The sequence below is a fragment of the Furipterus horrens genome, unplaced genomic scaffold (assembly GCF_987537825.1).
Source record: "Furipterus horrens unplaced genomic scaffold, mFurHor1.1.pri manual_scaffold_3, whole genome shotgun sequence".
Taxonomy (NCBI): domain Eukaryota; kingdom Metazoa; phylum Chordata; class Mammalia; order Chiroptera; family Furipteridae; genus Furipterus; species Furipterus horrens.
The window spans coordinates 76986093-77274450 of NW_028327173.1; the positions used below are offsets into that span (position 1 = coordinate 76986093).

At 40.4% G+C, this 288358-nt stretch overlaps 1 protein-coding gene and 1 pseudogene across 2 annotated transcripts; both read left to right on the plus strand.

Moving 5' to 3' along the window:
- The first annotated feature begins 1832 nt into the window (after positions 1-1832).
- MBOAT1 (membrane bound glycerophospholipid O-acyltransferase 1) lies at positions 1833-125923 on the plus strand. 2 transcript variants are annotated; one of them, XM_090269769.1, is made up of 14 exons: positions 1833-2130; positions 60577-60722; positions 61725-61802; positions 67631-67726; positions 80105-80160; positions 82174-82228; positions 83681-83864; positions 85745-85937; positions 90333-90436; positions 94842-94906; positions 96805-96937; positions 99331-99482; positions 124680-124730; positions 125487-125923. In XM_090269769.1, exons 1-14 carry the CDS (start codon positions 2035-2037, stop codon positions 125680-125682), a joined length of 1605 nt encoding a protein of 534 aa, XP_090125895.1. In that variant the 5' UTR covers positions 1833-2034; the 3' UTR covers positions 125683-125923. The 2 variants fall into 2 exon arrangements, with proteins under 2 accessions (XP_090125895.1, XP_090125897.1); XM_090269771.1 differs by lacking the exons at positions 124680-124730; positions 125487-125923 and adding an exon at positions 114445-115803.
- Positions 125924-142758: 16835 nt separating this feature from the next.
- LOC150015350 (thyroid transcription factor 1-associated protein 26 pseudogene) lies at positions 142759-143488 on the plus strand (annotated as a pseudogene).
- Positions 143489-288358: the final 144870 nt, after the last annotated feature.

Here is a 288358-nt window from a genome sequence, read left to right on the forward strand (position 1 = left end):
GGTCATATCATTGTTGATGGTTTTAATTTGGTTCTGTAGTGATTACTTTTGGTTGAATCTAGAGTGATTGTGTCATTAGACTTTATCTTCTTGAGGGGTTCTACCTTTGAAAACTTTGAGGACTGTTTTAATTTAGTTTTGTAGTTTGAGTAATCTATTAGGGCCTGAACTGGCATGTGACTGGTGTTGAGTGTTTATCAGTCCATAGTATCATGTTGCCTTCCTGAAACATGCCAGAAGCTCTTTCAGGTCCTTTTGTTTGGCCTTTAATTTTAGGCTAGTCATCAGAATGAGCACTGGATCTCCTGGATGACTTCACATTCTGAGCATGGTTTTAATCTTTGGAGATTAAAACCCTGACTTTGATATCAAGTCTCATTCTACTGCAGACAGAAAAGAGGTGAGACAGAGTGCCTCTAGCATCATGCTGCCACCTCATTTTGAACAGTGAATATAATGCCTCTTCACAGCAATGACAGGCCTGTGTCAGCTATGTGGGTGGGCCTCTTGATAAAGAGAGCAATACTTTATTTTAGAGGAGGCAAAGCATCATAATGACTCAGAGTCCAGGCTCTGGAATCACACAGACGTGTTTTACTGAACCTCCCTAGGTAAAACCAAGTTCTTAAGCTCTAAAAGTTCCAGTTGTCTTATCTGTAGAGATTATAACTACCACATGGATGATTGATTGTCACTGATAAATAAAACAACTTTTATAGTTATATCTAGCATATAATAATTAATATGATGAATCTGCAATTGACAGAGGATGGAAACAGGGATAAAGAGGAAGGAAAAGGGGGCCATATGTTCATGGTGCAGCTCTTATAAATGTCAGAATCTTATCCAGTTCTCCAGAAGCCTATTTAAATCATCTACAGCGTAACTGATCTATTCTCTTGACACTGTGTCATCTAATAGTTCTTTTAATATTAATTGTACTACAGTATCAGTAGAACTTTCCTTATGTGGCAATTTATATCTGTGTTGATTTTTTTTAAACAATGCTTTCAAGCCCCTTCTTCCTCAAACACTTCACTTGCTCAAGATAAGAGGAACATTGCTTCAATTATGGTCAATTTTTAGACCTGTGTGATATCTAACAAGCCTATGTAGTACAGTTAATTTTCAAGCACATGCCTGTGTGTGTGTGTGTGTGTGTGTGTGGTGAGATTGTCATCTGGTAGTGGTGGCCCCCTATAAAATGCCTACGGAGACAAGGAGTGGCTGTAGGGATTGCTTTTGCTCCTCGACAGGGGACATAGGTTGAGAAACTCTGGTCTGGCACTTAAAGTTCAGTGAGGTTTGTTGGTGATGAAACTCAAGAAAGAGGGCGAGTCTGGGTGCTGAGGCGCTGTCTAGCAGCACGGGGTCTCCTTGGACTCCAGCCACTGGCATATTAACCCGTTGCAATAAGGGAGAAAGCTCGATAGGAAAGCGCAGAAAATCTTAGCCGGCGATGGAACGGGGAGCAGGGTATGTGCGTAAATAGGGTGAGGCAGGGGGCTAGCCGCAGTGGAAGGTGTCCATCTGGGTGCTGTGGTTGGAGGTCTTGACGTTTTGCGGGGAGATGGGACAGCGAGCACGGAAGAAGGGGAGAGGCGCCTCCCGCTCCTGGGGCCCAGCGCCAGCAGCGCGCCCGCGGGCATCGCTTTTCCACTCCCGGCGGCCTGGGTCCAAGCTAGGCTGGGCGGGCCGGGCGGCGCTCGGGGCCGGGCTCCGCGTCCTCACTTTTCCTGCCTCCCTCCCTCCTCCCGGGCCGTCCCCGCTGCCAGACCAATGAGCGCCGAGAGGCGGGAGCGGGAAGCTGCGCGCTCGGCGCGGCCCTCTTACGGCGCCCTGGCCGCAGCGCCAACGCTAAGTTTGCACCCGGGGAGTTGGCGTCGGGTCGCGTCCCTCGGCCTCACCGCTAGGTCCCCGCGAGCGAGGCGGTCACTTGCCCCTTGGGTGGCCCCCCACGAGCACTGGGGCGGGAGGACGTGCAGTAGGCTGGCGTGTGCCGGGGCTGGGGCAGCCGCCTCCCGAAGATGCGGGATGGCAGCCGAGCCGCCGTCCAGCCTCTCGTACCGCACCACGGGCTCCACCTGCCTGCACCCGCTCAGCCAGCTGCTGGGCATCCCGCTGGACCAGGTGAGTGCGGCGCGGGGCGCACGACCCCTCCCCGAGCCAGTGCGGGCTTGGAGTCCATGGGGGAAATGTTAGCTCCCTGGGTCCCCGCCCCATAGCAGATTTTACTGCTACAAACTAGACAGGTGGGCATTTTTCTGAGTTTGTTTTTCTCCTGTAAGTGTGAGAAACATCGACGTACCCTGCACGACAGATTTGGAAGAACGGTATTTTTTAATAAAAAGTTTTAGGTTGCCTTGTTTCCTGTTACCAAGTTCTAAGTTTTATGATAGATGAATTAGTTGTTTCTTCCACCCGTGGAGTCAAGTCATTATTTTTATGTAGATGGCCCTACATAAAAATGACACTTGGTTAATTTAGAGGTTATAGCCTGTAGCTTTGGAATGAGAGACCTGGGTTTTAAACTTCAGCAGTGAGACTTGTCAAATCAGGATGACAGTTATTTTTTACCACGGGTGATGAACATCCAAGAGAGAGGAGGGACACAGGACACTGGTTTCCCCAGGGCTCCCAAGTAGGACAGGTTAGTGGGAGAAGAGGGAGCACTGTTGAAGTTATTTGGACTGTCTCAGATTGTCTGCTACCATTAAAATGGAAAATGGCAATAAAGAACAGTAATTCCTGAGAGGAAATCTTCCTGAGGGTTGAGGTTGTTTTACTCATTTTCATGTCTGCTTTAGGTGCTACAGGCTACATCCACCGTGGGTTTAGTATTGAGTCAACCAATGTTTGTTGATTTACATAAATGGAATTGGTTGCCGCTGCTGGAGGAGGGCCCACTGCACTCCTGCCTGTTTTGTTCCCTGCTGAGAATTTGCCCAGGTTTCTTCCTCTGCCTTTTCTAGTGATCTTTTTTTCCTTAAACAAGAGCACACCTGCTGCCCTTTCCACTCACATTCTTTCAGCAATGAGGAAGTGAGAGCTGGCTGGTTGCCTTACCCAGATACTATTTTTGAGCCATCTTCTACCTGGTTTCCTCCGAGGATCTGATTCAGAACCCTACCTGATCTCACCATTGCTTTCTTATCAGTTGCAAAATCCAGTGACTTAAGAACTTGCAGAAGGTATCAAATCCTAACTCGTGCTTTTGTAAATTACTCTTCTGTGTGTACTGAGGGTGGGAGAGACCTAGATACCTAGGCAAAGGCAGAAATAACAGCAGTCCTTAGCCCTGAAATGAATATAACTGATAGCTGAATTTCCTTAAGAGGAGTTTGTTTTGTACTTCCCTGCTCCCGCCATCAGAATTTATTTTAATTGCATTTTCTGTTTTAAGCTATTCTCACAGCTAGAGAGAGGAATCCAGTGAGGCCTTGAATGTGGAAAGAGATTGTTGTTAATGGAACCTGGCGAGTTATGACTGGGTGGTGCCAGTGTGACGTTATTAAGTGCTTTTTAACTGCATCCATCCCCATCTCCAAATTTCCTAGATTTCTGTCAAAGGAACCCTGTTTTTAACTTACAAGAAAAGAATAGACAGGCCTTACAATGTTAAGGGATGTTTAAGGATTTCTGGAATGAGTGAAGGAAGAATGTGGGCAGTGGTGGGCAAGGAAGGAGCACCTGTGATCTCTTGGATCTCAGGACAGCCCCTCCTCCTTCCAGCAGGGTCAAATTGGAATGACTTTTGGTGGGAGAAGCAATGCCCCAGCCAGCTTATTTTTGACCGAGGGACAAATCCCAAATCATAAACAATGTGATTTGAGGATATATAGTGGCTTGAGAGTTTCTTGATGTCTTCCTCCCTCACACTTTCTAGGGCTTTTTAAAGATCTTAAATGTCAGACTGACCTGTGTGTAATTCCTGCTCTGTCAGCACTCTTCCTGTGTGACCACATCTCAGGGCCTCAGCATCCTCATGTGTAAAATGGGACAGGTCAATAAGACCTATATTTTGAAGCTGAGAAATTTTCTATAGATATAAAATGTCCTACACTGGAAAGGCCTTGTATCAGACAGGGTCCTGGCAGGAAGCAAAATTCAACTCAATGGGTTGCAATGGAGAAACTTAAATGAATTACTTAGAGCGTGTAGGCAGCATTAGGGAAACTGAATAAGGATGTCCAGGTACCAAGACCTAGGAGCTGAAGGGGAAAGGGAAGGAAGTCCTGCTGTCACTGCCCAGGGAAAGCCGCACCCGACCCCTGCCAGGATGGGGTGGGGAAGCAGATCGAAAACCTTAGCCCTTCTCCCCCTTCCATCTCTGTACCCCAAGGTGGCTGCATCTGCAGGGGTCCCTCCCCGGGCGCAGAATGGGGCAGAGACAGGGAGAGCCTGATCTGGAGGGCAATTCAAGAGCACAGTCTTTGATAAATGTTTGCTCCTGTCCCATTAAAGAGTGACTTTTATTGGTTTGCGATATGCTAAGAAAATAATAAAATATATACCTAAAGTTACCCAAATTGTTCTTCATATGCCACATGAAAACACTGAATTTTTTTTTCCCAATGAATGCCTTCCCATTACACATGTGGCTTCATAATTTCTGAATTGACTGCACTTCTGAGAACTTCTTTGGCTTTGGATGTTCCTGTGTCAAGTAGTTGATTATTTGCAAAAACTGAAATATCTGTTGAGCATTCTACTATGTGAGTGAAAAACTTATTATTTTTCTGATGCTTCCGTTTACCTGCTCTGTTAACTCCCAGGGGAAGCCTGTGTGCACTTGTGACCATACCGAGGGAAAAAAATCTATGGTTTAGGTTTCCAGGGACGTTTACTAATAGTCTGATATCCTCTTGAAGATGTTAAATGTAAAATCATCTTATCTAATTTGAAACAAGTAGAGGGCAGTGCTTTAGACAGAGCACAGGAAATGAGTGATGACTTAGGGCTTCCAGAGATACCTCGCAGATGAGTTTATTGAGAGTTGCGTTTCTAAATAGTGAGGACTTGTCTGTCCAGCAGATACGGAGCTCTGGCGATTAGTAGGATTGTTCAGATATAAAGCTTCACTGACTCAAGATAGGTTAGATAAGAACTTTTCTTTCCCATTTAGGGGGAATCAAAGAGTGGAGGACGAGTGTTCTGTTTTATTTCTTGTTTAAATTATCTGCTCATGTCACCCTGGCCAGGTAGCTTAGTTGGTTAGAGTGTCGTCCTCATAGGCCAAGGTTGTATATGCCAAGGTTATGGATTCGGTCCCCAGTCAGCGCATATACAAAAATTAACCAATGAATGCATAAATAAGTGGAACAACAAATCAATGTTTCTCTTTCTCTTTCTCTCTCTCTCTCTCTCCCCCCCCCTCTCTTTCTCAAATCAATATATAAAAATTTTTTAAAAATTAAAAAATAAATCATCTGCTCATGTCCTGTCCACTTTGTTTTGGTTGTGGAGTGTGACATGATCTGACTTTAACCAAAGCCTTCTAAGTTTGCAAGATTGACTCAGCTACCAGGATGGACGAGATACTGACCTTACAAATTTGTGTAGTGCTTGGTTTTATTAGGAGCTGTGAAAGCTGAAACTGTTTCCTAGATTTGAAGAAGTGTCACTTTGGTGGGGGAGAACTCAGGGTGCCAAGGCTATTTTTATTGACTGGCACCCCCAAGTGTTGTGTTTGCATGAAGTATCAATTCAGCATTAAATTTCCCTTGCTAATTTAATCAGCGGGAAAATGGGAATGGGGAAAATAGACCAGGACAAAGAATCCAGGAAATGATACTGAGATTAATACAGCAAAGTTTTAGGGCCAGCTCTGAAAACCTAATACTCTTAACTGATGGCGATACCAGCAGGTCCTTGATTATTTCCTCCGTGGGCTGGAGGGGGTGGTGGTGGCTGTGACCACAGGTTTCTTTACCTGCCTGGAACCTTTAGTCACCCCATTGGTTCCCTTGCCCATTCTTGGAAAGCCCAACCTTCAATTCTTTTCTTATCTAAGTTTTGCCCTTCCTTAAAAGCTCAGCTCACATTCCATAGTCATTATTAAATCAATTAAATATTTATTTAATGTTATTAGTGCCAGGTACCTGGCTAGGTTGTAGAATCCAAGGGAAAAAAAAAAGTCAAGATCTTTCCTGTCTGGAAGAGCTTATACGTCAATAGAGGAGACAAAGGACCCATGGAAGTACACAAGCATGGTGTACTCACAGAGCCGTGCAGGTGCTGACAGAGGTTGTAGTGGAACTCTGGTGGAACAGAGAAGGGAAAGCCATAGGACACATCGGATGCCTATAGACTTACTGTTTACTTTTGGCATGGTTTACATTGGACATTTAATAAATGTTGCCTTATGTCGTTAGTTATCTTGCTGGGTTTATATGCTGAATTTCAAACTAATTTAAAGTCTCTCTGAGGTGGAGGTTTTATCCCTTCTTGTATTCCAAGGAAATAGGAGGCTTATTTCTCAATATTTATCATTAGGAACAATATATGCCAATGTTACTGATATCCATTATCAAACTTCATTATATAGAGCCTTGTTTTTAAAGTGGACAGTAGATTGGCTTTTGTGGGAGGAAGGATTCTGCACTTAATTTCTCCCCCTCCCCAAATGACACTGCCTCTAGGCTGTACCCTTGGGTTTCTGACTTCAACAGTCCAGCAGCATCAGCCTGAAAACTTGTTAGAAATGTATTGGGTTGGCCAAAAAGTTTAGTTTTTCCCATGCGATGGCTCCAGTAGTGCTTAGCTGTCTTTAGTTTCATTTGAAAGAATTTTGTTAAATTGTATCGTGACAGCTGTCATATGTGCATTGTAAAAAAACTTATAAAAATTGGTGAATTTTTGTGCAGCCATTTTAATATTAAAGATGGAAGGAAATACACATTTTCAGCATATTATGCTTCATTATTTCAAGAAAGGTAAAAACATAACTGAAATGCAAAAAAAAAAAACAAAAAGGTTTGTGCAGTGTATGGAAAAGGCTCTGTGACTGATTGAATGTGTCAGAAGTGGTTTGCGAAGTTTCTTGGTACGACTGGTGTTTTGACTAAATAATTCTTTGCAGTGGGGCTGTCTTATGCATTGGAAGAGGTTTAGCAGCACCCCTGGCCTCTACCTATTAGAAGCCAATAGTGGGAGATAGCCGACATACTCAAAATATCTAAATCAATAAAGTTATAGGTGAAAATGAAAAAGGTGTCTTTTATTTTACGGAAGAACCGTACAGACGTTTCAGCCAACCCAATACATTCTGTGCCTGGTGCCCCATCTGCTGCTCTGGAGATGGGACCAGCTGCAGGTGATTTAACAATGTCCTGGAAGTTTGAGAACCATTGTTATAGATGGGTAACTGGGATACAAATTAATCAAGCACAGGTGAAAGAGATGCAGCACGCTCATCGGAGAGCACCTCTCAGGTGAGGAGGAGCAGCACTTGGGTCTTGAAGGGTGAAGAAGAATTTGTCAGGCAAACTGGTGAGAGAGGACAGCACATGCAGAGGTATGGAGTGTGAAACTGTGTGCTTCATTCAAGGAACTGAGAGTCCACTGAAGTGGAGGGTAGGCTGCAGTTGTGTGGGTTACAGAAGGGGCCCCCAACCCCCCGGCCACAGATGGGTACCACAAGCAAAGCTCACTTGAACTCCGCATCCTGATCACCCCCTCCACCTTGGAGCTCAACTTCCTGTCCCTATGCAATCCTCCCCCGATCTGTCCCTGGAAAAACCAGTACCGATCCCTAGTGCCAAAAAGGTTGGGGACTGCTGGGCTACAGGACTCTAGGTTGGAGAAGTAAGCAGGAGTCACATTACCAGGAAGCTGAATGCTCTAGTGACGTGTTTACACTTTATCCTGCAGACCAGGGGTTGGCAAACTTTTTTAAAATTATATTTTATTGATTATGCTATTACCATTCCCTGATTTTTTCCCCTTTGCCCCCTCCACACAGCACTCCCCACTCCCTCAGGCAATCCCCCACCATTGTTCATGTCCATGGGTTATGCATATAAGTTCTTTGACTACTCTATTTCCTGTAGTGTACTTTACATCCCCATGGCTATTCTGTAACTACCTATTTGTACTTCTTAATCCCTTCACCTCTTCACACATTCTCCCCTATCCTGCTTCCATCTGGCAACCATCAAAACGCTCTCTGTATCCATGATTCTGTCTCTGTTCTTCTTGTTTGCTTAGTATGTTTTTTAGATTCAATAACAAATGTATTTTTGCTATTTTATTGTTCATAGTTTTGATGTTCTTCTATTTCTTAAATAAATCGCTTTAACATTTCATATAGTAATGGTTTGGTGATGATTAACTCCTTTACTTTATTCCTGTCTGGAAAGCTCTTTATCTGTCCTTCGATTCTAAATGATAACTTTGCTGGGTAGAGCAGTCTTGGCTGTAGGTCCCTGCTCTTCATGACCTTGAGTATTTCTTGCCAGTTCCTTATAGCCTGCAAATTTTCTTTTGAGAAATCAGTTCACAGTCTTATGGGAACTTCCCTGTAGGTAACTCTCTGCTTTTCTCTTGCTGCTGTTAAGATTCTCTCTTTATCTTTAACCTTTGGCATTTTAATTATGATATGTCTTGGTGTGGTCCTCTTTGGGTCCAACTTATTTGGGACTCTCTGTGCTTCCTGGACTTGCATGTATATTTCCTTCACAAAATTAGGGAACTTTTCTTTCACTATTTTTTCAAATAGATTTACAATTTCTTGCTCTTTCTCTTCTCCTTCTGGCACCCCTATAATGCGAATGTTGGACCTCTTAAAGTTGTCCCAGATATTGCTTATATGGTCCTCATTTTTTTTGGATTCTTTTTTCTTTTTGTTGTTCTTATTGTTTTTTGTTTGTTTGTTTGTTTCCTTATGTTCCAAATCATTGATTTGATTCTCGTCTTCATCCATTCTGCTGTTGTTCCCCTGTAAATTGTTCTTCATTTCAATTATTGTATCCTTTATTTCTGACTGGATCTTTTTTATGAGATCCTTACTGAGTTCCTTTAGCATCCTTATAACCAGTGATTTGAACCCTGCATCTGATATATTGCTTATCTCCATTTCATTTATCTCTTTTTCTGGAGTTTGGACTGTTTTTCATTTGGGCCATGTTTCTTTGTCTCCTTGTTTTGGCAGCCTCCCTGTGTTTATTCCTATGTATTATGTAAAGCTGTTTTGACTCCATGTCTTGGTAGTGTGGCCTAATGTAGTAGGTGTCCAGTAGGGTCCAGTGGCACAGCCTCTCCTATCACCCAAGCTGGGTGCTCAAGGTGCACCCCTCGTGTGGCTCAGTACACCCTCTTCTTGTAGTTGAGCCTTGTTTGCTGTTGGCAGATCAATGGGAGGGATTTACCCAGGCCAGTCACAAGGATTGGCTGTCACCACTGTCCACCAACCTCTGCTCTCTGGGGAGGATCAGCTGTGCAGGAGCAGGATGATGGTGCTCCAGTGTAGTCTATAGCTGTCCACTGGGTGTGCTGGCCCTGGGGCTTCTCAGGTGATGTACGCCAAGGTCAGCCCCCACCTGTGTTTTGCCTGGGGCCACCCTGCCTGAGCTATAAAGCAATCGGAGATGGCTGCTATTTGTGCTGGGCTTGGAGATTCCCAGGTGGAGCCAAGCTGCGAATCTAGCCTAGCTGCTGGTAGTGCCAGGCCAGGGGCTCATTGAGGCCAGCTGTTGCTTATTTGATAGGATTTAGGAAGTTGTGAAGCGTGAGCCGAGAACAGCCATTCATATGGAAAAGCACCTTGGGTGGGCGGGCCTGTAAGCTGGGTGGGGCAGAGTCTCTGGGGATCTCCAAGGCGGGTCAAACAGTGTTAGGGAGGTTGATGGAGACTCAGATATGGCACCATCCTGCTGGCTCTGTGGCTTTGCAGGGGTATGGCTTAGAAAAGGGACAATGGCCTCTGCTCATCCTGATGCCAGACACTTCAGCCTCTCCCAGTATGCCATGTGTATCCTTCAAGCTGCCACCTGGTGCTGGAGCTCAGAGGGAGTGAGACTGAGTCCATGAGTCCATGTGCAGGTTCTTTAAGAGGAACTGCTTGGGGCTCCAGCAGTTTCTTTCACTGACTCCATCCCCACCGTTTTTTGCAGCCAGAAGTTGTGGGGATTTATCTTCCTGGCACTGGAACACTGGGCTGGGGGACTTGGTGTGGGGCTGGGACTCCTCGCTCCTGAGATATCCCTCCCGAATTTTTATCCATCACATCTAGATGAGGGATCAGCCTGTTCTGCATCTCCGCCCCTCCTATCAGTCTGGTTGGATTTGGTTTCTTTAATTCCTTACTTGTCAGATTTCCATTCAACTTGATTTCTGATAGTTCTGAGTGATGGTTGTTCTATATTTTAGCTGTAATTTTGATGTGCTTGTAGGAAGAGGTGAGCCATGTCTGCCTATGCTGTCATGTTGACTGGAAGTCCTGGCAAACGTTTTAATAAAGGGCTAGACAGTAAACATTTTTGACTTTGCAGGCCGTGCAGTTTTAGTCACAACTACTCAGCTCTGCCATTGTATAATGAAAGCAACCATACATAAGATGTAAATAATTGGGCATGGCGGTGTTCTCAAAGAACTACGTATGGACACTGAAATTTGGATTTCATACCATTTTCAGGTGTCATGGAATTTGTTTCATTTGTTTTATTTAAACTTTAAAAATATAAAACATTTTTAGCATGCAGGCCACACAAAAACAGGCAGCTGGTTGGATTTGGCCCCAGGACCAGAGTTTGCCGACCACTGCGATAGACTAATTTTTTTTCAAAATTTGGTGCATGGACTATTATTCATCAGAATCTGTTGCCATGTGTGTTTTGGGGATCTTTTCCAGACCTAATGAATCCGAAATCTGGGTGGAGGGGCGTCCCGGGTAAGTCTCATGCCAGCTGAAGTTTAGAGCCACTCTTCTAAAGGGAAGGTGTTGCAGGGTTTAGGTTGTGCAAGGATTTTTATTTTGTGACTTGGTGGCTCAAGGATGCAGGGATGAGGAGGAGCAGGGGTTTTGAGGGTGAGTGAAGATTTAGAGTAGTCTTTATGGGAGAGGAGATACAAGTGACCAGAGGCAATTTAATGGGTGGCTGAGTGTAATTAGCCCACTGAAAATCATAGATTTTTAGAGGCACGAATTTGTGTCAATATGTGACCTTTCTTGTTCAGCAGCTTCTTTCAGGAGCAAAAGTAATACAGACATTTGGATATTTCCAGAAGAAGCTGTTGGAAAGTTAACAAGTAAGGGAATTGAAAGGTACTGACAAAGAGTTGGAAGTGATGAAAGTGTAAAGAGAACTATCCAGAGGAGCAGGTGCGGGGATGTGAGAGAGCTGGAGGCTGGGATGTTGCCGGTGAAGCTTCCCAGTAAAGCTTTCTGGGCCATGGTTAAAGTCAGGGTGTGTACCTGTGGGTTGGGGTACAAGTCAGTTTGGTTTAGCCCAGGAAATGGGGATGTGACGGGTTGTCTCAGTTGAATTCGGGAAGGTGAGGTGGAGAAAAAGAAAACGGAGGAGCCCAGCTCTCCAGGATGGTGGAGGTTGGTTAGAGTCTGACAGAGTGAAAAAGGACCAGAGAGGGCAGGACCTGCTCTGCTATCAGACAGACACTCAGCCAGCTGCTCTGCAGGCAGCAGCTCATTTACTGTAAGGAGTCTGGGTAGAGTTTGAAGGGAGGAAAGGTTCTGTATATGGATGGTAGAAGAAAAATGGTCCAAAGCAGTGATTTTCTTTCCCTTCTTGCACCACTCCCCGCCCCACCCCCACCCCCATTGTAGTAATAGAATGAGAACGAAAATGCCTGGAGGCTGATGATTCTCTTGTTAGGCTGAGAGTGAAAGGAGAGAGCTTTGGATGGAGCAGAGGGAACCCTAAGGGAAGGAGGTCAGCAGTGGGAAGGAAGGAGGGAGGTCCAGTGGAAAGATGAGTCACTGGGGAGGAGGAGGAGGAAGAGTAGGAAGTCGGGAGCAGCCCATGGCTTCAAGTTGAGAAGTGAAACTTGCTGGCTGGGCAGAGGGTCTGGGATGAGTGGGAGGGTTCTAGGCAGGTAGGGGTGCTGCCTCTGGGGTCCCAGAGATCTGATAAGGCTGTTGACTGACCCTGAGCATTTCGATCTCTTCTGGAGCCACCTGCAGCTGTGGTGGAAAGGTCCTGTGGTTCTGAAGAGACTGCCATTGGGTGGTGGAGGGCAGCTTGCAGAACCAGCCCAGGGACATCAAAGGGTAATACTGTGAGGTACACACCCCCAACTCCACAGAATTAAAAGGTAGGGTTGGTGGAGTTGGGAATTGTCCTTTAGTCCAGCCCTGCACACAGGAGGATGAGCTGTCTCCCTGGTAGGGGGTCAAGGGGGAGTCCAGCCTGGCTGGTGTCACAATCTGGTGCCTTGCTTTGACAGTAATTGAAAGGAAGGCAGATAGCGAGGAGGTGTGGCCATGTACCTTCTGGCATTTCAAGGAGAAGCCTGGTGGGCCCTGGAGCTGGAGCTTCCCTGTTTGTTCTTCACAACTTGACCTCAGTTGACCTCTCTGGCTAAGGACACCCGAACTTCTATGCATTGAATGTTTATACTGTCAGGCACCCAGCTGGCTGCTCTGCATATGTTATCTCATCCACAACCATGTGTCACATGACTTTTCAGTCAATCACCATGGTCTCATAAGATAATAATAAAACTGAAAAATTCTTATCATCTAGTGACTTTGTAGCAATTGCAGCGTCATAGTGGGAAGCATTCCTCACGCATTTGTGGTGATGCACTATCAGTTGTATAAAAGTACAGTACTTGCAATCATGTCTAGTACAAACTACTTGATAATGATAATAAACTACTGTGTTACTGGTTTATGTATTTCCTACACCGTACTTTTTGTCATTATTTAGAGTGCACTCTTTCTGCTTGTAAAAAAAGTTTGCTGCCCTGGCTAGGTGACTCAGTTGTTCGGAGCATCATCCTGTGGACCAAAGGGTTGCAGGTGTGATTCCCAGTCTGAGTACATACCTAGGTGGTGGGTTCGATCCCTGGTTGGGGTACATACAGGAGACAACCAATCAATGTTTCTTTCTCTCTCACGCTCTCTCCGTTCCTCTCTCTCTAAAATCAATTTGAAGAAAGCAACTCATCCTCGGGTGAGGATTAAAAATTTTTGAAAATGTTTGCTGTGGAACAGTGTGCCTCATACATCTTGTGTTGATTGCATCTCTTGATTGCATCATTTTTCTTGTGCTTGATTTAATCTCGTGTTGTTTTGTACCATAACATTCTATTCTTGTGCTTGATTTAATCTCATTTTGTTTTGTACAATAACGTGCTATATAGTCTTATAGCCTAGGAGTAACAGGCTATATTATATAGTCTTAGTGAGTAGTAGGCTGTACCATCTAGGTTTGTGTAAGTGTAGTCTCTGATGTTCACACAACAACAAAATCACCTAACAATGCGTTTCTCGGAATGGATGCCTGTTGGTAAGTGGCACAGGACTGTATTTGCTTATTGAGCACTGTATGCCAAATACTGGGCTAGAATGGGGATATAGAGATTAATGAGGACCTGCGCCTTCTGGGAGACAAACCTGTAAGTACTTGTTACTACTGTCTTACCTGTATACCTGGCAATACATGTACTTGATGCTCCAGGGGATGTGTGCAGACGCCATTGCCCAAGCACACAGGGCCTCAGAACCTGTGGGCCTGTCCTTAGAGGGTGCTGGGAGGACTTCCTGGGAGATTCTGCTTTTGAAGGACAAGGAGAAGGTGAAGATGCTGGAGTAGGGCCAGGTAGGAGATGCAAAATATTCTAGGAAGAAGAAACTGTTTGAACAAAAGCGCTGAGACTGGAATAAAGATGAACATTCTTTGTAGGTGATGAATTTTAGTCCTCTCGGTATGTTTGGTACAAAGCAGGAACTAAATTAATGTTTGTTGGATTGAAATAGAATTTTATTTACATTCTTGCATTGGAATGAATGGCTAAGTTAAGATAAAACTGGGAGCCAGTTATTTTTACCAACTGGTTACGCCTGTTTGGAATCCACATTTAAGATTGAATAGTCCTAATTTTTGATTTGAAAGTTAAATCATGGCCCAATTTCTGATAGGTAAAAGTTAATCCTGGGTTCTTTAAATATTAAATACTCCATTCCCATATCACATGCAATTACATATGCAAATATTAATATCATTTTTGTACCAATTATCAGGTTTGTGTGAACAACATGTAGAAGTTATCTTTAGCAGTTGAACGTCAAGTCCCATGTATAAAAGGTGCCAAAAGTTCACTTATAAAGAAAAGTTTCACAAAAAGATTATGTCTAAGGAACTACAATCTAGAAATAGCTTTTGTAGGAGCAACTTGTGAAAAGAAATCAGATATGTAATTTACTAACAGAGTCTTGTTGTGTGCTTTTGAGACGCTTTCTATTTTAAGTAAGTCAAGCCTTTCAGTAAACAAGATAAAGGGGAAAACTCGATGCAGTCTTATTAGTGACAGTTGCCAGTGGTTTTTCAGGACAGCATGAGTATGGAGAGGCATCAGTGAGAAAAGTAACTTCAAGTAGTTAATTCTGGTCAAACACGCCCTTTACCACCATCCCTTCGGCCTGGAGAAATGTGACCACCTGCCACAAGGTGAACTCATTAACCCATTTGTAATGTGTTTTTTATCCAAAAACTATGCACTCAGTCAATCATTTACTGACTTCTTTGTAATGGTGGCATTCTGCTGTAACTTTTTAAGGTTATCAGTGGTTAGTCTTTTATGCATTACGAGTACTGATATGATTTGCAGTAATGGTTTTGAAAGTTCACAATAGCATTAAAGTGCTTATAAATGTTAATTTAAGATATTGGGCTGACAGTGCTGGGGATTTCCCAACCATCACACTACTACCGATATTCCATTCTCAGGTTTATTTACCAAAATAACAACAGGAGTTCAGGTTCTAGTCTAAGTTGAGAAAGAGCAAGGGGACATTTGTAAAGGTTTTTATTCAGGTGATTATAAATTCTTATTTCAAACAAGTCGTTGGAAAAGGCTGGTTTGTTTCCTCACCCCATATGGCTCCCTTTTGTCTGATTCATAATTCTATATCTCCAATTTGAAACAGAATCAACAAAGGTATACAGCAAAAGGTTGCTAAGGCCTACAGGAAGTTGCTAAATTCAGAAGTCACTTTGTGAAATTTCACGAAGTGGTTTAACTGTGAGTGTCACTGGATTGAGACATCTTTTTTTCAAAGACTTCCCCCCCATCCCCGGCACTATTTTTGCTCTGTTTTTGTTTGTATTTTATTTATTTAAAATATTTATTTTAATTTAAAAATTATTATTTTTTTTTATTTTGTATAGATAACAGTTTAAAAATTAGTTTTCTGACTAGGTGGCTATGTACTTAGTATTGAAATCACAAGGCAGAAAAGGGGATGCAAGGAAAAGCAGTTTTCTCCCCACACCCCTCTTTCCCAGCTGCTCAGAATCCCACCCCGCTGGCAGCTGGGGGCACCGTTTCAGAGAGAGGCTGTGCACGCTTGCACACAGAATCTTTTTGTCTCTTTTCTTACACAAGTGGTGTATGTATGTGTACAGTTCTTCCACTCCTTGCCTTTTTTTAATTAAAAAAAATTTTTTTTAAATGTAACAGTGTCTCAGAGGTTGATCCATATCTGCATATGCAAAACTCTTGTGACATTTGACTTCCTTTCTACCTTTTCTGAGAGTTCTTTTTCTGTGCTTCCAGGAACTGACTTGTCCTTGGGCTAAGGCTGAATGTGCTGCTGGTGATGGGGGTGGTGGGTGAGGGGGCCCGGGAGGGGTCTTCCCACCTTGGTACCACCTCCTCTGGTCACATTCTCCAGGAATATGGAGAGCAGTGAGGGCCACTTACCATGGCACATGGGGGTGAGGAGCACCGAGCTTGGAGGAGGCAGAGACTGTTTGTTCCAGTTTCCTGGTAGATGGAGAGAGAGGGACGTATGCTTTGGATTTAGGCAGGAGGGCATTAAAGATTCCCATGTCCCCAGTGTCTCAGTAAAAATAGCTCTGCTCTAACCACCCTGGTCTCCAGGAGTCTTGGTATTTATTCCCTTGTTGGAAACGATGCTCTTTCAAACCTAGTTAGCTCTTCAATTCTGATTCCAAGATCTTCTACAGTAGGAAGGCTTAGTTTAGATAGTAAAGAAACACTATTTGAGGGTAAAGCCCGCAAACCAAGACTCTTTTTATTTTCCACTTTTCAGTGGAAGTGGCTAGCATAGCTAAAAGGATTGTAGCTGTATATTTTACTTTCTTATTTCTTCCAGTGAAGCAGTGTGCACTTTGGTGCATCTTGGCTGAAGTGACTTGACCTTGAAAGCTTTGGAATCTTCCCTTTCCTTTTACCTCCTTATTGGAGTAAGGTCAGAATGCCTTAAGGTTTGTGTACTTTACTCTGGCAAAAAGACCATGTGGGGAAGATCCGTTCTTGTGTGCTATGAATGGTGAACTGTTTTTACTTCCTTCTCTAGAAGATAATTGCTCATTATTTTCCAAACAATGTGTTCATTTACCTGTGGGCTATTTTACAAAAGGGAAGCAAATTTTATGTGAATGTGGAGGGAAAGGCAAAAAGATTTTTAATTTTTTAATGTGTGAGGCCTGGAGATGGAGTGTACAAAAAAAGATATAGGACAAGACTATCTTAACATTGATTTTTTGTAATCTTGGCTATATTGAGTTAACATTTACCTCAGTTTTATATTAGCTTTACTAAGTTGCAAATGTTGAGTTATGTGTAAATTATCTTCATATGGAGGTGTTTGGAATGTCTTTTTATATATCTTTATCTAATTGCTAATTCTGTTATCTTAGTTTAAAAGAAGGGCAAAATGTAAAATTAAAATATAATTTCATCAAGATTTAGGGTGGGGTGCTATTAGTCATAATAACAGATAATGAATTATGACTGCATTTTAGCTAGTTGAAATTTCAGAGAGAATTTGAAGGTAGGTAGTGGGGCTATAAAACGATTTGTCAGAGCTGGCAAGTCATCGCTTGTATACTTGGCAACACTCAAACATTTGTTAGAGTAGTATGTATCTAGATTTGGTTCTCTGTTGCCAGTTTCTAGAATTGGAGAAGTTAAAAAAGAATAAGAAAACTAGTTATAAGAACAGCTAGAGAATGAAGATTGCTAAACAATCTTCAGAAAATACAATTCTCTTAATTTCCCATTACTTCAGCTATGCATGAAAATAATCAAGCACATCAGCCCTGGCTGGTGTGGCTTAGTGGATTGAGTGCTAGCCTGCGAACTGAAAGGTTGCCGGTTCGATTTCCGGTCAGGGCACATGCCTGGGTTGTGGGCCAGGTCTCCAGTTGGGGTGTGTGAGAGACAACTGATTAATGTATCTCTTGCAAATTGCTGTTTCTCTCCCTCTTTCTCCCTCCCTTTCCCTCTCTCTAAAAGTAAATAAAATCTTTAAAAAAATAATCAAGCACATCAGTATGAACTCATGTTTAGTTTAATATAGATATGGAAGGTTACATGTAGGAGTATTTATAGATGTGTGTATATTCAGGAGTTAGTGTATACACATATATTTCCATGATCTGTCAGCTAAGAGGGTCTACAAGGAATAACACTTCATTAGCAATGAGTATACAATATTCCCTCACTTATCATGTGTATTACATTCTAGACACCCCCCTCACCACTGCCATAGGTGAAAATCCATGAAGTAGGAACCTTACATTTATTTTAGTATTTATATATTTTAAAGCATTATAAATACTTCCCACACACTTATAAACCGTTCCCAGTCCCTTATTAACCTTTTCCACACTTTTATAAACACTACTTATATTCTTAAACATATTCTACACTCTTAAACCTATGTAACTTTAACAACATATGTATACAGTACTGACTGTAAACTTTTATATGGGTACTCACCAGTGAAGTATACTACAACTTGAATGATGAAGATGATGAATTAGCTGTGCAGTACTGATGACAATCAGAGAAGGAAAACTCTGATTCCAAAAAACCTCCGCTGCCTTGCGGCATACCTCTTCAGGGGAAAGGCTAAGGGAGTAAACCCCGACAGAAAATCCGGAGCCGGAGTCCCTAAGGCGGTTTGACGTTGTAGTCAACACCGGAAACTCCTGCGGCGCACTTGAAGCCAAGCTGTATTGACTCCGTCTTTCCCTTGGACCCTTCAGCTGCGAAGAGAGGGGGGGTCTGCTACATGGGCAACAGCAGACCCTCCATATCACCCTGCCCAGGCTCTGTAGCTTCAGCTTCACTGGAGAGGACACTCCAGCGTCATCGCAAGATGTCGATTCAACACGGGAGGAGACAGATACCGTGTCACTCCCGAGTCGGACTGCACATTCATTCTCGGTGGTGCAGATAGACTCTTAAGAAGCTACACCATCGTCTCTCGAGACGGACGGCTGCCGCCGCCGCCGACGACTGATGACAATGAAGGTGATGAAGATGAGATGAATGTACTGCACAGCAAAGAAGAGCATTACAGCTCTTCTAATGGCACCACTTCATCAGGCACTTCAGGTGGTGCAGTAGTATCTTCGGCCTCATCCATAACTTCTACTTCTGCTAAAGGCGCAAGTGATGAACATAGTTATGGGGAGATGCTGGCGCTGCTTCTTCTTCTGATTGAGAATGTTTTTATAAATTGACATGGCACCATTGATTGAATTTGCAAACTGCAACGAATGAACCATATGGGGGTCCCATTCTTCAGCCACTCGTTGAAGTTCTTTGGCCATCCTGACCATGGTTGCAAGACCATCAAGTGTTAGGCCAACCTCCTCCTCTTCTTCAACCTGTTGTTCGTCTTGTTCCTCATCCTCTTCTTCACTTGCTGACTTAGTCACCTCCTCCAGGTCTTCGTCCATCAACGGTTGAGAGTGCACATCGATCAGGGTATTTGTGTCTTCAGTAGTCATGTCACTGAAGCCCACTCCTCCCAGTATTTTTGCCAGCTTCACAGCCTTATCCACCTCAGAGTGACGGATTTCATCAGGAGAGAATCCCTTGTCATCATGGACCACTTCTGGCTACAGTTTTTTCCAGCTGGCATTCAAAGTCTCACTCTTCATCTCCTTTACAGCCTTTTGAATATTTTGGAGACACGATGCAATTGTGTACTCATGCCAGTATGCCTTTAGTGAGAAGTCTACATCCAAGTCCATAGCTTCAACGAGGTTTTGCACAGTGTTTCGGGTGTAGAGCACCTTAAAAGCGAGAATAACGCCTTGATCCATTGGCTGAATGAGCAATGTGGTGTTTGGCAGCAAGAAGTCTATCTGGACGCCATCATACGTCAGGTCCACAGCATGACCCCCAGCATTGCCCATTATCAGAAGCACTTTGAAATCAAGGCCTTTCTGTGCCCGATAAACCTTAACCTCTGGGATAAAACATTGATGAAACCAGTCATTCGTGAGGCGTTTCATGACCCAAGGCTTAGGGTTGTGCATCCAGTACACAGGCAACACATTCTTCTTTTTGTTTTTTAGGACCCTTGGGTTCTTGGACTTGTAAATAAGCCCTCGCTTTATCATAAAGCCCACAGCATTCCCACACATGATTAAAGTTACCCTATCTTTTTGGGCCTTGAAACCAGGGGCTTTTGCTTCTTTCTAATGAAAGTGCAAGACTGCATACATTTCCAGAATAAGCCTGTTTCATCCATGTTGAAAACTTGTTCAGGCTTATAGCCTCCTTCCTCGATGATGTCTTTGAACATGTTGTTCACGTACTCCTCGGCTTCGGCTTTATCCGCAGAGGCAGCCTCTCCATGCAGAGAAACACTCTTGAGTCCAAAGCATTTCTGAAATTTGTCAAACCAGCCCTTGCTGGCACTGAATGGGGTTGGTCTGGTTGGAGAAGCACTCGAAGGTCCTGCTTCAGCGTCGTCATCATCGTCCTCTTCTTCATTCTCATCACCATCATGATCATCCCTTTTTGCTGCTAAACGATCATACAGTTGCTTGGCCTTCATCTGGATGGTGTTGTATCCAGTGAGATGTTCTTTTTTCTGCAATCCTTTATCCACACAGCTGATGCACTCCATCTTCACAGTGATCTTATTGCGGGAACTAACCACTCTTTGCTGTTTTGTTTTAAGTCACTGATGCTGTAGACCTGATGTTCTTCTCATCCTTCTTTATATAGTGGACCACAGACTCGTTGATCCCGTAATGGTGGCCAAGACGCATAGCTTCTCCCTTCCTTCAACTTGTCGAGAAGTTCCACCTTCTCTTTTATAGTAAGCATCTTCCTCTGGCGCTTGGGTTCGCTGCCAGAATCCTTAGAAGATGCAGAATGTTTGGGTGGCATCGTAGGGCTCACAATAAACTCAGTCTTTAAGGAAAATTTCACAAAATATAACACCGCAGAGCAAACCTACGCACAGTGATTGGAGGTAGGAGTGAAGTGGGCAAGGTGAGATGCTGAACCTATGTGCACAGTGCAGGATAGAAGACAGACTGATGCTGTGGTTACTGAGCCAGTCAGCGCCCAGGACACACAAGACAAAGCTCTGGTTGGCCGCCTTCCATCAATCAGCCAATTGTGTGCCGTGTACAACTCACGTAGACAAACGAGCTCGAGTGTACATCTCGTTTTCAGCACAATGTATGTGTTTGTCTGCAAAAAAAAAAATACATACTCTATACAGTGTGCAGTATTTTATTTTGATTTAATATTCTTTTAATGTTAGAATCATTTATTATATTTTTTAATATATTTTTTGAAAATTTTTAGGCAAAAATCATTAAAATCATAAATGCTATGCATATAAATACGTATACAGTACCACAAAATCCCACAATATAGTGAAAAATACATGATAAATAATTAAATATAATATTTTTAAAAATCCCACGATACAGTGAGGCCACGATAAGTGAACCACGATATAGAGAGGGACTACTGTACCTACATTTAGGTCTTGGTTTCTAATACCTTTGCCCAATAAAGGAACCAGGGATCATTCGAGAAATGGCTGATTCTGGGACTTGGGCAAGAAATATATAATATGAGGGCACACTATCTCATAGTGCCAGAAAGTAAAGAACTACAAAAACAAAAACCAGCTCATAATGTTGAAAGTGTGTCAAATGGACATAGAAACCAAGTGAAAGAGCTTCTAATGGCCAAAGCTGGAACAATTGGAGCAAAAATATAAAGAAGTATTAGTTTATGAAAGTATAAATAGTGAAATATAAATTATTGATGTATAATCTAGGGGTTATAAAAGTATTGTAAGCCAGAGTATAAAATAAACATCCATGAGTTCATACTAATAAAAATAAATGATTGAATCAGTAAACAAATGGGAGGAAATAGACGAATCTACCTGCAGGGTAATTCTAAATAATTCATGTAGGTTCTTTTCCCTCAAGGAGCAGAAGCATGATTCTTCACTCCTTATGTGTGGGCTGTACATTGTGACATCCTTCCAAAGAGATCAACCTAACAAACATGACCTTGGCCAAATGATCAAGGTGAACATCAACAGTGATAATTATATCAATGTTATGTTACTCTTAACATGATGTGGTGAAAAGGAGACTTTACTTCTGTGATCTTCCTCCGCAAAACCCATAGTCCCTATATAATTTTGAGAAAAACAGACAAATCTCAATGGAGTCTACGAAATACCTGAGCAGTTCTCCTAAGAGCACCCCTGGCTGGTTTGGCTCAGTGGATTGAGCGTCGGCCTGCGAGCTAAGTGTCGCTGGTTCGATCTTCCAGTCAGGGCACATCAGAGAAGGAAAACTCCGACTCCAAAAAACCTCCGCTGCCTTGCGGCATACCTCTTCAGGGGAAAGGCTAAGGGAGTAAACCCCGACAGAAAATCCGGAGCCGGAGTCCCTAAGGCGGTTTGACGTTGTAGTCAACACCGGCAACTCCTGCGGCGCACCTGAAGCCAAGCTGTATTGACTTTGTCTTTCCCTTGGACCCTTCAGCTGCGAAGAGAGGGGGGGTCTGCTGCATGGGCAACAGCAGACCCTCCATATCACCCTGCCCAGGCTCTGTAGCTTCAGCTTCACTGGAGAGGACACTCCAGCGTCATCGCAAGATGTTGATTCAACACGGGAGGAGACAGATACCGTGTCACTCCCGAGTCGGACTGCACAGCCATTCTCGGCAGTGCAGATAGACTCTTAAGAAGCTACACCGTCGTCTCTCGAGACGGACGGCTGCCGACGACGACGATATTGTCTCCTAAGAGCGGTCAAAGTCATCCATCAAAAACAAGAAAAGTCTAAGAAACTGTCATAACCAAGAGGAGTCTAAGGAGACATGACAGCTAAATGCAAGGTGGTATTCTGGATGGGTTCCTGGAAGAGAAAAGGGGCATTAGGTTAAAAATAAGGAAATAGGAATAAAGTCTGGACTTCAGTTAATACTGGTGTGTCAACATTGGTTCATAAACTGTGACAAATGTGCCATAAGATGTAAAATACTAATAGGGAAAACTGGTTGTGGGGTATATCTGGGAACTCTCTGTACTATCTTTGCAATTTTTCTGTAAATCTAAAATTGTCTAAAACGTAAAGTTTATTTAAAAAACTTGTTTTTTATTTTTAATCTAGGATAATTAGTTGTACTGAAGCTGTGAACACTGAACTCACCATATTGTCAGAGATGGATGTTGGGACCAATATGTTGTGTTTTTAAAGATTTTATTTATTCATTTTTTTGAGAGGGGTGAAGGGAGGGAGAAAGAGAGGGAAACATCAATGTGTGGCTGCCTCTTGCATGCCCCCATCTGGGGACCTGCCCGCAACCCAGGCATGTGCCCTGACTGGGAATCGAACTGGCTCTCATTCCACTGAGCCACTCCAGCCAGGGCCCAATATGTTCTTTGAGAATTTTCTAGTCAGAAGAATGGAAAAAAAAACATGCTGTTACATGGGTATGTATTTGCGCTTTAGATTTACTTTTTGCTTGAAAGTTAGATTTATTAAGATCTTTGCATGTATTTAAGATACTTTCAGTGAAGAGCTGCATTCTCAGACTCCACATCAGTTCCTTTTCATGAAAGAATAGTTGGTTAATAAGATAAATATTTTTCTCCTAATATCAAAGAACAGAACCACTACCAATTAAACGTTCCATTCATTTACCATTGTACACTGAGATGTTCCCTCATTAAGTTTTGACCTTGGAAATGGTCATTTGCTTCTCAGGTTTCCATTCAACAAAAGCATTCTAAGTACATATTGTTTAATCCACAAGAATTTCATTAAAAAATCTTAATAAAAACCACAATGAGATACCATTTTACACCAGTCAGAATGGCCATCATCAACAAATCAACAAGCAACAAGTGCTGGTGAGGATGTGGAGAAACGGGAACCCTACTGCACTGTTGGTGGGAATGCAGACTGGTGCAGCCACTATGGAGAACAGTATGGAATTACCTCAAAAGATTAAAAATGGAACTGCCTTTTGAACCAGCGACTCCACTACTAGGATTATACCCGAAGAATCTTGAAACACCAATTCAAAAGAACTTATGCACCCCTATGTTCATTGCAGCACTGTTTACAATAGCTAAGTGCTGGAAACAACCTAAGTGCCCATCTGTAGATGAGTGGATCAAAAAAGTGTGGTACATTTACACAATGGAATACTATGTAGCAGAAAGAAAGAAGGAACTCCTGCCATTTGCAACAACATGGATGGAACTAGAGAGAATTATGCTTAGTGAAATAAGCCAGGCAAAGAAAGAAAAATACCATATGATATCACCTAATACAGGAAACTAAAGAACAACACAAACAAAGGAACTAAATAGAACAAAGAGCAGAATAGCAGTCAATAGGGGGGAGGGGAGAGGGAGAGAAGGGGGATAAGTAAGGGAAGGGTTTAATTAAAGAGCCTGTATAAAAGACTCATGGACATGGACAACGGGGAGGGATATGATTGCGGGAGAGGGGGTGGGTTGGGTGGGGGAGAGAAATTAGGGGAAAAGGGGACAACTGTAATTGAAAAACCAAAATAAAAAAAATAAATAAATAAAATAATATGCCTGTGGAATGGTAAAAAAAAAAAGAAAGAATTTCATTAAAAAATCTCATCATAAGGAAAAATAGACCAGATTATAGACCCAGGCTGAATAATTACCTTTGGGTTTCCTTCTGAGATTTGTCCCGTGATTTCACCTTACTCTAAGATAGTGGGAAGGATGCTGGAGTAGGACTGTGAAAAGTTGGGTTCTAGGCTTACAGCCAATATTTGGTAGATATGTGACCTTGGACAAGCTATATACATTTTCTGAGCCTCATTCCTTAATTGTGTATAAAATGAGCTAATAATATCTACATTAATGGGTTGTTGTGAATATCAAATGGGGTAGGTGATCCATGGGGATGGTTTTAATAGATTATTTAGTAAGTGTGTAGATGTTCTTTGCTATTATTTCCCCATTGTCCGTCCCACCACGTTTTTGAGCCAATAGAGATAAAGGCCTTTTTGTTACAGCACTGTACGTAAGAAATAATGTACACATTTCCTGTCTTGAAGGACTACCCTTTCTAGTGGGCTAAGCTGGACGACTGTCTTATTTCATTGAAAAGTCTTAGATTTCAGTATGTGTTTGGGACTACCTTAATGAATGCATAGGATGCCTGGGCAGTGAGGTGGGTGTGGGTTGTTTTTTGGAGGGGAAGGTGGGTTTTCAGTTTATATCTGGTGAAGAGAAAGAAAAGACTTGACTTAGAGCCTGCTAGGAGATGAAGGGATTTAGGTTACTTCAGGGCAGAAAAGATAGGGCAGAGGCGACAGTGAGTAAAGATATGGACATGAAAGAAAACTTGTTTTGGCTATAGTGAAATGTGAGGGTAGCGATCTAAGCTATCCTCATTTACTAAGCAAGTAAATGTAGTGCATGCAGGAAATGACTCTTTTACTCAGGTAAACAAATATTGTTTCTTATCACCTGAAATGTAGGGGTTGTTAGTTTGGGTGTGTTTATAGCCACCAGAGTGATTTTGCCTGTGGGACTATTAAAAAAAAATCAGCTGTTTTCAATAAGTCAGTTTTTTAGTTAATTGGAGATATGGATATATATATGACATAACTTCTTTCTATCTCTTCCACTGAAGAGGAAAATACAGCTTAATTCTTGAGGAGGTATGGGTCACAGGTGTTCTTATTTATTCTATCATATGGCAATATTTCTACCTTCAACTTCTGGTCATAGTGCTAGTCAAGTTATAAATACAAATTTCTGCAATAAGTGCTTCCTATATACTGTGCTAAACACGCCACATGAATGATCTAAGCAACACAACAACCCTGTGTTGTAAGAAATAATATACCCCATAAAAAAACTGAAAGGCTCAGTTGCCTATGTAAGATCCCATGGCTGGTCAGCAGTAGAGCCAGGATCTAGACCCAGGAGGTTTGGGTTCCCTCCCTAGACTCTTATCCATTCGTGTGTTATGCCTAAAGGTATGAGGTTCAGCCTTAAAGCAGGATGATTCTGAGACTATGTGGGTAAATCTGGTAATGACCCAGAATATAAGGCAGTTTTCCCCTGCCCTGTGTGGATTGTCCAAAGTGGAGCAGTGACCCAGGGCACACATTTTGCTTACTGTGGAAGGGCGGGTGGCCATAGCAGTCCACTTTCTGCTGGTCAGTTCATAGCTCCCCAGGGGTTCAGTGGGAAGTGTCAGCTTTTGAGAGGGACATTGGCGAACTGAGGTATAGCAGGAGGAAGGTGAGCAGCAGAGTGTGCAGCCTTGAACCCAGTGCACGTACGGAGAAATTGTGGAAGGAAGAGGAGGTGTGTAACTTACAGAAGAAAAATCTTAGGGATGATATGATAGCAGTGTTCAGTTATTTGAAGAGTATAATTATGCTGTGTCCTCAGTAGACTTAACCTCAAGGGATGGAAACTTTAAGGAGTTAGGCTTCAATCCACCATAAACTTCCTTATTAATGAGAATCATGGAGATAAAAGAACTGATCGCCATTGCTGTTCACAAGCCCCCCATCCCTGGTGGTTTTCAAGCAGAAGCTGTGTGGTGATGATTCCCATTGTTAGGAACACCCTTTCTTCCCTGATGCCCCTCCCTGCTTGCCCTGAGTTCGGTTTCCTATCCGGCAGCCAGTCCACACTGATTTTTATTTTAGTATTAATTGACAAGTAAGTCAATGGCTTAAGGAGCATCCTTTGTTAATGGCCATTTAAATATTGAAAGATCCCTAAATGGTAAGCAGTGGAGGAATAGTTAGACTAAATTATGGTATATTCAAGCTATGGAATCATATATAAGTATTAGCAAGCATGAGGTCAGTCGAAAGATGTATGTCATATTGAGTAAAAAGAGAAAATTGCAGAACAATGTATATTATGATCCTATTTAAATAAAAAAGTGCTCTGTTTACCTATCCAGTTATGGAATGAAAGCCACTGAAGTGTAGCCAGAGGTCCCAATGGCTTTATCCTTTCTAACAATCACTCAGATTATTGGGGAGCATGGAGGAAATTTTAACTTTAATTTTTATATCTGCATTAAAAAAACACACACATAGGATTTTAGTATTTAAAACATAAAAAGGAAATAACTCTTAAGACCAAAAATAAAAAAAAAGTAATTGTGCAAAATAGGTAGTGTGGGACTCTCCCAGCCACAAAGCCAGCAGGGGTGCGGAGGGAGGTACGTGGAGAGAGAAAGGAGACAGAGTTATAACAAACCTGGAATCCTGAGTACCTTGGCAAATGGGACTTTTGACAGGAATGGAGAAACTGGAAATAGAGGTTGGCTAAGGAGGTAAACTAATAGCATCTGCTTGAGCTGTGTTCAGGTAACAACAGGATTTGAAAAAACAAATGCCCTGCAGGCAGTCTGCGACTTGAGAGATCAGAGCTGGGGAGATGGAGCTTTGGAAATCACTGGCTTCCCGGGGTGGCTGAAACCAGGGAAAGGAATGAACTCACTGAGGGAGGCAGTGAGCCGAGGCCACAGCAGAGGCTCGCCCTGGTGAACGCGCCTCCATGAGTGTGTGTGGAGAGGCCCGAGGAGAGGGCAGCATTAGAAAGGGCATTTAGATGAGTGGCACGGAGATGGGTGAGAGTGGCAGGGGTATGGCAAGGCCCTTGAGGGAGGAAGAGGATTGAATTTTCTGAGAAAAGAGTTGTTGGAGATGGTGGAGAAGGCAGTTTCAGAGCAGTGGTAAAGAGCGTGGAAGGGAATGAGGTGGGAGGAAATGAACCTATGTGTAGACAGCTCATGAGAGAAATCTAAAGTCTTCAAAGAAGAGAGACGACAAGGGACAATGGCAGGAAGGGTTATGGGGAGTTTTTTTTTTTTTTTTTTAAATACAGAGGAGAGTCATCTGTATTTGAAGACAGAAGTAAAGGAATCAAAATCTGCGGAGAAGAAGCTGACAGAGACTTACTTGTTGGTGCGGAATGGATGAAATGTGAAGGGACGGGATCCAGCACTTGGTCAACTGAGGCTATCAGGAGAAGGTCCCCTTTCTACCTGGTAGGATGGGGGTGGGCCCAAGTCACTTCAAGGTGGAGACACGAAGAAGTGTGGGGTGCTCCTGCTACATAGCCTCGGCTTTGGTTTTTCATTCAGCTGAAGAATGCCTGGGTGAAAATGAGGAAATGAATTTATTCCTGTGTATTCTTCAGAAAGAGCCAGGTAGACAAGAACAGTCAAAAGGGTGGGATGGACTCAACATGTCCTAAGGTCCCAGGGCGTCCCTAAGGTGGCTGAAAGTGTCTTGGTTTACAGCACTCATTCCCAAATAGCAGTCACAATCACCATCACCTGGGCAGCTTTTCAACACAGGGATTCCTGGGCCCCAGCCCTGAGGTTTCTGAGTCAGAATTTCCCAAACAGCTCTATTCTAAGACTCTCCAGGAATCTAATGAATCAATCTACCCTTCAGGAGCTGCCTGGGATAGGCTGCAGGGTCTTTAACAGGAGGTGTGATTTCTCAGAGCATAAATCCTCTGAGTACTGTGTGAAGGTTTGTCTAAACTTTTGTTTCTTTAGGGACTTGTTCTAAATTTTTGCTCACTTGGGAATTTCAAGTTTCACATGGTGATCAGGCGACTTGTTATTTCCAAGACTGAGCCAGCCTTTGTTTGTGTGGGGTATGTGTCTTGTTTACCATTTTTAGCCTCCCATGCCTGTTCCTATGAAGACTGAGAGGCATGTCTGAGTACCCTGGAATCTTTTTCTGTAGGTGCTATTCCAGTTCACAGGGTTGCTGCTTCCTTGTGCACCATATGGTATTTCTATTGTATTTTTAAACTTCAGTAGAAAGTCAGTGTTTTGTTAAGTTACTTCCTTTTTTGACCTGATCAATGGAGTTATTATTTTTCTACTTATTCTTCCATATTAATAAATCCAGGGGTCTCTTAGTGAGATGCCCTCCATCCCCTGTTGAAGATGGAGATTACTGGATCTCTTCTAGCTCCGCAAATTGTTTTAAATTTATGAATTAAGACTTTGGAACTGTTTTCACAGGGGAAGTAGGAAGAAGAAAGTGAGCTTTGTGGGACCACAGCAGAGACTTGCCCTGGAGAACACTCCTCATTAAGTGCATGTGGAAGAGCCATTTAGATGCTTGTGCTGGATGTGTTACATGTATTTTCGTATAGTCTCTTCAGAATTATCCCAACAATAATCTTACTCCCTTCACATGGTATAGGTAAGGTCTAGGCTCGTGAAGATCAGACCACTTGTTCAATGGTGGAATTGGTGGAATTGGTTGTCTGACACCAAAATCCATGCTTTTTCCAATATGGCATGCTGGCTACTTTGTTCCGCTCTTCAGGATTAATAAAACGTGACTGTGGTAAGAAGGCTAGCCCTTAGAAATAAATGGTTAGTGCAGATGGAGTTGCCATTGGCCAGTGTTTAAACATTCCAGGCAGCTTAGGAATCTTCTCTCATGTCCTCGGGAGGGCTTCATATTAATATCTGAATGAGCAGGTTGTGTTCAAAGATGGTTTAGAGCAGCGGTTCTCAACCTGTGGGTCGTGACCCCTTTGGGGGTCGAACAACCCTTTCACAGGGGTCGCCTAAGACCATCGGAAAACACATATATAATTACACATTGTTTTTGTGATTAATCACTATGCTTTAGTTATGGTTGGGGGTCACCACAACATGAGGAACTGTATTAAAGGGTTGCGGCATTAGAAAGGTTGAGAACCACTGGTTTAGAGGAATAAACATAGATTATTTTTATCCCAAAGATGTTTAAGTTTGAAATAAATGTTTCCAACCAACTTGGTAAACAGTTTTATGGTTGTATTTACAGGCTACAAGTTTTGTTTAAAGCTGAATGGCTTATGCTTTGCTTTCTGCATGTCAGTGTGGAACTTGTTAAATGAGCTACAAATTGATTGGTGGGACTAATCCAAGGCATTGTGGTTTTCCTTCCAAATTTCTGGTTAGTTTACTTACTTTCAGAAGCAGAGGTTTTCTTTCTCATGTGATTTCTTAAGTCCCAGACACAGATACAATTGTTACCCTTTATGTTGTTCAAGGTGTGCCTTTGAGAATGTTCCTATTTGTGTTTCTTCTTCAAAGGCTCCCCAGAGCTCTGCCCCAAAGTGAGGTCTTTTCCTTATGACCTCGCTTTCTGTACAGATTTCGACCCAGTGGCAAGCCGGGGAAGACTTGCCCAGTGAACTTGCTTCAAATAGCATGTTCTTCTCTGTGCCACACAGGATCCCACTAGCGCTTCTCTTTCTGTCTCTAAGACCTTCACCCTGGGCTTTAGGAAGTAATGATACTCGGGACACGTGGGCTTTTAAGTACCTGGACCTGGAGAGAGAGGACACAGGGCATAGGTATGCCAGGAGCATTACTGAAGACGGAATATCTGTCGGTGCAGACCTTATGGAAACTGGTATGGTAGTTCCTCAGAAAACTAAAATGAGAACTAGAACTACTCTCTGATCCAGCTACCCCACTTCTGGATATTTATACAAAGTAAATGAAATAAAAATCTTGAAGAGGTACCTGCTCCCCCATGTTCATCGCAACAATATTCACAGTAGCCAAGATGTGGAAACAACCTAAATGGTCACTGATGGATGAATGAATGAAGAAAATGTGGTACAATATGTACACACAATGGGATTTTATTCAGCCAAATTTGACACACATGGATAAACCTTGAGGGCATTATGCTAAGTGAAATAAGTCAGAGAAAGGCAGGTACTGTATGATATCACTTATATGTGAAATCTAAGAAAGCTAAACTTAAAGACACAGAGTAAACTATGGTGGCTACCAGGGGGTAGGGGGTGCGAGAAATGGGAGATGTTGGTCAACGGGTAAAACTTTGAGTTATGGAAGAAATTAGTTCTGGGGGTGTAATGTGAAGCATGGTGACTATAGTTAGCAATACTGTATTATATATGTACTTGCAAGTTTCTAAGAGAGTATATATTAAATGTATCCCCACAAAAAGTAAAGGTAGCTATGGGAGGTGATGGATGTGTTACCTAATCTTATTTTGGTAATAGTTTCATAGTATATATGCATATCCAATCATCACTTGTAACCTTAAACCTACACAATGTTATATGCCAATTCTATTTCAATAAAGCTGGAGAGAAGAAGATTGTTGGGATGTGTGGAAAAGCCAGACTCTTGTCTCCAGGAGGACAAAAAGGGTGGAATACCTGCAGATGAAGCCATAGCCGAAGCTTTCAGCAAATTTCAGTCCTCTTACCACCATTTCCTTCCTCCCAATAATGTATTGATGTGAAGCCATCATTACAGGCAGGGAGTCAGGCAGAGCTGGTATTAAGGACCTGCAAGGCCTTGGGCAAGCCACTAACTCTGAGTTTTAGTCTTCATCTGTTAAATGGACACAATAATACCTACCTCGTAGGTTTGTTGAGAGGAGGGAATGAAAAAATATAGAATGCTTGGAGCATAGAGAATAAAATATTATGGTGTGTTGGGCACTGTTCTGGGTGCTAGGCTTACAGAGGTGAGTAAAACTTGTTCTCTGCCTACAGAGAATTCAAACTGAGTTAGAAAATAGATATATACACGCACAAAGTCATTCAGTTATGTGCGGCAATTAGAATGTCAGATGCGTACAGGTAGTACAGAGGTGCGTGAGAGGCAGATGCCTAGCCCAGCATGAGTGTATGTCCAGGGGCGGAATGAGGAGACTGTTCCTGAGACGAGAGTGGGAGGTAGGGACTGGAGGTCAGGAGATGGCCTGGGATAGGGGTTTAGCTGAAGGGCTTTTAAGCCTGGAAGAAACATGACTGGATTGTGTTCTCCACAGTGGATTCAATGGAGGATGGTTTGAGGGGTACAGATGAATCACTTACCACAAAATTTGGGCTGTCTTTTGGTCACACAGGAGGTAGTCTTCCTTCCAGGGATTGAAGCCCAACTTCAGCCTTTGCCTAGTGCCGAGGGGCCTGCTCTCCAAGGGTAGCTGCCCGTCCTTGTCTGCCTGTCTGCCTGTTTGGGCTTCCAGTATTATCTAGTTTACCCTGGTTGTCACCAACTATTCTCTGTCCACCCGTTGTCAGTGGCACCAACCACAGACAGTGTCCTCTCCTTCTCCTGTCTTCCCACCCACCCTGTCTGCTCAATGACCAGGGATGCTGTGATCATCAGAGCTGGTTTTGCTGGCCAGGCTGAACTTCCCTGTCGGCACCAGCACTTGTGTGATCCCCCACATTCTCTTTCCGTGGGTGGCTCTGATGCTGAGTCCCGGCTTCTTCCTGCCCACTTTGCCGAGTTACTGGTTGGAGACTCCGTTCAGTCATAAGGGAAGCAATGTCAAAAGTTTTGGAGCTGGGTGGTGAGCCTCTTGGGCAAGGCTTTGCTGACAGCAGTAACTCAGTGGGATCACAGCTCTTCGGGATTCTGTTTCTTAGCTTTGCTAATTAGTCTAGAGTCTTGCTTTCTGTCAGCGGACTTACACTGGATGGTGTTCATGGATGGGTGCCAACCAACCAAATGTCATTTTATCCATTCACTGTGACTAATACCCCTGATAAGCAGGATGGAAATATAGATGTTGGGTAGTCATTCCATTTATATCCCATTTAAGATTCTATTTCTCAACTGCTAATTCAGAGTCATCTGTGTGGGCATCGTGGTCATGGTGAGTGAGCCGTGCTGGTCAGATGGACCTAGTCGTATCATATGGCGGCTGTACCTGGGTTAGCTGGCTGTGGCACCTGCTACCTATAGACGGGGTGCTCACATACTCCACTTTTTTTGTTTGTTTGTTTGTTTACTATAATTCTTGTGGCCCTCCCCTCTTTAAACACATTATCATTTCCAGGTGGATCAGAGGGCCATGGATTAGATTACAGTTTATTGTAGTTACATTCCAGCCGCGAGGACAGGGCGGCCTGCCAGGTGCCTTGAGTGAGAGGCACAAAGGGGAGCAGAGGACAGGGAGCTCTCTTTGGCTGTAGTTGCAGCCTCACCTCTCTGGAGCAGAGTGAGAGATAAGGTGATGAGACTTTCAGTGTCTCAAGAGCATTGTATGTCAACTTGTTCTTTTTATAAATGCAATACCAGTCCTTTCCACTGTGTCTGCTGAAGTTTTCTCCCTCAGTGGAAAGTTCTCCATCATTTTTCAGTTACAATAACTGTCAGGGTTTGAGGGTTCCATTTTCACCCCCTCCTATGAATCAATGAGTGCATCAGCTGAGAAATATGCACAGGTCTCAGCTAGGGTTTCAGCTGTCAGCTTGCTGTCAGTATGGCCCTCGGGCTAAGGTAGGAGCTCCTGCCACCTGAATTGATGGAGCTGATTTGTCTCTGAGGCAGGTAGAGCAGCTGCGCAGGGAGCTGGTTCCATATCTGGGGCGCCGGGAGACCGGCAGCCTTTGGGCAGACCTCTCAGGAGAGAGGGCCAGATCTCAGATTCAGCAGGTCACTCCCTTCCCCTAGAGGAAGGGAGGGCCACCGCATGGCAGTCACAGCTTCCCTTAGGCCAACCGAGTGAGGCAAGGATACACTCCCCAGTGTTCCTGAGATGAGAAGTCCTTGATAATGTGGGCCCAGGAGGAAAGATGAACAGATTGTAAAGTTTGAGTAATCTTTTGTTTGAGTAACCAGGTATCACTCAAATTCTCCTAAAAACTCTGGAAGTGTGCTATACTCCCATTTCATAACTGAAGAATTTGACTAGCTCGTCCAGAGTGGTCCAGATCTGTGTAGGAGAGCAGGGACTAAACCCAAGTCCCCCTGACTCCAAAGCCCAGACCACCTATGAGAAAATGTGTGTGCTGTGTCCCTTCCTTAAATTTACTGTAGGTGCAAAATACTGTCTCGGGAACCTGAGACATACCATGCTCTGTACCGGAAGTACAGCCTCACCTAGGATGCTCCCTCCTTCATCATCTGGTCCCCATGCAGACTTCAGCACTCTCCTCCCAAGGCCCACAGGCTCTGTCTCCCCTACGCGAGGACCGAGGAGGCCCTGTGATTGGTCATCTGTTGTGCTGGCTTTATCCTGCTCTCTGCAAGGTGGGTGGCAAAGTGCCTGTCATTTTTGTTCTCAGTAGTATGTCCCTGTAGCACAATGCCTGAACTCAGGCTCTCTGGCAATATTTATGTAATTGAATAAATTTAAGAGACTACTTTTCCTCCACTTTACAGTTCAAGAGAGAAGAAATCATGATGGAGAGAACAGGCCAGCAGGACAAAATAGAATAAAGTGGGAGTTGGAAGAAGGAGAGGGCAGAGGAGTGATGATGATAAGAAGGTGAAAGAAAAGAGATTTAAAAAGGGAGGAGAAAGAAGAGGTCACACAGCAGGCAATGAAGTGGCCCAGGATGTTGTGCTTCCTCTTCCCCCTGAGATGGTCCTACCCCTTTTGAGTGGCTCCCACCACCCTTGTCTTGTGATGGTACTTGGTGAGGGTGTCACCAAAGTGGTGGTCAGTGTGGCCTCTTCTGTGGCCACAGTGTTGTTCTTAGTTCATCTTTTCACATGGCAGCTGCCAAGATGGGAAATCCTCAAGAGGCAAGAACTTTGGCAGCTGAGAAGTAGGCGAGATTAAAGGATCTGGTTCCTTTTTTTTTTTTTTTTTTTTTTTAAGATTTTATTTATTTATTTTTAGAGAGGGGAAGGGAGAGAGAGAGGGAGAGAAACATCAATGTGTGGTTGCTTCTCACACGCCCCCAACTGGGGACCTCGCCTGCAACCCAGGCATGTACCCTGACTGGGAATCGAACCAGTGACCCTTTGATTTGCAGGCTGGCACTCAATCCACTGAGCTACTACACCAGCCAGGGCTCTGGTTCCTATTTTTAGCCTGTTGTTTGTACTCCCTAAAACCGATTATTTCAAGGTAATCATTTACTGCTATATCTATTTTAATTCTATGTCTCGTTAAACTCAGTTTGGACTAAATCAAACTCATTTCTAGTCATTTCACTTTCTTTAATTCTTAAATTTTAATTTCTTATTAGGCCTCTCTGTACCTTCAATTTGAAAATATTTTATACGTTTACGTAAGAGATGTCATTCATTAAGAAAGGGCTTTCTGTGTTTTAGATTTCATAAGTAAAAATAAAAACAGATTAATGCTTTTGGCTACACAAAGGTATTAACCCAAAACTATAAAAAGAGAAAAAGCAAGTGAAAAACTAGGTGAAAACATTCACAAAATATATGATAAACAAAGGGCTAATATTTGTAATCTAAAGAATTCCTAAGAATTGAGGGTGTACTTTTTACAGTTTCTCCCAAAGGTAACATCTTGCAAATATCAGTAAAATATCACAACCAGAATATTGACATTGATATCATCTACTGATCCTATTGAGATTTTGATAGTTTTACTGGTACTTATTTATGCCATTATTGTTTTTTCTTGATGCTCGAGGACATGCTTATTGATTTTAGAGGAGAAGGGAGAGCGAGAAACAGGAATGTGAGAGAAAAACAACAACAAAAAGGGAAAAAACAAAAAAAGATGCCATTCATTAAATGAAAGTTTTCATTAAATGCACTTGTCCATGGATACATGGTATGTTTTGAAATTAAAAAAAAAAAGAGAGAGAAAAGTAACAAGTAATCGGTATTTGTTAAGTGGTAGAAAGGAGAGTGAGTGTCACATTTAAAGGCCAGAAATTCAAATAATGTTTAGGGCAGGTCAAAACTGAAATTTTGTAGTTAGACTAACCAAGGGCAGACAACTGGAGTTCAGTCAGTATAAGTCCGAGCAGCTGATTCTGTGAGGGTCACAATGGGGAGTAGCGGGTCCAGGACGACTGGTGTTTGCTGGAGCCAGAAAGGGGTTAGCGGGCTGGCCACGAGGCTTGTGTGAGAGTCCATACTGGGGAGGCCTTGGGCGACAGCGGGGGGGAGCAAGAGATGGAAAAGGCCAGGGCCAGTGCGGGGAAGCATGGGCAGGACACTTGGGGAACATATGAAAAGGGCGAGTAGTGGTTGGAAAAAGGCACGAGTGGGGATTAAAGCAGGAGAGAGGACATCAAGCTACCTTGGAGGTCTGTTAAAAAGAACCCAAGAATCGTCCCTTTCTGAGCCATGCAAAGCTCAACTGGGCAAGGCTTCTCTCTGCAAGGAAGATATAGTCTAGTGATGGAGATGAGCTGTGTGCAGACACTCAGGGTGCACGACGAAACACGCGGGTGCATAGGCTGTCAGAGCCCGTCAGGAGTCGCCAAAGGCAGGGGAGAAATTCAGTGCCCACTTCTTCTAGCTCTTTGAGGGAAATTCTTGTTTGTTTTAAATCTAATTCTTGGCAAGTCCTTGACACCATCTAGATACCCAGGATGTGTCTGGTGAGCTGAACTTTGATGAACAGTGGCTTTTTGGTGGGATAACCTTGTTCCCCCAATTATACTGGGGCCAGTACAAGGCATTTACTTCCCATGTGGCTTGTAGTCATCAGTGGCATCATGAAGTGCATCAGTTAATCTTTAGCTGTCAGATGGCAATCAGCCTGCTCCCGTAGGCTAAGGCTCTCCATCCCAGCCAAGCGTTAAACACATTTAGAAGAAGTTGTGAGTTAGAAGGAAGTTTGTGGATCATTGTGGATCTCCCAATTTCCCCAGTTACAGAACTTACTTTTTTCAGGAATTAGATGAGTTGTCTGATGTTTAATTCAAAATAGGCATTGACTATAACACCCACTGAGCCTGTCTCAGAGCTAGTCAGTGACTGGTCCAGGATTAGGGACCAGATAGCTTCACTCTGACTCCAGGTGTACTTGGAAGGGCCATTATATCTCAGACCACTATTAGTTTTTAAGTATTTGTTTCCCCCAATTCTGCAGTACTTTTCTAACACTGGTATATTTCTGTGGCATTAGCTGCTTGATCAAGATGGCGGGTGGAATCTTCATAGCAGGAGGTAGCCATAGCAAGCTTAGCATTTGCTCTAAAGGGAAATGGTGTCATGTGAGGCCTGAAAGTCCATTCATTGAATGAACAAGGCAGAACTGTGTGCACATTGCGTACAAAAATATAGGGACTTTCCTGTTTCCTTATGTGCAGGTCTCCCTCTGACACCGCCTCTTCCCCATAGAATTTATATCCCTGGGAACTAGTAGCAGCAAGTGGTAACTTCTGCCTTATTCTGGGGAATGGTTCAATTCAAATGTAAAACAGAAAATTTAAAAAAAGCACAAGGGAAGAAAGGAGGTTGCCACTTCACTTAGTGTGGTTCTGGGGTGAGTAGATATTTTTTTAAGTTTACACCAATGAAAAAATGACTTTATATACTCTGTAGGACTAAAGGCTTACATATAAAAACCCAAAGCACTTTTCCCTCCACATTGAGAGCAAGTAGCTTTGATGGGCAATGGTGTATTTGAGAACCTTTTAGACAACGGTAGGGCATGAGTCTTGTGAGTGACACTCAATTCCAGCTAATCTGCCCAGTCGCCCTTCCTTCTGCCTTCAGGGAATTAGGGGAACTGGCATCAGAGTAAAGGGAGGTGGGAAGTGAGCTGGTAGAGGTGGTGGCAGGTGAGCCGAGCTTAGAGGGAAAAAAACAAAAGTGAGAAAATAAATGTGAAGCCTTAGAGAAAACAGCCATTTTAGGGTAATACCTCAGAAGCAGTTGCCAATTTCCATGAGAAATCACAATGCTGTGCCTCACTTTTTGTCCATCTCTGCATATCTTGGTGGGTTTTTTAATAGACATAATTGTTATCGTAGCATCCCCAAGGCAGGCTGGAGCCCTTCTGTTTGCTGCTTGAGATAATGAAGCAGGAGAAACATGTAAATTCCTGAAGATCAAAGGCCAACTCACTGGTGAGGGTGACTAAACACCAGCCTATTATTTTATTGTTGAAAGACCAACAATTAGGCTCTTTATTAGTGCTTTCATCTGGGTAGTGACTGTGAGCAGGTAATTCTTGCTGGTAAGTTAGACTGTTAAAAAATTTTAGTGTTTCTAATAAGTATGAAATAGCTTTGTAAACTAAACTGTTCAGTTCTACCCATCTTTATGATTAGTAATTTTGAGGCTAGACCACTTTACTATCTTTGAAATGAAGTAAAAACTGGTAGCAAATGACATAATTTTCTCTGGGTCTTACTTTGGGACTGTGTAAAGCTTCAGCTTTAAAAAAATTGAAATATTTCTGAAGTAAAAATAATTTTTAATAATGATAATTGGAGTCATATGCTGGCACCATTTTAAATATTAATATTTTATATGTATTCATTAAAACCTCACAACCACCCTAAGGGGTAGGGCTTTTGTCTATTTTATAGCTAAAGAAGGTAAGTAGTGGGTGGGTCCACGATTTGGATTTGTGCAGACTCCAGATTTTGTAGTGTGAACCACGACACCTCACTGTATAATTTTCAATCAAATAAAACAAAAACAAACAAAAAAAGTGCCCTCACCATTAAGTTCTAAGTAGTTCTTTGCAGACAACCCTTATGATGCTATTGGGCTATGGTATATGTTGCAATTGTATGTATCTTTTTCAACTGGCAATAGTATTTTTTTGAATTTCTCTTCAAGAGAAAATATGAAATTCTCTTTTAAGAACCTAAGCTTAAAAATCTCCACTTAAAAAAAAGCAGTGCCTATGTTAAAGATAATTTCTCTCCCTGGACCTTTCTGGCTATATTATTTTTATTAAAAAATTTTTGTGGGCTTTGAGGGGAGGGAATATGTTTTTGATGGTTCTCTGTTTTATCTACTTGCCTGCAGAAATTTTCATTCTGCATTCCAAACTAAGGACAGCGGCTTTGCTTTGAACTCTTGTTTCTTGACTGACCCATTAAATGATATATCCAGGGTGAATTAATTTGGCTCTCAAGGGTGTCACTGCTTCTCTTCTGAATTGTACCCATAACGTCAGACATGGAAATAGAAAATAAAGGAATTAAAAAGAATAGTAATTAATCTTTTGCTTTGAAAATTCCTCTCTGTAATTGGTTTAGCGTTTTTACTCAGTGCAGATCCTGTGAGTGGAACTGTTTTCAGGAACTTGATTTCCTGAAGCTACTCGAAAGAGGCACCTTTCTTGGGCCCCAACTCCCTCCCTTGGCCCCGAGCAGTTGCACACAGCTGTGCAGGTTTTCCTGTGTGTGCCTCCAGGAGTGGCCACCTGGCATCCAGGGGGTATGGCCTTGCTGCACAGCCTGCTATGGGTTGGTGACCTGGGCACTTGGACACCTGGTCCTTTTTTTCCCCTCTTAGATGTCTGTTTCTCCCCATAGAGAATACTAAAGAACTCAGCCCCCCAACACACACCTAGAAGGTGAGCAGAGGGCCCATTGACAGTGTTCATTGCCCATGTACATTTTCCTCGGACCATGGTGAATTTGGAGTGTACCACAAGAACTGAGATTAGAACCATCACAGATTTGATTCATGTACTGTCATTTTTAAGGTTCCTTCAGACCCTTTATTTTACATAAACATGTAAACCCCTGCAGAAGATCTGATAGTTATTAGTTCTGGGGTTTTTGTTTGTTTGCTTTTTGTTTTTTGAGTCCAGAGGCCCCTGGAAGTGGCTGGCCAAGGCTATTCGGGGCAGGCAGCTAGTCTGTGGAGCTTGGCCCACAGGATGGAGAGAGAGCCACTTCCTCTTGGCCTGGACCGCACTGGATTTGTGTGGGACTGGTTGGTTCCTTCGACACTAAGAAGAGGTAGGTGGAATGGGGAGAACATCAGGTTAGATTTGCGTTCATTTTCAACTCTAGAGAACAAAGAAAAACAGCCTTCTAGGCAGTAAAGCCTGAGTATGATAGCGTGTGACCTGCTGTAAAGACAGAAGACAGCAGAACCGGGGGTGGGGGTGGGGTGGGGGTGGGGTGGGGGGGGTATCATTCTTTGGGCCACGACTTGTAGGTGCCAATATACGTTGTGACCATCTTGGTCCTCTGTTTTCTCTCCTGAATTGCTTTAGTGTTTTCCTCTTTATGCCTTTTCCCATGCTTTCATTCTGCAGAGGTTAAATACTTAACTGTGTGCCAGGCACCATGCTAAATGTCATGGATCAGAGAGTGATAAGTTCATGGGACTCTCACCTTCTACTGGAAAATTAACTAGGTTTTGTCAAGGTTTTTTAATTTTTTTTTTTTTTTTTATTTCTGCTACTCTGTCAATTCTGAGACCTCCTCTGAGGTTTATACTAGTTCTTGTAAGAAGCAACTGACACCAAGTCCTGTTTGTCTTTTCCATTCTTATTTCCCATCCCCAACATTTTTGTCTATCCTTTTTCTGGACTTTAAACCCAATATTCCTAAATATTTACTGGCACTGCCTTGCTCTGCATGTAGTACTCAGATTTTAAAAATGTCTGATTTCTGGTCTATCTCTTGCTAAGTCAAACAAAATTTTAAATCTCTTTTATGTCTTCCTATTCACAAACAGCCAAATGTATTTTGACTCTATCTCAGATATTTTCCAAAATGAGTCATCAGTCATTTCTAATGAAATGTTTCCATTAAATTGTGGTAGCTTTAAAAAATGTTTTAATTGCTTAAACCTGTTTTATGAAATATTAATATTTAAATCTTAGGTTAAGTTTCAGAAGTTATTCTTTTATGGCAGCAGAGGTCTAGAAAATAGCAATATCTATTATTCAGAGACCAGAAAACCCCCATTTTCTATGACATGCATGAGAACTTGCCTCTCCTTTGTAGAGTCCATCCGGGGAAGCTGAACCATGTTCATATGTTTCTGCCTTTTTGCCTACCCTCTGCCCACGTTTTCATGCATTCTATCATGTTGAAATGTTTACAAAACATAATATCGATGATCTCTAGATCCATATCAAGGTTATATATGCATATACATACTTTATGTGTTTGCAGGACTTTACATTGTAGTTCTCCTGGGAATATACTTTTCTTGGAACAAAACCTTAGGCACATTGTGCATTTTCTAACTACAGATTTGGAAAGGTGAAGAGAATGTACATTCTGTTTGGTAGTAAGAGCAAGAGTTTTCCTGCCTGTGTTTCCCTCTAGGACTTTCATGGTGTCACGACTTACATTTAAATCTTTTATCCACTTTGAGTTTATTCTGGTGTATGGTGTAAGTTGATGGTCTAATTTTATTTTTTTGCATGTACCAGTCCAGTTCTCCAAACACCATTTATTGAAGAGGCTGTCTTTACTCCATTGTATGCTCATGGCCTCTTTGTCAAATATTAATTGATCATAGAGACTTGGCATCATTTCTGGGTTCTCTATGTGATCTATGTGTCTGTTCTTATGCCAGTACCAGACTGTTTTGATTATAGTGGCCTTGTAGTATAGTTTGATATCAGGTATTGTGATCCCTCCTACTTTGTTTTTCTTTCTTAAAATTGCTGAGGCTGTTAGAGGTCTTTTTGATTCCATATAAATTTTTGAAATATTTGCTCTAAATCTGTGAAATATGCCATTGGTATTTTAATATGAATTGCATTGAATCTATAGATTTCTGTGGGTAGTATGGACATTTTATTTATTTATTTATTTTATTTTCTTTGTTTGTTTATTTATTTGTAGAGAGAGGGGAAAGGAGAAAGAGAGGGAGAGAAACATCACTGTGTGATGCCTCTCACTTGCGCCCCCAACTGGGGACCTGACGTACAACCTAGTCATGTGTCCTGACTGGGAATCGAACCAGTGACACTTGGCTCGCAGGCCAATGCTCAATCCACTGAGCCACACCAGCCAGGGCTAGTATGGACATTTTAATGATGTTAATCCTTCCAATCCATGAGCACAGTATATGCTTCCATTTATTTGTATCTTCCTTAATTTCTTTTTTCATTATATCCCACATAGCAATATTTTTGACAATATATCTCTTAAGCAAGAGAAATAAAGGAAAAGATAAATAAATGGGGGACTACATCAAACTAAAAGCTTCTGCACAGCTAAAGAAGCCATCAGCAAAATGAAAAGGGAACCAACTGTATGGGAGAACATATTTGCCAATGATACATCAGACAAGGGTTTGAGCTCCAAAATATATAAAGAATCCGTATGACTCAACACCAGGAAGACAAACAACCAAATTTAAAAATGGGCAAAGGACCTGAGTAGATATGTCTCCAAGGAGGACATACAGAGGGCCTATAAACATATGAACGGATGCTCAACATCACTAGCCATCAGAGAGATGCAAATTAAAACCACATTGAGATATCACCTCACACCTGTCAGAATGGTCATCATTAATAAATCAACAAACAAGTGCTGGCGAGGATGCGGAGAAAGGGGAACCCTTGTACAGTGTTGGTGGGAAGGCAGACTGGTACAGCCACTGTGGAAAACAGTATGGAATTGTCTTAAAAAACTAAAAATTGAACTTCCTTCTGACCCAGTGATTCCACTGTTGGGAATATACCCTAAGAATCCTGAGTCACTGATTAAAAAGACCTAGGCACTCCTATGTTCATAGCAGTGCTATTTACAATAGCCAAGTGCTGGAAATAGCCCAAGTGCCCATCAGTAAATAAGTGGATCAAAAAATTGATAATTCACACAATGGAATACTATGCAGTAGAAAGAAAGAATTAACTTCTCCCTTTTTCGACAGCATGGATGGAACTGGAGAATATAATGCTAACTGAAATAAGCCAGTATGTGAAAGACAAATACCATAGGATCTCACCTATAACAGGAATCTAATGAACAAAATAAACCAACAAATAAAATATAATAGAACCACAGGCAAGGACACATGGATCAGACTGAAAGTGACCAGAGAGGAGGGGTGAGGGGGATAATGATGAAAAGAAGGGGAAGGAACTAGACAAAGAAAATATATGAATGACTCACGGACATGGACAACAGTGTGGGAATTGATTGTGGGAGTGGAGGTGGCGTTGGGGGAGGGATGGGTGGAGGACAGCAAAGGGGGAAAAATTGAGACAACTGTAATAGAATAACAATTTAAAATAATTTAAAAAAGAGCAAGAGTTATGAAAGGAAGGCGGTGTGCACCTCCTCTGATTTTGTAGATATAGTATAGGAAAATTTAGCCAGTGCTGGAAATCTGTTTTTCGTAGCACCTTTTTACCACAGCATATTTATTCTCTTCTCTTCTGTTTTCCTGTTGTTAAAGAATGTAACCAGTTTTCCTGCTGTCAGTGATGCTGCTGGGGTTGGAATAATGGAATTAACTATTATGCTTTCTGTTGATTTTGGGAGTGAGGATTACATTTGAAAGAGATCATCAGGTTTCGTTTGTATTCGTTGTCGTCGGCAGCCGTCCGTCTCGAGAGACGATGGTGTAGCTTCTTAAGAGTCTATCTGCACCGCCGAGAATGGCTGTGCAGTCCGACTCGGGAGTGACACGGTATCTGTCTCCTCCCGTGTTGAATCGACATCTTGCGATGACGCTGGAGTATCCTCTCCAGTGAAGCTGAAGCTACAGAGCCTGGGCAGGGTGATATGGAGGGTCTGCTGTTGCCCATGCAGCAGACCCCCCCTCTCTTCGCAGCTGAAGGATCCAAGGGAAAGACGGAGTCAATACAGCTTGGCTTCAGGTGCACCGCAGGAGTTGCCGGTGTTGACTACAACGTCAAACCGCCTTAGGGACTCCAGCTCCGGATTTTCTGTCGGGGTTTACTCCCTTAGCCTTTCCCCTGAAGAGGTATGCCGCAAGGCAGCGGAGGTTTTTTGGAATCAGAGTTTTCCTTCTCTGATGTGCCCTGACTGGAAGATCGAACCAGCAACACTTAGTTCGCAGGCCGACGCTCAATCCACTGAGCCAAACCTATTCCTAAATAGGTGTACATGAAATAACTGATAATTTAAAAATGTGACACTTGCAACTCAAAGAAAACACTTTTCATGAAATCATAACAGTCCATTCTTGCACATCAGCCTTTCAGTAAATGCTTTCTGAATGCATAGCAAAAGTCTGGAACTGTAGTCCTTCAGTGCCCTCTAGTACCTGACCTCTGCCTGCCTTTTCTTTATTTACCTTTCCTTATTCCCCTAACATGCTGACCAACCTCCCTTGCTCCTGAACATATAATTCATTCATTCATTTGTTAGTCATTCAATCATTCCAATATTGAGAACCAAATATATAGCAGACATTAGAGATACATTAATTAAAAGGATAGACATGGCCTCTGCTTTCTTGAAACGACTTGCCTGGGTAATGAGATCATTACAACAGTGTGAGAAGTGCTATGATTGTAGATGCTGAGGATGCGGTGGGAGCAGCAGAATGGAAGGTTTTCTGGAGGAGGTGACTTCTGAGCTGAGATCAGGACTAATGCGGAGGGGATGGAGAGAGTTGGGCAAAATCAGAGGCAGGGAGATTAATTAAATGTTGATGAAGTTGTCCAGATGAAATGAATGGTGACCTGAATTATGGTAGATGCAGAGAGGGAAGCAAATGGATTTAAGATAGACTTAGGAAATAGCATTAATAAATTGAGATTGGTTGTGTTTAGGTGGGTGTAAGTAAGAGGTGCAGTTCTGGTTTCGGGCCTGAACAATTGGGTTATTGAAGGGCCCCATGCCTTAGATAAGAGAGGAATAGATGAGAGGGGAAGATGATGAGCTCAGCTATGAACATAATGAAATTTAGGTGTCTGTGGTTGATACAAATGAGGATTCAAGTAAGCCTGAGGGTATATTCTCGGGAATTCAGGAGAGACCTCTGGGATGGAGAAAACAATCTGGAAGTCATGAGTGGTATTTGGAAGCACAAGAGTAAGAGACCTCCCTTGGCATATAACATGGCATGAAAAGAGAAGCTGGCCAGGGATGGCCCCCAGGGGCGGGCAGCAGGGGAGCAGCTCTCAGAGGAGAGGGGCAAGGAGTGATCAGAAAGGTAAAGACAACAAAGAAAATGTGTCAGAGTCAAGAAGTAAGAGTGGAGAATGATGCAGTGTCAAATGTTGCCAAGAGCTCATGGCAGGCAAAGGCCGGAAATGGTTCACTGGCTTCAGCAAACAAGCAGCTGCTGGCACTTGGTCAGAGCAGTTGTTGCTGAGTGTGGGATTATGTCATGGTTTATGGCATAAAGGCGAGGTTAAGAAATAGAGTATAATTTTAGTTATTCTATGAAATTAAATTTTTAAAAAACAAACCCTGCTCCTTTCCCTTTCTCCTATAGTTGGCAATTTGCTTCCTGCCTTTGAAAACCATTGTCTTGTTTGCTCTTGAGTAGGCTAAGGTTTTTATTAATCAGGGATGCAGTTACTTTGACTCTTGGTCCACATCAATTTCCCTTTTATTATAACAAACACATATTTTAGAGAAGGTGATTACCTAATAAGAGCTAAAAATAGCTTAGTTCCTAGAGAGTGGGAAGAATCACATATATTTCCCTTTTGATGGTCCCTAGAATATAACGCCACCAGGACTCAGGTTTCTTCCTTCTGGAGTTACCACATCATCTGGCTCCACAACATGTCTGTCTTATAAAAGCTAACTGGTGTTGTGTTTTATTCTTAAGTTAAACTGAGTTAAAATTAATTCTTTTTTGAGACTTTTGACAATTTCATAACTTACTTCGATATAATTGGTCATGCCCTAGGATATTGCATAAGAAAATAAGGCCCTGGTGCTGCATTTTCCATTGTTCCCAGAGATCTCACTCTGAGTCACCTCTTAAATACTAAGCAGAGTTATTGGTGACAGGAAAGTCTATATGTGTTTGGAGGGCACTTTCTTTGGAGTGGTAAAGTTTTAACTTAAGTCCACCAGGGAAGAAATTGTCAGGTTTTTTTGTTTAGGAGGCAACATAGGTTATTGGGGAAAGAGGCAACTTGGGGGTCTTTTCCCTCTCTCCTGTTAAATAACCTTATTTAACCTCTCCATTTTACCCACTGGGAAAACACAGATGATGTTTATATTTACTGCCTCCTTAATGATATGGAATAACCAAATAGAGTGTGTGTATGTGTGTGTAGTTATTTTTTTTATATGAAAGATGACAGTATAATATAATTGAGTTTTGCTCCATGCTGGTTGGGCTTTATTTCTTGATTAATTCTTTAATTTCAAATGTGTATGCCTTACAGTTTTAAAATAATTGAAACTTTAAAAAATGTTAGAGTACTAAGTGTGGCCTCTTTAAAGTATAGTCATAAACTAAGATCTCATTTGTGAAAGAAGATGGCTAATTGTATTCTTACATTTAGAATAGGTCTTCAACTATATAGGAGCTCATTGCACATTTAGTAGGAAATTTTCTTTAAATATTTTTTTTCCCGGGGAATGGGGTGGAAATTATTATATACTTATGGAAATTTAAGCTGTGGAGAGTATCTCCCTCCCATATTATGGAATATCATGCAGCTTTATAAGTATGCAAAGTCTTTCCAGAAGGTATCAGTCATGTAATGTGAAAAATAGAGACATTTATTGAAGAAGATACAAGAAACATTGTACATAGGACAATGATACCTCAGTCACCTTCAAAGTAGGCACTTTGGAACCTCACACAGTTCTCCCAATCACCATCAGCTGCCGCATCATATTTTCCTGAATCTCATCGATTGTCTGAAATCTCTTCCCTTTCAAAGGTAATTTTAGTTTTGAGAAAAGCCAGAAGTCACAGGGCACCAAATCTGGGCTGTAGTGGGGCTGAGTCACCTGGGTGATTTGACGTTTTATAAAAAAACTCTGCATGAGATATGATGCTTGAGTGGGTGCCTTGTGATGAATCTGCCAATCACCAGCTGCCCATTGCTGCAGCCTTCTGAATCATTCGAATAGTTTCTGCAGAGGAATGTTCAAGCTCAATGCAAAATTTGATGCAGATTCATTGCTCTACGTGCTCAGTCATTTTGAATGTGTCAGCCACACAGTACACATGGTCACTCAGTGGCCTCTACCACCATCACTAATGAGTACAGTGAAGTCATCACTGTTCACACATGTGCATTCCAGTCCACTCTCCTTGGCTGCCAGGTTATATTGATGTTGCGTAAACAGTTATTATTTTATTAACAATGGCTAGGCTTTTTCCGACAGATCTCGTAAATTAGCTAAGTATGAATAAATACAAAAAGATGCCTATGATATTTTACTAACTGAAAAATCAAGTTACAGAATAATTTTTATACCATGATTATATTAAACAAAAGGAGAAACCAATATATATGGGCATATTTTTATAAACATGGACAAAAGTATCAAAACTTTGTGTGTGTGTGTGCTAAGAAGAATAGTGGGTGGTGTGTTTAGAGGGTTGGGGCTGAGGGTACTATATCCTTTTTCTTATTGCATCTCTCTCTGTATTGTTCAATTTGTTAAAATGAGCATCTATTAATTTTGTAATAAAGAAATTAGGTAAATAAACCTGTGACTTTTTTCTGTTGGCTCCATTTAGGTATAATTTTGCTAGATGCTAGGAAGAAAGACCTGAAGCGCTTTTTATTATGTTTTATTCCATCGTGGGAATATAGAAGAATAGTTTGATTAGCTTGTGTGACTTTTTCCTGTTCTGTATGAATCAACCAGTTTCCCTATTTATTTTTAAACCTTTTGTGAGAAGTTAGGGATACAGTGTGCTAAACCTTTTTCATAGCTCTTCTGAGTTCACAAGGCAGGTGTGATGGAGTGAGTGTTAAGGAGACAGAATGCAGTCAGTCAGTCAGCATGTATATCAAAAAAGACTCAATAAAGACATGATAGTCCACTTTGGGCATGAAGTCTTAAATCCATTCATTTATAAGGTGGAAGAAGATTCATCTGTAGAATTGGGAGACTCTGGTCAGTCTCCCTATGACTTCCTTTATGGACCCGTTTTCCTTACCTGCAAAATGAGGGGCTTGGACCACATAATTGCTAATAGTCTGTGATTCACTTGTCTATTCTATGCCTGATTCAAAATCTTTAAAATATACTCATCAAACTGCCTTTTTCCTCCCAGTTAGCAATATGAGAAGTTTAAGCTGTGATCTCAGCCCTGGCTGCGCATTAGAATCTCTTGGGGACCTTGAAAAAAAAAAAAGATGTCTGGCCTGTCCATAACCTATTCCCTCCAAATCAGAGTGGATCCCTAGGATCAGTCTTTCTTATTTTTAATATTTTTTATAATTCCTTGGTTGATTCCAGTGTTTATTGTCTTAGCGAGTCCCATGCGCTGGCTGACCAGTGGGCAGCACTGCATCGAGTTGTCTGTGTGGCAGCTGGTTAGCTGACTTGACAGTTTGTAGCTGACCTAAAATAGTATGTCCTCACTTAACATCATTGATGGGTTCTGCGACTCGAAGCAAAGTGGCGTATATCAAAACAACTTTACTGTAGGCTACTGTATATAAGAGTTTAGTTCCTACATTATCATGACGTGACTTGAACAAAATGACGCTATTCGAGGTCCTGCTGTACTTGTGGAGCTCTGTAGTTTACAAAGTACTTTCATAGTCCATTTAGCGTCCATTATGGTCTTGTGGTAGAGGAAATGTTTTTATTTTCCCACTTAACATTCTAAGTGACGGGACACTTTTAGCTAAAGTTACTTTCCACTATGGAACCAGATTGAGAGAAGGTGGCTAAAGTCTAGCTGGGTGTACTTGGGTTACATGAAAAATTTTCACTCACACACATGTACATACATACATACATACATACTTGCTGCTGGTGGTGATCTCCATCTGTGTATATAAGTTGATGTACCCAGGCCCTGGTCAAGATTATAAAGTCACCCTCAAACGTTGCACTTCCTTGTTCAGTGGTGTTTCCTATAGCACTCTGTCCTTCCTTCCCTTTGGCAGCCCAGGGTTCATGGCTCAGACAGACCTTATTTCCTGATGGGCCTGTCTGATCCCCCGCACCCTGTTTCTCTTCCATCCCATATCCAAGGCTAGTGGGGGAATTGCGGGAAGGTATGCTGATGGACCAGAATCAAGACACCTTAGTTCTAGTCCCAGCTCTGGTGCTCAGTGGCTGTGCGAGCCTGGCTGGGTCATTGACAGTCTCTGGGCTCCCCTTTCCTTGACTGGAAAATGAAATGTTGAAATTACCTGAGAATGTTGCATTGAATGAAACATTGCATCATAGCTAAGCAGATGGACTCCGAAACCCCAGACTCTCTGGGTTTAAATTCCAGTGTTTCCACTTACTAGGTATGTGATTATGGGGAAATTTCCTTAATATTCATTTGCCTTAATTTACTCATTTATAAAATAAATGCTCCAAAGAGCCTCAAATAGTTGTGAATATTAAAGGAGTTATATAGGCAAAAGGACTTAGAGTAGTGCCTGGGATGTAGGCGAACACCCTAAATGCTAGCTGCTGCTGCTATGTAGTAATAGTAGTAGTAGTAGTAGTTGTTGTTGTTATTATTAAACATTTTTGACTGGCTAAGAATGGAATTAATTAATGGGGAAATTGTTTCTTCATAGGAGGTGGCGACAGCATGTTTATGGACAGACTTTTTCAGGATTCCTTGGGTAGCCCTGAATTCTATTCAGTATCCCTGCCTATTGGGACAAGGATTATAAAGATGTGACTTATGGGGTGGGAGGCAACCTGGAGGCAGATCCTTAAGAGATATCACACTTCGTCGTCGTCGGCAGCCGTCCGTCTCGAGAGACGATGGTGTAGCTTCTTAAGAGTCTATCTGCACTGCCGAGAATGGCTGTGCAGTTCGACTCGGGAGTGACATGGTATCTGTCTCCTCTCGTGTTGAATCGACATCTTGCGATGACGCTGGAGTGTCCTCTCCAGTGAAGCTGAAGCTACAGAGCCTGGGCAGGGTGATATGGAGGGTCTGCTGTTGCCCATGCAGCAGACCCCCCCTCTCTTCGCAGCTGAAGGGTCCAAGGGAAAGACGGAGTCAATACAGCTTGGCTTCAGGTGCGCCGCAGGAGTTGCCGGTGTTGACTACAACGTCAAACCGCCTTAGGGACTCCGGCTCCGGATTTTCTGTCGGGGTTTACTCCCTTAGCCTTTCCCCTGAAGAGGTATGCCGCAAGGCAGCGGAGGTTTTTTGGAGTCAGAGTTTTCCTTCTCTGATGTGCCCTGACTGGAAGATCGAACCAGCGACACTTAGCTCGCAGGCCGACGCTCAATCCACTGAGCTAAACACTTCAAATACTACATATTTCAAGATTTTTTTGGTCATGGCTAAAGAGACAGCATAAATGGTTCCCCATTACATCCATCGGGGTCAGTTGTTAAAGGGTTTTGAATCTAAATCATAACTTAATACATGACATGACATTTACAGAATAAGGTAAGCCACATGTCTTCCAGTACAATCTAAGCTCTAACCAAGTATGGAGAATTCTTTTCACAGACTTGAGAGGCATTATCTCATTCCAGAGGGACTAGATAACCTACTCTGAACTGGTGGAAGGAGGCTTGTTATGTGAGTTGTCAAACTCTAGAGAGTTTGTGCAAGCCTCAAAGAAGAGCAGTTGGAAAGGACTTTGAGCCCGGGAGTTGAATTCAAGTCTCTCCCTGTACAGGACTGAGATCCTTAGTCACAGGCCATGACCAAGCATCTCAGTGTAACTCATGGTGCTGCCCGATAGCTGAGTGTTTAAGGGCCCCTCATTCTGCCTCTCAGTTCTCTCAGTGGGACATTGAGGGAGTTGGGAAGATTAAATGAGATAGTAGCTGTGAAGCATTTAGGAAAGTAGCCAATGTTTGTTGAGCTTAATAAATGTACATGCTCAATAAATGCTGATTGTTATAACTTAAAACTTGTGTCTTTGAAACAGAGGCTAAGAGATGATGAACTTTCTCAGCCTTGATAAGCCCAATATAGGCTAAGGAACTTTTGACATACGTTGGAGCAGGGAGGCAGGGGCAGATGCTGGGAAGACCCTCTCAGGAGCTGTTTGTGGTGGGCAGGTAGGAGGCTCCAATCTATGCTAAGACTCAGCTTCCCTCACAGCCTTTGGTTTGGGGCTTGCTTACTGTCCATCCATAGGAGCAAGGAAATGAAGAGTGTTTTATTCCATGCATTTGAGTAGTGGATTTTTATTGAGCAGTGTTGTGGGCTGAATTGTATTTCTCTCATATTCATATGTTGAAGTCCTAATCCTCAGTACCTCAGAATGTGACTGATTGGAGAGAGTCTCTTTAAAGAGGTAATTAAGTTGAAATGAGGTCATCAGAGTGGGTCCTAATCCAGTATGGCTGGTGTCTTGATAAAAAGAGGAAATTTGACCACAGACATGTACAAAGTGAAGACTGTCTGAAGACACAGGGAGAAGACAGCCATCTACAAGCCAAGGAGAGAGGCCTCAAAAGAAACCAACCCTTTCGGCACCTTGAATTCAGACTGGCACCCTCTAGAACTCTGAGACAATAAACTTCTGTTGTCTAAGCCCCCAGTGTGTGTTACTTTATCATGGCAACCTGAGCAAATTCATACAGGCAGCTACTAAATTCTCCCTGAAGATAGTATCGCTGGGGAGAATGTTGGGGGTTGAGGGGAAGCATTTCAATATAATGAGTGAGAACGCAGGCCAGGTTTCAAACCCCAGCTGACTAGTTTCATGAATTCAGCCAGTGTACTTACCTGTTTTCTTTTAAAAAATTTTAATTAAATTTATTGAGGTGACATTGGTTAATAAAATTATATAGGTTTTAAGTGTAAAATTCTATGGTTTATCACCTGTATATTGCATTGTGTGTTTACCACCCAAAGTCACATCTCCCTCTGTCGCTATTAATTTGACCCCCTCTAGCCTTTACTACTCCCACCCCCTTGTCTCTGGTAACCACATCCTGTCTTGTCTGTGAGTTTTTGTTTGTTTGTCTTATTTGTTTGCTTTTGCTTTCTGTACTTAACTGTCTTCTGTTCATTTTCCTCATACGTAAAAGGGGAGTAAGCTATTTCATAAAGTTGTTGTAAAGCTTAAATTGAATCATTTACATAGTTTTGTCTTCATGACACATGATAAGTACTCAGTAAATGCAGTTATTGTTAGGATATAAAATATCAATTAGAAGTTTGGTTATACATTACACACACTGATTATTGATCTTAAATAATATTTGCTTATCTACCAGCTTGGAAAAAAATGGGCTCATTACAGATTTAAAGCATTTCTTGCTGACATTCCGAAGAGTTTGGAATGGACGTATAACAAGGATCTCTTTGAAAGTACAAAGTAGCTCAAGAGTCTGGTACAAGCACCTTTTGTTTCATGGCACAGAAAGGAACAGCATTTTTTTGTACTCTTCCCAGCCACATTTATTTGTAGGGGGCAATGCAGAAGAGTACTGTTGGTGGAGGAGGAATGGCTTGCCTTTAAATAGGGAATTGTTTAATTAGATGGGTTTTGTCTTGGTGCATATAAGGCAGTGTTGCTGAGGAAAGCATTCCAGGCCTGGAACGTTGCCTGCACCTCAGTGGTGAGCCACTGGTAAATCACTATAGTAGAGGAAATTATTTTGGTCTATTAATATTTGCTCTTAGTTAAAAATAGACTGCTTGTATTTCTCCATTAGGAGGAAGACAATGTTTTTTGCTCCTGGCAAAGTTTTATTTGTTTGTTTGTTGTTGTTGTTGAAAGACTAGGAAAGCTACAGAATAGAAATCCCCAAGTAATGCCTTTCTGCAGCACATCAGAGCAGAGAGATTTAAGAGAATTGCAGCAGTTTGACTGCACTTTGGTGACATAGGAGGTCAGACCCTTGGGTATGTGGGTTTTTTTGTTTCTTTGTTTGTTTTGTTTTTTAGAATAGAATCGTCGTCGGCAGCCGTCCGTCTCGAGAGACGATGGTGTAGCTTCTTAAGAGTCTATCTGCACCGCCGAGAATGGCTGTGCAGTCCGACTCGGGAGTGACATGGTATCTGTCTCCTCCCGTGTTGAATCGACATCTTGCGATGACGCTGAAGCTACAGAGCCTGGGCAGGGTGATATGGAGGGTCTGCTGTTGCCCATGCAGCAGACCCCCCCTCTCTTCGCAGCTGAAGGATCCAAGGGAAAGACGGAGTCAATACAGCTTGGCTTCAGGTGCGCCGCAGGAGTTGCCGGTGTTGACTACAACGTCAAACCGCCTTAGGGACTCCGGCTCCGGATTTTCTGTCGGGGTTTACTCCCTTAGCCTTTCCCCTGAAGAGGTATGCCGCAAGGCAGCAGAGGTTTTTTGGAGTCAGAGTTTTCCTTCTCTGATGTACCCTGACTGGAAGATCGAACCAGCAACACTTAGCTCGCAGGCCGACGCTCAATCCACTGAGCTAAACCAGCCAGGGTGAATAGAATAGAATAGGCCTTTATTTAAAGAATTTTATTTTTTAATTATAGTTGAAGTCAATATTATTTTGTATAAGTTCCAGGTGTATAGCATAGTGGTTAGACAATTATATAATTTACAAAGTGGTCCCCCTGATATTTCAAGTACCCACTTGACACCATACATAGTTATTACAATATTATTGATTATATTCCCTATGCCATACTTTATATCCCCATGACTCTTTAGTAACTACCAATTTGTAATTCTTATTCCTTGGGCATGTGTTTTATTTCCTTGCAGTTACTTAGAAATCTTGCAAGAGCTGTGGAAATTGAGCTCTTGCTGAATCAGAGCTATGTCAGTCTTACTGGTGTTTAATAAGAGTCTGATTGGAACAGCTGTGCTCTGCTCTTTCCTATGTAGAAGGGACACATAGTACTTGAATTGCGGAGTGCATACCGTTGGAGATCACAAATGAAAGTACAGCTTTCTTTGATGCTTTGGAGGGAGTGGATCAGTAGAAAAGTGGACTTTACACATGTTTCTTTCAAACATGAAGGGTTTATTTAAGAGCATCATGGTATTTGTTTTCATTCTCTTTGGCCATTCACATTGTTACTCTCAATATTTTGCTGCCTATGTAAAACGTGTTTTTCTTTAAGATGAAACTTTTTATAGGTTGGCTTCTTCCAGGTGTGCCTAATTCCTCCCTAAACTTTATAGTAGGTGCTAATAAATGCAACCCTGAGGATAGAGTATGTAGAATTAAATATGGATTTTAATGAGTTTCTTAGAGTACCTTGATTTGTGTGTGTGTGTGTGTATGTATGGGAAATTCCACATGGAATTTACAATTAAAGATTGTAAAAAAAAGTTACAAAAATTTGCCTAGATTTCCATCATCTTGATAAAGTAGCCATATTCAATATTATACAGCTTTGCTTTTTTCATATGCCACTATTGTTTTTTAACATATTTGTAAATATACATACGATTTTGCATTCTACTTTTTATTATAGCAAATGTTTTTCACTTTAGTATAGTACTTTATAATGCCCATTTTTAATACTATTATCTTTAAAGGGCTTACCATTAATTACTATTTCTTCTTTTCCTATATTTAGGTAGATTTTACTTCATTTTGTCTTGTAAATAAGGCCTCAACATTTTTTCAGCATTTAGCTTCAATGACTACATTTCCATGAGTCGTTCAAAAGTATAGCCAACAGCAAATACTACCATGTCCCTTTCAAGTGAATTATAATGCAAGGTGCATCCTTTAGTTGTTTCATGTGTTAACCAGTGTCTTTACTAATTGTTGAACTTTCAGATTTCTTCTTGTGACTAGAAATAATACTCAAGTTAATATTTTTTGTACAATAAAAAATTTTGTGCATATTTCTAATAGCGGCATAGTGGATTATAAATTTACAGTCACAGACATAAATATACCAAAAAATGTAACTAATTTCTCCCTACTTAATTTAATTTAGTGTTCAAGCTAATTTTAAGCAGCTCACCTCCCATCTAAGATTACATTAGTTTATCTACCTCTATACCTGGGAATGAGCTAATCCCTGAGGGGCCTACAGAGTTTCGCGGCCTAGGTGAGGGCACCAGGTCGCTGTGCCTTTGGGGCCCTGCTGGCCTCTGCTCGGAGGAGCCTGTTGTGGTCTAGGGCATTGGCCTCTTGATGCTGCATCACCTGCTGTTCCCCGCCATCCCTTCCATGGCTCCATGTGCTAGGTTCACACTCAGCGTTCTCCTCAGTCCAACTTCAGGACCTCTCAGGCCTGCTGGCTCTCTGCTCTTCCCAGAGCTTGGGAGACGGGCCTGGGTGGTCCCTCAGGTCCGCGTACTTGGTCACCCAGCCTCCCGGAAGCAGTGCTTCTCCACAGGGTTGGCCTGCTCCCCGGGCTGCCTTCTGAGAAGCCAGGCGCCATCTCTCACCCCTCCACCCCAGGTCTCAGCACTATTCCTGCCCCTGGGTTCCTCCTTCAGCTCACTGGCCAAACTCTATATTGATTTTTGTGCAGAAAAATAACCCTTCCATCATTAAGAGCTTTTCTTCCCTCCGTGATTATGGTTGAAACTGTATGCTTTAAATTTGTTAGTTTGGCTCTTGATCTATGAAGACACGTTTTTAGAATTAAAAAGAAAAATATATCTTTCCTACATTTCCAGAGACTGCTTTAATTTTCATATTTATCTGTGCTTTAGATAAAGTCTATAAAACTCCACTCAGGAGCTGGAAAACGCAGAGATTGGCTCTTTGTCCCAATTGCATTGCCTCTCCCTAGCGAAGAAGGACACCTGGGAAACTCCGGCAGCTGTTTGAATGCGGGCTGGGAAGGGAGTCAGTGTGAGGGCAGCAGGGAGGAGACAGGAAACCAGTTCTCAACAGCTCCGCCCTCACTGCATATTGAGGATATTCTATGCACAGCTTGTGTATCAATTTAGTACATATTATTATTAGCAAATGCTTATCAGTGGCAGGCACTGTTTCAAGTAATCTTAATGTATTAACTTCTTTACTTCTCATAATAACCCTGGGAGGTAGTCGTCGTCGTCGTCGTCGGCAGCCGTCCGTCTCGAGAGACGATGGTGTAGCTTCTTAAGAGTCTATCTGCACCGCCGAGAATGGCTGTGCAGTCCGACTCGGGAGTGACATCGTATCTGTCTCCTCCCGTGTTGAATCGACATCTTGCGATGACGCTGAAGCTACAGAGCCTGGGCAGGGTGATATGGAGGGTCTGCTGTTGCCCATGCAGCAGACCCCCCCTCTCTTCGCAGCTGAAGGGTCCAAGGGAAAGACGGAGTCAATACAGCTTGGCTTCAGGTGCGCCGCAGGAGTTGCCGGTGTTGACTACAACGTCAAACCGCCTTAGGGACTCCGGCTCCGGATTTTCTGTCGGCGTTTACTCCCTTAGCCTTTCCCCTGAAGAGGTATGCCGCAAGGCAGCGGAGGTTTTTTGGAGTCAGAGTTTTCCTTCTCTGATGTACCCTGACTGGAAGATCGAACCAGCGACACTTAGCTCGCAGGCCGACGCTCAATCCACTGAGCTAAACCAGCCAGGGCCATGGGTAGTACCACTGTTATTATCGCCATCTCATAGACCAGGGGCCAAGATGCAGTGAGCTTCTGTAATTCTTCAACCAGTAAGCAGTGGAGCAGGGTCTTGCAGCTGGTAGTCTGGCTGTATTGACTCTGCAAATAACTACTGGGTCTGTTGCTGGTCATGGGATGGGAGGTCACAGTACTTAGTTTGAATATTATTGAAGGTAGATCTTCTCTCTTGTAATTGTTATAATTTGATTCTCTTATAGGAGTTTGATCATTTCATAAAAGGTGCTTCTTCTTTTTCTATTTAGGAAGAAATTGTCTCTTTACTGTTTAGATTTGTTTCTATGCTCATATATGTTATCTCCCTAACTTAGGTGTTTCTCTGATGTAGTTACCTACTTCTGTATCATCTCAGGCCAGTGACTTGCTTTCTTTCTAGAGTTGTGTAACTTTACAAACCTGTTTATTATGGGAAGATTCAAACATACACAAAAGTGAACTTTCACATGCCCAGCACTTATCTTCAACAGTTCTCAACTTCTGGCCAACTTGATTTCATTCGTACCAGGATTTCTTAACCTCAGCACTATTGACACTTGGGGCCAGGGAATTCTTTGTTGTGGGAGGCTGTCCTGTGCCTTGTAGAATATTTAGCAGTATCCCTGACCTCCACCCATTAGATGCCAGTAGCCTCCCCTCATCCTTTTCTGGTTATGGCAACCAAAAATGTCCCCTGCTGGACAAATCATCCCTAGTTGAGAACCACTGATTTATACTTGCTCGACTCTCTCCATCCCTTCAAGATTATTCAGAAACAAATCTCATACATCAAATCAAACCCATTTCAGGTTGTATTTCTAAAAGATAATGCCTCCAGTTTTGTTGGCTCTTAGGAAAGGAGCAAAGATCTTATTCTGTTCCTGTATGAATTGTCATGGCAGCTGGTCACTCTTGGCCACAGAGATGGTCTATTAGCTGCTAGTGTTCATATGGGCTAGCAAACACAAAGAAATTGCTATCATGCTCAGCTTGTACTTAAAAAAATTTTTTTTTGACAAAATATACATAGGTTAAAATGGAAAGTTTTATATTTTTTAAGCATACAGTTCAGTGGCATTAAGTACATTCACATTGTTGTGCAGTCATCACCACCATCCATCTCCAGAACTCTTTTCATCTTGCATAACTGAACTGTGTCCCCATTAAATAACAACTCCGTTCCCTCCCCTCCAGCCCCTGGCAACCACCATTCCACTTTCAGTCTCTGTGAATTTGACTATTTTAGGTACCTCATGTAAGTGGAGTTATACACTTTTTGTCTTTTAGCAGCTGGCTTGTTTCACTTAGCACAGTATCTTCAAGGTAAATTTATATTGTAGCATGTGCCAGGAAGGCTGAATAATATTCCATCGTGTGTATATAACACATTTTGTTTACCCATTCATCTGTTGATGGACATTTAGGTTGCTTCTACCTTTTGGCTATTGTGAACAATGCTGCTATGAACATGGATGTACAAATATTTAAGATCCTGCTTTTGTGTGTGTGTGTGTTTGTTTGTTTTGGTATATACCCAGAAATAGAATTGCTAAATCATATGTAATTATATTTTTAATTTTTTTTAAGAATAGCCTTATTGTTTTCCACAGTGTCTGTACCATTTTACATTCCCACCAGCAGTGTACAAGCGTTCCAATTTCTCCACATCCTTGCCAACACTTACTATTTTGTTTTTTAAATATTAGCCATATTAATGGATGTGAAGTAGTGTATAATTGTGGTTCAGCCTGTACCTTTTAAGATGTACATCTGGTAATTGAGAAGCAATTCTGATAGAACCCTCCTGCTAGAACTAAGTGGTGTTGTGGTGTGTTCCACTTTTGCCTTGGAACAGTTTGCCGTGGAACATTCAGCTGGCCATCTGTGACTCACTCCTGGGTAGAAGGTGGGAGAGAGGGTTGTGTCTGTGTATAGGGGGAAGCTTTCAATCCATAATGAAGTCTTGGATTTGGGCATTTACCATTAACATTTAAGGGAATGTATTCAGGTTAGATATAGAGTCATAGAATCATTGACCATTTGATCTGGAAGAGACATTAGAGACCAGTTCTCCCAAAGACACAGTCTGCGCAAAAAAAATAAAAGTAAAAAAATAAATAAGAGAAGGAATTGAAACCCAGAGCATGCAAGTCTTCTTTTCTTCTCTTAAGGTAGTGACAGTGTCTTGCTCACTGTCCCCAGTATCCGGTATATAGCATCAGAGTCAAACAGTCGGTGTTTGTGGAACTAATCAGTGAATCATCAAAGGCTGCCCCGCTGATATCTTAGTATCAGAACTAGGGTATTCAGCTGGCTACACATTATATTATGGTGACTGAAAAAATGACAAATTGGTTCAATGACCCAATGACTTTCCCTTTCTTCTCTTTCAATTCCTAGGGTTATAAGATTAGATATAGATTTCCCGTGGTAAGGTTCCCTGGAGGCTAAGGCAATCCGGGCTGGCTGAGTGGTGGCCTTCAGGCTTTGATCGCTCTTAAATTTGTTTCATCTCACCCCACCCCCAGAGCTTTCACAGTCCGGTCCCCCTGTCCTTTATTTGTGCTTTTCTTCATTCTTGGAAAGCCCTCTTCCTGTGGGTGCCTCTGTAGGTCTCTGTCTTTATACTTCCAGACTAGGTCTCCATCTTGCCTGCACAGTAGAATCACCTGAATGCTTTGAAAAGTCCTGATGTCAGGCCTATTGAGTCAGAAGTATTGGGGATAGGACCCAGGCAGCAGTATTTTTAGTGTTTTTAATCGCCATCCTCCTCAATCTTTATCTGTTTCAACAGTATTTCTTTTGTCCCTTTGAGTCTTATTCCACCTTAACTATGGCACTTCTTGTCATATACTTAAGATCTGAAGGACATATAATGTAACAAGTTCACACAATGTTATTGTAATATTAATTTACAATCACTTGTGTTCTTTTTCCAGTTAGATCATATGCTCTTGATGGCAGGGACAGGCCTTCTTTCTCTTCTATTCCAGTGTTTCTCAAACTTGAGTGTACATCACAATTACTTGCAGGGAGGGGTGCTGTTAAAACACAGATTGCTGGATCTACCCTGGGAATGTCTAATTTAGTCTGTCTTGGGTGGGGCCTGAGAATTTGCATTTCTAACATACATGTGTCCAGGTGGATGCTCCTGCTGGTGATCCAGGGACTATCCTCTTGAGAATCACTGCTCTATCCTCAAGTTCAGGGATGGTTAGTAATTACTGGCCAACCAAAATGAATGGAGCAAATGTTTCCTTGGTACTTTGCATAGTAACTACATTCTGCTGTGGCTGCAGGCTGGACCCAGGGCTGAGAGAATGAAAGACCGTGTGATTGATGACCTAGAGAAGATCATAACTTAGACTTCCCATTTGCCAATTACTGTCCATTTTGAAATTTGCTAAGGTGGCTCTTTTTCTCTCTTATTTCTGTGTGTGTGTGTGTGTGTGTGTGTGTGTGTGTGTGTGGTCGTGGTTGTGCATTTGGGCCATATAAAAAGATACGACCAAAATTATGTAGGATAGGATCATAGCTCAACTCCTCTGTGCCTTTCAGGGTGTAAAGTGAGGGGGGGGGCAGTAGGGGAAATAGGTTTTTGTCAAGACTGATGAAAAATGAGCTCCAAATGGAGGGGAAACTTAGCACAGCCAATTTTTAAAAACAGAACAAAAAATTATTTGGAAGTCTTATTTTCTATGAATTAGAAGGGGTCTAAAGTATTCTTGTTTTTCATTGGGAAATCAAAATGACCTTGGGAAGTGATGTCTGCTACCTCTGGTGCTACCTCAGAGCCCAGCCCTCATCAGTTTTACAGCTATAGCTTTTCGTAGCATGAAAAACTGTTCAGGTTGAAGTTGAGGGTCTATTTAGATACTTATATCCTCAATCTCTTTTCAATTAAGTGATCCCCAAAAGCATATTGATATTGACATTTTCATTCAGAATATTCTGAAAAGGTTAAACTGCTTTTCCAGTTTTCATTAACCATTATACCATTTAATGTATTTTGATTTTGTGTTAAATCAGTTCATCTTTCCTATGGGTGTCAGGGAATTAGTTTATATTTTCTTTCAGGGAAAATATTTTAGAGAGCTAGATCACTGAGACTTTTTCAAGAAAACTTGGTACCAACTTGGCATAATTGGACAGTGTTGATAATGAAAATGTAATGCAGAGCTGCTGCTTTTTTGATCTTTTGTGCCATACCTTGAATTTGAGAAATGCTATTGCTTATTGGGTGTTCATTTAAAATGAGAAAAATTAGAGTTATATAACAGGTGATGATTACTTTGAAGAAGCATTTGATTTCTTAGGTACCAGATGAGGAAAGACTCTTTGATTCATTTGCATTTCTAAAAGAACATATTCTTTATCTTAGGATAGTGTTGGGGGTGGTGGGAAGAGACCCCACAGTCACCTAAAGGCTTTGCATTAACAAACTTCTGTTTTGTGGGTGGGAAAGCAACGTTGGCTAGTCTTATAGAATTGAAAAAGAAACTACAGGAGATATTTCAGGTTCGGTCCCAGACCACTGTAATAAAGCAAGTATGGCAATGAGGTGAGTCATGATCTTTTTGCTGGTGGAGGGTCTTGCCTTCAGTTTGTAAGCAATGCAGGACCTGTGAAGCATAATAAAGTGAAGTTCAATAAAACAAGGTCTGCTTGTATTGGGTTGCTCACTTCTTAAAGCAGGTGAGGAGGGCACAGTTCTCTTCAGTCTCTCACTCCTCCTCAAAATAAACACTCTACTGTGGAAGAGTCCAAGTCTGAGATGCCCCTTGATGTGGAAACTGAAAAATCTCGAGAACATTCTCATACAGGCCAAACAATAAAGGTTTTGTTTCTCTCTCTCTTTCCCTTACAGGTGAATTTTGTGGCATGCCAGCTCGCTGCTCTGTGTGCTGCTTTCTGGTTCCGCATCTACTTAAGTCCTGGTAAAACCAATCCTTTGGCCCGGCACACATTCGCCACCATTTTTGGCATCTATTTTGTCATTTTTTGTTTTGGCTGGTGAGTAGGAGCCTCATAAATTCTAATAGTTATTATTTGGGTGTTTCGTGGCAATATTCTTGGCATTTCCCAGGTTTTAAGGAAAGAAATACATATTTACTCAAAATAATGGGGATGTTGAAGAAACTTACATTTATTGTAAGAACCTGGAATCAATAAATTTGACTACCCATTGAAAGTCAATTTGGTGAATTTTTCTTAAAGTTCCACTTTTCGGATCTCTCCTGGGTCATGCAAAAGGATTTTTATAAGGCATAATTTTCCTGACAAACATTCCCGAATGTTGTGGACATGGGCTTTTTACTTGCATTAGTGCTGGAGATATTGGTGTTTGTCCTGCACTTAGAGTAAAACAGTAGTTTCAGTGCTGGTCTTAGGGAATGGGAGTCATTCTTGAACAAAGAAAACATATAGATTAGACTTTTCTCTTCTCAATAAGCTGGTTAGTACTTTGGGAGTGGCACTTTTTGGGGAAGAAGCTTTAGGAACTAACATTTCTATAAGTACAACTTAAGGAAATTTGTGAATTTGTTCAGGGCACTAGAATGCTGCTCTTATTCTTTCAACAAAAATTTGAGAAAGATTGATGAGTATTTTGAACCAGCCACCAAGATAGGTAAAAGTCTTGGTATTTGGGACAGCTTAGTGGTCCTGGTACTTTAAAATAAAAAAATTTAAAAAGTCCCAAAGAAAGAAAGAACTCTCTTCCAGATTCTCAATTGTGTATCTGAAAAAGTATAAGCATCCCATTTATGATTCCTGACATTACTAGTGCTGCAATTTGCAGATTGTATCATAACTTCCTAGTATCATTTCAAGATAAAGTTATTAATTCTACAGAACAAAAATACTTGATTTATTTTCTTTTACATAAACATGAGGTTAACTAATCACTTGCTTTTTGGTGGGGTGGAGGTGGAGTATCAATATGGGTAGCCAATAAGTATGTTAACATGAAATATATTCACTGTCCCCTCTCCCTGCCACTCACATGTCTTAAAGGTACTCTGCACATCTGTTTGTGCTGGTGTTAATGTGCTATGGAATCATGGTCACTGCAAGTGTATCCAATGTTCACAGGTAAGACCGTGGGAATGAACAGTGCAAGGTGAGGTTATTCATGACCTTTGGAATGTATTTCCAGGGGAAGGAGTACCTTTTCCATGTGCCACATGTGGGATGCCCTAGGTTCTCTGGGATATGAGAAGGAGAGGTAGGGAGCCCTAAATGTTGGGAGTCTTTAGAGAAAGCTTTACCAAAAAGATGGGAGTGCAAATTGGGTCTCAGGTGGAAGACACCATATCAGAATTAGCTCTATTTGTGATAGCCCCAAACTGGAAATAACCCAATGGTCTCCACCATGGAATACTACTCAGCAATAAAAAGGAATGAATGATTGATCCACACAATGACATGTGCTGAGTGAAGTAAGCCACACAAATTTTATTCTCTAAAAGGTAAACTAATCTATAGAGACAAAAATCTGAATAGAGATTTGCAGGGGCAGGGTGGTGCAGGGAGATGTGACAGGGATCCCAAAGAGGCAGGAAGACACTTGGGGCTGATGATGGACATGTATGTCTATTATCTTGAATTTGGCTGTGGTTTTCTGGGTATGTGTGTATGTCAGAACTTTGTATACCTTATGTACACTGAAACTGTTAAAGAAGAAATATTTTTATTATGATATTTTGATTTCAAAGTACAGAACTAATTTCATTCTCCTTTGAAGGCTACATGCTTAGATCATCAATTAAGAAAGCTGAGGTATCTGTTCTGCATTGTCTCTTGTTTCCCATGGTCTTCTAAACCTCAGTATTAGCTCTGTCAGTCAATAACACTGGAATGTAAGCTCTGTGAAAACAAAGACCTTTCTCTCTTACTCACTGTTGTATCCTCAGAGCCTAGAACAATACCTGGCACAAGTAGAGCCATGATAAATATTTATGGAATGAATGACTAAGACTTTTCTTCTGGTGGTGTCTCTGAAAAGGCAGATGCCCTAGTTCAGCTTTGGAAAGCTCTTTGATTAATAAGACTATTAGCATAATAATTTTCCTTCTTAAAGTCATTGAAATTTAACTTTTCAGTGTATAATCATAATTACTTAAAATAAATTTCTGGTTTTCAAGGGAAAATACTTTTGTATGCTTTAAATTTGATAGTCATCCAGCTTAATGTCCAACTTAGCTCTGAAAATTTGAATCCTAATCATCTTTCTTCTAATTGCCGTCCTGAAGGAGAGCATGTCATTGATTCAAAAGGGAAATCGGAAACTCATATTTCCCCTTTGGGAAGAATGGGTTTTGGAAATGATGAAAAAATGCTTTTTTTGGAAGTAGGGGTGAAAATAGCTGACTTTTTCTAAACTTGATTTTGGAGACAATGACAGGATTAATAAAAGTGTCGTTCCCTCTCTATAGAACATTTCCTTACACATGTATGATGCTGATGGGGCGTGGTCCATTTTTCAGAGGCTGAAGAACTTACATGCACACTAATTCTGTGCCAGGCCCCTGAGGATCTTCGTGTTAGTCTCTGGCCAGAAATGGAACACTCCAGCCTTGGCAGAGTGGAACACTTTGCAGACAGGCAATAATATTGTGGCAGCAGAGAGCTGTGTCATAAGACCAAAAAGAAAGGATGCCAGAAAAAGTTTTTCTCTCTTTCTTTGCTTGTGTGGTTGCCAGTGCTGCAGAAGCAGGGAGTGGTTCAGTTCCCAGAGGATAGAGTTGCTTCCTATTGATGCGGGAAAGAGCAGGAGACCGCAGTCAGGAAACCTGGCTCTTTCCAGCTGTGTGAGTTCAGACAAGTGACGCAGCTTCCTCGTGCCATCAGATTCCCTCTCCTATCAGATGTGGGCTTTGTGGTAGGTTGAACTTAAGTTCTCTTCAGGACCAGGATTTCATGATTTTTTGTGAATTGTTCTCTTCTCTTCACTGAGCCAGTTTTAACAGTTCTGTCATATGGCTGGGAAGGGGAGGGGAAGGTTAGTATTTGCCACCATGTGGAACTAACTCATTTCTGGACTGATTGCTGTTATTCAGGATTTGTCTAGAGAGTCCTAGGGTAGCACCTGTTTCCTTCCCAAGCTGCTGTGTTGGGGAGCAGTTACAGGCCTTAATTTACCACATAGGAACCAATTGGAGCAGAATATAGTTTGTATCTCCTAGGACAGAGGCCAATTTCAGACTACCTGCTTTGTGCCAAGTGCCAGGCCAAGGCCTTTTAAACATGTTAGGTTTCATTACTTTAATATGTAAATTCTTATTTAGTGTATCATTTAATATATTGTTATATTTAATATTTATCATTATTGCAAATATATTCTTTCTAGGACAACTCAGTGGGATAGAGATTATTTTTTTCCCAGAGATGAGGACGTGAAAGCTCAGAGAGGTAAATAGGTGTACAGTTTGACGAGTTTCACCCAGTGAATGTACCTATGGACTCACCACCCAGGTCCGAGAGGGGAATATTACTATCATGCATGTGGCAGTCTTTACCACAGCCCTCCTTACTAAAATAACCACTGTCCCGATATCTCACACCACAGATTAGTTTCACCAGGGCTGGGATTTAAACCCATGCTGATCTGTCTCCAGAATACATGCTCTTTCTACCACTTCTGGATTCCTTAGGTTTCTCAGGTTTGTCGAGGGCATGAATGCATTGCCCTGTTGTATTGGGACACAGTACTTGGCACCATCCTTGATAGGTGGCTCTTATTATGACAATTGAATTGAACTTGCTTCTCTTTCTGGGTGAGACTGCAGAGGAAGGTATGGATGTAGCTCTTGTTGAGGGGAAAGAAGCAGCAGCAGGCATGGCTGCATTTGAAAGGGCCCTGGAAGAATCTGTCTTTTGAACTTGCTCTGTGCTTCTGCCTTGACCCTCATGAACTGGCTGGGAAAGGGAAAACATTCTGGAGACAAAACGGCCCAACTCCTATTTCAGCTTCTGCTTCAGCTCTTAAGGGAGTTTTTTTTTTTTTTTCTTATTTGTTTGCTTTGTTCACCATCTTCCAGCTTGGAAAGGGTTAAGGATGAACCCAGGGTCAGGGAGAATCTTTGTTGTGTAGCAACACCCAAACAATGGTAAAGAGAACATGAAGTTGTATATAGAGTGTTAGAGTGTATAGAACTTCTCCCTCATTATCTGGCTCTCCCTTGCTACCAAATTAATTTTTATTACGGTATTCCTACTATTTTCTATTCCTTAGGCTTATCTAGCCTTCATGGGCTATTTTAATGTGAATTTGTGTATTTCAGAGTAATTTAATATCAGAATATACGTGTTTAAAAGTTATACCTTCTGAATCCATGTTTCTGATGGATTCCTGAATCATTTAAAATGTTTAATGCATTCATTTCAGTTCATTTCAGTTAATAGTAAATTAACCTCTCCTATGTGTTAGGTCAAGGGTTGGGATGTTTAAGGTCACAATGAGTTAGGGAAATGTATACTTATAGTTGTAATACTATAATTATATATGCTAGTGTGTAGCACTAGAGAAATACAGGCAACAGAGCAATGAATTGTCCTGGGAGTCGGGATGGCGTGAATGGATGGAGCCAGACCCAGCCAGATGACACTGGAGCTGACCCTTATTTGGTAGTTAGGAAGTTCCCAGATAGATACTCGGATGGAGAAGGGAGTTATAGGCAGAGGAAGGAACTTGCAGAAAGATCACTGGTCTGAAGATGCAGGATGTAATTGTGGTAAGTGAGCAACCCAGTGTAGCTGGGACATGTGGTGGATGTGGACCGCAGCCGCAGATGAGACCAGGAAGGCGAGGCAGGGCTTAGTGTGGGAAGCATCTTGCATGCTGGGTTCAGGATTTTCATGTGACTCGATAGGCCCTTTGGAGACTTTTAAGACAAGTAACTGTTCTTTAGTTATTTGTTCATTCAACACACAGCAGGTAGCTGTAACGAACAAAACACATGATCATCCTTGCTGTCATGGAGTTTTCAGTCTAGCAAGGGAGACAGTAGGTAATCAGATTACCACATATCTTTTTTTCTTTTTAATTCAAAAAATTTTTTGAATAGATATTAGATGCAGAACAGCAAGTAAGATGCTCCTTAAGATATAAAGACTGGAGACCTACTTTCATTAAATGAGGTTTATGAATTATCACCATAGTGGTGATAATGATGATGAAAGAAGCTGTGGAGAATGTGATCACCTCCAGTTGAAGGGATGACGAAAGGCAAAAGGAAAAGGAAGAAATGATGGACAACATTCATCCAAACTAACTTGAGGTCGGGTGGCTTGATGGCAAGACAGTGGGCTTTGGAGTTACACAAATCATACAATTACTATGTGCCTCCAGTGAACCTACCCCTCTTTGACCATAAGTTTTTTGTTTGTTTGTTTGTTTTTAAGTATATTTTATCGATTAGATTGTTACAATAGTTCCAATCTTTTCCCCCTTGCTCCCCTCTGCCCAGCACCACCCCTCCCCCAACAATTCCCCCCCACCCCAAGTCCATGCCCATGGGTAGTACATACAGGCTCTCTGGCTTCACCCTTTCCTATATTCTTCTTCTTCTTCTTTAAAAAAAAAATAATAATAAATTAATTTTTTTACAGTAAAAAATAAAAATCCCTCCCTCTCAGACTTAGGGCCTTTTATAATCTTATGAAGGACAATGGGCGAAGGTCTCGAGCTCCTCTAGCTGCTTCAAGCTGAACATGGTCATCGTCCTACCTGTCCTTGGGTACAGAAATCCCTAATAAGAGTGGGGGTGTAGAGGGGAGGGTGACCTTCCCACATGGGGAAGGATCATGTAGACTCCAGGTCAGCTGGCTGTCCCCGGACAACGGTGTGCTTGGTTTAAGAGGCTGGCATTCTTGTTGTGTTCTGGGGGCAACAGATTTGGCAACAGGGTTAAAAGACATCATTTAATCCATAATCACTAGATGACAAAAGGCAGGTATTAATTTTTCAATGTCCCACATCAGAGAAAAAAAGGGCTTCTTTGGAGGAAGGTGTGCCAGGCACATCTCACCTGTCCAAAACCATTTTGCGCATTATACTTAGTTTGGGCTGAGGGAAATATTTTAGGTTTCCCCCGTCTCAGACCTCTGGGCCCTTTCTCTCCAAGCCATTAGGATAGAAAAGAGAAACCAGTTTTAAAGTGGAGCCCACAGACCACCCCATTCAGATTATCACATATCTTTATAATTACAGGTTGGTGAATGTTCTGAGTGGCAGGTGTGTGTATGTATGTATTGCTGGTTTATACTATAGCATGGTGTTATGGAGTGATATGGAGTAGGTAGTAATTAAAGTCTCAGGTGTGGACAGGGAGGGTCCTGGGCAGAGCATTAGGCATGTTAACACTTAAGGAATAGGTGGAAGAAGATAGGCTGAACAAGAGCCTTGGAAGAATTAACCAAAGAGGTGTTTAGTAAACAAGGAGAATTGAAGCCAAGAGAACAAAGTGTTTCGGGAAGAGAGTCATGGGCACATGGTGGTGGTTTTTATTTACAAAGATCATCGTGTAAATGTGATGGTTTGTGAAGAGGAGAACCTGAGGGCAAGACCTTACAGGTGAGTGGTTCGCAGCTCTGGCTGCCCATTGGAATTGCACTTGCTCTGTGCACGCTGTACTGATTAAACCTGAGTATCTGGGGCTGGGATCCAGACATGTGTGGGTTGTAATGATTGCCCAGGTGATTCCTTCCATTATGCTGCCAAAGTTGAGAACTGCAGTGGTCCAGGTGAGACAAGATGAAGGGCTCAGGGCAGTGGGGGGAAAGTGGACTGGGGTATAGATAGACCAGACAGGACTTTGTGACATTGCAAATGAAGGGGTGAAAAGAAGGAAGAAGAGAAAATTGATCGAGTACATTCTTGTAATGCATGATAATCTGATCCTGTGTGTTTTTGGTTTCAGATACTCCTTTTTTGTAGCAATGGGTTACCTGACGATATGCCATATCAGCAGAATATACATTTTCCACTATGGAATTCTCACTACAGATTTTTCTGGGTGAGTATCTTAATTTGTGGGGGACAGTCTGACTGCTGACTTTGACTCTCCCTCTTGGGGTCTGTAAAGATCAGGTGTGCACATCAAATCATGAGTGCCTGGTTAAATCTGTGACAAGGACTGTGAGCTCTGTGGTGTTATCAGGCAGGGGTTGCAGACGATGGCCCCTGGACAGCATCTGTCCCACCACCTGTTTCTGTAGTTATGTTGGGACACAGCCAGGCACTTACTCATCTGTGTTGTCTCCGGCTGCTTTTGCACGGTGATTGTGCTGTTGAGTGGTTGTGACAGAAACCATTGAACTGCAAAGCCTAAAATATTTGCTCTCTTGCTCCTTACAGTCCAAGTTTGCAGACCCCCTATTCTAAGCCCCTTAACACAGGGTTGGTGTTTATCTCTCCTAGTTACTAATACAGAAATTCTTCCATACTAGCTGATAAATAGCTGCTACCTTACCCTCTTGATATCCCCTAGCTGCCCCAGCCTCCCCGCCGCCAGACCCATCAGACGTGCAGCAACCAGAAAAGTAATTCCTGGCACAGCGGGAGGCCTCCATAATAATCGTCAAAATGTTGTGCCACCAGGCCTTTACCTCGGGGCACTCTTCCCCTGTTTGGTCACCTGGTGACAATTCTGTGATGTTCGTTCAGTAACAACTTTTTTTGAATCCTGAGGATCGGACACTAAGGCACAGGGATTCCTCACAGCACGTGTCTTAACCACGTTGGTTCTGTTCCCTGCGGGCAGTCTGAGGTCAGAGAGAGCCCGAGTTCTCCCCTCAGGTTGAACTGCATTTCATTGGATGGGTTATTGGAGAATAGGCAGTGAAATAAGGGGTTAGAACTCACAGCTTCTTTCTGTGAACTTCGCAATTGTGCACCTTACCCATCTATCCAGGAAGAGGCTTAGGAAGGCAAGAGTGTTGCCTTGGGACACAAATTGCGTTGAAATTTCCGTGACTGTGGTTTGGCCTCAGAGTGGCTTTTCATGCATCAGTTTTTCTTACCCTCAGGCCTCAGGATTTTACCTATTTCTCTGTGAGATTCTCCTTTCTGTATTGCTTTCCCCCCACATTATGGAGCAGTTCTTTCATTTTTCTGAAACAAGTTCATGAACTTCTTTTTATTTTTTATTGATGTGTAGCGCTAGTGAAATATGGAAACTATGGGAACAAGAAAGATGACAATATAGTTGGGAAGTTATGGCATTACAAATAATTTTTAAAAGGTGATCATAACTCTCCCTAGTGTTTAATGAACAAACTTCAACTTTTTGGTTTCACCCCAGACCAATGCCCTCACCCCTACAATACTTAGAAGAGTTCCTGGCTCTTCATAGTTGTTCAATAAATGAATGAGTTAACTACTCTAGCATTTGACAGTCCCCTTTTCAATATTTCCGGAAGCCTCAATTAAATAGCGCCCCTAGCCATTTGGTTGGGATAGTGAATACAAAACTTTTACTTTAGCCCAAAGTAGATTATTACCTGTTTCTCATCTACATCATTTCTCTTCAAGACATAAAGTGTATATTCATTCATTCCTTTCTGCAGATGTTTTTGGGTTCCCAGTATACTAGACACAGTGCCAGGGCCTGGAGACATGCGGGCAGGAGGAAGGGTATGCCAGGCAGAGGAAACAGCTCTGCAGGAGCACAGAACTGTGAGAGAGGTGCCTTTGGAGATCCCAGGAGACCACTTCTCCTACCCTTACCCTCCACACCCCTGTGTCCCCGTGTCCTATCAGGTCGGCAGCCTGGCTGTCCTTTGGCTCCATTCCCACTGCCCTCGCACGGGCCACCCATGTCTGCAGTTTTCCTTGCTGGCTGTCTTTCCAACTGCGCTGCCCCTTCTCTAGTCTGTGTTCTCTATTCCAACCAACGAGGTTCTAGAATACCAGGCAGGTGAGGTGGTCCTGCCCCCTCTCTGGCCATCTCCTACTCCTGTTTCCACTGCAAATGGTGGCAGTGCCGAAAAGTTTATGGTCTGCATGCACGCTAGGTTAATGCAGGTTTCTGTGCCTCTGCCTTGCTCATTCCACTGATGAGAGGGATATTTATCATCCTTGTCTATGTGGAAATCTTTTACTTCTTTTCCCCAAACCCAGTTCAAAGATCACTGCTTTACAAAGCTTTCCCTGATTGCTGCCACCACCCTACCTCGGCTCCCTTCCTCCACTGGTCCGTCACTCGCTGCATTTTAGACCTTGTAGCTGGCTTTCAATGGCTGGTGCTGCCCATTGCCTGTAAACTGTACCCATGGGGACCCCGGAGCCTGGAGTGTTTGTAGCTGGCACTCACGGGCTCTTCTGCTTCATCAGTTGATTTGTACACTTATCTAATGTCATCTGTGTTTATTCTAAAACTTGTTTATTCTAGTTTGTACTTATATATAAGCTGATTTATATATGGAAGGAGAGAACATGGTTTCTTTAAATCTGAGTTGCGTCCTTTTGAAAGTCACCAAAGCAAGTTTCGTATATTAAAGTAATAGCCATTAAATTAAAAGTGGGTGACCATGATGCAAGGGTGTGGGGAAGGATTATAAAAATGAAGGATCCTGCACTCAGATTGCTTTGCAAGCATCTTTGCTTTCTTTTACCTTCTCAGTCTGTGGTAGAGGAAATGGCTCTGGAGAGCGTAGGCAAGGGTTTATGTAAGTGGCAGATGCTGTCACTCAGCAGATCCAGATGCCAGGGAAAGACTCTGGTCCTGCATCAGAAGGTTCTCTGTTCCTCATTCAGCAGACAGAGATGGAGAACCTGCAAATGCAGGCAGTTACAGGAGGTAGCAATGAGCAAAGACTGTGGAGTGAATGTACAGTTATCCATTTCAAGTTTATATAGGAAGTTCAAATGTGAGCATATCATTAGGTATTGGGTTGATCAGTGTTCCCCCAAATTCGTATATACCCAGAAGCTCAGAATATGCTCCTATTTGGAAATGGGATCGTTGTCAACGCAACTAGTTAAGACGAGGACCCGCTGGATTAAGATGGGCCCTAACTTCATCATGACTGGTGTCTCTGTATGAAGTCCATGAGAGACGCGATTCACAGACACACAGAGGGGAAAACGCATGTGAAGGTGGAGACAGAGACAGGAGTGACGCAGCTACAAGTCGGGGAACTCCAAGGACGGCTTGCTCTCAGCTGCCGAAAGCTAGGCAGAAGCCTCGAACAGATTCTCCCTCGCAGTCTCCGGAAGGAACTAATTCTGCCAATACCTTGCTATGGGACTTTCAGTTTCCAGACTCCAGACAGTGTTTCTGGTTTTAAACCACCCAACCTGTGGTAATTGTTATGGCAGCTCTAGGAAACGGATACGCATTGCTTTGTGATTGCAGCCCTTTTGCAAACTAACACCCCTGCCTTGCCCATGCAGGTGAGAGTGCCCCTACTGTCGACGTTGCTTCCTGCTCTCGTCACATGCCCCCCTCCCAGGCACCCCCCCCACACTGGTTTCATTCACAAAACCATAAACTCTTGAATGATTGTTACATCATCTTAGTATACTCAGAACTGTGGAAAGTTACCAAAAGGAAAAATAAAGGGCATTTGTGGGAAACAGTAATGTGTTTGTGAAACGTTGTGGATTTGGGCTTTGACAGCAGGGTGGGGATGGAAATCCATTCCTGTCCACTCGCCTTTCAGCAGCATAGCCATGAGAAATTTCCTCAAGTGATGTTTGTTCTCTGGCATTTTTGGATCTCCTTGTATTAAGAAATCTCAGTCATTATTACCCGCAAAACTGTAGAATGTTTGAACTAGAAAGAACTGTTGTTAGAGAAAGGGTACAAAAAACTGTCTTCTATCTGTAAACTGCATGCAGTTTAGTTCTCTAATTGCTAAGTGGCCATACTATCCGGTTCTTGAAGGTATATCTTTTTTTGTTTTTAATTATAGTGCATTATTAAGCAATATTTTCCTCCCCTACCATCATAAATGCATAGTGCCTCCCTGACATGAATTCATCTTCTTGGGCCATGTCAGTTCACATAAAGGGAGAGGTGCATGCCAACTGAAAGTGGACAAGGTGTTTTAAATCACAAATTGTCAGAGAGATTCTTCACCAATTTGTTTTCAGTATGACCATGCAAGCAACCACAAGTTTTCCTTCTGAATGGAATTAAACACTATTATTTCAGTTTAAAAAGTCTTATTTTCAAGTCTGTTGAGGAATGAAGTAGTGTTCTGACGTTGACCCTGGCTGATTAATGCAGTCTGATGTGGTAGCTACTCTCTTTTGAGCAAACGTACAAACCTCAGTGCTTTGCATGCTTATTCCACCTTTGGAACAAGAGCGCAGACAGGAATGAAATGGGATTGGATTTGGTTAGTGTTTGTGTCAAACAATATATGTTAATTGTGGGGAGCACATAAACTTTCTGCACTTTAGATTATTCCGGTGCTTGAAATTTTATTTATCATTCTGAAAGTAATCAAAGTTTTCATGGGTTAGACTGGTATTAATGGTGAGGATAACACACAAGATACACTTTTATTAGTGCTGCTAATGCAGTGTATATCAATGCATGTAGTGGCGAATGTCCTCTGTGAAAGTGGGCTAATACTGATACTGGCACATTTACTGTTCTTCTTGGGGAAAGCTCAGCAATTGCTTGTGATAAAGCTGGTACTTGATTTTTTTTTAAGTTTGTGATAGTAAACTGATTCTTCTTCGTCATTCACAGAAGGGTACAAATTGGGTTCTCTTCTGAGGGAAGCAGCAAGAACTTTTTTATTATTATTTTTGGTTTTTGTAGGGTAGGCCAGATTCAGGCAGATTATTGCTCTCCCGCTGTGTTGGCAATTTGAGTTGCCCACTGCTTTTGAAAACATTATGAAAGGAGAGTTTGTATATACTACTAGTGGGGGTATACATTCGTACAGCCCTTCTGAAAGGCAATTTAGCCATAAATTTAAAGCAAGAAATTTTAAAGAGTTCATATCTTCTAATAACATAAATTCCTAGGAACTGAGTTACCTTAAAGAAATCAAACTTACCCATATTCAACTGTTGTCAAGAATAATGAAGAATTGGAAGTATCCTAAGTGGTCCAAAAGAGGTAAATGATTAAACGATGGTACTAAAATGCATCCATTGAAAATGATGTCTTCAAGTATGTTAGTGATACTAGAAAATGCTCAAAAGATGATGGAAAATAGAAACCACGAAACAAATACATGTATCAAGGTGCCATTTTTATGAATGTGGACATGTGTAGGAAAAAAAGTGGAAGGAAATAATTAAAATGCTAAGACAGTGATTCTGTGTGTTTGGGGGGTGCTTTATTGGTGATTTTAATAATTCTTTTATACGACTATAATAATGAGATAACCTAAATATTATTTAAATATATTTGTATACATATTATGATGAACTACAGCCTACAGGAGAAGAAGAGCCATTTGTGTTCCCTGCTACCCTATTATTAATGTTTCTTGAAACCCAGGGTAGCAGCATCACTTGCCTGGTGGAGATCACTTGCCCTACTGTTCCACCAGAAATGACATCCTGATCACTGTATCTGACCACCCCAGTGTGTGCCAATAATTGGGTTTTATGTGGTTATAAAAAGAAGATATTTGCAAAGAAATTTCAGTATTTGATTGTTTCATGTTTCTCCATCAGGCTGCTGCCAGCTTTTCAATAATTAGCACAGTCACCGGGAATTTAATTCTGAAGACATGAGTTAATAGGTTGTATGAAGTGTATTTGGTGGGTTCCTGTTAAAATGGCGAACTGGTGATTTTGTTGTTGTTGAGTGCCAAAGGATAGAGATGAAACCTTGGAAAAGATGAGTAGAGAGAGTGTAAGCTCATTCTGCTCTGATTAATGCTGGATGATTCTAAACAGATACCATGAACTCTGAGTCCAGAGGAGTTCCTGCTACCTTCAGCTGCAACCTTAGGAAGCCTGATGGAGCTATGTTCACTCTTTGCTGTGACTCCTGGAACCCCTTATTTTCTTCCACAATGTTGGCACAGTTGAAGGGTACTTGGGAGCATTCCACTAAAGCTGTAATATCATCCACAGCCTCTTTAGTAAGTAATCCAGGGAGCAAGGGGTACAGGCCGGGCAGAAATAGTAGGCAGATGAGGGGTTACTGCCTGAGCCATGTCTGCTCCTCAGCTGCTGGGTCCAGGCACAATCTGCGCTGTATCTTGGCACCTCTGGTGGTTGTGCACATTGGGAGTCCTGGCCTAGGCTACAGCTGATTGGAAGTTTGCTGTACTTGTGTTCTCCCACCTTGACAAACTTCTTGCTTGCCTGACTCCTTGCTTTCCTAGTATGTAAGTATTATACATGGATTTGTATTATAAACAAAGAAGTAATACAAATTTTAGTATATGTGCTGCGGAAGCGAGCACAAGAAGTAATGCAAATATAAAATATAATTTTTTGGATCTAAAATGACCTGTTGGCAAAGATAAGATCCGAGAGGGTCAGATCCAGCTTGATGTTGGCCCACCAGCTGTGTGACTGGTTGGCTCTTTTGGTGACTACATTATTTCATTGCTGCATCCTAGCTTTACCAGGACAGAGAACTTAACTACTTTAGGTACAAAGATTAAGGAGAAACAAGTCGGTTTTATTGGAATATTGCTCAGAACGGAGTTTTGTTTAATGTTTTAAAGACAGATTATTTTTGTTAGGAGTTGATATGGGAAATGCAAATTGATGAATGGGTACCACTTCTGGTAAGTTGCCTAAAATCTGTATTAGAAGGCCTTGGTTTTGTGTTTATGGGGAGGGAGAGGTGGATGGCATTGATTTCTCTTTCTTTTTACTCTAAACACATCTCCAACTACCTGTTTTCCTTTACTTAATATCTCCCTGTATTTCCTTATCCCAGTTCAATTAGTTTGGGAAGAAAAAAATGGTTTTCTTTTGCTTTTTAATCATGAAAAAATTCATGGGACAAAAAAGAAGTGTTCCTACCTCAACTGTGCTGGACTCAGATCCTGACTGCAGATTGGTCAAATGGTTCCCATGGATTCAAGTGCAGGGCACATGACTGACAGGTGTATACAAATCCAAGGACAGGGCTTACTTTTCAGGGGGTGGAAAATCTGAGCACAGCTCAAATTCTAAAGCCTCATTGTCCTGTTCTTCGGCTGTATCAAAGAGCCTTTTTATGTCCTTTCTGTGTTTGTAGTATGTGCTTGTGGATGCTGGGTTTTGCATTTTTGCAGAAAAAGAGAGCATGAGTTCCAACCACAAACCAACAGACATGTCTTAGATTATATTATGTTTTGATTGGAATGCATCATGGATGATATTTGAGTTTTCTTTTAAATTAGTAACTTCATGGATTTGACTCTCGAATTTCAGTAACTTGTGCATTCTAAGTTTGACACCTGATCTACCCATAAGTTTAAGTAAATTGATCAATGAAAAAGTGTTCAGAGAGGACTTTCCCTGAGCAAGAGCATATGGTGTTCTTCCTTACACCCATGGCAAAGTAAAAATGTAGGAGGATTCTAAATTCATTCCTTTTAGGGAACAGGTTTTAGTTTGAGGATTTTAGATACGCTTTTTCACAAGTTATCAGTATGTTCTATTATAATCAGTGATCACATGTTGAGTTTTTTTTTTATTTCAGTTGCTGGAAAATTCTTCAGAAATTTAAAACAGAAGCAGCATATTGTGGAAAGTATAGTCTGGATGAACTATAACAACATTTGATCTGTAGCTTCTTCATTTTTATTTCTTCAAAAAAGGGACATTTTTTTTCTAAACAAGGACAACAATATGGTTTCTACATAGACCCACTAATGCAGATTTCATATTGAGTAATTCTTAGTTATTGACATTGATCTTGATATTCAGTTCTGTGTTTTGCATTAGCCTGGGTTCTCTGAGAAGCAGATGCCAAGATAGGAACAGAAGTATAAGAGGTTTGTTGGGCAAAATGCCTGCGAGGGAAGTTGGGGAGGCCGGTGGACGAGGCTGGGAGAGCCTCAGATTGAAAGGTTTGTCCGATCCCTGAGATGAGAGGGGACTGGAGGAAGAGGGGTCTTCTGTTACAGTACAGTTCTGAGAGAGTTGTGGCAAGTTCAATGGGAAGTCCTTGGGCTAAAATTCCCTAGGGCAAAGGAGTACCACGCCCTGTGGGGAGGGGCCTGCCTGGGTCTGGAGGCGTGGGCTTACTACAGACCAGGTGGAAGAATCAGGGCACAGCTGGAGCAGTCGGGTATTCTGCTCCAGCAGCGGATCTGAGAGGCGTGTTCTCCTGGCGTTCTCATGGCCACCACATATGTGAACGTTAGACTACCACATGCTTTGCTGAACATGTGCCTAAGTATGGAATATATTAACTCTAACCCCAGAGAGAGGAAAACAGATGCTGTATTTCTATAGGGACAGAAAGATAGGCTAATTCCATGACATATTTAATGTCTGTTGACATATCTATTTTTTAGGCCCTTAAGTATATACATATATTTTTATGTGAATTAAATGTAGGGACTTCCTTGATTTATAAATTGCATAGTCACCAGAGAGTGTCTCAGATTTAAAAAAATTTGTATTGGGATTTGAGTAAGGAAAACTGGGAGCATAATTCCTATTAATGACTCCTAGGACTTTCAATCTTGCAGGAAAAAAAGACAAAAAGGCTTTGGAAAGAAAACTGTACTGCTTTGAAAGTCATATTTGAAATTACCTTGAGTATGATGCTTAAAATGAGTCTCTTTCAAGAAAGAGAGCTCTCAACATCTGTTATACATTGTGGGTCAGAGGCCTTGTTGGATATCAGGCAGTGAGCTGCAAAGTTACAACGGTCTATACGACCAATTTGATCTTATGGAAAGCTTCCATCTAGCCTTTATTTCTGAACCCAAAGCTCAGTGTTCTGGAAGAGCAGTTATTATTATTATTTTCAATATGAAAGAGCATAGTCACATCCATGTCAGCTGTGAGGATATCTTGCTGTCTTAACACGACCACCTCGATGGCTCCCCTATTTGCCACAACTTCTCGCTAGGGCTGGCGGGGCCCAGATGCCCTTGCCTCCTGCAGTCACACTCACTCTTCTCTCAGCCTCATACAGAGCATCCAAAATCTTGTGTCAAGCAATGTTCATTGGCCACTGGGCTTTTCACATAAGATGTAAAGTTGGGTGTAAGTGTTAAGGTTTCAGAGTGTATTTGTTGGTACCTTTTTAAAATGCTTTATCTTGTTAGTTTATATTGATAGCTTAAAATATTACATGCTTGTTATGTTAAAGAGATGGAAAGTGGGAATTAGAATGAAAAGAATTAAAGAGGAAAATGGACTCATAGAGAAGTGGCTGAGTGCAGCTGACGCAGATCACAGTTGGCCTAAAAATAGTTTGTGTTGAATTCCATCCTCCCACACACCTGGGCCTGGCCTGAGCTCAGGGCACAGAGGCAGTGTGGCATCCCAGGGACACTGCTGCAGGACAGTGATTTTCCACCGGTGTGCCACATGCAATACCCGACTATTTAGTCAGGGGCACTGACCTTTTCTCTTAGATTGTCAAATAAAAAAGTGACAGCTGCCAACACAGCAATAGCTGTCTGTTGTGACCGAGTCAAAATTATACCTATTTTTTCCCCCAAATCAGCAAAAAGTATAATATATTTTTTCATATGCCACAGAATTTCAGTAATTCATTTATGTGTGCCATGAGATGAAAAAGGTTTAAAATCCTTGCCGTAGGACATTCCATATAAATGACGCATCAGTCTATAGGGGTCAGAGACAGCAAGTTCAGTAAGAAGCCATAAGAATGGATATCAGAAAACCAGGATATAAACTAAGAAGGTTTGAAAGAAAGTACAGTAGTTAGAGCAGTGGTGTTTTATCTTATATTGTTGAGCAAGAATAGAGCTACTGAAAGTACTAAACTAGGGTAGACAATTGGAAAAACAGGTACATTTAAAAAATTGCAACTTGATTGAGATATACAAGTCACATATCATACAATTCACCTATTTAAAGTATATAATTCAGTGGGTTTTTAAAAACATATTCGCAGAGTAAATTTACAGAGTACAACCATTCATGACAATTAGTTTTACAACATTTTCATGACCCTCAAAAGAAACTTGTATGTATAACCTTTCACTCCTCAGTTGCTCTCAATTCCCCCAGCCTAGGCAATGAGCAATCTACTTCATTTTTTGGCGGGCCTATTCTAGACATTTCATACAAATCATGCAGTCATACAATATGTGGGTGTTTTTTTTTTTGTTTTGTTTTGTTTTTGCCTGCTTCTTTTAGCATGTTTTCGAGGCCCATGCATGTTGTAGTATGTGTCAGTACTTCATTCTTTTTATTGTTGAATAATGCTCATACCATATTTCATTTATCCATTCACCAGTTGATGGACATTTGGGTTATTTTCTTTTGGGCTATTATGAATAATCTTGCTTTGAATATGTGTATACACGTTTTGTGTAGACATGTTTTTATTTCTCATGAGAATATACTTAGGAGTGGAATTGCTTGGTCATAAGGTAACTTGATATTTAACTTTTTGAGATGCTACCAGACTGTTCCTAAAGCAGCTTTTTAGGTCTCTGATGCATTCAGGATCCCCACCAGCCATGTACCAGGGTTCTAATTCTCTATCTCCTGGCTAACACTCATCTGTCTTTTTAATTCTAGTCCTTTTATTGCTTGAGAAATGGTATTTCATTGTGGTTTTAATTTGCATTTTTCTTATAACTAATTACTATTGAGCATCTTTTCGTGTGCATATTCACCATTTGTATATCTTTTTTAGAGGAGTGCCCACTCAGATCTTTTGGCTACTTTAAAATTGGGTTGTGTTTTTTCAAGAAAAGAACATTAATATTTTAATTTATGTCTTCGTACTTTTCCCATGCATGTATATACATTTTTCTTTACAAAAATGATATCTTATACATACTGTTTTATACCCTGCTTCTGCACATTGTAAATATTTTTCTACTTTGATAAATATTTTTTACAAAATTATTTTTAATGCTTGCAGAGTATTCCATGTCTGTATCATAACTTATTTATGTAATTCCTTATTGTTTGGTATTTAAGTTATTCCAATGAATGAACAACAAGCATTTCTGATTTTTTTCTAGGATTGTCATTCTTAGTCAAAAAGTGATCACATATTAAAGTTTTTGATACATATATACAATCTCAGTTAACCAGGTAATGGAGAAAGAAACACGCCAAATAGCCCAAACCCATGTTCAAACAGGACCACAGTCAGTTCTCAAATACCTTGTTCAGATTAATTGTGGGTAAGACACTGCAGTGACCTGCAGCAACCCCTTGCTCTATAATTAGGGCACCGGTGAATCTCAATGACTGCTGCCCCTTGCATCCCGGAGCTGGAGGGGCTGTCTTTTCATTATTGAGTTGTAAGAGTTCTTTATGTAGTCTAGTACAGATCTTCCAAATATATGATTTACACGTGTTTTCATACATTCTGTGAAATGCCTTTTCACTTTCTTGCTGGACACACTCTTTGAGGTACAAAGATTTTAAGTTTTAATGATACTCTTGTATGTATGTATTTTTTCTTTTGTTACTTGTGCTTTTGGTATCGCGTCTAAGAAACTGTCGCCAAATCTAAGGTCATAAAGATTTACATCTGTGTTTTCTTATAAAAGTTTTATAATTTTAGCTCTTACATTTGGATCTTTGATCCATTTTAATTTCTGTATTCTTTTTATGTGGATATTAAGATGTGCCATTGTTCTTTGCTGAAATGACTCTTCTTTCCTCCATTGAATTATCTTGGCATCCTTGTTGACGTGGGTGACACTCATTAGACAAGTTTTTATTTGATGGCTTTTTTCAAATTGAGATTGGTGTTATTTTTTGTTACTAAATGGTTTATTTATAGATAGTTCCATTTTACAAAAGTATCTTTTACTATGTATGCATGGAAGGATAGCCTTGAATAGAATAACATCTATTAGAATGTATTAGGATGAAGTAGCCAAACTATGTCTCATCCAGGCGGAACCAGAGCATTCCAAACCAGTGCTGCTTACACTTTAATGTGCATTTAAATGCCCTAGAGATCTTGTTAAAATGCAGATCATCATTTTCTGGTTCTGGAATAGAGTGTGAGATTCTGCATTTCCAACAAGCTCCAGGCCATGGGGATGGTGCCGGGCCTGGAAATTACACTTTGAGTAGTAGCTCAAGAGGGACTTTCTAATGTGATCTTGTTTTTCAGCATTGTTATAGCTGCTTAGTTAAAATTCAGAAGAGAAATAAAAATTGTTTATTTTGAATTCAGTGATTTTGTATTTTATTTACTAATCTTCACGATGAAAACCACCATGTAGAGAAATAGAATAAAAGTGCCAGTGGCACTTTTGTTAATCTTGACTATTTTCTATCTTCCTTTCAGGCCTCTGATGATTGTCACTCAGAAGATCACAACCTTAGCATTCCAAGTTCATGATGGTGAGAAAAACAGCCATCCTTTTTGCTCTTAAGTCCACTTGACATTTTTATACTCTATACACAGTCCCAAGTTTAGACAAGTGCTGGCAGATCTTGCTATATCTTGTCAAAATTTGTAGGCCTCTTTAATCATAGCTTTTAACTTTCCCAGCTATTATTTAGCATTTCCCTCCTGAATCTGTAACCTAAATTTGCTGAAATATTTACATTAAGAACACTGGGTTTTCTGTTTATTTTTATAATGTTTTAAATTTAAGTTAACTTATAGTACTCTCTGCCCTTCACTTCCAAATCTGTTAAGAAAAAATGGCATCATGTTTTTATGGTTTAATCTCTGAGAAGCTCACGAGGTAATAAAAGATTAAACAACATTGGCTGGTTAACCAGTTTTTAATGCTAGGTTTCTTTTTTCTTTTCTTTTTTGCTTGGAAAATTATCTAATGAGATGAGCCGGACTCTATAAAAACTGGGAGGAGAAAGAGTCTTCTGTTTGTATGAAAACTGAACATTTTCTTTACTCAGACTCTTTCTGAAAATGGTCAGAAAATGCCATTTCCACTGTTAAAACTGGGTTCCAGGGAAGGAGAACAGCACCTTGATCTGAAGGAGGATGAGCTGAAGAGATGCCTGGTGCAAGTAGTAAACATACATTCTGAGGAGTTCTTCTCTGGCAAATGCTTTCTGACTGCTGAAAATTCTCTGTGTGTTGAGATGTACAAGTCTTCTTGTTTTTCCTTAAAGCTTGGAAACTAATTTAATTTCACATTGACCCTGTGTGTGTTTCTAGTTCGTACTGAGTGACTTAGTCATTCTGTAGAGAACTGGGTAATTTTATACCAAGGATGGAGCCTTTCTAGGGTGACCAGCTGTCCTGGTTTGCCCAGAACTGAGTTTTCCCAGGATGTGAGGCTTTAGTGCCCAAAGCGACAAAATCCTGGGCAAACCCAGATCAGTTGTTCCGTGCTTTTTTACCTGAAAATCTACTTGGTAGTAGTTATAGACTGATATCAGCAACATAAATCAATAGTTAAAAATCAATTTAATTTCTGGGATTGTGAGAGATATACTTTTTGATGAGGTCTTAGAAAAGTGAGTGTGATTTTTTAAAATACTGCTTCTTGTGTGGGTTTTGTTTTTTTGTTTGTTTGTTTTTACATAGCCTTTTTGCCTAAATTTATTTTTGTAAGTTCTCAGTTTACCCTATTTTTGGAACAACCCTTACATGCAACAAAATGTTTGCCTCTGTCTTTTTTTCATGTGTGTGGGAGGAAGAAGTAAATTCTGGAACCACTCTGCCTTCTCTTAGGCATGTTTTTGAGTTGCCTTTATGATTGGTGATCATATCAGTCTTAGTGGAGTATACAGGTTTAAAGTTGGCTTCTAAACGCTTATGAGACGACACTTCAGTTTCTTTGTCACTAACTTAACATACACACTTTCTGAGAATCACAAATGTGATTTGTTTGGGAGTTTTTCTGGCATGGGTGAGTTTTAAAAGAAGTAAAATCTCCTGATAATTCTTTTGTGTTTCTCCTGCATTCAGGGTTATGTTTCCTGGGTTTTGGAAGAGGAGAGTCCCTATTTCTTTCCCCATTACATTCCATACCCATGCTTTCAGCCTATACCAGGTGTCTGCATTCAGCACACTAGAAAGGCTTTACGCTGGTGTAGGCTGCAAAGGCAGACTTATTTCTCTCATGTAGCAACAAAATCACATAGAGCATAGTAAGCAGTGCAGGAGATGTGGACGGTTCACTGGGATCTGTGTCATGCTATGCAAATTAACCTGGAGTAACCCCTGAATTCTCCCCTCTTCATAAGAACCTACAGAGACTCTTTATTACACATAGACTTATGGGTAGTGCTTTGATCCAGGGCATTTTTATAAAAAAGGGAAAACTTTGACTTGTGAAACAAAAATTAATCATTCTTTTCAAATGAGTTTTATAAGCCTCTTTTAAGATTAATTATCTACTTCACTTCGAACATTTCAAGATTTTTTCTTTCTCATAGGACTTGGTCGAAGAGCTGAAGACCTGTCTGCTGAGCAACATCGACTTGCTATAAAGTAAGTTTAACAATATATTCTCCAGTGCTTTGTATATCAATCAGTATCTAGAGATCTTCTTTTTAAAAAAATATTTGCATATGAGCTTCATTATGTGGATGTAATATTGTTTATTTAATGAATCTGCTATTGACGGACATTTGGGTGCCTACCAATCTTTAGCTTTTGCAAATGGTGAATGATGAGTAACCTTGTTTGTAGGTCATTTCAGATGCATTTGGGTAGAGCTGTAGGATAGATTCCCAGAAGTGGGACTGCTGGGCCAGAAAATAAGTGGATCTGTAATTTAGTTCTGCAGGATTCTCCTTCATGGGGTTTTGTCTATTCCAGAATTATTTTTATTAGGCATGTGTCTTAGGGTCCTCAAGATTAACAATATGATTAAATGCCGGCATGAAACAAGACAGGAAGTAAAGCTGGAGCAATAAATACTGGCCCGGGATAGGAGGAAGGAGGAAGGCTGGCGGTAGGCTTTGGTCGGTGTTGGCGTGTAGTAGAACGAGGTGGGTGTTGGAGAGGAAGGGAGGCTGTGCAAAGTAGGAGGATAACACATGCAAATAGAAACGCCATGTGGGGGGCATATTGGGGATGGCGGTGCAGCCGCAGCTGAGAATTCCCGCTAGCCAGTAGTAGGAGAGAAGTGAGAGGAGCCCCGTGGTAACGGCATTGAGTGCTTCATTCCTTCATTAAGGGTTTGGGACTTGTGACCAACAGAGAATTATTAGAAGAGTCTAATGAGTCAAGTTCTTTGCTAAGCAGATGGGAGTGTAAGTGCTATAGGCATAACTGCAGTGCCGGTCACCAGTGGCATTTTAGGAAGCCTTTTCCCACAGCTCCATCCTGCTAGAAGAGCATGCCCCTTCTAATGCCATCAAAACAGTAAACAGAACGGCTCCCACAGAATTTTTTCCCTGCCGCTACCCTGTCTATTGACCTCATGCCTGGTGCCAAAGCAGACAAGAGACTGTTACAGCGGTAGTTTTGTGTGGCTTCTTCAAGTGGAAACTGGTTCCACCTATCATTTGTTTTTTATTTATTTTGGCAGTCGGGAGGGAGTTTTCCCATTTCCAAGCATCTCAGTCAACTAACAGTAGGTCCGATCCCTCCCACCTCTTAGGTTTATTATCTTCATTTTCTCCCGTGGAGGTCTAAGGTTAATGAGAAAGCATTTCCCGGCCCCTGAGTTGCCTTTGCCCTAGACCCCACCCTCCGTGTTTATAGTAGTGCTCGGTCAGCAGAGGGCGCCACAGAGCGCTGCGTCTTCTATGAGCCTCTCACCTCTAACTTCCTTTCAACAAGGTTTCTCTCAAGTGGATTTTTAGAGAAAGAGAAAAAGGAAAGATCCCGTTATGTTTCTTAAACTATAACACCTGTGTTTATGATTTTCTTATTTGCAAATATGAAAGAAAAACTACAGATCGAAGACTTCAACTTTTTACTTTATTTTCACAGAGTAAAACCCTCTTTTTTGGAATATTTAAGCTACCTTCTCAACTTCATGAGTGTCATAGCTGGACCTTGCAACAATTTCAAGGACTATATAGCCTTCATTGAGGGGAGACATATACACATGAAGTTGCTGGAAGTGAACTGGAAGGAAAAAGGTTTCCACAGCCTGCCAGAACCTTCTCCCAGTGTAAGTTTTAGTGCCAAATATTTACCCAGAGGTCCAGAATATAGAGTTTTGCTGCCAGAGTTCACTCTCACTAATAATTGTTCTAATTAAAAAACCAAACAGTTTATCAGGAAGTTTAGCCAATAACTTTTCCCTCCATTTGTTTAAAATGCCAATATTGGTATTTATTTTCAGTCCTCTGTGTTGGAGAAACAGATGTTTATTTCACAGAGGAGCTCATTGGCTGAGAATATTAAAGCAATCAATCCATTAGTTAGGCCGCCAATATTGAATGCCTACAGTGGCTCAGAACTGTACTAATTAACACATTCAAATTTATGGGTGTTTTGTTTATGAATGGAAATTAGTATACAGCCAAAGGATAATATGTCATAAAAGGTGGAGGGAGAGGACATGGGGACCAGAATAAATGCTTTATAATGTAGAACCCGCTTCTTGCAAGGGAAACCAGTTTTACACTCCCCAAAGCTTGGTTTTATTGACTTCAAGAGAGTTTAAGATGGTTTTTTGAAATAATATTTTAATTTAAATCTGAATTTCATTAATGTCAAATTAATCTACAGTAGGATAACTTATCAAACTTTACAAATATGCTAAAATTATTCAGATAAAATATCCTATGTTTAAGGGAAATTTGTCATTAATTGAAGGAATGGGGAAAATTGGATAAGGGAGAAATTGAGGATAATTTAAATATTTCATAAATGCTAAAGTCTAGGCAAAATTAAGTATTTGAAAATTTAAGTGATTTATTAATTAAGCATGAATTTTCAGAGAGTTTTTACATAGCTGGCTCCTCAGCACTTTATGGTTAGGCAGTGTCTCAGCTCCAACTCGTAACTGAGACAACTTGGGGGTGAAGTCACCATGGCTGTGAGACATAAGGGTAACCACAGTTGTGTCCAGGCAGTGTCTGTCACAGCACTGCTTTTGTGTGTCACATGCTTTTATTTAGAAAATAATATTATAATTGACTCTTACTTAACATCAATCTCCAAGAAGACTGCATTATTGTGCACAGAGAACGTGAAGTGGGGAGGTTGCATTTGGGCTAAAGATACATTGATGGGAGGGGGCTGGTCCCCCCCCCACCCACATTGGCTAAACATGGTGAGCATTGAAGTGGGAGCCAAACACTGTTCTTGGTACCTTATATTCATCATTTAAACCCCAACCTACCTCTGGGAGAGGTACTGTTGCTACCCCTATGTTACAGGTAAAAGTAGTCAGTTTTTATGAAGTTGGGAACTATAACTATGTTGATCTTAAATGACATTCCCTGGAATGCCAGAGAAACTAGGAAAAACCACTCTATCCAGAGAAATTTAAAATGTCAGTACATCTTAACCCCAGTGCAGGCTGCATTTCTCCATCCTGGAAAGTTTCTGAAGCTTTCCATTACCTGCCTTGTCCCAGCACAGGCACTTACTGCACACACACAGAATCCATTCTCACTAAGCTCTAGCCTCCTTGCTGGCAGTTCAGACCCATTTCCCTGGCTCTGCTGGCTACAGAAGAGGAAGGCAAATGGCTCTTTCTTTCTGATGAAAGATCGTCACCCTGTAGTACCTGTTTCTGTTATGTGTTGGGTAATGAAACCATCCACCCTTTGTTGGTCGAATTTGTCAGTGAAAATTTTCTTCCATTTTAGATATATCCCAGTCCTCAAGGGTCAGAAGTATATCCTGCATCTAATTAGAGCCTCTGTGCCCATCCTGCCATTGTGTCATAAGGAAGAATGCCTGTTGCCATTTCTAGGGACCATGGCCAGAACAGCTATTGGAATGGCTTTGCTCTTCATGTGCCCTTGCCAGAATTGTCCTCCTCATGCAGAAGTTTTCTGAGTAGTTACACTGTCTTTTTTCCCCTCCTAATTTCAGGGAGCTGTGATACGCAAGTTGTGCATGACCTTGGTGTCTCTCCTTTTGTTTTTGACGCTCACGAAGACCTTCCCTGTCACCTGTCTGGTCGATGACTGGTTTGTTCATAAAGCAAACTTTATGACTCGACTGTGCTACTTATATATTGTGATGCAAGCCTCAAAGCCCAAGTATTACTTTGCCTGGATGTTAGGTAAGTGTGTTGGGGTGGCCCAAAAGGAATGAGGAAAAAATGATACTCCTTGGGTGGCTTAGCCAGAGCATCATTCTGGATGACCACACCACAAGAAGTCTAATATGTAATGGAAAATGGTTGAGCCAGGGTCACTTTTTACTTTCCAGTGAAGCACTCCTCTTTCCTGCCATCCATACCCTCAATTATACATGATAAGGAAAAAGGCAACCCTGGTTGTTATTTAACCCAATGTTATTAACAGATGTCCAGCCTTGGAAGCATCTTCCGCCAATCAAACAGCCATTTAGTGTGGTGGAAGGTTAGAGGAAAATTCCAGAATGATCTGGCTCTCTTGACATTTTTCTTGGTTGTACATAATACAGGACGTGCATTAATTTTGCCAACACACGTGCTAATTTAGGTTACACTTTTAAAGAGATTGTTGTCTAAGCTTTATGCCTTAGAAAAAAGCTGACTTCAAGTGATTTTTTTTTTTAAGGAAAAAAGTTCAACTTAATTTGGTTTTTACACACTTTTTTCTCCCTTGTGATGTAATTTAGTCAATATTAAGTTTTATCTCTTTTCAAACAATTTAGACTGGGAAAGTGTAAAGCTTTGCTGGAGTGAGCAATAAATCCTCCTATTTACTTACCAAGAATCATACAGGATTTTGATAAGGCATGACAGACAGCTTTATGTATTTCACACTTGGAACCCTTTCAGGAATGGGAGTTTAAAATCTTAGTGGAAAGGAACCTGGGCTTCATGTCAGAGAGCACTGACTGTGTACTAAGTTGAATAGATTATTAAACTCAGATCCCAGTGCTTAGCCCACATTTCATGAGTGAGGCAGTAGCACTGACTGAGTTCCTCTTTTCTCACTTTATGTTCCAAGGTTTTGGCCCCAAAGTAAGTGTGTAACTATACATTATTTTTTATTGTGGTAAAAATGAAAATAACATAAAATTTACCATTTCATCTATCCGTAGGGTACAGTTGAGTGGCATTAAATTCATTTACATGGTTGTGCAATGATCCCCACCCTCTACCTCCAGAACTTTCCCCATCGCCCCTAACAGAAACTCTGTATCCATAATGCAAAGTAATAGTTCCCTGTTCCAACCTCCCCCCAGCTTGAGTTCAAATTATTTTTAAGGGTCAAATTGTTCAGCGATAAGTTTGGTCCAAAGTAATATTTATGTAACACTTGGCCAGAAATACCTGACTTAGAGCTTTTTGAAATGTTTCAGTGTGGGAAATTTTGTTTCTTGTCACATTCAGTTTCATTCAAGGAGTTTTTGTTGAGTGCCAGGTTCTGTGCTTTAAGGCATTCAAAAGTAAGACATCTCCTCTGCTCTCAAGATTGTCACCTTCTATGGGAACACAGACATGCACACCAGCCAGGCACTTTGCATCAAAGGCTGTCCCAATGGGAGGCCGAGGAGATGACAAATGTGGATTGGTCATTGGGGAAGCCTTCAAAAGTCTCCTTGTATCTTACTCCATTTTCTGCAGTTGCTTTATTATTTAAAAATGATTTCCTTAGTATGTAGGCATTATACCTACTATGGTTGGACCTACTTGGAACACCAGGCTATTTTCCTATGTGGAATAGTATTTTCACTTTGAAATAACTTGAGAGTAAGTGTGCGTGTGCGTGTGCGTGTGTGTGTGTGTGTGTAGGGTGGCGAGAGAATCTCTCACTCCCTTTACTACTTTCTACCTCCTCACTTACCCTCCTTTTCTCTTTCCCTCTCCCCCCCTTCTGCTCCCATATTCTGTATCCCAGGGTATTTGGGCTGGCTTCTGGACTAAATCAGCTCCTGGTTTAAGGAGGAAAGAAAGGCCATTCCATGGCCTCATAGGGAAAGTCTAACATGAGGTGGGTTGTGCTGGCGGGGCCTGGGTGGGGAGGGGTCACAGGGAATGGGGGTGCCTGGCAGGGTTCTGTTCTTTGGGGAGTTCCCCAGTTATTTTGAGTATAGAAGTAACCCTTTTCGTGGATAGCATTCTCTGTAGACTTGGCTCTTTTCTTTTTTCTCCTCTTTTATCTTTTTTTTTTGTAGTTCCATGGAAACACTTCATTAATTTGTATGGCCTCAATTTGAAGTTTGCTACAGTTTAGATTGCACGGATTGGCTGGTCTGCAATTAACCTGTGTATTATTTATGAATAATGAAGCAGTGAATAGTATAACGGGGAATATTTAAATCGCTTAACTGAATAGTTGTTTTTATTAAGCTGTTTAAAACATCATTTACATATAATAATTGATGTACTAATTATACATGATTATAAATTTAATCCCTAAAGCTGGCCTCTTGATGCATCTCAGCTGAACTGCACCGTGTTAGCCTAGTTCTAGTGATTGTTTATATTGAAATAATACAGCTACTTCCTTTGGCCTTAGTGTGCAATTCTGGTTGTTTTTATCCTACTAATTAGTAATAATTAGTGTGACTCACTTCAGCCCAGGCTATGTTCTAAAGATCACAAACTCTAAAATATGGGTGCCTAAATTAATTTATCTGTAATGATATGTTAGAGCCATGCATAATATAAGTAAAGGCAGTTTTGGACTTGTTTTTAAAAAATTGATTTTTAAGGAGAGAGGAAGGAGGCGGGGAGAGAGGGGGTGCGGTGGGGTGAGGAGAGACATTGGTTGCCCCCGTAGGCACCCTGGGGAATGCAACCCGCAGCCTTTCGGTGTACAGGATGACACTCCAGCCAACTAAGCCACCCAGCCGGGCTGTACTGTTTTCATCCTTTCAACATCCCTTTAAAATAGGTACCGTTATTATAGCCATTTTATACGCAAGAGAATAGGCTTCTAGAAGGTAGGCAACTCTCCTAAGGCCATGCCTTCACTCTGTTGCTGAGTGGAGCTAGGAACCCGGGAGACCTGCTCCAGAGCCCACCCTTAACCACTATCTTCACATCATTGTGAGCATTAAATGAGAAATGTCTGTAACTTCTAGAATCCTAAAAGCAAGCAAGCGTGTGTGCACATGCCAGATCCGCGGCTGGAGACAGGAGGAGGGATGCAGGGGTTGCCGTGCAGGGCCCAGTGTGGTCAGTGCAGCCCTGGTTTTCACCGTCAATGCAGACCTTCAGGGCTCCTCTTCCCTCAGTGCAGTTTATCTTCCGTCACTCACAAATCTGTGCCCACACATTTAAAACTATTCGTTTTTTTAACTGGCACACTCTTGCTTTGTTTTCCCTTTTCACTGAGCTTCCTTCCACCCTGTTGGCTGGGGAGGGTGACATAGCGGGACTTAGCACTTTTCATCCTTTCTTCTCAAAGAAACCAGATCATCTTACAGTGGAGCCAAGAGTAAGATAAGCAATGTTAACTCATCAGCTATGCCAAAAGGGAAGGAGACAAACAGGGAGCAGGCTGCTTTTCTTTAGAGTAGCCCTTCAGAAGTCCATCTTGAGCTGGACTCGAATTCTAGGAGCAGAAGGAATAGAGCTACAGGAAAGGATTTCTCTCAGCTCTCGTCCAGATCTAACATTTTTCTGTGCTGTGACTTAATTAGTTTTATTACAGCAGTTTCTTTAAAAAATAATTAATGAACTTGAAATAAGAGAAAAAAAATAAAATTATCCTCTTGGTCATCATAGTAAAATTATATTGATTTCATCAAGAAGTTAATTAGAAATGTATACTCACTGCAGGGAGCCATTTCCTTAGAGTTCAGTGATGTCAAATAAATATGGTAACAGGATCTTTTAGATGACTTTATGGGTAGGATGACGTCGGTATTGTGTCCCCATGTGGCCTCTATGGCAGCTGGCTGCAAAGTTACATCTCTCACTCTCTCCTTTTTCTTGTATTCCAAACTTTTCTAATTGCATCTTGGCAGGTCCAGCTGGTATACTACCTGGATGTTGTGCATAAAATATTCAGAATGAACTTCAATTTCTCTCTCAGAGCTCAATCTCCTCACTTAATGCTGTCTTACCAGTTAATGTCTTACTGTCTTTAATGACAGCTCTTGGACCCCTGTGGGGTCTCTTGTTTCTTGGTCTCTGCTTCTGAGTGTATTTTTCCCTTTCTCTTTGTCCTGTTATATCAAGTGGGTCACCAAATCCTCCTGCTTATTGATTTGGTTCCTTCTACCTTTCTCTCTTATTCTCATTTTATGAGCATCTAGTGCCTTCTTACTTAGCAGGTGCTCACTAAATGCTAGTGAATGAATAAAAATGAGTGAATAAAAATTGAGGTCAACAAAAAGCCAAAAGTGTTTCTCAGATTCCCAGTGGTTCCAGGTCCTTTAAATTTTGGGGGTTTCCTTTCCAAGGAAACTACTGCATGTCTCTCCATCTTAAAGCTAGACAGACATTGGTATCTTTTAAAGCAGCAATGTGACTCTTGTTCCATGTCCTAATGTGTTGTTTTAAAAACCATAGCTGATGCAGTGAATAATGCAGCTGGCTTTGGGTTCAGCGGAGTGGATAAGAATGGAAATTTCTCTTGGGATCTGCTTTCTAACCTAAACATCTGGAAAATCGAGGTGAGTCTGCTATGCTTCTGAATCACGCTGCCATGGTGAATAAAGCAGCGGTTTACTGAGAGTACAGTGTCCCAGGAGAAGCTGCTCTCAGGAAATGCAGGTCCGGCAGCCTCCTGGACATTCTGTATCTTAAAACTTTTTTCCTCCTTGTGTTTTTCTTTGTAAAAGATACTTCTTGGTAGTTTTAATGTTTCAAGGAATAATAACACAAAAGAATATGAAAAGGAGCCAGGAAAATCTTTTTTGTTATTTACAGTCCTGTTCTTTCTACTAGAAAGTAGAGAAGGCATTTTCTCTTGTCTGTATTCTACTTTCTTCAGTCAAGAACACAGACTCACAGATAATCCATTTGTGTTTATGAAGAATTGATTGTCATGGCACACAGCTTTTAGGCCACTAGAAACTAGTTTTTTCTCTTTAGCTGGCTTTGTTCTAGGACCACAATTCTCGATATGTCTTCATTGCCACAGATGGTTTCCTTGGGGCCACATCACTCTTGGCATTGTCAGCGATCAGAGCTGCTATGAACACCAAGCCTCAGACCCTTTCGCCCTTGCAGTGGGATAGGAGTAAGGGCATGGTCCTCCGCGTACCCAAGTGTTGGTTCTCCAGCCAGGTGACTCATGTTCGTGGTTGGTTGGAGTTTTCCATTCAGCTCAGGCAGGCAGGGTGCCATTGGAGAGTTTGGGCAGAAGGGGATGTGTGTGGAAAGCAAGAAGCCAGGAATGTGGGGATGGACCACCTGCTACCCATGTTAGGTGGACACTATGCTGGGGGATACCCTCTGCCTTCTTGATGCCTGAGGCTTCTCTTCATCTTAAATGGACAAGTTCCAGCCTCCAGAACAACTTTTCTCATTTTTGGAAAAACAATTGTAGATAACCCACAGGGTTCTCTTTTCTGTACAGATGAGGTCAGAGAGAGTACAAGTGTGTTATGGCTTTCCTCCCTTTTTCTACTAAAATTTTTTTCTTCCTCAAAACTCTTGGACCACTACTGGCTGCTCTCAGTAAATGTCCTTTACAGCGGCTCCCCTTGACCTTCGGTGGCCCACCAGTCTCCTCGGCTGTGCACCAAAAGTCAGAGTCATTGCACTGGGGGTGTGCGTTCAGGGGAAGGGGCTCAGTTATTAAGTTATGTATTTATTCTAAAGCAGTGGTTCTCAACCTTCCTAATGCCACGACCCTTTAATACAGTTCCTCATGTTGTGGTGACCCCCAACCATAACTAAAGCATAGTGATTAATCATAAAAACAATTTGTAATTATATATGTATTTTCCGATGGTCTTAGGCGACCCCTGTGAAAGGGTCGTTTGACCCCCAAAGGGGTTGCGATCCACAGGTTGAGAATCGCTGTTCTAAAGGAAAACAAGGAGGGAGTGTACATTTTCAATTGAGTTGATATTGAGCAAGGAGCTGGAGAAAACCAAGGAAGTTGGATTTTAGTTAAGGTTCCTTGAAGCTGTGTATATAACATTTTGTTAACCATAGAAGATATGATAGAGGACTCCGGCCAACTTGGAGGCTTAAATGGACACGCTCGGTTTCCCTCTACAACTAGAGAGGAATACAACTACCTCAAAACAAAAGATAACTAGAAATTCCAGAAAATAAAACTACACGGAAGCCCAACATATGAAGTTATAAGCCAGCAGTGCTCGTCGGACAGGTAGGAAGAGCGAAAGTGGGCGGTGCTGTTTGCGGTCGCACCAGGGACAGCGGCAGGGAGAACAGTCCTGGCTGCAGTCAAGCCCCAGCAGCTCCCGACCCCAACGCTGGGAAAAGCAGCCTTTGCATTGCCTCTGATGGTGAGGCCCAGAGGGCGGGAGGACGGATCCCGGTCTCCTAGCGGAATAACTGCAGGAATCCATCTTGGACCCCCGCCCCCACACAAAGCACCACAGCGCCGCAAAATAGGTTGCGGATCGCCACCGGTCGCTGGGTAGTGATGACAAAGGGCCACAGTGCGGCAAAAAAAGTTGAGGATCGCTGTGGGTCGCTGGGTTGTGACGAGTACACAGGCTCCGCCCCCTATAGCCGGCCCAAAATGCAAATCTGTCAAAATGAGGCAGACGACTATAGAAATCCCGGAGGCGCAGCTCACCAGGCAACAGATGAAGAATCTGACAGATGAACAAATAAGAAACCTGTCAGAGGCTCAGTTCAGAGCCATTGTGATTAGGTGGCTTACAGAATTAACAAAAGATTTGGAAAAAGACAAGAAAGGATTGAAAACCACTCATACTGAAAAAAACAAAAACACATATGAGAGAAATGGTAAGGAAATAAAATCCAGAGTTCAAATCAACAAACCGGAACATAGAGAAGGAACAAACAGTCAACCAGTATGGAGAGAGGAAACAGGAAGCAAGGAAAGTGAGAAGAGGATCAGAAACCTCTGGGACAGCTATAAGAGATCGAATATAAGAATTACAGGATTGCCAGAGGGTGAAGAAGAAGAACTAGAAATTGAAAAATTAAGTGAAAATATAATAAAGCAGAACTTCCCAAACTTAGGGAAGGCAGTAGACTTACAGGTCCAGGAAGCACAGAGAGTTCTAGAAAAACTGAACCCAGGGAGAACCACTCCAAGACACATTATAATCAAATTGTCAAAAGTTAAAGATAAAGAGAGAATCTTAAAAGCAGCAAGAGAGAAGAAAAGAATCATGTATAAAGGGGTCCCACTTAGACCCTGTAGGCAAGAAGGGACTGGCAAGAAATATTCAAAGTAATGAAAATCCAAAACCTACAACCACGAATACTCTACCAGCGAAATTGTCATTCAGAATAGAAGGGCAGAGAAAGTGCTTCCAGGACAAAATAAAACTGAAAGAGTTCATTAGATCCAAACCACTATTATATGGGATGTTAAAGGGACTGGTTTAGAAAAAGGAGGATCAAAACTATGAACATTAAAATGAAAACTGCATCACAAGAACCAACAACAGAAGCTAGGGAATTGAAACAAAGGCAAACTAAATAGGCAATGAGAGTGGAAAAAGAACTATAGGTATGGAGAGCATATTGGGGGGAGGTCAGCAGGGAGGGAGGGGTAAGGGAGGGAGTTCGTACAGGAATTAAGAAGCATAGTAGGAGGGAATGGAGTAGCAGGAAGATGTTGAGAAGAACTATGCACAACCAATGGACATGGACTAAAAGGGGGGGACAACTGGAGGGAGGGGGATCACTGGGTGGAGGGGAGCAGAGGGAAGGGAAATTGGGACAACTGTAACAGCATAATCAATAAGACATATTAAAAAAATAAATAAAATGAAAAAGTTATTTAAAAAAAAGTAATTTGTATAACTACTAGTCTGTGTTTTCTGTCAGAGGTTTGCTTATGTTTTTATCTTTGTTTTCTGCTAGCAATTTTCTTTATCTCTGGCTGTCCGAAGTTTGGTTATGATGTGTATTATTATGCTGTGTAAAGTATTATGATTAATAAATAAAATTAACAATAAAAAACAGTAACAGAAAAAAAGAAGATAGAACCTCTTAGGGTTTTGAAATAAAAACTCATAATACAAAATCTGTCTGTTTGTATCTATCAATCTCTCTTCTTCCCTCCCTCTCTTCTTTCCAAACATACTGTGTTAGGCCAGTGTGTGACCTATATCAGTTTCCTATGGTTGTAACCGAAAAAAGTGCCACTTGTACTTTCCACCTTAGTTAGGCATCTGGTTCTTGAATGTATGTTTTCCATGCTCTCTACCACCAGCCTTTAATAAGACTTTTAGTCTTAATTAATTAATGCGTTTATTTTTGGATGAAGAGAACTTTTTGATTGATGGCTAATTTTGGAATGTATCTTCCTCAGCGGTTGATTTACTTGTGTTATGCCAGTTTGGTGATATTCGTTTTCTTTTCTGTATTGTGACTCCTTCATGCATAAAATCTCTTACTAGTCTAGATACAATAGGAAGCATTTGAACATATGCAGTTGTTTGTAGAATAACTTCACAAGACTGACCTAGTTTATAAATGGCCACATAAAGAAAAGATGACAATTAAATTCAAGCTGTCTCCATAAAGGCACTAAATTCACATGATTAAACTTTTCCAATGGCAAATCCGCTTTTAGGGTATTTAGTTTTAAAATTCAGATGACTTAAAACATTTTTTTTTAAACCAGAGAGGAAGGAAAACCCACAAAACATTCCTTCAGTTTCTCTATAATTTGAAAATAAATTGAGAAAAATTGAGACTTTGCAAGCCAAGTTTTAGTCAGTCTTATAAACATCAGAATTGTACTGCATTCGGTGGAACAGCTGATATACTCCTGACTGAGTAGTCACTATTGAAATAACACATCTAATTGGCTGCCAGGGAAATTCTGGAGAGGACTTTCCATTACTTGAGGTATTTTTAAGCTAACGATAGGTGTTATTTTCTTCTTTCTAGACTGCTACGAGTTTCAAAATGTACCTAGGAAACTGGAATATTCAGACAGCTGCTTGGCTAAAGAGGTAAGAATAACAGAAGCAACGTCATTACTCATGGCACTGGGATATGTTTAGTGGGAGTTGTTAGCTGAACAGCAATAGGTTGCCAGTAGTAATGTCATTGGACACTTTTGTTTTGTACGGACATTTATTTCCTGTAAATGAAAAAGTAGAAATATAGTGGCTTAAGGTCAATATAGAATATTCTTTTAATGTATCTAACACTTAATCCCACCATTCCCATGTACCAGGCACTCATTTAATCCTCATCTCAATCCTATGAGATGTTGGTAGTTATTTTCCCCATTTTGCAGATGAGCAAAGTGAGGCAGAGAGAGGATATGTAACTTGCCCAAAGTCACACAGCTAATGAGTAATAGATAAGAGCCCAAACAGACGATCGGCAGAGCCGGACTCTTAACCGCTGGGCTGCGCTACCTTCTAACCTAAAGGAGAGTCTGTCGATCAGCTGTCAAGGAGGGTCATTGTCAGCAGGTAATCGCTGAAGATCGCTGTATTTATCCTTAGCATTAAAAGCTACCCCAGATGTTTATGCTTTTAAACTTTGTATTTTTGCTGATATTTTTGTTTCCCTGCATGCATATTTCAAAATTAGAAACATTACTTATTATGGAACTGAAAATACACTGTTTGAGAATAATATTCTATCCTTGAAACTCCAGCTAGTGAATATTCCTATCATATAAGTGCTGGGAGAGTATAAAAATTCTAAGCTTTAGATTCTGTTTTTCATAAGTAGCACTTTTCTTAGGTGAAAACTGGGGTAAGAGACAAAGTAAGCTTATACAATGTTGTCTGAAAATTGATCTGAACAAGCAATTTTTGAAATTTTGCCCTTAATATTATTGCTGTTATTTTGCAATTAATTTTAGCATAAACCTCTCTTTGTGTATATTAAATAATCCCAATGTACCAAGAGTGTCACAGTCTCTATTTGGAGTTTGTTATAAAATGACTGGACATATATCTTTACACATAAAAAATGAAAAAAAAATCATTTTGGAGAGTGAATAATGATCCATAAAAACAAGATACAGAGGGAAAGGAACAAGTGCATATGCGAACTAGTTCTCATTTTAAAAGAAACATTACAAATTTAGTCGCAGTCCCTTGTTACCCCCGCAAATGCATTCTCTTCCTATGTAGAGGGAGCCATACTCCTTAGTTTGGGTTTACATCAGTTACTTTTGACAGCCTGTACAGTGCAGGACTGGTGTTAACCATGTTTCTAGTTTATTTTCTGCTTGGGTGCTCTCATCTAATAAACCATGTAGTGACTTTCTTACGGTGCCACTGGCAATCCGTAGACTGCATTTGAGAGGAAGTTCCCTTTTGCTTTGTTTTAATAATCAACAGAAAAGCCAAAGATCTCCAGGGTATTTTGCTGACAATTTCTAGATCCATCACTCTTCAAGGAGAATACCTGGATCGAAACCCAATGGACGCAGTGAGAACTGGCAGGTCATACGGCTGACACGTTGATTTTGTGCTGGAGTCATTGTGAAAAGTGATAAGAGTGGCAGAGTTGATAAGTTAGATGGCCCAGGGGCTAGGTTGAAAAGGTAAATTAATTTTGACTAAATGACAATATCCATTTCTAAAGACTCTTACCCTGACTCCAAAACTTTTGATGCCAGTGGCACTTATTTATCCAGAATTGTTCCTGGTAGATTAGGCCATTGGTGGCAGGAGCTGAGTCAAAACGGGGATTGCGTATCTGGTCATGTTCAAGGAAACTGGGGTTCAGCCTGCTTGGGGTGCATTGCGAGACCCTGAAGAGGGTGAGGCAGGCCGTCAGGAATGCAGCACATGACTTCTGTGGCTCTCAGAAAGATGCCCATGTAGCCGGAACTTTCTGGTATGTTTGACCTGTGGCTCGTCGTCCCTGCCTCTCTTCACAGAGTGTGCTACGAGCGAGTCCCCTGGCACCCCACAGCGCTCACCTTTGTCCTGTCTGCCCTGTGGCATGGTGTCTACCCTGGGTACTACTTCACCTTCTTAACTGGAATCCTGGTCACAGTAGCAGCCAGAAGGGTAAGCTTGCTTTGCTTTTGGGGTCTTTTCCTTAGTAATCTGATGGCTGTGTGTTTGTTGTCATTTAGTCCCATTAGGAGTCAGGGGATGAGGGCTAAGAGTGATGTTTTGAAGAATTAAATAACGGAAGTCTTCCCATTAGAGAAATACTTTAGATTATAGGAACATGTGGTCATAAAATTGGTAACCATTTTATTTTCATAATATTTACAGACTGTGTTTGCAAAACAAAAGGAATTTTAGGAGCAATGTTTAGTAACCTAAGAGATGAAAACATTTGTAATCATTAAAGGCTGTGAATGTATGCAATCTACTAATCACAGGTGCCAATGATTGGTAATTAATGTAGGTTTTGTAAGACTTCATTTTACATATACTTCATTTCTCATTTCATTATCCTAAGCCTAGAAATAATTCACGTGTGAGCAGCCAGTAAAACTGCAGCAATTGCTCTAATCTCTCATGTCTGATTCAGTGGAATTAGTTTGTGTAGAATCTTTTGTGAATTTTATAAATCTGGTTTTCTAGGTTTTGGGCGCAGTTTGTTCTAGACTATTCCTACTATTTGCTGGCTGTAGAGCAAGATAATAAAGGAATAAAAAGTATGCCTTCCCTCAAAGAATGAGATGGATATGTATATAAGTAATTACATTTCAGTGTGTTCTCATTGTCAAATACAGAGTTTTGTATTTGATTTTGTTCCATCTTTGATAATGATTGTTGTCTTTCTTATTCATGTGTCAACAACTTTTAATGACATTTGTTGAACTGTATTTTGGATGTGGATTTCAGAGCCCCAGCATAGCTATTCACTCGTTTATCTGTTCTATGAATATGTCAGTAGTCCTACTATGTGTAGTCAGTGTCCTAGGTGCTAGGCTCCCATAGTAAACAAGACAAGAGAGCCCCCCCATGGAATTTTTAGTTTAGTTAGATGGAGGTTTGTTGGGATATATGTGTAAATAAGGTGGAGAATTGATTACTATTCATGCTGATTAGCACACTTTAAAAATAAAATATATATGTATGTGTTCGTGCATAAGAAGCAGGGAAGACATTTTTTCTCCAATTTATATACCTACTTGAATTATAAAACTGAGAAACAGAGGCCAGGACAAACTAAGAAACAAAGGTTAGAGTTTTGTTTGTTATCAATAATGTATTGAGAGTATTATTTCTTCAAATGCTGTGGTTTAGTTGCTCTCAACTGGCATAAAAGCATCAATTTACGTAAAGTCTTTCTTTTGGGTGGCTTGGAAACATTTTTCACAAATTAGCAAGGTAGGGATGGAGAGGAGAGGCTTGATAGAACAGCATTCCCATTTTTTTCTGAACAGAGAATGAAATCAAGCAGCCATGAAGTGTCTTAGACCCAAGCAGTTACTAATATAATCGCCTACATGCTTTCCAATACTGCCCACGCTGCCTGCCCCCACCATGGATGGACCTCCGGCTTCCGTCCTGAGAAGCTCAGAGATGAGGAGAGGAGTCAGCTTAACAGGCAGCCCTGGAAAGCCGTGCCTTGTTCCAGGCTGACCTACCTATAAGCCAGCTTTTGTTTCAGCTCTTCTTTTGCTTCTTGGATCTGGAAATTAGGTGTCTCTTTCTAGGCAAATCTAGTCACATGTGTCAGAGGACTTACAAATGAGTATATCCTTTGACCCAGCATTTTTCATTTCAAAGAGTTTCTCAGTTTCCTTGTCTGTCACATGGCCGTAATGATGTTTCCCTGATAGGCTTGTTGGGAAACTCAACAGAGTTGATGCAAGTAGAGTATCAGCACAGACTTGGGATGCAGTGAGCACTCAGTAAATGGTAGCTGCTCTCACTGTCACTAATGGTAATATTACTTCATTAGTGTTACTCAAAGAAAATAATTAGGAAACAGTGCAGAGATTTATCTGCCAGGGTAGCATCACAGAATTGTTTCCTATAGCAGGGGGGTGGGACATAAGCTAATTTTTTCATAAATAACTTAAAATTGCATTGAGGGTTAATACTTAGTGACATGGAAAAAAAACACCTCATGACCTATTAACTAAATGAAAAAACAGACTAAAATATATTGATGCCATTAAAAATATAAGTGTGGATATATATGAGTAAAATAAGGCTTGGAAGGCTATGCGCCAAATTTTTAAACAGTGCTTTTCTCTGGGACATGTTAAAAAAGAAAAAAAGGTTATTTTTGCTTAGTCCTTTAAACAATTTTCTACAGTGAGCATCTATTTTTTTCACAATATGAAACACCTTGATGGTAATATTTTTAGCTGAAAATAGGACTGAGATGATTGGTGTTTTTGATCCTGTGTGTTCCTAAAGTATACCTGCTTGCACAGAGTAAAAGTTGTGTTTTATTTTTTACCCTCCCCTTTGCCCTCCTTGGTTTGCAGGTGAGGAACAACTGTAGACATTACTTCCTTTCTTCAAAAGCCCTCAAGGTCATTTATGATGTGGTCACCTGGGCTGCCACTCAGCTGGCCATCTCATACACAGTGGCCCCCTTTGTTATGTTGGCAGTTGAGCCAACCATCAGTTTATACAAGTAAGTTCCATCGTTCTCAGCTGCTGTTCAGTAAACTTGCCGATGCTCTCTGGGTTTCACTTAGAAGTTGGTAAATAGAGGTTAGTATGAAATCTTTCTAAACATGCCTTCCTTGTGAAAATGTCCATAGAAAGATTTAGGTCCTGGAAATACCGACACACAAATACCAATACAGATGAGCCAAGCTGACGGGAATACCTTTAGCTATCCATAACATAATTAAGGGACGCTTAATGGCAGTACATTTTGAAGGAGCGGATCGGAAGTACCAACTCGGAGGGTGCCTTTGCAGCCTTTGCTCCTTTGCCCGGGGTTAGGCTATGTTGGAGACTGTGGGCCATTCTGAGATAAGGACTGAAGTGGGTAGGTGCAAGGGCGCTGCCCACGGCTGACTTGGGGGGTCTGCAGGAGACCTCTGTGTCCTACGGAGATGGCAGTTCTGGTGGACGCACCGGGGGATCTATGTGGCGGACCAGGAAGTTCCCACCAGAGCCAGGAGGTCTTTAGGGGAAGGGTGTAGGCCCTTACATTCAAACACCAGGGCCCCAGCTAAAGGGCAAACCTGTTCTTGCTTACGCTCATTGTTTCACTCTTATGATGAATTAGTTGCATTTTTCCACTCTTCAAACTGATTGTATGACCTCTGGCAAGTTACTAACCTCTTTCACCTTTTATTTTTTCAACTGTAAAATGAGACTAAGAATAAAATCCATCTCAAAGCACTTTTGTTGGAATTGAATGAGGCATATGTGGAAAGAGCTCAGCTCGGTGCCTGGCATATAGTCTGTTTTCAATAAATACTAACTTGTATTATGTAATGGTTTGCACATTACATAAGAGAGTTTTATAGATGAACTTTGGAGCATAGCTACGGTCAGAAAAGTAACTTAGGAGTAAACAATGCAAACATACCTTATTTGTAGGTTAGGGATTTCCTGTAGTTGATTCATTGGTCAGGAGTGATCAAAGACACTTTTACTGCTCAAAATGGATGTCACAGGATGATTTCTTTTTCAGGTGATAGGAAGAGAAGGTAGAGGAACTATACAACACTTATCAGTGAAATTTGTTTCTGTAATACTTACTAAGTCATAGGAGTTATATCAGTATAACATGGAAGTTGAGTTGGTTTTTATTAATATACAAATTTTTCTAGACAAGAGACTCAAGTATAATAGAAAAAGGATTATAATCTCTAGCAAACAAAACAAACATCTCCCCCCCCCCCCCCCCCATTTAAGCCACTGCAGAAGTAGGAGGCACTCAGCTTTATTCAAGAAAACTGAAGTTGAGAGCCCCTTCACTGGGCTCCCTCTCCAAGAGGCAACCCCACCATCCTGGCTCGCAGCTGCATTCACCTCCTGGGCTGACCCCCTTCTCAGTGCCCCTAGTCAGCACGTGCCCTTCGTTGTCTCCTACATTTTACCGCCCGTTGAGCAGCCTTCAGCTCTCAGCCCTCTGCCTGGGCTGTGCAGTTTGTTCTAGATACAAAGTCTCATAGGTTTTGAATTGTCTGCTTTTCACATGATTTTCCCCCATAAGCCCAGGTATTTTAAGCACAGGGTATTGCTGAATGTGACATTTTTCAGGAATACAGTAGTCCCTCTCTATATCACAGTTCACTTATCGCAGCCTCACTGTATTGCGGGATTTTTAAAAATATTGTATTTAATTATCACGGATTTTTCACTATATCGCGGCATTTTGCAGTACTGTATACATACGTTGTTAAAGTTACATAGGTTTAAGAGTGTAGAATATGTTTAAGAACATAAGTAGTTTTTATAAAAGTGTGGAGAAGTTTAATAAGGGAGTGGGAAAGGTTAATAAGGGACTGGGAACAGTTTATAAGTGTGTGGGAAGGGTTTATAAAGCCTTAAAATATAAATACTAAAATAAATGTAAGGTTCCTACTTCACGGATTTTCACCTACCATGGGGGGGGGGGGGAATCTAGAACGTAATACCCGCGATAAGTGAGGGAATACGGTATATCATGTTATAGCAGAAATACCTTGTATTAACTCAGTAGCATTAATACCTACAGTGTGCTGCGCACTGTCGTAGAGGCTGGGGATAAAAGGGTGAACAAAATAGAGGAGTCATTCATGCTCTCATGGAGAGAATAGCTTGTTGAAAGAGACAGACAGTAACTGACAGACTTATAAATATACAGAGATCATACTCTGAGTGAATGTTACCAAAATTTAGGAGAGCAAGTAACAGGAATCTGACTCAGACTGGGCATCAAGGGTGACTTTTAGGAGGAAGTGGCATTGGAGCTGAGGCCTGAAAGCTGCACAGTAGGAGTGAAGCAGGCACAGCATGGGTGAGGATGGTGGGTGAGGTGGAGCACTGGGGGCCATGTTCTAAATGTAGGGAACCGCAAAGAAAAGCTCCCTTGTGACAGGAGAAGGCTCCGTGCACTGAAGACTCCAGAAACATGAGGGTGTGCAAAACACAGGATCCAAGGTAGAAAGTGGTGTGCTGAGAAGAGAGAGGTAGCTGTATCCCTGTTTTATTACATGAGGAAGTGGAGGCTCAGAGAAGGTAACTTGACAAAACTCACACAGCGAGCAGGGAACCAGAGTTCTTTTAACGGCAAGATCAATAATTCAGTTATTAAGAATTTCTTTAGAAGTTACTTTGGAAGAAAATGACTGCTTAGGGATCACACTAAGTGATTTATTTGGGATGACATGCATTTAACCAACTAAAGTTTGCTAATCCCTACACTTAGGCAGGGCTCTAGGGTAAGAATTAAATAGTTATCAATCCAGGTGACTCTTAAGTAGATTTTCATTCCTTTTTAAAACCAGTGTAGACTATTAGTACAAAAACCCCTTTGTTTGGGGTGAAATTGACATTTCTGTTAATTTTGTCAATTTCAGCTGATTCAACCTAATGTGTTATCTTGTTATCACAGTTGCTTAGACAGGCACACCTCACTTTATTGTGCTTCTCAGATATTGCATATTCTATAAATTGAAGGTAAGACCCTCTACCAGCAAAGAGATTATGACTTGCTGAAGGCACAGATGATGGTTAAAATATATTTAAATTAAGGTACATACATTGTTTTTTAGACATAATGTTGTTGCATACTTAATACACTACAGTATAGTGTAAATATAACTTTTAAATGCAGTGGGAACTTTAAAAAATTGTGGGACTCACTTTATTAAAATAGTCACTGTATTGCAGTGGTACAGACTAAACCTACAATGTCTCCAAGGTATGTCTGTACATATAATTTAAATTCTTTATCTAGATCAGCTCTGTTTAATAGAAGTTTTTACAATGACAGAAATGCTATCCAATACATTAACCACCAGCACATGGCCATTGAGCATTTGAAACCTGCCTAGTGTGACTGAGGAACTGAAATGTTAATCTCATCTAATTTTAATTAATTTGAATTTAAGCAGCCACATAATGCCAACAGCTATTACAGAGTGTGTCTCCAAAAAGTGTTTTCAGAATTTCTTAAGAGAATCACTGAATCTGGTAAAAGAAATTAAAAACTGCATGGTCTTAGTGGAGGTGGGTCTGGTTGCATTCCAGATCTTCTCCTCCCTTGGGCTAATTTCAGTAACTGGCAGTAAACCACAGTTTCATACATATCCATTTCTCAGTATATCCTTCACTGCTTAACATTTAAATTTCAGAGGTGTTTCATTTTTATGTCTGGTCAGTTTTCAATCTATAGTGACTTCAAATCTCAGCTTTAACCCTTTGAGTACCAACATCGCTGTGAGCGATGCTGACAAATTTTCCCAAAAGTGCCAGCGTTGCTCCCAGCAACTTTTTTCGATATCTATAAATGTAAATAACAATAGAATAATTTGTATTTTATGTTTTGTTCTCTTTTTTTGTACCTCAGATTATCTGTTGATATAAATTTTTCTCATGTTAATCCAAATTTCGAATTTTTATGCTTGTTCAAATACTGACATATTAATTCTGTTATAATTTTTACTTACATTTTAAACGGTCTTTTAAATTATCTTTGCAATAATCGTCGAAACTCTATGTAGTGTGCATGATAAGGAAGCTTTTGCTAATGGACATGTCCACTGCTTCATGGTATAGTGTTAGCATTTTGTTTATAAACTTATAAACTGTTTTTCACTGTTGATATCTATTGATATATGTCTCTAGTGTGAATGCTGTCTGTGTTCATTTTTTTGTACTTTATGAAGTTTTTTTTAAACAAATTTATGCAATATCTAGCATACTTCTTGCTTGTTATCCACGTTGCTATGTGCTTTTTCAAATTATAATAATAGGTTTTATATTATGCTATATATTATACTTCAAAAGCCATATTGAAGGAAAGAATTTATTTTTTCTAAAATAATTGTTATAAAATAATTTTAATGCAATAAACTTTTTGCTAAATTGCATCAAAGAACACTGCTTACAAAAGAAGAGTGTATTTACTACTCTATGTTGTGAAATTTTCAGCAAATTATTATGAATAATAATTTTTTATGAACATTTTTCATAAACTGCATTTCTCAGCAAAATAGCCTGGCATTTCTTACATGAATTTTAGCAGTTACTCATGGCACTCAAAGGGTTAAATGTCTCAATTTAGTTATTTTCTCTTAAGTTGTAAATGAGCCCCAAGTGAACACTTAAATGTATAGTAGTCCCCCTTTATCTACAAGGGATACGTTCCAAGACCCCAAGTGGATGCCTGAAACTGTGGAGAGCATCAAACCCTGTATATACTATGTTTTTTCCTATATACACATAACTTTTCAATTAAAGGAAGCACTTCACATCTTTTCTTAAGCATATCTGAATTATCAGAATCACACCTCTTGTGCTTTGGGGCCATTAAGTATAATAAGGGTGACTTGAACACAAGCACTGCAATACTGTGACAGTCGATCTGATAACTGTGAGGGCTACTAACATGTGGGGAGTGTCCACAGTGTGGAGGCTCTGGACAGAGGCATGCATCACATCCCAGGTAAGATGGAGTGGGATAGTGCAAGATTTTATCGCACTGCTCAGAACAGTGTGCAATTTAAAACTTATGAATTATTTATTTCTGAAATTTTCCATTTAATATTTTCAGATCACTGTAGACTGCAGGTAACTAAAGCTATGGATAAGGAGAGGGGGACTACTGTATTATAAAAGAACTTGTCTTAGCTAGCGCTGCTGTGACTAAATACTATAGACTGGATGGCCTAAACAACACATTTATCATTCACACTTGGTGAGGGCTCTCTTCCTGGCTTGTGGAAGGCTGCCTTCTCATTGTGTCCTCATATGGCAGAAGGAGAGAGAGAATAAGAGACAAGGAGAGGGTCACAGAGAGAGATGAGAAAGGAGAAACAAGAAAGAACAGAGAGACAGTGAAGAAGAGACAAAGGCCAAAATAGACTGAGTCAAAGAAACAGAGAGAGGAGGAAGAGAGAGAGACAGAGCCTGCGAGTACTTTGGTTTCTTTCTCTTGATATAGGGACACTAACCCCATCATGGGGACCCTATTCTAGTGGCCTCATTTAAACCAAATTATCTCCCAAAGGACATTCCTCCAAATATTGTACCCTCACAGTGGGAGTTAGGACTTTGTTTTCCTCCAGAATTCATTTTATTTAGTCCATAGCAGAACCATTATATGAAACAATTATGTAAAGCAAATCCTCATACAGCTAGATAACACTTTTTAAAATTCAGTGCATAAGAATGTTAGAATTTGTGTAGAAATTTTTGTAGATTGCAGACTCCTTCATTGTAGGAGCAATGCCTTATTCATCTATGTATCTGGAGTACTTAGTTCATTTCCTAGCCTGCCCAATAAATGTTAGTTGAGCTTTTCCATAATAAAAAGATGAAGTACTCTTTAAAATGTTAGAGAAATATAGAATGTCAGAATAGGTTACTAAACTTCACTAATACCTATCAGTAATTACTTTAAAGTGTAAACAAACTAAATGCTAGAATAAAAATACATAATGTGGCTAAATGGATAAAACAAGACCCATATATTGGTGCCTATAAGAGATCCTCTTTAGATCAAAAGGCACATACAAACTGAAAGTAATGAAAAAGATACTGCATTAAAAAAGAAACAAAAAAAAAAAGTTAAGGTAATAATACATATGTCAGGCAAAGTAGATATCAAATTAAGGGCAGTAACAAGATATAAAGAAGGACATTTCATAATGATAAAGGGACCAATCCAACAAGAGCATATAACTCATGTAAACACCTATGCACCCCCAATATAGAGGTACCTAAATTATGAAGCAGATGTTGATGGACATAAGGAAGTCAACAGTAATACAGTCATATAGAGGATGTTAACAATCCATTGACATCAATGTATTAATAGATGAACCAGACAGAATATCAACAAGGGAACAGTGGCCTTAAAGGACACATTAGACCAGATGGACTTACCATATTTTTCTCTCCATAATATGCACTTTTTTTTCCCTCAAAAGTGGGGGGAAATGTCTGTGCATCTTATGGAGGAAAACATTGTGTTAGACCATGATGTGTATTACCTGACCTGTCAGCGGTGGCAACAGCTGTTAGAAGAGGAAGCGGTGGGCCCATGCGAAACCCCTGGAGAAGCTTAAATGTTCCACTTACTGCTGAATCTCAGGGCATCTGATCAGTTGCCGTCCTCCTCTGCCCATCACTCGGGACCTGGGAGAGTGCAGAGAGCCCTGCCTGACACTCCCAGCTACAACCACTGACCTCTCAAATCAGCTGAGACTAATAACGGGTATGAGGCACAGTGCCAATTGCCAACTGTCTTTGACAGTGGGTGGGGTCAGTGTCAGTAGAACCGCCTCCAATCACCAATCACTGTGTCTTAAGCTCTGCCAATCATAAGAGGCAGATGGGTGGAGCTGAAGTAACATGTTTTTGGCTGGCTACTGGCTCTGTTAGATGCTACAGCTGCCTCGTCTACCTCCATACTGTTTCCAGTGCACACCAGATTTCTGTGTGAGCAGAACCTTTCACCCCAAAGAAGAAAATATGCATTCTTTTCAAATGCACATGGAACATTTTAAAAGATAGACCACATGGTAGGACAGAAAAGAAAGCCTAAAGATTTCAAGAAAATTGAAATTATATCAAGCATTCTCTCGGATCACAATGGCTTGAAACTAGAAACCAACCTCAAGGAAAAAACTCAAAATCATTCAAATTTATGAAGACTGAATAACATTGCTGTTAAATAATGAATGGGTTAACAATGAGATCAAGGAATAAATAAAGTTTCTGGAAACAAATGAAAATGAACACACAATAGACATAAAGCTATAGGACATAGTGAAGGCAGTCCTGAGGGGGAGTTCATAGCAGTACAGGCCTATCTACAAAAGGTAGAAAAATTTCAAATAAACAACCTAACCCTACATCTGCAAGAACTAGAGGGACAACAAACAAAGCCCAGAGTGAGTACAAGGAAGGAAATAATCAAGATCAGAGCAGAATTAAATGACTTAGATACTAAAAGAACAATTCAAAGGATCAATTATTCCAGGAGCTGGTTCTTTGAAAAGATAAAATCAACAAGCCTTTAACCAGACTTAAGAAAAAAAGAGACAGGACACAAATAAATAAAATCTGGAGTGAAAGAGGAGAAATCACAACCAATACAACAGAAATAAAAGGACTGTCAGTAATCACAGCAAACAACTATATGCCAAGAAATTTGACAACCTGGGCAAAATGGACAAATTTCTGGAAATGTATAATCTTCCTAAACTGAATCAGGAGGAAGCAGAAAGCCTGAACAGACTGATAACAACTAGTGAAATTGAAACAGTAAAATTGAAACAGTAGCCAAAAAACTCCCAGCACATAAAATCCCTGGATTTGATGGCATCACAGGCGTATGTTACCAAACATTTAGGGAAGAGTTAACTCTTATTTTCCTTCAACTATTCAAAAAAATTCAAGAGAGAAGATTCCGAAACTCTTTATGAGGCTAGTATTATCCTAATTCCAAAACCAAGTCAAGACACAACAAAGAAAACTGTAGGCCAATATCGCCGATGAATGTAGATGCTAAAATTCTCAGCAAAATATTGGCAAACCAGATCCACAATACATTAAAAAGGTCATACACCATGACAAATGGTATTTATCCCAGGGATTCAAGGATGGTATAATATTTGCAAATCAAGAAACATAAAACACCACGTAAACAAAATGAAGGACCAAGAAAAAATCACATGATCATATCAATAGATGCTGAAAAAGCATTTGATAAATTATAGCACCCATTTATGATAAAATGCTCAGCAAAGTGGGAATAGAGGGAGCATACCTCAACATAATAAGGCCATCTATGAGAAATCTACAGCCAACAACATATTCAATAAGCAAAATCTAAAATCAAGGCAAGGGTGTCCACTTTCATCACTTTTATTCAAAATGGTAGTGGAAGTTCTAGCCATTGTGATCAGACAAGAGAAATAAATAAAAGGCCCCAAATTGTAAAGGAGGAAGTAAAATTCATTATTTGCAGACATGATAGTGTACATAGAAAACCCTGTAGGCTCCATCAAAAAACTGCTCAAACTAATAAATGAATATGGCAAATAATATGATACAAATTCAATATTCAGAAATTGAAGGCATCTTTTACACCAACAATGAAATATCAGAAACAGAAACTAGGGGGGGAAAATCCCATTTACTATATAGCAACAAGAAAAATAAAGTACCTAGAAATAAACTTAACCAAGGAGGTAAAAGACCTGTACTCAGAAAACTATAGAACATTGAAGAAATTAAGGAAGATACAAATAAATGGTAGCATATACCATATTTATAAATTGGAATAATTAACATCATTAAAATGTCCATACTACCCAAAGCAATTTATAGATTCAACACCATTCCTATTAAATTACCAATTACATATTTCACATAATTAGAACAAATATTTCAAAAATTTATATGGAACCACAAACAATCCCGAATAGCCTTAGCAATCTTGAGAAAGAAGAACAAAGGTTCACAATACCTGAAATCAAACTATATTACAAGACCACTGTAATCAAAACAGTCTGTTACTGGCATAAGAACAGACACATAGATCAATGGAACACAATAGAGAGCTCAGAAATAAACCTAGGTCTCTATGATCAGTTAATATTTGACAGGGGGCAGGAACATGAAATGGAGTAAAAATAGCCTCTTCAACAAATGGTGTTGGGAGAACTGGACGGGGACATGCAAACAAAATGAAATTAGACCACCAACGTACACCATACACCAGAATAAACTCAAGATGGATCAAAGACTTAAACATAAGTTGCACCGCCATAACAGTCCTAGAGCAAAACATAGGCAGGAAAATTTCAAATATTCCATGCAGCAATATTTTCACTGATATATCTCCTAGGGAGATATATCAGGGGACTATGTCAAAATACAAAGTTTCTGCTCAGCTAAAGAAAACATCAGCAAAATGAAAAGGGAACCAACAGTATGGGAAATATATTTGCCAATTATACCTCGGACAAGGATTTGATCTCCAAAATATATAAAGAACTCATAGGACTCAACACCAGAAAGACAGACAATCCAATTAAAAAATGGGTGAAGGGCCTAAACAGACACTTCTTCAAGGAGGACATACAGAGGGCCCATAGGCATATGAAAGGATGCTCAACATCACTAGCCATCAGAGAGATGCAAATTAAGACCACAATGAGATACCACCTCGTACCTGTCAGAATGGTCATCATTAACAAATCAGCAAACAGCAAGTGCTGGTGAATATGCAGAAAAAAGGGAAACCCTGTGAATTGTTGGTGGGAATGAAGACTGGTGCAACCATTGTTGGCAACAGTATGGAATCTCTTTAAAAAACCAAAAATAGAACTGCCTTTTGATTCAGTGATCCCACTACTGGGATTATACCCTAAACATTCTGAAACACCAATTCAAAAGAACCTATGCACCCAATGTTCATAGCAGTGGTATTTACAATAGCCAAGTGCTGGAAACAGCCTAAGTGCCCATCAGTAAAGGAGTGGATCAAAAAATGGGGTACATTTACACAATGGAATAAGCGAGAAGAAAGAAGCAATTCCTGCCCTTCATGACAGCATGGATGGAAATGAAGAGTATTATGCTAAGTGAAATAAGTCAACTGGCAAAAGGCAAATACCATATGATCTCACCTATAAGAAGAACCTGATGAGCAAAGCAAATGAGCAAAAGAGAACAAGAGACATGGAAATAAGGAACAAACTGACAGCGACCATAGGGGAATGGGGAGGGGGATAATGGAGGAAAGAAGGGGAAGGGTCTAGTCAAGGAACAAGTATAAAGGACCCATGGACATGGACAACAGGGTAGGGGTTGATTCTGGGAGCGGCAGGGCAGGGTGGATGGGCAGGGGAGAGCAATGGGGAAAATATTGGGACAACTATAATTGAACAAGAGTAAAATTTAATAAATGAAAAAAATGAAACAAGAAAATGTCAGATAAGCAATCTAACCCTACATTTATAGAAACTAGCCCAAAGTAAATAGAAGGAAGGAAGTAATGAAGATCAAGTGAAACAAAGTTGTAGAAGCTGCCTGTATGCCTGCATCCATGAACCCTTCCTCAGTCTTCCAAGTATATCAGTTTAACCTCTGATTCAATCATCACATCTTTTTCTCAGGATAACTTGTCCTGTGTATTTTTATTGTTAAATATTTTATTGTTTATGCTATTACAGTTGTCCCAGTTTTTCCCTCTTTAACCTCTACTCAGCCAACCCCCCAGTCCCATAGTCAACCGCCACACCATTGTCCATGTCCATGTGTCATTCATACATGTTCTTTGACTAATCTCTTCCCCTTCTTCCTTCTCCCTCCTCCCCTCTTAGAGCTGTCAGTCTATTCCATAATTCTATGCCTCTGGTTCTATTTTTCTCATTAGTTTATTTTGTCCATTAGATTCCACTTACAAGTGAGATCATTTGGTATTTGTCTTCTACTGACTGGCTTATTTCATTTAGCATAATAGTCTCCAGTTCCATCCATGCTATCACTGCTGCATAATACATTGTGATACCATAAAAATCCTAGTGGAAAATATAGACAGTAAAATTTCAGATATCTCGTGTAGCAATATTTTTGCTGATACATCTCCTAGGGCAAGGGAAATAAAGGGAAAAATGAACAAATGGGAATACATCAAACTTTCTGCACAGCTAAAGAAACAGTCATCAAAATGAAAAGGGAACTGACTGTATGGGAAAATATATTTGCCAATGCTATATAAGACAAGAGTTTAGTCTCCAAAATATATAAAGAACTTACAACCCTCAATACCAGGAAGACAAACAATCCTGTTACACAAATGGGCAAAGGATCTGAATAGACACTTCTCTAACAAGGACATACAAATGGCCCAAAGACATATGAAAAGATGCTCAACATCACTAGCCATTAGAGAGATGCAAATTAGAACCACAATGAGATATCACTCACACCTGCCAAAATGGTTATTGTTAATAAATCAATAAGCAAGTACTGGTGAGGACACAGAGAAAAGGGAACCCTTGTGCACTGTTACTGGAAATGCAAACTGGTTCTGCCACTGTGGAAAACAGTATGGAGTTTCTTCACAAAATTAAAAATGGAACTGCCGGGACTTCTGGCCAAGATGGAGGCGTAGATAGACATGCTACATCTCCCTCCACACCTAAGAAGGAATACAACTACCTCAAAACTAGAGACAACCAGAAGTTCCAGAAAATCAAACTGCATGGAAGTCCAGCAAACAAAGATATAAAGAAGAAATACTCATCCAGACAGGTAGGAGGGCGAAGCTGGGGTGGAGAGGACTCAGTGTGGTGATAGCAGCAGGCTGGCAGAAAGTACAGTCACAAGTTTTAAAAAGTCAGGAGGGACACCTGGAGAGCGTTCCCAGTTCTTCACCGGACCTTGCAGCTCACGGTCCCAGCACCGGGGAAAATTAAGCCTCATTGCTTCTGACTGTGCAGACCAGTGGGGGTTGGGGTGGAGGCAGAAACTTCCAGTCTCTCAGTTGAGTTTGCTTGTTTAAAGGGCCCCCATGGTCCTAGAATGTCCACAGACCTACCCACTCTGGGAATGATGGCCAGGGAAGCAGCTAGATGGGTGCCAGTCTGGTGGGAAAGTGAGAGAGGTGCCTGGAAAAGGGACAAGCGCTGGGCAGCCGGCATTGTTCCCTCTCGGACCCCTCCCCCACATATAGCGCTACAATGTGGTGAAACAGGTTGCCCTGTACTGATGAATCCCTAAGGCTCCACCCTTTACAACTTAATAGGAGTGACAGCTCTGCCTGGGATATGGAGGCAAACAAACACAAGAGACTGTCTGAGGAGACAGAGAAGTATGGCCCAAAAGGGGGAACGGATCAAGGTTCCAGTGGGAGAACTAAGCGACGAGGAGATAGCTAACCTAACAGATGAGGAGATAGACAACCGAACAGACACAGAATTCAAAACACTGGTGATAAAGATGCTCACAAGCTTGACAGATATGCTTGAGTATGGCAAACGCATAGGAGAAGAAGTGAAGGCTATACTAAGTGAAACAAAGAAAAATCCACACAAAACCAACGGTGAAGGGAAGGAAACCGGGGTTCAAATCAGAGATTTGGAACATAAGGAAGAAAAAAACAGTCAACCAGTTCAGAATGAGGAAGCAAGAATTGAAAAAAATGAGGAAAACTTCCCAAATTTTGCAAAGGTGATGGATATGCAAGTTCGGGAAGCACAGAGGGTCCCGGGCGAGATGGACCCAGAGGGGACCACACTAGGACGCATCAGGATTGAGATGCCAAAGGTTAAAGATACAGAGTCCTGGGGGTAGCAAGAGAGAGGTGGAGAGTTGCCTACAGGGGCTTGCCTATAGGACTATCAGCTGATTTCTCAGAGGACACTTTGCAGGCAGGAAGGGACTGGCAAGCAGTATTTCTATGTGGTGAAAGGCAACCTGCAACCGGGATTACTCTATCCAGCAAGGCTATCATTTGGAATGGAAGGGCAGATGAAGTGGTTCCCTGACAAGGTAAATCTAAAGGAGTTCATCATCATCAAGCCATTATTATATGAAATGTCAAAGGGACGTACTTAAGAAAAAGAAGATCAAAACTATGAATACTAAAATGACAACAAACTCACAACTATTAACAACTGAATCTAAAAAATAAAAACGAAATCCAACTAAGCAAACCAGAATAGGAACAGAATCATAGGAATGGGGATGATTTGGAGGGTTATCAGCCGGGAGGGGGGAGGGGGAGAAATGGTGCAGAGATTAAGAAGCATAATTGGTTGGTACAAAATAGACAGGGGGAAGTCAAGAACAATATAGGAAAGGGTGAAGCCAAAGAACTTATATGCAGGACCCATGGACATGAACTAAGGGGGATGGGATTTCTGGAGGGAAGGGGGGTACTGGGCAGAGGGGAGCAAAGGGGAAAAAAATTGGAACTACTGTAACAACGTAATAAAATATACTTTAAAAAAATGCAATTGCCCTTTGACCCAGCAATTCCACTACTGGGAACTTATCCTAAGAATCTTGAAAGACCAATTCAAAAGAATATATTCACCCCTATGTTCATTGAAGCATTATTTACAATAGCCAAGATAAGGAAACAGCCTAAACGTCCATAGTAGATGAATAGATTAAAAACTGGTACATTTACACAATGGAATTGTCCTGTACACTTCTTGTAATGGATTCCACTGGGCCCACCCAGTAATTTAGAATGATCGCTCCATTTTCAGATCCTATACTTTTCCATCTGCAAAGTCCCTATGCCATATAAAGCAATATATTCACATGTTCTGAGGATTAGTGTGTGGATATCTATCTTTAAAGGGGCATTGTCCAACCTACCAAAATGTGTGTATAGTGGCTGGTAGAATATGAGAATAATAACAACAAACGTTTATTGAACGTAAAAAATACTGTTACTCTTGTACTTTTCTTGTTTACATTCCCAAGGGAGGGGCGGCGGCTTTGCCTTTTTGTAGATCCTAGTTTAATGCTTTGGTACATTCTACAGTAAAACTCTATTGAAAGAATGAATGAGTGAGATATGTTTGCTTCTGTTAGAGCTCTTGATTATTTGTAGACATTTTCAGGGAGGCATTTCTCTTGCTATGGTGTGGGGAAGTTTAGGGGGATATGTGAATTATCTGACTCTAATGTTCCTGACCTTGTGATCATAGAAGCCGAGGAACAACACATAAATCAACTGTGGGCTTTCCTCCCCTTTTAATATAACTTTTCTTTGATCTTCAAAAAGCATTGGAGAAAGTATAAGTTCAACTTTTCCAAGTGGATATAGGACAGTTACACAAATGCAACCTGCTTCTAATTCCTTGCATTTATCGATATGTCCAGTATTTATTGAGTGTCTACACTGTACCCACTGGGCTGAATACCACACTTAATATAAAAAGTCCACGACCTCAAAGCAAAACTTGTTTCTTATTAGTTTGAATGAAAGTTATTTTCAGAGCTAAGGAGTATGTTTTCAAAATTTGGATCCTCTGGCCCCTCTGACACCCAAGAAGAGCACATTGGCTAAAGTGTCCGTTGCATTTGTGTGTGTGGAACATAGTATAGTGTTTGAATTTGGTCCTTGCTTCCTTATACTTGAAATATCAGGGGTTCTGGGTTATGTGGGGTTCATTCTCTTAGTCTTGTTACATTGACAGGACATCATACTGTATGTCTATTTGCAGAAGGCCTGCTGGGTTGCTCTGCCCGGTTTTGTGGTTTTGGTCCCGCTCCCCCACCAAAGGGAGTATCTGTGGAGTAGACCAAGTGGAGCATGAGTTCAAACACATTCACTTCTCCAGAAGCAGTGCCTTCCGTCTCCAGGCTGCAGATGATGCGATTACTTTCATGTGATGTTTCCCATTGTTCTCCTTGTTTGAAATATAACTTGTGTGTGCTTTTATTCCTAGGTCCATGTACTTTTATTTACACATCATAAGTCTCCTGATAATACTATTTCTGCCTATCAGACCATACTCTACTATTCAACAACAGCCTCAGAACTCTGTTAATAAGAAAAAAACAGACTGATATCTCCATGAAAAGCTGGATATGGAAAACTGCAAAACATTGGAAAGAGGAGATGAAAAGGCTCAAATGTTCTTCGGTGCCTTAGAGGCAATGTTTACATGCATTTTTTTATAAAAGTGCAGGGAGTATTTTTATAAAGCCTTTTTGTACCACTAAATCGGCCATGTCCACTTGATCTGTTTTAATGTTTTATAGGATGGTTGAATGGTGTGGAGGTGTGTGGAGAATCTGCCAGAGTTGCAGAAACGGTCCATCTGGGCTGCTGGGTCTTTGCTTTTCCAGCATGGTTTCCAGCCACTGAAATGTGGATGTTGAGACCCGGACATCTGCTCCAGAAGTTAGAAGGTGATTGCTGAGAAGATTTGTCATAAGTTTCTTAAACTAGAACATACCCACATATGGTTGTTCCTTGGGAAGCCCCACATCCTTTGACATGTGACTTTACTGTTTTGAACACAATAACTACATCAGAAGACCATGGAGGAGCAGGGTCGTGGGTGTGTTTTTCAGGGTACTCAACACTGCGAGCCAGGAGGACTAATCGTGAACACTTGAATGGACTGAAAGTCAGCCATGCCCTAAAGTAGGCTGCATATTTTTTCCCAGGATGCATCTCTTCTTTTTTCTTCTGAACTGAGCCAAGATTGTAAATCAGAAAGTCTCCTGTACACATACACCAGGAGCCTAGGAGGGGCAGCTGTTTTCCAGATGTTTTTCCATTTCACATGCACCATCTGCTTGCCCACGGATGGCCCTGAGAAAACACCCTAGAGGTCACACCATCAAAGGCAAAAGTATGTCTTCTAAAGAAGTAATTTTAAAGAAAAGTAATTTAAAGTTATATAGAAATTAATAAGGTATTTTGCTCTTTTCTCCTTTCGTTTCTTAGAGGGGTTAATATTCATGGCTATGATGGGCTTTTATTTTTCCAGTCTCAGAGCTGATTAAATCTGACTTTGTATTAGTTGCAGTATCATATTGGAAAGCAAAAACTGACAGTTTTCTGTCTCTGTTATGAACATGCTGTGGCTCCTTCTGGGGACTTCTATTGGGTAATACTCTACATGGGAGAAGAAAACATGGTATTATATGTTGTGGAAAATAATAATGATAATAATATTAAATTATATACTACAGGGTGTGCCCTCAATCACAGGACTTGGGAGGAGCGAATTTGTTCAAATCAGGTGGTTAAAAATTTCTTACTGAATAAAAACTGTGTTTCTATATAATGGAAACATTTCTGAACAGAAGAATTGCTTTTTGTTTGTATCAGTAGAGTCTTGATTTTCTGAAGTGTGTGTGTGTTTTAACAAATGTGTACAAACTTAAGGTTTTGCTTGTTGAATGCTTGAGCATTATAACATGTTCAGTTTGTCCTCTAAGTCAGGCACTTGGATGGTTTTGTTTTTTGGTGTGATTTCTGATCTCCATTCCCAACTTTGCAGATCATGTACTCCCGTTTTACAGGTGAGGAAACCAGGGAGGTGTTTGCTGACCCAGAGTTGGTGGTAGAGCTGAAATCCAAATCCATGATGCCCCAAGAAAGCAATAGGGTGGTTCTCTTAGGTCGATGAAATGTTAAACAATATGCTTGTCCCTTAAAGAGTTTCTATAGTCCTGGTGTGGGGTAGTGTACTAGAACCTGAACTCTAATTCTTATGTGAAATAGAGGTAGTTAAGAAGTTGCACATTTGGGCCAGAGTGTGAGGCTTACCCTTGATTTTACCAGGAAATCTCGGGGGAACCCTATTTTGCTGACCTGGGAGGAATATTAGATGTGGGTAAGGTGGGGGGGTGAGGTGCAGGTGCCTAAAATCTCTCAGGGTCTGTCTCCAACAGGAATGTTTTGAGGTGTGAGACCAAAAATAGTATATATCCCCATTGGCATAAAGTGTATGGAATACAGTAGTCCCTCGCTATATTGTGGTTCACTTATCGCGGCCTCACTGTATCATGGGATTTTAAAAAATATGTTTAATTATTGATCGTGGATTTTTCACTCTATCGCGGGATTTTGCGTTACTGTATACGTATGTTGTTAAAGTTACGTAGGTTTAAGAGTGTAGAATAAATGTAAGGTTCCTACTTCGCTGTGGGGTCTGGAACGTAATACGCGCAATAAGTGAGGGAATACTGTAATCCATATCACAATGTAGTGTTTGGACTTGCAATATGATTTATGACCAGGTTTCACTGTATGTAAGCATCTTCAATTCTGAGAGAAGAACTTTGGTAGAGAGAGTAGAGGTGATCACTAGAGTGACCAGTCATCTTGCCTTGCCAGGGACTCTGCTGACCCCTCAGACATGGGAAGACCAGGGCCTTTGGTCCCCCTAGTGACTACCCAGAATCAGATAATCTTTAAGGAATAGACCATGCCTCTGGAATCTGGGCTTCTCCATGCTGTGTGTCAGACTCAGTGCTGGGCCCTAAGCACATGGGCAATTTTTCTTATTGTGAGGCTTTACTTAGTATTAAAGGGACAACACATAGAAGAGTGATTAGCACCTTTTATCCCCTGAGGACATTTACCTGTAGAAAACAATTTTCACTTAGAACCACAGTTTAGATAGAAGATTAGGACTGTTTCTAGGCACAAGATCCAAGTTGTCCTAAATATAATATTCATTTAATAAATATGTATTTATTAAATTGATAAGATTTCAGTTCAAAAGAAATATATTTTATGGTTTTGTGTTTGAAAAGGCCAAATTTAAAAGATTCTATTTTAGTGTTTTGATTTTTTTACCAGTTAAGGTAACCATAAGGAACAGGAACATTTATTTGGTAGATGCAAAAGCAATACATAATTCAGTCTGAGATTTTGACTGGGAGGTGGAAAGAGGAGTTGGTGAGTGGTTTCCAGAACTGTGGTGCAGGCTTGGGTGGTGAGCAACGGCCCCCCTGGGCAGTAGTCCTCCACCCTGAGTGCACATTAGGGCCACAAAGGAAAAATTGTTAAAAATCGATTCATGCCAGCCCTTTAAGGGATTGCATCTTACTTCTCTTCTTGTCTCTAGCCCTTAGCATAGTGCCTGTCATGTAATGAAGATTCAGGAAGTATTTGTTGAATGAGTGAGGGATGGAATGAATTAGTTTAATGCGTCATTGCACTTGACAGTTGTGATGGAGTCACTTTTGCACTGGGGATCTTCTGCTTTTCAGAATTAGATTTTGAAATAAAGGCTTGTGTTTTGTAGGGAATTCTGAAAGCACATTATGTGAAATAACCACTCAGGTGTCAGTTAACATATTCTGAACTACTCTGGTCTGTCCAAGCATTAAGTAATGCTTCACTTACTTATCTAATGCCATGCCTGTGTATGGGCCTAGCACTCTGTTAGTGCAGGTAAAAGATGCTGAAGATTCATTCTGTGCTGTCGAAGTGCTCACAGTGTGATCAGAAAGACATCATCCAAACTATGCTGTAGGAGTGCCCAGGAGAACCCCTGCATCAGAATTACGCAGTGATTGGTTGGCATATCCTTGTTTTCTTATAAATTTGTAACGACTTCACTTCACCGTGTCAGCGGGTTACTCAGGAGAGTAACGTCACTGCACTCCAGCCTCCTGTCCAGGACTCATGTCCAGTACTTTCAGAGCCAAGCCTGCCCTTGTCCTGAAATTAGATGCTGACCTTGCAACATAACAGTACCAATTAATGCCCAAAGGAGCAAGTTGTGTTTTCACAGGTGGCCTGTAGAGGTAGTCCGGTGGCTAGTTCCCCCTCCAGGAGAATCTGTAGTAAAGGCTCCAAGCTCAGTGATTGACTTCATGAGGCCCATAGGTCTTTGCGGGAAAAGGGCCAGCCCACATGAGCTTTGTCTGCCCCCCTAAACTTGTGGAAAGCTACCCACCAGATACTAAGACAAGAAAACTAGCTGTCATTGACAGTCCTTTCATATGTGTAACCAAATATAGTCTGTGAACTTGGTACTATTATCCACTTCATGCAAATGTGGAAGCCAAGGCTCAGAGGCTTTTAACTTTCCCAAGGCCGCCCAGCTAGTCCGTGGAGGAGCTGGGGTTTGAATCCTGGTCTGGCAAACTCTGAAATCCATCTCATTGCCGGGTGAAGAAGCACTTTTGTTTTGGGGAAGACAAAGAATTCTATAGCTGAAAGTAACTCTGCAACTCATTTGGTCCCAAATGCAGACTGGCTGGCCCTGTCACTTGGGGAGCTTGTTAAAGATGGAAGGAGCAGGGAGTTAGTCTGCTGTTGAAAATACTGACTGCTGCTGCTTCCATCTTCTAAGGGGAGCAGCAGAAGTCCTATCAATGGAAGGCAGTGGTAACCTTCTTACCATAGCTGGTTAGGAGACGGGCAAACTGGTGGGATGGGAGCTAAGCTAAGTGATTTGAATCTGTTCAAGAGGACACATTTTGAAGGTGCTATCAGTGCTTGTGCTCTTAGACAACCTTTTGTTTAATATGATCTCTAGCACACTTTGAAATATGCAAAGGTTGAGCTAGACTGTAAGTACTTGATTAGGTTAAGGGGATAAGCTGCTTTGCTAGGGAAATTGAGCAGGACCTTTGGGGAATTAGGCATACCTAACTCAGGAGTAGAAAAAGGAGATAGCAGAAATTGATGGCCTGAGGAGAAGGATAATTCCCAGAAAATGGACTGGTCAGGATGACTTTTAAGAGTAGGAAGGTGTAGAGTGCTGTAGGGAGACTTCTGGTCAAGATGGCAGAGTAGTTAAATGCTATGCTTGCCCCTCCCATGACACATCAAAATTACACTAAATTATAGAAATACCCTCATTGGGAACCACCTGAAGACCAACAGAAGTCCTATAATTAAGGATATAAAGACGAAACCATGTGGAGACTGACAGGAGCAGAGACACAGAACAGGCAGGTCCTGCCCCCACAGTGTAGTAATTAGGAATCAGGAGGAATGTCTCACCTGTGGAGGTCCCCCTGAAGAGTGAGGGGTACCAGCTCCACACTAGGGTCCCCAGCCTGGGGCACCAGTGCTGGAAAGAGAAGTTCCCATAACATTTGGCTGTGAAAACTCACGGGGATAGCATCTGAGGGAGGTGGAAGGCTACTAGAGTCCCAGGTATTTGTCCTGAGGGGCCCACACATGAACTTGCTTGATCAGAACTCACTCGCTCTGGGCTCCAGTGCAGGGGCAACAGCTCAAAAAGTGCGAGGAACATAAAGGGAGGAACTGAATTGACTGGCTTCAGAGTGAGGATTGGAATGGGAGGGGTCAGGGCAGCTGTTTCCAGACAGCAATGTCAATAGGCACCATTGTTTCTTTGTTGAACTCTCCTCCCACCCAGCCCACAGACACTGGTGGGCACCAAACCTGTGCTTTCCACTCACCTGGCTAATAGTTTGCCTTGACCTGCTGATTCCCCAAGAACCTGTAGCATCCAACTCATTCACTGGCCCAAGCCACTTCCAATGGCTTTTCCTCACAGCGAGCCTGGGCTTCCTCTGTGGACTTTCCTAAAACCTCTCAAAGGTCCACACACCCCAAACAAGCAGTGGCTGGCCTCATTGTGGCCTATGCCTCTTGCTAAGTGGCCCCAAGCCAGTTCAAGCAGTGACTGGTCTCAACTTGCATTTTAAATGCCATCAGGTAGCCCCATGCCTGTCATCATCTGCGGCTGGTGTTGACTTGGAATGTAGGTTCAACTAAGTGGTGACAAGCCTGGCACAGGTGGCAGCTGGCCTCGGCTTATGTTGTGGTGCCCTCCAAGCATCCCAAGTCCAGCACTAGTGGCAGCTGGCCTTGATTCTCAGCATAGTCTCTCCCAGGTGCCTCCAAACCCGGCATAAGTGGCAACCAACTGTAAAGCACTTTGTAGCTCCAACCAGGCTTCCCCAAGCTGGGAAAACATGGTGGCCAACTTTGGCTTGTGCCAGAGCCCCTTTCAAGAGTCTCCAGAAGCAACACATCTGGTGGCCTGCTTCAGACCACACCAGAGAACCACTCACCCAGCACCATAAGTGTCATACAGGAAGCGTGGACTTCACTGGCACCACGGCCCCACTAAAGGACTCCTACTCTGTGGGTCCAAGCCCCAAACAACAGCTTATCTGCTAGGCCAGCCCTCATAGCTAGTCAGCCTAAGGGCCAGTCCCACGCACTGATGTGCCAACAGAAATCCAGGCTTAGCTACAAGAAGAAGGCATATACAACCCACACAAGGGATACTCCTGGAGCTCCTGGCTCAGGTGACCAGGGAGATAGTGCCACTTGGTCTCACAGGATACCTACTACTCTGCCAAGACTGGGGAATGTAGCTGATGTACCTAACACATAGAAACAAGCACAGGGAGTTAGCCACAATGAGGAGACAAATATAATTTTTCTCAAATGAAAGGATAGGGAAAACTCCAGAAAGACAGGTAAATAAAGTGAATGCAGAGTTCAAAACAATGGTTATAAGGATGCTTAATAAACTTTGTTAGAACTTCAACAAAGCAATAAAAAAGGTTAAAAAATGATATAGAAAGCATTTTTAAAAATCCAGTCAGAACTGAAGACTATAATAACTGAAATTAAAAAAATACATTAGAGGGAATCAACAGCAGACTAGATGGAGAATTGAACCAGCAACCTGGAAAACAAGGGAGTGGGAAACACCCAATCAAGAGCAAAAAGAAAAAAATTTTAATGAGGGTATTTTAAGGGGCCTCTGGGACAACATCAAGCATACCAACATTTACATTCTAAGGGTACCAGAAAAGAGAGAGAGAGAGCAAGGATTGAAAACCTATTTGAAGAAATAATGGAAAAAAAAAAAAGAAGAAGAACTTTCCTAACTTGGTGAAGGAAATAGAAGGAAACAGACATACAAGTCTAGGAAGCACAGAGAGTCCCAAACAAGATGAACCCATAGATGCCCATATCAAGACACATCATAATTAAAATGCCAAAGTTAAAGACAAAGAAAGAATCTTAAAAATAGCAAGAGAAAAGCAGTTACCTACAAGGGAGCTTCCATAAGACTGTCAGCTGATTTCTCAGCAGAAACTTTGCAGGCCAGAAGGGAGTAGCACAAAATACTTAAAAGTGATAAAAAGCAAAGACCTTCAGCCAAGATTACTCTACCAAGCAAGGCTATCATTTAGAATGGAAGCAGGGATAGTTTCGAAGACAAGGAAAATCTAAGGGAATTCATTACCACTGAATCAGTATTACAACAAATGTTTAAAAAGACTTCTTTAAATGGAAAAGAAAATATCAAAAATATGAATAAAATAGTAAAGAAACAATTTTCAATGATAATGACAAACAGTAAAATCAGTGGGTTTACCAAGTATAAAGGTATAATTACAAATGTTAAAAGGTAAAAGTAGGAAGACTATGTGTAATTACAATGATAAAATAAGGGAGACACACAAGCACACACACAAAAGTAAAAAGTAATAAAAACAGAAGGGTGAGTAAATGATTTTAGAATATGTTTAAATTTATGACCATCAACTTAATATAGACTGCTATAAATATAGCTTGGTATACAGAAAGCAAATGATACTACAAACCAAAAATCAGTAAGATATATACAAGAAATAAAGAAAAAGAAGCACATGTCTACCTCAAGAACCAAGAAAAAGCTCAAATAAACAATCTAACGTTACACTTAAAGGAACCTGAAGAACAGCAATCAAAGTCCAAAATAAGTAGAAGGAAGGAAACAATACAAATCAGAGCAGAAATAAACAAAATAGAGTCTAAATAAATGATACAAAAGACCAATGAATCCAAGAGCTGATTTTTTGAAAGGATAAACAAGAGTGATAAACCTTTAACCAGACTCACCAATAAAAAAAGAGGGCCCAAATAAATCAGAAATGAAAGAGAAGAATAACTGACACCAAGGAAATACAAAAAAATTATAAGAAAATATTATGCACAAATATGCCAACAAATTAACTACCTTGATGAAATGGATAAACTAAATAAGGAAGAATCAAAGTCTGAATAGACATATTGCACAAAGTGTAGGTGAGGCAGTAATCAAGAAAATACCAACAAACAAAAGACCTGGACTTAATGGCTTCACAGGTGAATTTTACCAAACATTCCAAGAAGAACTAACACCTCTACTTATAAAACTATTCCAAAAAATTCAAGAGGAGGGAAGGCTCCCAAGTTCATTTTACCAGGCGAGTATTAATTGCAAAACCAGGTAAAGACAATACAAAAAATATTTTAGGACAATCCCTGATGAATATGGATTCTAAAATACTCAACAAAATATTAGCACACTGAATAAAGCAATAAATCAAAAAGATTTATTGTGCGGAATGCAAGATTGGTACGATATTTGTAAATCAATAAATGTGAAACACTGCATAAACAAAATGAATGATAAAAACCAAATGATTAAATCAGTACATGCAAAGAAAGCATTTGATAAAATCTAGCACTCATTTATGATAAAAACTCTCAGCAAAGTGGGAATAGGGGTAACATACCTAAACATAATCAAGGTCACATATGACAAAACCCACTACCAATACTCAATAGGCAAAAAAATACAAGTGTTCCCCTTAACAATGGGAACAAGAAAGGGATATCCAATTTCACCTTATATTAAACACAGTACTGGCAGTCCTAGCCACTGTAGTCAGCCAGGAGGAGGAAATTAAAGGCATCCAAATTGGAAAGGAAGAAATAAAGCTGCCATTATTTGCAGAAGACACAATAATGCACAGAGAGAGCCCACAAGATTCCACCTAGAGACTACTGAAACTGATCAATGGATTCAGCACAGAGGCAGGATACAAAATTAATACCCAGAAACCAGTTGCGTGTTTACACACCAATAATGAACTAACAGAAAGGGAAACCAGGGAAACCATTCCATTTACAAGTGAATAAAAAAAATAAAAATACTTAGCAATCTAGTTAACCAAGGATGTAAAATATGAGTACTTAGAAAACTAAGACACAGAAGAAATTAATAAAAGAAAATACAAATAAGTGGAAGTATCTACCATGTTTATGGATAGGAAGAATTAACACCATTGAAGTGTGCATGCTATACCCAAAGCAATCTATAGATTCAAAGCAATTCCCACCAAGATTCCAAAGATGTATTGCACAGAACTAGAACAAATACTCCAAAAGTTTACATGGAACCACAAAAGGCTCCGCATGTGATCCCAAGAAAGAACAAAGTTGGAGGAATCATGCTACCTAATAATCAAACTATAGCCTAATGCTATAGTATTCAAAACAGCATGGTACTGGTACTGGCATAAAAACAGACACGTAGATCAATGGAACAGAATAGAGATCCCAGGGAAAACCCCACACCTTTATAGTCAATTAATATTTGAAAGAGGAAGCAAGTACATACAATGGGCTAAAGATAGTTTATTCAATACATGATGCTGGGAAAGTAGCACAGATATGTGCAGAAATGTGAAAATAGACCACCTTCTCTCTCCACACTCAAGAATAAATTCAAATGGATTAAAGACTTAAATGTTAGCCCTAAAACCATAAAAATCCTAGAAGAAAACATAGGCAGTCAAATCTCAGACATTGCTCATAGCAATATTTTATCTGGTATATTGCTTCAGGCAAAGGAAACAAAAGAAAAAAATAAATGGGACTACACAGCACAGGAAAACACCAACAAAATAAAGAGACAACCCACGGAATGGGAGAACATATCTGCCCATACATTGGCTATGTGTTTCATATCCAAAATTTATAAGGAACTTATAAAACAACACCAAAAAAGAAAAATCCCATTTAAAACTTCAGGGCACAGGACGTGAATACACACTTCCCCAAAGAGGACATACAGACAACCAATAGACATATGAAAAGATGCTCAATGTTACTAATCCTCAGAGAAATGCAAATTAATACCACAATGAGATATCACCTCACAGTGGTCATCAATAAATCAACAAACAACAAGTGCTGGTGAGGACGTGGAGAAAGGGGACGTTTCTGCACTGTTGGTGGGAATGCACACTGGTGCACAATGTAAAGCAGTGTGGAGATACCTCCAAAAATTAGAAATGGATCTGCCTTTTGACCCAATGATCCCACTTCTGGGACTATATCTTAAGGAACCCAAAACACTAATTCGAAAGAACATAAGCACCCCTATGTTTATTTCAGCGTTATTTACAGTTGCCATGATATGGAAGCAGCCCAAGTGTCCATCAGTAGGTGAGTGGATAGGGTTGGCTGGGTGGACTTGGATTGTGGGCAGTGCCCTCTGCCCCTGGTTTATCCCGAGCCCAGGAGGTGAGTCTCATTTCTCCTGCATGGAGGGAGTTCTGTGCAGACCCAGGTCTGGGTCAGACCTGGGAGCAGACAAGTGGGCAAGAGCAGCAGCAACTAAGCGACCAGGGCCAAGCAGGGCCTGAGGCCACTGAATGGGCTGCCAGGCACTGCCATTGCAGAGCTGCACCCGGGTCTCCAAGGAAAGGCAGCTGGTGGATGAAGACCCTCACCCTGTGTCCTCCAGTGAGGGGCAGGAGTGCCACATCACCGAGGGCCCAAGCAGGCCCAGGGTGACTGTGGTCACCTGGGAATCTGGGGAACCAGGGCCCACACCACCCCTGAAGCAGTCCGGGCTCCACAGCCAGCTCCCCATTTCCAACTGCAGCCTAGAGCACACTGCCCACATTACATATGCAGGGCCGCATGACCTGGGACCCAAGGAGGCTGAGCCCAAGGGTGAGCAGGTGGGGGAGGTGAGGGTGGCATGGGGTTGGAGGCCCATGCAAGCTTATGGGCAGGGCTCGGTGTCAGACACGGAGGGAGCACCCACAGAGGCTGGCAAGGGGCAAAGACTGGCCTCAGACCACCCGTATGCTGGACTGCCTGCAGGGAGTATGTACTGGGGTAGGTCCTGGGCTCTGACTGTGTCCTATCTTTGGGGGGGCACATGGGTGAGCTTTTCTCCTTTTGCATCTCCAGCACCAGCCCAGGAGGCAGAGCCGGATCTTCCTATAAAACCTGTCACAACCCAAGGAACTCCATGCAGGGGCAGACCAGGAGGCCGCTGGAGACCCGGAGGGGTGTCTGCCTCCAGTGGTTGTGCCATCTCCAGCGGCCCCCCAGCTGCAGGTCTGGAGCTGGGCTGCGCCTGTGCAGTGCCTCCTGGCCTGGCTGAGGCCCAACCACCCCTGCTGGAAGAGCCCTCCCTCGAACATGCCCTGGTTCCCACCACAGAGGAGTACCTGCCTCTTGATAATGCGTCAGTGCTAGCTCTAGAGCCGCCTGTCCAACCTGTTGAATGTGTTTCACCTTCATCCTTTGACCTGCTTCTTTTATTTGCTTTCATTGTCTGTTGTTTCTTTTCTCCATAGCATAATGTTGGTGTCTATTCTTTTATTTCTATTATTTGCGGTCTTGTGGGGTTTTTCTTTGTATTTTTTTTTCTCCTCCTTCGTTTTTCCATGGCATCATTTATTTTTACACAATAAAATAAATAAAGGTTGTTTTTATTTTAAATTTGTGCCATTCCTGAGCATGACATGAATTCGCCACACCGTGCAAGCAGCACCGCCACTGCCTAGTTGCAGGACGCTCCCTCGCCCCACAGGGAAACCCTGCACCAAGAGTACTCACTCCCCACTCCTCCTGCCCCTAGCCACCCTTGGTCTGCTTTCTGTCTCTTTTTCTTTACCTGTTCTCCAAGTTTCCTATCAATGGAACCTTACAATAGGTACCTTTTTGTGTCTACTTTCATATTTTCTTTGTTTTTACCTGAAATAGCATTTTGATTATTTCAAAGGGAAATTCCAAATGGATTATTGATCATAGGTTTAAAAAAAAAAAAAAAAAAAAAAAAGCCCTTGGTGAACATAGATGCAAAAACCCTCCACAAAATGTTAGCAAACCAAATCCAGCAATACATTAAAAGATCATACACCATGATCAAATGGGATCTATTTCTGGGATGAAAGGTTGCTACAATACTTGCTAATCAAGTAACATAATATGCTACATAAACAAAGTGAAGGATAAAAACTATATGACCATATCAAAAATTGCAGAAAGAGCATTTGACAGAATCTAGCACCCATTTATGATAAAAACTCTCAGCAAAGGGCGACTGGAGGGAACATGCCTGCACACAGCAGAGGCTGTATATGACAAAACTATAGCCAACATCATACACAATGGCAAAATCCACAAGTGTTTACCTTCAGATAGGGGACAAGGCAGGATGTCCGCTTTCACCACTCTCATCTAACTCAGTAGTGGGAGACCTAGCCACAGCCATCAGACAAGAAGTGGAAATTAAAGGCATCCACATTGGGAAGGAAATGTAAAGCTGTCATTATTTGCAGAAGACACAATACTGTACAGAGAGAGCCCTCAAGATTCCACCTAGAGACTACTGAAACTGATCAATGGATTCAGCACAGAGGCAGGATACAAAATTAATACCCAGGAATCAGTTGCATTTTTATACACCAATAATGAACTATCAGAAAGGGAAACTGAGAAAACCATCCCATTTACAAGTGAATCAAAACAATAAAAATAAAATACCTAGGAGTATAATTAGCCAAGGATATAAAATACCAGTACTTGGAAAATTGTAAGACATTGAAGAAAGTAATCAAAGAGAATATACAAAGAAGTGGAAGCACACATTTAAAGCACATTAAACCAGAGAAACTTAACTGTTACTTTTAGGACACTTTATCCAAAAGCAGCAGAATATACCTTTTAAAGAAATTCTCACCTGTGGATATGTTTATTGATTTTAGAGAAGGAGGAGTGGGAGGGGAAGAGAGAGAGAGAAAGATAGAGAGCGAGGATGAAGAGAAGAAAATCATGGGTGTAAGAGAGAAACATCAATTGGTTGCATCCTGTACATGCTTTTCTGGGGATCGAACTCACAACCTTTTGGTGTATGGGATGACACCCAATCAATTAAGTTCACTTGCTAGAGCAGAATACACATTTTAAAAAGTGCACATAGAACTTTTTTTTTTTTTTTAGTATAGCCCACATGTTAGGCCACAAAACAAATCTCAATAAATTTAAGAAGACTTAAATCATATCAAGCATCTTCTCTGGTCACAATTTTATGACACTAGAAAACAATTAAAAGAAAAATATTGAAAAACACTCAGACATAGGGAGGCTAAATAGCATGCTACTAAACAATGAATGGGTCAACAATGAGATCAAAGAGGGAGTCAAAAGATATCTTGAAACGAATGAAATATGTAAAAACATGATGACCCTAAAATCTATGGAACACAGCCAAAGCAGTTCTAAGCTAGAAATTTATAGCAATACAAGCCTACTTTAAAAAACAAGAACAAATCTCAAATAAACAATCTAACTTTACCCATAAAGAAACAAAAAGAACCACCAAAGCACAAAGTGAGAAGGAAGGAAATAAATAACAGAGAAGAAATAAAGTAAAGTCTAAAAAGTAAAGAGAAAATATCATTGAAACCAAGAGCTGGGTCTTTGAAAATACAAACAAAATTGAGGACCATTTAGCCATACTCATCAAGAAAAAAAATAAAGGGGCAGGCAAATAAATAAAATCAGAAATGAAAGAGAAGTGACAACCAACACCACAGACATACCAAAAATTACAAGAAAATCCTAAAAATAATTAATTCAACAATTAGAAATCAGTTGCACTTTTATACTTCAATAACAAACTTCCAGAAAGAGAAATTAAGAAAAAATTATACCTTCAATTACATCAAAAAGAATAAAATACTTAGGAATAAATTTAACCAAGGAGTTAGAAGACCTGTACTCAGAAAACTATAAGACACTGAAGAAATAAATTGAAGAAGATACAAATAAATGGAAGGATATACTGTGTTCATTGATAGAAAGAATTAGTATCATTAAAATGATAAAATAACCTACAGATTAAATGCAATCCCTATCAAAAATTCAATGTAGGGACTTCTGGCCAAGATGGAGGCATAGACCTACATGCTCTGTCTGCCTCCACAACTAAGAAGGAATACATCTACCACAAACCAGAAATTACCAGAAGTTCCAGAAAATAAAGCTACATGGAAGTTCAACATATGAAGTCATAAACAAGTGGTGCTCATCTAGACGGGTGTGAGGGGTGAAACCGTGGCTGAGAAAGATCGAACTGTGCTGGAGGTGGCAGCTGCAGCAGCGAACAGCGGGACCTGGTAAGCGGACACCCATATTTGAGGGGAGGAGAGACGCACCTGGGAGTCGGCCCTGGCTGCAGACCAGACCCGTCAGCTCATGATTCCAACGCTGGGGAAGGCAGACCCCATCGTATCGGACTGGGGGAATAGAGGAGGCTCCCAGTCTCTCAGCAGAGAGTAACAGCAGGAATCCATCTTGGACCCCCGCCCCACGCAAAGCACCACAGTGTGGTGAGAAAGGTCGCCAGGTTGTGATGAGCACATGGGGCTCTGCCCAATATAGCGTAGGAGGTGTGACAGTGCCCCGCCCAAGAAGGAAAGATAAACAAAACAGTCAGAATGGCAGAATTAATGATTGAAATACCAATCACACTGCTAATGAAAAAACAAATAAAGGCCTTGACCGATGAACAAATAGCAAATCTTTCTGAGGTTCAGTTCAGAGCTATAGTCATAAGACCTAACAGCAGTGCTGAATCAAGACAGGGAAGGAATGAAGGTTAGTCGTGCTGAAATGAACAAAAATACATACAAGACAAGTGGTGAGGAAGGGAACGCCATGGATCAAATCAGCAAATTGGAACATAGGGAGGGAACAAACAGTCAACCAGTGCAGAAAGAGGAAACAAAAAATGAGGAATATGAGGAGAGGCTCAGAAACCTCTGGGACAGCTATAAGCGAACGAACATTCGAATTATAGAATTGCCAGAGGGTGAAGAAGAAGAACTAGAAATTGAAAAATTATGTGAAAAAATAATGAAGCAGAACTTCCCTAATTTGGGGAAGGAAATGAACTTACAGGTCCACAGAGAGTGGAAGTACAGAGAGTTCCAGATAGACTAGACCCAGGGAGGAACACATCAAGACACATTATCATCAAAATGTCAAAAATTAAAGGTAAAGAGAGAATCTTAAAAACAGCAAGAAAGAATAAAAGAATTATGTACAAAGAGGTCCCAATTAGACTATCAGCGGATTTCTCAGAGGAGACTTTACAGGCAAGAAGGGACTGGCAAGCAATATTCAAAGTAATGAAAATCAAAAACCTACAACCACAATTACTCTATCCAGCGAAGCTGTCATGTAGAAGGGCAGACAAAGTGTTTCCAGGACAAAGTAAAACTGAAGGAGTTCATTAGATCCAAACCAGTTATATGAGATGTTAAAGGGACTTGTTTAGAAGAAGGAAGATCAAAACTATGAACATTAAAATTAAAACTATCACAACAACCAACAACAGAAGCTAGGGAATTGAAACAAAGGCAAACTAAGTAGGCAACGAAAGGGGAAAAAGAATTATAGGTGTGGGGAACATTATGGGGGGAGGTCAGTGGGGAGGGGGAAGGGGGAAAAGGGTGGGAGATGATGCAGGAATTAAGCAGCATAGTAGGAGGGAGTGGAGTAGACAGGAAGATGTTGAGAAGAACTATATGCACAACCAATGGGCATGGACTAAGTGGGGGGACAACTGGAGGGATGCGGGGAGCAGGGGGATAAGAAATTGGGACAACTGTAAGAGCATAATCAATAAAATAAAATTTAAAAAAAGAGAAATACTGTAACTTTATAAAAAAACAAAAACCTAGCTCTACCATTTGCTGTATTAAACTGAAAAATCTCAATCTTTTAAAATATCAGTTTCCTCTTCTACAAAATGAACATAGTATCTGTCCCATCTCTCAGGGATTTTCATGTGTTGGGGAGGAAAAAGCTCTCCTGTACCCTCCTAAGTTTTTTGTTTTTGTTTTTGTTTTGTTTTGTTTTTGACTGCTCTAATAAATAAATCAACATGAGATAGAGTAATAAGAAAAAATAAATTGAATATATCCATATGCATGGGAAACCCATATACATGAGAGTCAGAAACATCACGGGCACGAGAGGTTAAAAGGCAAAAAGGGAAAATTAGGTACATTTGACATTCTGAGCTAAGGATCACCTTAGGGCTTCAGAAGAGAGGAAGGTCATTGAAAAACAATAAGAAAAGCAGAGGTTCAATAATTAGAAGTGTGCCCTGGCCTATAGATTGTTAGGTCATAAAAAGTCATTTCTGGTGATAACTCTCATTATGGGCAAGACCCTAATTTAAAATCTTTAAGGGAGAACGAAAAGTTTTTTTGTGAGCTTGCAGGGGTTTGATTGCTTTCAGCTCAAAATAATTTGTGTGCAGAAGTGGCACATTTTGGGGAGAACGGCACTGAACCTCTACACATGACAGTCAAATTAGATAATGACTGTTAAAAGTACTTTGTTGATTACAAATCATTTCACAAGTATAGGATGTTTTCTCTTATTCCTTACTAAGTAAATAACCTGCAACTTGAGTGTCAGAGCCAACTCATTTACTGTATTTTTTGCTCCATAAGGTGCACTTTTCCCCCCAAAAAGTGGGGGGAAATGTCTGTGTGTCTTATGGAGCAAATATTGCATCACAGACCGTGATGTATATTACCTGACCTGGGGTTCCCAGAAAACTGGAAGAGTACTTGAACCTTAAAGTCTCTCCTCATTTGTTAATGACAGTGATGATGGTTCTTAATACCACTGTTGACTGCTGTTCACTTTACATGGTTGAAATATTATTCTGTTCCATTTTATTAAATATTTTAGTACATCAAAAAAAAGTTCAATGCAATTTTTTACAGAACTACAACAAATGCCCCTAAAATTTATATGGAACCATAAATGAGCCCAAATAGCCAAAGCACTCTTGAGAAAGAACAAAGTTGGAATTACCACGCAACCTGATAAGCTATATTAGAAGGCTTTATAATCAAAACAGCGTGGTACTGGCATAAAACAGACACAAGATAATCAACATTCCTAATTATAAGGGAAATGAAAATTAAAACCACATTGAGATATCACCTCACACCTGTCAGAATGACTATTATCAATAAATCAACAAATAACCAGTTTTGACAAAGATGTGGAGAAAAGGGAACCCTTCTGCACTATTGGTGAAAATACAGACTGGTTCAGCCACTGTGGAAGAGTGTATGATGCATCTTCAAAAAATTAAAAATAGAACTCTAATACAACCTAGAAATTCCATTTCTGGATATTTATCCAAAAAAATCCAGAAGAGTAATTTAAAAATATATATGCACCCCTATGTTCATGGCAGCATTGTTTACAATAGCCAGGATATGATAGCAACTGAAGTGTCTGTTGATTAATGAATGGATAAAGATGTGGGACATATACATAATGGAATATTAGCCATGTAAAAGAGTAAAATCTTGGCATTTGCAACATGGATGGACCTAGACAGCATTAGGCTAAGTGAAATAAGCCAGACAGAGGGATGCCACAGGATTTCACCTGCATATGGAACCTAAAAAAGAAAGAAAGAAAGAAAGAAAGAAAGAAAGAAAGAAAGAAAAAGAAAGAAAGAAAGAAAGAAAGAAAGAAAGAAAGAAAGAAAGAAAGAGAAAGAAAGAAAGAAAAGAAAGAAAGAAAGAAAGAAAGAAGAAAGAAAAAGAAAGAAAGAAAGAAAGAAAGAAAGAAAAGAAAGAAAGAAAGAAAGAGAAAGAAAGAAAGAAAGAAAGGAAGGAAGAAAGAAAGAAAGAAAGAAAGAAATGAACAACTAAAAGAAACAAACTTGTAGATAAAGAGAACAAATTGCTGGTTGCCAGATGTGAGGAACTTTGGTGGGGAGCTGGATGAAAAAGGTGAAGGAAATAAGAAGTATAAATTATCCCCCCTCAAGCAATGGGGATGTAAAGCACAACCTAGGGAACATAGTCAATAATGTAGTAATTATCTATGGTAACAGAAGGGGTGACTTGTTGGGGTGATCACTTTGTAAGTTATACAAATGTACAGTCACTGTGTTGTACACTTGATACTAACATAACATTGTATGTCAACTGTAATTGAAAAATAAAAATATTAAAGCAATAGGAAAGTATAGAACTGCTGGCCTGTTAGGGAATCTTTCTCTCTTACTACCATAGCTTCTGATACTTTTGATCTTAAAGAAGGGTTGACTTGGCTCCAGTTTGGGCTGTCATTGGGAGGAGAGAAGATAATAGTCTGATTAAGACAGAGAATGCAGTAGACACTAGAGATTGGGGCAAGATGTGTCCTGTGGTAGTCTAAGCCTCCTGTGAGAATCCCCTCAAATACTGGCCAAAATGTTGGTCATATGGTTGGGAATGGTGCTGTGTTTCCTATCTGAATTTCTAAATACAGGGACACCTTACAGAAACAGACACCAGGGTCCCACTCCTGATTTAGTTGGTCTGGAGTTATGCTGAGGAATCAATATTATTTTTAAAATTGTTTATGCTATTACAATTGTCTCCTCTTTTCCCCCTTTGCTCATGTCTACCTAGCTCACACCCTCAGGCAACCCCCATATTGTTGCCTGTGTCCATGGGTCATGTAGATATGTTCTTTGGCTAATTTCTTCACTTCATTAGTTTATTTTGTTCATTAGTTCCACATATAAGTGACATCATATGGTATTTGTCTTTCACTGACTGCCTTATTTCATTTAGGATAATAGCCTCAGGTCCATCCATGCTGTCACAAAAGGTAAGATTTCCTTCTTATTTTACAGCTGAGTAGTATTCCATTGTGTAAATGTACCACTGCTTTTTTTATCTACTCATCTACTGATGGACACTTGGGTTGTTTTCAGATGTTGGCTATTGTAAATAATGCTGCTATGTACACAGGGGTGCATATATTCTTTTGAATTGGTATTTTGTGACTCTTAAGATATATTCCCAGAGGTGGAATCGCTGGGTCAAAAGGCAGTTTCATCTTTAGTTTTTAGAAACTCCATACTGTTTTCCACAGTGACTGCATTCCCACCAACAGTGCACTAGGGTTCCCCTTTCTCCACATCCTCACCAGTACTTGTTGTTCATTGGTTAATGATAGCCATTCTGACAGGTGGGAGGTGATATCTCATGGTGGTTTTAATTTGTATCTCTCTGATGATTAGTGATGAGCATTTTTTCATATGTCTATGGGCCATCTTATGTCTTCTTTGGAGATGTATCTATTTAGGACCTTTGCCCATTTTCTAATTGGATTGTTTTCCTGGTGTTGAGTTATATTAATTCTTTATATATTTTGGAAATTAAACCCTTGTCCCATGTATCATTGGAAAATATGTTCTCCCATAAAGTAGGTTCCTTTTTCATTTTAATGATCATTTCTTTAGCTATGCAGAAGCTTTTTAATTTTATGTAGTCCTATTTATTTTTTCCTTTGTTTCCTTTGTCCTAGAAGATATAGTGGCAAAAATATGGCTACGCAAGATAGCTGAGAGTTTAGTGCCTATGTTTTCTTCTGGGATTTTCATGGTTTCACAGCTTACTTTTAAGACCTTTATCTGTTTTGAGTTTATTCTTGTGTATGGTGTAAACTGGTGCTCTAGAGGAAACAATATTCGTAACTTGTTCTCATATAATTCTGTTGGCAGCCAAGTTTGAGAACTACTGGCTTGATTTTTTTTTTTTTTTTTACATCTGAGGAAACTGAGGCCAGGGAGTTTAACGACTTGCCCCAAGCACCGCAAAGCTCTTCGGTAGCACAGTTGAGAGTAGAAGGGAATCCTCTTGACCCAGCGGGGTGTAATTCTCCAGATACACATGCTTCTTCCCTTTTAAAAACCCCCCAGCAGAGTGCACCATGTAGGGACAAATGGGACTAAAAGGAACTACCTAAATTTTCAATGGCATTGTCTCAGATGAGCATGCCCTTCTCTAAGGCCTAAAGATGAGAGTCCATGTGAGAGTTTGGTTATGTTTTAGTGGACCTGGATGTCTGCACCCTGGGTACCAGCTGGCCTCCACGTGCTTCATGTCAGCCTCAAGGTTCCCTTCCAGTTTTCCCCAAACTGCTGATCCAACCAAAGGAGTCAGGTGGGGAGCACTTTTCTGGACAGGGCAGCACTTTTCTGTTTATTTTTTTTTTTAAATCTACACAACCCCGAGGATCAAATGCCTCTTTTTGTTTTCAAAGAAAATTCATATATAATATGCATTTTTGACATTAAAATCTAAAGTAAAAAATACATGGGCTAACCCTGGCTGGTGAACCACAGGATCACTGTTTCAATTCCTAGGAGGGGCACATGTCTGGATTGCAGACCAGGTACCCACTTGGGGGGGTGCAAGAGGAGGCCGATCAATGTTTCTCTTTCTCCCCTGCTTCCCCTCTCTCTAAATAATAAATAAAATCTTTTAAAAATACATATATGGTCTACACAGTTGCCAGCTGCAACTGTCCATCCAGGCCTTCTGTCTATTGGCTTGTGTTTTGCAGGCAGAATGATGGGGTCAGCACGTGCAGCTGCCGCCCCTCATTGCCACCTCTCTGTGTGCTGGGACAAGTTTTCTGCCCAGTGACCAGTCCCTTCTCTCTCCAGTCTTTCTCCCAGCTGCCAGATCTTCTTCCTGGAAAGCCCATCAGGCCAGTCCTTTTTTCATAAAAACTGCTATGGGCTCCTGTTGTCTACAGCGTAAATCCCACCCCCTTTCCTTCCAACCCTAACAAACTTGTCCCTGCCCCTCCTGCCTGGCAATGCAGCTGCCCCACCCAGAGCCCTGCCCCAGCAGCTTGGGGCATTTGAGACTCTGCGCCTTTGTATTTTTAATTGCTGCTGCCTGAAAAACCTACCTCTTTGTGCAAAACAGACAGACCTGTCTGGCATGAAATATATAATAAACAAGATGCTGTTTTCACCCCTGAATTCTGCTCCCAGATTCCCAACACCTTGTGTCATGAGTGACTTGACTTTATCAATATCTGTCTCTCTCCAACCAGACTGCCATCTATCTGATAACTATAGGTCGTGTTTATATCTTCATACCTAGCAAGGGCCTTACTCAAAGAGGGACTAGTTAGAGGTTCTGCAGCCGGGCAGCACGGGGTTTGGCTGCTTGTCACCTTCCATATACATGCTACAAAGGTCTGTGAGGAAGGAAAAAGGTTTTTATTAACAGGAAACCCAGTTTGGGGGGGGGGGCTGGAAACGTTCTGAGCCACCCCCAGGAAGACTGCAGTCTAAAACCAAACCCAGAGGTTCCCCATTATCGCTTATCTGTCCTGGAGCTTCAGGCAGCCACACAGACAGTTCTCCGCCCTCTGTGGGGCGTGCACTTAGGGGTTTCAGGGTCACCATCATCTTGCAGCAGCTCTCTCCCAGGCTCTGAGGTGCTCTGCCGGATCACTAAGGACGATCTTACAAAGGAAGCTCCATTCAGGAGGAACTTCCCAGCTCATGCATCTGTGGGACGCTCTCCGGGTGAGAGAGTGGAAGCAGTCCAGGACCCATGTGCCATGCTGTACTGGGTCTAGAGTCTCAGAGGCTGGAGTCAGGTATTCCAGATTGGGACCCTGCCTTGGGGCCCAACCATGTGGGGCCTAAGCCCCCAGTGGTTCCAGCAACTGCCACTCCCACCAGCAGAGCAGATCGGCAACGATGGTGGGAACCCCTTGCCTGGCTCCTGTTGGAGGAACACGCGGGTGGCTGGTGGTCCCGTCCGTCCGTGAGGCTGCGCTGGAACCATCACTAACAGGCCCGCGCTGGTGGGCCGGCAGGTTGGCAGCAGCCGCCTCAGCTTCCGGCCAGGCCCACGCTGGAGGGGAGCGCTGGGGGCCGAGGCAGCTGCTGCTACAGCCTCTGTGTTGGGGAGGGGCACGGGGCCTATTGCCCCACCATGCTCCCCAAGACCACTGGCCAGAGCCTCCTCCCCTCTCTTCTTGCCAGAGCTGGCTGCACTCCAGGATGGCCCTGGAGCGCTCAGGGAGGGTCCCCACCCCCAGTGTTACTGGGCCACCTGGTCCCCAGGGCACAGGGCCCAGGGACTCCAGCCCCCTTCAGCCAGGAAGGAGCACAGAATCCAAGAGAGTGGTGTTTCCTGCACTCTTCTTTTAAGCTTCTCCAGACACCCCTTGCTCAGCCAGCCTGCCTGGCCCTGGTTGCCAGGGCGACATAGGCTGGTTTGGCAGCCGCAGTGCAGCTGCAGCTCATGCCCTATCCCAGGCGCCTCCCCAAACCACCCCCATTACAGTTCTGTTAAAGACTATGTAGTCTTTCATTGCCTGCAGAACCAAAGGTTTACTTATCCATTCCCAGCTGATGGACTTCGCATTCATCATCTTGGGCTGCCATAACCCAGTATCACAGACGATGGGGCTTCAACAACAGAAATGTATTGTCTCACAGTAATGGAAGCTCCAAGTCTGAGATCAAGGTATTGGCAAGGTTGGTTTCTTCTGAGGACTCTCTCCTTGGCTTATAGTTGGTCATCTTTTCCTAGTGTCCTCACACGGTCTTCCCTCTGTACTTCTCTGTGTCCTAATTTCTTCTTGTTAGGACACCAGTCATATCAGTTTAGAAAGCACCCCAATGAGTTTATTTCAACTTATTTACCTCTTTATAAAGACTTTGTTTCCAAATACAGTCACATTCTGAGGAACAAGGGGGTTAAGACTTCAACATGAGCATTTTGGGAGGACACAATTCAGCCCATAACAGACCCTTTTGGTGGTTCTGGTTCCGTGGTAATACATTATGCTGCAGTGAAGATCCTTTTGTGTTTCTCTGGGTGCACACGAGGAAATGGGGTAGATACGGGGAAGTAGAATTGCAGGATTGCCATATAAGAAAATGGATTTCAGCTTGCCCAGGTGATACTGTTCTCTCTGTGGTTAGAGGGATTGTTCCCTTGCCTTGCAATGTATAGGTACTTATTTTTACACAAGTCTGGTACTTCCTATGGAGTTTGATATTTTATTTTTCATTTAACTTTACTGTGTGAGCATGTCCCATGTCCTCATGTCATTAAGGCTTCCATCCTGTGAGCACACCAAAAAATGAAAACCAGGGAGGCCATAATGGGGGTTCATGTGAAAATAGTCTAGCAATTTATTTAAATTTTTTAAGGTAAATCAGTTGCTAGGTTTAGCTTTTAAAATTATTATTAGTAATAAATTACTTTGTCATGTCACAAATTCATCAGAACATGAAGGCTGATGCCTGCTTCTCTGAGTCATTAACCTGCTTCCTGCTAAGTGACTTTATTTAGGCTCTCAGTGAGTAGGATGTATTTGTATAGGAAATATGGGCCTTTAAAGCAAACAGCTCTTTTGGTCTATGTTGTTGAATGATCTGAAAATCTACCAAGCAGCTTCTTTTTATAACAAAATGAGTTCACTGACTTCTCAGGCTTGCCAGACTTGAATTACCACTCATGAAAATTATTTATCCCAATGTCAATAAAAAAGATCAGGAGAAAGAATCTCAGGAGCAAGCACTAATAAAGTACCTAAAACCTTAAAACTTTCTGGGACTTCTAAAAATCTGCCATTGACAAACATGTTTTGCATCAGTAGAACTCATAAGTATTTAACTTGAAATAAATTTAAGGTTATCAATATTAAATAAAGCTGAAGTGGAAATATTGAGCGTGGCTAACATTATTCTGGTGCTTGTAAAACTTGCAAAAACTTGAAATAATCATTTACAAACTGGATTTTAATTATACATGAAAAAAACAAAAGCAAAACCAAAAAAAACCAATAAGCACAGGAGAGCTCTGAACCGAATTATGTACGTTATGTATGTATATGTATTAAACACATACATAACAAACTCATTACAGCCATTTGAACTTCAGTCCTGGTGAAGGAAAGTGTGAGAATTATTTCAAGAAGCAAGCACAATTTAAACCCCAATGTGCTGCCTTTTTAGATGTTGTTGAATCACTGTTTCCTGTGAACATGGAACAGTGAGGGTGGTAGAATTACAAGGAAGTGCTGAGGGGAGTTTTGCAACTGAGCCAGTTAAGGGCTTAGTGCAAGGTCTCTAGCCTTGTCTTTGTTTTTGCTGAGTGGCCTGGGAACCCCTTACCTCTGTGACTTCTTGGTTAATGTTTCCCAGCATTAGAGCATTAAGCCTTATGACTTATTTAAAGTCTACGTTTTGCACTATCTCTTGAAGTAGATTTAAGAGAAAAATAAGGAATCAGTCATAATACAGTATAAATGACCAGGCCTTTTTCAATTATAAGTGATAAATTATATATTCGCAATTCAGAGATCCAAAATTCTCTATTTGAATGTGGTTTTTCTGAAGTGGTGTAAGGTAGTGACATCTTGTGGACATTTGTGGTAACTGCAGGTAATTCATACTACGTTACAAAACCATTCATTTACTCTTCTTATTCTTCCTTCGCTCATTCATGCATTCGTTCATTCGCACCCTGAGTCCTTGCAATTGCCACTTTAATCTCTCTGGTGTTCCTTTTAAATAGTAAATGAGGGTCTGTTGGAATAAGGTAAGATTTTGTTGACTGTGTTCCTTTAGGATCAAATACTGCCCTGGCCTTGCTCTACCTTAGAAAAAACAAAAATAGGAGCGAGAGTATGGACATAAGGGAGCATAGATATTGGAGATAAAATAGCTTTAAGGCACATTTCTGCTTCTTACTTGCTGTATAACTATAGAGAAAGTAAACCAACTCCCTGAGTACAGTTTTCCTCTTAGGTAGAATAAGAGCAATACATACCAGTCAGCATTGTGGAAGTTAAAAATAAGTTAAACCATAAAGTCAGTTATTAGGCTGACAGATTTCTGAAATGATAGTATAGTGGAAATAATTAAGTCATTGTGATATAAGGTCATCGAAGCTCTATAGTTATCAATTTTGTTATCTGCAAAATGTATGTGTAAATCAAGCTGACCAGCAAGGTTTCTTCTTCTTTTAACATTTTATATTTGACATTTTTCTTCACACTCTTGAGTCTCTTTATTTCTAGTAGTGAGCCCCCAGCTAGTGATCGTACCAGCATAAGCTAACTGAATTTTTGGCCTATAATTGTTTTCTGGGTAATAAGTTATGAGTGACTAATTTCTAAAAGAAAGTACAGGCATTTTATATGTTATCTGTTATCACTGGCATTTCAATGTTATAGCCAGGGTAGTTAGGCAAGCTCTGAATTTAGAAAGAAATAGGTAAACATTCTGGCAAATATTTAAAGCTCCTTTATGTGTCCAACAGGCACAGCAAATACCTGTTTACACATCTAAATCATCCACCCTCTTCTGGCCCAAGATTAGCAGGGCAAGCAACACAGTAAATTAAGCTTTCATTATAGGGGTCCCTTCCAAGTTCATTTGCTTCCCCACAAAATAATGTACTTGGATAAAATTCACAAACTGAGTTTATGCCTCACTGTCATAGGGAAAAATATTGGAAAGCAACATATCTTTTAGGCAAAGTTATTCTTTTCTTCCTCCCTTCTTTTTCTTCCTTGTGATTAGTTTTCTAAACATTATAAGAATAGTTTCAGTCCCTCATGAAAAGAGGTGATATTCTATTTCACTCCACATTTTATTTGTAACTCAGTTCATAAAGCTCATTCCCAGACTGTCGTTCCTTTGTTTCCCAAAACAAACAGGCAAGGTTAGTAGAACCAGCACCATCATTCATTTTTAAGTTCGAAACCTGAAGGCTGAAGAAGTTGAGTAGTGCTCCTTTGGACACGCATTGTGTGAGTGAGGGCATCAGTCCTAGAACCCTGGGCTGCCATCTTGAGCTTAGGTTTGGTATCGCCAAACTGTGTAAGCTCATTTTAAGAAATATATCAAAAACTCTTCTTGCTATTAGTTTGAATAAATTGTAGTTAGAATTTGGTTTTAAAGGCTCATTAATCTCTGAATGGGGGATGGTCCATTTAGAAAGACAGAAAGGACCACAGATGGTCTTGGGCTGTGTCTACCAAGAAGCAGCAGATCCTGAGATGGGGATTTAATTTTAAGTAACAGCAGAGTTTTTTTGTTTGTTTTTTATTTTTATTTTTATTTTTGGAAAGTGATGCCAAGACCGATTTAGAACAGGGGAGCGAGACAGGGAAGTGATGGAAACTCGTCGTCGGCAGCCGTCTGTCTCGAGAGACGATGGTGTAGCTTCTTAAGAGTCTATCTGCACCGCCGAGAATGGCTGTGCAGTCCGACTTGGGAGTGACACGGTATCTGTCTCCTCCCATGTTGAATCGACATCTTTCGATGAAGCTACAGAGCCTGGGCAGGGTGATATGGAGGGTCTGCTGTTGCCCATGCAGCAGACACCCCTCTCTTCGCAGCTGAAGGATCCAAGGGAAAGACGGAGTCAATACAGCTTGGCTTCAGGTGCGCCGCAGGAGTTGCCGGTGTTGACTACAACGTCAAACCGCCTTAGGGACTCCGGCTCCGGATTTTCTGTCGGGGTTTACTCCCTTAGCCTTTCCCCTGAAGAGGTATGCCACAAGGCAGCGGAGGTTTTTTGGAATCAGAGTTTTCCTTCTCTGATGTGCCCTGACTGGAAGATCGAACCAGCGACACTTAGCTCTCAGGCCGACGCTCAATCCACTGAGCCAAACCAGCCAGGGTGATGGAAACTAATACAGGATATATTAATCAGTAGATGATCTCTGTGGGCAACAGGGACTCAGTCTGCTGAGCACCCCTGGGAGACAGATCAGAGCACAGCCCAGAGTTGTCCAGCCTGGAAGAAGAGAGGCTGCACCAACTCTAATTTGCTTTGAGACAACTCCCCAGCACCACGTGTCCTGCAAGCAGCCCCAGGCGGAGTGACAATGAGAAGCTGCTGCATGCCCAGGAAGGGCAAGTGCTGAGCTATGTGGGCAGGCACTGACTGTGTTCCCTTCACAGCTTCTCCTGCTCTTCCGTGTCTTTTACAATGGTGAGTCATCTGCCTAATACAATGCAACAATGAGGAGGAGACACAAAATAAATTTAAAGATCTTAAAAACAGATTTAAAGGTAGGGTCTATAGCAATGACAGTAGGCTAATTGAGAATACCTACACACTTGAACCAATAACACTGTAAGATAGCTTATTGTCAAGAGTCAAAATGAAGAAAATTGGTACCAGATATTATAAGAGCTCAGAGAGAGAAAAATTAGACAACCTTGCTGAGAAAAAGCTCCAAGGGCTGATGGGATATGGGGAGGGAGAATGAGGACTGACAGTGGGATTGAATAAAAATACAGGCAAATGTGCACATCTCTTTCATCTGTCCTCTAGAAAACAGGAAGTTGAAAGTCCCTCCCCGTTTATATATAAAAAAAAAATGCATATAGCTTAAAACAAAATAGTTTAGAGGCCTATGATGGATGTAAATAAAAGTAGATCTAATACTGCTTTTAAAGTAAGTGATAAAAAATAGCCTTATATATACAGAGCTACACAGGTAATAAAACAGATCAGTGAGGTGCAAAGCTATCATTTAGAATGGAAGGGCAGATGAAGTGCTTCCCAGACAAGGTAAAGCTGAAGGAGTTCATCATCACCAAGCTATTATTATATGAAATGCTAAAGGGACTTATTTAAGAGAAAGAAATCAGAACTATGAACACTAAAATGACAACAAACCCACAACTATCAACAACTGAATCTAAAAAGTAAAAACAAAATCCAACTAAGCAAACCAGAGTAGGAACAGTATCATAGGTATGGGGATCATTTGGAGGGTTATCAGCTGGGAGGGGGAAGTGGAGAAATGGGGAAATGGTGCAGGGATTAAGAAGCATAATTGGTTGGTACAAAATACCAAGGTGGGAGTTAAGAATAATATAGCAAAGGGTGAAGCCAAAAAACTTATATGCATGATCCATGGATATGGGACTGCTGGAGGGAAGGAGGGTACTGGGCAGAGGAGAGCAAAGGGAAAAAAAATTATACTACTCTTAACAATATAATCAGTAAAATATACTTTAAAATAAGTCAGAGGTAACTGACCAAAACTGACATTAGAAGAAATAGAAATATTAGAATAATATTATAACTATTAAGTAAATTGAATCTGTAATTATGTTATAACCTTCCCAAAAAGTAAACTTCAGGCTCAGAAGTCTCATTGATGAATTCGTCCAAACATTTAAGAGAAAATTAACACTAAACTTTTACAACTTTTTCAGGGAATAAGAACAACAACAAAAAGGTACCCTCAATGCCTAAATAACCTTAATGCCATAACATAACAAACATTATAAGGAAAACTACAGTTGAATCTACTAAAAAAAACCTAAAGGAGGTGAGCCATGGCACCAGTGAGGTCTGCAGCAAGGCGGCAGAAGGGAAGTTTTGGGATGCAGGATGATGGAATTTCTCCGGTCAGATTCAAGAATAAGAACATGAAATAGAGGATGTGGCGACCTAACCATCTCGGGCCTTCGCGAGGGACAAGGCTTTGCATTTCGAAGAAAACTGAAGATTCAGCAAAATTACAAGAAATTGCTGTGGAGGGAAAAGAAGGCTCAAGCATCTCAGGATTCCCAATTTAGAGATCAATACCCTGATCATCTGAAACATCTCTATTTAGCTGAAGAGGAAAGACTCAGGAAGCAACGTAGATAAGTTAACCAGCCTTTGTTAGAAGAACTTAATCAGGCTTTGCCAACAGAACAATGTAACATTGATCAGGCTTTACCTGAAGAACATTGTAGCATTGACCAGCCTCAACCAGAAGAACAACGTAAAGAAGAAAGGGTCAACTTCGTTACCATTCCAAAGAAAAATAAAAAGAAAACTTCAAATCAAAAAGCACAAGAAGAATATGAACAGATACAGGCTAAGCGTGCTGCTAACAAACAAGAATTTGAAAGGAGAAAGCAAGAGAGAGAAGAAGCTCAAAGACTCTACAAAAGGAAGAAAATGGAAGTGTTTAAAATACTGAGCAAAACTAAAAAGGGCCAACCAAACTTAAATTTACAGATGGAGTATCTTCTTAAAAAAATACAAGAAAACAATTAAATCAGACATTTTGTTCAATCAAGGATTAAAAAAAAAAAAAAGAAAAACCTAAAGGAAATATTTACTAAATGAATTGAGCAATAGGTAAAAAGATAACAAATATTGCTCAGATTAGTTTTTTTTTTTTTTTTGGAATGCCAACTTGGTATAGTATTCAAAAGCACATCAGTGTAATTAACATGCTTACAAAATAAAGAAAAAAATTATAATGATTTTAACAGATGCCTTAAAACCAATTGGAAACATTTATTTTTTTCTTCATTATTTTAAAAAGTCTTGGTAATACCACACAAATAAAATACTACTATGAACAATAATGTGCCAACAAATTTGACACCAAGAAGAAATGAAAAAATTTCTAGAAATATACAACCTAGAAGACTACATCATGAAGAAATAGAAATTCTGAACAGACTGATGACTACTAAGGAGATTGAACAAATAATCAAAAACCTCCCAATAAAAAAAGTCCAGGACTAGATGATTTCATTGGTGAACTCTAACAAACATTTAAAGAAAATTGAATAGCAATCTTTCACAAACTATTAAAAAAAAAAAAAAAAAAAAAGAGGAGAGAACCCTTCCAAATGCATTTATGAGGGAAACATTGTCCTGATACCAAAACCAGAAAAGGAAACTATAAGAAAATTAGAGGCCAATATTCCTTACGGACATACATGTAAAAATCCTCAACAAAATTTTAGCAATCCAAATTCAACAATAAATTAAAAGATGATATGCTATGATCAAGTCAAATTTATTCCAGGGCTACAAGTATAATACAACATCTGCAAAACAATATACCACATTTAAAAAAAATAAAATCATAGATTATGTCAGATGCAGAAAAATTATTTGACAAAATTCAGCTTCAGTTTATGATAAAAACTCTCAACATAGTGGAAATAGAGGAAACATACCTTGACAGAATAAAGGCTGTATATGACAAACCCATAGCTAACATCATACTCAATGGTGAAAAGCTACATGGTGAAAAGCTAAAGCATTTTCCTTAAGATCAGACATAAGACATAGATGTCATCTTTCACCACTTACTTCAACATAGTATTTAAAGTTCTAGACACAGCAATTAGAGAAGAAAATAAGGCATTTGAATTAGAAAAGAAGAAAAACTATTATTATTTGTGGGTGACATGATACTGTATATAAATCCCTAAACACCCCACCAAAAACCATTAGAAATAATAAATAAATTCAGTAAAGTGGCAGCATATGAAATTAATATTCAGAAACCCACTGCCATTTATCTATCAATAACAAACTATCAGAAGAAATTTAAAAAACAATTCCATTTTCAATTGTATCAAAAAGAATAAAACCTAACCAAGGATGTAGAAGACCTGTCCATGAAAACTATAAGACACAGAAGAAATTGAAGATGATATAAATAAATGGAAGCACACACCATGTTCATGCATAGAAAGAATTAACATCATTAAATGTCCATACTACCCAAAGCAATCTAATACAATTCTTATTAAGATTCCAATGACATGTTTCACAGAACTAGAACAAATATTTCAAAAATTTATATAGAACCACAAAAGGCCCCACATAGCAACAGCAATCCTGAGAAAGAACAAAGTTGGAGGAATCTTGCTACCTAATATCAAACTATACTACAAGGCCATAGTAGTCAAAACAGCATGGTAATGGCATAAAAAAAGACATATAGATCAATGGAACAAAATAGAAAACCCAGAAATAAACCCATACCTTCGTAATCAATTAATATTTGACAGAGGAAGCAAATACACAATGGGCTAAAGATATTTATGCAATACACGGTGTTAGGAAAATTGGACAGATATGTGCAGAAAGATGAAACTAGACCACCTTCTTACACTACACACAAGAATAAATTCAAAATGGATCAAAGACTTAAATATTAGACCCCGAACCATAAAAATCCTAGAAGAAAATATAGGCTGCAAAATCTGAGATATTGCTCATATAATTTTTTATTGGATATTATTTCCCCAGGATGGGAGAACATATTTGCTGATATATGTGATAAGGGGTTAATATGCAAAATTTATAAAGTACTTACAAAACTCAACACCAAAACAAACAAAAAGACAAAAAACAAACAAACAGAACCCCCAAGCAACCCAATTAAAAAACAGGCAAAGGACCTGAACAGACACTTCTCCAAAGAGGACATACAGATGGCCAATAGACATATGAAAAGATGCTCAATGCCACTAATCCTCAGAGAAATGCAAATTAAAACTACCATGGGATACCATCTCATACCTGTCAGAATGGCTATCATCAATAAATCAACAAACAGCAAGTGCTGGCAAGGATGTAGAGAAAGGGGAATCCTTTTGCACTGTTGGTGGAAATGCAGACTGGTACAGCTACTGTGGAAAGCAGTGTGGAGATACAGTAGTCCCTCTCTATATCATGGTTCACTTATCACAGCCTCACTGTATCACGGGATTTTTAAAAAATATTATACTTAATTATTATTTATCGCGAATTTTTTGCTATATTGTGGTGTTTTACGGTACTGTATACATATGTTTTTTAAGTTACGTAGGTCTAAGAGTGTAGAATAAATGTAAAGTCCCTACTTTGCGGGGGTGTCTAGAACGTAATACCCACAATAAGTGAGGGAATACTGTACCTTAAAAAATTAAAAATGGATCTGCTTATGACCCACATTGGAATTCTACATGGCTGTAGAAGAGAAAATTTTACCCTTTACAATAGTATAGATGGACCTGGAGAACACTATGCTAAGTGAAAAAAGCCAGTCAGAGAAAGACAAATACCATATGATTCCATTCATCTGTGGAATCTAATGAACGAACTCAACTACCAAGCAAAACAGAGGCAGACTCATAGATGGAGAGCAGAAGACAGCTATTGGGGGTGGGGGTGGGGGTTACAGGGTGGAGAGATTGAAGAATTGAGCAAAAAGGAAAAAGGACTCATGGACATGGACAACAGTGTGGTTACTGCTGGGGGAAGGGAGTATAAGAGGAGTAATGATATTGGTAATGGAAAAAGTACAATAGAGAATAAACAAACAAACAAAACACCTAGGAATAAATTTACCTAAGGAGGTAAAAGACTTGTACTTGGAAAAAGAAATAAATTGAAGAAGATACATATAAATGGAAGCATATACAATGCTCATGCATTAAATGTCAACTATAATTGAATAATAATAAAATAATATTAACAAGTTTGGGAATCTAATGCATAGCATGGTGACTGTAGCTAGTAATACTGTGTCATATACTTGAATGTTGCTAAGAGAGCAAATCTTAAATGTTCTCACTACAAAAAAAGAAATGCTAGCTATTTGACTAGATGGAGGTCTTAGCAATTACTGTGGTGGTAATAATTTTGTAATTTATAAATGAATCAAATCAACAATTTTACACAAGTTTATACGATGTTACATGTCACTTACAATACATTTTAATAAAGCTGGGCAAAAGAGTAAGACTGTTTTCCAAATAATATAATGAAAAAAAGTATCTCTCCATAAAAAAATGTCTTCTTGTAAAAAAAAAAAATCTTACAGGAGAGAATTGTTTGGCCAGCAAGGGTGTGGCCAGCTGAATAATTGCCACTTCCCCTCACCATTCCCCTGAAAAGTCCATATTCTAACCCCCAGAATGGTAAGTATGTTACATGGCAAAGGGAGATTAAGGTTGTAAATGGAATTAAGGTTGCTAATTAATTGACCTTAAATAAGGAGATTACCCTGATCTGGGTAAATCCAATGTAACACAAATGATTGCCATATAGAGATCCACTGGCTGTTGCTAAATGAAGCCCTCAGGACAATATATGTGACTGAATTCGGTTAAGGCCTCTATAAAAACTTGTAAGATTCTGTGGTGCAGCCACTATGGAAAACAGTATGGCAGTTTCTCAAAAAATTAAAATGAAGTTGCCTTATGACCCAACAATTCCAATTCTTGGAGTATATCCAAAGAAACCCAAAACACTAATTTGAAAGAATGAGAAAATATGTGGCTATATGTTCATAGCAGCATTATTTACAATAGTCAAGATCTGGAAACAGCCCAAGTGCCCATCAGCAGATGAGTGGATAAAAAGCAGTGATACATTTACACAATGGAATATTACTGAGTCATAAAAAAAATGAAATCTTACTATTTACAACACCATGGATGGACCTAGAGTGAAATCAGTCAGAGAAACACAAACATCAGGTGATTTCACTTACATGTGGAATCTAAAGAATAACATAAACAAACAAAACAGAAACAGACTCACAGATACAGAGAACACTCTGATAGTTGCCAAAGGGGAGGGTGTGGGAGACTGAGTGGAAAAGGTTAAGGGATTGAGAAGTACTGATTGGTAGTTACAAAACAGTCACAGGGATGTAAGTACAACATAGGAAATATAGTCAATAATATTGTAATAACTATTTATGGGGCCAGGTGGGTAGAAAATATTGCAGGGAACACTTTGTAAAGTATATGATTGCCTAAGTACTATGCAGTACACCTGAAACTAATACAGAATAATATTTAATGTAAACTGTAATTGAAAAAGATATTTAACAGGCCAATATTGCTGATAAACATAGATGCTAAAATCCTCAACAAAATATTGGCAAACCGGATCCAGCAACACATTACAAAGATCATACACCACAATCAAGTGGGATTTATGCCAGTGATGCAAGGATGGTTTAATATTTGCAAATCAATTAATGTAATATACCACATAAACAAAATGAAAGACAAAAACCACATGATATCAATAGATGCTGAAAAAGCATTTGATAAAGTACAACACCCATTTATGATAAAAAACACTCGGCAAAATGGGAATAGAGGGAGCATACTTCAACATAATAAAAGCCATATACAAGAAACCTGAAGCCAACATCATACTCAATGGGCAAAAACTGAAAGCATTTTCCCTGAAATCAGGAAATAGACAAAGATGTCCACTCTCTCCACTCCTATTCAACATAGTCTTGGAAGTTCTAGCCACAGCAATCAGACAAGAAAGAGAAATAAAAGGCATTTAAATTGGAAAAGAGGAAGTAAAACTGTCATTATTTGCAGATGACATGATAGTGTACATAGAAAACCCTATAGACTTCACAAAAAAACTACTCAACCTAATAAGTGAATTTGGCAAAATAACAGGGTACAAAGTCAATATTCAGAAATGTAAGGCATTTCTGTACAACAACAGTAAAATATCAGAGATAGAAACTAGAAAAAAATATCCCACTTACTATAGCAACAAGAAAAATAAAGTACCTAAGAGTAAATTTAACCAAGGAGGTCAAAGATCTGTACTCAGAAAACTACATAATACTGAAGAAAGGAATTAAGGAAGATACAAATAAATAGAAGCATATACCATGTTCATGGATGAGAAGATTCAACATCATTAAGATGTCTGTACTATCCAAAACAATTTATAGATTCAATGCAATCCCTATTAAAATACCAATGACATATTTCACAGCCCTAGAACAAATACTTCAAAAATTTATATGGAACCAAAAAAAAAACCCCAAATAGCACAGCAATCTTGAGGAAGAAGAACACAGTAGGAGGAATCACAATACCTGATACCAAACTATACTACAAGGCCACAGTAATCAAAACAGTCTGGTACTGGCATAAGAACAGACATATAGATCAATGAAACAGAACAGAGAGCCGAGAAATAAACCCAGGTCTATATGGTCAACTAACATTTGATAAAGGGGGAAGGAACATAAAATGGAGTAAAGAGAGCCTCTTCAACAAATGGTGTTGGGAGAAGTGGACAGGGATACGCAAAAAAATGAAACTAGACCACCAACTTACACCATATACCAGAATAAACTCAAGATGGATAAAAGACTTAAATGTAAGCCATGACACCATAAAAATCCTAGAGGAAAACATAGGCAGGAAAATTTCAGATATCCCACATAGCAATATTTTCACTGATACATCTCCTAAGGCAAGGGAAATAAAGGAAAGAATAAACAAATGGGACTACATCAAACTAAAGAGTTTCTGCTCAGCAAAAGAAAATATCAGCAAGATGAAAAGGGAACCAATCATATGGGAAAATATATTTGCCAATGATACCTCAGACAAGGGATTGATCTCCAAAATATATAAAGAACTTGTACAACTCAACATCAAGAAGACAGACAACCCAATTAAAAAATGGGCAAAGGACCTGAACAAACACTTCTCCAAAGAGGACATACAGAGGGTCCATAGGCATATGAAAAAATGCTCAACATCACTAGCTATCAGAGAGATGCAAATAAAAACCGCAGTGAGATACCACTTCACACCAGTCAGAATGGCCATCATCTACAAATCAACAATCAACATGTGCTGGTGAGGATGCGGAGAAAAGGGAACCCTAATGCACTGCTGGTGGGAATGCAGACTGGTGCAGCCACTATGAAAAAAAGTACGGAATTTCATCAAAAAACTAAAAATGGAACTGCCTTTTGAACCAGCAATTCCATTGCTAGGATTATATCCGAAGAATCCTGAAACTCCAACTCAAAGAACCTATGCACCCCTATGTTCATAGCAGCACTATTTATAATAGCCAAGTGCTAGAAACAACCTAAGTGCCCATCTGTAGATGAGTGGATCAAAAAACTGTGGTACATTTACACAATGGAGTACTATGTAGCAGAAAGAAAGAAGGAACTTCTACCATTTGCAACAATATGGATGGAACTAAAGAGAATTATGCTTAGTGAAATACGCCAGGCAATGAAAGAAAAATACCATATGATATCACCTAATACAGGAGACTAATGAACAACACAAACAAATGAGCAAAATTGAACCAGAGATACGTAAACAAGCAGTAGACTAACAGTGACAAGGGGGGAGGGGGGTGGAAGAGAAGGGGATAAGAAGGGGAAGGGTCTAGTCAAAGAACATGTATAATTGACCCATGGACATGGACAACTGCCTGGGGACTGACTGCAGGAGAAGGGGTGGGCAGGGTGCAGGGAAGCAATAGGGGAAAAAGTGGGACAACTGTAACAGAAAAGCAAACAAACAAATTTTTAGTGGGAGGAAAAAAATGAAAGCAAAATAAATTAATAAATGAGCAAGCAAATCGTGCCGCCCCCCTCCCAAAAAAAACCTCACATGTAGGAAAGTGAACACAAGAAAATGTAAAGTATGGAAATGCAATTTTAGTGAATATTAGAAGGACAAGGATTTTCCTTCACACTGTATTTTTCTCCCTACCTGATCCCTCCAGAATTTGGCATTCTAAATAAGTAAACAATGACATAAGTTTCTTTGCATAGAACTAATACCAATTGTTAATAGAGGTTTTGTTGACCATGACTTTGACTGGAATGTCATGCCTAAAGGAGACATGCTTTGTCTCTGGTTGTTACCAAAAAGCCCTGAGGAACTGGGATTGACTTTTTAAGGTAATAAAAGCCCACGAGAAAAAAGGCCTGGTACCTTGGTTGGTTGTACGGTCCATGGCAATCTTTCCAGGGAAGGAACGAAGGTTGCTTTCCTGAAAGATAGCTAGAAGGGACCTTAAGGGACAATGGAAAACCTGAAGGACTTGGAAAAGAAAGGTGTTTATAGGTAAGACTGAATGGCAGGTATGTGGCTCAGCTCCTGTGCCCTGAAGGGCAGACTGAAAGTCACCCTAAAGGTTCCTTGTGTAAGTTTCAGCAAAGCAGATATAAAGATCATATGTGATCATTTGCTGCTCTTGTTGTGTTTATGCAAACGAACAGGATAAATTAAAACTGGACTTAATGCGGTCCCTTTAATGACAAGGAAGGTGATCTTAAGGAGAAAAATCACGATTCAAGGAAAATCGCACTGCTCAGTGGTAGACTATAAAGTAGCACAGCTGTCTTTGAAGTTTATTTTTATTTAAAGTTTGTTTTCATTTGAAAGTTCAACTAGGTCTGTGACATCATCAAAGATGCTTAATTTACAGGCAAGAAAAATGTCAAATGCCTTGCAACTGGATGTCTTTCTAACAATTCAGTCTTGCAGATTTAGAGAGTGGTTTTTGGGTTATGATGTGTAAATTAACATGTGTGTTCTGTTTTCATAGGGCATAAGCCTATGATCTCATTACCTGAATGATTGTCTGTACGTATAGGCCTCACTTAATCCTGTCTGCATCGCTGCCTCCTGAGACTCAACGGTTTGGCTAAACTAAGTGGCAGGGTTGGTGAAGCACTTCACTTTAAAACTGGTTTCTCTTTTCTATCCTAATGGCTTGGACAGAAAGGGCCCAGAGGTCTGAGAGGGGGGAAACCTAAAATATTCCCCTAAGTCCAAACTAAGTATATGGGCAAAAGGGTTTTGGACAGATGTGATGTGCCTTGCACACCTTCCTCCAAAGAAGCCCTATTTTTTTCATAATGTGGGACATTGAAAAATTAATTCCTTCCTTTTGTCATCTAGTGGTTATGGATTGAATGATGCCTTTTAACCCTGTTGCCAAATCTGTTGCCCCCAGAATACAACAAGGATTTTAGCCTGTTAAACCAAGCCTGCTGTTGTCCGGGGACAGCCAACTGACCTGGAGTCTGCACGATCCTTCCCCATGTGGGAAGGCCACCCACTCTTATTAGGGATTTCTGGACCCAAGGGTGAGTATGACAATGACCATGTTCAGCTTGAAGCAGCTAGAGGAGCACGAGACCTTCACCCATTGTCCTTTATAAGATTATAAAGGGTTTTAAGTCTGAGAGGGGTAATTGTTATTTTTTGTTATAGAAAATTAATAAATTAAAAAAAAAAGAATAAGATAGGAAAGGGTGAAGCCAAATAACTTATATGCATGATCCATGGACATGAACTAAGGGAGATGGGATTGCTGGGGGAAGGGGGGTACTGGGCAGAGGGAAGCAAAGGGGAAAAGGTTGGAACTATTGTAACAACATAACCAATAAAATATACTTTAAAAAGAAAGATATTTAAAAATTAAAAAACAAGGTTCTGGCATGTGAGTGCAGAGATAAGCCCCTATTGTGGCTACTCAATATGAAGTTCATTTGCAAGTTCCCTTGCTTATTAAACATGCCATATACCATATGTGGCCTCTTTCTTCAGTCTTTCCTTGCCCTTTGTGCATCAGGGCCAGTTTCAGATTTCACCCAAGAAGCTGCTAAGGTTGTGAAACAATACTGTTCTGCATCAAGGCAGTAGCCTCATAACTGATCACCCTGCTTCCTTTCACCCTTGCACCATGTCCTGCCCTACTCTATTCTCAAAGCAGCTGGAGCAATGCCATCTAAACACAAGATGGATCATGTTGTAGCTTGAGTGGCTTGCCTTTCCTAACAACCACTGTATTTCCAGCAACTAGAAAGGTGCCCAGGATTCTCTCCGCCTCTTCCCCCTGGCAACCAGCATGGGTGGGGCTGGTTGTTCCAGCTCCTACCCAGCCTCTACCCTTTCCTATGAAACCCCCATTCAGCTCACAGGTCATTGGCCTTGGGGATCAGCATTCCCAACTCCTTGATGTGGTCGTTGATGTTGAACCTCCGTCTCCTTTCAACTAGAGGGCATAAGCCTATGATCTCATTACCTGAGTGATTGTCTGTCCATATAGGCCTCACTTAATCCTGCCTGCATCGCTGCCTCCTGAGACTCAATGACTACAACAAGGATGCCAGCCTGTTAAACCAAGAACGCCATTGTCCAGGGACAGCCAACTGACCTGGCTGTTTGCAAGATGCTTCCCCATGTGGGAAGGCCACCCTCCCCTCCCCACCCTCACTCTTATTAGGGATTTCTGGACCCAAGGGTAGGTAGGACGACAACCATGTCCAGCTTGAAGCAGCTAGAGCAGCATGAGACCTTCACCCATTGTCTTTTATAAGATTATAAAGGGTCTTAAGTCTGAGAGGGGTAATTGTTATTTTTTATTGTTATAAAAAATTAATTAATTAAAAAAATAATAATATAGGAAAGGGTGAAGCCAAAGAACTTATATGCATGATCCATGGACATGAACTAAGGGGGATGGGATTGCTGGGTGAAGGGGGGTACTGGGCAGAGGGGAGCAAAGGGGAAAAGGTTGGAACTATTGTAACAACATAGTCAATAAAATATACTTAAAAAAACAAAAAAGAAAGGTACCCAGGGCATAGTGATTTACCAGTACTTTCTGTAAATGAAGCAGTAGACTCCATAGAACCCCCCAAAAACAAGTATCAGCAAAATGAAGAAAGTTTAAGAAATCACCAGAATCATATTATTAAGAAATACCAACCCTGGCTGGTGTGGCTCAGTGGATTGAGCGTAGGCCTGCAAACCAAGTGTCGCTGGTTCGATTCCCAGTCAGGGCACATAACTAGGTTGCATGTCAAGTCCCCAGTTGGGGGCATGAGTGAGAGGCAACCACACAGTGATGTTTCTCTCCCTCTCTTTCTCCATTCCCCCCTCCCTAAAAATAAATAAATAAACAAATAAATTATATATATAAAAAAACACCCCAATACTAACATTAACAACAATAGCCAACATTTAAAAAAAGAAAAAAAAAATACCAACAACTTTTTGATCAATGGTCTTCCAGATAAGACTCCAGGTATATATATAGATATATAAAAGCTAATATTTCAGAATCATTATTGTTCTTTTTATTTTTATTTTATGAGTTCAGGAGCTTTGTCTAGGTTGGCCCTAGATGATTTTCTGCCTTGGGAAAAGAAAGTATTTAATTTTACTTATTTATTTATTTTTAGTGACAGAATAAAGGATTTTAAAAAAGAAGTTTAGGCTAGATGAACTTACAATACTTTTATAGAGCATGCCATTCAAAAGCAACAGAATACACATTCTTCTCAAGTGCACATGGAACATTGTTCAGGATAAATCATATGTTAGGCAACAAAATAAGTGTTAATAAATTTAGAAAGATTGAAATCATATCAAATATCTTTGTTGACCACAATGGTATGACACTAAAGAGAAATTATAGGAAGAAAAGTGGAAAATTTGAAAATATGTGGAGATTAAACCATATCATCTTGAAGAACCAATGGGTCAAAGAAGAAATAAAAAGGAAAATCAAAAGATACATTAAGACAAGTGAAAATGGAAATAGGACATACCAAAACTTACAGGATGCAGCAAAAGCAGTTCTAAGAGAAAAGTTTGTAGTGATAACTGCTTACATTAAGAACAAGAAGGATCTCAAACAACCTAACTTTACATCATAAAAAACTAGAAAGAGAACAGCAAACTAAGCCCAACTTAGTAGAAGGAAGGAAATAAAGATCATAATGGAAATAAAAGAAATAGAGACTAACAAGACAATAGAAAAGCTCAATAAAACTAAGAACTGGGGTTTTTGAAAAGACAAAATAACTAAACCTTTAGCCAGACTCACCAAAAAATAGAGAGGACTCAAATATATTAAATCAGAAAAGAAAGAGGAAACATTACTGTAGTAACACAAAGGGTTATAAGAGGTTACTATGAACAATTATATGCCAACAAATTGAACACCTACAAAAAATGAATAAATTCCTAGAAATATAAAACCTACTTACTGAATCATGGAGAGATAGAAAATTTAAACAGATCAATTAATAGTTAGAAGATTAAATAAGGTACTCAAAACCTAATAAAGAAAAAGTTCAGGACCAGATGGCTTTACTGGTGAATTCTACCAACCATTTTAAAGAAAAATTAATACCAATTCTTCTTAAATGCTTCCAAAAGGAGCACTTCCAAACTCATTTTATGAGGCCAGTATTAGCCTGATACCAAAACCAGACAAAGAGACTACAAGAAAAGAAATTACAGGCCAATGTTCTTGATGAACACAGATGCAAAAATCCTCAAAAAAAAATATTATAAAACTTAATTCAACAATGTATTAAAAGTATCATATACTTTGATCAAGCCATATTTATTCCAAGGATGCAGGGATGCTTCAATATTTGCAAATCCATCAATGTGATACATTATATTAGCGAAATGAAAGATAACATATGATCATGTCAAATGTGGAAAAGAAAGCATTTTTCAGACTTCAACATTCACTCATGATAAAAACTCTCAACAAACTGAGTATATGTGGAACATACCTAAAAATAATAAAGGTCATATATTGTATAACAAGCCCACGGCTAACATTAAAATGGTGAAAATCTGAAAACTTTTCCTCTCACATCAGGAACAAGAGCAAAATGCCCACTCTCACTACTTTTATTCAACAGAATACTGTAAGTCCAGACAGAGCAATTAAGGAAGAAAAAGATGTAAAATGCATCTAAATGAGAAAAGAAGAAGTAAAACTATCACTATTTGCAAATGACATATTAAACATAGAAAACCAATCAATGAATTCAGTAAAGTTGCAGAATACTAAATCAACATACAAAAATCAGTTGCATTACTACACACTACTAATAAGCTATCAGAGAGACATTAACAATCTCATTTATAATTTCATCAAAAGAATAAATTATTTAGAAGTAAGCTTTACCAAAAAGATGAAAGACTTACACACTGAAAACTATGAGACATTAATAAAAGAAACTGAAGAAGACACAAAAAATGGAAATATATTGTGTGTCCATGCATTAGAAGATTTAATAATGGTAAAATGTCTATACAATACAAAGTTATCTGCATGTTAAATGCAATCCCTATCAAAATTTCAATGGTGTTTTCACAGAAAAAGGACAAATAATCTTAAAATTTGTATGGAGCCACAAAAGACCCAAGAATAGCCAAAGAAATCTTGAGAAAGAAAAAAGCCTGAGGCATCACACTTCCTGATTTCAAACTATAGTGCAAAGTTACAGTAATTAAAACAGTATGGTATTAGTAGAAAACAGACACATAGGTAAATGGAACATAATAGAGAGCCCAGAAATAAACCCGAATATATATGGTCAATTAGTTTACAACAAAGAACCCAAAAATATACAATGAAGAATAGACAATCTCTTTAATAAGTGGTGTTGGGAAAACTGGACAGCCACATACAAAAAAATAAAACTGGACCACTATCTTATACCATATATAAAAATCAATTCAAAATTCACTGAAGAATTGAATGTGAGACCTGACACCATAAAACTCCTAGAAGGAAACATGGAAGTAAGCTTCTTGAGATTGGTCTTATCAATGATTTTTTAAAAATTTTGACACCAATTAAAGCAAAATAAACAAGTGGGACTAAAACTAAAAAGCTTCTGTACAGCAAAGGTAACTATCAGCAGAATAAAAAGACAAACTATGAAATGGGAGAAAATATTTATAAATCATATATCTGACAAGAGGTTAATATCTAAAACATATAAAGAACTCATAACAACTCAATAGAAAAACAAACAATCCAGTTAAAAATGGGCAGAGGATCTGAATAGACATTTCTCCAAAGATGACATACAAATGGCCAACACATTTATGAAAAGGTGCTCAACCTCATTCCATTATCAGGGAATTGCAAATCAAAACCATGATTAGGTATCACCTCACATCTGTTAGAAGGGTTATTATAAAAAAGACACAAAATAATCAGGGTTGGTGAAAATGTGGAGAAAAGGAACTCTGTGCACTCTTGGTGGAAATAAAAATTGGTTCAGCCACTATGGAAATCAATATGCAGGCCCTTCAAAAAATTAAAAATAGAACTACTGTATGATTTAGCAACTTCAATTTTGGATATTTATCCAAAGGAAATGAAATCAGTACCTTGAAAAGATATCTGCACCCCCATGTTTATTTTAGCTTATAATATTTATAATACTTAAGACATGAAAACAATGTAAGTGTCCATCAATGGATGAATGGATAAAGTGTGAGATATGTCTATATATGAATATGAATATATATATGCACACATACACACAGAGTGGGGCAAAAGTAGGTTTACAGTTGTTCACATGAAAAATACTAAATAAATAATTATGCAAGAATAAACTGTTTCACATACTCACAACTAACTACTTTTTTCCAACCCTGTATACACAGTGGGGTATTATCCAGCCATAAAAAGAAGGAAATCCTACCATTTGTGACAACATGGATGGGCCTTTTGAGTATTATGCTTAGAGACATAAGTCAGACAGAGGAAGACAAGTTCTGTATGAGCTCACTTATATGTGTAATTTAAAATAACTGAGTTCATACAGAGAGCAGATTGGTGGATGTCAGAGGCAGAGCGTGCTGAGGTTGATGAAATAGGTGAAGGGGTCAAAATGTACAAACTTTCAGTTATGAAAGAAATAAGCCATGGGATGTAATGTACAGCATGGTGACTACAGTTAACTATATTGTATTGTATATTTCAAAGTTGCTAAGAAAGTAGATCATAAAAGCTGTTATCACAAGAAAAAACTGTGGTGATGGGTGTTACTAAATTTATTGTGGTAATCATTTTGGAATATATACATGTATTGAATCATTATGTTGTACACCTAAAACTAATATAATGTTATATGTCAATTATATCTCAATTAAAAATAAATAGAAGGAACATAAAGGCAAAAACAAGACAATTTCCAGCTCCTGACATAAAAAATAGCTCATAGAGCTGGACAGTAAATAGTCTATTTTCTCAAGGAGAAATTTCCAAGTAACTTGCTTCCTTCTCTTTAATATGTCCTAGTGGACCCTGCTCATCACAACTGCTGGCACTTGTAGTTAAAAGGAAGATAGGATGCAGGGAAAGTAAAAGTAAGACTCCTGTTTTTCAGCCTTGGGTGGTGGTAGGAAGGAAACTTACGGGAGGAAAAAGGCAACTAAGACTCCGACTACTTTGTCCTGATGTCCCTGGATCCAGGCCCTGAGAAGGGGAGATGTGTCTCATAAGGGAAAGTAACATGGAAGTCAGAAGGAGGCCTTTGTCCTGACTCCTCATTTATGATCCAGGGAAGGAGTCCTGACCTAGCTTGAGTTCAATGGCACCATCTCAAGGTAAGCACAGTTAGGCCAAGGAAGGCCTGAGATTTGTCACCTGGTGCCCCTGAGTTCCCGTGTGCGGTGAACACTGGATGGAGGTCCAGTGGGCCTGTTTTGGGAATTTTCCCACGTAGGGCCTTGTCCCTGGGCCTGCAGACTGGATGGAGACTTTGGCAGAGATTTGGGGTCTGAGGCCTGTGAAACCCATGTCAGTCCAGGAAGGAGCTCCAGCTTCAGGCAAGCTGAGGATGTGACCAGCATCTGCCAAAGTTGGCTTAGCATCTGAGGGTACTTGGGAACCGTGCCCCAGAGACCCAGACTCAGAAGACTGCCAAAAACCCCTCTCTTCTCTGTACCATAACACGTAGGCTCACACACCTGGGCATTACCTGGAGATGAGAAGTAGGCTAAGGGATAGGAGATTATCTATCTATCTATCTATCTATCTATCTATCTATCTATCTATCTATCTATCTATCCTCTCACTCTATTTGGCTCCACTGATATATGTGATTATGAAGGCTGAAAAGTCCCAAGATCTACAGCTGGTAAACTGGAGACCCAAGAAAGGCAAGGGTGTAGTTTTGCCCCAGTCTGAAGGCAGAAGACTGATGCCCTGTGCAAAGTTAGTCAGGCAAGAACTTTTTGTCCTATTCAGGCCTTCATTAGACCAAAATAAGTCCAACCACGCTGGGGAGGGCAATCTGCTTTGCTCAGTCTACTGCTTAGAATGTTAATTTCAACCAGAAACACCCTTATAGACATATCTAGAACATGTTTGGCTAAATATCTGGGCACCCCGTGGCCCAGTCCAGTTGACATGTGAAATTAGTTACCAGGGAGCCATCTAGAAACAGAAGTTTTCCTAAAAGTAACAGAGTGTTGACTAAAGGAACTGTTAACATGATCAGATTTGACTAAATATAATCAAAATTGAACATATAGTGATTTTTTTCATTTTTCCCACTAACCACTAAATGGGAGACTATGAAAAGGAATTGATGAGCTCCAATTAAAAAAATTGCATTTTCTCTGCATATTCAGTCAAGAGATAAAGATATACTATGTGGGATCACACTGCAGCTGTTCTGTAATCTGTTTTTCTCACACACATCTTAGTTTTCTAGATTAATAAACATTGATCTCCCTAAAGGTTGTATTTAATATTTGCTTAGTATTCTATTATTTATAAATATCAGTTTAAATACCCAGACTCCTACTGATCGACATTTAGGTTGTTTCTAATCTTTCACTCTTATAGAAAATGCTGTGATAAACATCAACAAATGACCTAAGTGCACATGGTTCACACCCAAAAGCTTTTGGACTCCCAACTGTAACTACAGCTTGCTCCCCACCCCCATATTATGGAGAAAAGTGATTTGTATTTATTCTTCATATGTGGGAGTATGGAATAAAATTCAAGGCGTAACAATGAGCTTGTCATTGGCTGAGGGATGCACAGGGATGGGGCCTGTGCACGCCCAGCAACTTGTCCCTGCCCAGCCATGACCATACTGTCAAGCTCATGGAACACGTGTGATCATTCATACTGCTCAGAAAGTTCTTATTCACCTTCCACGCACAGGGCTTACACTCTGTGCTTGACGCAGCAGACTTCCATGGGCTCTCCTGGGGCCAACTGAGAGGGGAGGGTAAAGCTGTGCAGAATGCATGCTTCTGCCTTCCCTTGAGATAATGACCTGGAGGAGGGAGGAGAAGCTGGGGCCACCTGAAGGACAGCCAGCAGCCCTATCTAAACCTCCCAGAGCATGGCTGCCATGGGTGAGCTCTGTTTATCAAGAGCCACATGTTCCTGATTGCAGGCTACTGCACGGCTTCAATTAGACTTTTTGACTGATGGCCAGTTTAATGAGCCTATTTACAGAGGGTCATTCAACATGGCAATTACACCTATAAATCTATTTGCAGCAGGACTCGAATAACCTTCTGCACACAGCCCTGTATAAAACTGCTGTCTGATTAATTAACATTAATTTCCCTGCCGTATGGAACCAGCTGCAGTTGGTGTAAATGCTTCCAGCTCTTCTCTGCAGGCTCTGTGCAAATGGCAGGGGTTCTCTGAGTGGGGGGAGTGTTTCAGGGGCTGGAAGGGAGGGGAAGGCCAGTCCTCATATAGTTGCTATTCCAACGATGCACTTAGTTTTTCTTTCTTCCCTCTATTCTTTCTCTGGTCTGGTTTGATTGATGTTTCAGGGCAGTGTCATATATAGGGGGCAAAATTCAATTAATTGGATATGAAATATTTATAACCCTGCTGTATGTGTCTATCTGAGAAGAGCCCTTAATAGATCTTCTCATTAGTATGAGCTGGTGACTCATTTCTCTGCTTTCACAGTCACTCAGAATTAAAATCCAATTAATCTAATATCCCTGTGAATGTTATTAAATTATTGGAAAAACTGCATTCAGGAGATAGGGTGAGGGGAAGAAGCTGGCCTTGTGGGTACTCATTTCCTCTCTGCAAATCACACAATGCCAGGGGGAGCAGCCCCCCTTCCTTTGGGCTCTTCTAGGTTTTGGGTTGTGTCTATACTTGGCAAATAAAGCACAGGATTATGAATCAAGGGCTCTCAGCTGCCAATGCTGACATTGCCAAAGTTAATAACACAACAACAACAAAAACTGAAAAGCACGTTCTGAAACTGCCCAAGTACTTGCAAGATTGTAATTAAGTGAAAAGATAAGATTTGCACTGTTTAAAGCATCTCTGAATGAGTTTCCTTAAGGTAGAAGCAATATTAGGAATGAAGGTTGAATGGGAAAATCCAGGCTTCATGTAGTTCTAGAATGCTGTGGTTTTATGAATTCTTAATCTGTGTCCCCTATAAAAAAAACAAGTAATCACAGTTTATATGAATGATGAGTGAAGTCGCCTTGTATTTGGAAAGACAGGGACCACTGCTATCATGAGCAAATTTTCATATCACAGGGAACTTTATTTGTCCAATGGTCTATGGGAGCACTTTCAATTGTTCGCATTTTGTGGGGAAGGGTCACAGGAAAAAGATGTTGCAATAACGGCAAGCAATGTCCTGAAGTCTAGTCAATTGACTGATACTATTGAATTTTGGTGCATTATTTGGAAATTGCTAACTCTAAACTTCAGTTATGACCATCACAAAATGATTCTAGAAACCAGTGAAAAGCCTCCCATTTCCTCTCCCCTTGCTGAATCCAGTGCTGCGGTTGGGCAGACATGGACTGAGTTCCTACTGCATGCCAGGCACTGTCACAACTGCCAGGGGTTACCGTGCTGGATGTGAAGTATACATTTTTAAACTGAAATGTTCCCAACAGTATGTGGTAAATAAGACTCAATCCCCAACTTTGAGAAGCTTCTAGATATTAAAACAGATCATTTAAAATATGATGGGTTGAAAGACTTTGCTGCAGGAGCACAGCAGGGAGACTGGAGGTCAGGGAGAGCTTCCCGGAGGAGGTGAGTGACAGAGATGTATTTCTGCATTGGCTTAGGCTATTCCCTCCAACAGTGTATGAGAGTTCCAATTGCTTCACATCCTAAAGAACACTTGGTATTGTCAGTATTTTATATTATAGTCATTTAAATAGGGTTTGGTAGTTCATCATGGTTTTAATGTGAATTTCCCTAATGGCCTACAATTTGCTTATTTGTCATTTTTATATCCTTTTTGGTGAAGTATCTGTTTACCTTCTGTTTACATTTATATATAGTTTTTGGACAACATGAATGTATTCTTTATTTGAAAATTAAATTTAAAAAAATGGATGCCTTATCCCCAAAGCCCCAAGCCTTGATTCTGGGCATGGTAAACCATTTAATTATAATCTTGCTTTCTCAGTTTTGAAATTGAGAGTGCTAATTCTGACTCCATTGACTCAGAGATGCCCCTCATGGGAGAGGTAAGTGACAAGGAGATTACACAGTCTTGTTAGGGTCCCATAGTGGTTGGCTGAAGAGCTAACACTAGAACTGAAATCTAGGGCTCTCCAACATTCTCAGGGCAAAGGGCCCAGAAAAGTCCTTACTCACTACTGGTTGTAGTGTCAAAACCCTTAGCATGCGAGTGGAAGTTTTGTCTAGATATGTGTAGCCATTATTTTGTATATACATTTCTGAGTGTTAAATTTATAATTGGCAAAAGTTTATGTAAACATATGTACCTACCATTTCACACTGTCAATGGGAATTTAGAATTACTTCGGACCATCCTGAGGAGGCCATTCTTCTTGTATGTTACTGGTGAGAGCCTGGAGTCCTGTTAGTTGCGTGTCTACGGCAAGAAAATCTGTCGCCATCACTACTTAGATGGGAAATAATGAAGATACAACCTCCCAGTGGACCAACATCCATTTACTTCAAGTCGGCAAACATTCTGAACTCTTACTCTATGCCTGGCTTGCACTGGGAATACCAAAATAACCTCTGTTCTCAAGAACTCATCTATAATTGAATGTCAGTTATTACAGTGAGAACCTGGGAAGTATAGAAAAGGCACACACCCTCATTTTACAGAGGAGAAAACTGAGGCCCAGAGAGGTTAGGTAATAATAAGTGGAGTGTTGGGATTTCAACTCAGGTCTACATGGCTCTAAAGCCCATGCTCTTTCCAATACACCAGTGATTTATTTTGTCTTTTTTTATTTTGTTTACTTATAAATATACAATTTTATTTCCCATATTCAGGGAAAATCTAGGCATTCGGCTTTAAGCTGCTAAAATACAGGATATTTAAAAAAAGTAAAGAAGTGTAAATAGTCCCACCCTCTTAGAATAAATTTTAGTGAATTAAGTCTTAATATCTTTAAATTAAAAAACCACAAGCCATCACATCAAGACCATAAATCAAGTCAGTGTTGAATGGCTAAGAACTTCCCTTAGATAGTATGTACCAATGGCCAAGAAACACTGCCACTCCCCAGCGGGCTCCTCTAGTCAGGAAAGGATCTGCCTATTGCTAAATCTGCTTTATAGAAAGAATGTAAGCCAACATTTTAATAACCTACAGTGGAACTTCCACAAGGGAGCAATAAGTCCTAGATTCCCTGAGACCTTGATTAAGCAGGCCATGGGCAAAGGCTGTGGCACAGGCCAGAAGTCTCAGGAAGCACGTGACACTAGGCTCTGTGGGAAGGCCCTGCACTCTATGTGAGCAGCCTCAAGGTCAGTTTGCACACCTCCTCCCAGAAACAGCCTGCAGTTCAAGAAGCAAAGAATTTGCTCATTTCAGCCATGTCACTTTTCACTAGCATCTGAGTTCACTCTATTTCAAAGCATGCTAATGGTAGATTTTTAAAAAAAATTCTAAAAGTTCCAATGTCACAACAGGTTAACAGAGTCTGCAGGTTTTGTAGTTTGTCTCAAACATCCCTACCAATAGCAGAAAGAATGGCACTGTCACACAAAAGAAAAAAAGAAAGAAAAAAAGGAGTAGGCAAGAAAGAGAAGCATTGTGTTAGATTGTAAGCTTTGTAAATTTTCAGTGTAATTCAGATTTTAAATCAAGAAATCTAATGAAAATCCCCTCTTCCTGCCACAGGCATGATTGCAACAAAGTGACAACAAAGCCATTTGATAGATGTCAGCTTCCACCACTTCTGCTTATGGAATGAAGCAAAATTTCTCCGTCTCTTTAAATTATTTAACAATCATTCCAAGATGTATCAGCACTTTTAGGCGTTTCTAAAAAGTAAACACACTTGTAAGTCTATTCATACTTGGGAAAAAAGGAAGGGATACAAAGTTCTCTTGTATTCTCACCAATTTTGAGTGACATGAAATTGGTTGCATATGTGAGTGATGGTGTATATTTGGAGAAAGAGTACCAACAGTTGTATTGGCATAGTGACTATTAAATGCATACCCAATATAAGCCATCATTGCTAAGGATTTCTTTTCTCTTAGGAAGTCATTGCTTACATGACAGTAGTGGTCGATTAAGTAGGTTCTTAAGTTTTATGTGTTTTCCTATGTTTCACTATATTTATGCTATCTTATGGAGAACATCAGACCAAAAGGAACCCCTCCATTTAAGAAGAAAAACAGGTATTTGGTGGTTTTATATTTGGGACTGCAGGGGCCAAGGACTTTCCTAACACCCTGGAGAAGGCAGAATGGCATGGTCTGAAATGAATATCTCTATAACAGGTAAAACCGAATGCCATTTTACATCTAGAAAATTGGGCTCTATTTAGTGGAAAAGGGTTAGGCAGGTATCTAAATCTAAACACATAGTGGGCTGAGTGCCTGGTCTTTAGGGCAAATGCTTATTGAAGCCGAGGACTGATTCAAAGTTAATTTAGTAAACATAGCTCTGTACAGGCATGGTAACTAGAAAGAAATGTAATAAAATCTTCTGGCATGTGCTTTCATGATTTCCTACATGTTACATAACTAATGCCCTCTCTATCTTTCCTCCTTTGTGGACACTATCACTCATAATCACACCCCAAAACTCATGAAAAACTGAATGTCTCTGGTAAATGGGCATTTTCACTGAGGTGAACAGAAGGGGGTTTGCTTTTCACATTTTTGCTCAGGCCATACATGCGATGGCAGCTGCCCACCTCACTGAGAAGAGTTTGCCCTGCTCTCAGTAGATTGTGGATTTGTCACCCGATGCCCTGAAACAAGGACATCTTCATTCAGAGGCACTGCTAGGAAAAGTCTCTCAAACATCTGTGGTGAGTCACTTTGTTTCCTCAGAAGTAAATAAATAAATAAATAAATAATAAAAAAGAAGAAGAAAGGTGGTATGACCTTAAATACCACTTTTCTAATAGCTACTAAGTCTTGAATCTATGATGAAAGTGTTCAGGAGAAAGGTGTTAAGACTGCAAGAAAATTCTTAGATATTTAATGTAATTTTAACTAATCGATAGCTGTTGTGCCCAATGTGGTAGAGAAAACAAGCAAGCTAACATTGCTTCTGGGTGACAGCCAAGAGGCTGGCCTGCCAGAGCACCTTCAGGACCACTGTGAGGCGTTCCTGTGACACGTCCCATGGAAACATGTTTTTATACCCACTGGGGCTTCCAGTTCATCTTGCCGAGACCAGCAGGTAAGGGCTGCCTTTCTCCTGACTCTGGGAATCCTTGAACAGGGACAGTTTTCTCCTTTGCCAACTCAGTCTCTTGTAATGTTTCTTCTTTGGGATAACTTGGGCCCTTCTGGGTAGCACTCCCACCCTTCAGCCCACAAGGACCGCCTTGGGAGTTGACTGGCCTGCCTCGGCTCCTTCTGCCCTGCCCGTCTGGTTCCCAGCCCTCTCTGCTGCGATGCTCATTTGCTTCCCTTCCACTCCCAGACACGGTTGGTTAGGCCTTTCACCTGCAGCGCTCACTACACAGGGAGGAAGCGGGCCTTGTCTGTAACTTAACAACACTCCAAGGAATTAGCCCATAATTTTAAAGTACCTCTGGTGATCTGCTTTTTATCTATTTACAAGCCTTCATTGACATTATCATGAAATTTTAGATTTAAAAAATTACTTTTATGGTTCATTTGATGTAAAATTAATAAAAAATAGAAATTATCATTATAAATACAATATAGCAGTCATTAATGTATAAAAGTAGGATCATGTTAAATATGTTTTTCTTCTTAACTTGCTCTCACACATTATGCATATATGCTTTTCCCATGCTATTAAGTATATTATTTATCTGTTATTGTGCAATGAATTAGCCCCAAACTTAGCCACTTCAAGCAACAAGCATCTGTTATCTCACAAAGTTTCTGCGGGCCCCAAGCTGAGGGCTCTGGCCCAGGGTCTGTCATGGGGTCGTGCTCGGGCTGTCAGCCAGGCTGAAGTCATCTGAAGGTTGACAAATGGGCCTCCGATTGCTGCTGTCTGGATATCTTCACAGGGTTGCGTGCATGGTCTGAGAGAGCCCAGCTGCTCTGTCTTGTGTAGCTTCATCTCCAAAGTGACATACCATTACTTTTGGCATAGTCTATTGCTCACACAGACCAGCTGTGGTCCAGTGTGGGGAGGGACTACACCGGGAAGTCTATCACTTTATGTGTGTGCGTGTACTTTACTTTTAATGACTTTGGCTCAAAGATCTCCCCTCACTCTCCACTCCTTCTCAGTAATCACAGCATACAGGGCTGGACCAGCAGCTGCCATTCCAGCTTCTCCCCTTCATCCTTCCCCTTCCAACCTTGTCATGAGTTTGCAGAATGACTTGTCCTCTTACTCGTAGGCCTCTGCCCATTCTACATCCACAGCTCCTTCTTTTCCTGTCTAATTTCAGCCTGGGTATCAGCTCCTCTTAAAAACCTCTCTCGAATCCTGGGCCTGGATTAGGTAGCCCTCTTAAGTGTTCTCATGGCACCCCTTTCTTTCTCTACCAGATACTTGAACATACAATCTTATAATTATGTGTTGATATGCCTGTTTCTGCTTCCAGACTGTCAGTTTCTTAAACACGGGGCTTGAAGTCTTATTAATGGACCTAGGATAGTGCTGGTTCATATTCTGTGGTCAACAAGTTTTGTTGAATAAATAAACATACTGTGGTCAATGAGATTTTGCCTAAAACTCCTTTTTTATTCCCCATTGTTTTTCGACTACCACCATTATCATCATCACCACTACAATTCTGTTGCTGTTTATCCCCCCAGCAGGCTTCAACCTATCCAGAGCTCTGCTGTGTGAGCTCTTCCAGAGCATGCCAGCCAGCATTGCAATTGAGTTTTGTTTTCATTATGCAGGCTTCCTGGGAAGTTTCAAATTAATTTTAATCCTCGCCTCACTTTTAAGGCCTCTAAAAAGGGCTGTGTTCCCACCTTCCATGGGAAACTGGGACCTATCCCTTTTCACCAGGACAGCTTTCAGCCTGGTGAGAACTGCATGCCCCCACATCCCTGTGCCTTTCTGTGCCAGGCCGGCGGGCCAGCAGACGTCCATGCTGTGGGCGGCTCTCCACCTGCACACTGAGAAAGCATACCCGGTCCGCAGCAGCCAGGTCAACGCCCACCTGGGTGATGGGCTCCAGCTTTTAAGATTCGCTTCACAACATACATTGTTATTTGCTTTATTGTTTGCTTCATCCTTACTGAAACTAGATGATATGAAAACAAATATTTGGCTGAGCTTAATTTTTTTTTTTTTTTACAGTCTGAAGTGTGTCGTCTGAAGTGCACTATGGTACTGAGAACTATGTATTGCACACCTTTTCTCCTTTCCTGGTACAGATTTCCATTATCTTGCCTAGAATCACTTAGAGGTTATTCACAGACCCACCCGGGAAAATGAATGTGAATAAATGGAAGCTACTCCAATCATCGCTACTATTTATTTAGTGCCTACTGTGTTGTAGGCTTGGTGTTAAGCGTTCTCATATTCTTGGTCTTGTTGAAACCTCAATGAAACCCCCTGCAGCAGATGCAATTTCCCCCATTTTGCAGAGGTTCAGAGAGAAAGTAGTTCACTCAAGGTCATGGGCTGGCATGTGGTAGCGCTGAGATCTGGCCTCTCATCTTCTAAAGGGCACTCTCTGTCCCAGGGCTCTCCTTCCTCCTCAGCTTCTTTCAACCATCAACCTGCACGAATGCCTTGGTTGCCTGAAGATAATTTTTCCACTGAGGTTGAAGAGGTTGGTGATTTGAAAAGTTCTGGCAAATGAATGTGATGAGATATTGTGTCCATCTGCTGCTGGGCATTTAAGGCAAGAGGTGAGCTAGGCGGGTTGGTTATGTTGGGCTGAGGGCCAAGCCTTCAGATCTGGACCCTGGGAGGAGCATCTGTGATGTGGGTGTAGTGATGGCACTGCCAGAGACAAGGCCTAGGGATGAGGGAGGGACTCTCCTCCCCTGCAGGAGCCACTCTACCACCCCATCCATTGGGAGCCTTCCTCTGTATTTTTTTTAACAGTATTTCTAATATGCAGAAACTATTAGGTGCTAGGCAAGGATCAACATTATACTGGTTGATGCTGCTGCCTCTAGAAACTACAGGTGCCTCAGTTTCCCCCATCAACAGCCTTTTTAAAGACTAGGAGGAGATTTGGTGATTTATCCAGGTAGTCACTGCCAGATTCCCGCTGTCAGATGCGCACATAAGAGTCCTGGATTAATCTCAGCCTTGCACCTCCTGCGTGGCAGTGGAGCCATCAGAGCTGGCTGTGAAACACCTTATTTTATTTTCTGCCTAACATCAGGCTGCAAATGAAAATACCTTTCCAGCCCTAGTATTATTACCCCTATGGATGGTACCTTTAATGTGTGCTATTCATTGTTATAATGGCTGCACCTGTGTAGCACACGCACATTGGAACTGCAGCAGCTGTGGATCGTAATTGCTAAACATTATTTTTCTGTTTCTCCTGGAAAGCGCACGTGTGTATGTGTGTGTGTGTCCCTGTGTTTGTTTGATCTCTAAGGACTCTGGTCCAAAGATTCTATACTCCCCTGATTTTCTTAAACATATAAATGCATGCTACATACATGTTTCCGAGAAAGCCAGATACCCTCACTCACCCTCAGTAATAAGACCTTAGAGGGCTACTTTGGAGCCTATGGTCTGTGGAAAGGTCCACGCTCTCGCCGCTGCTGGGAGCAGCGGTTTTTATGCGGCTGGCACAGAGGCTCTGCCGTGATTAATGCATTTGTTCCTTGCTATTCAGCCTCTGGGAGTCTGCAGGACAGGGAATCAATTTAGCACTTGCAGGCCCAGATTATCACCAGCACCAAAGACCTTTCTGCACCAGGGACTTCCCAATTCGAAACGAGATTTCTAAGAACACCTTTTTGAACGAAATGCTGTTTTCCCTTCCCTTCTCATGCTTTCCCGTGCAGCCACTCCAGCATCCCCCACCCCGCTGTGAAGCAGCATGCACTGAAAGACCGCTCCTTAGCCTTTAAGCTTGTGCTTTAAGAGTTAGCAGCGCAGCTAGTGATTTGAGGTTTAGGGGGTGGCAGGCGGTGTCCGAGTCCCTCTCTGTATGGCATAATCCTACCATCCCCCAGGGATCTGTTGCGACACCCAGTCTGATCCCTGGCCTCGCGATGATACGTGATGTAATTACTCAGAGAGTGTCTGGTGGACAACAAAGAGAACTGCCTACCACTTGGTCAAAGACATTTACCAGCCCTCCTTCCCTCACACTTACCTCATTCGCAAGGACGCTGAGCAACTTGCTATGATGAGCCTAGAAGAAACTGAGGTGGCGATTCAGCAGAGTAGCCACTTTTGCACTGGGCGACAGGGCTCCTGGCCATCTGGCCTCAAGGTTAGGGACCCGAGAACGGCCCACCACCAGCTTCTGGGACAAGCTGCAGTGGGTGAGACTGGGCCTCCCCACAGGTTTTCGCCTGTATAGAGAGGGGCCCTGCGCACCGGCACAGGTGTCCAAGGTTGTCAATCACCACCAAGCCCGTCCTCACCGAGAAATGGCGCCCCCTGGGCCAGGTCCTGGGCGAAGTGGAACATTGGGCTGACTGCAGAAGGCGGCAGGCTTAGAGGGCTGAGAAGAGCCAGCAGGAGGGTCCTCCGGGTGGTGCTCATGCAGCTGAGAACTAAGCTTTTCTACACTTGTAAGTTCTCCCCGTCAAAGGCATTAACAACATCAGAAAGACAGCGTCCAGCTTTTTGTTGGGTGTGCTTGGTGTGGTTCCTTCTTTGCTATTTATGTTTCTTCAGAGGGACAAATACATAGCTGTTTCAATAAATGAACACATCCATCTTAGTTGCCTTATTTATTGAAGATAGGGTTGCTCGTGAGAATTGACTAATGGAAGGGGGCACACGAAACAGCTAAAGGGGACGTATATTTTTTTCCCCACTGATCAGGATGGGGGTGTTCTTATTGTATTGCTATGCTTAAAATATTACCAATGACTTTAAAATACTAAAATATGTTAAGTAAAATTCAAGACATTTAGCTAGGCAAACATGAACCTATTTCTGAAAACATGGTAAGTACTAATAAAAAAAGTAAAGAGAAAATCTGGTTGAGAACCTATCTACCTCTCTTCAAGTCCTGTAAGAGTTAAGAAGACTGAGAATGAAATTTTAAAAACCTGGTAATCTTTGTCAGTGTGATTGATTATTCCTGCTTTGAAGAATCTACTTAATTGGAGAAATGTGCTTTCTGTTCTGTTATGAATATGATTAGGCCATTTATAGTGACTTGATTTTTTTTAGTATATCAATGTTGTGCAGGCATGATAACAGGGAAAAAAAAAGAAAACCAAAGCAAAATACTTCTTTACTAACCCATGGAAATGAGTTTATGAACAGGATGCCAAGGTTGTGGTGACTGCTTATTGCACTTTTGTCCAGAAGGTGGCAACATTTCCTTAAGAATTTGTTAAGGAAACAGCAGCTTCAGAAAAGGACAATGTATCTCACTCAAGACATTGTGTTTTGTTCTTTTTTCAAAGGTACAGCACAAAATGCATGGACCCTCACACCCATATCTGCTTATTCCCCCCTGATTAGAGGGGAGAGTATTGAATATTGTTTCTCTCTCAAATTTAAATTGTCAAGATACTCAGGCTGAAATGAGTCTATATAAGCTGACAACTTCAGATGGTTTATCTTCCTACTCCACCCCATGCCCCAGAAAGAGGATGCTTTTTGGAGAGGGCGTTCTGTGTGAAGAGCCCCCTTACATTTATAGCAGTTCAATAGATGGCCACTCACAAGCGTGAACACTTCCTACTTTCTGAAAACCCCAGCGAACCTCAAGATAATTCTTCGCAACGATCACTCTTTGCTCCATTAGACAGCTCTCTTGTCTCTTAATGCTTGTTCATGCTGTAGAGATTCAGGAGCAAGATGGAAGAGAGTGAAAAAAAGAAGAAAAGAAAAGACTTCTATTGCCTGAGGTAGTAAAAAAAGCAATGAACTAGATTGTTCAGACACAAACATTTGGAATCTTGCGTGCAGTTCATGTTCACAAGCAAGTGGGGAAGATACTACACTGTCCCACGAGCTGGAAATGCTGCTTTGCTCTTCTCCACCTTCTCTATCCCATCTTCCCCCTTTTTCAATATTTTAATATCTGTAAAGTACAATGGTTGTCAGCACACACACATACACGCAAATGGGTCTGGTTTAATGTAACTTTGAAAAGTCTTATTGCTTTTGTTTTGGACCAGCAATATTTATATGTGATATACTTCTTTCCTGACTAGCAAAGAAAGTTGGAGTTCAATATTTTTTAGCTATTGAAATTGCTCCAAATTATAATAAAAGAATAAGATTAACATTAAAAAAATATATTTGGATTGGTTCTTTGTGTTGTGTAACCTCATGACCTTGCCTTTTATATTGGAAGGAAGGACGGCCAAGAAATACCTTTTTATCCAGCCTTACCTTGCTGTTCTCAGTCTTCTCTCTGTCTCTCTGTCTCTGTCTCTGTCTCTCTCTCTCACACACACACACACACACACACACACATACACACACACACTTTCCAATTAGATGTGTAGTCCAGAACCTGACCTCCAGCGCAAGTATCTTCAATGTATTCCATAATTTCCTGGGACAAAGAATAGGAAGTGACTTTTCGAACTTACTCTGATGGCTCCTCGCGCCACATGCAGGAGACTTCACTCTCTTCCTGCAGCCAGCTCTCTCTTGGACCTTGGGAGAAGACTTCTCACCCTGAGGATATTCCTTCTTCATCCCCTCTCCAACAGGTCCTTGAGTTCTTTCTCCTCTTTCTGGCAGTGCCTCACTACATGGCCAGCTGGTTCATTCCTGTTTTGTTCCTGGGTGGAGGGGAGAGCTCTTCTGATCTGCCCCGGAGGGGGGTACATGTATGAGATGGCCAGACATTCATGAAGGAGGAGGAGACCCGATGCCCTGCCACTTATGCTCATCAACTTGAAAAAAATTTTAAGATAAAAATTTATTTAAAAAATATATATATACCACAATACAAAATAGCATTGTTAAAGAATGAAATTTTATGTTCTTGAAATCAGTAACAGTAACTTTTTCCAGGCTTAGAATCTGCCATCTATACATTCAGATGATTCAGACTCTCCCTGAAGCTGCTGGACCCAAATGGCAAACTTGCTCATGCTACACTTCTCTGCCCAAAGAAAATATGACCTTTTTACTGGTCTTATCTTGTTATGGGTCCTGTCTGCTGGGGAGAGGGAAGGAGACCCCTCCTTTTAGTAAAATTCATTAGCCTCTGCCTCTTTAGGTCTTTCATCCCTGGCTCTGCTGTGTCCCAAGATGGCATGTGACCTCCTGAAAGCGAAGTCATCTGTCTCCCTTCTGTCTTCCAAGACAAAGTGACTAGCCTTTCCTGCTCTGGGTTTGGTAAACACTGAGGCATGGCTGGTTGCTTCTGGCATTTAGGGGGCTGATGTGGTAACACCTACTGTTGGTTTGGGCCCTTTGCCCCCTTTTTTAAAGCCCCCACCTAAGAGACTCAACTTCTGTGGGCCCCTCTGCATCCTGCCACTAAGTACAATGTTCCTCTAGAGTTCCTGTGTGCACCTCCTGGAAGGGGGACATCAGAAGGCCCATCATGCCTCTTCCACTGGTGAGGCAGTCCCATCCCCTGGGCTGGCAGAATGCTCTGCTGCATCCTGGGAATGTGCCACTAGCCCAGAGTCAGGTGGCTCTCACTTACCTTTCTGGATATTTCAAAAGCTCTGCCCACCCTAGGGATAAGAAGTGGGCCATAAGAATTCTGACGTTGGAACTCAATTTCCTGGCCTCTCTCAACTCTTCCTACAATCCCCTCTTAGAGAAAGCCACTTCTAAACTTTTCTTAAAGGCTCAGAATCTTTCATCTATATGTCTTTCTCTATGGCATACCTGCTTTCTACTTTGGGGCAACAAGTGTAATGGCCTCAGTCATAAGCAGAAGAGGAATCTTGTCTATATTATGGGGACAAAAATTCAAAGTCCTTCAGGCTTGGTTCCTGACATACTAAAGGAATTTAGAAAATTTCCTTTCTCTCTCTACAAAATTTGTTTTTTAAATTATTGTTTCTCAATTTTGAGCACTGAAAGCTAAATATAAACACTTTATTTCTCTTTGAATTTCTGTTAGAATAATCTTCATGCTTTCTACCCTACCCCTGCACTTCAATAGATTCTTCAAATGAGAAAAGGTACATATACAGAAATACAGAAGAGAAAAGCACATTAATGTCTATTGCCCCTCTACACTGATCTCACGCATGCCTGTAAAAGAGACCACCTACCCCCACCCCCAAGCTCTGGACAGAGGAAATGCTATTTCTTATTTCTGTCAGTTTTGTTGGTGCAAACATCTCAGCTGATTTGTGTGGGGTGGATGGTATTGAAGGTAACTTGTGGCAAAATATAAATTTGGGTCGGGTTTATTGATTTTTAAAGTTGCTGCCCGACTTACTCTGATTCCCTTATAAATAGCATCCTATAGATCATTTCCACTTGGTAAGTTATAAAATTGTGTGTGTGGACGTGTGCACGCCTGCACATGCGCATGTGTGCACAGTGGGGGATGTTGGGTGTGCGGTGGGAAGTGTCCAAATGAATCCCATGTCTATATCCATTCAATCTTTAAATTTCTGATGAAAATTAGGAAGACACGACAGATGCCTGCCAGAAACCAAACTCAGCTCAGCATTTTAGTTCTTGCCAATTTTGGCTGACATTTAAAATATATACCTGGTATATAGCTTTTGGTCATTCTAAAGACAAGATAGTTTCCTAAAAAAAAAAAAAAAAAAAAGCTCCTCCTCCTCTTTACTTATAGGAAAAATCCAGTGTATGGCATCAGAATAGTCACAAACCACTGAACCTTCCAGGAGCTCTTGGCCTCCCAATGTCCTCCTGCTATTTTATGGAGACTGAATTGGGGGGAGGACTTTCACTTCATCACTGAATGATGAAGAAATATCAGAAATATCATAAAAAATTTTTTCCACATAAGCCCAGATTGTGTGTGGTATATAGAAAAATGACTACAAGATGTATTACCTTAGGATTATGCCTGTACTTCCACCATTAATGCAAGCCATTGTTTGTTTGGACTGAGGTCCCAGTTTAGTTCATTACTGTTGGTTAGCAGGAGATCATAAACTTGAATTTCAATGGCATGTGTGAGGCTTAGCCTTAGTCAATATTTACACATAATGATAGTTCTCATCAAGGCATAAGGACTTAGTTATGAATTGATTATACATCACAACCCATCTAGAAACAGGATTTTAATTATCATCGGCAGCAGTGACAACAAACATTTATTGAGGAGCTACCCTGTGCTGTAATTGAATTAATGAATTTGTTAATTGTTGCTTCCTGTTCCCATGAATATTTACATAAGTTCAATCTCAGTCAAATCACACAGGCACCAGACTGAGGTACTTTGTCATTTAAGATTAACCATTTTCTTGTGGTATTAAGAGGTTTTTTGTTTTGTTTTGTTTTGTTTTAATATGCTTTATTGATTATGCTGTTACAGTTGTCCCAATTTATTTTCCCTTTGTTCCCCTCCACCCAGTAACACTCCTCCCTCCAATTGTCCCTGCCCCCTTAGTCTATGCCCATTGGTTGTGCATATAGTTCTTCTCAACATCTTCCTATCTACTCCACTGCCTCCTACTATGCTTCTTAATTCCTGTACCATCTCCCTCCCTTTCCCACCTCCCGCCTCCCTTCTTCCAGTTGACCTCCTCCCAAAATGTTCCCCATACCTATAATTCTTTTCACACTCTCATTGTCTACTTAGTTTGCCTTTGTTTTGATTCCCTAGTTTCTGTTGTTGGTTGTTGCGATACAGTTTTCATTTTAATGTTCGTAGTTTTGATCCTCTTTCTCCTAAACAAGTCCCTTTAACATTTCATATAACAGTGGTTTGGATCTGATGAACTCCTTCAGTTTTACTTTGTCCTGGAAGCACTTTCTCTGCCCTTCTATTCTGAATGACAGCTTCACTGGATAGAGTAATCGTGGTTGTAGGTTTTTGTTTTTTATTCCTTTGAATATTTCTTGCCAGTCCCTTCTTGCCTGCAGCGTTTCTTTTGAGGAATCAGTTGACAGTCTTATTGGGACCCCTTTGTACGTAATTCTCTTCTTCTCTCTTGCTGCTTTTAAGATTCTCTCTTTATCCTTAGTTTTTGAGACTTTAATTATAATGTGTCTTGCTGTGGTTCTCCCTGGGTCGTTTTTTTGGAACTCTCTGTGCTTCCTGGACCTGTAAGTCTATTTCCTTCCCCAAGTTAGGGAAGTTCTGCTTCATTATTTTTTCACATAAATTTTCCATTTCTAGTTCTTCTTCTTCACCTTCTAGCAACTCTATGATTCAGATGTTGGCCCACTTATAGCAGTCCCATAGGTTTCTGAGCCTCTCCTCATTTTCCTCACTTTTCATTTCCTCTTTCTGCACTGGTTGACTGTTTGTTCCTTCCCTATATCCTGATTTGTTTATTTGATCCCTGGTATTCTTTTCCTCAGCACTTGTTTCGTATGTGTTTTCATTCATTTCAGCAGGACTAGCCTTCATTCCTTCCCCATCTTGTTTAAGATCTGCTGCCAGTTCTGTAAGCATTCTTATAACCAAAACTCTGAACTGTGCCTCAGAAAGATTTCCTATCTGATGATCTGTTAGATCAGATATTTGCTGTCTGGTCAGCTGCGTGACTGGGATCTCTATCATGATCTGTGCCATCCTGACAGTTTTGTGTTTACCTTTGCTTCCTAGGCCTGGCTGTCACACCTCCTATGCTATAGTGGGTGGAGCCCTGTGCACTCTTCACTACCAGGCAACCCTTTGTCACCACACTCTGGTGCTTTGTGTGGGGGCGGGGGTCCAAAATGGATTCCTGCTGTTTACTCTCTGCTGAGAGACCAGGAGCCTCCTTCTCCATCCCCACATCCTCTGGTCCTCAAAGTCCGAGGCAATGGGGGTCTGCCTTCCCTGGCACTGGACTCAGGAGCTGACGGGTTTGGGCTGCAGCCAAGGGTGCTCCCCAGACGCTTCTCGCCTCCCCTTAAATATGGGTGTCTGTGCTTACTGCCACAGCTGCCACCACCAGCACAGCTTGACCTCTCCACCCCGGCTTTGCCCCTCCTACCCGTCTGGACAAGCACCACTTGTTTATAACTTCATATGTTGGACTTCCACGTAGCTATTTTCTGGAACTTCTGGTTATTTCTCATTTTGTGGTAGTTGTAGTCATTTTTTAGTTGTGGAGGGAGATGGAGCATGTCCGTCTAGGCCTCCATCTTGGCCAGAAGTCCTAGGATTCTCCAAGAGGCTTTTACTTGTGTTTGAAAGTGTAACTCAAACTTTCTTGGCTATACCAGATTGACAGGGCACATTCAGAAGTCTCCATTTACATTGGTGAATGGCAATAGGTGTGGACTCTTCTGGAACATTTAGCAGTGGAATCCCTGGCTATGAAAGCCCCCAGTTCCCTGGCAGGGTTTCTGAGTGTCTGGCATGCCTGCCTCTCCTGTCCTCTTACTCCAGTAGTATTTCCTGGCCATTTGTCCACTGTATGTCCATTGCAAGGCTCTAAGAAGGTCCTGAGTAAACATTATTTCTCCTGTCCTGCTTGGTTCTTAAGACCTCTTCAAGCTGGCTCTGGGCAATGACGCAGTTCTGTGAATGACCTTCCCTCTTCCTCCTTGGTGCCCCCTGCTGGCATCCATCTGGTCATCTCTTTGACTACTGATGGGGTGAGCTCTTTCCATATATCCAGTTGGATTTTAGGCTCAAAGGTAGGATGGTCTTGTGTTTACATATTTCTGTGATGCTTTTGCTATTATGACTCTTTATTTTTGTCTTCCTTATTCCATTTAATCTACTACTACTGCCAACCCTTGTGTACCTCTGCCCAGAATCACTTGAGGGCTAGGTAAGAAGGCACACACTGCCTGGAAATACCCATGACTGTTCCTCAGTTCTCACACTTAGCCAGTGTTCCTGAGCTGATGCATTTTAATTGTCGCTCCCAGGACTTCTCTGTCAGGGGGAGTTGATCCTACCCAGTTCCCAGACCAAGAAGTCAAGGGCAACTCTTATCTCCTGCATGGTATTGAGACCAGTGAAACAGGATAATTTTCTGCAATTTCAGTTTTGTTTCCTTCTCAAGGTCACTTCCCTCTTCCTATTTCTAACAGAAATCTGAGGTTTGCCCTCGCTTACCTTAAAAGCAGAAGCTCTTCCTGATTTTTGTAGAAGCCAGAGCTCAGGTGAGATTAAGTATCCCGGGAGAAGGAAGGGTAGCGGGGAGTGCTTTTGAGAGCAGTGAGAGGAGAGGTGAGAGATCTTACACCCAGAACAGGGAGGAGGTTGGCAGCTGGTGAGTTTCATCAGTAGCAGGGAGCATGGACCCCCATCCCCACCCTCCCTGCGACTTAGCTTGATTTCAATAAAAATGAGAAAATGAGATATTTATTGCACTCTCTGTCCTGGTCATTGGCTGGTCATTGACAGCTACACTGTCCAGTCTTTGTACCTCTCAGAAGAGCTGGACTGAAGTCAAACCACTGCTGCTTCACTTCCACAGGTTTGGTTTCATACTGAGAGCATGCCCAGTGGAGAACCTCGTGGGACTTGTATGACATAAGAATTACTAAATATTCACAATTTGCACTCTCCATTCTTACTATAGAAGAATTTTTTATTGCAATGCTAAGTTTAGCTTAGAGGAAAGAAACAGGTTGGACTTGTTATGGTGATAGATTTGCTTAGTGGTTTAGCAGTCTGGGAATAGAAAAAGTAGGACATACAGAGAGCAAGACGCAGAACAAGTGGGTGAACAATGGTTTGGATTTTGAAATCAAGTCGATTTTCCATTCGATGGCCCAGTTTGGGAGTAAACCTTTAGTCATTATTCATTAGTACCTACTGATTTATGTTGCATTCCAATGGCTGCCCACATAGCCCTGAACTAAATAGAAATTGCTACAATGAGAATTAGGTCTTTGTATTACCTTAAACCATCACCTTTGATTTGGAAACTTAAACACCATGGCACCAGCTTTCTACTCCCTCCCTGAAGGTTTTCTGCACATAACAGGTGATTGATTGTCACGGAAAGTACAGCAGCCTGGAGACTTGCTTTGGGAATCTTTAATACCACAGGCATAACTGTGGGCTTCCTAGGGGCACAGTAAACATTTATTAAGGAGGAGCTTCCTGTCTACTTCTTTCTTTATTGGGGAAATTTAGAAGATAAGATATGATGGAGAATAGTACACATGTTCTTTAGAGCACTCATTTATGTAGTGTGGCTTCCAATGTATTATTTACCCTGTCAGGAGGGTAAGGACTTTTACTGATCACCCCTTGCTCATTTACCAGTAATAATAATGATCAAACTTATAATAGTAACATATAAATGATATATTAACATAGCCCTGGCCAGGTAGCTCACTTGGCTGGAGTGTTGTCTTGTACACCAAAGGGCTGTGGTTTCCATCCCTGGTCAGGGTATATACCTAGGTTGTGGGTTCCATCCCAGGTTGCGGTGCATATGGGAGGCAACCAATTAATCTCTCTCTCTCTCTCTCTCTCAAATCAATAAATATATCCTTGAGTGAGGATAAAAAATAATATACCAATATAATTATAACAAGTAATCTTACTCCCTGATGATCAGCTAAACATATTTGTATGTTTGATTCCCACCCCCTCTTTTTACTAATTAGAGTTTTCAGAAATGAAAGACACAAATTTGCTTCTTCTGCACTCTGCTTTGACCATATGAATTAAGGCGCCTCAGTACAGTGAATGAAACAAACAAACACTAATAAAACACTGTTCTGAATGCAGAGAAAACAAGTGATTACATTTTGAGGATAGGAAAAAGACATTGGCATGAATTAAGTGGTCTGTATGTGCCAAGCATTTTATATATGCTATTTAATTTACTCTTCTTAACAACCTTCCCAACTTCCTTTTACTGAGACAGGTATTAGTGTAACCATTTAAAAGATAAAGAAGCCTAGTCTTAGAGAAGTTAACATTGTTTAGGGACTCACACACGTAATTCCATTTTTTTTACAACATTGACCCCTAGACTTTGAGACTGAAACAGAGCAGAGTTGCTGCAGAAAGAGAAGGGCTGAGAAATCTAGAACTACAGGGTTGAACAGAATTAGTAAAAACATGGAGCCTACAAAGTAACCAGCCAATTATCTGATCATGTTATAAGACAGAGATCTGACAGATAATCCCAGAAGGTGGTCTAAATTGTTGGGTTTAGATTAAAGTATTTGAGACATTCACAAGAGGGTTAAAGTATGATCACTTTTTATTGCCTTTTAACTCATAAAAAAGATTAACACGTACTAAACTGAACTGAAATTACAGGGGCAAAGCTAACAAGAAGTAATTTTGCTTTTGACAGATTCCCTTCCTTATTCCTCCATTGCTCCAGATGGAGGATAATGTAAACTTTATATCATAGGAATAAATGCCTATTGATTGATTAAACATTGATGATAGCACTCTGTCTCCATCTGTACATAGAAGTGGCTGGTTTCAAAATTAACCCTTTTATGGGTCTGGCACATGCTATCAAGACGCATCCTGAATTTCGGAAGCCAGACTGCCCACAGCTGTGCAATTATGTAAACTAGGCTATTTTCCAGACATCAATTGCAGGCAATGGTAAAAAAGCTACTTTTGTAGTTTAGTTTAGATACAACACACATTGGAATACTGTTATTGACTTCCTTTCTTCAGGTGGGAAGGATGATTCATAATTATTTGGGACTTCCCTTTTATTTCACAATAAACAGATTTTCCCTGAGGATAAGTTCACCTTACAGGAGTTTCCCACATAGTCAAAATAAATAGTCTTTCTCTTAAGCTTTTTATGTCTTCTCTAGGCTGTCTTTTTGGCCTGATGAGGAGTACATGCATCCTCTTCCTTTAAGTCAGAGCAGAAACTACATGTGGGATTTGTGCCTTTTTTTTTAATGCCAGCAGCAGCCTGTCTGTAATGCACAGTCCTTCCTTTGGTTTGTGTTTCTAGGGCATGAGAAAGGCTGTTGGTTTAGACCTGCAATCCATCCCCTCTGTCCTTGACAGGGTCCTAGGATTTAACTAATAGCTAGGCCTGGTCCTGCTGGATGCCAGTCTCAAAGGGCTAGTGATGTAATCCAAAAAAAATTTTTTTGTTGTTCAGCAACATTTTATTGGGCAACTACCATGAGTGAGGCATTGTTATGCTCTGTGGAGGACACACAGTGTATGAGACACAATCGCTGCCTTTAAAATCTGGTAGGGGAAATAAAATGTGCATACACTGACCTAAATATAAGGTAGTCAATAATTGCTATGAGAGAGATAGTAGAGTGGGGGAGGTGTCTTCAGACAACAGATATTTAATATAAGGCCATATATTATGAATCCATTAGACATGAACCCTTCTAGAACATTTTCCTTACCACCTCTTTTCCAAACCAGGACTCCCTTTTGCTGATACATGGAACATTAGTTGACATAAGTTACTTTGTCCCCAAAAAACAAAAACAAAGTTTCAAGATCTATTCCTTTTACTCTTGTGATGAAATTCTTTAACAGAATCTAAGGGATATCTGGGACTAATTATAGATTCCTAAGGCCAGCATATAGAACTTCAGTAGCCATGAATTAAAAGTAGATTAGTGGGGAAAAGGCACCTTGAGGTTACCAGGAAATATGATTTAATAGGTAGAATAAAATATTGGGTGCTATTTCCAATCTGTCACTTCTTCATTGAGAAGTCACTTAACTGCTCTATATTTTAGTTTTCATAGCAATAAAATGCAGATAATAAGATTTCAGCAGCCATTATAGAAAATTAATGGTAGAACAGGACTTTTGAATCCTAGTATTTAAAAAAGCAACATTTGATTAATGTTTAGGTATAATAGAGCAATAAGGTAAAATACTCTTAAAGTAACATTATGAAAATTTTATAAATGTACTAAAATATTTAAAAAATTATATAACTCGAGTGTAGTCATTACTCCATTATTTAATACATTCTAGCCTGTTCTTTTTTGAAGCATTTCATCCTTTTCAAAAGAAAGTTAATATTGTTATGAGATTTGTTTCGGTTCTCTCTGGACATCCCACCCTCTGTTGGCCTCTGTCCCTATTGACCTCTGACGTCATCTGAACTCAGACCTGCCTTTAAGGAAGGAGAGGAGACCTTCCTGTCCCACAGCCCTGCAGCCCTCAGGATGAGAGTGAGTCTCTTGCTGAAGGGGACCTGCTTTAGCACTGCTGGGGACTCCTGAGCCAAAACCAGGTTTAGTAATAGTCCTCTGACTTTGAAGTGGGATTTGTAAAGCACTTTTTCCCCAGTCCATGCTATTGTCACAAAGCAAAGCTATGGGCCCATTCAAGTGGGCAGTGAGGAGGAAAACAATCTACCAAAAAGTGCCTGTAAGCTGCACCTGCCTTGGTGGTTCCAATCTACATTTGCTTGCCCAGTGCATTGTTTCACTTCAAGTTAAGGAACAAATTCTCATGGCAAACTTCTTGGATACTGCATTTCCCAAGAACTAAAAGAACCAGATCTGCAAGGTGGCATTGATTTCCCTGGATGGATCCCCACACAACTTCAGTCTTAGCAGATAACCCTCACATTGGGGTTTCATCAAGAAAACGAAGGCTACCAGACCAGGACCAGGCAACAGGGGCCCTCTCCCTGTGCTATAGAGAGCATTCTACTCTATACCAACTGGGCTCCCACTTAGAGGGCAATGGGTATGTGGAGCCTTGGGGACATGTCCACCCTGAGCCCACTCCTCACTTTCCTAAGTATTCAACCCACATGCTGTAAGGGGTCAGGACCCCAGAATTCCATGCACAGATTGCCATATGCCTGCTTCCATGGCCTGTGCATATGTCTTCCCCAAATCCTTTCCCTGAAAGATGGAAGAACCCACTATGTGTGCATGTCTAGGTTGAAGGGGTGGCCAAGGAGTGGCTGTCTGCAGGGCAATGTGGACAGAGCCTTGGGCATGTGGGTGTGATTTCCACAATGTACTAGTCAGGTCCCTTGAGATACATGATGGCAGGAAGAGAGGAAGTTTGGGTGACGGGCTGGCTGTGGCTCCCCTGTGCCTTTATGTTTCAGCATGAAACTCTGAAGAGTACAAAATCCTAAGTTAGAACTTGGCTTCCCAAGTTTAAAAGAAGACATATCAATATAGGTGGTATTTTAAATATCTGTCAATTGTATATATCCTATCTATGGAACATATTTTACGTAACTGTTTTTGGCTTGATTTATAATTTTGAAAAAAATTATAGGTGAGCATCTGTTTGTACTCTTGCCCTGGGCTCAGGAAATGCTAGGGGTGGGATACAACCATATATGAACTTCCTCAACCTCCTCTCTGAATCCATTGTTCTTCCAGTCTCTTCTTATCTTCTTCTAGGATGTTTCTTCTGTCTCACCACCCATGAAAACTGAGCTAGGTTTTGTACTTCTATGATCTCATTGTATTTTTGAATGCTTCTATCACTATATTTACTGTATTGTATTGAAAATATACATTTTTGGTTAATTCCTCTTAAGCATACTTAGCATTTCAAGAACTTGGGGTGTACCTAACTTGGTACGCTTAGCAACTTGCACAGAAGGTATTTAATATGTGCTTAGTAGCACATATTAAGCGGTTCAAGCCTACCTCTTGATTCCAAGTTCTCATATCTTTTCTCTTGGATAATTTCCCTGTCTCATTAATAAGAGTCTCCTATTCTTAAGAAACAAATACAAACAAAAAATTCATCAGCCCTCCACCCCGCTCTGCAGGGCTTTCCTTCCCCTAACAGCCAAACTTCTTGCAGATCAATTCTACGCTGTTTTGTCTACTGTCTTAGCCTCACACTTATTATTAAACTTTATAATCTGATTTCTACTTTCATTAGATCATAATTCGATGGCCACTTTTATGTTCATTAGCCTACTAGACTGTTCTGGTATATCTGATTCTGTTGATCATGCAATTGCACACTTGTATCTTGACTTCTTTGGCTTCAAATATACCAGATTATGCAGATTCTTCAGCTTCTTCTATGATCATTTCTCCTCTTGGCCACCCTTAAAAATTGGTGAGCTCCAGGATTCCATTCTAAGTTCTTAATTCTCCTGAATCTATAGGCTTTCTGCCACATGTATTGTTTGTCTCTCATGTGGTGAGAACATACATCCCTGTTCTTCTTCCAGCTTTAATGTCTATTTTCAACCTTGAACTCCTCCTCTCATATCAAATCTGTAGCTAAATCCCAATAATTCAACCTCATAAATGCTTCTCAGATCTGAATCATATTTTTCATTCCCATTACCACTGCCACAGATTTGCCATTGTTTTTCTTAAATTTGGTTAGTACTTCTTATCAGTGTCTCTTCCTTCAATCTTGCCTCAACATTGTCTTTCTTTATGTTTCTACTAGAATAATTATCTGAACCACAAATTTAATCAAGTCATCCCTTCTCTTTAAAAATCATTGCAAGTGACAGAATACGTGCTAAGTTCCTTAATAAACAGTCCTTCATGATCTGCCCTTTCTAGGTATATTCCAGTAAAAGTAATGTTGCCTTGTCATGCATGCCCTGCCTCTACACATACATGTCTCACACTAACAAGTTTTATTCCCAATGTTCTCTCTCCTACTCCTCCTTCTAAATTCAGGCCCTAAATCATCTCCTTCAAGAAGTTTCTCCATCCTCACCACCCCTGAAAGCTTAGTTCCATACTTCTATGATCTCATTATATTCTTTGAATGCCTCCATCACTATACTTTTTTTTAATCTTGAATTTGCCTTTATTTACATAGAAACAAACCACTTGCAATTTTTTATTCTTAGGAACAAATTATGTTGATCCATCTCACAGTTTATCATAAGAATACAGACACAGTCCTAATCTTTCTTGTTTTGTTTTTATAGTTTTATATAAAAATTTATGACCATTTTAAAAATAAAGAGCACAGAAAATAAAAACCTCATTGTACTTACTTTCTTTGCCAAGCAAACTTCAGATTGTTGACTAGTAACATTTATTCTTTTAACTTTTTTTATTTTTGAATTGCAGTTTACATTCAATGTTATTCTGTATTAGTTTCAGATGTATATCACAGTGGTTAGAGAATCATGTACTTTACAGGGTGGTCCCCCTGCTGCTTCAAGTACCTACCTGATCCTGTACATAGTTATTATAATATCGTTTACTATGTTTTCTATACTGTGACTACCTATAACTACCAAGTTGTACTGCTTAAGCCTCTATTTTATAGCTGATGAGTAAGGGGCACCAAGGAAGGTGAAACTTGTAATGTTCTACTGCAGAATACTTATTTTTGGAAATTTTCTTCCTCTTCCCCCTTATTCTTCTGCTATTGATGAAAAGAAATATTTTTAGAGATTAGGGTGTGTGTGTGTGTGTGTGTGTGTGTGTGTGTATGTGTTGGGGGCAGGGGAGACAGGAAAAGAGAGATTTCTGAAATATCTAAAGAAAAACAGATGAGAAAAAACGTTCTAGTCTGGGGGGGAAAAGATGATAAAACTAGAGAATTTTAGTTTAGTGGAGAAACCTAACAATATCAATTTATTGAAAGGTTGGCCTCAGTCCTCATCAGTAGTTTTATTATTGTTTATTCTTTTCCCCTAGGATTTCAATTTAAGAGAATTTTCTTTAGCAGTTTTATTTGAAAAGGTGCTATCTAAAATACATAAAAGTTTGCTTAGAGTTTCTCTCTGTTTAGAGTGTGGAATGCAGCTCTCAAGGGTTAGAGATGAGTTCTTGCCAATATCAATATTTTAGAGAAGATCTATTTATGAGTAATGCTTCTCAAGAACTTAGTGTACATCTACCTTATCCTGGTATCTTTAGCATGTCAACACAAAAGGTATTTGATATGTGCTTAGTAGCATTGTTCCAATCTTTGTGGCGTCCTAACACTTAAACCCATTGGTGTACAAAGAAGTACAGGTCCCTGTCAGCAAAGGAAAGCTATAGCCCCTCCATTCTCTCTTCTAACAACTCTAACTGACACGAAAGTACCGAGTTCTCTAGCCATGAAAACATCAAGACACTGGGGAGTCATGCTGGAGCTGCTGGTTCAGTTGCACGTGCAGAGTCAAGCTGCCTGACCTCAAAGGGATGTTTACACACAGATAGACTAATGACTGAGAAACTGAAGGGCTGTTGAATTTTGATTTTCAGGAGTATAACATATTTAAAGATGGTGGGTAGACAAGAAAACAAGCAGCAGTCATTTCTCCCTGTGAAGGTGGTGTGGCAGTACCCGGTTTGGTACCCGGTGAGGGATATTGGCATTGTGCCTGCATCTTGGAAATCTGGTGTGTTACAAAGGTCACTCAGCAACGCATGGAATTTGGGGGAGCTTATATTTGAGGACGACAGTGCATTAATGCCTTATGTTCATTAAATGCATTAAAAAAATTTTTTTGACACTATTACCAATGTTTCCATTCCCCCCTGCCCTTTACCTGCCTCCACCCATCCTTCACCCCCACCCCTTCCCTCTGGCTGTCACCGCACCGTTGCCTTTGTCTATGAGTTAGGCACATACGAGGCTAATCCTTCATTTAAAAAAAAAAAAATGCATGCATTTTTGCTCTATGGACCCGAACTGAAATTCCTTGAGTAGCTACTTTTCTTAGTCTTCTACTCTAGTTGAGATAAGAGCAAGGGTCCAGAAAGAAACAAGGGTTTCTTATTAAGCTTAGAGTGAAATCCAAACTCCTTCACATGGCCAAGAAATGCTTGAAAATCTCTCCCAGGACCCTTTCCTTCCTTGCTTCTCCACCCCTAGTCCATTCCCACATCACTGTTTTTTTTTTATTTTTTATTGTCATTCCTTCCATTGAATCGAGGTGGGGCTTATGAATGAGTTGAACAGTTGGATAGGTGGAAGCAACACTGTGCCAGTTCTGAGCCTTGGCTTTGAAGGGACTGGCAGCTTTTACTCTTTCCTTTGGGAGCTTAGTCGCCATGCTGGAGGAAGCCCAAGCAGCGCTGCATGAAGGCGGAGCAAGGCCCCTGGCCGACAGCCCCAGCTGGGCTCCCACTGGATAGCCCGCACTGACTTCCCTGCTACATGAGTAAGCCACCATATAAGCAGAGTCTCTAGTTCCAGTTGTGCTGCTACAGCTGACAGCACATGCAGAGTCAGTGAGTTACCCGAAGGAGCTCTGCTTGAGTTGCAAAACCATGAGCAAATGCATGAATGCTGTTGTCTTAAGCCACAGTTTGGGGGTGGGTTGTCATTAAGCAATAGATATCCAAAAGGCCCTCACACCTCCCAAGCCCTTTTCTGCCTGTGGGCCTTTGCACAGCTCCTTTCTCCATAAGGAATGACTGTTCCCTTCCTGTCTGCTCTAACACACTGCTCATTTTCATCTTCGTCCCTTCATTACAGAGATTGACCCTAAAAACAAAACTAGTATTCTGTTTGAACCTCTGATTTGTCACTCACTATTTGGCATTGGGCAAGTGACTCAACCTCTCTGAGCCTCAGTTATTTTTGTCTTTAAAGTGGGGGTAATTTCTCTGGTCAGGTTGTTCAGTTGGTTACAGCATCATCCCCATATGCCAAGGTTGTGGGTTCAATCCCTGGTCAAGACACATACAAAACTTAACCAATGAATACATAGGTGGAACAACAGATAGATCTCTCTCTCTCTCTCTCTCTCTCTCTCTCTCTCTCTCTCTCTCTCTCTCTCTCTCTTTCATCTCTCTCTAAAATCAGTAACTAAAAATTTTAAAAGAATAAGTTAAAAAGTGGGGGTATTAGTAATACTCCTCAAGTACTTAGTGAAATGCCTAGCACATAGTAGGAACCTAAGAAATAATAGTGTGGTTGGTCTCAGACTGAGAGAGACTCTTCTCCAGACCCTTTTGTTTCCAGTCATAAGGAAGTACTTATGCACTTTACTCATATTGGGAGGGAAGAGATGTGGGTGGCTCTTAAAACATTAATTACTCCAGGATGAAGACAGCTAAGCATCATTTATATTGATGGTCTTCTGGCCCTCAAGTGGCTCTGGGACTGGAGATGAAAATGTCTTGTGTTATTAGGAGACCCAGGTCTGGTGAGGGGTTATAATTCTACCATGCTAGCCTGGTCATCTCCTTCTATTTGCACGGTTCTTGTCCTACACTGAACAGGAGAGCCCGGGGAAGATAATGATCCTCATTTGTATCAGTTAGGGTCTCAACATGCTCTGAAATGTTCTTCATTAGGCTGGCAAGCTGTATTTATTTTCATTACTCTTGTTCTTGCAGAACTGTTTGCTGCTGCCTTTTGTTCCGGACATTTCTCCCTGCAGTACTCTTTGACTGTGTGAGAAATGCATCTTCTTATCTTTCCTATGCCACTCATTCTATTTTTATAAAACATACTGTTCTCCTCCACACATGTACCCCCTAAAACCATGTCAGGCCTTAGGAAGGTTGGGCCAGAACACTGTAAGGTCCCTCTTACCTTCAAGATTCCCTCTGCCCAGTGCCTTCCCACCTGTTGTAGGGCACTGACCTAGCAGTCACCTTCCCTTAACTGTACACACAGGTTATTGCAGGTTTGAGTTTTTAAATGGTTCTGTGCTATGGGGATGAACACCTAGTTTATCACAGTTGAGTTAAGGAAAAATCACCTAAGTGGAAAAATGCTGGTTTCTCTTCTTACAGCAGTCAGACAACTAATAAACAAAAAGGAATGCTTTCCAATTTCTAGGTTTCTGAGTACTCTCAGAGGACAGAGCCATCCTCTTGATAAGCATAAAAGCCAAGGGCACAGCTGCTGAGGAGGAAGAAGCTTGAGGCCCAGACAGTGCTGTGGCCAGGCTGGGAAAGTTGAGAACCTCTCTGGACCTGGCTGGGTACAGTGACATTAGTATTCCACATTTCTCTGTGCTCTCTTTAATCACCAAAGGCCCCACTGAGAGCAAGCGCATCACACAAAACTGCTGATGAGGAAACAAAACTCTCCTTCAAGGTGCCACTGTGAAAATAGAAACATATTTGGTATTTACTACAGCCCTCATTCCCACGTGGTCTTCTCACAGTAACAAATGTAATTTTGCTGGTAACTGTTTTGGTAAATGAGTCATATTGTAGCAATCTTCATGAATCAAAGATAATTATATTTTTACTCAGCTAGCACTGGTTAAGAAAACGCTCTCATTCTTCAATTAGCTGTCTTTTCACTCTGGTATTTATCTGAAGGGTCTTCTGCATAATTTTAACCTAGTTCCTTGTTCCCTTTTCCCTATCAGTTAATGCCTTTTTGATTTTCATGCCTCCCCATGTTTTCTTGTGTATTTCTTGGTCATCGTTCTTTTTACATTTGTAGAAAAGCACTGTGGTGGATTAAACTAGGCTTGCCTGGAGGAGACAGAGATAATGGTCTTCCATAGTCCAGAGAGTTATTTATGAACCATGACATTAGTTTTTCACTCTGCAAAGAAAAAGGCATTGTTCACATCTCACCTGTCTTCTACTGACTTCACATCTTCTTCAGAATGACCATGGAGTTGGAACTGAATCACTACTACTAATTATAGCTACTGTTTTTGTGCATGTCAGCCAGAAACACTGCCAAACACTTCATCCATTTAGCTCCTGACAGGTGACAATGACTCCATGAAGGAGCTGTTCCTTATCTTCACCACTTTGCAGAGGAGCAAACTTAGGCTTAGAGGTTGACTAATTTGCCCAAGGTCATACAGCTGTGGCAGAGCTATTAGAACCTAGCTTTAGTTCCTGCAGCTATTATATACTGCCTACCTTAGTGCTTTCCCCTGCTTGTCCAGTACACAACACTGGCACTTCCAAGTCATGTCACTGCTCTTGCCCTGTTTCAAATGCACATAGAATGTCAGACTTCAGATCAATGAAGTCACCTGTGATTCGATCCAGGCCTTAAAATGGAGCTGAGACCTTCCTGGCCTCCACTTCTTTACCCGCACTTCCCTTTCCTGAAGATGCCTGGGCCTTTGCAAAGTTGGACTGCAGGTTAATTTGTCTCTAAGGCCTTGAAGTTTACATTTTGTGCTCTGATCTCCTCTTCCTAGCACTTGCCTGGCAGGTCTTGCTCTTTAGAGATTCTGATTTCTTGGGCCCAGGTATCAGGGGCTTCTAATGTGTAGCCCAGGCAGCACTTCTCAAAGCTTAGCATACAGGGGAATCACCCAGATTCTGATTCAGTTGGACTGGGTGGGGCCTGAGACTTTGCATTTTTTTTAAACAAGCTCCCAGGGACTGTGAGGCCTGAGATTCAGATTCAACTCATCTGGAGTGTGGCCCAGTCATGAGCACTAAAAAAAACATTACTCAAATGATTATAAAGGGCAGCCCATGTTGAAGCCTCTTGTGTGGGGCTTAGCTGCTCTCTATGTCAGAATTTGTCCTCAGTGTGTTCTGTTTCCGGGTCAAAACCTGGAACCTGAGTCAGGAGGATTTTTCTGGATATCCTGCCTTCTTTAGACTCTCCCCTTTGCCCCCCACCCCCACCCCAACACTGCTCCCTATGAGACTTGTCTTTCTGCCATACCTTAAAAGGCTTGGCTATTTACCTGCCAGGTGACTTTGGGCAAATACGTCTACCACCCTAGGCCTGTTTCTTCATTGTTAGTAAGAGTTAAACCAAATGCTCATGAAGATCTGTGATTCCCCAAGACAGTTATAGCAGAGCAGTGTTTCACTTCTCTAGGGGAAGGTTTGTCATTGGCGGGGCTTTGGGAAGCAGGTGTGTGAGGCTGGTGGGGCTGGTGAGTGGGTTGGAGGAGGAGACAATGGCTGCTGGCTGGCCTCCTTCCTGATGAGCATCCTTCATCCCCATCGCACAACCAGCGTGGATGGAGATGGACCACGTAAGGCCTCAGCCTCAAAACCACTCCCTGGCCAATCACTTGAGCCTCAAGGAATATCCACCATGCAATATTACCACCAAAAATACCTGTCTGCCCCTCAGCCATTTTCCGAAGTGGTATTAGCACAGGAGCGTCTGCAAAGAATGTCTTGACTCCACCTGGGAGCAGCCCAGCTGCACCAGTTCCTCCCTGTGAAACTAGAGAGCCGCGCGTGGCTGGGACCGCACGGCTTTCTGGGGAATTCTGCGGTATCTTTCACGTCAGTGATAGCTGCTAGAAACAGGAAACTGTTTTCCCATCTCATTCACATAATAGATAAGATGAGAAATTAGCTGCTGGATGAGCGACCTGGGGGCTGTTCATTTTGTCACAATAAGGAAGGCTCTGCTGGGGCTGCCTGCAAGCGTGCGCCTGGGTGCACGTGCACACACGGCGCTTTCTCTCGTTTGAGAGCCCCCAGCTTCGCCCTCACAGATATTTTCTTTTGTGTCCCCGCCAGCCACCTCCGCCCCCGCCCCTGACCCCGCTGAAGGTTTCCCCAGTCCGGAGACATCGGAATCTGTGGAGTTTTGTGGCCACTTAAAGCCGTGCCTCTGGGCAGCCGTAGGGACCCCTCTCCCACGCCGATGATATACACCTTGCACCTGGGGAATGGCCGGTGCGTCAGGAGTATCGGCATCACCTGGGTGCGTGTTAGAAATGCAATCTCTGTGGCCTCACCCGATTTACTGAGTCAGAGTTGGCAGTTTAACAAGGTTGCCAGGCGATTCATTCTGATGTATGTACATTCAGGTTTGAAGAGCACTGGTCGCAAGAACTAAGTAAGATGCGTTCCCTAAACCCAGGAGATAGGCGCCAGGCATTTTGCCGGACATTCAGGTCTTCCAGTGCCGCGGCGCCGCCCACCCCTCATTCAAGGCTTTCTCTAGGATCAACATGAGGTCACTGCTCTGGGCTTTCCCCAGCCAGGGCCGTTGGCGAGCAGCCGGCTGAGTGTGCGAATGCCCCCGGTGACTTATGAAGGAAGGGGGTCTGATCCTCACACACAGAAGGAGGGGCCGAGACGTGGCTTCAGGTTTTACTTTCCCTTGCCTGCCTTCTTTGGCTCTGTGTCTACTGCTGTCAGAAGCTGATGGGAGTGTGGGTGGGCAATGTGAAGGCCATGAGCAGAACTTGGATTAATGGGACATTCAAGTTAGAGATGAGGGTTCCTTGCTGTACCTGTGTACTAAAGATGGGTGTAGTAGTTTGCTGGGGCTGTCATAACAAAGTACCACCAGCCTGTCGGTGTACACAACAGAAACTCTGACAGTTCTCAAGGCTGGGAGTCTGAGATCAAGGTGTCTGTGGAGTTGGTTCTTTCTGGAGACTCTGGGGGAGAATATGTCCCCCGCCTCGCCTAGCTCCTGGTGGTTTGCAGGATAGTGGTGCCAATTCCAGGCAAGGAGATGCAGCACACTGGCCTCTGCCTTCATCTTCACACGGAGTTCTCTCTGTGTGCGTCTGTCCAAATATCCTTTTTCATAAGGACACCAGTCATATTAGATCAGGGCCCATCCTAATGACCTTATTATAACTTGATTTTCTCTGCAAAGACCCTGTTTCCAAATAAGTCACATTCTGAGGTACCGGGGGTGAGGTTTCAATTTTTTTTTTTTTTTTTGGAGGGGGTGTGATGGCCCAATTCAGCCCATAACAGACATGCATTTAAGGGTTTCATGTAAATTGTACCTAACGTTGCTGGCAGAGGCGCACTTTTCTTGCTCACTCCTAGCCCCCTTTTGGGAGCTTTTGGGATAAAGAGGGTGGGCCCCGTCAACGGGACAGCATCGGCAGTGCAGCTGGAAGAAAGAGTGTGTCGCTAAAGTGGAGCTTTGTTGTTGTTGTTTAATGTTTAGAAAACTAAGAAAAGGGAAATCAATTATGGGGCCTACCTGAATTTTATTTCCTCACCAAAAACCAAATTACTCAGCAAACTTATCGCTTGCTAGTGCAGGCTTTGGTATTAAAGAAAACAATCAGGCGTGCAGGATTAATCTCTGACAGCTGCCTTATCTTTCACTTGCACCTTTGTTATTTTCTGATGAGCTTCTCCTTTTTTGCTGCCACGTTGTACCATACCTCACTGGTTCCTTTCATTTTATCATCAGGCCAGAGCAGAGGACCTTTCAGTTTATTAAAAAACCTTTATTTGTGAAGAACAAAGAGGGGGGGAAAGGCAAACAATGAGGTCAGACAATCTCCTTCCTGCCAGGAGCCACTCACCTGTTATTTAGAGTGTTATCAGTTAGGGGAGACTTGCATCGTGGAAAATGAGGCTCTGACAGGCTATTCGGTTACACACGCGCACGCACACACACACCCCAAATCTGACTGATGCGCATCAACCTCTACAAAGGGTCCTCGCCTAGCAGAGCTGCAAGATTTCCTTTTGTTTCTAAGCTTCTAAAAAAAAAAAAAAGCCTACTGAGCTTGCCCCTCCTTCCCCTACCAGGCCATCTTCACTTTCTCCTTTAATGCAGCCAAGCTTCCTATAAAGGATAAAGCCCTGGGCCTTTTAGTGGTCACCTAACAATGTCCTCTGTGGGCTGAGGACAACTTGGTTGGCTCTTAGGGGAGCTTGTGTATCTCTTCTTCATCTTTCTTGCTGTTTATTAATCTGGAGATCAATGGGAAGACAGCAGTTTTTGGAACAAGCTGTTTTCTGATTTCTGTTTGGATGGGTAGTTGCATGCATGTAGTTATTTATTACATGGCTGTGTTAATTAGAAAGAACACCGCAAATCCCCTAATCTCTTTGTGCCTCAGCTTCTTCCTGTCTGAAATGAAGGCGCTTCAACAAGATGAGGTGTAAGACTCCTACAATTTCTAATCCTCTGGATCCTGGACCCATTTCACAGCAGAACCACTTCCAGATAGGGGCATGTTTAAGTTTCACCACTGTACTTGCCACCAATTAGCATGTGACCTTGAGCAATCCCTTGACTGTCTTTGAGGGTTGGACGAGATGCTCTGTAAGGTTTCATGTGGATCTGTGTGACTCTATGAAGTATTGATTGATTGTTCTACATCACACGGAACAAATCAAAGATGCTCAAGGTTCAGATTATGTCTATTGCATATGTCCTCCATCCTGCAAGCAAAGTGTATTTATTATTTTATTGCTGCATAACAGGTTAGCTTAGCCACAGTTCCTGTGGGTCAGAAGCCTAGCTAGGGGTTAGCTGGGTCCTCTGCTTGCTCAGAGTTTTAGAGGCTGAAATCAAGGTGCCAACTGGGACTGCATTCTCATCTGGGGCTCGGGCCCTCTTTCAAGCTCAGTGGTTGTTGGCAGAATTCACTTCTTCACAATTTAAGACTGAAGTCCTGGGTTTCTTGCTAGCTGGGATCGGCAGCGGGGGGGGGGGGGGGGTAGGAGTACAGGGGGACGCTCTTAGCTCTCAGAGGCTGCCCGCAGTTCTTTGTGAAATGACCCCCTTAGGCAGTTCACAGCATGGCCAGTAGGAGAATGTCTTTCTGATGCTTCTTCTTTGTAATGACTCCTCTGATTAGGTTAGGACTACCACAATATTGCTTCTGTCCAGAGGGATGATAGCCATCATTTTCCCAGATCCCACCCATGCACAGGGGGAGGGGATGATAGAGACATGCATCCAGGAGGTGCGCATGGTGGGGGCCATCCTAGAATTCCACCTAGTGTAAATATCTCCAAGTTCTCTACTAAGTTTTCTTTAGGGTCCGTCTCCCCTGTAACCAATCTTACATTTTTTCTCCTCCTTATTTGACAGTAGAGGCAGATCCACTTTGGGTGGGGGTAGAACCTTAACTTTTCTGTTTACTCTGCTCACTCCACTGAAGAAATGGGAAATAAATGTGATTTGTCTAACAGCTACTTGGAAAGACCTTGAGAGTATTTCATCCTTCAGGTGGGGAGGAGGTAAGCCTGGAGCAATGGGTTGAAGAAGACACACCACTGGGCATAGATAGGGATATTGGGGACCCCAACTCAATGCTGGTGATCTGCTTCTCTGTGTCTTAGTGACCTTGAACTCTCTCACCGCCTCATTTTTTTCTGCCTTAAATTTCCTGTGTTACTGATCTTAATTTAGAAGCCCAAATTGGGTCTTGTACTTTTTGACCTAATTTCCTGTTATTTTGTCTCTACTTCACTCCAGATCCTAATCTCTAAGGTTCTGACCTCCCTGGTAACCTTACCCAGATTCTGAATTTCTCCCGTTAGTATTTGAGTCAGTCTGAGTTTGAGCTGGGCTCTGACTATGGCAGAATTAGCTTTGCCAAGTCAGTGACAGGAGCATAATCCCTCCCCCTAACACAGATACTTGTGGGCCACATGTCCCTCTGCTTGGCCACACTGGGCTCTGACATGTCCCCTTGTCCTTCTGTCTCTTCTCCCCTGCCTCCCTAGACCTCTTCCTCCTAGGTTCTAAAGAATCTTTAGGAAGTGAGTTAGAAAAGGCTTGAAAGATGCCACCTTCTCAGCCTAACATGCTTCTGTAAACTCTTGTGAACTTGCTCGTGGCCTCTGGGTCAAAATCAAGAGCTATGTCCGTTCTCTGGAGACTGGTGTTCTGGCCTTATGGAGAGGGTGGGCCTTGGGATCTAATGACAGAGGTCTTTTCAGCCCTAAGAGAACCAGCCACTTTGTATCTCTGTCTTTTAGCTGTGTATGTATATGTATACACACACACACACACACACACACACACACACACACACACACTCTCTCTCTCTCTCTCTCTCTCTCTCTCTCTCTCTCAGGCAATCAAATTTCTAATGAGACACCCCTTGACACACATTAGGATGGAAATCATTAGAATCAATGTCAACCTCCCCCTCTCCTCAAATGGAGGATTGTCAGTGTTGGTGAGGATGTGAAGAAAGTAAAACTTGTGTGCCTTGCTGGTGGGAATGTAAAATTGTGTAGTTGCTGTGGAAAGCAGTATGGAGACTCCTTATAAGATTAAACATAGGATTACCATGTGATCCAGCAATTCCACTTCTGGGGTATATCCAAAGGAATTGGAAGTAAGGACTCAAACAGATACTTGTAAGCCAATGTTCTTAGCAGCTTAATTCACAACAGCCAAAATGTGGAAGCAACGTAAATGTCCACCGACACGTTAATGGATAAACTTACAATGCAATACTATTCATCTTTAAAAAGGACGTTCTGACATTTGCTACAACGTGGGTAAAACCTGAGGACATTATGCTCAGTGAAATAAGACAGGACAAATGGTCTTTGATTTCACCTATGTGAGGAAACTAGACTAATCAAATTCACAGAGAGAAGGTGGAATGGTGGATGCCGGGGGTGGGGGGAAGAGGGAATGGGAGTTATTGTTTAATGGGCACAGCATTTCTGTTTGGGAAGCTGAAAAGTTCTGGAGATGGATGCTGGTAATGGTCACACAACACTGTCAGTGTATTTAATGCCACTGAATTGTACACTTAAAAATGGTTAAAATAATAAATTTATATTATTTATATTTTAACACAATAAAAATAAACACACAGGCTTGTTTAGGTATGTGCTTTGAAAGCTCAAAATACACAGATTGTACAGCACAGTACAGAGATGTGAAACTCCTCTGCAAAAATGCCGTATTTTAATTCATGAGACTCGGCCAAAAAGGGAAAAGTCAATGGGAAAACATTAGAGTGTGTAAGTTCTTTCCAGCTAGGTGGCACCATGTACAGCTGTATGTATTTCACGTTTACTATTCAGATACAAAAGCAGCATGCTAAATGAAAGCATAACACCCTATGTTTTTGTAATAAACTTTGTGAACATGGGAAAAGTTTATTTTTAATGCCAAGAATTGCCTAACCTGATTTTCTATTACAGAAGATGTTTAAAGGGATATAAAACTGACACTGAAAGGAAAGATAAAATAAATTGGCTTCGTTCACTCAGAGAAGAAAAGGCTGATGTCAGCTTGGTGGTGGAGCTGAAGAAGCTGGCTGGGAGGCAGAGCTGGGTTTGGTCATACATGAATCAGTTTTATGACTTTAGCAAGTCATTTAACTTTCGGGGGCCTTAGTTTCCATATATATTTTCTCTTACTTTATATAAGTAAGAGATATTGTATCAGAGCCATTCATTTTTTCTGTGTGCATTAACTGAGCCTCTACTTCAGGCAAGGAAGTCTGTTTGGGCCTCACGCTTCACTGGGGAGTGATAGGAAGACTTGGACCTCGCCTTGCTAAAGAACAGTCTGATATTCATCCTCGGCTGTCTCTGAGCCCCCTTGCTGGTCTTTGTCTCTCTCGCCTCTGTTTTTATCACATTTGCAGGTATCACTGACTTCTCCTTTTATGGCACTCACCACATTTTGCTTGCAAACCAACCCCTTATGCACTTCTTTCACCACCTTCACTAGACTCTGAAACTCAAAATGGTGATGGGTTATATCTTGTGCCATCTTTTTACCTTCGCAGTTGCTGGCTCAGGACTCAGCAGGCCAAATCTGCCAGGGCCAGGCTGTGGGCAGTGTGCAGACTGGCAGGTGGGGCCCCCTGTCAGGAACATGGAGGCAGGTGGCATGTGGAAGCACAGGCAGGTGGTGGGCGTTGGAAAGGGGCAGGGCTGGCTGCGTGGGGCGAAGCACAGGAAGCAAGGGGATGGCCATGTGTATCAGTGAGGGCAGGAGTTAGCTCCCTGGGGGACTGGCAACAGATGGGAGGGCTGCCTGGGCAGGACCTGGCAGGAGGGAGGTAAGGACCATGCTAAGAGAATATAGGGTAGATATGTAGGGAAGACATCCGGACATGGAGATGTCAGATAAAAAACTGGGTACAGGGTGGGGACATGATTACAGGGGAAAAAACAGAGGCAAGAATAAAACAGGGCTTGATGTTTATTCAGTGATTCCTTCATTCAATAAATAGCAGCTGTGTACCTATTATATTCCAGGCACATTGCTGGACTAGGAAGGTGGTGGTGGGGTGAGGTGATAAGACAAGCAAGATCCCTGACTTCATGGACCCCCACTTTCTGGCAAGAGAAGACATATAACAGACAAGTGACTAAATCAATAACTGAGAAATTGTCAGATATATAAAAACATGAAATGGTATACCTAAAATATATACAATATCTATTTGTCAATTATATCTCCCAAAAACTGGAGGGCGGGGGGAGGGGGGGAAGGAAAGAAAAATAATCTGATAGTGGTGACTGCTGATAAAGATTTAACACTCTGAGGAGCTGGACTGTCAGAGGTGGCTAAGTAAGGCCTCACTGAAGAATCACCTTCTGTGTTGTGGCAGGAAGGATGGGAAGTGGTGTTCTGTATGAAGCTCTGAGGTCAGGGCAGAGAAAACAATGAGGGCCATGGCCAGAGGCCAGGGAGGAATAGGAGGAGTCAGGTGTGGCCCAGGGCAGGGTGAGGGGTGGGGCTTCACAAGGAAGCTGAAGAAGGAAGCAAGAGCCAGATCTTGTAGAGCCTGCAGGACATGACAAGATACTTGAATTTTATTCTAAGAAAAAAAGAAAGCCATTGAAAATTTTAGGAAGGAGGGCGTCTTTTGGTATAGAGAGTTGTTTTAGAGAAATTGAAATTTATTTTTCACGATTCCAAAGACTGGAAGTTTGAGGTCAACATGGTTGGGTTCTGGTGAGGACCCTCTTCCTGGCTTGTAGGTGCCTGCTTCTGACTGTGTCCTCACACTGGGGAGAGAGCTCTGGTCTCTTTTCCTTTTCCTGTAAGGACATTAACCCATTACAGGAACCCTACCCTCATGAACTTACCTAAGTCCAATCACCTCCTAAGAGCCCCGCCTCCAAATACTACCACATGATCGGTAGGGCTTCAATATGTGAATCTGGAGGAAGCACAAACAATCAGTATATCACAAAGGTAACTTGACATTTGGAACTATCTATTTGGCTGCTGTTTGTGGACACAGTGGTGGGGGGAGGTTGGGGCTAGACAGGGTGAGAGAAGATGCTAAGTATCTAAGAGACTAAATTACTTAAGTTTTTATAATAAATTTATTTTACTAAGAATAGGGTAATTTTCCAGAGTCTGGTTTTGGCAAATTAGATCTGAAAACAAATGAGGTCAGTTGTGAATACAGGTATCAAATAGGTAATTACAGTGAGTGACTGCAAGACCTTTTGGGTTGTGTGTATGTGTGTTTGTGTGTCCACCTGCTTCTGTGGGGGAGCGGGAGGAACAGAAAGGGAGGGGAAAGGCAGGAAGGAGGGAGAGAGAAAAGCACAATCTGACTTCCAGATCTTGATATTTAAGTTACAGCCATCATAAGAAAGGAAAAGGACAACTTCGAATCTCAACACAGAGCCCAAGTGCAACATAACATGTATACAGAAAAGTGTGTGCTTCTTATGAGTATAGTTTATTGCATTTTCATGAGGTGAACACACCTGGGTAACCAATACTCAGGTCAATAAACAGAACCTTCCCAGCCCCCTTCACATTCCCTTCTAGTCATGGCCCCTCCCCTAAGAGGCACCACTGCCCTCACTTCTGACAGCCTAGATTAGTTTTGCCTGTTTTTGTACTTAAAATAAATGGAATTGCTGGATGCTATTTTAAAGTTGTTTCCAATGCTATTTTGAAGCTTTTTCCAAACGACACACTAACTCAGAAAGCAGGAAACCAGCAGTAAATAAAGACATGCTCTTGAAATCCACAGTAGTTCATCTGTACAAAGGGCTCCTGATTCCAAAGTGTCTTTAAATTAAGGGACCAGTCCATCATGTGATCTCTAACTCCTGAAGTATATTTGGCCTTTAGAAATCTCATTCTGTATCCCACTCTACTGAAAATCTGCCTGTTCAGCTGTAAGGAAAAGTAGCACGTGTTTAGGGGTCTCTAAATACCACTTGTCTGGCTAGACTGGTCCCCTTTGATGTATTGCACTGCCAAATGTCACACTTCACATTTGCAAAGAAATTTACAAGAAGATAATAAAAGAGTGAACGCTAATCAATTTTTATTTACTGTATATCTTATTTAATCTTCACAACAATGTTTTGTAAACAATACAAGTAATATTATTACAACTTTGAAGATGAGGGTACCTAGGCTCAGGAGAGGTTACATAATTTACTCAAGATCACAGGACTGGAAAATGCCTAAGTTGTTTTCCTGCTTTAAAATTTATACGCCTCTAGCTATACCAAGGATTCTCAGCATTACTTGTTTTATTTCCTTTTACCAATTATAATTTTTTTAATGCAGAAAATAATAATGTTTCATTTATTTATTTAACGAATGAGGCACCTCATGTAATTGAGGCTCTATCCTATGTTCTGGGCAGTGTCCGGGTATTGGGAAAACAATAGTAAACAAATACAGACATAGTTTCTATCCTTATGGAACTTAAAGGTTAGTAGGGGAAACATATAAATAGAATAATTATGAAACAAATATAAAGTGTAACTGTCAAAAGTGCAAAGAAGGTGAGAGACATAGGTGCTAGGAAAAACTATCCCAAGCCCTGCAGAAGCACACACATACACATGCGCACACTTTCACAAGAGAAAGCTTCTGAGAGAACAAAGGCTTCTGAGTTGAGTTCCCAAGGATAAGAGGGAGTGAGGGTCAAATGGGAAGGATGTTCCAGATAAACTGAGCACATGCAACGGCCCTGAGATATCAAGGAACATTGTGTACCTGAAGGGATAAAAGAAAAACAGTGTGGCTACAGTGCAAAGAGGAAGGCAGGGCACACTGAGAACTGCCACGGAGAGACTGACAGACCACTCAGGGCTTTGTGAATCAGAAAAAGTCTGAAGCATATCTTACAATGAATTTTTACAGAGTGGCAAGAAAAAAGGAACACATATTTTCAGCTTTCTTTATCATTTCATATTCTAGAGAATGCCTCCCTGCTAAGGATGAAGTCCCTTGGAATTAACATTATTTGTTTCCTTTTGGGAAATGTGCTCATCCCACAGTGCTCTACAAAACTGAATGAAAAATAAACACCTAAGCCAAATTAGGCTGCCTAGAGACCACTGATAATAGGAGTCAAATTGAAACCAAGTTGAGATGCTGAGTTCATGTCAGGTTAACATCTCTGTGAACCTACTGATAATTTATCATATTTAATATATTTTTTAAAAGCTTGCCATGTCCATTAATCAAAGAAGCTTGCATTGCACGGTGAGGGAGGCAGCATTAGCATCCCCAGTGGACCCAGCGTACTTGTTAAAAAAGGCTCAGTCTCTTGAAGGTGGATCATGATGGTTCAAACGATGTAATTTTAGGGGAGTTATTTTCTACTGATTTCACACTGTAGTTCTGCTTTTGATGCACAGCTCCATCAGCAGTCCCAGAATTATACATCTTTATATGAACAGCTCTTGGCCTGTGGGTGGCACACCCACCATGAAGACTTGAATGCTGCCAGGGATCTGAGACACCATATGCATACAATGTGGTTTGAACAGACTGAACACAAATAACATATAACTGGACAAAGATAATTATGCAAGTTTATTATATATTTTTGTCTATTTAGTGTTAATCAACAGAGGGTAGAAGTATATGAAGCCCTCCCCTGATTAAGAAGTTGCCATTTGAGATTTGACACATATTTAGTGAGCATCTACATAAGTTATATCATCCTCATGAGAGTTTCAGGATGCTGGTATGAAGGTACAGCCGTGGTAGACAGTGGCAGATGCAAAAGAATCATTAATAGGGATCCGGTAAGGGACATGCTTAAGCAATGCAATCATTGCTAAAATCTGCCTATTAAAGCTAGGTAAAAATGTACTTATGTCCATGACTAAGCTCCCCATCTTTATGTGCGAATGCATGTGTGTGTGTGTGTGTGTGTGTGTGTGTGTGTGTGTGCGCTCGCGCATGCATGCACGCGCTGGGTTGGCTGTGAGGCTGAAATTGGGCAACCTCACAAATGCACCCAGAAGTAGGTTGAAATCAACTTCTAGACTCATCTTTCTGCTCAACAACTCCAGCATCCCAGGTGCGCAGCTTAGGATCTGTGCTGTCTTACTCCTGTGGGGCTGGAGAGGATGGGTAGCTTGTGAAGCCATCAGTTCCTAAACACTAACCAGAAGGGCATTTTAAATTTGCAGCTCTCTAATCACATCTGTTTTGCATAAACCATTGCCTTGTATAAGAAAGACTGATTTTTTTCACCCTCTTTGCTTGGCAAAGCAGAACCCCAGTATTTTATTTCCATTTTCAAAAGACAAATGAAGATCTCAGGGCCACGAGGACACTGCCTTCTGCTCAGGGAATACCCACACCAGGGTGACCTCAGGGGTAACTTAATAGAGGTGGGGGATGCCCAGAGGGGAAGCAGCTAACACTTGAGTGTCCTTTACATGCTCGGCTTTTTCCCTGCTTGGTCTCACGTCACTCTCACACCCCAGCAAGAATGGGACAGTAATCCCCACTTAACTGTGGTTTTACTCTCTACAGTTTCAGTTACCTGTGGTCAAGCTCAGTCTGAAAATATTAAATGGAATATTCCAGAAATAAACAATTCATTATGCACCACTTCGAGTAGCTGTGATGAAACTCGCTTTATCTTGCTCTGTCCCACCCCAGAGTGAATCATCCCTTTGTCCAGGATCTCCATGCTGTCGATGCTCCCCAACCAATTAGTCTTCGATATCGGGTGGACTGTCATGGTATTGCAGTATTTGTGTTCAAGTAACCCTTATTTTACTTCATAATGGCCCCAAAGCACAAGAGAAGTGATGTCAGCAATTCAGATATGTCAAAGGGGGGTTCAGTACAAGATATTTTGAGAGAAAGACCACATTCACATAACTACATAACTTTTATTACAGCCTATTGTTATGATTGTTCTATTTTATTATTAGTTATTGTTGTTAATCTCTTACTGTTCCTTATTTATAAATCAAACTTTATAAATGTGTAGGCATTTAAGTATTAGAAAATATTATATATACAGAGTTTGGTATGATCTATGGTTTGGGCATCCACTGGGGGTCTTGGGATGTATTCTCTGTGGGTAAGGGGGCCTAATGTATTGTATTATCTTCCCATTTTACAGTTGAGGAGACTGAAGCTCAGAGGGGCCACATGACTTGCACAAGGTTATACAACCAGAAGGGAGAGTGGAAATCTGAGCCCAGCTCTGCCTGACCCTGGTCTAGGCTGTTTCCTGAACACCTGCTACCTTCCAGTCATATTCATTCTGCTTCCCCTGAGATCAACATCCCTTGGGGGTTTCCCTTTGCTGAGAGGTCAGGCACTGGGCCCTTGAGGTGGAAGCTCTCTCTGAAGGCCCTGTGTAAGCACAAGAAAGCATTGGAAAATCCTTTTTTCAAGTGTCTCTGCTTGCCCCATCAGCCAAACTATGGCCTTCAAACCCTGGCTTGGTCACTAGCAACAAAATTAATTTCAATTCCCATTAATTTTAATGTCTGTGTACATATGTCACCCAGTCCTTTTTCCCCTTGGGTGATTTTCAACACTCTGTCAAAAAAACAAACAAAAACAAGGAAGGACAAGCCCAAACAAGTTGGGTATCACCAGGGTACTGATGAAGTTAGGTTCTCTTATTGGCAACCTTAGGGCTTCCTGCTTCAGGATAAATTTATTTCCCTTTTTTTGTTTCCTTTTTTGTGGTCTGTGGAAATGGACACTTAGCTCCTTGGGTACCTGAAGACTATTATTATGCCACTTCCCCACCTTTTCTTCTCTTGATACAATAATCCACTTAGCCTTCCCTCTAAGGTCCAGTTTTCACTCTAATCAACATCAGGAGGGCTCTGTTGATTCAGGTAAATCTGGTGGATGATAGTGTTGAGACATTTGGTGGTCATACGTGAGCTTCTCACTGCCTTTTTCCTAAGTCCTTTCCTCCCTGCCTCCTTAATTTCCTCTCAAATGGTCTTAGAAGTTTGAAAGAGGTCAGAAAAACCTCCAGCATAATCTTGCTCATATCTGGGCTTGAACATGATACTGACAAGACCTCAGAGGGCCATAAGGGCAAATGCCCTGCAACCACACCAGTTTTGGGGGCAGCAAGAATGCTGGTGGGGCCATCTGTGATTCCGTCTGAGGATATTCACCTGTAATACTGACCTTTGCCTGAAGTGAAGATCTGCCTCTGGTATTCATTCCCATCAAGGCAAGTATTGTGTTATATAGTGAGGAAGATTCTGATCTCACTGAATTTGGAATTTTGAATCAAGATCGTCCCATGTCACGTGTGACTAATTACTGATGAACTGTGTGAATACCTGTATTTAATTGTTTTTAACTTGTTTATTCACATATAACATGGAGATAAAAATCCCTAATACAAGGATTCTCAGGTATGAAATGATAAAATACAATTATTGCCCTCCTACTGGAGTGGCTACATTCTCCCAGCACAGTGCAAGGAGTTGGATTTGCAAGCGTAGCCTATCCCCTGGCTTCACAGAGCAGTCTGCCTAGTGAGAATAATGCCTCACCAGTACCTGGTGTGAGGCAGATGTTTCACATGTGCTTCTGAAAATAGGTATTACTGTTTCAAAGTTAAATCAATAATAGACTCTGTAAAATGAAAATAAATTACAATTCTCAAAGGAATGACATTGTCAAAAAGTTATAAATCTAAGCATGGTATACATATTTGTTATTTTCCCTTTGGGGATGAAATAAAAGTTTATAAATATTCTTATCTCCTGTATTTAGTATTTTAATGAGTACAATTTCATTCTGGACACTTGTGGAAAATGCTTTGTTTTGAGTAAAGTTGAACCATTAAGCACATATGCATATATGCACAACACACACACACTGTGTACTTCTTACTAACAGGAAAAGTAAAAATCACATGACAAGATGTATCTGCAACTGCAGGGGGTGATAGCTTATCCAGCACCTGCCCAGTTCTGTTTCAGAGTTTGAACTCCTCAACTGAGTTGTGTATATCAGCAAAACGAATGCCTGATGCGGTTCATGTTTTAACTGAATGGAAAGGGCCAGGCCTGAGAAGGGACGCTCAGGGCTTGAAAGAGCCTGGGTACTGCTCATTCTGCTGCTGGCTGGGCCTTTTGGGGTAGATAGAGTCATCTCTCTTGTTGGAGTCAGGAACCAGACAGCTGTAAAACAGGTGTTTTCTTTAATCTATGATTTATTTCCTATTTCCTGGATGGCTTGGTTGGGGCTGCTATGCTTTCTCCCAGTCTTAGGCCACCTATGACTCTCAGAGGTGGCTCAGGGAATTATTTTATTCACATGTACTTTGTGTGTTGGGAAGAGTTTACATTCTGTAAATTCAGCATCAAAGCTGGTTATCACACAGCTTTTGTTTTCTGTTTTCCAATTTTTATTCTTGTTGTTTTTGTCCGAAAACCTCTGCTTTAATATTAGCCTTATTCATTTTAGATAGTTTCATTTTCTTTCTCTGTTTTAAAGCCCAGCTATACCTTAATAAATCTGACCTTCGTTTGGAGAAAATTTTAATTTTGGATGCTGAATACAGATTTTTAGAAAAATATGGTCTCTTTCATCAGTTGTGAAGATGTGTGCATATTTTTGTTCATGTCTAATAAAAATATAAGATATCTAAACTAATAATTTATTAAAGTATAGACCATGTGTATATTTTATATCCTGCATGGCATGTAGATTTATAAGTGTTATGACAAAGAGAAAGTGATAGTTTCTCCTTTAATTTGAAAACTTTAATAAAGTAAATAAATTAATGAATAGAAATAGGTATGCCATTTATCTCTGTTTAAAAATAAATGAATTGTTTTAGTGACAATTTTTAAATATATATATTATATATGCTAAGTGAACTTTATAATTGTTACATTAATATATTATGAGGTAGGTTTCCATAAATATAAAGCCATGGTAGTTATCAAAAATTATTTTACTAACTTTGAAAGAAGACCAGCAAAACAGAGAAGGGTGCAATTTGCTCATTTTACTCCTATTTGGGTATTTATAAGGATGTTCTTATCTGATAAACTCAAAGCCCAGCAGATGTGTCCCATGTCATTGTATGTAGTGCTCTCGTGCGACGGTCTGGCCATGGGCACCAAGAACACCACGTGAATCCAGGGTAAGGCAGAGGCTCAGTCTTAATCATCTTTCTGTCACCAGCACCAGCACAGTGCCTGGCACATGGCTGGTGCTGAATCATAGTTTTTGAATTAATGCATTGAATTGCATGGTTTGTTAGGGCTTTCCAGAGTAACATAACCAACAGGATGGAAAGAGAGAGAGAGGAGGAGGGAGGGAGGGAGAAAGAGAATAAGGGAGAAAGAGAATGAAGGAGAAAGAGAGTGAGAACGAGTGAGAGAAAGAGAGAGAGGAACAGCCATTTTAAGGAATTGGCTCATGTGATAATGGGAGCTTGGCAAGTCCAAAATCTGATGAGAGAGATCGGCAGTTTGGAAACCCAGAAAAGAGTTGCTATTTGTATCCTAAGGTAGTGTGCTGATGAACTAGAAAGTGCTATGTTGCAGCTGAAGTCTGAAGCCAGTCTTCTGGAAGAATTCTCTTTTGCTCTGAGGAGGCTAGACTTTTGTTCTGCTCAGGCCTACAACTGATTAAATGAGGCCCACCCTCATTATAGAGAGCTCTGCTTTGCTCAAAATCCACTGATTTAAATGTAAATACAGTATTCCCTCACTTGTCACGGGTATTATGTTCTAGACCCCCCACCCCACGATAGGTGAAAATCCACTAAGTAGGAACCTTACATTTATTTTTGTATTTACATATATTTTAAGGCTTTATAAACCCTTCCCACACACTTATAAACCATTCCCAGTCCCTTATTAACCTTTCCCACTCCCTTATTAATCTTTTCTACACTTTTATAAACACTAGTTATGTTCTTAAACATATTCTACACTTTTTAAAAATGATTTATTTATTTATTTTTAGAGAGCGGGGAAAGGAGAAAGAGAGGGAGAGAAACGTCACTGTGTGGTTGCCTCTCACTCGCGCCCCCAGCTGGGGACCTGACATGCAACATAGTCATGTGCCCTGACTGGGAATCGAACCAGCAACACTTGGTTTGCAGGCCAACTCTCAATCCACTGAGACACAGCAGCCAGGGTTTCTACACTCTTAAACCTAGGTAACTTTAACAACATACATATACAGTACCACAAAATCCCACAATATAGCAAAAAATCTGCGATAAATAATCAAATATAATATTTTTTAAAATCCTGCGATACAGTGAGGCTGCGATAAGTGAACCGTGATGTAGAGAGGGACTACTGTATCATCAAAAAACAACCTCACAGAAACATTAAGATAATGTTTGTTGGACTGTTTGGGCACTGTGGCCCAGCCAAATTGACTCATAAAATTAATCATCATATGTGATTTAACTCTAGCTTAACAGACAATAAATGATTACTTTCTAGGCAACTCTGAAAATATTGCTTCTATTGAAGAAATATTCATCTATCTACAATATATTTTATTGTAGACAAATATTTTAGTACAAATGATATAAAAATGACAAATTTTGATATCATGGAAATAATAAATTCCTCTTCTGTTTCTACTTTAATTCCAAAACTGACATGTTATTTAAAATCAGAATTTATGCTAGGAGTAAGGAATTATTTTCTTTTGGATGCATACCCAGAGATGAAAAATTCAGTATGGTTATATAGTAAAGAAACAACTTAATCTGACATTTTAATTTAATTTTTGAACACGTAATACATTTACATAGTTTGATAATAAAATATTATAAATAATTCAGTGAAAACTTTTACACCCATTTCTCTCTATTTAGTTAGCCTTCCAAATTATTTTGAAGGTATATTTCTAGAGTTTCTTTATGCAATCATAAGCAAATACAAATATTAATCTGTTTTTATTTTTTCACCCTTAAAAATTTAATTTTAAAATTTAAATAAAAAATTTGTACATTATGATTAGACTACATGAACTTTATTCATGAAATATAATACATTAAAATTAAATTTAGGACTTCCAGCCAAGATGGAGGCCTAGACAGGCATGCTGCATCTCCCCCCACAACTAAGAAGAAATACAACTACCTCAAAACTAGAAACAACCAGAAGTCCCAGAAAATCAAACTGCATGGAAGTCCAACAAACAAAGATATAAAGAAGAAATACTCATCCAGACAGGTAGGAGGGGCAGAACCCAGGCGGAGAGGACACTGTGTGGTGGTGGCAGCAGCAGCAACAATAACAGGCCAGCAGAAAGTGTAGTCACACATTTTAAAAAGTCAGGAGGGACACCTGGGGAGGTTCCCAGATCTTCACCAGAGCAGCTCACTGTCTCAGCTCCGGGGAAAATCAAGCCTCATTGCTCTTGACTGTGCAAACCAAAGGGGGTTGAGACAGAGGCAGAAACTGCCCATCTCTCAGCAGAGTCTGCTTGTTTAAATGACCCCCATAGACCTAGAATGTTCACAGACCTACCCACTCTGGGAACGATGGCCAGGGAAGCAGCTAGAGAAGCACCAGTCCAGTGCGGAAGTGGGAGAGGTGCCTGAAAAAGGGGCGAGTGCTGGGCAAGTGGTATTGTTCCTTCTCAGACCCCTACCCCACATACAGCACCACAACGTGGTGAAACAGGTCACCCGTTATGACGAATCCCTAAGGTTCCGCCCCTTACAATGTCACAGGAGTGACAGCTCTCCCTGGGACACAGAAGCAAACAAACACAGGAGACTTCTGGCCAAGACAGAGGCCTAGACTGACACACTCTGTCTCCCTCCACAATTAAGAAGGAATACAACTACCGCAAAACCAGAAATAACCAGAAGTTCCAGAAAATAAATGGAAGTCCAATATATGAAGTTATAAAGAAGTGGTTCTCATCCAAACAGGTAGGAGGGGCTAAGCCTGGGAGGAGAGGTCAAGCTGTGCTGTCCGCAGCAGCAGCAGCGACAGTGGCAGGACAGTGGTAAGCACAGACAGCCATATTTAAGGGGAGGCGAGAAGCACCTGGGGAGTACCCTTGATTTTAGACCAGACCCGTCAGCTTGTGATTCCAAAGCTGGGGAAGGCAGACCTTCATTTCCTTGGACTGTGAGGCCCGATGGGGGTGGTGACGGAGGTGGAGGCTCCCAGTCTCTCAGCAGAGAGTGAACAGCAGGAATCCATCTTGGACCCCCACCTTCATAGAAAATGCCACAGCATGGTGAGAAGGGTTGCCCAGTAGTGATGAGAGCACAGGGCTCTGCTCCCTATAGCATAGTAGGTGTGACAGCACCACCCAGGAAGCAAAGGTAAAAACAAAACTGTCAGGATGGCACAGATCATGATAGAGATCCTGGTGACGCAGTTGACCAGACAGCAAATATCTAATCTAACAGCTCAGCAGATAGGAAATCTTTCTGAGACTCAGTTCAGAGCTTTGGTTATAAAAGTGCTTACAGACCTAACAGCAGATCTTAAACAAGACAGGGAAGGAATGAAGGCTAGTCCTGCTGAAATGAATGAAAACACATACGAAACTAGTGGTGAGGGAAAGAAAAACAGGGATCAAATCAACAAATTGGAACATAGGGAAGGAACAAACAGTCAACCAGTTCAGAAACAGGAAACAATAAGTGAGGAAAATGAGGAGAGGATCAGAAACTTATTGGACAGCTAAAAGTGGACCAATGTCCAAATCATAGAGTTGCCAAAAGGTGAAGAAGAAAAACTAGAAATGTAAAATTTATGTGAAAAAATAATGAAGCAGAACTTCCCTAACTTGGGGGAGGAAATAGACTTACAGGTCCAGAAAGCACAGAGAGTTCCAAAACAACTGGACCTAGGGAGAACCACACCAAGACACATTATAATCTAAATGTCAAAAATTAAGGATAAAGAGAGAATCTTAAAAACAGCAAGACAGAAGAGGAGAATTATGTACAAAGGGGTCCCAATAAGACTGTCAGATGATTTCTCAAAAGCAACTCTGCAGGCAAGAAGGGACTGACAAGAAATATTCAAAGTAATGAAAAGCAGAAACCTACAACCACGATTACTCTATCCAGTGAAGCTGTCATTCAGAATAGAAGGGCAGAGAATGTGCTTTCAGAACAAAGTAAAACTGAAGGAGTTCATCAGATCCAAACCACTGTTGTATGAAATGTTAAAGGGACTTGTTTAGGAGAAAGAGGATCAAAACTATAAACATTAAAATGAAAACTGTATCACAACAATCAACAACAGAAGCTAGGGAACAAAAACAAAAACAAACTAGGCAATGAGAGTGTGAAAAGAATTATAGGTATGGGGAAAATTACGGGGGGAGGTCAGCAGGGAGGAGGAAGCAGGGCAAGGGAAGGAGATAGTATTGGAATTAAGAAGCATAGTAGGAGGGAATGGAGTAGACAGGAAGAGGTTGAGAAGAACTATATGCACAACCAATGGGCATAGACTAAGGTTGGGGGACAACTGGAGGGAGAGGGGTCACTGGGTGGAGGGCAGTAGAGGGAAAAGAAATTGGGACAACTGTAACAGCATAATCAATAAAGCATATTTAAAAAATTAAATTTAAATTTTAACTGCCTAAAAAGTTCAATAATGAAGGTAAGGAGAAAGCAGAAGAAAACACATTGGAGGAAGATAATGACTCAAGAAAATGATCAATATAGAAAGCCAGAGACACAGAGAAGATGCTAGAGGCTACATCCATAATCATCACAGCAAAGCAAACCAGAGAAGCCACATTGTGAGGCAAATAAAGCCCTTGTGTATCTTTGTGAAACTTTATGGATCTTTGTGGATTAAGAGCCTCATATTATGATCTTCTAAGGTAGTATCATAAAATAACTTTATGTAGACCTGTTTAATTTTTTCAACATTATTTATAAGTGCCATCATGCAGGACCTTATGTGGAAAAAAGATTATACATATGTTTTAGCCCTAAGTTGGAGTACAAGAAAGTAAATACTAGCTCACTAAACCATGGAAAATAATGAGGTAGAAAATTTTGTCACTAGAAGAATTCAAGCCCAGCCTGGAAACCACATCTTAGAAGTTCTACAGGAGGGATTTCAGGATTGGAAGGGAGAATGCAGACTGAATTCCATCAAAACACATTTTATTCATTTATTTTGGCTCTTGGTATAAAACATAACACTTAAAATTTAAATATGAAAGAAGATAAAAAACAAAATAAAAAAAAGATTAAAAAGAAAAAAATTAAATATGAAAAGTTAGAAGATAAGTCTAGTCTGTGCAGGTGAATTAAACATCTCAAGTCCACCTAGAGTCCCTGCCATTGAGTAAATTATGGTGATATTATGGTGATTCTATAAGATAGCCCAGGGCACCATTTTAGGTCTCTTCATGGGTGGACAAGTGGGAATGGTGGAAACAGATAATTGACATCTTAGAACTAAAAGTGATGTTCATGGACATTCAGGCCATTGGCGTCCAGGTTATTTTGTGGCATTGATTCAAATAATCATAATTAAACAGACAAATAACCTAAGATGTAGTCCTAAGTAAAACAGAGGTGGGGCTAGTACTCCCACCTGCTCAACATCCCCCTCCCTGCCAAACAGAAGAGTAGTGGAGGGAAGTAGCTCTCAATACACAGTAGCAATGGTAAGAACTAACATAAATGGTGTGCTTCCTACTTCCCAGGTACTATGTAAATCACATGTTAAGTGTTAGTTCAACTAACTGACAAATGCTTCTGAGGTATTCTTTTCATATTAAATGTAAATAGATAAAACTGAGGAAAAGTAAATAAAAATTCCAAACTAATCCAAGGTGTGGTCAAACTGGGATTTGCAGCCAATTCTGGGTGATTCTGGAACCTCTGCTTTTAGTCACAATGCTCTGTTACACATCCATTTGAAAACAACCAGGTGTTACCACCTTTTCTTTTTGTAAGTGAAGAAACAGAGCCTAGATTAAATGGCTTATCAAACGTGCTTTCTGATGGAACCCAAAGCACAATGACTTCCCCATCAATTGTCACCATTCACGACTCCCCAAACTGACCTCCACCAGGGAACTGGCCTGACTTCCATCCCTACCCTGCCTCTTCCTGTGGCTGAATCCTCACAGCAATTTACTTGTGCAGTCTAGACTATGTTCCCATGCATCTGTGTGTTCTCCAATTTTTACAATAAGTGTAAAGCTAAAGATTATATTTGGGACTAAGATTAAAGATTCTGCACAATGGATGACTTTCAGCCTAGCAAATTTCATGATGAACTTTGTTTCTGGGACCCTAGGTTTTACACCCTGCTTTATAAATATGATATATCTTTCCAGCTAGAAAGTAAGGCACTGATATACAGATGCTTCTTATTCAGCATGACAGAAGCAGAAGGTAATAAGAAATGCCACTTAGGAATGCCAATTGCATATTTTCAATACCCGAGAAAATTATGGTGAAGAGGATGAGGAGAGTAGACTCAATGTATGTTAAAAAAAAATTCACATCACTCACAGTTATTAAAACACAGTGACACTGGCATGAGAGAAGACAAATAGATCAGTGGAACAGAGTAGAGACAAAGTCTAATTAAGTGTTTTAATCTAACAACTAAAGAATAGTGCTGATAAAATTGTTATCCATCAAGAAGAAAAGGAAGCTATATCCCTTCTTCACACCATATAGAAAAAACCCACATTAAAAAATAGAGTAAATATTTAAGGATAAAAGAATACAAATTTTTAGAAGAAAAAATAAAATGATATTAGATTAGGTAGGGGAAGAAAGAGATCTTTTTAAGTCAGAAAAGGTATAAAAGAAAGATATAAAAGAAAAGATAAACATATGTAAGATTATATTTACTTATAAGACAAAAGAAGGCAAGTGATAATTACATGCTAGAAAAAAATATGGCAGAAGGTTAACATCCATAATATGTAAGAGCTCATGCTCACTTGTGAAATAAAGTTAACATCTCAATAGAAAAATGGGCAAAGGGCACAAGTAGGCAATTTGCAGAAGAAAAAAATGGAGCCCTTACCGGGTAGCTCAGTTGGTTAAAAGTGTTGCCCTGAGATGACAAGGTTGTGGGTTGGATCCCTGGTCAGGGCATATACAAGAATCAACCAATGAATGCATAAATAAGTGGAACAACAAATCGATTCTTATCTCTCTCTGTAAAATCAATGATAAAAAAAATCTAAACAGTTAATACAGCTGTGAAAAAATGAGTGATTTTCCTAGTAATCAGGAAAATACAACTTGATATGCCAGTGTAAATAACGTTTTTTTTTTCAGTCAACTGTTTGACAAGCATTAAAAGAAAGCACTAAAGCTGGTGCTGGCTAGGAAGCGAAGGAAAGGTACATTTTCAGTTACTGCTAGTGGAAATGGGAAACACTGCGGTCTTTTTGAAAAAACAATCTAGCAATATACATTTTCATTTAAATACATGTAATTGGCTCAGGAATTCTACTTCCAGGAAGCTATCCTATAGAAATACAAACTCAACATTTAAGGACAGATGAACAGCTGTTTTTCAAAAGCACTGTTTCTAGTGGCAAGTATTTGCAGTGGAAGCAACCTCAGTGACCATTAGTAGAGAAAGTGATTGAGTAGGCTGAGGATCACATAACCATAGAATATACTGTATCTACCAAAAAGAATGAGTTAGCACTTTATCTATTCACCAGGGGGAATGTTCATAATGCATTGTTAAGTGAGAACACAAATAGCCAGGAAATGCACATAGTATTAACCCATTTTTGTAAAAAAGAACTAAAAGAAAAATGCTTATGTATGCTTATAAATATTTCCATATGTTCATATGACTATAAATAAAAATGAATTTAACACTGAAAACCTGGAGGAAGTGATGCTAGAGAGAAGAGAATGGGTAAGAGGAGATATAAATCAAATAAAGTACAAACAAGTAAGTGCTAGGCAATCCTCAGCTATATCTACTGGAGAAACTAGTTGGTAGAAACAGTTTACGTACAGGTTGTAGGCAGAAGACTGCCTTCTGAAAGATGCCTGCTGGTGGTACTTGATGGTTGGAATCTTCCTTTTATCTCTATGAGATTTCTGGACCTTGCTATTTGGAATCCCACTGAGACCTGAAGTTCTTAGGCTCTTTATTTTGTTTCTCTCAGGACTCAGCACAGTGCTGTGCGCAGGTGGATCTCAGTCAACAGACGACTATCCTGGCAGAGGACAAGCAAACAAAGCAAGAGAGCTGAATGCACATGAGTGGTGATCCCCATGGGGCCCCATCCTACCCTGCCTGGGGCTCAGCTCACAAAGCAGAGAGCTGGGCTTTCTGCCTGGCCGCACCAGAAAGAGGCAGAGAAAAGGCCATTCCTGAACACCCTCTCAGTAGGTGTATTGAGTCTGCACAAAAAGTGAATTTGGAGCTGGCAAATGCTGTGTCCAGTGGCCTGAACAGAATGAGAGGGGGTGACCGGGCAGCATTTTTTCAGTCCGTGCTTTTGCCACAGGATGCAAGAACTTTGGATTTTTTCCAGGACAGGGAAACCTTGAGCCCTGGCATGCCTTTTATGTCGCCATGGGACTCAGCCCGAGGCTGGAGATGGAGGGCTGACAAAATGACTATTCGACGAAGCAAAAACCATCTTTATAAAGACAGCAGAACTGTATGGCGATTCTCTGCCTATGACAAGAAGGTTGGAGCCAAAACCTCTTGGTTCTATAGGATCATCCCAGCACATTTCCCTCATCTCATCCTTTCCCTCCTCTACTCTTGCCTTTGTGTAGTGGTCTGAGCTCATTTGCTTGCATTCTTTTCATTGCAAATTTCAGTCTAGCCATCAAGCTGAATATTGCTTGAAGAGGCAAAAAGAAAAAATGCTATTAAAAAAAACGAATAAAACAGTAGGCACAGCATGACATGGTAGACGTGGTAATTTCTTTCAAGAGTTATTATGCTTCCCTGGCTCATGTGGCTCAGTGGCTTGAGCACCGGCCTGTCAACCAAAGGATAACGAGTTCAATTCCCAGTCAGGGCATATGCCTGGGTTGTAGGCCAGGTGCCCAGTTGGGGGTGCATGAGAGGCATCCACACATTGATGTTTCTCTCCCTCTCTTTCTTCCTCCCTTTCCCTCTCTCTAAAAATGAATAAATAAAATCTTTTCAAAAAAGTTACTATGCTGAAGGGACTAATGGTCAGTGAATCCCCTCTCCTGGTGGACATGGATATCTACATGACACATACACACATGTATTATTGCTTATTGTCAGTGTTCTAAGAGAAAATGAGTTCTTATTTCACAATTGTCCAGTAGAGTAGTATGGCACAAGGCAGATGATGACTTAAAAGTTCTTAACTCTGTTTGGATACTTTGCTAGAGGTACAGTTAACTGTCAGTACTCTGAGGTGGCTCAGCCGAAGCCACCAGTGTTGTCTGGGCCGTGCTCCCTCTGAAGGGTCCAGGGGAGACTCCTTCCTTACATTTTTAGGTTTCTGGTGCCTTCAGACATTCCTTGGTTTGTGGCCTCATAACTCTAATCTCTGCCTCTGCTATCTCCTCTTTTGTCTGTGTCTTCCCTTCTGTCTTTGATAAGACACTTGCCATTGGGTTAGGGCCCACCTGGTTAATTCAGGATGATCCAGTCTTGAGATCTTTAATTTGATTACAACTGCAAAGACCCTTTTTCCTCAGTAAGGTCACATTCACGGGTTCTGGGGATTAGGTGGGAAAATACCTTTGGGGGGTCACCCGTAAGCTTGTTACAATGTCCAAAAGCAGAATAGGGCATTCTCCTTATCATTACACTTGGAATTACAAATTCCTTTCCATGGTTTTATAAGGCCATGCTTGGCTTGGCCTTCTTCACAGCTTTCCACTGTTGCTCACTACACCCCAGCTACACAGATCTTCCTTTAATTTCTCAAATTGACCAAGTGCTTTTCTTCCTCAGGCTTTTGCCTACTCTGTAACCTCTTCCTTAGAACCCCCTCACTCTACTCTGCATTGGGCTGGATCAATTTCATCTTTACCTCTTGACTTAAACATCATCCTTTGTAAGTGCATGTAAAGCAGGTCTTAACATTATCCTCTGTAGTAATGACTTCTTGATTATTTCTTTTTCACTATTTATAATGATTTATTTATTAGTTTATTGCTTGATTCTAGACTAGGAGTTCTATAGGCTCTAACATGAATTCTGTCTTAATCACTGTTTCAGCCTCTAAATCTAGCAAACAATAAACAACAAATATACGCTAAATGAATGAATGAACGAATGAATGAATAATGCTCTTAGTTTGGGAGATGCTCAGATGTTACCCAGGATGGTGGTGGTACTTCATACACAGTGAACTGGGTCAAAGGCTTGGATCCTTAAGTTGTGAAGCCATTTCTTACTACATAAACCAGTGAGGCTACAATAACAGATTAGCAGGATATTCAGAGATTTCTGCCTGTGTAATGGATTAGAATTAGGTTGCAAGAAACTTCTAAGGCAGCAAAAGTAAGACAGTGATGGGACTGTTTTAAGGGAAAAAACTCGTAAATATTTCCCCATTCCCCCTTGTCATCTTTCACAGGAAATCAGAGTTTACAGTTTCTCTTTCCAAAGAGGTACCAAAAAGGTGCTGCACACACGTTTAGAGAAAATCTGGTCCCTAGAGAAAACAGAGGTGAAAGGGTATGAAATGGGATGTTTCCTGTTGTCTTAGATATTTGCCCATCCCTACAAAGCTGAGGACACTGTGCTCTGAGTGTAACCGAATGCGGGTCCGGCTGCCTGCCACTTGGAAGTCAGTACTCGAGAGGCACATGCTTATGTAAAACGGAAAGTGGTTTATTTGCAGATGTCGGACATCTGGAAGATGTGGGACTCACATCTCAAAGCTCATCTCCACCTCTCAGTAGAGGCAGAGGTTTTTATAAGGAGGGAGAGGGGAACAGAACAAAGAGATCAAGGGAGGGGATTGACAAGTTCTCTACATGCAGACGAGCACAGTCCATTCCGATAAGGCAAGTGATGGTCTGGAGTGCATCAGCCTGGCTTCACGTCATCCTGACTCCTTGGTTGAAGGTCAACAGATCTCCTGGGGCCTGGATGCCTGAAGGCCGGACTCTGTATCTTCTGAAGCTAGTTCCTAGGATTCCTATACTAACATGCTGTTCATCTACAAGGTACATATTAGTCAGAGTCAGCACTTACAGAAACAATGTCAAAAGAATGATGGGGTGGGTTGCAATTCCCCACCATTACACAGGTACCTCCACGTCACAAAACAGCAGCCAAGGGGCCCCCAGGACCCTCTTCCATTGACTAAGAGCCTCCAGACTCATCCTTTAACCCTCAACCCCTTCACATGAAACCTATTTAAGCAAAATCCTAGAATTCACTGAAGAAGGGAATTGGGAGAAATGAGGTGTCTGTCTAGTGGGAGTTTTGGGGCTCAGAGGGTGTGGCTCCAGGTAGACACCTTCATGGAGGCTGGGTTGCCTGCCTGAAGTGCAATGCCATTAAGGCAAGAAAGGGGGTACTTGGGGGAGTGTGTTTGAAGGCTGTGGTTAGGAAAGAAAATAAAACCCATCTCCTGTTTGTTCCCTACGAATTTTAGCCTATTTAATGAGCCAATTAGCCATATGAGCAATAAGTTTAATTTTTTTTTAGTTTGTGTATACAATAATGATTAACTATGCTGAGCAATGATTTCAGGCACTAAATATTTTATATACTGTGTTTATGTATGTATGTGTGTGAGCATATATGCATGTGTGTATATATATGCCTTATAGTACAGACATACAAATTCTCATAAATTCATATGACACCTTAACAAAGTAGATACTGCTATTATCATCTCATTATAAATAAGTTAACAAAGACATAATAGATAAAATAATAGATAAATATCTCAGGCAGCTCATTTCACCTTATTGGGCTTTAGTTTCCTTAACTGTAAAATGAGGCAGGTGGATCCTATGGTTTCCAAGATCCTTCTCCATTCCCAGTCCTATGGATCTATGATTCTGTGAGACAATAGGAAAGGTTAGTGCAAGGAAGGAGTAGAGCCAGGGAATAAGAAAAAAGCATGTAAGGCAGAGAGAACCTAAAAGAAAGAATATCAAGTATTGACTTTCTTGACCATTTACCATTCCTTCCAATAGAAACAACCTCCAAAGAAAAAGCAGATTTGTGCCTATTTGGATAACCTGCAGTAGTAGACAGTATAGCAAAAGAAACTTACATTTAAAACAATCTTGCAATTAAACACAAGATCCGTGATATCCAGGAGCCCATGTGCTTGTTGCAACTTCAAGGAGACCCAGCGTGAGTGGAAAACTGCCTGATAAATATGCCACATTGCTCTGCATAGGTTCAGACACATCTCTAATCATGTCAGCATTTTGATGCTTCCTGGGGCCCTTCTGTTTCTCATTAGCATTTTCAGAAGGTTACATGACTCAAATCTGTTAGACCCCCTGAACCCTCACCAAGTAGTGAGGGGTTGGAGAGAGAGAAGACAGGGCAATGAACTTGAAGGAGACTCATATCCCAGCCCCACATTCTTCTGGGAACTGGAGAAGTCTGTGTCTGTCGTAGTGAAAAAATGGGTTATGACCCCTTCAGACATTGCCTCTGGAGAGGTGGAGTTCACAGGCTGCAGAGGAGGGGGCACTCATTGTGAAGGACCCTCGCTGCTGACTCCATTTCCGTCCTTGAAGAGACTTTTTTGCTTTTCTAGACACTTGCAGGCACCCTGGTGAGTTGACCCCAGGGACTCACATCTCATTTTGAGACCAGCTCCCTGGCTGTCACATTCACTTCAACTTAACCTCCTCCTTTCTTGATAATGACCTAGATATGACCCCCCCAAAGAGACAGTTTGTCTGTGGTGTTCGCAGAACGAATAACTATAATCTATTCTCATGAATAGCGAGGAGGGGTACTGGGGAAATACAGGCACATGGATGTCCTCTAACCATTCAAGAGATGGTAAACTAAAATACTGATTTAAGAAAAGAGTAGCTTGGAGCAGAACAAGGCTCCCACATTGTTTGAAAAGAAAGTGATCAGAAAACAAAAAGTTTTAAGTCAGGAGCACATATGAGTTGATGGAAATTGGTGGCACTTTTTGGACCAAACAATAAGTCGATTAAAACTAGGGACAAGAAAAGCAGGCAAAATGTAAATAAAATACCACAAATATGATAGACAAAAATGAATATTCTAAATACATAAAAAGTGTATATGGGCAAAAGCACTGAGAGGCAACAGCAACAGAGGCAAAGGAGGCAGATAGAAAATTCACATAGAGAATGGATTAATAAAATTGAAAATGTTTAGCTTCACTAGTAGTTAACAAACTAAAAATTTAAGCAGTGAGTTTTCAGCAGTCACATAATTCTTTTTAAAAAGATAATAATCATACATTGATGGTGTATGCATTAATTGGCATAATCTTTCTGAAAAGGAATTAGCTGATATATAGCAAAATATTTTAAAACATTTCCACTCTCTGATTCACTTTCTACTTTTCAATGGTTATCCTAAAGAAATAATAACCTAGTTGTTAACATAAATTTATTTGTTTATCCAGATGGTGCTTAGAATAGCAAAAGCAAGAAAATATCCAAATGTCCAATGGTGGGGGTGTTTTGAATAAATTATGACATATTGTATTATATGATAAATCACTATGAATTAAAATTACATTTTTAAAAGTGAAAATATCTTTTTATAATTCTAATACATACTTTTTAAAATTATAGTTTATTGATTATGCTATTACAGTTGTTCTAATTTTCCCCCTTTGTCCCCCTCCACCCAGCACCCCCCATTCCCTCAGGCAATCCCCCCACCATTGTTCATGTGCATGAGTCATGCGTGTAAGTTCTTTGGCTACTCCATTTCCCATACTGTACTTTACATTTCCATGGCTATTCTGTAACTACCTACTTGAACTTCTTAATCCCCTCACCTCTTCACCCATTTCCCCACACCCCCTCCCATCTGGCAACCATGAAAACCCTCTCTGTATTCATAATTCTGTCTCTGTTCTTGTTTGCTTAATTTATTTTTTAGATTCTACTGTTTTGATATTTTTCTTTTTCTTAAATAAATCCCTTTAACATTTCATGTAATAATGGTTTGGTGATGATGAACTCCTTTAGTTTTTTTCTTGTCTGGGAAGTTCTTTATCTATCCTTTGATTCTAAATGATAAATTTTCTGGGTAGAGAAATTTTGACTATAGGTCCCTGCTTTTCATGACTGAATATTTCTTGTCAATCCCTTCTACCCTGCAAAATTTCTTTTGAGAAATCAGTTGATAGGCTTATAGGAACTCCCCTGGGAGTAACTAACTTCTTTTCTCTTGCTGCTTTTAAGATTCTCTCTTTATCTTTAACCTTTGGCGTTTTAATTATGATGTGTCCTGGACTGGGCCTCTTTGCATCCATCTTGCTTGGAATTCTCTGTGGTTCCTGAACTTGCATGTCTATTTCTTTCATCAAATTAAGGAAGTTTTCTTTCACTGTTTTTTAAAATAGATTTCCAATTCCTTGCTCTTTCTCTTCTCCTTCTGGCACCACTATGGTGCAAATGTTGGCCCTCTTAAAGTTGTCCCAAAGGCTGCTTATACTATCCTTATTTTTTGAATTCCTTTTTCTTCTTGTTATTCTGATGGATAGATTTTTGGTTTCTTATGTTCCAAATCATTTATTTGATTCTCAGCTTCATCCACTCTACTGTTGTTCCCCTGTAAATTGTTCTTTATTTTAATTAGTGTATCCCTCATTTCTGACTGGATCTTCTTTATGCTGGTAAGGTCCTCACTAAGTTCCTTGAGTGTCCTTATAACCAGTGTTTTTAACTCTGCATCTGATAGATTGCTTGTCTACATTTCATTTAGCTCTTTTTCTGGAGTTTTTATCTTTTTTTTTTTTTTTTTTTTTTTTTGGACCATGTTTCTTTGTCTCCTTGTTTTGACAGCCTCCCTGTGTTTATTTCTATGTATTAGGTAGAGCTGCTTTGACTCTGTGTCTTGGTAGTGTGGCCTAATGTAGTAGGTATCCTATAGGATGCAGTGGTACAGCCTCCCCTATCACCCAAGCTGGATACTTAAGATATGCCCTTCCTATGGGCTGAGTATACCCTCCTCTTATAGCTGAGCCTTGGTTGCTGATGGCAAATCAATGGGAGGGATTTACCCAGGCCAGTCAGCTACAAGGACTGGCCGTGACCACTACAAATTTCTGCCCTCCATGGAGGATCAGTAGCACAGGGGCAGGGTGGTGGTGCTCTGATGTGGCCTGTAGCCATCACTTGGTGCACTGGCCCTGGGTTTTCCTGTGTGGAGCAGGCCCAGTCAGTCCCAACCTGTGTTTTGCCTAGGGCCACCCTGCCTGAGCTATAAAGCAGTCTGAGATGGCTGCTACTTACGTTGGGCTTGGAGATTCCCAGGTGAAGTCAAGCTATAAGATCTAAGCTGGTTGCTACTATTGCCAGGCCTGGGGATCACTGAAGCCAGCTGTTGCTTGTTTGACAGGATTTAGGAAGTTGTTTGATAGGATTTAGGAAGTTGTGAAGCATGATACAAGACCAGCCATTCATATGGAAAAGCAGCTTTGGTGGGCCTGTAAGTTGAGGGGGCAGGGCAGAGTCTCTGGAGATCTCCAAGATGGGTCAAACAGTATTAACCAGTTTGTTGTAGTCTCAGATATGGTGCCAGCTTACAGGCTCTGTGGTGAGAGCCTCTGCTGGCCTTGATGCCAGACAATTCAGTTTCTTCCTGTCTACCACTGGTGCCTTTCAAGATGCTACCTCTGTGCTGGAACTTGAAGGGAGTGAGTCTGAGTATGAGTCTGTGTGTGGGTTCTTTAAGAGGAACTCTTTGGGGCTCCAGAAATTTCTTCCATCAACCCAATTCCCACTAGTTCTTGCAGCCAGAAGTTGTGGGGACTTATCTTCCTGGCACTGGTATGCTGGGCCGAGAGTCTGGTGTGGAGCTGTGACATCTTGCTCCTGAGATATCTCCCCCAAGTTTTTATCCACCACACGTGAATGTGGGACCAGCCTGTTCTACATCTCTGTCCATCCTACCCATGTGGATGGATGTGGTTTCTTTAATTCTGTAGTTGTCAGGCTTCCATTCAACTTGATTTCTGACATTTCTGCATGATGGTTGTTCTATATTTTAGTTGTAATTTTGATGTGGTTGTGTGAGAAACACTCACAATAAAAACTGGAACAAAGGACTTGAGCAGCAAAGCAAGGAGTTTATTCACAAGTCTGCAGAGTCGAGCGCACCCTCAGCCAGGAGAATGTGTGCCCCAAGTAGATGAAGAAAACTGGCTTTATAGTAATGTGATTAGCTCCCCCCCCCCCCTCTTCTTCTCCCATTTCTCCATTACAGGTTACTCCGGAGTTACAATCTAACACAATTATCTAAATGCCCCTATTGCAATTTGTAAATATGTTACTACTGTCAACTCCCTTCTCCCAATTTCCCTTTGTCTGGTGCTATCTTTCCCCCTTCAGGATGTCCCTTAAGACCCTCTAATTACACTTGCCCTTTGTTACTAATGACTTTCTACTGGTTTGGGAGTCACTATGTCCTTGTTTCTTACAGTTATGAGAAAAGGTGAGCCATGTCTGCCTACAGTGCCATCTTGACGAGAAGTTCCTAATACATACTTTTATGTAATGTTTTATACAGTTATTTCACAGTGTGATCATAATTATTTATATACAGGGTGGGGCAGAAGTAGGTTTACAGTTGTTCATATGGAAAATAATACAATAATAAATACATAAAAATACAAGAATAAACAGTTATTCACAAAAAAACCTACTTTTCCCTCACCCTGTATAGACTAGGGTCTATATAGTGAGGCCATTAAAGTCTATGGTACTACCACAGATTTTCTTTAAGTGCACATTTTTAATTCTGTTCTGCCTCAAACAATGCCTCCCATCTCACTCCTGATCTTGGAGAATGTAGGTGCTACTTCATATACTACCATTGGTATTAAAACCGGAAAAGCCAGTGTTCGTGCTGCCTGTCACCTACCAGACCCAATAAGCAGAGACAGGGATTGAATCTTTATGGGCGCTTTATTCAGATGGTTGGCAATCTCAGAAGACAGCAGATTTGTACCCTAACAGACTGTCTTAAATTCCATTATCAATGGACCCTTTTTATAAGAAGAAAAGTGTAGGTAAGGGGTTTGGAATTAAGGGAATAGGTTCATCAGATAAAAGCTGCAGCATTCCTTCATCCGTGTCCTGGGCGGTGGCCCTTGTGCCCTGGGCAGTGGTCATCTCACCTTGCAGTACAATGGCTCAGATACCGTCCTGATTGCTTGCAGTCTTCCTGAGGCACACAGGTGGAACTGCTTCTGGTTTCCTGGAGTCAAGGTGGGTCATACCTCTAGTTCCTGAAACAATAGCTTTTTACATGCATTGATTACTAAGCTTATTAGCTGTTACCTGAAACTAAAATTTTCCAACATCTGAGTCCCCCCATCAGTAATATCTGTGCATACAAGACCTTTTAACATTTCCAGAATGCTCTCCCTTTATTTTTTCTTTCACATATAGACATGCATTCTTCCTATATGCCCCCCCCCCCCCCCCCGCCTTTTGGCTCATTTGAGTATGTTGTAGAATAAAATAAGTATGCTTCCAGTGTAATAGAACCTCTGGGCTGCTCCGATTGAAACAGAACCCACAGGCCATTTAGTTAGGGGCCCGATTGCCTGCCACCAGAATTACAGCTCTCAGTACTAGAGTTTAGTGAAAAAAAAAAAAAACTTTATTTAACAGTTAAACAGATTTAGATTATTTGCGGATTTCTGCTGTTGAGTCTTATGTTCTTTAAAATACGCACAAACACATAGTTCCACCTCCCCCTACCAAACCAGGCCAGCCTTAGGAAAGGTTTGGAAACACCGTTTCCCTACTTCTAGGCACAGTTGAGCCTTACCAGTAGCTGCCAATCTCTCATTTCTGATTGGGGAAGTCCTTTCTGTGCTGTGGTGCCCTCCAGCTTCTAATGCAGAACCATGTAGATTCTCAGCCTCCTTATAAACTGTCTTCTTCTGCAAACTGTGTGGATCTCCTCTCCTTCTCAAAACCACACGGCGAGAGCCTCTTAAAGCAGCCTGGAGAGCCCTCTCAAAACCGCATGGAGAACTCAGCTTCTTTAATTTGCATGGAGAACCTAGCTGCTCAAAACCGCATGGAGAAGGCCCCTTCACCAAGCCGCATGGAGGGAGCTCAAGAGAGAGAACAACCTGGAGAACCCACTCCTCCAAACCACATGGAGGGAGAGCGCGAGAGCGAGCGTGAGAGCGAGTGCAAGAGCCAGAGAGTGAGAGAGCCAGAGAGCGAGACAGAGCTAAAATGTCTGCAGCTGCTTCAATATCCCTGACTGCATCCTCTGATGCCGTGGGTGTTGCAACCAGTTCTGACCATTCATAGAACCCTATGCAGGCTCTGTAGGCTCCTTCCACACCATCCCATAGTTCAAGACTCCTCCCATCTTCTTGGGCCTTGAAAGTATCAAAGCCATTTTGCATAACAAAGACACTAGCAACTAGCCCCAGGCATGCAAAGGCCTCTTAAAAGCTGCTTCCTTTTCCCCATCCCCCAGCCTCAAACTCTGGGGTTTGTTTTTGGACACCCCTGTTTCTGTAACACCAGCACAATATTGAAGTGCTGAGGAGTGCACTTTGGGGAAATAAAAATAAGGTAATGTGTCCACTCTCCGGAAAGGGGTATTATGATAAAGTGCTGTAGTTTTGTCACTGTTACTGAACAAGTATGTCTTGGAGGGAATTAACTGTCATTATCACAGCTGTTTTCTTCTTACTCCTCTCTCCCCAACTCAAACATATATCATGTAATAAAATCTATTTCTGGCACAAATTGGAGAAAACTCTGTGGTAGAAGTTAGGAAGTCAAGCTGATGAAATAATGAAATTAGCTCCATACCTTTTATTATCTTCTAAAAATCTACTTTTTAGGCTAGCTACATATCACTTGTTACAATTCAATTCATTGAACTCCACAAGTTTCACTTTGTAAAGATATTGTCCTCTGTTATGGTTGTCAGGGCAGCCTTGCTCTGAGAAATCACCCCAAGGACACTGTGGGATCAGGCAATGGGTTTATTGAGGGAAAAAGGGGAACGGAGGTGGAGGGGAGAGGCAGCTCCTAGACCAACTCAAGGGCCCGTAGCAGCCAGGAGAATGGGGAGCAAGGCAACGGGGAACAGGGAACGGGGAATACGGACTCCCCATCTTCCTCGTGGGCCCGTAGGAGTCCCACCCACACTTCTGCAGGCACCTTTTTTATACTTGTCCATTACACATTTTGGTGAGGGTGAGTTTGCTTATCAACATATTCAGTAGGTCTTTTACATCTTATTGCTTCCTGCCCCCCCCCCCCCACACACACACATCAGGTCAGTTAACATATCCAGCTGGGTCCATTACCATTTCCCCTGGGAACTGGTTCAGTCCATCAGCATATCCTTTTGGAAGGGCTAAGCCCAAAGACAGGTTGATTAGCATACTGTATACCAAAAGTCCAGGTGTGCATTCTAGCTGCCTCCATGTTCCGACAATGGTAAGTGGTTTTGTCCAATGAGAGTGTAAAGGTCAATTTTAGAACATTGGGGTTTTAGGATTTTTCACTAAATTTTTTTCTTGTAACTGCATGAATTTCATTCATGAACCCCACGGTGCTGCACCTATAGAGAAGGGGTTAGAAAAACTTTGTGTTTTAAATGCCATGAACAGCAAACAACAATTTCGTGGCTACTGGTGGACAGTGTCAGGGCAGTCTTGATCTAAGAAACCACCCGGAGATCACTGCGGGAGCAGGCAATGGGTTTACTGAGGGAACAAAGGGGGAAGGCAGTAGAGGGGTGAGGCCATTCCTGGACAGACTCAGGGGCCCGTAGAAGCAAGCGGAATGGAGAGCAAGGGAATGGGGAATGGGGACTCCCAGTCCTTCACGCAGGCCCATAGAAGTCTCACTTGGATTGCTGCAGGCATAGTTTATAAACTTGCCAACCACACATTTCAGTAAGGGTGAGTTTGCTTGTTAACATATTCAGTAGGATGTTTGCATCTCATTGCTCCCCCCCCCCCCACACACACACCAGCTGGTTACTTAACATATCCTGCCAACTAGGCTAAGCCGTTTAACATAACCTTTGGGAAAGGGCTAAGTCCATTAACATTTCCAAAGTCCAGGTGTGCATTCTAGCCACCTCCATGTTCTGACAGGCAGGTCCCAGCTTTTGCTCAGCTTCATTCCTGGGAAGAAGCATTAGTAAGGCAATCTTTGGCCAGGAAAAAAGTTATTAGGTCCACAGAACAGGTCAAAAGTCAACAGCAAGAAGTTTGGAAGTTTTTTATGAAGTTAGTTAAGCCTATACCTACCGTGACGCACCAGATCCACTCATAAGTATTTATTCAAGATAAACAAAAACGAATGTTCCTCAATGGAAAAATGTATAAATAAATTATGGTATATTTGGGTAATGGAATATAACTATTCAACAATAAAAGGAATGAACTACAGATATGTTAAATAACGTAAACGACTCTTACAGAAATTATGTATGGAAGAAGCCAAACAAAAAAATCACACATATTTATGCCAAATTATAAAACAGGCAAAACTAATCATTAGTGATAAAAATCAGAAGGAGGGTTGCTTGTGCAGACCAGAGTGTAAGGATCCACTAAAAAGCAGCATGAGGGATATTTCTTGGCTGTTTGGGCTGCTCTGTGTTTTGGTGATGTGTGGGTAACATGGGATTTATATTTGTCAAAACTCATCTAATCTTGTTGAACTGAAGACTTTGGATTTTACCTTTCACAGAATATAAATTTTACCTCAAAATAAATATAGGGCTATAAAACATTAAAAAAATAGTAGCCAATGTGGTTGCAATGTTCCACAACTGGGTTTTTATAATTCCCTGGTGCTGCAGTTGTGATTCTCAACTTTGGCTGCATGTTCAACTTGTTTGTGGAGACTGTACTCTGCTAGATGCCTGGAACTTACCACTGGAGCTTCTGAACCTGTGGGGTGGTCCAGGAATTGGTGATTCAGAGCAATAAATTCCAGGGTTTCTTGAGGCCCACCCCCAAAAGAGAGAATTCTAGGGTTTAGACAGTAGCAGACATTTTTTAAAGGCTTTTGTAATATCTGGTCACAATCACATCTGTTGTGACACTGGTGAATAAAATGGTAGTTTTTTTTTCCCCCAAATCTATATGTAGCTTTAAAAAAGAAGAGATGTGGAGAAAAGGGAACCCTAGTGCACAGCTAGTGGGAATGCAGACTGGTGCAGCTCTGTGGAAAGCAGTATGGACTGTCCTCCAAAAACTAACTATGGAACTGCCTTTTGACCCAGTGATTCTGATGGGGGACTCAAGTGTTGGAAAATTTAGTTTCAGGTAACAGCAAAATAGACTTAGTAATCAATGTATGTAAAAATCTATTGTTTCAGGAACTGGAAGTATGATCCACCTTGACTCCAGGAAATCAGAAGCAGCTCCACCTTTGTGCCTCAGGAGGCCTGCAAGCAATCAAGACGGTATCTGAGCCATTGTACTCCAGGGTGACCACTGCTCAGGACACAAAGACCAATGCGGAGGACACAGATGAAAGAATGCTGCAGCTTTTATTCGATTAACTTTTTCCCTGATTTCCAAACCCCTTACCTACACTTTTCTTTTCCTTGTAAAAAGGGCCTGTTTATAATGGAATTTAAGAGAGTCTGTTAGGGTAGAGAACCTGTTGTCTTCTCAGGTCACCAACCATCTGAATAAAGCGCCCACAAAGATTCAATCCCTGTCTCTGCTTATTGCTTCTAGTGGATGACAGGCAGCATGAACACCGGCTTTTCAGGTTTCAATTCCACTGCTGGAAATATATCCTAAGAATCCTGAAACACTGATCAGAAAGAATATATGCACCCCTATGTTCACAGCAGCATTATTTACAATAGCCAAGTTCTGGAAACAGACCAAGTGCCCATCAGTAGATGAGTGGGTAAAAAAGATGTGATACATTTACACAATGGAATACTATGTGGCTGTAACAAATAAGGAACTCTTACCTTTGTGACAGCATGGGTGAAACTGGAGATTATTAAGCTAAGTGAAATTAACCACTCAGAGAAAGACAAATACCATATGATATCACTCATATGTGGAATCTAATGAACAAAATAAACTGATGAACAAATTAAAACCAGAGGCATCGATGCATGAAACAGACTGACAGATCTCAGAGGGGATGGGAATGGGGGAGACTGGAAGAGATTAGCTGAAGAACATATATGCATATATACATAGCCCATGGACACAGACAATAATAATGTCAATAATACAATAAAATAAAAAAATAAAAACATTGAATTAAGTGTGAAGCAAAGATGGGGGAAAGGAACTAACATATATTAAAAGTCTAGAATGTGCCATGGAGGGTTTTAGGCATTTGATAGAGATAATTTCATTGAAATTCTTTAAAAAGAACATTTATTATTTATTATTGATTTCTAATGCAATCACTATTGTCCAGACCCTCAGCTATTAACACTCTTACCTTTTAAGCTCTAGCAAAATCAACTTTCTTGCAAATCTCTTAAAAGCCTGGGCTACTTCAGGGCTCTAGGTTTTTGCAATGCCTGGGCTGTATTTCCCCTTAGTCTGCTGGATGTTTTTTCTACACATCTTTTAAGATTCAGCTGAAGACCTGGCTGGTGTGGCTCAGTAGATTGAACGCCAGCTTGCAAACCAAAGGGTTGCTGTTTTGGTTCCCAGTCAGGGCACATGCCTGGGTTGCAGGCCAGGTCCCCAGTTGGGGTTGCGTGAGAGGCAGCCATGCATTGATGTTTCTCTCCCTCTCTTTCTCCCTCCCTTCCCCTCTCTCTATAAATAAATAAATGAATAAAAATCTTAAAAAGGAAAAAAGACCCAGCTGAAGTATCCAGCTTAATCCCCATTATAAACAATCCGTATTCCTTCCCTTACTCTGTTGGAGAAATTTCATTCCTCTTCAAGCAGAAATTGTATCTGCTGTCCCAGAACTTGTACCAAAGTGTGGTTTGGAGTTCTCTCATGTGAATTAGAGACACTTGTTGATAACTGATTTAATGGTAAGTTTACTGAAATAGAGAAAACACTACAAATAAATCTTCTGGCCATCAAATGTAGGTTAGCACTAAATTGATTTCTACTTTTTACTATTACATTTATCACATAGCATCAAATTTTTGATGTTCATTTTCTCTCACCAGCTAGAAAAACATCTTGAAGACAGGGCCATGTTTTTTCAATTTTGGGATCCCAGGACTTGGAGCAAAATCTAGCATCTATTTCATGCTAAATAAATTACTGTTGAATACAAAAATACACGAATGAGGGAGATCACCTTGCTTCTCCTTAAACCGTAGCTTTTACTCAGAGAAATAGTGAATTTTCAGAAACAACCTACTGCCCTCAAGGTAAAAAGTAAAGCCTCAAAATGGATTTCAACGATTCCCATAATTACCACCTGCCCTACCCTAGCTCTAGTTCTAACTAATCTGGTAGACTAATGATTACTAAATTAAATCTCTTGAGCAATATGTATTGACCCATTTCTTGAATACTATACACTTATTTTTTCTCCATGTGCCTGGTGAAATTTCCCTCCACTGCACAGCATAAAGAAAGAGCATGTGACACCTGAAGAACTCGGTGCGAGTCTTGGTTCAACCACATCAACTGTGTGATTTTGATCATATTACTTAATGTCTCTAAGTCTTGTTTTTATTTCTTTTTATTTATAAAATGGGATAATATCTGAGATAACATATAGATTGCCCTGGAAGTTTTACAAATTTTATTGATTATTATTATTATTAATTCTACATATTCTTTCACATGAAGCTTAAGCCCCATGTCTTCTTTGAAGTTAGATGAACCTCCATTTTTTTCTGAACTACCTGAACTTTTAACAATAGCACTTCAGCATATACTATTATTATTATCTGTTTCATGTGTATATGATCTTTCCAACCAGATTGGGAGCTCTCTCAGGCAAGAGGAGAAACTTGTTCCATCCTTCTTTTTATGTCCCTAATCATGTAGCAAAGCATAACAGATCTTAAATTGTATTAATATTAAATTGCCTTCAATAAGGAGAATGGAAAAATACATTTAGAATCATAGTATTTTAGACTCCTAAGTTCTTAAACATCATTTAATATAACCTTCTATTTCTATGGAAGCTGTAACTTATCTATGCTATAAGTCTTTCTTAAACTTACAGCTAATAATAATGCCAGCTAATGATTCTTGAGACTATCCTGGCACTATGCCAAGTAGTTTAAATTAATGATATAATTTAATGACATTGGAGTGATACCCATTTTATAGATGAAAAATCTAATGCTTGGAAGCTGAAATTTCAACCCAAGCATCTTTCTTTTGATGAGGGACTCAAATGTTGGAGAATTTTAGTTCCCGGTAACAGCTAATAAGCTTAGTAATCAATGTATGTAAAAAGTTGTTGTTTCAGAAACTGGGGATATGACCAACCTTGACTCCAGGAAACCAGAAGCAGTCCCACCTCTGTGCCTCAGGAGGACTGCAAGCAATCAACATTGTATCTGAGCCATTGTGCTCCAGGGTGAGATGGCCAGCACCCAGGACACAAAGACCACCACCCAGGGTGCAAGGACCACCACCCAGGACACAGATGAAAGAATTCTGCAGCTTTTATCCAATTAACCTTTTCCCTGAATTCCAAACACTTTACTTATGCTTTTATTCTCCTTATTAAAAAGCGTCCATTTATAATGGAGTTCAAGACAGTCTGTTAGGGTACAAACACACCATCTTCTCAGATCACCAACCACCCGAATAAAGCGCCCATAAAGATTCAATCCCTGTCTCTGCTTATTGGGTCTGGGAGATGACAGGCAGCGCAAACACCAGCTTTTCCGGTTTCAGTATTATTGTATAAATAGTGGAGCAAATAAACAAGTTGTTAACAGATCATCATTATGCATAGTACAACTTGTTCTGTACTTTTAAAAAATGAAGTTATTGCAAATATTGTCCTTCTTATATCAAAGTAATAATCATTGATGTAATGAGGAGTTAATATGGAGTAATAAATAAGTTTTTGTTTTCTAAGGAGACAGTAGTCATGATTGTTTATTGAGAGCACTGCTTTTTGAAAAAGAATGCATTTTACTAAGAATAAAGCATGACAAATAAATGAGACATCTGGTAAATTTCATAAAACTTTAGAATTGTAAAGATGTTATTTGACATCTAGTCTAACCTCCCATCTAACCCCAAATCTCTTTAGTATAATCTCTGATAGAATGTTATCTAGCTACTATTTGAATATCTTCCCTCAGGAATAAAAAGGCAACCCGTTCTATTTTTGGATAACTCACTTTCACCTTCTTTTACTTTCACTCATTGGCACAATTTTTTGCCTTCTAGAGCCACACTGAAAAGTCTAGTCTTTTGTACTAGTTATCAACATTTGAATTATTTCTAGTTGTAAATGTCTTAATGTCCCTCTTTTTATGAAATTTCCAGGGCAAACTCAGTTAATTCAGCTGCTGTCTTAAAGCAATGCAGCATGTGGGCAGAACTGGCCATGATCCACATCGAGGAGCTATTTGTTAAACACACAGTTCCCTTTTCTATGACATCTTTTTCTTTTTAAATCATGGCCATTGAGGTATTGATGGGGAACTCAAATGTTGGAAAATTTTAGTTTCCCGTAACAGCTAATAATCTTAGTAATCTAATCAATGTATGTAAAAAGCTATTGTTTCAGGAACTAGAGGTATGACCCACCTTGACTTTAGGGAACCATAGCAGTTCCAACTTTGTGCCTCAGGAGGACTTCAGACAATCAAGATGGTATCTGAGCCATTGTACTCCAGGGTGAGATGACACAGATGAAAGAATGTTGCAGCCTTACTGATTAACCTTTTCCCTGAGTTCCAAATCCCTTACCTACACTTCTCTTCTCCTTATAAAAAGGGTTCATTTATAATGGAATTTAAGATGGTCTCTTAGGGCACAAACCCACCATCTTCTCAGGTTGCAGACCATCTGAATAAAGCGTCCATAAAGATTAATCCCTGTCCCTGCTTATTGGGTCTGGGAGATGACAGGCAACATGAACACTGGCTTTTCCAGTTTCAGTATAACTTACATGCAGTATAATTCATCCCTTAAAATATACAGTCCTATGAGTTTGGATGAATGCATACAATTGTGCAACACTGCTATAATAAAGATATAGAACAGCTACATCACCCCCCTTTGGCCCCTTTGTAGCCAATCTTACCCTTCATCCTTATGCCCTGGAAACCACTAATCCACTGTCTGCTTCTATGATTTTGCCTTTTCTTCTATGAGATCGTGATTACCGAAATGCAATATTATTTAGTTATGAGGGTTCTCATTAGGCCTACACAAGGTACATGACAAACTATGTGATACTTTTTTAAAAAAGAGAGAAAAAATTAAGTGAAAAAGAATTTAAAAAGGGAAAAAGGGTCTAGAAAGAGAAAAAGAAAAACCAAAAAATGAGCCTATAATTGTGATAGGTGCCTCAGATGTTATTGTCAACATCTGTTTGAAAACCTATCTGTCACTGTGGTGAGCTAACCCATTAACTAATTGGAAACTTGAGAGAACATGCAGCTGGTTGCACAGAGAAGCAAATCTCCAAAGCCACAATACTCAAGAACAGTGAGAATGAAGGGATGTGGGTCCTCTACCACAACAGTGGTCACTGTCCACGGTGCTGAATTTCCTAGATGTTAGCAAATTTATATATTTTTACTTAGAATTCTGGTGACTTCTATCTGGCCTCTCCCAAAAATTCAGATCCAAATTAAGGTCAAGGTTTTGTCAAGGAGAAATTAGTGGATTAGGGAGATTGATTTTTGGAGAGACAGTTACAGAAATTATGAGAGACATTTGTTTTAAAATAATTTTCAAATTATTTTAAAAATTAAAAAAATATATCATGGCCAGTTGGGCAAGATATATTCCCTTTTCTACTCCTCCTGACCCATTCATTTTCATGCTTACTGATACGCTTCTCAGATTGGATTAGCTGTGACTTTCCTCCTGGGTTTACATCTCTTTGGAAGGTGCTCAGGGCTGTCTTGATATCTGTGTCCTGATTTCAGCAAATAACTAGCTGGCTAACTTTCCTATTGCTCCTCAGGACTTAAGGGTAGAGTTGTTAGACTTAGAAAATAAAAACATAAGATGTTCAGTTAAATATAAATTTTAGATAATAAGAAAGACTTTTTAGTTTTAAGTATGTTACATACTTATATAGATTATTAAGATATACTGGAATATGGCCCTGGCCAGTGGCCCAGTTGGTTGGAGCATCATCCTGTACACCAAAGGTTGCAGGTTCAATCCCCAGTGAGGGCACAGACCTAGGTTATAAGTTCAATCCTTGGTCAAGGCACGTAGGGGAGGCAAGAGATTGATGTTTCTTCTTCACATCAATGTTTTTTTTTTTTCTCTCTCTCATCAATAAATTTATCCTTTGGTGAAGATTAAAGATATATATATATATCCTGAAATATGCAAGTGCTATGAAATATTAAGTAGTTGCATTGTTCTTGACTTGTAGATGACACTTATTGATTTGGGAGAACAAACAGTATACAACCCTTGTCAAGGAGGTTATTTTCCAATTCTGAGTATTGAAGATAGCTTCAATCTGTGAAGTCATCAGATTGTACTGGTCCTTACAATTCAAGTTCAAGGGTGAGAGAAGGCATTCAACAAAAGAAATTGTCCACCTGGGTTTATAGTGAGGGCACTTCTGGGGTTATTATTATTTAAGATGATGACACTGTTTCTATTCAGGTCAATTAATTAATTAAGTTTTTCAAATTTCTTTTAGTTCTCTTTTTTCTCATCAGCTCACTTTGTTCTCCTATTTGTGTTTTAAACCTTCATTGTTTATTTTAATTTAGGGTGTTGTTCCATGAAAGACAGATTTTTTATTCTGTGCTTAGGATACAGCATTGCTGATATTTTAAATTTATCCATCTTTATCCTGCCTGAGGGAAAACAAGTGTTTAAAATGACTTGTTGACTGCATCTGTGAGTAGATAAATTTAGTACTTATTTGAAATGGTGTCATAGTGTACTTTTTTACTCCTAATTATGCCACCAGCAATTATTTGGCCACAGACCAGAGCAGGCTGTCAATTCTCTGACTATCTATGTAGTGTCTCACTAGGTATTTAATCATGGTAAGATGGATAAGAGCACAATGGATAATGGAAATGGACATTAGATAATGATGGTTAATTCTTACCAAAAAATAAACTTAGTCCCAACTTTTAGCTTTTTAGAAAATGGCTGTATTAAAAAAATTTTTAAGTTCATCTGTCCATCAAAAATCTAATGAGTACAGATCAGAATAACAGATTAATGTTAAACACGGTTTCTGAGTGGCAGGGAATTTTGTTCTAGATGGAGCTGATGTCTCATAGCTATGTGACTGACAGGTTCATAATGGCACAGCACATTTACTCCTCCACTCCTCTTGTATGTAGCTAAAAAAATCATTTACAATAAAGGTAGTCACATTTCCAATAACTTACAGTTAACCCATCATGTAATGGGGAGTTCTTTTAGTGAATACTCAAGCAATATATTTTATATTGATTTTCTCTTAGTGAGGCCTCTGTATCCCCAAATCATTAAGTAAGTTACCAAAATGAGATTATGATTTTCTGAGCATGGGTAACTCAACACTTTAGTGAATAGACACTGTTGCTAAAAATTGACTTTCTAAATGTCACCTGGCATTTATGGCCCCCAGAGAAGGCATCCCTGGATCTGTGAAAGTCATGTCAGGGGACTGATCCTCAAGAGGAAGCTGAAAGGCAGGATAATGAAAGCTCATGCTCCTTCTGCAGTTGATGGTGAGGAGCACATTGTGATTAGCACAGGTGTAGTGGACAGAGTCTGAAGCTGAGAGACAAACAGTTTTCTTGATTGTGCCTTTTACAAAATGGAGAAGTTTTGAGCGAAGAGGGACATCATTGTCTGACAACCCAATGATCTCATTGTATCCATTAAAAATCTAATAATTAGATGGGTTAATGGAGCTACTCAGTGACATAGATCATATTGGTAGAGCTAGGCCAGCAGTCAGTTCTCAGACTCTTCACTTATGCTCTCGCAAATGTGATTGAAGGGAATGAGCTTGGAGTCTAGGTTTGAGTCTCAGTAATATCATATCTGAGCCAAATGACCTTTTCAAGTAAATAACGCAATCCATGAGCTCAGTTTCCTTTGTAAAATGAGGGTGATGATACTTGCTTGATTTACCTCTCAAGGATATTATGGGTTTTAATAAGGTGATAACAGAGTGTAAAGTCCCAAAAGAAAGAGTACTGTATATTTATTTACTGACATGTAACAAATAATCCCAAACTTTATAGCTTAAAAACAAACATTTATTACTTATCTCATAGATTCTGTGGTCATGAATCTGGGCCCAACTGAGCTGGATGCCTCTGGCTCAATATCTCTAATAAGCTTCTAGTCAGTCTGTCAACCAGAGCTTTGAAGGTTGACTTGGGTGAGGGGAGCAAGGTCTTTTTCCAAGCCCAGTCACGTGATAATCAGCAGTTTCTTGCAGGCTGTTGACTGGAGGCTTCCCTCAGTTCCTTGCATGTGGACATTTCTTACAGGACTGCTCAGAGTATGGGAGCTGGCTTCCTCAGAGCAAGAGAGTAAGAGAACATGTGCAAGGTGAAAGCGAGTCCTTTTGTATCCTGATCTTGGAAATAACATTCCTTCACTTTTACTCTTCTCTGTTGGTTAGAAGCAAGCCACCAGGTCCACCCCACATTCAAAGGGGACTGATTTACACAAGGGCATAAATATCAGGAGATGCCAATCATTGGGGGCTATCTTAGAGGCTCCTACCACAAATGTTATGCCCATTTTTATGGGTAGTTACAAGGAAAGCATTAAATATTAAATGTATACCAGCTTTTACAAAAACATGGTGGTAGTAATGATTTTATTTATAATTATTAATTGATTTTCTGCTTCAGTAAGAGATTTGAGGTGACAGGCACAATTACTTACTTTAATTATGTTCTGTTCCTCCTGTTTAGAATACCCTCCTTCTCAGCTTTTATTAACCTTATAATTCTCAAGTCATCTTCAGCAAATCTGCCCAAATATTACCTCCTGGATATGTTACTGTGGTTCAACTACAGTCAAACCTCAGTACTCATCGGCTTCAGAACTTGTCAAACCTTGTACTCATTGCATTTTGATGAGGAAAAAAGGTTTCAGCACTTGGCGCTTGTTCAGGACTTACCACACTTGTTAAAACTTGTATCAGTCATGATGCTGTCCTGCAATAGAAAATGCATTGTTTGGTACTCATTGGTTTTGGCACCCTTCGTGAGTTCTGGAATGAATTAATGAGTATGAAGTACTACTGAATTAAACTTTCCAAAGTGAATTTGACCATAGGACAATCTGAAACACAGTTGCATTTTCTAGTTGTTATGTGTCAGTTAATGTGCTCAGCAATTACTAAAAGTGTCTTCCCTTAGGAACAGTAATGAATGACCTCAGGTATGGGGACTTATGTCTCACTGATTAGTTCCATTTTGAAGACTAGACCTTCAGTGATGTGGAAAGAATTATTGAAACCTTTCCAGTTTCCTTGCTAGGGATAGAGAAGCATTTGAAAACTTTATCAAAGTGAGAGCAGGTGATTACCTGCATCCCAAACATTGGAAGTCTTTAAAAGTGAGAATTTCTAGGCTTTGCTTCAGATTTAATGAATCAGAATCTCTGAGGTTGATCCCAGAAATAACGTATTTTTAACAAGTTGATTCTGATGTAAGTTTGATAAGCCTCAGTCTGAAGGAAACCCAAGAAACTCAAGGTATCTGTATAGTTTGGTTATTCTTATTTGTCTTTATATTGGCTGTGGTTTGTAATTACAGGCATACCTTGAAGATAGTGCAGATTTTGTTCTTGACCACCATAATAAAGTGAGAGCCATAATAAAGCAAGCTGCAATGTTTTTGCTGGTGGAGGGTCTTGCCTTCAATTTGTAAAAAATACAACACCTATGAAGGGCAATAAAGAAAAGTGCAATAAAATGAGGTTCCCCTCTATAATTCTTCTAAGACACCAATGATCAGAACACACCATTATGTTATGCACTATTAAGAAATAAAAATAATCTAACTCTGCTGATTATAATTTGAAGAGTCCATCAAGATTCATCCCATCTGGGAAATGTTAAAATAGGAGAAAAATCTCAGGATCTAATGTGACAAAATATCTTCATTATATGACCTGACCAGATCTATAAGATAGAAACTCTATATTCTATTTCCTAGAAACATATTTTGTTAATTCATGCACTTATCCATCCAACCATTAATTCATTCTATCCCCTTTTAGTAACTGAGGGCCTACTATGTGCCAGGCACTGTGTTCAGAGTGAGGAACATAGTGGCAAGTAAGACATACCTCATGGGCTTATTCCCTAGGGAAACAGCTAGAAACTAAACAAATAACGCAAATAAATATATATCTGTTAATTAGGATAACTGCATTGAAAGACAAAGCAGAAATGTCACGTAGTTTTTAAACAGTAGATAGGGTGAAAGGAAGCTGTGCTGGTCTGAGGATACACCTTACCTGATTGGGGTAAACTAGCAGTTGTTTTTGAAGAAACTAGGTATAATGGCAGGTGTGAGCTGGTCTGTATTAGCTGGGCTCACATCAGAGACTTATTTAGGAATGGCACATGAACCTGTGAGCCTGGGGAAAGTTTCCTCCCCTCAGCCCAGCACAGACACAAGCATGCACAACAGTTTACTCTCCTCTGCATCCAGCTGACTGACATCTGCAAAAGGCCAGCCATTGACAAATTAAATATAATTGAGGATGGCTGATGTCGCTAACAACATTATCGTGATTGCCTGAGGAAAGGGTGGGTAGGGGAGGTAAAAAAGGGTAAAGGGGGAGTAAGTGGTGATGGAAGGAGACTCGACTTGGGTGGTGAACATACAACACAATATGCAGATGATGTATTCAGAATCCTATACCTGAAACATATATACTTTTATTAACCAATGTCACCCCAATAAGTTTAATAAAAAAATGAAATGAAAATTAAAGACAGGAAAGAAGAAAGAAAGAAAGAAAAGGCAAAGGGAAAGGAAAGCTTTAACTCCTTCACAAGCAGAGCCTTTCAGAATTGGGTCTTGCCTCCCTTTCTCCCAGCATTCTCTGGGTTTGAATTCCCTGTTTACTTCTGGGCTTACCACTGCTGTTTGCCTTGTTCTGAACTGAACTTAATACCCTGAATCATCAGTGCCATTCTGAGACAGATTCTCTACAATCTTTAATGTGACAAACTGGATTGATCCCCTGCCCACTACCTGCCAGCTTGCTGCGATTTCTCCTTAAACCTCTTTTTCCACCTCCTTTTTGCTTCCTACAAATGTGCTCATTAAAGCACTAAAGGCAATTTCTGCAAATGCTCTGTAACTTCACAATGTGGTTAGCAAAGTGATATGTAAAAATGTTGATAGTTGAGCAGTAATTTGAATACTTCCCTTCAAAAAACAAAAAAACAAAAAAACACACAAACCAAAACAAAAATCCTTAAAAGGAAAGCAGATCAGTTATCTTAGGGAGATTTAAAATGAAAGGTACATTTTATCTTAAAAATGCAACTCAGGATGCTGTTTAACTAAGTGTGCTATGCATTTAGTATTTGTAGGGTATAACAAAAAAGAAATAACATGGATTTTTAAGAAGATATTATTTTTCTACTGCATGCTGCTACTATCACATCACCTGAGAGGTGATTTGAGAAGGGCGTTTTAGAATAAAGACATTGTTCTGTCAGCAAATACAAATGAAACCAAGTTGGCCCAAGGCTTTGATGCCGAACCCACACAGAGAGCCGAGACACAGCAACACACTAGCTTAATGCACTAGAGGGATAGAACCAGCATAATTTGTAGTAGCGTGTGAAGTAAAAATGAAAGAGGAAAATATTTTAAAAATTAATAAAATACATGCACAGAGATTAAAACAGACTTTTCCAGTTGCATTAATTCCTTTATTGTAAGAACTCAAGGGTACAGAAGATCAGCTATAACCTTTTGATCCCTATTCTCAAGGGAAGATACACAAGTAGGGAGGAATGAGTTGTGTTTCTGTCATTTTAAATAAAGTGATGGGGGACTCAAATGTTGGAAAATTTTAGTTTCAGGGAACAGCTAATAAGCTTAGTAATCAATGTACGGAAAAAGCTATTGTTTCAGGAACTGGAGGCATGACCCACCTTGATTCCAGGAAACCATAAGCAGATCCACCTTTGTGCCTCAGGAGGACTGAAGCAATCAAGGTGGTATCCGAGCCATTGTGCTCCAGGGTGACCACCGCCCAGGACACAGATGAAAGAACGCATCAGCTTTTATCTGATTAACCTTTTCCCTGAATTCCAAACCCCTTACCTATACTTTTCTTCTCCTTACAAAAAGGGTCCATTTATAATGGAATTGCAGACTGTCTGTTAGGGTACAAACCCACTGTCTTCTCAAATCACCAACCATCTGAATAAAGCGCCCATAAAGAGTCAATCCCTGTCTCTGCTCATTGGGTCTGGGAGATGACAGGCAGCATGAACACCAGCTTTTCCAGTTTCAAAAGTAGGTAGAAGAGAAGAGAAGGTGGAGGTCTTCTTTGGGCATTAATGAGATTCCAGCTTCTGGCTCAAGCATATTACATACCTTGAAAAACCTCAAACATACGAAGAGGGGTCGATGACTGTTTTACTCGTCCTTGAGGTTAAGAGTGAGGGAAGCACTTTAAAAAGCTTCTAGTCAGTTAGGCATAAAAGAAGTAATGATGAAACCAAAACAACAAAATGAATACAAGAGCAAAGTTACCTCTGATGTCCCAGATGACCCTGTGTTCATGAGCTGTTTCCAGTGAATGGGAGTAAGAGAAGTTTAAGAAGGAAACAGGACTTCAGTCATTTAACCCAGACCTGAAGACAGTTATCTGACACATGACAAAATACAGAGGTCTGTAGAAAATATTCTGAGGGCCTTTATTGTATTATTGGTGAAGAAAATATTGCGCAACCAGAGGTGGTATGGCCAGATGAGGCATGTAGAAAGAAAATATGGTTGATAAATGATAACTGCTCCCACAGACAACTAATTGTTTTGCTCTCATTTGAAAGCTAAAATAATACTGGCTGTTTTTAGAAAAGACATTTCTTGAAGTCCTTTTCTGCTCTTTAAATCTCTAAAACAAACGAAGGCAATGCAAAGGCTCAAATTAAAAGTTCATTTTAAACTCATTCCTTAAATAATTAAGTTCATAATTATTTTTTCTGCTTAGTATATTATTTAGCCTGGAAGGCAGGCCATTTTAGGTGTGTCTAGCATTGATAATAATATAGAAATAATATGATATTTAAGGCCAACTTTAGGACTTATTACTCATATGACATTGAGCCAAAAAAAAAAAAAGCTTATAATTTTTGAGTCTCAGAGTCTTCATACATAAAAAAAATTGTGTGAATATCTATTTTTCAGGATTATCATTAGAATTAAATTTTATGTGTCCAATTGTTTAGCATATTGCCTGATACATATTGATTACAAATAATTTCCCTTTTAAGGATTAATATTTAGATAGGTTTCATTTATCACAGAAGATGTAAAATAGAAAAAGTAGAAAGTTCAGCTTTTCAAGTTTTTAAACCTATATTCCCCATTGCATAATATATATTTTTATACAAATTAAATTACAAAATATTTATAAAAAGTATTTGAAAGAAAAATATTATTAAACATAATATCACTACTCTTAATATTTGTCTATTCACATTTTACTGCATTAGTTATTAATTGTATGTGAGTAATTGAAGCAGGAAAGTGTTTTTGCTGAAATCATATAGCTTTTCAATGAGAGCAAAATAATTAAAATTCTATATTCTATTTTTCTTTCTCTGACTATAATGCCATTAGCGTTTCCTTATATTATTAGAAACTATTGGCATTTACAATTTTTTTGGTTATATATTCCATTGATATATATGCATTATACATATTTTCAATGCTTTGCTATTGAAATTCACATGGAGATAAATATATTTACAAATTTTCAAAGTTTTATTTAATTTCCAACTATTTTTTATACAAGAATTTCATGATAAATGAGTATAAACATTTTTAAGACTATTGAAACATTGCCAACCTGCTTTTCTATAGAACTGTGAGAGGCTCAGTTCTCAATTTCATCTCAACCCCATTAACATTAAGTAATACCACTCAAAAAGTTTTGCAAAAGTGAACAATTGTATTTTGCTATATTAATTTACATTTCTTTATTACTGTGGCTGAATGCTTTCTCCTTGTCAATTGTTTGTTCATATCCTGTGCCCATTTGGCTATTAGAAACCTCATATTTTCTTATCTATTTAAATATACTTTGTTTACAGGAAAGGTAAATAGTTGGTCATTCTTGTGAATATCTCTCTACCATATCTTTTACCTTTTGTATATATATGGAATTTGCTTAAAACTTTTAAAGTTGCCTTTATTTTTTTTCTCAGAGATGTTTCTTTTCTCTTATGGTTACCCCTTCAGAGAAGATCCTGGTATAATTATTTATTTTTCTTTTGAAAATTTTGCCAACCAACAGGTTTCTATGTTGTACCAAAAATGTCAATTATTTCCTTTGTTTTGTGACCTCAGTTATGGGAACTAAAGACTAGAATGGAAGGAAAGATCACAAATACAAACCTCAAACACGCTGAAAATGATTTCAGGTTTGCTTTTTTTCTCTTATGAAATACAAATGCTAATAAAATTTTATTGTGTGGTTTCAAGGTTTGGAGAGAATAGAAAGAGTTTTGGACATGAATGTGGAACATTAAGACCAGAAAGCTTCTTGACAGATCGGAGAAACAGTTACATGAGGAGCAACTGGAGACAATAGAAGACAGTATAGTAGGTGACAGAATGTACCAACACTTTGCTACTGTAAAACACTTTTCCTCCTTGCATTTGTCTGAGCCTGTCTGTTGCACATCTAACTGAATCTGGCCCCAGGAATCTGTGAACAGCCAAAGAGAGCTGAATGATTTTCAAATGGAGGGAAATCTATAAGAATGTGATTTTTCCTCAACACTAATAAGAAAACAATATGAAAATCTTTCTCAGCATGTGGTCCGAATTAAGCTATCTCAATATCCTTTGTAGCAAATTCAAAATAACAAACATAGTTGGCCACATGTACAAATTGCAATAAGCAAGACATTTTCTGCCTGAGAATATTCTCTATTTTCTTTTCAAGAGTTAATTCTAGAGAAAGAGAAATAAAACCAGAAACCTATACTTTTCAATTCTCTGCTTGTAATGAAATAAATTGTCATGGAATCTGCACATAAATGTATTGAGCAAGGAAAACTACATAGACTCCATACCTGCCTGTAAGGACCTTATGATGTGAGAGAGACTGTGTCAGGTGAGTACTGTAAGGGAAATAAAGACAGTAAGATAAAAATATTAACTCAATATAAAAACAGAACAAGAATATCACACAGGATGTACACATCAAAAGAGACGTACATTTATTTAATACATAATATACGTAAATGGTAAGTGCAATATGGGTCATTTATGATTAGCATAATTAAGTACTTAGGTACTTTCTATGAGACACCCATTCATGATGAGAACTATCCCTCAGTAAGGTGAAATAGAAGCTAATTCCCTCAGCCTCATGAAGGGCAGCTACAAATAACCTACAGCTAATATCACAGTTATGGTCATGCATGTAGGACATTCTACAAAATCTCCAGAAAAGCTACTAGAACTAATAATCCTGGAGGTGGTAGGAGAAGATCAGTTGATCATTTTATATCATGCTAAAGACATTGGAATTCACTTCCAAGGAAATACTTTTGGATAGAGGAGTAATTGATATGGTTCTCATTGGAGAAAGCGCCTGCTGGCAGTTGTATGAAGACTGGTTTGAAGGGTTTAATGTCATGAGCAAAGAGACTAATGAAAAAGCTTTTTCAATAGTTCAAGTGAGAAATGAGGTGGGGCTGAATGATGATGGGGTGGATGGAGAGCAAAGAGCGGATCTCATTTAGAGGCAGAAATATCAGAATATGATGAATATGGGAGCGAGGTAGAAAGAGGAGTTGAGCATAATGGACAAGGTGTCCATTTGAAACCAAGTGTGCATTAGTGCTTCTGAGTTTTTTAAATACCAAAGGGGGAAAATGACATGACATTGAAGTGAGATAGAAAAATAAATATCAAAAATCCAAAGCGTGTTTTTCTAAATGAGCCAAAATACACTGAATTTTATGGTTCAGATATGCAGGCTGAGACCATAATTTGTCTGTTTGTAGTAAGTGGTTTTTTTTTGTGATTTTGACTTCATCTTTGGGCGGGGATTTCATACATTTCCTGCGCCCTCATGTAAACTGATTTTAGGTAGGAAAGATTGTTTTACGAAGACCTGCCAACCAAAGATAACAAAGATTTCTTTCATTAGTTTCTGAAGAGAAACTGTAAGTTACAGTGAATGGTAACTTACTACTAGAACTATTACTAGTTTCTAAAGATTAAAAGCCATAATGACTTGAAGTCTGAACATAAGTTTTACATTCTGCTTCTTTTCCTTCTTGTTTTCAATTCTTTGATGTCAGATGTGAAATAATAGCAGTGTAAGAAGAGACTTTGGGGTAAAAAATGCCTTTGCTTCCAGGAAAGCTTGCTGTTTGTTCTTCATTTTCATTTCCTGTTCATTTGGGAGTAGATATTAGCCCTTCTTGTTCTGCAGCTATTATTTAAAGGGAAAAAGGCAAATAGAAGCCAAGAGTGTATTTAAAAAATTGAAGAGCATCAAGACATCACAGTGTGAGTTGGCCATAAAGATTTACAATTACATTTCCATCACAAAGACTCTGGCCCATCATATTTGGCCATGACTATTTATGTTTTGATTTCTATTTCTTTGGCGGGACAACACCCCAATTAGACAGATGAGCATTCAGTTCTGTTTTGGAGCATATCCTTACTGGCCTAGGTTACCACAGGGCTCCAATGGCTATTTTCCAGTCAACTGTGCCTTGGTAGTTCAATCCTACTCTCCATGAATTCTTACTATATAAAACAAAATTATCTAGGTTAATACACTTACAATAATTTAACCTTGATTATGCCAGAATTACTTGGAAAATTAGCCAGAATTTTCCCCAAATTTCTCTAGATACTAGCCTCTAAGTCTTTTTTACTCCATGCTATATAAGTTGAATGATGGTGATGGGCATGGAGGGAAAGGAATTGGGAATTGAGTCTTCTGTCCTTAAACTTAGTAATTGGGTCAGACTGCCTACTTGAGCCCGCTGGTAGCAAACAGTGTTCTTTTTTAAAAACCCACAACAAAATCATAACTGGAGAATTATTATCATAAAAACTAAGTTATTACTGCAGATTCTGACATGTGGAAAAAGAATCATTTTCATTCGGAACTCGTATACTCCTTGCACAATATACTCACACAGCTCACCCTTTTACAGTTGTGTGTTATCCTGTATGTAGGTTTACTGTATACCTTCAGCGAAGAAAATAGAAAAGGAGAAATTGCCAGACTTCTTCTTGCAAGAAATGAAACGCACAGTTACAGAGCTTCCCCAGTATTTCAAACCATTCCAAGAAGAAAAAAGAATTAGAAATGACTTTGTGGACAGATTTTTCTTTCATCAGGGTAGAGCTGCATTTCATTACTTTAAAAATTCTCATTCATTTAAACAACACTAAATGCTTCCTGGTCTGGATATATCAAATTATTGGATGGCCACCGCTGGCCATTCATCTGAGACCCTGATGTGCCACAGTCGATTTTTGAGAACTGCTCTGCCACTTAATGTGACAAACACCCAGCCTTGCAGTTTAAGAGATCTTTGAGAAAGGCCATCCCCGCATGAAATGAATTTAACAGCAGCAATTTGTCATTTTGCCCTTCCTTTGCTGGGGGAAAAAAATGCTGGTGATTTCCTTTGACTTAAACTGGGCATTCAAAAAGCTGTTTTTATTAATGAATCATATTAAGCCACTAGTGAAAGGCTCCCTGACTCTGTTTAAATAACAGGCTATGATTCCTCTCCCCTCAGACTCCCCCCACCCCCATTTGGCTCTGCTGCTATTAATTGAGGAGTTTCTTTGTTTCTTTCCTAATGAAGCTAACAGAACACATCTGTCAGGTGCTCGTATTCTTTGCCTGTCTATAGTATGTAATAGACCAGCTGGAGGCTATAATGCTACACAATACCCCTGGCCGTTACAGCAACTATTTATTCCTGGGCTTTTCCTCGGAAAGGGATTTGAAAAAAAAAAGTCTGAAATTTGGGCCTAATTGCTATTTACCCAGCGATAGACACCTGTTCTAGCTGAGACATTGGCTCATGAATCCTACACCTGAGACCTTAGGGAGAGTAGAGAGGAAATTTCAAGCAGCTGCCAGTCCATATCTATATAGAGAGCCTTAACTTGCCAGGTTTTCATGTTTGCATGTATGCACATATATTTTTAAATACTGTATGTTTAGTATGCACACCCATAACCAGTGGGTATATATTAGAAGTCATGTACTATTATTTCATGGTCAATTGCTTATCTGAAGGCAATACACATACTGTGTACAGCCACAATTGTGGCTGTTTTAAAAATAGCATACCGAGGCTGACTTCAATATCAATAACAGGCACGTGTCCTTCAGAAAGTCCATTTGAAGCCTCAGGGGAAAATAAAGTCTTAGGATGAGTCAGAGGAAAAAATTTTATTGAACATCACTTTTCTTAGAGACATTCAAATGTTTTAGCCATTTCCTTTACCGAATAGCTACAACTTCACTCTTTTGTTACATGGAACTTGTTTTTGCCTTTTGTCTTGATCAGAGTAGCACAGTCTTTTGTTTATCTGCTTATTTTTTAAACCAATAATGTTATTTATCCTTTCTTTCTTGGTTTGCCTTCATAATGCCTCCTTTGCCCACTAAAACTAAAGGGAAAGAGTCCATGGTCATAATAACATTTATTTCTTGAGACAAATAAAATGCAAAAATCAAAAAGAAATGAATAACGGAGACTCTATGTAACATAAGTTAATATCTCCCCTAGTGTTAAGTTTAGTAGTTAGAAATGCAAGTTTATTAAAATGCTATTAGAGCACAAAAACTACTCTCTTGCATTTGGAAAAGAATGAAAATTACAGAAATAGTATCTGTGTACATATACATACACATATCTGATGTCACACACTTTCAATTCCTCTGCCCCCTTTTTGCTTGAGGTATGTTTATGCGAAGAGAGAAGGTTGGGAATAGAGAGATATAGCACAAGCTAACTGGCAGCAGAACAGAAATAAAACATTACTGCCCTGCTGTTTTATCTGGCCTCTAATCAGAGGACATTTCCGCTGCAGAGGGCTGGCAGGGTGGGGGAGGGAGGAGAGGGTCAGGTAGGGGAGAAGGAGATGCAGGGTTTTTTCTTTCTCTCTCTTCTGTATTTTTTATCCATTTGGCATGACAGCTTTCCATTGGTATTGATGAAATAGCATTTCATTTATGTACCATTTTGAGAAATCTGGCCTTTCTGAGCAAGTCAAATAATGCTGCCAAACAGCACCTAATTTGTTACCAAACGAGAAAATTATTTCTCCCAAAAGATACATGAGTTACATAAGATACTGATATGTGAATTCATAACATGAAGTGAAAAGGGTAAGAGGAGATTTAAATAAAATGCTGAAATACAAGTTACAAATGAAATAAGAATTCTCTGTGTGATATACACATGCACATGCACACAGGCACACACACAAACATGCTGGTTGATAAATTCCCCTTGGTCTCATCTTCAGCCAGAAATGACCAAAGAGTCAGAGCCGTAGGAGGTAGCTGGCGACGACAGGAGAGATGGACAGTACTCACATACAAATGAGAGCTTTGCCTCGGGGCTCACACAGTTGGATAGAGAGCTGATGTCGAGACAGAAATTCATTTCCCAAAGGAAGGAGAGGAGTGTGCAGGGAACTCGGGGTCACACCAGAACAGGTGATAATGAAATTAGAGTTAATGAAGGCTGGAAACAACCAAGGCCAGATGGGTTGGTGAAACTGTTATTTGAGATGCACATTAAAACCAGACATGGTATCTCAGTACGGGAGAAAACAATTATTGAAGGCACACATTAGAAAAGTCCTGGGAAATGTAAGGATCCTACCCTTGTCTCTGAGGCAGGCCATCTCTGTGTTTCTATGTGGGTGATCCTAGAAGGCAGATTATGTGACAGAGGGCAACATAGAGAATCTCTCTAAGCCTCGGTTTCCTCTCTGGAAAAAGAGGATAATACCTACATTCTTCTTGAGAAGATTAAATGTGATGTTCATAGGACACCTAATACAGGTACACATAGGTGGTGCCAAATATATGGTAACATTATTGCATTTCTTTACAAGTGATTAATTCATTCTTATAAAAATGCCCATTAGCCTATTCATGTAGTTTTCTTTCTAAGAACCCTAACAGTGAGCATGCCACACCAGAAAAGATAAAGGAACCCTAAATATGTCTTGCTGTTCTTATTAGGTTTTTATATTTGTAGCATATTACAGGAGATATATATTAGAAGGAGCTAAGAAAATAAGTGATACAGAAATAATACACAGGACAGTTGTTAAAATAAGAGAATACTTATGTCATGATAGTGATCAGTGCTTGTCCTATAATGAAGTGAATTTGGGGCTTGATGGGGATATAGATGAAAATAAAGTCAAGCTTTTCTTCTAGGACACTCTGCTCTTAGTGCTACCTTATTCATTGTAGAGAAGCATTTTATGGGTCATTTGACGAAGAAACTCTTCTTTCTCTAGACTTTGATTTATGTGCTTTGGAGTATACTTTCTTGGACCTTTACAACCAGGGAATGGTATTGCGTGTTATGGTATCATTGGTGGCTTCTCAAAATCTTCTGAATACTCTTATCTTCAATACTTCCTACACTGAATCCTGCTTTCCCAGGGAGATGCCAGACACCTCATCACCATACTCCCTAGAAGTGAGGATTCAGGCACACAGCCTGGGATCTGCCAATTGGACTTACTCATGTGAGATATGGATGCCAATGGGGCAGTCCCTTGGAGAGCATGGCAGCAAAGGTGTTCCATCTTTTGATATCGCTGCTTGCAGACCTTCTAGCATCCAGTCTCAATAGCACGTGGCCAAATGGCATTTACAGGGTGTTTCAATAGCAAACAACTTGGTGCAGTTGCATAACTCTATGGCTGAGATCTCTGAGCCTTCTGCAGATTCTGGTAGATACCTGATACTTTTTAATAAAACACTTTTCTTTTTTACACTAGCCAGAGTGGATTGTGTTGTTTGCTCTTAAGAATCTTGACCATTGCACATGTTATGTGTTTTCTGATGCAATTTAGAGTAATGGGTAAGATTTCTAGTTTAATAGTTTTGTGGAGGCAGCACTTACCTCCCAAGCATTCATTTGTCCTTTTGGTAATTACTTTTCGGGGTGGGGTGGTGCATGTTGTTATCCACAATTTTTAGTGTAGCCATTTAGTTGTAGGCCAATTAACTCTATTCCGACTTTAGATATAGGTCATATGGCTCAAACTGCTTCTAATCAATGTAATTCTATTGTTGGGCATAGTTATGGAGCAGGTATTTGGTCCAATGAGATGTAAGATTTTGGATACTTCTAGAAAAGATCTTCTAACAGAGTTTTCAGAAACAATTCTCTCCATTCATATTGAGAGAGATATAATTCAAGGGGTTGTTTGCTGCCTTACTTCAGTCACAGAAGGGACCCAGGCCTGACTGATGTGGCTCAGTTGTCAGGGCACATGCCCACGTTGTGGGTTCGATCCCTTGTTAAGGTGCATGTGGGAGGCAGCCAATCGAGTTTCTCTCTCACAGTAGTGTTTCTCTCCCTCTCCCTTACCTTCTCTCTTGAATGAGAATAAAATAAACCTTAAAAAAAAAAAAAAAAAACAGAGCAAGCTCTAGGATTAATGTGATAGAAATGAAACTCAGGGGGAAATACAAAAAAGAGAAAAACAGTCTAGAGCCAGAAAGAAACCATGTATTTGATGATATAATTGAGCCACCAAATTTACCCAACTCTGAAATTCAGCTACATCTTTTGGCAATGGGAAGAAATGAATAGTTTGTTTACCACTTTGCATTGAGTTTTCTGTTACGATACTTGCAATGGGGCGTACTCTAGCTTACCAAGAACTCTTTTTTTAAAAAGTAGCAAGATGCTATCTATGATATGGCTCACCAGTATTTTACAAACTATTGGTAAAGAAAACAATGCCAATTAAAATGACATAATGTTTTTGTTACTTAGAATTTTGTCTTATCCTTACCACAAAAGCCTGTATGTCTGTATTTAGGCTTTTGTGTTTGTCATTTATTGCTTCTGTGCATGCATACTTAAAAAGGATAATATTAGTGAAATACATTTTATCAAATATTCTAAAACATTTTCGCATTCTCTACTTGCCCCTCTAGATCTACTTGTCTGCCCTCCTCTGTCTGGCTCTGTGCCAAATGGGTGCTGGCTGGTCCAGGCCAGGAAAGGCAGCATCCGGAGCCTGGAGGACCTGAGCAAAGGGAGGTCGGGACGTTTCCTCCAGCTGTGGCACCATGTGTCTGGTAGTGGCTGCGACCCTGTGATACTACAGCTTCTCCAGTTCTGAGTTTCTACTAAGACTTCTTCCCCTTATTTCTTCAATCTTAAGAGTATTAATGGCTTCTTAGTAGGACCACCTTTTTGAAAATGGTCCTTTCATCCAAGTCTTTTTATTCGACTCACTGATGGTGAATTCTGATTCCTAACAGTTGCCTGACTGGTCCAGAGTCCAACTCTTCTAGATAACATTTCTATTCCAAATCTTTATTTTCTGTAGTTTGGGTCCCCTCTTAGTATCATTCTCTGTGCCATTATGAATAGTGATGATGCAATTTTTCTTAAAGGAGTGGTCGGTCATTCTTTGCTTCAGTAATACTTTCAAGATGTAACTTTGAGAGGCAGCCATTTGGTCCTCTTAACGGCCTGATATTGTTTCCTGTATAATTATGATTCTCTTATGCTCTCACGCACATCTGTGCCATCTTTCTCATTTCTGTAGATTTCACTGGTCAGTTTCTTGCCTGGAAAATACTGTCGTCCAGTCATTCCATTCTCCTGCTCATTTACACATCACTGTCACACTCGTGCCCCCAAAACATCCTGCACATTGCCACTCTCCGGAGGATAAAACCTAATTCCTTGCTTGACAGTTAAGACCTTGTGTAATCTCACCTCTACCAGATATAATTTTTCCTTTGAAAAACACACATGGTTTTACTGAGCTCTTGATATATACATACCAGCCACTGTGCTAGGAACTACAGATGCAAACTTAAGGTATTTTCTAAGCTTAGGAGATGGACAGGTAAGCAAATAATTATACTGCAGTATAAATGTGACATATATGACCTGTGTTAGGTTAGATTTTGGTAGTCTGGAGGCAAAAAATGGGTCACATTCACAGTAACAAACATCATTGTTATTTTTTACCTTATTTGGGAAAGGTGGCATAGGTTCTTGAGCTACCCCACATAGCTTCAAATCCCTGTTCTCTTACTTCTTATGTGACCTTGGGCATGATACTTCAGCTCTCTGTGTCTCAGTTTTCTCATTTGTAAGATGGGGGTAACAGTAATGGCCAACTCATAGAGTTGTGTGGGAATTCAATAAATTAAAAAAAATTATCCTCACCTGAGGACACATTTTTATTGTTTTTTTTTTAGACAGAGAGGAGGGGAGAGAGAGAAAGGTCGATGAAAAGGAGAAACATCAGTTGGTTTCCTCTCAGGTGCACCCAGAATGAGGATCATACACACCCAGACCAGGGCTGGTAAGAGATCAGACTGGGGATCACAAGTGCCCACTCTGGGACCAGGATCAACCCGCAACTGTTTGATTAGGGGACAATGCTCCAACCAACGCAGCCACACTGTTCTGGGCAGCATTCAATGAATTTTAAAATATTTGTAAAGTGCTTAGAACAGCCCCTGTAATGTAGTGATTGCTTAGTTAAAATTAGCTATTTTAGAGGTAGTAGGGTCTATTTAACCCTTCTCATATCAGTACTTCAAGTTTTCTTAAAAGCACTGCCCCCCATATATACTACTCAGCACACACACCTACTTCTTGTGTTTTTTTAGGGGTTACTTTGTCTCTTCCTCTGGGGCTCTGGCTTTCATCTGGCTACCTTAGGAGAAGAGGGCTTATTATAAAAGTGCTTGAGATCTGGTGCTTATCCTGGGGAGTTATCTATCTGATGACCTTAGGGGGTTAGCTGCTTTCTTTTTCACTCTCTCATGATCCTGGGATCTCTGTGGCATTTCTGCTCCCTGCCCCCTATTTATTTTTGTTCACTGGCTCTGCTCTATATCTTCTGGAAAGAATACAACACATTGGCCCAAACTTAGCCTCACCCAATCAGATGGACTTTTATGTGCAAATCTTGTATAGAGATCAATAGCTGGTTTATGATTGGGTCCCTTAGGGTAAGATGCTCAGCTTGGTCTAACCAGGGGCTCCCCTGTGCAAAGGCTAGTTCAATGCTGTTTCCTTGGCTCAGGAATGTATGCTGGATGGTGTAAACAATATAGTATATGAGACACGTCATGCCATGAGTCAGTGCAGTCTTATTAGCAATGTGCAGGCTTCACGCTCAGGAATACCAATTTGCCACACCCAGGGCAGTCCAGACCTCAGTTCTGCTGTCCCTCTAGGATACCTGGAGGTATCCTTCTTATAATAGGAGTCCCAACCTTGGCCTCTGTCGTTTCATCTCCTTTCTGTTTTTACCCTCTTACCTCCCTCTTATTAAGATCTTCATGATGACATTGGGCCCAACCAGGTAATCCACAATAATTTCTCCTTCTCAAAGACTTTAATTTAATCACACCTGCAAGCTCCTTTTGCCATGTAAGATAACATATCTTACAAATTCTGGAGATTAGGGAATGTACACCTTCAGGGAGAGAAGCAATATTTAGCCTACCACAGGCCCTGAAAAAACTTGAAGTTTATTATTCATGTTATTTAAAGCTTGGCAATAAAATGAAAAAGTGGGAGGCATGTTCTTTTAATGTCAAACTGAGACTTTTTTAAAAAATAAAAAACAGGATTACCTACATATTACTTAATTATAGGAAATGTACCTGTGTTTTACTTTGCTATCCATATTAATCAAAAGTTCAGACACTTGGCAATACATGTTAATTTGGGAACTTTTCCAGGGAGAGATGTAAAAATTTTTGCCCAGTAGAAAAGATAGTCCTAAAGTTTAATATTTTATTACCCTGTACAACATTAATCAGTATTTTCTCTAATTTAACAAACTTAATTTAAAATTCTCTTCTAGTGTAATATCTTTCTTTTATTTTTGTTTTAATCAGCTTTACCATTTTAATGGTTAAACTCAATCAGTTTGACACCTTTTTAACACAGACTCCTCATGCAACATTCATATGAGAATCATAGTTTTAACTTTTTGACAATGAATTTGTCTGGTAAACTATATTAAGTGGCCCAGTAGCAAACTGTTGGCTTAGTTGGTATTCCATATCCCTCCTAACTCTTAGAGTCTGCAATGATCTTTACCTCTAATCCCTACTCCCAAAGCAATATTACTTTCTCAGGAAAACTAAGTGGAGATTAAATTTTTGGTCTAAATGTTGAAGCTTTAGGGTTTTTTTTCCTTCTTCTTACTTAAATCCTATTAATTTTTTATATGCCACCATTTTTCTGATCTGTGGAGTTGGTAGCAATAGTGATGAATAGCTGATGCAGCATGCTCTAACATTTACATAATAATAACTTACTTAATGGAGCTTGACAAGCAGTGCAACTCAAAGGTGGGTAGGAAAGAGGAACCTAGTGGGCAGGGAAGTAGGGAGTTGGCATGTCTGGCTTGAATGGAGGAACAAAAGGAAATTGACATGAATATTAATATGTAGTAAAACCAGCATGCAATGTGAAAGGTTCAAAATAGACTAATATCATAAACTGTTGGAAAAAATCTTAAGTACTCTTGGTTTAAAAACAGAGGGGAAGTTCATTACTGATGGCTTTAAAAAGGAATTGGAAATGAAATTTAAATTGTCATATAAATATATTTCAAAAACATGTGACTATGTTTTATGTTCCCAGAGTTTTAAGTGTGGGATTCTTACAATAGGAATATGTAAATACTACAGAAAGACATAAAGCGATATTGTGTTAGAATTTTGTGGACCAACTTGTACCCCATCAGCAACTCAGACAAAATTAACACTAAACCTAAAGCAACAGAATATAGAAATACATTATTAAAAAGGCATAGAGGCGAAGTGGTTCCATGCTATTACAGTCTGATATAATTTACCGGAGATTATTCTGATTCAAAACCCTGGCTGGTTTGGCTCAGTGGATTGAGCGTCGGCCTGCGAGCTAAGTGTCGCTGGTTCGATCTTCCAGTCAGGGCACATCAGAGAGGGAAAACTCTGACTCCAAAAAAACCCCCGCTGCCTTGCGGCATACCTCTTCAGGGGAAAAGCTAAGGGAGTAAACCCCGACAGAAAATCCGGAGCCGGAGTCCCTAAGGCGGTTTGACGTTGTAGTCAACACCGGCAACTCCTGCGGCGCACCTGAAGCCAAGCTGTATTGACTCCGTCTTTCCCTTGGACCCTTCAGCTGCGAAGAGAGGGGGGGTCTGCTGCATGGGCAACAGCAGACCCTCCATATCACCCTGCCCAGGCTCTGTAGCTTCAGCTTCACTGGAGAGGACACTCCAGCGTCATCGCAAGATGTCGATTCAACATGGGAGGAGACAGATACCGTGTCACTCCCGAGTCAGACTGCACAGCCATTCTCGGTGGTGCAGATAGACTCTTAAGAAGCTACACCATCGTCTCTTGAGACGGACGGCTGCCGACGATTCTGATTCAAGAAGAAAAAACACTGAGGCTCAGTAAACACTAGAAGGATATAAAGATATCACCCCCTCTATAATATTTTTCTTTTAATGTTTAATTTGGTAAGGAACACAGAAAAGAGGATAATGCCTCAAAAGTGAAGCAGGGTGGATGATGGGAGAAGACATTTAAAAAATTGAATGTAAATAATACTGGATCATAGCCCTTGCTTGCAAATTGAACTTTTACCTTTTCCCACCTCCGTTTTTATTAAATCCTTCAGTTATTTCAAATTCACACATTTGCATTTGACTTATATTGCAATCCAGTACATTGCAGCCATTCTGAAATAATTCTATTTAAATTTAGCAAAACACATTATACATATGTTATAACAATTAGAAATTTAAAAGTCTCAAGAAGGGAACTTGAAGATGGTAAAGGAAGAGTGAGAAAGCAATGACTTACCTCCTAATATATATTATATACTACATATTAATATACATAAATATATTATATATATATAATTTCTTACTAAAAGGGAAATGTTTGAACGCTAAAGACATAGTCTTAAACCTTGGGCAGGGGAGAGGAGGAATGGGAAGCTCCTAACTAAATATATAGCATCTTATATAGTTTGGGTAGGAATGGAACTGTATCGCCTCTCTGTTACCTTAAGGCCAGAATCAAGAGAGGAGGGAATGTTAGTCTAAAAATGGGCAGAATGTTCAAGGGACTACAGTGGTGGATTTTTTTTCTGCCAGAAAAAGCCAAATCCAATAAAAGAATTCAGTAGACTTCCTTGAGATGACGGTACTAGAAAATGATTTCTGAGATCCAGGAGAATTTAAATTAGGCTGCTATTGGTACTTATAGATAGCATCACACAACTTTCATTTGGCTGCCTAGGTAAAGGATGATGGCCTCTGGATGTGATCAAAGCCCCCCCCCCACCCCCGAGTTCTCCAGGGTTCTCCTATGAATTGAACCCATTGTAGCTCATTTAGATGCTGCACAGGATTTGGCAGGGTGCAGGAGTTGCTTTTCCTCCCAGTGCTCAACCTCCTTTGCCCTAGGTACAAATGTCAATATTGGATTTAGTCTGGTTGAATGAATGTGTCAGAGGGGAGATTAGTGACTGGCAGCCACAAAAGGGTTTTTCAATTGGCAAAAGTAAATTTCTCACAAATGAATCAAAACAGTTTGAGGTGGAAACGAGGCAAGGGGAAAAAAAGCCTTGCCAAGTTGAGTCATGATGCCTCATTAAATGGATCTGAAGACTTCAGCAGGGGCATTTTATCAAGAAGCTCCTGGATTCACCCAGCAGGAAGCAAGGGTAAGGGAAAGAGCACATATGAAATGTCCCCAACAGGGCATTTCCTGTGAAAAAGCTTAGTACATCGTTACTTTTTATAAAAAACTATATTTTATTCATTATGTTGTTAGAGTAGTCTCACTTTTTTTCCCTTTGCTCCCCTCTGCTCAGTACCCACCTTCCCTCCAGCAATCCCACCCCCCTTAGTTCAAGTCCATGGGTCATGCATATAAGTTCTTTGGCTTCGCCCTTTCCTATGTTATTCTTAACTGCCCCCTGTCTATTTTGTACCAATCAATTATGCTTCTTAATCCCTACACCATTTCCCCACTTCTCCCTCTGCCCCCTCCCAGCTGATAACCCTCCAAATGATCCCTATACCTATGATTCTGTTCCTATTCTGGTTTGCTTAGCTGGATTTTGTTTTTATTTTTTAGATTCAGTTGTTGATAGTTGTGAGTTTGTTGTCATTTTAATGTTCATAATTTTGATCTTCTTTTTATTAAGTAAGTCCCTTTGACACTTCATATAATAATGGCTTGATGATGATGTACTCCTTTAGCTTTACCTTGTCTGGAAAGCACTTCATCTGCCCTTCCATTTTAAATGATAGCTTTGCTGGTTAGAGTAATCTTAGTTGTAGGTCCTTGCTTTTCATTGAATACTTCTTGCCAGTCCCTTCTTGCCTTCAAAGTTTCTTTTGAGAAATCAGCTGATAGTCTTATAGGCTCCCCTTTGTAGGTAACTCCCTGCTTTTCTCTTATTGTATTTAAAATTCTCTCTTTATCTTTCACCTTTGGCATTTTAATTATGATGTGTCTTGGTGTGGTCCTCCTTGGATCTAGCTTGTTTGGGATTCTCTCTGCTTCCTGAAATTGTATGTCTATTTCCTTTGCCAGATTTGGGAAGTTTTCCTTCATAATTTTTTTACATAAGCTTTCAATTTCTTTCTCTTCCTCTTCTCCTTCTGGCACCCCTATCTATGATTTACATGTTGGTATGTTTAAAGTTGTCCCAGATGTTCCTAAACCTCTCCTCATTTTTTTCAATTCTTGTTTCCTCATTTTGTACTGGTTGACTGTTTTTTCTTCTTTATATTCTAAATCATTGATTTGAACCCTGGTTTCCTTGTCATCACCATTAGTTTTGTGCGGATTTTCCTTCATTTTATTTAGCATAGCTTTCACTTCTTTCCTTATGCTTTTGCCATATTTAAGCATATCTGTCAAGCCTGTGAGCACTTTGTCACCAGTGTTTTGAACTCTACATCTGTTAGGTTGGCTATCTCCTCATCTGTTAGGTTGGCTATCTCCTCATCGCATATTTCTTCCTCTGGAGCCTTGATCCATTCTCCCTTTTGGGCCATGCTTCCCTGTCTCCTCATATTGATAGGCTCCTGTGTTTGTTTGACTCTGTTTCTTAGGTAACACGGTTGCACCCGTTATGTTGTAAGTGGCGGAGCCTTAGGTAGGTGTTCATCAGTATGGGTGACCCTTTTCACCACGTTGTGGTGCTGTATATGGGGGATCAGTCTGAGAGGGCACAATGCCGCTTGCTCAGTGCTCAGCCTCCTTTTCCAGGCACTTCTCCCTCTTCCATATGGGACTGGCATCTCTCTAGCTGTTGCCTTGGTTATTTTTCCCAGAGTGGGTGGGTCTGCATGTGTTCTAGGACCATGGGGGCATTTTAAACAAGCAGACTCTACTTAGAAGCTGGCAGTTTCTTCTTCTGCCTCAATCCCCACTGGTTTGCACAGTTAGAAGCAATGAGACTTTATTTTTCCTGGCGCTGGAACTGTGAGCTACGCAGTCTGGTCAGGGGCTGGGAGCACTCCCCAGGTGTTCCTCCTTCTTTTTAAAACATGTGACTGTGCTTTCTGCAGGCCTACAGCTGCCACCGCTGCCACTACATCGCGTCCTCTCCACCCGGGCTCTGCCCCTCCTACCTGTCTGGATGAGTATTTCTTCTTTATATCTTTGTTTGTTGGACTGCCATGCGGTTCAGTTTTCTAGAACTTGTGGTTGTCTCTACTTTTGAGGTAGTTGTATTCCTTCTTAGTTGTGGAGGGAGACACAGCATGTCTGTCTAGGCCTCCATCTTGGCCTGAAGTCTCCATTGTTACTTTTAAGAGCACAAAGTCGTCCACAATCTAGCTTCAGGTGATCAAAATGCCAAGTTCATTATAATAATCCTTAGGTCATTTAATAAACTGAAGTAGTGGAAATTTTTATTTATTTATTTATTTATTTTTATTTTTAGAGGGAGGGTAAGGAGGGAGAGAAACAACAATGTGTGGTTGCCTCTCACACGCCCCCAACTGGGGACCTGGCCCACAACCCAAGCATGTGCCCTGATTGGGAATCGAACTGACGACCCTTTTTGGTTCGCAGGCTGGCACTCAACCCACTGAGCCACACCAGCTGGGGCTATTTTTATTGGTGGTTAAATTCATGTCTTTTGAAATTGGCTGTGCTGCTTGCTTTGTTGTTTGCTTTAAATGCTTAAATTTTTTTTTCAATTCTCTTTACTATCATGTTCAATTGAAGATTACTGAATTCTCCTATGTATCTCCTTTTTAACAGCCACAGAGTTCCGGTTTGACTGATTCAGAATAATTGTAGGTGGTTCTCCCCACAGAATCTCCTTTCTTACACAATTCCCACTTCTGGCATGATTGCCAAGGTTATTATGTCTGTGGTCACATTAATGTTTCCAGACATTTTCAATGTTGTGGGCATATTTAATTCAAAAAACCTGTGTCCTGTGTTCTTTTCTTATCAGAAGAAGGAAAAAAAGATAGGTAACCTGTGCAATGTAGTTATTGATTTATTAATTAAAGCCGTTCTGAAGTAATCCTTTTTAAACTTAGCAAAGCACGTTATAAATATAACAATTAGAAACTTAGAAGTCTCTAGAAGGGAACTTGAAGATGATAAAAGAAGAGTGAGAAAGCAATGACTTATCTCCTAATCAACTTTGTAGATTCATTGAGAGCTGCTGACAGAATGTTTAGATGGGGAGCCTTCAAGTCTTCAGAAAAACACAAGTTTTATACACTGTCCACTTCAGTGAAATCTTCTAACTTCTAAGCTTTTGTCAAATGACTAAAGAAAACAATCAGTCAGTAAGCTAAAGTTTAGTATCATAACAAATGGTTGGCCCTTGCTGCCTTCCTGAGTTTTCTTTCTTTTTCTTTTTTAAAAATATATATATTCTGGAGGGATCAGGTAGGGAGAAAAATATACACTGTGAAGGAAAATTCGTGTCCTTCCAATATTCACTAAAATTGCATTTCCATACTTTACATTTTCTTTTGTTCACTTTCCTACACGTGAGGTTTTTTTTTTTTTTTTGCGGGGGAAGAGGGATTTGCTGTTTTGTTTATTAATTTATTTGCTTTCATTTGTTTCCACCACTAAAAATTTTTGTTTGTTTGTTTTTCTATTACAATTGTCCCACTTTTTCCCTCATTGCTTCCCGGCACCCTGTCCATCCCTTCTCCCACAGTCAATTCCCACCCCATTGTCCTTCTAAGCCAGTTGGTTGTACTCAGTTTTATTTGTACAAGTTCATTCCAGCAGAACCAGGTTGGTCATTGTTCTTTCTCTGGGTTTCATGTCTGGCCAAAAAGAGCACTATTAAAGGGTCCTTCATTCTCCTTGACAGCTCAGCCCTTTGTAGATACTGCCCTCACTTCCGGAGGCCGATTCCTAGACAGGTGTGCAGTGGGAGGGATGCAGTGTCTCCCAGGCGTGGGCAGCCACTTCCGGCCATGGAGCCGGAGGCGTTAGGCGTACCAGCCACTGATGTGCTACCTGAGCCTTGCTGGGAGCGAGCCCTCTTTTCCAAGCTTCTCCACTCATCTAGAAGAGCCCAGTAAATGCTCTGATCATCCGCAGATCTGCACGCACGGCTCTTTTCTGATGTGTCCTTGATCCTGACTTGGGCCTCCTGTGACTGAGTAGAAAATGGGAAAGGGAAGCGTGCTTCCACTGAATTCTGCTCTTGACTGTCTGCTGGGCTCCTGTGCTCTGAGAAAGTTGTCCTCAGGGCATTTGACACCACGGACGTAGGTCACCCATCCAGCAGGATTAGATGGAGTTTGGTGTTCTGCCTTCTCAGGGACCAAAAAGGCAACATTAACTCTTTAGCATGGACCTTGCTCCCCAGAATGTGTCTGTGTGAGTCATTTATACACATTCTTTGACTAGACCCTTCCCCTTCTTATCCCTCTTCTCTCCTTCCCCCCTTCCGCCTTGTCACTTTAGTCTGCTCCTTGTTTCCATACCTCTATTCAATTTTGCTCATTTGTTTGTATTGTTCATTAGTCTCCTGTATTAGGTGATATCATATGGTATTTTTCTTTCATTGCCTGGCTTATTTCACTAAGCATAATTCTCTTTAGTTCCGTCCATGTTGTTGCAAATGGTAGAAGTTCCTTCTTTCTTTCTGCTACATAGTACTCCATTGTGCAAATGTACCAGTTTTTTGATCCACTCATCTACAGATAGGCACTTAGGTTGTTTTCTTAACACTTGGCTATTATAAATAGTGCTGCTATGAACATAGGGGTACATAGGTTCTTTTGAATTGGTGTTTCAGGATTCTTCAGATATAATCTTAGCAATGGAATTGCTGGTTCAAAAAGCAGTTCCATTTTTAGTTTTTTGAGGAAATTTCATACTGTTTCCATAGTGGCTGCACCAGTCTGCATTCCTACCAACAGTGCACTAGGATTCCCTTTTCTCCACATCCTCACCAGCACAAATTGTTTGTTGATTTGTTGATGGTGGCCATTCTGACTGGTGTAATGTGGTACCTCATTGTGGTTTTTATTTGCAACTCTTTGATGTCTACTGATGTTGAGCATTCTTTCATATGTTTATGGACCCTCTGTATGTCCTCTTTGGAGAAGTGTTTGTTCAGGTCCTTCGCCCATTTTTTAATTGGGTTGTCTTTCTTCTTGGTGTTGAGTCATATAAGTTCTTTTTATATTTTGGAGCTCAATCCCTTGTCTGAGGTATCATTGGTAAATATGTTTTCTCATATGGTTGTTTCCCTTTTCATCTTGCTGATGTTTTCCTTTGCTGAGCAGTAACTCTTTAGTTTGATGTAGTCCCATTTGTTTATTCTTTCCTTTATTTCTCTTGCCTCAGGAGATATATCAGTGAAAATATTGCTATGTGGGATATCTGAAATTTTCCTGCCTGTGTTTTCCTCTAGGACTTCTATGGTGTCATGGCTTACATTTAACTCTTTGATCCATCTTGAGTTTATTCTGGTATATGATGTAAGTTGGTGATCTAGTTTCACTTTTTTGCATGTCCCTGTCCTGTTCTCCGAACACCATTTGTTAAAGAGGCTCTTTTCACTCCACTTTATGTTCCTTTTCCCTTTGTCAAGTTATTAGTTGACCATATAGACCTGGGTTTATTTCTGGGCTCTATTCTGTTCCATTGATCTATATGTCTGTTCTTATGCCAGTACCAGACTGTTTTGATTACCGTGGTATTGTAGTATAGTTTGATGTTAGGTATTGTGATTCCTCCTACTGTGTTTTTCTGTCTCAAGATTGCCGTGGCTATTTGGGGTCTTTTTTGGTTCCATATAAATTTTTGAAGTATTTGTTCTAGGTCTGTGAAATATGTCACTGGTATTTTAATTGGGATTGCATTGAACCTACAAATTGCTTTGGACATTATAATGATGTTGATTCTTCCCATCCATGAACATGGTATATGCTTCCACTTATTTGTATCTTTCTTAATTTCTTTCTTCATTGTTACGTAGTTTTCTGAGTACAGATCTTTTACCTCCTTGGTTAAGTTTATTTCTAGATACTTTATTTTTTGTTGTTGCTATAGTAAATAGGATGTTTTTTCTAGTTTCTATCTCTGATATTTTACTGTTGGTGTACAGAAATGCCTTTGATTTCTGAATTTTGACTTTGTACCCTGCTATTTTGCCAAATTCGTTTATTAGGTCGAGTAGTTTTTTATTGCAGTTTGTAGGGTTTTCTATGTACACTATCATGTCATCTGCAAATAATGACATGTACACTATCATGTCCTCTGCAAATAATGACATTTTTACTTCCTCTTTTCCAATTTGGATGCCTTTTATTTCTCTTTCTTGTCTGATTGCTTTGGCTAGAACTTCCAATACTATGTTGAATAGGAGTGGAGAGAGCGGACATCCTTGTTTTGTTCCTGATGTCATGGGGAATGCTTTCAGTTTTTGTCCATTGAGTATGATGTTGGCTTCAGGTTTCTCATATATGGCTTTATTATGTTGAGGTATGCTCCCTCTATTCCTATTTTGCTGAGTGTTTTCATCATAAATGGGTGTTGTACTTTATCAAATTCTTTTTCCGCATCTATTGATATGATCATGTGGTTTTTTTCTTTCATTTTGTTTAGGTGGTGTATTATGTTTATTGATTTGTGAATATTAAACTATCCTTGCATCCCTGGGATGAATCCCACTTGATTGTGGTGTATGATCTTTGTAATGTGTTGCTGGATCTGGTTTGCCAATATTTTGTTGAGTATTTTAGCATCTATGTTCATCAGCAATATTGGCCTGTAGTTTTCTTTCTTTGTTGTGTCTTGACCAGGTTTTGGAGTTGGGGTAACACTGGCTTCATAGAAAGAGATTGGGAGTCTTCCCTCTTCTTGGATTTTTTGGAATAGTTTGAAAATGATACAAGTTAGTTCTTTCCTAAGTGTTTTGTAAAATTCACCTGTGAAGCCATCCGATCCAAGGCTTTTGTGTGCTGGGAGATTTTTGATTACTGCTTCAAATTCTCTAGTTGTTATTGGTCTGTTCAGTCTTTCTGCTTCTTCCTGATTCAGTTTTGGATGATTGTACATTTCCAAAAATTTGTCCATTTATCTAGGTTGTCAAATTTCTTGTGATACAGTTGTTTGTAGTAATTTCTTACAATCCTTTGTATTTCTGTGGTATCGGTTGTCATTTCTTCTCTTTCATTTCTGATTTTATTTATTTGGGTCTCTATCTTTTTCCTTGATGAGCCTGGTTAAAGGCTTTTCAATTTTGTTTATCTTTTCAAAGAACTAGCTCCTGGTTTTATTGATCTTTTGTATTGTTTGTTTAGTCTCTACGTCATTTAATTCTGCTCTGATCTTGGCGATTTCCTTTCTTCTACTCGCTCTGGGCTTTGTTTGTTGTTGTACCTCTAGTTCTTATAGTTGTAGGGCTATATTTTTTATTTGAGAGTCTTCTATCTCTTTTAGGTAGGCCTGTGTAGCTATGAACTTTCCTCTCAGGACTGCTTTTGCTGTATTCCATAGGTTTTGAGTTGTTGTGTGTTCATTATCATTTGTTTCCAGAAACTTTCTGATTTCTTCCTTGTTGTCATTGTTAACCCATTCATTATTTAATAGCATGTTATTCATTCTCCATGAATTTGAATCTTTTTGAGTTTTTTCCTTGAGGTTGATTTCCAGTTTCAAGGCACTGTAATCTGAGAAAATGCTTGATATAATTTCAGTTTTCTTGAATTTGTTGAGGCTTGTCTTGTGTCCTACCATGTGGTCTATCTTTGAGAATGTTCCATGTGCACTGGAAAGAATGTATATTTTGCTTCTTTGGAGTGAAAAGCTATATATATAAATTAAGTCCATTTGATCTAGAGTGTTGTTCAATGCCTCAATATCCTTGATGTTTCTTTGCTTCAAAGATCTGTCCATTTGTTGACAATGGGGTTTTAAAGTCACATACTATGAGTGTGTTGCTGTCTCTATCCTTCCTGAAGTCTTTCAAAATTTTCCTTACATGTTTGGTTGCTCCTATGTTTGATGCATATATGTTTACTAGGGTTATATGATCTTGATTGACTTTTCCCTTAAGTATTATGAAATGTCCTTCTTTGTCTCTTTTTATGGCCTCTGCTGTGAAATCTGTTTTGTCTGGTATAAGTATTGCTACCCCAGCTCTTTTTTCATGTCCATTTGCTTGAAATATTTTTTTCCATCGCTTTGCTTTCAGTATGTGTAGATCTTTTGTTCTGAGGTGGGTCTCTTATAGACAGCATACATATGTGTCATGCTTTCTAATCCATTCAGCTATCCTATGTCTTTTGATTGATGCATTGAATCCATTTACATATAAGGTTATTATCGACAGGTACTTATTCATTGTCATGTTGCCCCTTTGTACTTGTGTCTCTTTGTACTCTCTGTCTCTCTCTGGTTCTTCATCTTCTTAAAGCAGACCCTTTAGCATCTCTTGCAATGCAGGTTTGGTGGAGATGTATTCTTTTAACCTTCTTTTGTCTTGGAAACTCCTTATTTCACCTTCCATTTTGAATGAGAGCCTTTCTGGGTAGAGTAGTCTTGGTTGTAGGCCTTTGTTTTTCATTGCTTGGAATATTTTTTGCCATTCCCTTCCGGATTGTAGTGTTTCTGTTGAGAAATCTGAGGATAGCCTTATTTGAGCTCCCTTGTATGTAATTAGCTGTTTCTCTCTTGCTGCTTTTATAATTCTCTCTTTATCTTTGAATGTTGCCATTTTAATTATGATGTGCCTTGGAGTGGGCCTTTTTGGGTTCATCTTCATTGAGACCTTCTGTGCTTCCTAGATTTGCATGATTTTTTTTCTTATCAAGTTGGGGAAGTTTTCTGTCATTACTTTTTCAAACAGGTTTTCTAGTCCTTGCTCTTCTTCTCCTTCTGGTTTTCCTATGTTACGGATATTATTACGTTTCATGTTGTCCTGCAGCTCTCTTGAAACCTCTTCATTCTTAGCCCTGACTGCTGTGACTCAGTGGATTGAGCGTTGGTTTGCGAGCCGAGTGTCACTGGTTTGATTCCCAGTCAGAGCACGTTACTAGGTTGCACATCAGGTTCCCAGTTGGGGGCACAAGTGAGAGGCAACCACACAGTAATGTTTCTCTCCCTCTCTTTCTCCTTTTCCCTCTCTCTAAAAATAAAATAAACAAGCAAACAAATAAATTAATTAATAAATAAAACTTCTTCATTCTTTTTCAGTCTTTTTTCATTTTGTTGCAGCTTGCTGATCCAATTTTCTGCTTCCTCTAACCTGCTTTTAATTCCTTCTACTGTATTCTTTAATTCAGAAATTGTATTCTTCATTTCCTCCTGGCTCTTATTGATAGCTTCTATGTCCTTTTTCATGCTGGTATAATCTCAATAAGTTCCTTGTAGTTTCCCTGCATTTCTTTGTAGTTTTCTTTAAGTTCGCTGAGCTCATTGAACTTCCCTATAATCCATGTTTTGAATTCCATGTCTGATGGTTTGCTTTCCTCTATTTCATTTAGCACTTTTTCTGGAGATTCCTTCTTTCCTTTTGATGGGGGGTTGTTTCTCTGTCTCCCCATTTTTGTGACTTCTTGTTTGTTGCTGCTTCTTGGATTGATCTGCACTTCCTCCTCCCTGAGTTTTCTACATTAAAAGATAACAATACCCTAGAAGTCTCTACTTTATAGGATATATTAGAAAGGGTTTTGTTTTTTTTCTAATATAAAAAATTAGTCAGGATAGAGAAAGACATGTACTACATGATCTCACTTATATATGGAATCTAAAAAATTGAACTCATAGGTAAAGAGAACAGATTGGTAGTTTCCAGAGCAAGGGGTGGGGTTTGGGGAAATGGATGAAAGCTGTCAGAAAGGTACAAACTTACAGCTATGCAATAAATATGTTTTGGGGTTATAAAGTACAGCTTGTATTGCATATTTGAAAGTTGCTAAAAAAGGAGATCTTAAAAGTTCTTATCACAAGAAAAGTGACAATGTGAGGTGATGGATGTTAACTAAACTTACTATAATAATAATTTTGGAAAATATACATATATCAAATCATTATGTTGTACATCTTAAACTAATGCCTTGTGTGTCAATTATATCTCAATTAGACTGGGAAAAATAAAAGAATAATCAGGCTACATAAGTTAGGATTAGATTTGGTTGCAGTTAACCAAACTTTTCCAATACCAATGTCTTAACCACACAAAGTTCATTCTCCCACCTGACATAGGTTTAGGGAGTTGGCAGTGAAAGACTTGTGTGGTGGTTCCATATTTAATCAGGACCCTCACTATTACTTCTCTATAGATATTCTGCCATCCTTAGCCCAGCACTTTACCAAACTACAAAGTACTTGCAATTCTAAATGCTTTAAGAAGCTCTTTTGGAAGAGCCAAGTACAATACCTAGGAATTTAACTATAATAAATAAATAAAATAAATATAATGATATATAAATAAGAGAAACTTTTATAAGAATTTAGAAAAAAGATAGTGTGAAACAGGAAAAAAATATTTGTTATTGTGTGTGAGGAATAGCACAATTTTTTTTGGTCTCCTTTTTATCTAAATTATTTCTCATAGTAACCCCTGGAAATATTCAAAGTGTCAGTTTCCTTATACATTATATATATATTCATGAATGCCTTATGCATACATGTTCAGAAACCTGTTAGGATGGCTGCTATCAAATAAAAAGAAAGTAAAAAGTGTTGGTGAGGATGTGGGTGACACTTCTGAGTATATACTGAAAATAATTGAAAGTAGGTACTTGAAAAGATACTTTATACCCGTATTCAAACCAGCATTACTTGCTATAGGCAAAAGGTAGACATACCCAGCTGTTCTTCAAAAAATAAATGGATACACAAAATAGTATATACATATTATGAAATATTATTAAACATTAAAAAGGAAGTAAAATCTGACACACAACAACATGGATGAAACTTAAGGATGTTATGCTAAATTAAATAAACCAGTCACAAAAGGACAAATCCTGTATAATTCCAGTTATATGAGGTATTAAGAATAGTCATATGCATGGAGACAGGAAGTAGAATGGTGGTTGCCAGGGTCTGGGGGAAGCAGGGAATGGGGAGTTATTGTTTAATGGGTACAGCACTTCAGTTTTGAAAAATCAAGTGTTCTGGAGATTGATGGTAGTAATGCTAGCACAAGAATGTGCCACTGAAATGTACATTTAAAAATGGTTTAGATTGTAAATTTCACATTAAGTGTATTTTAGCATTATTTTTTTGGAGGGGGAAAGGAATCTATTCATTTCTTGAGAAGCAGCTCACATTCTACATATGCTCTGAAACTTTCCCCAGCCCATCACTGGCTGAAATGATTCTTCCTCTCACAAGTGTGTGTTAGGGGGAGCACTTATTGCCTGCCATTCTTATTTAAAAATGGGAGCACTTCTGTTCCCCCCCCCCATCCTCTCAGTTACTCCTCTTCTGATTGTTGACCTGGGGAGCAGGAAATGAGTATGTTTAATTCAGGTATAATGAGATGCTCCCTTTCTCATCTGCTAGTTTATGGACGGTATGAGTGCTCTCTGCTCTGTGTGGGTAAGCTAGTGGGGTGAGCTTTGTCCCCATAGTTGCAGCCCATAGTTGTCTACTTGAGTCAGTCATTCAGAGCTGAACTGATCTAACTCTGGGGTATACTAGTAGTATATCTATTATCACATGATTTATCATTAAGAAAGTTGATATTTTCACCATTTTGTCTATCTTCTATGTCTTACTTTTCAAGTGCATCTAAACTCTGTAAAGGAGGAAAGGGGTGTTCTGTATTGACTGTCTAAAACCTAAACAATATACAATATGTATAGATGTATGTTCTAATTTTTTTTTTTTTAGTATATTTTATTGATTATGTTGATACAGTAGTCCCAATTTTTTTCTCCTTGGCTCCCCTCCCCCCAGTATCCCCCTTCCCTCCAGCAATCGTGCATATAAGTTCTTTGGCTTCACCCTTTCCTATACTATTATTAACTTCCCCCTGTCTATTTTGTACAAACTAATTATGCTTCTTAAACCCTGCACAATTGGCCCATTTCTCCACTTCCCCCAACTAGCTGATAGCCCTCCAAATAATCCCCATACCTATGATTCTGTTTCTTTTTTTTTTTAATGTTTTTTATTGATTATATTGTTACAACAGTTCCAGTTTTCTCCCCCTTGCTCCCCTCCACCCAGCACCCCCCTCCCCCAGCAATCCCCCCCAAGTCCATACCCCTGGTTCATAAAAATTAACTATCCCCCCCCTCTCAAATATTAGGACCCTTTGTAATCTTGTAAAGGACAATGGGCGAAGGTCTCAAACTCCTCTAGCTGCTTCAAGCTGGACATGGTCGTCGTCCTACCTACACTTGGGTCCAGAAAACCCTAATAAGAGTGGCGGTGTGGAGGGGAGGATGGCCTTCCCACATGGGGAAGGATCATGCAGACTCCAGGTCAGTTGGCTGTCTCCGGTCAACGGCATGCTTGGTTTAACAGGCTGGTGTCCTTGTTGTGTTCTGGGGCAACAGATTTGGCGAAAAGGGTTAAAAGACATCATTCAATCCATAACTACTAGATGACAAAAGGCAGGGATTAATTTTTCAATGTTCCATATTAGGAAAAAAAAAAGGGGGGGTTTCTTTGTAAGAAGGTGTGCTAGGCACATCGCACCTGTCCAAAACCCTTTTGCCCATTATACTTAGTTTGGGCTGAGGTAAATAGTTTAGGTTTTCCCCCTCTCAGACCTCTAGGCCTTTTCTGTCCAAGCCATTAGGATAGAAAAGAGAAACCCGTTTAAAAGTGAAGCCCACAGACCACCCCATTCTTCCCCAACCCAGCCATTTAGTTCAGCCAAACCATTGAGTCTCAGGAGGCAGCGCTGCAGAGAGGATTAAGTGAGGCTTATGCGTACAGATAATCACTCAGGTAATGCGATCATAGGCTTATGTCCTTTGAAAACAAAAAACACTTGTTAATTTATGTAACATAACCCACAAACAAGTCTCTAAATCTGTAAGACTGTCTTATTGGGAAGACATCTAGTTGCAAGGCACTTGAAATTCTATTTGCCTGCAACTTGAATATCTTTGATGATATCTCAGACATGGTTTAATTTTCAAGTGAAACCATATTTTAAATGAGAAGAAACTTTTAAGACGGTTAGTTGCCCTGTTTTATATTCTACTACTGATCATTGTGATTTTCCTTGAATAATAATTTTTCTCCCTAAGGTTACCCTCCTTGCCTTTAAAGGGACTACATTAAGTCCATTTTTAATTTATCCTGTTCGTTTGCATAAACATAACAAGAGCAGCAAATGATAACTTATGATCTTTAGTTCTGCTTTGCTGGAACTTACGCAAGGAACATTTAGGGTAACCTCAGTCTGCTCTTCAGGGCACAGAAGCAGGGCCACATACCTGGCATTCATCCTTGCCTGTACACACCTGTCCTTTCCAAGTCTTTCTGGTTTTTCCTTGTGCCTTAAGGTTCCTTCTAGCCATCTTTCAGGAAAACAACCTTCGTTCCTTCCCTGGAAAGATTGCTGTGGACCGCACAACCAACCATGGTACCAGGCCTTTTATCTCATGGGCTTTTATTACCTTTGAAAGTCATTCCCAGTTCCTCAGGGCTTTTTGGTAACAATCTGAGCCCAAGTATGTTTCCTTTAGGCTTGACATTCCAGTCAAAGACTTGGTCAAAAAAAAAAAAAAAAAAAAAAGAAAGGAACCTCTGTTGACAACTGGTCTTATTAGTTCTATGCAAAGAAACTTATGTCATTACTTACTTGTTTAGAATGCCAAACTCTGGAGGGATCAAATAGGGAGAAAAATATACAACGTGAAGGAAAATCTTTGTCCTAATATTCACTGAACTGGCATTTCCATTCTTCATATTTTCATTTTTCCCCCACTAAAAAAATTTTTTGTTTGTTTTTCCATTACAGTTGTCTCACTTTTTTAGCCCTCTTGTTTCCCTGCACCCTGTCCCTCCCTTCCCCCACATTTAGTCCCCACTCAGTTGCCCCTGTCTGTGGGTCATTCATATATATATATTTTTTTTTTTACTTGACCCTTCCCCTTACACCTTTCTTTTCCTCCCCCCTGCCCCCCTTGTTACTGTTATTCTACTTCTTGTTTACATACCTCTGGTTCAATTTTGCTCATTTGTTTGTGTTGTTCATTAGTTTCCTGTAATAGGTGACAGCATAAGGTATTTTTCTTTCGTTGCCTGGCTTATTTCACTAAGAATTATTCTCTCTAGTTCCATCCATGTTGTTGCAAATGGTAGAAGTTCCTTCTTTCTTTCTGCTACATAGAACTCCATTGTGTAAGTGTACCACAGTTTTTTGATCCACTCATCTACAGATGGGCATTTAGGTTGTTTCCAGCACTTGGCTATTGTAAATAGTGCTGCTATGAACATTGGAGTGCATAGGTTCTTTTGAATTGGTGTTTCGGGATTTTTTGGATATAATCCTAGCAATGGAATTGCTGGTTCAAAAGGCAGTTCCATTTTTAGTTTTTTAAGGAAATTCCATACTGTTTTCCACAGTGGCTGCACCAGTCTGCATTCCCACCAGCAATGCACCAGGGTTCCCATTTCTCCGCATCCTCTTCAGCACATGTTGTTTGTTGATTTGTTGATTATGGCCATTCTGACTGGTGTGAGGTGGTATCTCATTGTGGTTTTAATTTGCATCTCTCTCATGGCTAGTGATGTTGAGCATACTTTCCTATGTCTATGGGCCCTCTGTATGTCTTCTTTGGAGAAGTGTTTGTTCAGGTCCTTCGCCCATTTTTTAATTGGGTTGTCTGTCTTATTGGTGTTGAGTCGTATGAGTTCTTTATATATTTTGGAGATCAATCCCTTGTCTGAGATGTCATTGGCGAATATATTTTCCCATATGGTTGGTTTCCTTTGCATCTTGCTGATGTTTTCTTTAGCTGAGCAGAAACTTTTTAGTTTGATGTAGTCCCATTTGTTTATTCTTTCCTTTATTTCCCTTGCCTTAGGAGATATATCAGTGAAAATGTTGCTACGTGGGATATCTGAAATTTTCTTGCCTATTTTTTCCTCTAGGACTTTTATGGTATCACAGCTTACATTTAAGTCTTTGATCCATTTTGAGTTTATTCTGGTGTATGGTGTGAGCTGGTGGTCTAGTTTCATTTTTTTGCATGTCCCTGTCCAGTTCTCCCAACACCATTTGTTGAAGAGGCTCTTTTCACTCCATTTGATGTTATTTCCCCCTTTGTCAAATATTAGTTGACCATATGAGCCTGGGCTTATTTCTGGGCTCTCTATTCTGTTCCATTGATCTATATGTCTGTTTTTATGCCAGTACCAGACTGTTTTGATTACCGTTGCCTAGTAGTATAGTTTGATATCAGGTATTGTGATTCCTCCTACTGTGTTCTGCCTCAAAATTGCTGTGGCTATTCGGGCTCTTTTTTGGTTCCATATAAATTTTTGAAGTATTTGTTCTAGGTCTGTGAAATATGTTGCTGGTATTTTAATAGGGATTGCATTGAATCTATAAATTGCTTTGGGTAGTATGGACATTTTAATGATGTTGATTCTTCCCATCCATGACCATGGTATACGCTTCCATTTATTTGTATCTTCTTTGATTTCTTTCTTCAGTGTTATGTAGTTTTCTGTGTACAGGTCTTTTACCTCTTTGGTTAAGTTTATTCCTAGGTATTTTATTTTTCTTGTTGCTATGGTAAATGGGATTTTTCTTTCAGTTTCTATCTCTGAGTTTTTATTGTTGGTGTATAAAAATGCCTTAGATTTCTTGATATTGACTTTGTATCCTGCTATTTTGCCAAATTCACTTATTAGATTGAGTAGTTTTTTTGTGGAGTCTAAAGGATTTTCTATGTACACTATCATGTCATCTGCAAATAATGACAGTTTTACTTCCTCTTTTCCAATTTGGATGCCTTTTATTTCTCTTTCTTGTCTGATTGCTGTGGCTAGAACTTCCAAGACTATGTTGAATAGGAGTGGAGAGAGCGGACATCCTTGTCTTGTTCCTGATCTCAGGGGGAATGCTCTCAGTTTTTGCCCATTGAGTATGATGTTGGCTTCAGGTTTCTCATATATGGCCTTTATTATGTTGAGGTATGCTTCCTCTATTCCCATTTTGCTGAGAGTTTTTATCATAAATGGGTGTTGTACTTTATCAAATGCTTTTTCAGCATCTATTGATATGATCATGTGGTTTTTGTCTTTCAGTTTGTTTATGTGGTGTATCACGTTTATTGATTTGCGAATATTAAACCATCCTTGCATCCCTGGGATGAATCCTACTTGATCGTGGTGTATGATCTTTCTAATGTGTTGCTGGATCCGGTTTGCCAATATTTTGTTGAGGATTTTAGCATCTATGTTCATCAGCGATATTGGTCTGTAGTTTTCTTTCTTTGTTGTGTCTTGACCTGGTTTTGGAATTAGGGTTATACTGGCTTCATAGAACGAGTTTGGGAGTCTTCCCTCTTCTTGTATCTTTTGGAATAGTCTGAGGAGGATAGGAGTTAGTTCTTTCCTAAATGTCATGTAGAATTCACTTGTGAAGCCATCCGGTCCTGGGCTTTTGTGTGCTGGGAGTTTTTTGATTACTGCTTCAATTTCGCTAGCTGTTATTGGTCTATTCAGACTTTCTGCTTCTTCTTGATTCAGTTTGGGCAGACTGTAGTTTTCCAGGAATCTGTCCATTTCCTCTAGGTTGTCAAATTTCTTGCCATACAGTTGTTCGTAATAATTTCTTATAATTCTTTGTATTTCTGTGGTATCAGTTGTGATTTCTCCTCTTTCATTTCTGATTTTATTTATTTGGGTGCTCTCTCTTTTTTTCTTGATGAGCCTGGCTAAAGGCTTGTCAATTTTGTTTATCTTTTCAAAGAACCAGCTCCTACTTTTGTTGATCTTTTGAATTGTTACTTTAGACTCTATGTCATTTAATTCTGCTCTGATCTTGATGATTTCCTTCCTTCTACTTGAGCTAGGTTTTGCTTGTTGTTCTTCCTCTAGTTCTTGTAGCTGTAGGGTTAAATTTTTTATTAGAGATTCTTCGAGCTTTTTTAGGTAGGCTTGTATTGCTATGAACTTTCCTCTTAAGACTGCTTTCACTGTATCCCATAGGTTTTGGGTTGTTGTGTGTTCATTATCATTGGTTTCCAGGAACTTCTTGATTTCTTCCTTGATGTCATTGTTAACCCATTCATTATTTAATAGCATGTTATTCATTCTCCATGAGTTTGAATCTTTTTGAGTTTTTTCCTTGAGGTTGATTTCCAATTTTAAACCATTGTGATCTGAGAAGATGCTTGATATAATTTCAATTTTCTTGAATTTATTGAGGCTTGTTTTGTGTCCTACCATGTGGTCTATCTTTGAAAATGTTCCATGTGCACTTGAGAGATATGTATATTTTGCTTCTTTGGGGTGTAAACTTCTATATATATCGACTAAGTCCATTTGATCTAAAGTGTTGTTCAGTGCCTCAATATCTTTGGTGTTTCTTTGCTTTGAAGATCTGTCCATTGTTGACAATGGGGTGTTAAAGTCCCCTACGATGAGTGTGTTGCTGTCTATATCTTTCTTGGAGTCTTTCAAAATTTTACTTACATATTTGGGTGCTCCTAAGTTGGGTGCATATATATTTATAAGGGTTATATCTTCTTGATGGATTTTTCCCTTAAGTATTATGAAATGCCCTTCTTTGTCTCTTTTTATGGACTTTGCTGTGAAATCTGTTTTGTCTGATATAAGTATTGCTACCCCGGCTTTTTTTTCATGTCCATTTGCTTGAAATACATTTTTCCATCCCTTTACTTTCAGTCTGTGTAGATCTTTTGTTCTAATGTGGGTCTCTTGTAGACAGCATATATGTGTGTCATTCTTTCTAATCCATTCAGCTACCCTATGTCTTTTAATTGGAGCGTTTAATCCATTTACGTTTAAGGTTATTACTGATAAGTACTTATTCATTGTCATTTTTCCCCTTTGTACTCGTGTTCTTCTCTGTCTCTCTCTGTTTCTTTATCTTCTTAGAGCAGACCCTTTAGCATCTCTTGCATTGCTGGTTTGGTGGAGATGTATTCTTTTAGTCTTCCTTTGTCTGAGAAACTCCTTATTTCGCCTTCCATTTTGAATGAGAGCCTTGCTGGGTAGAGTATTCTTGGTTGTAGGCCTTTGTTTTTCATTGCTTGGAATATTTTTTGCCATTCCCTTCTGGCTTATAGTGTTTCTGTTGAGAAATCTGAGGATAGCCTTATTGGAGCTCCCTTGTATGTTATTAGTTGTTTCTCTCTTGCTGCTTTTAGGAATCTCTCTTTGTCTTTGAATGTTACCATTTTAATTATGATGTGTCTTGAGGTGGGCCTGTTGGGGTTCATCTTCATTGGGACCCTCTGTGCCTCCTGGATTTGCGTGACTCTTTCTCTCCTCATGTGAGGGAAGTTTTCTGTCATTAGTTTTTCAAAGAGGTTTTCTATTCCTTGTTCTTCTTCTTCTCCTTCTGGAATTCCAATGATACGGATATTGTTACGTTTCATGTTGTCCTGCAGCTGTCTTAGAACCTCTTCAGTCTTGTTCAGTCTTTTTTCATTTTGTTGCATTGTCTGGGAGTTTTTGTGTACGTTGTCCTCCAGCTCGCTGATCTGATCTTCTGCTTCCTCTAGCCTGCTTTTAATTCCTTCTACTGTGTTCTTCAATTTGGAGATTGTATTCTTCATTTCCTCCTGGCTCTTATTGATAGCTTCCATGTCCTTTTTGATGCTGGTATAATTCTCAGTAAGTTCCTTATAGTTCTTCTGGAGTTCACTGTAGTTTTTCTGGAGTTCTTTGTAGTTTCCGCTGATCTCATTTAGCTTCTCCATAATCCATGTGTTAAATCCCGTATCTGATATTTTGCTCCCCTCTATTTCATTTAGCACTCTTTCTGGGGATTCTACCTTTCCTTTTGATAGGGGGTTGTTTCTCTGTCTCCCCATTTTTGTGATTCCTTTCGTTTGTTGGTGCTTCTTAGAATGATCAGTTCTTCCTGGATCTGCCTCTGGTAGCGTCAGATCATGTACCAGACTGGCCCTAGGCAGCCTGTTGGAGACTTCCCGGGATCTACTGCCTTTGTCTCTCTTCTTTAGTTGTTACTATACTCAATCTGTCCCCCCTGGCTGGTTTGGCTCAGTGGATTGAGCGTCGGCCTGCGAGCTAAGTGTCGCTGGTTCGATCTTCCAGTCAGGGCACATCAGAGAAGGAAAACTCTGACTCCAAAAAACCTCCGCTGCCTTGCGGCATACCTCTTCAGGGGAAAGGCTAAGGGAGTAAACCCCAACAGAAAATCCGGAGCCAGAGTCCAGTCCCTAAGGCGGTTTGACGTTGTAGTCAACACCGGCAACTCCTGCGGCGCACCTGAAGCCAAGCTGTATTGACTCCGTCTTTCCCTTGGACCCTTCAGCTGCGAAGAGAGGGGGGGTCTGCTGCATGGGCAACAGCAGACCCTCCATATCACCCTGCCCAGGCTCTGTAGCTTCAGCTTCACTGGAGAGGACACTCCAGTGTCATCGTAAGATGTCGATTCAACACGGGAGGAGACAGATACCGTGTCACTCCCGAGTCGGACTGCACAACCATTCTCGGCAGTGCAGATAGACTCTTATGAAGCTACACCATCGTCTCTCAAGACGGACGGCTGCCGACGACGACTATACTCAATCTGTGATCAGCCATCAGGCTTAAGGACCGTGGGTGTGGCAACTTAATTCCTGTAGGCAGGGCTTTTATTTCCCCTTAGTATGACACCACTTGGAGGGGGATGGTCTGTCTGCTGTACTGGGGCTGAGTCAGCACTGGCTGGTCCTGGGAGGGGGTTAGTGTAGCTTCCACTTACTCCTCCGCCCTCCTGGATCTCCGTCTGTGTTGTCCTTGATGATATTTCTTTAATCTGTCTGGTTGTATTTCAGCTACTTTTTGGTGGATCTTTTTCTCTTGTTAGTTGATTGAGAGTCACTCTGCCCACCTTGTCTTGAGATCTTTTGTGAAGGTGCTGCTAAAACATAATTACACAACCCAGGCAAGAAACCCACACCCTCCAATGTCTCCCCCAAATACAATCCCACTATAGGCTGCAAATGAGCCCGTGTTAATATACTTGTGGAGATACTGGGACTCTTATTTCGTAGGAGAAACAGAAAGGAGTTGTTTTAAATGAAGGAAGGGTAATTTTTGAGCTGGAAGTTGATAGAGTATTAATATTAGCAATTGGGATCAAGGTTATGTAAGAGAGCAATTAACACTTTCACTGTATGTTTGAAAAGGAGGGGAGGGTTACAGTGTGGAGAGAGAAAGTGGAGGTGTATAGTATTAGGATTATATAATCGGTATATACTATATGATTAGTGTGGGAGGTAGGGTAGACACAACAGACATCTAGGTAGACAGACAGCCAGAAATTGAAAGAGAGGGCTGGGGAGGTTAGAAGGTAGGAAATAGATTGAGAGAGAATTTTTTAAGGATAAAAATACAGAGTAGAAAATAGCAAGACAGGAAGGGAGAGAGGAAAGAGAGAGAGAAAGTAGAGAATAGAAGGGTAGGAGAGAGGACGAAAGAAGAAGGGGAGGTAGAAGAGAGGGGACTGGATTAAAATTCTTTTTTAAATTATATATTATAAAAAAGATTAGGAGATTAAAACATGATATAAAGTTGCAAGATAGAGAGAAAAGGTGAATAGAGAGAGAGAGGAATAGGAGATAGGAAAGCAAGAGGATTTGGGAGGAAAAGAGCTCAGAGGAGGGAAGGAAATCAGGAGGAAGAGGAGATATTAGGGAGGGGAGGATTGAAATTGAAGAGTTGACAAAAGATAGGATGAAGGAGAGAAATACAAGAGGTAGGGAAAGAAGTGGGGGGATGGGGTAGAAAAAGAGAAAGGGTAAGAATGGGAGAGTAAAGGGAGAGGGGGATAGATTAGAATTATAATTTGAATATTAAGAGATTAGAATATAAAGTGTAATAGGGAGAGAGAGAGAATATGTATAGGGAGAGAAGGAAAATAAGGACAAGATGAAAGAAAAACGAATGTAGACTGAAGGGGGACAAAATAAAGAAATTTAATAAAGTTGAAGGTGCGTAGCGCAGAGAAAGGAGAGGGTGAGAAAGGGAGAGAACTTAAAATTATAAAATTAACAGAATAGGATGCCGGGGAGAATGCTAAGGGGAGAGAAGGGAGGGAAGGGGAGGGGAGAAAAAGAGTGAGAATAAGAAGGGACTGACGGTAGGGGTAGTTAGAGAGTGAGAGATAAAAGAATGAGGATTTTAACTCAATTCAACTTTTATGCACAGTCTCTGGGTATTTTTGGTTTGTTTGTTTTTTGGTTTTTCCTTGCTTCCTTCCTGAGTCTGCTCCTATTCAAAATTCCATGAGTTTCAAATCTTTTCTGGTTGGTTGGCTGGCTGTGGGAGGGTTCTGCTTGATTCTGGGGTTGCTAGTCTTTTTTTCGTGGGCCTACCGCCGCTCTGCTGTGAGCTGCCTTTAGTTGTCCCCTCCTGAGGCAGCCTCAGCCCTCCTCAGGCTTGTCCAGCTACTCCTTCCCTCTGTTGGTCCAGCCTGTGCCTGCCAGCAATCCCCGCCCTGCCTCCAGTCCTGTCTCTATTCCCAGGCTACAGCTTGTGCTCTCTTCCCTGTCTATATGCCTGCGCACCCTATCTCTCTCCCTGTCTCAAGATCGTCCTTTTGTTCTGCAGGACTCTGGCACAGTCAGTCAAAGTGCCGGGCCCAGTGGCCCTTTCCTGCCCAGGGCCTCTCCCCTAGTCTGGAGCTTTGCAGTGGCTTTCCTGCGTGTGCTCTTCTCCTTGCCCCAAAACTTTCTCTATTCCAAGCTACCACTTCCGCTGGCTTCCCTGTCTATCGGCCTGCGCGCTCTATCTTTCTTCCTGCCACAGCACCATCCCTTTGTTCTGTAGGATTCTAGTGTGGTCGGTCAGCGCAGCGCTCTCCTACCCCGGGGCTCTCTGCCAGTCTGGAGCTCCGCAGCAGCCCATCCCTGCGGCCCCTTCTCCTTGCCCTAAAACCCGTCTCCCCTCCAGAACCTCCGCCTCCGCTCTCTTCCCTACTTACACACCTTGCACGTCCTATTTCTCTCTTAGCCCCAAACCTGCCTTTTGTTCTGTGGGATTCTAGTGCAACTAAAGAGCAAACACTGATTTCAAGAACGCAGTTCTCCCCCGGTCCGGAGTTCCGCAGCAGCTTTTCTGTGCTGCCGTTCTCCTTGCCCCAAAACTGCTCCTTTGTTCTGTAGGGCCCTAGCGCAAGTGCTGGGCGCGCCCGGGATGCCGAGCTTTTGGTCGGAGGTTGCAGCTGAGGATGTTTCTCTCTAGACTCAGATCACAGTTTCTCCCAGTCCTGGGTGTTCACTGTTCTCTCCCTCCTCTGGCTTTTTCGGCCAAATCCTCTCCCTAACTCCCTACAAGAATTCACTCCCGGCTAGTGAGCTCTCCGGCTTGATACTGCAAATGCACGGAGTCTCAGAATGACTCAGCCTGCAGCTTGTGATAAACCCCTCCACCCCACTCCACGCTGCTCCCACGATCTCCTCCCCGTTCACGTTATCAGATATTCACACTCACTCAGTCATTCCTCCCCGCCTTTGTTCCTCCTGGATTGTCTCCTTAACAGGAGCAAGCTGAGAACACTGTCCCTACTCCGCGGCCATCTTGGTCCCCCTCTCTGATTCTGTTTCTATTCTGGTTTGCTTAGTTAGATTTTGTTTTTATTTTTTAGATTGAGTTGTTGATAGTTGTGAGTTTGTTGTCATTTTAATGTTCATAATTTTGATCTTCTTTTTCTTAAGTAGGTCTCTTTGACATTTCATATAATAATGGTTTGGTGATGATGAATTCCTTTAGCTTTACCTTGTCTGGAAAGCACTTCATCTGCCCTTCCATTGTAAATGATAGCTTTGCTGGATAGAGTAATCTTGGTTGTGGGTCCTTGCCTTTTATCACCTTGAATACTTCTTGCCAGTCCCTTCTTGCCTTCAAAGTTTCCTTTGAGAAATCAGCTGTTAGTCTTATAGGCAGCCCTTTATAGGTAACTCTCGGCTTTTCTCTTGCTGCTTTTAAGATTCTCTCTTTATCTTTCACCTTTGGCATTTTAATTATGATGTGTCTTGGTGTGGTCCTCCTTCGGTCTAGCTTGTTTGGGACTCTCTGTGCTTCCTGGACTATGTTTATTTCTTTCACCAAATTTGGGGAGTTTTCCTTCATTATATTTTCACATAAGCTTTCAATTTCTTTCTCTTCCTCTTCTCTTTCTGGCATCCCCATGATTCAGATGTTGCTGTGTTTAAAGTTGCCCCAGAGGTTCCTAGGCCTCTCTTCATTTTTTTCAGTTCTTGTTTTCTAATTCTGTACTGGTTGACTATTTTTTTCTTTTTTATATTCCAAGTCTTTGATTTGAATCCTGGTTTCCTTTCCTTCATCATTGGTTTTGTGTGGATTTTTCTTTGTTTCATTTAGCATAGCCTTCACTTCTTCCCTTATGCGTTTGCCATCCTTAAGCTTATCTGTCAAGCCTGTGAGCATCATTTTTTAAAAATTTATTTATTTATTTGTTTGTTTATTTTATTTTTAGAGAGAGGGGAAAGGAGAAAGAGAGGGAGAGAAACATTACTGTGTGGTTGCCTCTCACTCGCACCCCCAACTGGGGACCTGACGTGCAACCTAGTCATGTGCCCTGACTGAGAATCAAACCAGTGACACTTAGCTTGGAGGCTGACGCTCAATCCACTGAGCCACTGCAGCCAGGGCCCATGTGAGCATCTTTATCATCAGTGTTTTGAGCTCTGCATCTGTCAAGTTGGCTATCTCCTCATTGCTTAATTCCCCCACTGGAACCTTGATCCATTCCCCCTTTTGGGCCATACTTCTCTATCTCCTCATCTTGACAGGCTCCTGTGTTTGTTTGCCTCTGCATCTTAGGTAGAGCTGTCACTCCTGTTACATTGTAAGGGGTGGAGCTTTAGGCATTCATCAGTACAGGGTGGCTTGTTTCATCACGCTATGGTGCTATGTGGGGGAGAGGGGTCTGACGGAGAACAATGCCGCTTACTCAGCACTTGCCCCTTTTCTAGGCACTTCTCCCACCTCTGTATGGGACTGACACCTCTCTAGCTATTGCCCTAGCTGTCTTCTCAGAGTGGGTGGTTCTGCAGACTTTCTAGGACCATGGGTGCCCTTTAAACAAGTGGACTCTACTGAAAGACTGGCAGTTTCTTCCTCCACTCCAATCCCCACTTGTTTGCACAGTCAGAAGCAATGAGGCTTTATTTTCCCTGGTTCTGGAAACGTGAGCTGTGGGGTCTGGCCTGATGCTGGGAGTGCTCCCCGTGTGTCCCTCCCTATTTTTTAAAACGTGTGACTGCACTTTCCACTGACCTGCCACTGCCACCGCTACTACCTCCACCACACCATGTCCTCTCCACCCCTCCTACCTGTCTGGATGAGTATTTCTTCTTTATATCTTCATTTGTTGTATTTCCATGTGGCTTGGTTTTCTGTAACTTCTGGTTGTCTCTAGTTTTGAGGTAGTTGTATTTCTTCTTAATTGTGGAGGAAGATGCAGCACATCTATCTAGGCCTCCATCTTGGCTGGAAGTCCCCATGTTCTAATTCTTTCAAGAAGAAAATCCCTAAATAGATTATGATCTCTTCAAAGGTTGTTGCACATTATACTTCTTTATATCACTACCACCAAAGAGAGTGACTTGCAATAGCGACAGAGAGTTGTAGAGAGTACAAACACTTTACATGGTAGCTCTTACTTCTTATAGATAGAATAGCTTTTAAACTTTGTGTTCTAAATGTTAAAACTCATCTAAAACATTCCATCAGAGCTTTACTGTTCCCTGAGGATCAAAACCATTCCTCAGGGATACAGATGGAGTGCTGATGGGGACACGCAGCAGGTTAAAGTGAATTTCCCTGGAAGCCTTTGGTTTCTTGTTGTACACAAACTTCATCAGGGAATGTGATGTTCTATCAGCCCTTTCTTTCCACTTGTTGCCATCCTAAAATGCCCATTGGTCACAGGCACCATGGCCTTGCGCTTGGTGGTTGCACCATGATGGATTACAAAAGCGTCAGAAATCCATGTTCTAAAACATAGGTGGAAATTGGCAGGCACACATATGACCTGCAATTATGGGTTTTGGGTCAGCTTTTTAAACCAACACTTAAAAATTGAGAGATGTCAGAAAACTTGATGTCTGGCTTCCCTTGAAGAATTAGATTAACCTTGGGCCTCTGTTTATTGGAGGCAATATACCTCTGGAGCTGATCAGTTGCAAGTCCTTGAGACAGGATATTCTATTTTCCCATTGACCTAACCTCTCCTTATTCCTTTATGTTAATCATTTGGCCTTCCAGAAATTTCTTTTTTCTAAAAATTTTGGTATCCCCTCTAAGCATATCTTGAGGCCAACACGTTCTTTTAGGGTTTGATTTTGCCAGCTCCTTCTAGCTATAGGACATTCTTTTCATATTTCTTTATAGCAGTGTTTTTTGGAAGCCCTTTACATCAGGAGTGGGTCCTCACAGCTATAGCAGCCTATACATGCTAGGAGGTACAGAATACAGAATTGACCTGCCCCTCTCCCTGCTGTGTTTACCTATAAGGGATTATTGTGGGGACTGGGTCATCTGGAAGTTCTTATAATGTTTTCTAAGCTATGTCTGATGGCTCAGGGAGAACCTCATAGGACTTTCAATTTATACCAGTAGCCAAGGTTGTGGATTCTGAGTGGCACCTCCATGTCATTTCCTATTGACGCTCAAGCAGAGCCAGCTGGGGTCTCCTAGTAGCCCTCTGCTGTTTTGCTCTAGCAGATTCAACTGTGGAAACTGGCGGAAGATGACCCTAGCTATATTTAAGTGCCCGTGTCTCCCAGAAAACTTTTGGAATGAAATAATTAGGACTATCTCAGCTAAGTGTCATGGATGGCCAGTTAAGCTCAGAAAATTCTCATTAGCTGTGACTGCATTGCCCTCTCTTATTAAAATTTTACCAAGGTGTCCACTACCCCAGACTATTACCTTTTATCCTGAACAACTTCATTATCTAATAATTTTCATTAAGACAAATAAAAAAGTTAGTGACTTATTAGTTACTCTTTTTCCTTCTTTGCATTCTTTATGAGCTTTCAAAGCATCTAGCAGGCCACTTAGCAGTAGCTGAGATTATCTCATTTATTGGGGGGGTGTAGGAGGTCAGCTATACCTATGTTTGTGTCAAGAATAGTTGCACTGTTTTTATATTTTCTTCGGATAAATTTCCAAAAGTAAAATTGCTAAGGTTTATTTTTAATTTTTTGAGGTTACTCTATACTCTTTTACATAGTGGCTGTACCAGTTTACATTCCAACTAACAGTGCATACAGTTCTCTTTTCTCCACATTCTTGCCAAAACTTTTTATTTCTTGTCTTTAAGTTAATGGCTATTCTAACAGGTTTATGGTGATATCTCATTGCAGTTTTGATTTTCATTTCTCTGATGATTAGTGATGTTGATGTTTGTATATTTTTCTTGCCTTAATGCTCCGGCTAAAACTTCCAATACTATGTATAACAGAAGTGGTGAGAGTGGGTATACTTGTCTTGTTCTTTATCCTAAAGGAAAGGCTTTCAGCTTTTCACCATTGATTATGATGAAGAAACATTCCAGTGTGCCAAACAAAAAGGTAACCTAGTCTCTTGGTACAGTTAAAACCCTTTTAACCAAGGAAACATTAGCCTATGATAGAGTTAATGCCTTTCCTTGATCTATAAATTAAAAGTGAAGAATAGAGTTATAAATCAGGTATTTTGGCATTGTTGGAATGTTATTAAATTCAGATATATTGGTGATTTTGGCACAAAAAAGAATAAAAAAATTTATTTAATTAGTATTTATTTAATACTAATAATTTGAATTTTAAGATATATTTTATTGTCTACAGAGGCTTTGATGTTTATTTAGAAATAATCATGTTATCAAAAATATGTTTATGCAATAAATAATGACATATTCAAATAAACAGTTTATTGAGGACTATCTAGTTATTTTACTGAATAATAAACCTAAAGAAATATGTTAAAGAACTTATAGAGGAATTTATAAAATGTTTTAAAAAGACATTTTAAAAGACCCTAATAAATTTAAAAGAATGTATGTTCATGAAAAGTAAAATTCAATATTGTGAAGTGTCATTAATATGAAAAATAACATAAATTCAAGCAATGCTAATCAAAATTCTAACAGGTTTTAGTTTTAATTTTAAGGAACTTGACAAATTAATTCTCAAATTTATAGAAAGTAAGGAGCTAAGATTAACAAAAACAATTTTGTAAAAGATGAACAAGGTGGGTGCATAAACTTAATAATTTAATATTAAGACATTATTAGGTTTAATCACATGAAATTTCAGTTTCTTTTTTATTAGTCATAATCAGTAGGATATTGGCAATATCACATAATTCAATGTATAGTAATTAATAAAGTGTAGTTTTGACAAAATAATAAACAAAAAGACCAATGGGAAAAAACCCCTAAAAACTAGAAGTACACGCCATATATATGGAGATGTGATAATAGAAAGGATTGGTATTGCTTCCATGGAGAAAGAATGGATAAATCAATAAATGATCTAGACCAATTTGTTACTCGTGGAAAATAATAAAAATCCATATTATTATTAATAATACACATGAAAGATTTTTTTCCAAAAATGAGAGACTTTCATGCAAATATGAAAGAAAAGCTATATTATTAGAAAGCAAAGTGGGAAAATATATGTTTATGACTTTAAGGTAGGGAAGAGTATATTAAACAAAATACAATTAGGATGAATAATAAAGAAAAGGACAGCCACAATTATATTACAATTAATACTTCTGTACATGAAAAGATACCATATAAAGTTAAAAATATAAAAAAGTTGAGAAAGACATATAACATAACAGTTAGAGGATAAATGTTAGGATATATAAAAGTAGTTAGAAGTCAACAATTAAAATACAAATAACTCAATTGAAAATGGGCAAAAGACATGAATAGGCAGTTAATTGGCCAAGATGTCAATGAAAATATGAAATATGTAGTCTTTTCGATATTAAAGAAAATCCAGTTTAAAACTAAAACCATGATGAGATACATTTCATACCTATCAGAATAAAAAAGTTTCAACTTTGACTATATTATTTTGTAAGGACATAGGTTTTTGGTAACTCACATTCTTTGAGGGTGGGGAAGGAACCTAGCAGTACTTGGAAAAGTTTAAGATGCATATACTTTACCACCCAATAGTTCCCCTTCTACATAGCTATTCCAAAAAAAAATTATAAATGTGCCCATGGAGTCATTTACAAGAATGTTCATATGACATTGCTTGTAGCAGAAAATAATTACCATGATGTTTATGATTAGAAAAATGAATAGCTACACATCAGTCAAAATTAACAAACTAGTCCATGTTTAAAAGCATAGGTGAATTCCGCAAACAGCATGTTGAGTAAAAAAGACAATGATAAAAATACATCCATTGTAAAACCATTTAAATAAGTATATGTACATGTTCAATAACAACACACAAAAGTAAAAGAATCAGGAAATACATGAGAGTGTCAAATACCATATTTAGAGTAGTGGTTACTTCCTAGAGGAAGAAAAGGAGTTGATATTTATGAGGAATATGCAGTGGATTCAAAATATATATATAATATTTTATTTTTTAAATTGGGTTCTGGATACATGAGTGTTTAGTATATTCTTCTCTATATACATTTTGTATATCTGAAATATATTTTTAAAAAAAGGTGAATGGAATTGACTAAAAAATTTTTGAAATGTTTGACCATGAAGAAGAGCAGCAAGATGATAGGACTTGGAGGTAATTGTGGATTCAGCAAAGACTTATTGTTGTAGCTATTTCTTTTGCTTTGTGTTAATGATGGGAAGATACTAGCTTCTCTGCCATAAATGATGACCAGCTCCAGAGGGTGCCATTCTCATGGGCTACAGCATGTTTGGTTGCTGAGGAATGCCTGAGAATGCAGAAGACTTGATAACAGAAAGAAAGGGATTGTAGACAGAGGACCCTTGGAGGGACAATTTTTCCGTTGGAACTAATTGGAGAGAGAATTATGGAGATTAATTGAGGCACTCACACAGATTTGGAGGTGGAAAGATGACCTCAATTCTTCAATGAAGTAGAGACATAGATCCCAGATACAACCTAGTGTGAAGAAGGTATAAAATGACTTCCTGAGATAGTGAAGTCTAAATCAGCAAATCAATGTAATTACTGGCAGTACTGAGTGTCCATTTGAAGGTGGTGGTCATACATTTACAATGACAAAATCTTCTGCATTATGGAAATTTCTTCATTATCATTCAGTTACATTATACTAACATAGAGAAAGCCTTCAGAGGACATCTATCCGATGTTATAAAGGTTGAGAGTGATTATGTTGCTGGACCACAGAAACTGAAGTTGAGAAGAAATTAAAAAAGGAAAGAGGCTGATGAATATAGAGAACATAGGAGGAGATTTAGGAGACTTGAGATCTCAATGAAGTAAGAATTTTCCTTGTATGGAAACTGAGTGGGAAGGTGGCCCAGAGACAGGACTGTGTATGTACCTTGAATGGCCGTGGACTGCCTAGTGCCAGTCTCAGCATAGTGTTGCATCAAAACAAATATTATCCCAACATGCAAGAAAGCATCAAAAGCATTTAAAAGTTTATTCTTACTGAAATGCCTTGAAAGGAAGAAAAGAATTATATTTCTTATCATAGTGAAACATAAATTCCCTTTGCTTATCCCTTTCCCGAGCTTCTCCTTTTTCACCTCTGCTGCTGCACCATCTTCTAGAACTACAGCCTACAATTCAAGTCCATTTCTCTTCCTTTTATCTTCATCTTCCAGATGTCATGTCTTCTGTAGGCAAGAGCTTTGGGACTTTTATAGCAAAATCATTCAAGTCTTACTCTGCTCCATCTAGTTTTTCAGCTGTGCCCATTATGTGGACCAGCACAACCAAAGCCCAGTAACTTTCATTTTTGATTCCTGTTATTTGAATTCACAATCTTGCATGTAGCATTGTTTCTGCTGATTAGAAAGTCAGGATTGTGTCCAAATGTAGCACAGAAGAAAAAAAGTCATTGGAGATGGAGAGAGCAAGGATTTGAGAGGTCAGGATATTTGATAGGTTATTCATGTAGAATTTGATGCAATGTCAGGAGATTTCAAGAGTTGGGATGAAGAAGACACATGCTTATGTTTTACTGAGGGAGAGGAATGACCAAGAAATTACTAGACAATTCTTGAGAGGAGGGAGGAAATTGTCATACATAGAACAATGATTGTTAGTCAAGATGGAGGAGAATTAATGGTCTCAAAAGAGTATGTGGATAAAACAGCTTCCACCTGAGAAGCCTGTAAGAACAGTATTCTCAAGGGACAGTCAAGTTATTGTTAAGAAAAAAGGCATGAGGCTAGTGGCTCAGAGAAGAGGTTAAAATTTATGATTCCTTACAGAAGAGAAATTTCCAATGAAAGGGCTTTTTGTTTTTTATTTTATTTTATTTTAATTTTTTTGTTTTGAGGGAGGGAGTGTAACAGATTCAGGAATTTACAGCAAACTTTGAGGCTGAATGACTAGAAGATAAAGACTGGAGAGGTTTGCTTGGTGGTGACTGAAATAAAGAGGGATGTGGAACATTTTGAATTTAGTTTTTATGGGCTTTTGGAGAAAAGTGGGTTCCTTGGACCCTGTCTTGTGGTCCAGAGGCTTCATGCAAAGAAGAGGGGATTTGAGATTGGTCACTCACACCTGCCCCTATGGCAACAGTAGAGCTGAATTTTGGCTTCTTGTACAGACTTGCAATTTTGAACATTTATCCTAAGGAATTAATCAATGTGGCACAGATTTATACACAGGGCTATTCAGCACCACCTCATTTTTAATGACAAACTCTACAAATATTTTAAGTATCCAACAATAAGGAAGAATTTGTTAAACAAATTCTGACACATCCATGATGGAATTCTATGTAGACATAAAAAATTTCATGTAGAAATCTATTTAATGAGATGAAAACACAGGATACACTCTAAAGTAAAAAATTCTCACCTGTGTGCATATGTGTAGATAACTGTAAATGATTAGTTATATTTTAATTTTTGAGTTGGAAATTGGGTTCATGAGTGTACATTCCGTCGGCAGCCGTCTGTCTCGAGAGACGATGGTGTAGCTTCTTAAGAGTCTATCTGCACCGCCGAGAATGGCTGTGCAGTCCGACTCGGGAGTGACATGGTATCTGTCTCCTCCCGTGTTGAATCGACATCTTGTGATGACGCTGAAGCTACAGAGCCTGGGCAGGGTGATATGGAGGGTCTGCTGTTGCCCATGCAGCAGACCCCCCCTCTCTTCGCAGCTGAAGGGTCCAAGGGAAAGACGGAGTCAATACAGCTTGAGTGTACATTATATTACAAAAAACATGTAAATTAAAAGAGGGCCATGAGTAGATGAAGGATGAGTATGTGTTATGATCCAAGAATTATAATTAATAAATTATGTTTACCTGAAGTTCAATAAAAAAGAAGTCATTCACAAAATTCCATACTCAGTGATCCTAATTTTTGCTTAAAAACTGAGCCACACTTGGTCTTGCTCCTCATCTCTCGGACACTTGACATTATTGCTCATTCTCTGTATTTTAGCTCAGTCTCACTATTTTAGTTATCTATAACACAACAAATAACCCTCAAAAACATAGTGACCTAAAACAATAAACATTTTTTGTAGAGTCAGGAATTTGGGAGCAGCTTAGCTAGATGGTTCTGGCTCAGGTGGTTGCAATCAGGGAGTTGCCAGGGGCTGCAATTATGTGTAGGTTTGACTGAGGCTAGAAGTTCCACTTCCAAGATGCCTCATTCAAGAGACTCTTGGCAGGAAGCCTCAGCTCCTCACTCTGTGGTCCTCTTCACAGGATGCTTGAGTGTTCTTATAACATGGCAGCTGGTTCCCCCCAGTAACGAATCCAGAGAGAGAACTAGAAGGAAGCTACAAAACATTTCATTACCTGCTTTCACAAGTCACACACTGTCATTTCTGCCATATTCTATTCATTAGAAATGAGTCACTAAGGTCATTCAGGACAAAGAGATGCAGCTATAGGAAGTTGAATGCTGAATGGGAAGACATTGATAAAATGAGGCCTAGAGGATAGTGGTTAGAGCAGTGACAGCTCTGTCACTCCTCCATTCAAAAACTCTTGAAATATTAATCTGACATTTTGGTAAGAATTCTTTCCTTACCTTTTCAGCATGTGGAGTATATTGCCTCCCAATTATAGTTCATGTCCTTTTCCCTCACCTTTCCATTAAATGTCCAGATGCTTTCACCTAATGTATGTATTACTTTAATTTATTTTAATTGCATGTTCTCAATATTTACTGGCATCCACATGGTATGCAAGTCAACCTTCCATCTGCTCTACACATTCTTCAAAGTATTTCTAAGAGATGGTCATTCAGGATCTGTTTACATACTTCTTGTGAAAGGAGCTCACTGTCTTACTGCCATGTAAAAATACTTTATAAAAACTTTTGATTACAAGAATGATTTTTTTATTTTAACAACTTGACATAACCAAGAGGACAAGCTGATGAGGTATAGTAATGCATTAGGGCAGCCTATGGTAATCAGTTTGGGCTGCTATAACAACATGTTTATTTTCTCATAGTTCTAAAGGCTGAGAAGATAAAGGTCCAGCAGAGTTCATTTCTGGTGAGGGTTCTCTTGCTGGCATTCAGATGACTGACTTCTTCTTGTGTCCTCACATGGGAGAGAGGGAGATGGAGAGAGAGGGAGATGGAGAGAGAGGGAGATGAGAGAGAGAGAGAGAGAGAGAGAGAGAGAGAGAGAGAGAGAGAGAGAGAGAGAGAGAAATGAAGAAGAAGAAAAAAGAAGAAGAAGGAGGAGGGGAAGGAAGTGTAGGAGGAGGGGAAGGGAGGGTAAGAGAAAAGAGGAGAAGAGAGAGAGAGTTCTCTAATGTTTCTTCTCTAAGGGCACTAATCACATCATGAGGACCCCACACTTATGACCTGATAAACATAATTATCTCCCAAACACCCCATCTCTGAATACCATCACATTGGGAGTTAGGGTTTTGACATATGAATTTTAGGGGGGCACAATTTAATCAATTGCCTGACCCATAACACAACTCAGAACTGCTTTTTGTATCTAAGATCAGATAAGAGGTTTTTGTTCTTAGTTTTTTATGAAGCTCATCTTCAATGCCTTGGTGAGTACTTTGGCAAGAAATGATCATGAAGTAAAGATTTTTTTTTTTTTTTTTTTTACTATTTTCCTCAATGCTGGCACAGAGTTTGGGGTGATGGCATACCCTGGGTCAGTTTCTTCTCCAAAAGGCAGAGAAAGTGGGAAAAGCTCTCATTACTGGATGCTGGCCCTGATTCTACAGCATATGAGTAATGAGTTACTATTTACCTAGGAGGTTTTAATGATTATTTCATGTTTTAAATTCAATCCTGATTTTTCTGCAAATGCAGCATTCAGAGGAAAAGAAAAGACTTAGCTGTTCATACAAACATATGGAAATCAGTGATAAATGGACAGAGACTGCTCAGTATATTTATAAACCAAGTTCATGTAAATCATAATTTTACAACCATTTATTGAACTATTAGGATTGTTTAGAGGACATCAAAGAATTCTTTATTAGGTAAATAACCATGTTTATCCACTCAATTATGGGGGACGCAAATCATTCACACTGCATTTACTCTGCCTCATCAGATTTTATTTCTCTTAAATGTCAGCCGTTGATAATTTTTTACCAAACAACCTGGGGAAAAAGTCCAAATTTTGGTCAGGCTTCAGCCACCTTTCCAGGGAAAGGCATGTCACTTCTCTGATTTCCATTTCTTTCT

Bases quoted from the DNA above. Each gene is read 5' to 3' on its own strand.
- MBOAT1 (XM_090269769.1), top strand. From the start codon at position 2,035: ATGGCAGCCGAGCCGCCGTCCAGCCTCTCGTACCGCACCACGGGCTCC. The intron at 2,131-60,576 runs GTGAGTGCGGCG...TTTCCCTTACAG, and splicing joins TGGGCATCCCGCTGGACCAG to GTGAATTTTGTGGCATGCCA. The intron at 61,803-67,630 runs GTAAGACCGTGG...TTTTGGTTTCAG, and splicing joins AGTGTATCCAATGTTCACAG to ATACTCCTTTTTTGTAGCAA.